Raw genomic sequence first — 246,787 nt, forward strand, 5'->3', positions numbered from 1 at the left:
AGATCACGTACACAATGCAAAATTGGAGCCCAAGAAATGTTGTGTGGAAGAGCTTATTAACAGCCCCTTTGATAGCATTTTTTTTTAATTTTTCCGACACAAAATTTAGGGTTGCAACTCAGGTCGGGTATGCTGGGTTTTCCAAAACCCACCCTAACCGAAAAATTATCTTGGGTTGGGTCTAATTTTTATGAGAAACCCCGTGATTCATAAACCTCAACCCTACCCGTGATAGTTTCTCGGGTTTTATCTTTTAGGCCTTGTTCGTTTCAAATTGTTCCAGCCGATTGCCGACCCATACTGATTATTGGACACAAACAAGGCGGAAACTATTTTTTCATTACCACAAACATGAATCACAACAATGATATCAATATATTAGAAAATAATTCGCCAAGTTATTCAAGAGATATCTAACAAAGTCATTGTACACATATACGAGTTAAACCTGAGCCAGGCGACCTATGATTTCTAAACCTGACCCAGGTTATTTTAAGTAAGATCCTAAAGACTAGAAGGGTATTATCGTAATTTAGGATAAAGACAAAAATTCCGGAGAGAAACTCGTGGTGGTCCACGTTTTTTGTTCTTCTCTCCCCGAAATAAAAAACCAAACCCCTCTCTGTCCATCCACCGAAAATCCCCTCTCCTCCTTCTGTCTTCTAAAAAAACCATAACCCTAGAAAAAACCCATCACAATCCCTCTCTCTCTCTCTCTCTTTTTCCGATGGCCGATATCCACCGGTCGGGATTTCGGAGCTACGCCGGAGGTGACCGGAAGTTAGAGATTGTGAACGGGAAGGCTTTCAGTGCAAATCAGATCTATGTATCTGAACCCAGTAGATCGAATCCGGACCCACCACGAGCTCGGACTAAGGCCAATAAGGCTGTGTCTTCGTCTTCGAAATCATGGAGTTTTAATGATCCAGAAATGAAGAGAAGAAAGAGGGTTGCTAGTTATAAGATTTATGCTGTTGAAGGGAAGGTGAAAGCGTCTTTTAGGAAGAGTTTTTGTTGGATTAAAGATAAATGTTCTTACATTGTTCATGGCTGGTGAGAGAGAAAGAGAAGAGAGGAAGAGGAGAAGAGAAATATTCGTTGACGAAAATGCCCTTGGAGGGGAAGTTTTTATCTTTTTTTCTTTATTTTGATAATTCTTCCTATTATTGGATGTTGAAATATTGACCTTGGAATCAGGGTGTCTTGGTATTTGTTGTCATTTATAGGGATATTTTGGTATTTTTCTGAAATATTATAGTTTCAATTTGTCTATGATCTAAGATAATTATAAGAATTTAAGGGCTTTTTTCAATCTTTTTTGGTATCTGTATTCATTTAATTTCGAGGGCTAATTTCGTCTTCGTAGAATTTAAGTGACCACTTGGGAGCAATTTTGGGTTGGGTCGGATTGAGCTTTGGCCAAAAAAATGAATTGGAATCAACCCGAACCCGACCGGATATTAAGGTAAAAGCTCAACCTGAGTTCCGAAAAATCGACCAGAGTTGCACCCCTGCTAAAATCAAGTCAATCATCTAACCGATTGTGCATCCAAATCTGGTTAATGGACTCAAAATTGAATTTGGACTCGGCAATCGTTCTAACAATCTAAAAAAAAAAAAAAAAAAAACGGGGCCAAAGAATTTGAATCCAATAATTGGTTTTGGAGTCGCAATCCGTTGTCAAAATCTAGAATGAAGATGGCCTTAATTTTGAGCTCAATAATCAGTTCTCGAACAGGGCCCCTTTTAAATTGGGACAACTGGTTGTGGGCCCCAAACTGTTAATTAGACTCAAAATTACATAAATTTGAGTCCAATAAACGGTTTGGGGCCTACAACCAGTTGCCACAACCTAAAACAAACAAGGCCTTAGCGATAGGGGTGCAACATGGGTCAGGTTTAGAAATCATAGAAATCATAGGCCTTAGCGATAGGGGTGCTATGTTTGGTTGCATGTTTTGGAGGGATTGTAGGAGTTTCAAATGCATGAGATCTCCTGGAGATCTCCCCAAAGCATGTTTGGTTGTCATTTACAACTTTGACCACTAGACAACTTCTAGACATCATTATTGGTTTTTATCCTAGGTGGTGCCTACGTGGCAGAAATGGTCCCCCTCCTTAATCTTCTCCCTTTTTTTCACCAAAATGGAGAAATTTGTTGGGGGAATTAGGAGAAATTCTTCTCTCTCTCTCTCTCTCTCTCTCTCTCTCTCTCTCTCTCTCTCTCTCTCTCTCTCTCTCTTACTTTTCTCTCTCTTCCACCTATATTTTGATAATGACACCCTACATCTTCCGCTAATTTCCTCGCGCAACCAAACACTACTCGCAAATCTCCCTCCTAATATTCTCCCCATCTTCCTCTGTTTGGTTGCCTATTTTTAAGGAGATTGAGGGGAGAACATCTTCTTGAGATTGTTTGGTTGCCTTTTAAGGTCTTTGACCACTAGCGTTGTCGGGCGACGGTCGGGTGATGTGGCACGCTCAAGATCTTCTCTCCAAATTTCTTCAAATCGATGAAATTTTTGGAGAAGATCTTGGGGAGATCTTTTTGCCCTTACCCCAATCCCCCTAATATTTGCAAGACAAACCAAACAATGTTTCTTTCTTCCACCCCTAATCCCCCCGTTGACTGATCTGCTTTAGATCTTCCCTTTAATCCTCCCTTTGACCGCTGAGATATAGATCCCCCAACGAATTACCGGTATCCAAACAGAGTATTTCTTGTCTAATTCTCTTTGACTTATTTTTCTCCTATTCTCCCAGCCATCTACAAGCAACCAAACAGAGCAGGGGTTTGAGGTTGAAAAACCCGACTCAATATGAGTCTCGGTAGGGTTTAAATAAATAAAAAACCCGAAACATGAAACCCGACCCGACTCTTATAGATGTAGTGTGACTTTCTTAAATATCTCTTGAATAACATGGCAACATATTTTTTAATACACTGATATAATTGTTTTCATTAGGCTGATCATGTTTCTGGTGTGAAAAAAAAATAGTTTTATTCTTAAATTTATGCACTTTGATGATATAAATCTAAAGATTTCTTGCGTGAAAATTTGTCGTTTCCTAAATTTTTTGTAATTAGTCATTATCCTACACTAAATAATAAATTCTTGACCTGACCTGAACAAACCCAAGAAACCATCTTGGGGGAGGGTCGGTTTTAGTCTGAGATAATTTCTCAGGTAGGGTAGGGTTCTAGAAAACCCAACCCGCCCGACCCGAGTTGCAGCCCTACTTAGCGGATCTGAAATAGATGACATAGAGAAAAAGAGAAAAAAAAAAGAGGTAATTAGACAATATTACCCATCCAAAATTAGATCACCTGTCCTTTTCCCCCCATTGATGCATTCCATCCATCTGCAAATCATAAAAAATTTAACGGTTGGACTGTTTTGACCATCTATCCATGTAGGAGCTCAACAACAAGCTGCCTAGATCTTGTATAGATGTTCTTCCCACGTATGTAATCCTCATTACCACGTCTACCTACGGGCCGATGATCTGGACCGTCTGTACTGTGGGCCCAACATGAATGAATCCCCTCACCATCAGGGTAAAAGTGTAAACCACTCCTTAACTCTCCTCCTTTCAGGGGCATTCCAGTCATTTCACATAGAAACAAAAACACCCCTATACTGTATACATATATTTGGGGACATGTTATCGGCACTACAGTATTTTGATGAGGGCACTCTCACCTTATTCAAAGTGGGGTATGGCCCGCACCATAGGATCATCCGAACCGTCCATTAGATGGGCCACAGCCTAAATAGGTTGTGCCTCAAAAATAATTTCCATAGGTTGATCCTAACCCTCCGATTTGAATGTTAGAGGGTTGATCCTAACCCTATATAGATCGGAGGGTTAGGATCAATCTATGGAAATAATTTTTGGGCTACAACCTGTTTAGAATGTGGCCCATCTAATGGACGGTTTGGATCATCTTATGGTGCGGGCCAGACCCTACTTTTAATAAAGTGAGGAGTGCCCTCATCAAAATACAGTAGTGCTGATAACATTTCCCATTTGGGGAAATATATTTGACCCCATTTCCATTTTTCTGAAACTTGGGAACAGATTTTCCTGTGTTTTTTTGGGCGCGAAAGGAGATTTTTTTTGGATGGAGGAGGAAGATGACCTAGAATTAGAGAAGGCCCGTCTTCTGAGTTTGGCATCAGATTTTGGATTCGAAGAAGAAGCTTCAAAGCAATGCTTAGATCGTCTCATTCGTCTCTATGGTAACATTACCCTAAAACCCCCCATTCAATCCTCCTCTTCATTTACACCGTAATCTCCAAATATGTGCTTATTTTGTGAAACCCATCTTGAGATTTCCTCTCATTTTCTCTAAAAACCCATTTTTTTTCTTATTTTAGTAGGGTGATTAGCTTGGAATCTGATTTTTGTTTGTTGATTTTTTGCTTCATTTCTGATCACATGGTTTTAAATTTTGAAATATCTCAATTTTTGCGGCTACCGAAATGAAATTCACTTGGATTAGGAAAATTACAAGATTTCGCCCAAATTTTTGGTATTTCGTTAGGACCTGTTTGTTTGAGATTATGACAACTGATTGTGGAGTCCCCAACCGATTGTTGGACCAAAAATTGCACTAAATCTGGATCCAATAATCGGTTGGGACTCCACAATCGGTTGTCATAATCTAAAACAAACAGGCCCTTAATGTTTCGGTTGAAATATGCGAAACAATCAGCTTTTCATATATATATATATATATATATATATATATATATATATATATATATATATATAGAGAGAGAGAGAGAGAGAGAGAGAGAGAGAGAGAGAGAGAGAGGAAAATGATTGTGCGCTCGACCGCACCAAGCTTAGGTGCGGTCGAGGGCCCAAAACACATGGGTCCCACATTGTTAGGATGGTCCAAAGCATTCATTTGCATGGCCCCATCATAGAAATAAGGTGTGTACAAAAAATCAGCTCCATAGGATCATCCTAACCCATCCAAAAATGGAGGGCAAAATGGACAGACACCGTTTGCCACAAATCTGCCCATTTTTGCCCTCAACTTTTGGAGGGGTTAGGATGATCCAATGGAGCTGATTTTTTGTACACACCCTATATATGATGGGGCCTTGCAAATGAATGGTTTTGATCACCACAAAAAGTGTGGGACCCATGTGTTTAAGCCCTCGACCGCACCAAAGCCTAGGTGCGGTCAACCGCACACTCCTTTTTCTCATATATATATATATATATATATATATATATATATATATATATATAGAGAGAGAGAGAGAGAGAGAGAGAGAGAGAGAGAGAGAGTAGAGTTCCTAAGGTGTCACCTCATATAGCTTATATGAGGTGGCGCTTAAAAACATAAGGGGCCCCATCTATGTGAGGGCCTATCATATGAATGCTTTGGATCATCCAAACAAAGTGGGCCCCTTATGTTTTTAAGCGCCACCTCATATAAGCTATATGAGGTGACACCTTAGGAACTCTATTCTCATATATATATATATATATATATATATATATATATATATATATATATATATATAAAGTTCTCTACACACTAGCTTAAAATACAGTGGGGGCCCACATTGTTTGGGTGATCCAAGCCATCCATTTTAATGGCCCTCACATAGATAGGGTGTCTACAAAAAATCAGATCCATAGGATCATCCCAACCCTACGATTTGTGGAGGTAAAATGGATGTCTTTAAACCTTCACAAATTAGTCCATTTTTTGCCTCCACAGTTCGAATGGTTAGGATGATCCTATGGATCTGATTTTTTATGGACACCCTATCTATGTGAGGGCCTTAAAAATGAATGGTTTGGATCACCCAAATAATGTGGCCCCCACTATATATATAAGAGTAAAGTTGATGTTCAAATGTCGACATTTTGATAGAAACCCTAACTAAAAATCAACTCCACTCGCTGAAAAGAGAAGAACAATGAGATTTCTTTAAGATATTTCGAAAAAACAATGAGGGGCCGTTTGGATACGCGGATTTTAGAATCCGGGATTTCTTCAAAATTGTAGCTAAGAGACAAGAGAAGAAGCGGTCCAGCCGTTGTTTTTGACTTCTCGCCTTTCTTTCTGCAGCAAGAGAGTAACAGATCCTCCCATATTTCCAGGTTTTAGAAATCTCAGGATGCAGGAGAGATTTTTAAAACCTGAATTTCTCACTTAAAATCCAAGAAGCGCTGTCAGGACAGCATATTGCTGCTTGATCATGAGCCCTCTTTTACACTGTTTTCAATCTAAAATCGGCATATCCAAAGTAAAAAGAAAGACCACTTTTTTTTCTTTATCTTACAAGATTTAGGCCAAAATTTCGTTTTGCTAAGGATCAAAACCGAAACCGAAACTGAAATTTAAAACTTTGTTCTGATGTATATTTTTTTTTTGTATGCAGGAGAAGATGGAAGAGATTTTATTACTGTTGAGTATTGCGGTGATGATTATCTTGCAGCATTGGCTGACTCCATGCAGGATGAAGAGGACTGGGATGATTTACAAGCCATGGAATCTGAAGCCTGTGGAGCTTTAAATAAAATATTAGGAGAAGACATTCCAAATGATCAAGAAACATATAATGGAGATGCTTTTGGAATTTATGTCAACGATAAAAATGGTTCACTTGAGCCTCTAGTTCAAAAACATTTTGAGAGGCTAGATTCTTCGATTGATGGTGAAGACTTCGATTTTAGGACAGCAAACCAACATATTGGTTTTAATCCTTCATTTTCTCTTGATGGCAATAGAAGCCAAGTCATTTCTCGAAATTCCGTTAAACATCCTTCAAAATTCACTGTAAGCAATTCTTCTTGAAAAAGTTACTGCCATTACTGCTATCAGTCTGTTTATAGGCAGCATGTTGATATTAGTTCATAGTGATGGTTAAGCAGCCGGGGTAGCTATGTTTTTGAACTTGTAGTAATTAAAATGAAAATTTTAAACTTTTTCTTTTGATATTTTATTATGTTGGATTTTTATATGCCAACTGTCTTTCCTTTCCCTTCTAATGGTTCAGCGGTAGTCGTTCTGAATTTTATCATTTCTTGTTTGATTTGAAATGTCGATTGGTCCTTAATGTCTCTTAATGTGATGTGTTTTGTAATCGTGGATTGTTCCTTAGGCCGTGTTTGGCAGCCAGGATTTTTTTTTTCATGATAAATCGGTGTCTCCAAGTGGTGAGAGAGGGGTAGGCCAGTGGGATAAGGACAGAGATTTGAGAGGGCACAATTGAGATGAGCCTGAGAAGTGACTAAAAATCAGGAAAAGTTGATCCTATGTTGAGTAGAGTTTCATGCTTCCTGATTTTTAACCACTTCTCATCACTTGGAGACACTAGTTTCCTGATTTTTAGCCACTTCGCCCTCATCTCCACTTGGAGGCGCCAATTTATAATGAAGAAAAAAAACTCTTGGTAGCCAAATATGCCCTTGATGTTTCTACTAAGCGACTAGGTTGTCTTGAGAATTCATGGTGGACAACCATTTCTGAGCTTTCAATCCTTGGGTCCTTTATGATTTCTGTTACTGTTGTCTAAGCTTTTGCTTGTTGAAATCTTGAAGGGTCAAGAGAGCATCATTACACAAGAATCCGTTCCGTCATTTTCCAACAGGAAGACAGGTCCAAGCACATTAACTGGTGAACATGAAACTCTAGAGTATGAAGAATTGCAGGCTCTGGATGATGTTGAATTTGCAAATGTTGTAATATTCGGTAATAGAACGTTTCGGCCTCTTCAACATCAGGCATGTAAAGCGGCTATGGCTAATAGAGATTGCTTTATTCTTATGCCCACAGGTGGTGGTAAAAGTCTTTGTTACCAGGTAATGCACTTCTGTTCTGTTGTATGGAGTATGGAATTATTCCATCACTCGTGTCAACTAGTCTAAGCAAAACCATGCTTTCAAACAATCTATCTTATAAATGAGCATGTTCTTGGGAACCCAGTTAATTGATATTGGCACTTTGAGTCAATTGCAATTTAGTTCCATAAAACAGGGGATGAGTCACTCATTCTTCATATAGATTCAGTATTTTTTATTGCTAAAAAGAGTTATTGATCAGCTATTTATACATACTGAGTTTCATCTCACATGTTTCAACAATTAATATTAGTATACAACCCAATCTACCATAGAAAGACTTGGTGTTCTGGTTTGTCTTTGTCAATCAAATGGGACTTGCATTCTTTCACTAGACACAGGGCTAGTCAAATGTTTGTCATATGGGTTCAACCTTTTTATTTACGTTGAAAGATCTATTGCTCAGCTTACTACCAGCTCACATTTGACAAAACCTAATTACATATTGACTTCAGCAGAAGAACCTAATTAGCAAAATTAGCTGTTTTAGAGAAAAAAATGATTTTTTTCAATACTTATTTTTAAGGTATAAGACCCACCTATAATATAAAATCAAAGGAAAGACTATATCCCCTTTTGCAATGGCAAGATCACTGTTAAGTAGTATATTGTATCATGTGTATATGTGGTAGGGGTAATTTAATAATTTAACCCAACTGAGGGTACACTAGGTAACTCATTTATTATTTCCTTGCATATGTTATTGTAGTTCTCTGTTGTAAGTTTGCCAAGAATACATATCTTTCACTGTCACAAAGTTTTTAGAATTAACAGTTGTCTGAGTGTCATTTTAGTGCTTAGCTTATTGCTACTTTCTCTTTCTTTTGTCTGTTATCTACAGCTCCCTGCAACTCTCCATCCTGGTGTTACTGTTGTTGTAAGCCCTCTACTTTCTCTTATTCAAGATCAGATTATCACACTGAACCTCAAGTTTGGAATACCAGCGACATTTTTGAATTCTCAACAAACTGCTTCCCAAGCATCGGCAGTCATGCAAGAGCTAAGGCAAGGATCTTATCACACTTTGATGCATGATATCTTCTGTTTTTCTTTATTTTTTCTCAATGAACATTTAATATATTAATAAAACAGAAAAAAGCCCAAAGCCATATATATGCTATATAAAGTGAAAAAGACCGAGACGACAAAATACCTCTACATACAAAACGCAGGGAGACTGCACCCAACACAAAAAAAGAACAAAAAAATCTAAGCTATTACAAGATACCCAAAATGTGCTAATTTGTCCGCTAGACTATTTTCTTCCCAGTGGATTTGAGTGAAATTGCACCCAAACAAGCAGCAAATGGTATCCTTTATTTCAACAAAGACATGACAAAACTGTAGATCTCAGTTCATGCAAGAACCAAGTGTCCCTTGATCTTTGACGTTCAAAAACTTGGAGAAAAATTACTTTAGTTCTATTCGGTTGAATAACACAGAGAAAGAAAATAATACCAGATGCCATTGGCTTGAACGGTTTGGTGATGCTGATTCAACGTTTTCCCTTTGTCAGATTCTCTTTGCTCCACGGCAAAACGGCGAAGGGAACCGACCACTATCTTTCAAGATTTTGGTGGATTATCAGAAGAAACTCAAGAGAGAAAGGCAACTTGAATAACCGTGTGCAAACAGCATCCTTAATAGGGTATTTATAGAGAAATTTCAAGAGTTGTTTGACTCACCATCAAGCCCAGACGATCAACGTCAATTCCCTTACTTGTAGGTTCACAAAACCATAAGATAAGATGAAAGATATGAAATAAACCTTTTCTCTCTTTCTAGAAGCTATAGGTTGTTTTACCAATATAAACCACTTCCAAGGCTCCTATGGCTAGGATTTTATCCTAACAAAAACCTCCAGAGGATTCATAGTCTTGAGTGATATAATGACATTGAGAACATCTCCTTCAATCCATATTTTTTGAAAATTGCAATGCACCACAATCTTTAGCACCTTCCATATTTCCATGACCTTAGCCTCAATAGCATGACTTTCCATCAGGACCTGCAAAAGCAAGAAAGCCAGTGTGTCTAACTACAACATTGTTTTCGATAGACTTTCTTACTCCCGTCAAAATTGATCTTGAGCCACTCATGGAGAGGGGTGCACCAGGAGTCAAGGGGGTGGGAGGGAGGCACATAGTCCTCCCACTTGTTTGTAGCGTCTTGCAGGTTGATGCCTTAGAAATGTTTTGATTTGGATGAGTGATCTGACACTTCAATAATAATTGGACCGAGTAGCTGACCTATACTTTTTTTCCATTAAACATTGATGTGGGAATTAGGGTAGGAGAGGAATCTTGGTCCCAAGAAGGTTTTTGGTGTAATAGCAGCATTGTATCCTAAGGTTGTAGCTTTTCTATGATAGATGTCTGCTTGATATCCAGTTTATTTAAAGATGCTTCTATAACAGTTTCGTTAGATGATGATGTTAAGGTAAACCTGGAAACAACTATATTTTCCAACTCTTGTGGGTATTAGACATGGAACGACTATTTCTCAAACCTTGAGGACTTGCATAATCTGGGAAAGGGACTTGTTAGTGATTAGTTTCCCCAAATTAGATCCATTAGTCTGTTAAGAGGTTAGACTAGATGCCATTAAATGAGGGGAAAAGAGGAGCAAGAAATGTAAGTACATGAACTATAACAGTAGAGAATTGTCAAAACATTCCTATCTATTTTTTCTTTACAATATCTAACAGCCTTCATGTATCATTTCATTTATTGGTTGATTAGTATGCCTTGCATCTTGCATTTTCAATCTCTTTGTTAGCTATTGCGATAAATTTTAATCTTACAAAAGCATGATGAAAATCGTTTAATTGGAATGCTAGAAAATTATGAACAATTTGGGCCATATTAGTTTGATCACCAAATTAATTTCAATTAAATTTTTTATTCTTTCTCTGTTTAGAAAAAGCAAACCATCATGCAAACTCTTGTATGTCACCCCCGAAAGGATTGCTGGAAACCTATCATTTTTGGAGATCTTAAAATCCTTGCACCGGAAGGTGAGTGTGAATTTATATTTAAACCTGGCAGACTCTTGTACACTGTTACATTTGATGAACTTGCAATTCTATCTAGAGGAAACAATACTGAAGAGTAGCTAATTGTTATCGCATCACAGGGGCTACTAGCAGGATTTATCATTGATGAAGCACATTGTGTAAGGTATGTCTACATTTGGTACAAGTTATAATGCAATGTTGTTGACATGGTTTTAAAACTTGGCTTCGGTTTCTGTTTTAGACTCAGCCAAAACTGAAATTTTGGCCAAAATTCGGTAAAAAAAAATGAAATTTCAGTTTTTTGTAAGGAAATTTCGGCCAGCCAAAATCTTGGAAAAAAAAAAAAAACATTTTAACAAAATTTCGGCAGAAATTTCAGCCGAAATTTGGTAAATTTCGGATTTGGCTCATTCCAGTTTCGGTCTTGACCCGATTTTGGTCGAAATTTAAAACCATGGTTCCTTGTAGGATTCATGCATATTTAAGAACTAAGGATTAACAATTAATCTGGTAAAGCCCTGTTTATTTACTTCAGCTGGCTCTTTTTTGCTTCCCAGCCAATGGGGTCATGATTTTCGTCCTGACTATAGAGGCCTAGGGTGCCTTAAGCAGAATTTTCCAGAAGTTCCTATAATGGCTTTAACTGCCACTGCAACTGAGCCTGTACGAAAGGTAGATGTGCTATGGTGATAGCTTTTCTCTGTGGGTTTTCTTGGCATGTTGACAATCCTAAATTTGATGAATTTTATGCAGGACATATTAAACGCCTTAAGAATCCCACATGCTATTGTTCTTGAAACAAGCTTTGATAGACCAAACCTAAAATATGAAGTGATTTCTAAAAGCAAGGATTCATTAAAGCAGCTCGGGCAACTACTAAAAGATCGTTTTCAGAATATGTGTGGAATTGTTTACTGTCTTTCGAAAAGTGAGTGTCTGGATGTCTCCACTTACATGAACGAAAAGTGTAAGATGAAGACCGCATATTATCACGCTGGTTTAGCGGCTCGCCAGAGGGTTGCTGTTCAAAAGAAATGGCATACTGGAGAGGTCCATGTTGTGTGTGCTACTATCGCTTTTGGAATGGGGATAGACAAATGTGATGTTGTGAGTCCCAACTATACATGAAAAGTTTCCCCAATTATGAATTTTTGTTGTTTTCCTTTGAGTTGTATTTCTAATATTATCAAATGTTTATCTTTTCAGCGTTTTGTTGTCCACAACACGCTGTCCAAATCGATTGAAAGTTATTACCAAGAATCGGGTAGGGCAGGGAGAGATAATCTTCCAGCAACATGCATTGCTCTGTATCAGAAAAAAGATTTCAGTCGGGTAGTATGCATGTTACGGAGTGGACAAGGTTGTAAAAGTGAAAGCTTTAAGACGGCCATGGTTCAAGCAAGGAAAATGCAACAGTATTGCGAACTAAAGGCATGTTGTTTTCTCTCTTTATGATTGCAGGTACTATTAGCTATAACAAGAAAACAGCATTTGCTTATGCACAAACATGATGCAAGCAAAAATATTTGTTCTTCATTTTTGAAATAGATAACTTTATTGATTATCAGTAGCCATATAATCGGATGAAAGGGACACAAGTGATCCTCCACTAGATGAAGTGCCAGATGTTAAGACTAAAAATGATACAACAGCTCCCAATATCACCACCTGAGGCACCTGAGCGAGAGTCGTTGAACCTCTTCCATAAGATGTATCTTCACTCCGCCTTTTGCTATCTCATCCGCCTTTTCATTTGCTGGCCTGTAAGTGTTCAAAAAGCGATGCTGAAAAGCCTTGCAACAGTCCCAAATGTCTGAAATGATATTTGCGAGTTTGTAAGGGCCTGGGGCTGCTCTACTTGCCCAAGCTATAATGTTGGAAGAGTCTCCCTCCACTATCAATGGGCCGGGTTGATGAGCTACAAACCATTAAGATCGTGCAATAGGGCTTTCGCTCATGCCTCGTTGGACTCACATATCCCATCCAAAATGGAATGTGTGAATAGGATGTTGCCCTCTGCATCTGCATCTCAGATGAGCCCTCCAATAGCTGTCGGGCCTGCTTTACCTTTAGTGCTTCCATCTAAGTTGAACTTGAGCCAACCGCTACGGGGCAGCTTCCAAAAGGGGTTCAGGCAGGGTTTGACTCTGTTCTCCCGAATTATCGCCTGCTTGTTTCTCAATATATCAGCCGCTGAGTATGTTGCCAAGTGATCACCTGTTTTTGTCTAAGCTATGGGATCTATCTTAATCTCCTATATGATTATGCCGATGCCTTTTCCTTTGTCTTCAAAGATTCTCTTGTTTCTCTCTTGCCAAATATGCCATAAAGTAGCAAACGGTTCCAGGCTCCAAAGGGGTTGAGCCGTCTCACCGAAAGGGGGACTGGGCCAAAAAAAGCAGGGTTCTTGCTATGGATATGTGGAAAACCCCAGAGAAACCAAAGCTCCTGATAATTGCCTGATGAGAGGGGATACAGGAGGACGTGATTCACGGATTCTTCTGCCGCCTTGCTAAGGATGTACCTGCTAACAATAGATACCTTGCACTTCTTGAGGCAGTCACATGTGTTTATCCACCTATGAGCTACTGTCCAAGCGAAATCTGCCACCTGATGAGGGGCCAGTGATCGCCAAATGATGGAATATTTAGACTCCAAACCATCGCTGCGCACCAACCTGCGAAAGAAAGATCAGATAGAGAAACTGCCAGAGGTGTCAGTGGCACAAATACTACAATCCTGACATGCTGGAGAGCAATATTAGGACCCAATGAGAGATAAAAGTTAGGCTAGTCTGACTACCTCCTGATCCTTAAGGTCCCATCTGAGTCTGATTATCTAATCTATCCCTCTCAAGTCTCATCCCTTTTGCTATCTATGTAATCGCAAACTCGAGCTTCTCTGTCATACGCTAACCTATTGAGGTTAGGGAAAGCAAGGCTGTGAATTCTCTAACAAGAGGTCCATCCAAAAATGAGTCTTCTCCCCTCTTCCTACTGATATTCCAACACATGGATTGAAGAAACGTCTGGCGCCGCAGATAGATTTACATCCACCAGAGCTTTTGCCTGCACCAGGATCCCTGCAGTCCCAATATATGTGCTTTTATTACAAGTGTTTGTGAAGTAACTTTGGTGCTTTTATTACAAGTGTTTATGAACTACGAGAAGAAACATTTGTGCTTTTATTACAAGTGTTTATGAACTACGAGAAGAAACATTTGTGCTTTTATTACAAGTGTTTATGAAGTAAAAATCTAGGCAACAAGATTCAAGAGCTTAAATTTATGAATTCGCTACCCAACCAATCCTTAAGATGATCTTCATGACCAACCTTGGGTCCCACATAGCATATATTTGTGATCAAAACCATTGATTTGGTGAATCTCCGATTCTCCATGAGGCAACTCACATAATCCTGGTCCCATGCCACATGCACACCCTATTTGTGCATTCAGATTCTCGAACCCAAGAAGGGCCTAGTAACTTATTGAAAATAAATTGCTATTCACTTGGCAACTAATCATGGAGGATATTTTATATGCTGAATTCTTCATGATTATTTATAAGAAGTAAATGCATCTATCCTGTTAAGAAACAAATACATCTATGTGCATCATGCATCACCCATATAATTTACTAACTGGAAAGATAGGGCAGCCCAGTGCACGAGGCTCCCGCCATTGCGGGGTCTGGGGAGGGCTAGATGTAAGCAGCCTTACCCCTGCTTTGCAGAGAGAGTGTTTCCGTGACTAACTGGAAAAAAACAAAACGTAAAAACATCCTTAAACTAAATTAGCAGGCAAATACAGTATATTTCTTAGTTTATATCCATTAATTTCTAGTTTATATCCATTAATTTCTGAATTCTAATGGAGTAACTGAAATGCCCATTAGTTTATCTGTTAGAAAGGATCTGGAACTCTGCAGATCTCACCAACCGAGAGTTGTACCAGGCTATGAGATCATGTTCCTTCTCTCCCTTAACTTGAATTGCATGTTATCATCTTGTTGACTATCTGTTGGTTTTTCAGGCTGAATGTCGGAGGCAAACACTTCTCGAACATTTTGGAGAGCACTTTGAGAGACAGCATTGTATGAATGGTTCCAGTCCTTGTGACAACTGCCTTGGGATGTCCCATAGTTGCCAGAATGGGAAGCGAGTGCAAGAAGTGATGAGGGAAGCGAAAACAGGAGGTGAAGGGTCTAGAAAAGGGAGAATGCAGGAAGCAAAAAGTTCCACAAAAAATAAAGAGAAAATGTGTGGGAAGCGTCATCGAAAGTCAACATGAAGTATGTAATAAGCCTTTGTTGGCAGAGAACATAGAGATGAGTCTAACAGCACGCCAGCGAGGAAGGGTTAATATGAGTTCGCGTTACATGTAGTAAAGGCCCTCGCGATTGATTAGAATTACAAGTTATATGGGATGTCCAAATGAGCTGGGGCATGGTGCATGATGTTCACCTTCCTCTGAAAAGGAACTACAGATCCAAATTGAGCTGTAACGGGTTTGATCGACACCTCTATCCACTGTATATCTTATATTTATGGTGAAGGAAATTTGAAAACTTGCACTTTCCAATTTTGGAGTGAATTGTAAGTCAATCAGAAGGTGGAACTTCATGCCATATTTTTAATCAGAAAGTTACTTTGTATTGTGTTCTTATCCTTGGTATCCTTTTGTTAACAAAAACTACCTTCAATTGTTAAAAGAAATGCAACAGTTTTTAAATGTGTTGTGTCATGTTCCTTTGGGGATTGGTGTGGAGTTTTGGCTGCTATGAAGGGCATTAGTTGCAAGTCCCTGTGGGGTTTGCAAATTACAAGTCAAGAAACAGGTGAGGAATTCAAAGACTTTAAAACCCTCTTTTGATTTAATCTTTTTGCAAATGGGAGATTAAGGCCTCACCATTAAAACCTTATTTGCAAATAATCATATTTAACTTCAAAACCATATAAGATTATGTGCAAATAATTTTTAGGGCTTCCTTTGATACCACTAAATTTGGCCAAATTCTCAAATAAGATTGTTTTAAATTAGTCTTATAAGTAAATGGGAATTAAACCCACTTTGGAAACCATTTATTTTTAACCTGGAACTTGACTCCAGACATGGAAGGAATTAACTACCGAATTTATAAAATTTATGGATATGCTAGACAACTTTGTGGAAAGCCATTTCACGGCTCTATTTTGCAGGAGAGAACAGCCACCTCAGATTAATTAAATGAATAAGACAAGAGCTGCTAAAAAGTGAGTCTATGTGGCTGTTCTCTCCTGCAAAATTGCCTAGCAAATCCCAAATTATTATAACCATTATTTGCATATCAAATCATATGCAAATATGACCCTGAGGCCAAAATTGCAATTTCAAATTGCAGATTACAGTGTAATTTTTTTTTAAAAAAACACCAATTTGTAATGAAATCGTAATTTAAGTGTACAAACCAATATGTAATTAGCAATTTAAGCGTGCAAAGGCATTTTTAGATAGTTTAGTCGTGAAAGGAAAATGATACGAAGGAATTGCTAGCGTCCATCGCAAAAGGAATTTCGCAGCTGGTCTGTTGCACGTTAGGCCAGCTAGCCACCCCGTGAATGAAGACAACAGCTGTTGTCACCACTCACGAGGTGGCTGGCCTGATGTGCAGCAACAGACCAGCCACAAAAAGCATTTTGCGGACCCTAGCAAATCCCATGATATAAATAAGGGGAGTGATAAATCGACTCCCCAAATTGATAAATCGACTCCCCATGTGTCTTTCTCTCTGCTCTAGGTTAGAGAGAGAAAGAGGAGAGAGATAGACACATGGGGAGTCGATTTATCACTGCCCTATAAATAAATATACATCTGTTTTACTATCATCCCAAACAGTCATGCTAATGTCGAGGGCATTCTTGTCATTACAAACATTTATTAATGTGATAATATTACACAAGTGGAATGGTGTAGAGAGCAGTTAGGGACCTCCCTGAGACAGTCTCTCATCCTAGAAGGTCTTCATCATAAAATTTGTAGATAGGATGAGTTGTAGAAGATATTGCTTCATAAAATTTGGAGAGATTACCATTTTTCTCTCCAACAAGCCCCAATCCTCACCTGATGAAATGAGATTGACGATCGATCCCTCCACCTAATCCGAGATCTCGACGATCCATCTTGCAAATCTCCAAGGATGAGGTGCGCTATTCTTGAACCATCTAATCACGTTTAAGGAATCACCTTCAACCATCATCTTATCTCGAATGTTGTGATCCATCAACAACCTAACTACTTGATGCATGCCACCACTCTCATTTCTGCCTCGTTGGAATCAGCTATCCCAATTGGACCCGAGAACACCCATAACATGACTCATTTCTCATACTCGTAGAAGACCTCCAACCACTGCTTGACCCGAGATTCCCCAAACTTGAGCCAACAAAATTTTGGTAGCGACCGATTTCTCTCTTTTGGCAATAGATGTTGGCTGCCGCTGATGCGGTATTTCTTATAGTGAGAGATAAGTTTTCATTTTGTTTCCAAAAAAAAAATATCGAATGGATCTCTGCACATTTTATATAATTCCCACTGCCTATCGGCTTGCAAACATTCATATCTTGAGTAGTTGTATTTTAGTTAAATTGTTACTATTTTATGAGAAATGATATTTTCATCCCTTTTTCTCGTATTTCCACATTTTTTGTTTGCCTTTTCCTAAATGCGGGAGTATTTCCATCCCCTTCACTTTCTCTTTTCTTGAAAATGTGAAAAGAAAACAAATGGAGGCGGAAATGCTAGGAAAGGGTGTGGGGTATCATTTTTCTTAGAAGGAAAAATTGCCAACGGGGGACTCCATAATACAAGAATTGTGAACTGGGGACACCCTTTTCAAAAATTGTTAAAAAGGGTTGATAACCCACTTTTGAGAGTTTGACAACCCCATTTAGAGGGTTGGTAACCCTCTTTTAGAGACTCGATAACCCCCATTTCATCCCCCTCTAACAATTTTACAAAATTGTGTCCCCCGTTCACAATTCTTGTATTTTGGTGTCACCCATTGGCAATTTTTCCTTCTTAAAATATAGGCTATTGATATTGGAACTACTATGTTTTAATAATTGCACAGAATATTTTCACCCTCTTTTCCATTGTTTCCGCCTTTTTTGTTTGCCTTTTCATTTCCCTTAATAAATATAAGCTACTGATATTAGCACTACAAAGTTTTAATATCACCCTGGTCTTTTTCCAGTATTTCCACCTGTTTTTTTGCCTTTTCCAAAATGTGGCAGTATTTCCATCTCCTTCTGTTTTTCTTTTTCCAAAAAAGTGAAAAGACAAACAAAAGGTGGTGGAAATGCTGGGAAAGGGTGTGGGAATATCATTTGCTTTAATAAATATACGCTATTGATATTGGCACTACTATTTTTAATAATTGCACCATCCCAGCTTGTCTTTTCTGTATTAAATGGATTGTGGGAACTGTAATAACCTTTGTCAGCTATTTAAATGTTAAAAGAACGGATGAGTTAGTGCAATTATTAAAACATCACAGTGCCAATACCAGTAGCTTAAATATATGCATGAGCCCGTTAGTCTTTGTATATTGGGCTAATACACGATTCATAGAATGCACAGTTCTTACAGCTGTTTCCCACCCTTAGTGTTATGCGGATGTCTTGTATTCTGGCATTATACAGGACCCCGACGAACTAATGTGAGTGACTCACATGCTGGTCAAGATGCCAGACTACGTAAATTCTGTGTTCTTGCTTTGTGTGATTGTCTGTCTTGCATCTTTTCTTAATATTTGCTGAACATCGTGTTTGATACTATCTAAGAAGGTATTTCTCGGTTTTCTACAATTAGCATCCATGAAATGGTTTTACATTAAGGAGACACCACCAAAATCATCCATGCATGTTGGTAAAAACCACTCCATTTCCTGAATTTGATTTCTACAATGCTATACAATGAACACTCAAAATTCATTGTACCTAAGAAAAAAAAAATCCAGAGTTCCAGACCAGAAATCTGCTCCTCTTCCTACACAAAGACGAGAAGGGGAAGCAACCTATAGAGACTCATCAGTCATCATAGGGCACAGATAACCGAAATAAATAAATAAATAACAAAAGCCCATACAGTCATACATGATATAACCAAAATAAATAAATAAATAACCATGGAGCAGGTTATTGAAGGGCACCCTCGGCCTACGGTAGAGCATTTCTTCAAGCTGCAGGTTATTGAAGGGCACCCTCGGCCTACGGTAGAGCATTTCTTCAATGTCCAAGATGTACCCATTATTCCCCTTCACTAAAACAAATCCTACAAATTCCCAAAAATGAGATTTATTTCTTAAATCACACACAACTCAAATACCCTCTCCTTCTTTTTTTTTCTCCTTTTCATTCATCTCTCACCTTTACCAAACTAGACCATATATTCGCACGTAAATCAAAACAAAAAAGAAGAAGAAAAAAATGAAAACAAATAAACAAAAACTAGAGAAAGACAATAAAATAAACCCATGTGCATGCATGCACGCATGCATGTAATGATCATCTCTAACGTACGCCTCCAATGTTGATTCCCTTACCGTGTTCCCCTCTGAATCATCTCGTTATAACGGTTAACAGATTCCATTCTCTGGAGCCTCATCTGCTCATAAAATTTCTTTATAAATTCCTCGGCCCTCACGTCGATAGCTTCGTCCCCTCTAGCAACATAGTTGCCGTCATCATCGCTCCCACCGGAAGTATCAAGCGCTTGGAGGTCCTGTGCGGATGCATACCTGTTGAAATGTAAATGATTAAATAACACCAACTCTAATTGCTCAGGTTTTTGGATACCAGAGCTATTGCCTTAGGGCAGGTCCTGACTTCTAAACCTTACAACTCCTTAATATTAAAGATCCACGGCCAAACCTAAAAGAAGGGTCACACGTGCCACGTATACGGCCAACCCAAAAATGAGGGGCCACATGCCCTTATTCTCTAGTGTTTTTCAAAAAGTATGTTCTCAAAACGGATCGTATCAAATATTTCATATTTTCGATGATCATCACTATTTCAGGTATTCGGGGAATCCTCCTTAATAGATGAAATATCCAAACCGTCCATTTGATGGCCACAATGTAAATAGGTTGTGGTCCAAAAACTCATTTCCATAGGATGATTCCAACCCTTCCATCTATAGAGGTTTCCATAATATGCAATTCCTCTGTAGATCAGGAGGCTACTATCATCTTATGGAAATGATTTTTTGGGTACAACCTATTTACATTGTGGCCCAACCCTTCCATCTATAGAGGTTTCATAATATGCAGTTCCTCTATAGATCAGAGGGCTACTACCATCTTATGGAAATGATTTTTTGGGTACAACCTACTTACGTTGTGGCCCATCAAATGGACAGTTTGAATCATCCTATGGTGTGGGCCATACAGTACTTTTTGAAAATACCGGACTATACAGGCTTACACATATAAAATCTCTAACGGCTTAAGGTTTTGGAGTAATTGGTTGTTTCACAATACCGGCTGGTCATTCCGTCTTCTACGTCGAAGCACCTTGGTGGGGACGGAGATGGCGGGACCACGTCGTGGAACGAGTCAACCCGCATGGATCCCGTCGGGATGATCTCCGACGTTGGAGAATTGGGTTCGTGCCGGAGGTGCAAGGGCCGAACTGCACCGACTAGGATTTTGAGGCCCTTTCCGGCTGATTCAACAACATTAGTATGAACGGGCTTCGACTTGTTCGGCCGGTGGCGCATCATTAAAAGGGCGGTGCGTAGTAGGCTCATGCCGCCGCGCTTTTTCGCAGTCTTCTTTATGCTGCCTTCCTTCTCCATGGTAAAGAGAAGGAAGGGGTGTTTGTTTTTTTAGATTGCTCAAAGGTTAAGCAGCGTAGGGGAGGAGAGAAGGGGGTTAGAGATGAAGGAATTTATGTGGAAAGGGTATCTGTAGGGAAGATTAGGTGTGTGGACATGGTTTTAATTAGAAGGACGTGAATGAGATTGTTGTTTGAAAGGCTGGAAGAATATTCTAAAAGCGGTTGACGTTGGAATATTGGAAGATGACCAAACTACCCATGGTCATTAGCTAAAAGCCTAAAACATGATCGCGTATATAACTATACACGAAAACAGTGTATATATTGCACCTGCACCTGCAGCTCAAAAATACAGTGGGGCCCACATTATTTGGGAGATCCGAACAATTCATTTGCTGGGCCCTGACATAGATACGGTGTGCCCAAAAAATATTCCCCATTGGATGATCCTAACCCTCTGATTTGTGGAGTTTTAAAATGGACAGTGCAGTATAGAAACCTAAACGGATTGAAGGGGTAGGAGCATCCTATGTAGAAGATTTTTTGGGCACACCCTCATTAGCGGAGCCAGGAATTTACACTTGGGTGCGTGTGGGTGGTGGGGGGGGGGGGGGGGGGGGCAGGACCCCTCATGCTATATGTGCCTCCGCCTCTGCACACCTTATCTACGTCAGGGTCGAAGAAATTAATGGCTTAGATCACCCAAACAATGTGGGCCCCATTATACTTTTGGGCCGCAAAGCCGTGACCATATAAATTCTCCTTAAAAACTTCCCCTGCACAGATTTGATATGATATTAGAGACGGTTTATACATGGAACACCGGTGTATAGATATATTTCTCCTTCTCTTTGCTTTGAGAGCGTGGGCAGTGTGGTCATTTCCCCTAGCTAAAGCAGTGGCGGTAAAACGTTTTCTTGTCCAGGTGGGTAACTTGTAATTTTTGGTATAAAGACATGGCAAAGATGTTTTTACAACGAGATGAGGGTGTCCATACCATAAGAACAGGCGTAAGGTGTGGTCGAGGGTTTTCCTTGGTGCGGATTTTTCGCACCAAGACAAGGAATTGGTCGTCTTAGCTTCTCTCGCACCGAGGTCGAGGTGGGCCCTACTAACCCATTTTTTGAGATGGGTCCCACTTATAATGTTCGATTATTAAAAGACCATGCCATGCTGCATGCATGTTCATGTGGATGAGTGAGACCATTAACGAATGGTGATGAAATTACAATTTTGTGGGCCCAGTCGGATACCTCAGATTTTGTATTTGGATTTGGAATTGAGTTTTCAGTACAACGTGAATAGATTTGCCAGCTCATGTTGAGGGAGACAGAGAGGGAAGGTGGTAATTTCTGCTGGAGGAAAGAAGTTGAGGATCCAAGAGGGTGAAGAAAACTGCCAGATCTGTGGATTTCCAATTTCTTATTTCCACAACTTATTTGGAAATCTGATTTTTTTCACTGTCAGTCGCTGAGTTGGAAATTCAAGGATTTGATCGGGATCCAAACCTCAACGCAAATAGAGCTGCAAATGTGAGAATTCCAAATCAAAATCTTCTCTGCATCCAAACGGGCCATTAGGGAAATGATTTGTTGTTTCCAAACAAACATCATAAGGGCCAATTTGGTCATAAGAGATAAGGGTAGAATTAGCATTTTATGTGTTATTTTGGCTTACTAGTATGTAAAAAATGCTAAAAGAAAGTCACTTTTATGCAATTTCTTAATAGACTCTCATTGGGTCCCACGTCTATCTTGTTTACATAAGTCACCTCGTGATTTTTTACGAGATCAACGATCATAAGTTCATATACATGTCCCCCATGTGGCACTCAAAAGTTGGCTTTTAGCATTAATCGGGAAAGTGACTTTCTGCCTAATCTTTCTCTTTCAACAAATATAAATACTAGGGGTGAAACTTGGGCTGGATTCAACCTGATTTCGGCTCGGGTTGGTTGGTAAGTTCTCAGGTTGGGTTGGGTTGGGTTAGAGTTTGGAAAATCCAGCCCGATTTAATTATTTTGTAGGGCTAGGGTTGATGCCTTGGCAACCAGACCCGACCCCTTCCCTAATTATCATAAATATATTGTGGTACAAAATCGTATTATTTTTTTTAAACCCTAGCCAACCCGATTCTAATCGGACCGATTTGGAAATTTGGGTTCGGTTATGGTTGAGAGATTTAAAGTTGGGTTGGGTTAGGGTTACTCTCCTCGACCCGAGGCTCTGCTTGGGTTGGTTTGGGTTTTGGTTGGCCTCGACCCGACCCAGCCAGGTTTGAGTTGCACCCCTACTCTAATCATCTAGATACATTGAGTGCATAATGGCTGCAAATTGGTTGCTTGAAACATATGGAAAATCACACAACCCTACTGGCTTCAACAGTAACAAGGTGTGTAATGGGGCCCTCTTCTTAACATCATGGTGTTGTCATGGCATTTTTGTGAGAAAAAAGATGGTGTCTAGCTGTCCACTGCTTGGTAGTTTCTTGGGCTTTTCAGGGCCCACTTCAACGGTGGAACCCACTTGACAAGGGAATGGATGGATGTGTGGGCCCGCTTCAGCCTGATTAGTTTTCAAAATGCTTTATTAAAGCATTAATGATCTAAAAATAGCTTAAAGGTGACATTCAACAATCATTCTCCACACTGCTTTTGCACTTAAAAAAGGGTGCTAATAAATTCGCATGTTGGATAATTCGCACCCCATTTAACTTGAATGGTGTACTTTAAACCTACACAATACTAACCGTAAATCATACATGTACCCTGCGGATGGACGAATTAAAATAGGGTGCAATTCGGGCCGGGTTGGGTTGAGGCCAACTCTAGTGTAACATGAGGTTGCATTACCTCAACCCTAACCCAACCCGCCTCTAAATTACCCAACCTTTACCAACCCAACTAAGCCCAATTTCCAAATTGCCCATCTAACCCAATTTTCCAAATTGGGTCGGGTTCGCCAAGGGGAAAACAAAATAAAATACAAAAATCACGACAAAATTAGGATGAGGTTGTGTTCAGGTAGGGTCAGATTGCCTAAGACTTCAACCCTAATCTAACCCGAAATTAAATCAGGTTGTATTTTCCCAACCCTAACCCAACACAATCCAAGGAAATGCCAACCCAACCCTAGCCAAAATCGGGTTGAACCTGTCAGGTTCGGGCTGATGCCGGCCCAAGTTACACCCCTACTTTAAAAGGAATCCCTACAGCTCACATTCAACACAAAAATATATTCCCATGGATATCTCTCCCTACTTACCTTACAATTTCTCTAATTAGTTGTTATATGCTTTTATAATTCATTCCAAAAATGTTATCAACAAACAATCAGAAAAGTGTTTAACAAAATGAAGAGTGTCATTATCAAATAAGGGTGTATGGATACTATCTCTTTAAAAAATATTAAAATAAGTCTATATTAAAGACCTCCCAAGAGATCAACAGTTTGTTTCTTCTAAGAAACTACTCTCTCATACTGAGGATTCTCATTTCCTTCTTTTGTGAAGTACATAAAAATAATTAAAAGGAAAAATTGTCAATTGGTGACACAAAAATGACAAAATAGTGGATGGGTGACACCATTTTAAAAACTTGTGAACGGAGGTCAAAACACCTTTTACGTACATGGCCTTTTACATAAATGCCCCTGAGGGCAAAAAAACCCTTCGTTTTAACTTTTCTTCATCTTTAACTGTTGAGAAGCTTTTATTTTTCACTTTTACTCTCTCCTTTTTTTCATTTTTAACCACCTGCAACTCATCTTCTCTGGCGTGAGGTGGTGACCGGCGTGAAAATCAACCCATTTTCTCTGACGTGGGGCGGGTTCCTGCGCTACTCCGACCTCTCTTCTCTGTTCTCAACCATATTCCGGCATGGGCTTCATTTTTTCCGGCGTGTTCCCCATCCCCATCGTCTCAACGATGGTAGGGTGTCATGTTTCAATTTTTTTACTTTTATTTCCTTCTATTAAGTTACTTTTGTGGTATATTGTTTCATTTTCACTATTTGGAAGCCTTTACACATCTAGGGCTTTATTTTTTTTATTTTTTTTCCTATTAAGTTGGCTTTGATGAGAAACAGTTAACATGTACTGTTTCATTTTCACTGTAGAGCCCTTTTAATAATCTCCCATTTTCAGTGTTGAGAACCCCTTACCCCCTTTTCACTGTTGATAACCCCGTCTTGTGATTGATAATCTCCCTTTTCCAGTGCTTAGAACTCCCTCTAGGTGGTTCATAATCCCCTATTTCCAGTGTTGGGAACCCCCTTTTGAGGTTGATAATCCTCAATTTTCAGTGTTGAGAACCCCTCCAGGTAGATTGATAATCCCCCATTTATAGTGTTGAGAACCATCTTTTGAGATTGATAATCCCCAATTTCCAATGTTGAGAACCCTCTCAAGGAATAGTTGATAATCCTCCATTTCCAGTGTTGAGAACCCCCTCATTTCTAGTGTTGGTAACCCTCTCTAGGATGTTGACAATCCCCCATTGCCAGTATTGAGAACCCCCTCTGGGTAGATTGATAATCCCCCATTTGTAGTGTTGAGAACCCCCTTTTGAGATTGATAATCCCCCATTTCCAGTGTTGGGAACCCCCTTTTGAGGTTGATAATCCCCGATTTTCAGTTTTTAGAACCCCCTCTAGGTAGATTGATAATCCCCCATTTTTAGTGTTGAGAACCCCCTTTTGAGATTGATATTCCATAATTTCCAATGTCGAGAACCCTCTCTAGGTAGTTGATAATCCCCTATTTCCAGTGTTGAGAACCCCCTCATTTCCAATGTTGGTAACCCTCTCTAGGTAGTTGATAATCCCCGATTGCCAGTGCTGATAATCCCTCATTTCTTGCGAAATTCTGTAGGAAAACCTTTTAATGTTCACAGATGTTTGTTTTTTATGATGATTGTGTTAAAAACTTTATTTTTTAATGGAGATTGGTAGAAACTATGGCAGGGGAGCTGTTAAATGGTAGGGGAAGTTGTTTGTGAATGGCTAGGGAACTTATAAAATTTAAACAGGTTTTATGGTGTGTGTTTGTGTATGTGTTTCAATTTGAACAACTGAAGTTGTTTGTAAATAGGTGGAGAACTTGTAAATTTAAACAGGTTTTATGGAAGTGTGTTTATGTTTGTGAATGGGTGAACAACTTGTAAATTGAAACAGGTTTTATGGAAGTGTGTTTTTGTTTGTGAATGGATGGAGAACTTGTACATTGAAACAGGTTTTATGGAAGTGTGTTTGTGTTTGTGAATAGGTGGAGAACTTGTACATTTAAACAGGTTTTATGGAAGTGTGTTTTTGTTTGATCATGGGTGGAGAACTTCTAAATGTAAACAGGTTTTATAGAATTGTGTTTGTGTTTGTGTTTAAATTTGAACATTGGAACTTGTTTGATCATGGGTGGAGAACTTGTAAATTTAAACATGTTTTAGACAATTGTGTTTGTGTTTGTGTTTCAAGTTGAAATGTGTATTTTTTTTGGTTAAAATGCTTACAGGTTAACTACACAGTTTTCTATGGTCCTATGATGTGTTTCTGAGACCAGTAGCTTTATCTACCTTGGTATATGGTTGGTGACCCATTTTTTGGGTGGATAACCCACTTTAGAAGGTCAATCACCCAAAAAAATGGGAGGTTGGTAAGCCTAAATTTCAATTTCATTAGCTTTATCTACCCTGGTAAATGGTTGGTGACTCATTTTTGGGTGATAACCCACTTTACAAGGTCAATGACCCCAAAAAATGGGAGGTTGGTGTGGACCCCGATCCGAGAGAGGGGCGGCGGTGGGAGACGAGCCCCACGCGCTAAGTCTCACTGGATCATCCACGTGAATGGAGAGCTCTACCAAGGAACTCTCGAAAGAAAGTGCCTCTCACAGTATGAGTGGCGATACAAAGGTGAGATACCTCTCGATTCGGGGACTAGCCCAGATTCGAGGCGTACCTTAAACAAAGAAGAGTCGCCATCCAAGGAAAGTGGGCCAAGGATCCCATACTATGCTCTGTTGCAACGGATAACCAGAGATATAAAATAGGGTTCGTGCCTGGTTACGAATTCGGAAGGTCTAAAGAGCACCTCATCCGCCCAAGTGTAAACACCTGGTCTCTTATGCCATTTACTTAATAATTTTGAAGAGTTTTGGGCGAAAATCATATGAAATGGGAACACAAATCTCCGAGAAGACGTCTATCTAATCATGCATGTCTCGGAGGAATAATAAACACACATAAAAGAAATAAAAGTGTCACCTGAGAATAACTAGGTTATAAGTGACATGCCTAATGGGTGTCTAAGTTCTGGTGAACAAACACATGCATGACACACCAAAAAAATATAAGGTCTGCGCAATAAAGTAAGAAAACACTGCAAAACATAGAAAATGACTCGATACCATACAACCCTAAAACTCTAATCTATACCTAGGCCCGAGTCTTTAGATGATCTGATGTTCATCCAAAGAAGCCTACGTATCCCCGCCTCCACGAGAATCAAGGCAACGTAGTTCTTCGCACCTATTCTAAGCTGTGATGCCTAAGACATCTAGACCTCTATCCTAGACTCGATCTAAAAGACCGGACTAGTTCTTAAAGCTTTTTGTGTGATTATTTAAATTCCAATGGATTGTAGATTTTAGGACACCCTATATGTCTTAACTAAATGCAGGTTAGCCCTAAGCTAATGCAGGTGGTTCCTATAATCTATGTGTAGCTAGGCTGTATATCCTAAGGAAAACAGTAGGATCTATCGCATCTTAGACCTAGTCATCAATTGGCGATGTGGATTGCCAACTGACCGGACGGAGGCGTAAAAACTCCTAGCTAGGACTCACTCCTAACTCTAACACAAACAAATAAAACACACAACAAACAAACAAATGAACGGGGGAGCAACTCCCGACTCAAAAACTCTCTAAATAGGACAACTTCTTAACTCTAGAGGAAGATCCTTTCGAAGAAAACAATATTTTGAAAAGATTTTTATAATTTTGAAAGATTTAAAATCCTTATCTTTAAAGGTTTGGCTGGACTTGGGATGTGGATCCCAAGCTGCACTACGTACCTCGTGGAAGAGGATCAAGCCAACGTAGTTCGGAATAGATTTCCTAACTACTCCTAATGACTCAAGATTTTTGAGATTTTTGGTTTTTCAGATGTTTTTGTTGTTTTTAAGTGTTTTTGACTCAAGGGGGACAAATCCTATCATCATAAGGGGAGGACAGACTCCTGATATCCCGCAAAGGTTGGACAGCATCCTATGCTTTGCGGGGGAAAAGAACAGAAACACAGCTCTGCAAGGGTTGGACAGCATCCTATACCTTGCAAGAGTGGATAAAAACATGATACGATGAGAGGTAGAATAGAATCCTAACCCCTATGATGATAGAATTTGATTCCTGAACAAGAGGATTGACTCTCTAGACTAAGGACGGATTCCTGTGCTAGTGGACTAATCAAACTAAGATAAAGCTCAACAAGTAATAAGGAAAGACCTTGTGCATATTTGGCAAAGGTAAAACATCCAGCCGGGCCGGACAGCTACCTAGCCCTAGGGTGCAACAAATGTGCAACCCAATACCCATAAGGGTAAGGGGTATGATGCCAAGCCGAGTAGGATGTTCTCCCAAAACCAAATGATGCACAAAGAGGAGAATGCTAATAGAATGAGACTGGGCAAGTCTCTTAGACATATAGGTAGGATAGAGAAAAAAAAATGTGAACAAGGAAAAAGAGACCTTGTGCATATTTGGTTTAGGTAAAACACCCAGCCGGGCCGGACAGCTACCTAGCCCTAGGGTGCAACAAATGTGCAACCCAATACCCATAGGGTGAGGGGTATGATGCCAAGCCGAGTAGGGTGTTCTTCCAAAAACCAAGAGACGCACAAAGATGAGGTTTAGAAAGAAAAATGAGATTGTGTGAGACTCCTAAACAAAAAGATAAGCTCCAAGAGAGGTGCTGACGAGACACGGCATGTCTCCTAAGGATGGACTTACTAACGAGACAAAGCTTGTCTCTAAAGGATACAACTTTCTCTGTCTGAGACATAGCCTGTCTCCCTGAGAGGGCTCTAGAGAACTCTTTCATTGCCCTTGCAATGAATGGATTTCTAATTTCTAGGGGATACACACCATAAAGACTTGGACAAGTCTTTAAGCAAAGAAGGGAGTGCTACTTGGACTGAGCGAGTCCCCTAATGATGGGCTTGGGCTAACGCCTTCATCGCCCTACAAGAAAAGGAGATTCTAGTATCTAAAGAATCTTAACAGAAATCTATAAGACTGTGTTAGTCTATCAAAAAGAGAAGAAAAGGCTATCAGATAATCGCAAATTTTATTCTAAAAATAAATCAATTGCCAAGCAAAGAAAAATATACAATCTAATAGCAATCATAAAATGATAAATAACATTAATTAGTCCAGACCAGCCGCTGGATAGCCTAATAAAGTAAAAAACAATATCAAACACTTCAAAACCAATCACAAACCCCAATACGGGGACTCCAATGAAATCAGATGATGCTAAAGTAATCATCTGATATCATATACACATGATAATATTTCTAATCCCGCCTTGAGATCAGACAGTACTCATGTCGATAATATCGAACAGAGTAGTCATCTGATCTCCTTCTTCCTATTAACAATTTATTTAAATAAATAGAAATGAGTATAATAAACTTTGATATAATCTCACCTGAACAATCCATTTATCTTCATAATCTAACTCAAAATTAAATAAGAGGAAAGAAGAGGGAGAAGATACTATCATAATCCAATAAATCCCTCTAAGGGTGGGCTTAGGCTATCGCCTTCATCGCCCTTAAAGAAGAATGGGACCTAAAAACAAAACGATATTTTCAAATCACAACAATTCTTATGAAAAGAAATCATGTTAAGCAAAATATGAAATTATATGTACAGAATATATAACTTATAAGAACAACAGTTATACAATAAATAATGTAGCGAATATATGTGTTTTTTTTTTTTAACTCAATCAAAATTGCAATTATAAAACTATAAAATATAGGGCAGCAGCTATGTAGTGGTAGACAACAGATATGTACATTCAAATAAACATAAATCATAGCTGAAAAATGAGACATCTTTCTGGAGTAGCAACTACAAAATACACAATTCTTTTGAGACCCTAAACTCATGAGAAATCCAGCCTACTCATCTTTTGCATATTCATTTGTCAAGTAAAAATAATATAAACCATATAGATCAGTGAAAAATGAAACTGAACCAGTAAAATGCACAAGCCAATGAAACAGTAGTCATATAATTATATTATGTAGAAACTTATAGGAGTAACCATTATCAATGATACATGGGCTAAACTTAAAATTAAAGTGAAGTGGTGGCTGCCATGGGCATCACCATGATTACATGATAGAATGAGGGTAAAAAAAAAAGGCTGCAATGTGTTAACATAGAGGCTGAACTGCGCTAAAAAAAAATGAAACAATGCTAGAAATGAGCTGAACATAGGCTTAAAAATGTGCTCAAAACAGGGCTGAAATGGGACAGATTTGCGTAAAAAACTGGGTACAAAATGTGGACAGAATCGCACCTCGAACAGGGGCAGAAATGTGCTTAAAAATGGGGGCTAAATTGTGTGAAAACTGTGCTCGAATGTGTACAGATTCTGAGCGAAAATTGTGCCTCAAATATAGACAAATTCTGTGTTGAAGTTATGGTAAAACAGGGGCAAATTTGTGGGCAGAATCTGTGACAGATTCACGGGTGAAACATGGACAGGTTTGTACTCAAAACTGGGACAAATTTTATGTTCAAAACTGGGACAAGTTCATGCTTAAAAATGGGACAGATTCATGCTTAAAAATGTGAGAGGTTTGTGCCAAAAACTGGGGCTAAACGATGGACAGAATCGTGCCAAAAACTAGAGCTGAACTGTGGACAGATTTTTGTCAAAACTGGGATTGAAACATGGAATGAATTTATGTCAAAACAGGGGCAGCATCATGGACTAATATTGTGCAACACAGGGACTGAATTGTGAGTAAAATCTGTGCAGAAATTGTGTGGACACGGTGGGCTGAAATGTACAGAAATTGTGTGTGCACAGTGGGCTGAAATGTACAAAATTGTGTGTGCAGTGGGCTGAAATGTATAGAAATTGTGTGTGTGCAGTGGGCTGAAATGTACAGGAATTATGTGTGTGCAGTGGGCTGAAATGTACAGAAATTGTGTGTGCACAGTGTTAAACAGAAACAAATATATATGTATGCATCTTTGCTAAACAGAGACAAATTTGTGAATGAAAATTGTGCTCAAACAGGAGTAACAATGGGTGAAAACTGTGTTGAACCAGGAGGCTGAAGTTAAGAGCTAAATTTATTGGATAAAAAAAAAAATGAAATACAAAATGCATTGGTCTGAAGCAAGCTATGAACCATACATATAAAAACATAGCCATATCTACAGATATACCCACACACACTCAAACACATACGGCATATGCACAGTCATGTACTCATACATATATCAACAAATAATTTTTAAGGGAATTTTCAAAACATCCTCAAGGTTTATAACAAGAATATCAAATAAGGCTAGTATTGACCTTAAAAATTTTTATAAGCATAAGTTAAAAAAAAAAAAACAAAGTATTTCATCTTAAGTAAACATCACTTTAATCAACTTAAGAAAAATCTACGACTAATTCATATCTACAAATATTTCAACTAATTAATAGTAACTTTAAAATTTCGTCATAAGTAAAGTTAAATAGCTAAAAGAAAATTCATCACAAAAAATCATCAAACTTGAAACATATATATATTTTTTTAAAATTTTCAAAATCAAATGTTAAACCTGAACCTTCATTCCAATATTTAAGCTGAAAATTAATCTAAATTATATATATACATATATATATATATATATATATATATATATAAATCTCAATAAATATAAATGATCAGGTTATTAAATAAGATAATAATCACATAATCACGCAACTATTCAATTATAAATTTGAATCACAATGATTTAAGCTGAAATCACTCAATTGATACTTCAAAATGCCAAATCCAAATCAATTATATCAACGAACACATCAAAAGAATGTAGAAAATTTTTGCAATATTTGCCTGTTATAGATACAGAGTAAAGATTTCTTCTTCTAAAAAATTTTAACGAATTCTTTTATAGCCTGATCATGTTAAAATTATGACTATAATCAACATCAAGCATTCCAAGCATATTCCAATATTTAAGCTGAAAATTAATCTAAATTATATATATATATATATATATATATATATATATATATATATATAAATCTCAATAAATATAAATGATCAGGTTATTAAATAAGATAATAATCACATAATCACGCAACTATTCAATTATAAATTTGAATCACAATGATTTAAGCTGAAATCACTCAATTGATACTTCAAAATGCCAAATCCAAATCAATTATATCAACGAACACATCAAAAGAATGTAGAAAATTTTTGCAATATTTGCCTGTTATAGATACAGAGTAGAGATTTCTTCTTCTAAAAAATTTTAACGAATTCTTTTATAGCCTGATCATGTTAAAATTATGACTATAATCAACATCAAGCATTCCAAGCATATTCAAAAGTCTAAGAAATTTCAAAAATTAAAAACAAGACATTCAGATCTGAATAATGAGATTTTAAGTACTTATAGCATTTAATTCTCATTATTTCAAGAACACTCGTGAAATCATATTATTAAACCTCTGAAATTTTGATGAAAATAAACTTTTAAGAGATTCTGAACATAATAAACTATTAAATCGCTAGTCAAAGATAAAATACCTGTTAAATGAATCTAATTGCCTTTTCCCCTTGAATCGCAATGAATTTCCTCGAGAAAACGTGATAACCGAAGTAGAACTTTGCCGGAGGTAGATCGGGGAAGATGAACAGCAGATCCACCGGAGAAAATGATTCCGGAGCACCAATTTACTTGCCGGGGAAGAAGATAGCTTAAGGTTTCAAAGAATTTCTCTATCTCTCTCTCTCTATTTTTCTTTCTCTTTAACCTTCTCAGATGGATTTCTTGCTTTGGATCTTTGTTATCCACTAAACTCCTCTTAAAACGCTGATTTATGAAATATAGCAAATCCGAGCAATAGCAAATCAACTTTAAAGTCTTTGATACTCGAATCTATGCTAAGGAAGATCGGATCTAGAGTTTATAGGAAGCTAGGGTTTGAATAAAAGGAAAAGAATGAAGAACTAGCAGCTTAAAGTAACAATAGATCTTGATGAAAGATCGGAGAAGAAAAGAAAGAAGTTTAGGTTTGAGATGAAGACAAATCTGAGATTCTAAAGCTTCACACCACAAGTAAGAATATGAGAACAAAAACAACAGAATAAGGAAGAAAGAAAATCTAGCGGAAAAATAACTGGAGTCCGGTAGATTCGTCGGAAAGAATGGATCGGAGAAGAAGAAGTATAGATCGAGGGTTTTGATTTGGGGATTTCCTCTCTCTCTCCTCTCTCTTTCTATCAGCGAGAATGAGCTTCTTTTTTTTTCTTTCTATCTGGAAAATGAAATCTCTCTCTGTAGCTATAAAATGATTCACCGGAGGCAGAGTATTGCCGGATCTCAACCGAATTAATCGAGAAAGACGATCGGAAAGTAAAAAATTTCGATCGGAAAATCTCTTTCCCTTTTGCAGACGAAAGAATTCAGCATTTATAGACATTTTAGGGAATTGATATTGGCAATCCAAAATGATGGGCGCGCGGATTTTTGATGGGCGCGCGAAATTGCGCGTCCTTTTCGGCCCAGGTTTGTCTTTTTTCCAAAATAAATTCGCCCCCCTTTCGGATATATTCACCTCCTTTTCTAGTTTACACAATGGTCTTTTCTTGGCTCGTTCGCTGGGCAAACGCACTCGAAATTCAATGAAATTTTGCAGGGGCCCTGGCGGAACCCTAAGCTAGCTTAGGGTGAAGTTTAGGATCCTAATTCATTCATTTGACGGGGTTTTTGCGCAAAATCGGAAGGATTAGGGCACGGTCAAAATGGGGTGTCTACAGTTGGTAAGCCTAAATTTCAATTCCAGAAGCTTTATCTACCTGGTTAATAGTTGGTAACCCATTTTTTGAGTCGATCACCCACTTCCGAATGTTGGTAACCTCGTTTTGAGGTAGTCAATAATCTGGAATCGCTCATTAGCTTTAATACCCAATAAATGGGTTGATAACCCATTCTCTCTGTCGGTGACCCACTTCCATGTTGGTAACCCAAAAAAGTGGGAGTCGATAACCCGGTTTGTCAATTCCAGTAGTTTTATCAACACAGGGATCTGGTTGATAACCCAATTTTTGTGTCGGTAACCCACTTCTGAATCTTGATAACCCAATGACAATCATTCTTTACAAAATAAAAAGAAGTCATCACAATATCTAAGTACATTCAAAAAATTCAATTACACCCTTACACGAAGAAGGGAGTTTGGCAAGGTACGCCCGAAATACTGAGTATGGGTGCAGAAGGCCCAATAACAGTTTGGTCAACTTGTTGTCTTACCACGGGAGGTTCTTTGTAACTTCTTTTATTATGGCTAAGTTTTCGACATCGGGTGCAGTTGTAATGTAATCCACCTTTCAATTCGCGATCTGTTCTTCTCGTACGCGGCCTTCCTGGTGGTCGCTTTGCAATCGGTGGTAATATTGTCATCAAGGATTCTGGATTTAATTCCCATTGGGTCCTGTCTAGCGTCGGGTGCGAAACCTCAACGTACGTAACCCGATATCTCTACATGAAACCATTTCTCGCAGTAATCGTACGCATCAAATTCTGTTATGCCAATGGCTGCCAATGGTGAATTTGTTCATCTCCGCTACCAATACGTACTGCTTCAGCAACATAAAAAACCACCCTCAACTATCTTCGTTCTCCATCTCAACAACCCCAAATGCTAATGGATATAAACTGTTGTTACCATTGACCCCGATTGTAATCAATAAGATTCCTACATACTTCCCTCGCAGATGTGTCACATGAACCAAAATTATAGGCCTGAGTGTTCGATGAAAAGACCGTATGCTGGGACCAAATGTCCAAAATAAGAGAACAAATCTATCATCTCCCCTAGGTCGTAAATCTCTCGCTATGAAAACACGCATATAGGTGCCGGGATTTCTTCTCATCATCTGAACTGCAAGTGCAGGCAATATTCAATATGAGTCCTCCGCATTCCCACACTTAATCTCAAGTATGATGTTCATCGTGTTGTACGCTTTCCAATAGCTTATACTTATACCTCAATGCATCTTGATATATTCTCGTATGATCCTCATCCTCACATCATCTGGGCGAGCGAATAAGTGTAAACATGTCCGAGCTACCCAAGCTGCTGTGGCAAGAGGGTGATCATTACCCTTTAATTGAGTTGTACACGTATGGTCGGGGACAAACGACTTCACTAACACACAAGTCGTATGATTAGTGCCCGTTATACGCCATTTGCAACCTTCTACCTTGCATCGAACGGCATACTTCTTCGGTGTTGACTTTGACCTAACGAACATAAACTCTTTCACAACCTTCTTGAAGTGTTGCATATTAGAAAATATTGTCCCAACCGTTAACCGCTCAAACTGAAGATTAATGGCATCTACATGATGGGCCCCAACAAACATCTAATCTGCTTCCATTGGCCGACTACTGTCAGTCGGAACCAGTTGAGAACCCCCTCTGATAGGAGAATCCACACTGATAGGCTGAGTGCATGGACTAACACCGATCTTTCCATGATCGTCATCCTCATCCTCCTCCTCCTCCTCCTCCTCCCCATCATCATCGTAATCATCATCACTACCATTGTCATTATCATCATCATTTATTTCTTCTTCTAATCTAAACCCCCCACACAGAAACCATCTTAAAAATATTACTGAAATCCACTTCAACATCTCCCACATTTTGGAAGTCATTGATACCTGGTTAGCATGCAAACCACTTGCCAATGTTTCATTTAAGTCAATTTGAGACCTGCATAGTCGACAATATATAATCAGTTTCAATCCATATGATTAATTCATAAATTGAAATATGAAAGTCTTGAAAGATTTTCAAATAACTACAACACCTTACGCCAGGTTCTGCTGAAGCACCTCCCATCTCTTCACTTACATATCTCCCATCAAATTCACTTTCGTAGTCTTTTTGCAAGTCCACTTCAAAACGCGGACATTTTTTAAACGGAATCGAAGTAGAATGAATGCTACGATTAAGAGAGGGTCTACTAGTACAAATATTGTTTGGGGGAAGCATTAACGAATTCAAAGAATTAATACCATTGTCAATTATGCTCTTCGTTATGTATATCATCACAAAATTGAACATGTATCTGTCAAACATCCTCAACATTGTTTGGAGGACATCATCGTCATCGACGTCAATTAAAGTGCCTATATATGGATCGACAACATATTGACATTTTATCAATAGTGAAACCTGCCTTTTTGTAACACCAATTCTTCTTTGGATTGCACCTTCAAATTCGTAGAAATTGATTCCGTGGGTGACCGATAACAATATCTTCTTCCCCCCGATATATTCTCAAGAAACATCATCCTTCAAATCCCCATCAAAGTGTAAGAGAAGAGAAACCATTATTTCGGTTATTTTTTCTAAAATTGTACAGGGGTTCTAAACAAAGTTTATCAAGCCTCTGAAAGGGGTTATCAAGTTGTTGCTAAAGGGCCTTCTCATCTCTCCTTGAGGGCTATTCAAGTGTACACAATGGGTTACCAAGTTCACAAATGGGGTTATGGACTCTAAAGGGGGGTTTCACTACCTCAATGGGGGTTTGCAAGTCAATACAGAAGGTTTTCTAAGGGGATTATCAGGTCCCTAAGGGGGTTTCAAGTAGTCAATTAGGGGTTTTCAACTATCTACGCAAGGGGGTTTTCAAGTACCTAAAGGGATTACCAAGTAAGTAAAAGAGAAATTACCAAGAATGTACAAGGGCTTTTCAACGCCCTCCAATGGGGTTACCAAGCCTCTCCGAGGTGTATCAAGTGTCAAAACAAGTTTATTAGGTAAATATATGAGACTTACCAACAGCAAATAAGGGATTATCAAGTGCAAAAAATTATGATTCCTGTACAAAAGGGTTTACATAAACCATCTATATTCGGGTCATCAAACACTAGTACCAACTTTATTAGCAGGGTACCAACTCTAGAAGTGATTCAACTCACTTGTAGCAACTCTATAAGAACGATTTCAGAGATAATAGAAGCACAAGCCCTAATTCACCATTTTAAAAGGGTTATAAGCTAGGGTTATCAATCACAATAAAGACAGGGTTATCACACACAATACATACATGGTTATTATCACACACTAAAGACAGGGTTCAAATGCATTAATGGAAGCACAAATCCTAAGAAAGTAGATAAGCTACTAACCTTCACTTACACTTCATGGGTTTCGGGCGTTAATGGAGAAATTTACAAGAGGTTGGTTGTAAATTTTGGTAGGTCAAAAGTAAAAGAGAGAAAAATCTATTCTAACGTGTTCTTTTTGCCATAAGGGGTATTTGGGTAAAAGGCCATGTCAGAAAAAGGTGTTTTGACCTCCGTTCACAAGCTTTTAAAAGGGTGTCACCCATCCACTATTTTGGCATTTTTGTGTCACCAATTGACAATTTTTCCATTGTTTTTATGGGCCGTATGGGCTTATGGTTTTGGGTACCCTTTTGCATTACAAGCGGATGGGCCAAGTGCGAAAAAGGGACGAATATATCATTTCCCGGAAGGGAAGAGGGAAATAATATCCCCCCGCCCCCTAAACGGATAAAATCCCCCCTGGAATGGTTTTGTGAGAATGGTTCACTGCTTGTTAGGATAAATTCAACCCCCTATTACGTTTTTCTTTGCCTTTAAAACTTAACGAAGTGGGGTGGGCGATAGGGGGAATATGGGACCACTGTATTTTTTGGGCTGCACATGCATGCATGACCGGCCACCATATAATTTATCTTATTTTGGCTACTGATATCCGAGATTTTATACGGTGTAAGCCCTTATAGTCCCTTATTTTTCAAAAAATACTGTACGGACCACACTATAGGATGATCCAAATCCTCCATGTGATGGTTCATAACGTAAATAGGTTCTGCCCAAAAAATCATTTCCATATGATGATCCTAGCCTTCCGATCTATAGAGGTTTCCATAACATGCAGTTCATCTGTAGATCGGAGGGTTGGGATCATCCTGTGGAAATGATTTTTTGGAAACAACCTATTTACGTTATAGCACATCACATGGATGGTTTGGATCATCATACAGTGTGGCCCGTACAGTGCCTTTTGAAAAATAGGGGACTATAAGAGCTTACACAGTATAAAATATCCTGATATCCTCACTAGTCATTACTATGTTTTGATTATGAGACAAACTCACCTTGTCTTTTATTATTTAACCATATGTCAAGAGCGGTATTTGCTAGGGTATTTCCCAAATGACTTTTGCCCGAGAGAACAGCAACCTCTGATGAATTAAATGCCCCAAGTGGCGTGGCTAATTTGTCTAAGTAATTGCAGTAAATGTACCAGTCATGCTTAAATGCTCTGATTGGCAGTGAGGGTTATTCATATGGAAATGGCCTTCTTTGGGTCTCTTTAGTGTTGGCTGTGAGAATTGTTCCTATGGCAAAGGCCTCGTTTGGGGTCTCGGCAAGGGCATTGTTTAGGTTTCAATGTCTGGTTGTTCATATGTCAAAGGCCCTTGTTTTTGTCTCTTCAATGCCTAGTTGATCTTTTGCGGATCCTATAGGAGCGACAGACTCTCTAGTGAAGCTGAACTGAGAGCTGCCTATCAGGGTATCAAGCCCCTAGATAGAGATGTTTTGGATGAGGTAGTGGGGGAAGGGGGCGCTCTCAAGGTGATTGGCCTAGGGGTTCTCATCCTTTTCTCTACATATTTTCAAGTTTCTCTGATGAAATTCAAGACAAATTGATAGGTTTGCAAATCTCTTTTTAGGCATGTGAGGAAGTCGGCTGATCGCGAAGCTGATAGGTTAGTGATAGGTTAGCCGAGATGGTGTCTCAATTCTCAAAAGAGGGCTCGGAGATTTATGACTTCCTTTCCCCGTGGCCTCTCTTTTCCCCATGGCCTCTCTCCCCCTTAGCCATAGCTGGAGTTTTTTCTTATTGTTTGGCTGGTATATTCTTTTTTTTTAATTCTTTGATGTTGTATAGAACCATCTCAATCTCTTTTTTCAATGAAAATCTTTGCCATTCAAAATAAATGTCTGGTAGTTTCTCCATTGCAGCACAATGCTTCATTAGCTAGTGGAGTATGGGGTTTTTTTGATTCATTTCTTCCCTTCCTTGTCCGTCTTCATTAAGCCGCTGTTTGGATTGCAACAAAACATTTCTGACGAATTTTCTTCTTCTTCGGATATACAATCTATTTACATTATGGTTAATTTAGAAAAAACATTATATGATGTGTGGCCGTACAAACCTGTATTTTCCAAAAGGTACGGATGGTCCACACAGTAGGATGATCCAAACCGTCCATTTGATGGGCCACAATGTAAATATGTTGTGCCCAGAAATTATTTTCGTACTCATATAGTTTCTCATAAATAAAAATCGAATAAAGGGGGGAAAATATCACTGCCCAAATTATATATTCGCCCTTTCCCCCATTAAATTTCTGAGTTCTGACTACATTTTTTTAGGGGTAGCAATTAAACCCGCAAAATGGGGATCCGCCCCGTCCCGTCCCGAAAGGAGGATCCCCCGGTTTAAGCGGGGGCGGGGATGGGGATTGCTCTCGCCCCGCAATCCCCATACAAAATTGATTTTTTGCTAATAAATTTGGGTAGCCGAACTTATCATAGAACAAATTTTGTTTAGTATTCCTAAATTTTCCAGAATATCTTTATCAAATTGATTTTTTGTAGAACTTTCCATTGAAAAAATCCACTAAATGTGTTTCTAAGTGGTGTGCGGGGCGGGGGTGGGGATTAGATTTTCCCCGCGAGGCGGGGAAGGGGATCCCCCACCATTCCCAAAGCGGGGATGGGGAAATTTCTCAAGGCAGGGATGGGACGGGGAATGCCACATCCAGCCCCGCCCCGCCCCGTTGCCACCTTTAAATGTTTTCCACTAGAAGGGGTTGAACCGGAAAAGAAAAAGGGGGTGAATATATCACATCCCTTCTTTGCTTCGGTAAAATATCTTAGGAAAAATTGTCAACTGGTGACACAAAAATGCAAAAATAGTGAATGGGTGACACCCTTTTGAAAGTTTGTGAACGGAGGTCGAAATACCTTTTCTGACATGGCCTTTTACGTAAATACCCTTGAGAAAGAAAAACTCATTTTCTCTTCGTTTTTAACTGTACAGAGGCTTCTTTTTTTTTACTTTTACTCTCCATTTTCATTTTAACCACCTGAAACTCATCTTCTCCGGCGTGAGGTGTGACCGGCGTGAAGATCTCTCATTTTTCTCTGGAGTGGGGCGGTTTCCTGCATTATTCCGAACCTCTCTCCTCCGTTATCAAGTGTATTCCGGCGAGGGCTTCATTTTTCCGCCGTGGGCTTCATTTTTCCCCCATCCCCATCGTGCAGGTATGTTAGGGTGTCGTATTTCATATTTTTTTACTTTTTTTTTCGTTCTATTAAGTTACCTTTGTGGTGTATTGTTTCATTGTTAGTATTTGGAAGTCTTTACACATCTAGGTTTTAAAATTTTTTTTTTCCCTATTTTGTTTCATTTTGACTGTGGAGAACCCCCTTTTGATAATCTCTCATTCTCGGTGTTGAGAATCCCCTTTTGAGATTGATAATATCCCTTATTCAGTGTTGAGAACCCATTTCCAGTGTTAGGACCCCCCTTTTTCAGTGTTGGGATGCTTTATATCCAGTGTTGGGACCCCCTTTTGAGGTTCATAATCCCTCAATTTAAGTGTTGAGGACCCCCTTCAGGTAGATTGATAATCCCTCATTGCCAGTGTTGAGAATCCCCTCATTTCCAGTGTTAGTAACCCTCTCTAGGATGTTGATAATCCCACATTGCCAGTGTTGAGAACCCCCTCTAGGTAGTTCATAATCTCCCATTTGCAGTGTTGGGAACCCCTTTTCAGGCTGATAATCCCCCACTTTCAGTGTTGAGAATCCTTTCTAGGTACATTGATAATCCTCCTTCTCCACTGTTAAAAACCCCTGAAGGGAGGTTGATAATCCCTATTTCTCGTGTTGGGAACCCCCTGTTGAGGTCATGGTTTTAAATTTCGGCCGAAACGTTTCGTTTCGGCTGAAATATTTCGGTTTCGGTGGAAACCGAAACGAAATTCACTGTGAGTCGGAAAAGTACCAAACTTTGCCGAAACGTTTCGGAAATTTCGGTGAAGTTTCGGAAATTTCGGTGAAACGTTTCGGTAAAGTACAAAATTTCGGTGAGATTTCGGAAATTTCGGTGAAACGTTTCGTAAATTTCCGAAATTTCACCGAAATTTCGGTGAAATTTTTACAAGATTTCGTCCGAAATTTCGTACCGAAACCGAAACGTTTCGGTTTCGGTGATGACCGAAACCGAGATTTAAAACCTTGGTTGAGGTTGATAATCCCCATTCTCGTGTGTTGAGAACCCCCTGTGGTTGATAATCCCCCTTCTCTTCTGTTGAGAACCCCCTGTTGAGGTTGATAATCCCCCTTCTCTTGTGTTGAGAACCCCCTGTTGAGGTTGATAATCCTCATTGTCCAGTGTTGAGAACCCCCTGTTGAGGTTGATAATCCTCATTGTCCAGTGTTGAGACCCCCTGTTGAGGTTGATAATCCCCCTTCTCCAGTGTTGAAAACCTCCTCAAGGGAGGTTGATAATCCCCATTTCCTGTGTTGAGAACCCCCTGTTGAGGTTGATAATCCCCTACTCCAGAGTTAAAACTCCCTATTGAGGTTGATAATCCCCCTTCTCTAGTGTTGAAAACCCCCTCAAGGAGTTTATAATACCCATTTCCAGTGTTGTGAATCCCGGTTGAGGTTGATAATTAATATTTGTAGTGTTGAGAACTCCCTGTTGAGGTTGATAATCCCCCTTCTCCAGTGTTGAAAACCCCCTCAAGGGAGGTTGATAATCCCCATTTTCATATTGTTGCCAATCCTCTTTTGGATCATTGTTCATATAGTAATTTTTGGTATGGTTTCTACACTTGAGAATCACATATTTGAGTTGCGAACCCCATTTTAAGAAACATGAACTTACATTACAATTAATTATGTTCTTCTTTTGTGACAGTGATAATATATATAGTTGGATTGGGAGAAGGCAAAGTCTACAATGAAGACGCGTGTAAGTGTAGTCTTTTTTGTTCTCGTTTTAGATTGTTAGTCAATAGAATGCTCTTTTATTCTCTAATTGTGTTAATAGGCAAATGAGAGCCGGAGTCGAAAGTCTAATAGGAAGCCCGCAATGGGTTTAAAGAATGAGGAGATGAAAATGAAAGGTGGTAAGGGGAAAATGAAATTGAGAGGTGAAAAGGGAGAAATGAAACTGAAAGGTGAGAAGGCAAAAATGAAAAATAGAGGTGAGAAGAAGATAGTTGAAGTGAAAGGTCAGAAGATGAAAACCAAAGTGAAAGGTCAGAAGATGAAAACCGATGTGAAAAGTGAGAAGATGAAAAGCAACGTGAAAGGTGAGAAAAGTGAAGTGAAGGCGAAACATGTAAGTGTATTTGATCTTTACAGTTTTAATCTAAGTTACTTGATAAAAGTTCAAGCTCTGATTATGTATGTTGTTTTACAGGATCCATATGTCCCTGCACGATGTTCTCCATCGTGCTTTATTAAGGAGATGCGGAGTACACAGTTCCGATAGTCCCACTATGATGATATAGGCAAGACCCCTTTCAAAGACTTCATCCGCCTAGAACAGAATCCACTAGAAGAGGCTGTCATGCATAAGCCTCTAATTAGAGCACTACACAGTAAGTGGGTTCCGGCGACGAAGACATTCATGCTAGGCGGTATCGCAGTTCCATTTAGGGCTAGCGATGTTGCATTGGCTTTAGGCCTTCCACTTAGAGGGGAAAAAATTAATTTGGTGAGGGTTCCGTGGACGGACAAGAGTAAACCCACTCCTTTACTGCCTGGGTGGCCATTTCGTAGAGGATCTGTTCTGGCATCTGACCTTTCTGTACAAATCAAGGCCTTAGTTGGTCTAGAGGACCAACCCTCCATAGAGACTTGTGTGAAATATGTCGTGCTACACCTATTCGCTACTATGTTATTCACTCAGGCTGCACATCGGGCCGACCAGCTGTTTTGGCCCTATATCGATGATTTAGAGAAGATGTGCGACTATAACTGGGGGGGGGGAGCAGTATACAATTGGTTACTCGAGTATTTAAACGCATCCGTCGCAGGGGGAAAATATCTTGGAGGTTGCTCCCTCACATTGCAGGTATCATGGCCTCTGCAATAGTTTGCCTTTTTATTTATCTTCCTATTAATAAAATATTAACAAAGTCTGTCTTGTGTGTGCAAGTGTGGCTTTTCGAGCACACGAAGTTGTAGATACCAAAAAATCCAGATGCCTGTCCACGTCTTCTGAAGTGGAAGTCGAAAGGAAATGAATCGAATAAGTACTATATGATTGAGCATGGGAAGATAGACAAATCTGAGGTGAGACCCTATCTACTAGATACCATTTTAGATAGTCTGTAATATTTATGATCTAACAACTTTCTCGAATCGTTAGGTAGTGGTGACATTGACGCCACGAGAGGACGAACTGCGGTACATTCCTGAGCAGGTATCGCAATGGACCTCTTTTTATATTATGTTTTATTTAACTTGGTAATGTTTACAAATTTTGTGTGTTGTATCCCTTATTTGTATATTAGGAACCCGAGGAAGAAGGAATCATTGGGCAGGGAGAACCATTAGGGCAGTCACATACTGTCCCAGCATTGACCGGCACACCTGCGTTTGAAGGAAGGGATACTGTAGTTGAGGAGGGTGGTCAGGAGGCCAGTGAGGATAGGAGGATAAAAAGAGAGTGGGAGAAGATAGGAGAGGCATGGGACAATATAAAAAAAGAGAGGGTACAGAATGAAGAGGAGAAGGAGATGTTAAGAAGAGTCAGGGTGGAGATGGAGGCGGAGAAGGAGAATTTACGAATACAGATTGCAGCTGAGAGGGAAATTATACAGAAGGAGTGGGAAGCGATGAGAAGACAGGAGGGAGACGAAGCTGAAATGGAGAAGGAAGAATTGAGAAAAGATGGGGAAAAAAAGAAGAGAGGAGGAAGATATGGAGGTCATAAATGTGATGAGTCAGGCTGAAGATGTTGGCTTCGTAAATGAAGCAGTTGTAACAGGAGCGTCAGATGTTGTTACCATTCTCGATAGCCCTGAGGGTAAAGAGAAGAGGAAGAGGACGGAAAAATTAGGGAGCATTGAGAGGAGAGTGAAAAATCAGAGAAGGGATAAGAAACCAAGCTACGCCAAGAATAGCCCCTATACAGTACCCCCAGTGACAAAGAAAAAAAGTGAGAGGGCAACGAAGAAAGTAACACGGAGGCAAACTGATCTCATTCAGAAGTTGAAAAAATAAGACCAAAGGCAAGTACACTTGTTTTCAATTAACCATTATTCAAAGTTAGATACTTGCTTCCTCTAACCTTTGTATATTTTTGCAGTCGTATTCTCATGACCGTTGACGGGGTAAAAGTCTTGGCCGAGGATCTCGAAACGTTGTGGAACCTGAAAGGAGTCCTCAGTGGCCAAGTAAGTGTCATTTTTTAAATTAAGTGTTGTCTTCAGTACCCATTGTTGAGGTAATTAAGAATTTTTTTTGAGTTGTAGGTGTTGGATGTATATGGGAAGTATTTGTGCGCCTCCAGCAATGCCTTGACTGGACGGATTGTATATATTCCTTCATCAGTACATGTAAGAGGGTTTTTTGTAGCTATACATGTTACTTTACAACTTATCCATCATTTAGTGTTCCCACAAAATTCATTTCATTGTACAGGGATATAAGACTTCAGGGCGTGATTCAATGGATGACAAAAATAAGTTGGACTCCGATCGGTTGGCGAACGAGCTATTGCATCGTACACTTGACCATATCCCGTTAGAAGATATTGGGATGCTTTTAATCACATGCTGTCAAGACTTTCATTGGGCTCTTGTGCTTGTTGATATGGTGAATAAAAAGATGGTCGAGTTCAACTCAATGGAAGGGGACTCATTTCAGGAGCGAGCATCTCCCACTATAAGTAAATTAACATCTTCCGTAACATTTAAAGTTACTTCCATATGTATAACACTCAATATTCCTTCGTTGTCTTAAATTCAGGTAGCATTAATGAAGGAATATTTGAAGGGCCGGGGTTGCAACATCGATGACTTTCCATATTCACAGATGGATGGCTTCCGAAAGCAGAACAATGGGTGGGTTCAAACTTAAAACTTTCGAATTTTTGTTAGTATTCCTATCTCATTCGTAGTTAGCTTAAAAGTAACTCCATTCAATGCATGCTTTTATACATGGTTGATTGCGGCGCTTTTGTCCTAAAAGCGATTGAGCATCTCTACCATGGTCAATCACTGAACTTTGGGCCGACAGACATTCCTGAATTTCGGCTACAACTCTGTGAGAGATTTTTACGAGGAGAGTTTGGGGACTACACACTTATATAGGAACACCTTCTAATGTTCATGGATGTTTATTTTTTCTGATGATCATACTAAAAACTTTATTTTTAATGAAGATTGGCAGGGGAATTGTTAAATGACAAGGGAAGTTGTTATGGTCTGTGTTTTTGTTTGTGAATGGGTGGAGAACTTGTAAATTGAAATAGGTTTAATGGAAGTGTGTGTGTTTGTGAATGGGTGGAGAACTTGGTTGGTGAAACAGGTTTTATGGAATTGTGAACTTGTTTATGAATGTGGAGAAGTTGTAAATGTAAGCAGGTTTTATGGAAGTGTGTTTGTGTTTGTGTTTCAATTTGAATATTGGAACTTGTAAATTTAAACAGGTTTTAGACATGTGTGTTTGTGTTTCTGAATGAGTAGGGAAGTGATAATTTAAAACATAATATGATGTGTGTTTGTGTTTGTGAACAGAATATGAAGTGTGTTTGTGTTTGTGTTTAAACAGGTTTTAGACATTTTCAATTCCAGCAACTTTACTCCCCTGGAAAATGGTTGGTGACCCTTTTTCTGGGTTGGTAACCCACATTCCACGGTCAATCACCCAAAAAAAAGGGAGGTTGGTAACCTTAAGTTTCAATTCCAGCAGCTTTACTCCCCTGGAAAAATGGTTGGTGACCCTTTTTCTGGGTTGGTAACCCACATTCCAAGGTCAATGACCCAAAAAAAGGGAGGTTGGTAACCTTAAGTTTCAATTCCAGCAGCTTTACTCCCCTGAAAAAATGGTTGGTGACCCTTTTTCTGGGTTGGTAACCCACATTCCACGGTCAATCACCCAAAAAAAAGGGAGGTTGGTAACCTTAAGTTTCAATTCCAGCAGCTTTACTCCCCTGGAAAATGGTTGGTGACCCTTTTTTTGGGTTGGTAACCAACATTCCACGGTCAATCACCCAAAAAAAAGGGAGGTTGGTAACCTTAAGTTTCAATTCCAGGAGCTTTACTCCCCTGGAAAAATGGTTGGTGACCCTTTTTCTGGGTTGGTAACCCACATTCCACGGTCAATCACCCAAAAAAAGGGAGGTTGGTAACCTTAATTTTCAATTGCAGCAGCTTTACTCCCCTGAAAAATGGTTGGTGACCCTTTTTCGGTTGGTAACCCACATTCCAAGGTCAATCACCTAAAAAAAGGGAGGTTGGTAAGCCTAAATTTCAATTCCAGCAGCTTTACTCCCCTGGAAAATGGTTGGTGACCCTTTTTTGGGTTGGTAACCCACATTCCAAGGTCAATCACCCAAAAAAAAGGGAGGTTGGTAACCTTAAATTTCAATTCCAGCAGCTTTACTCCCCTGGAAAATGGTTGGTGACCCTTTTTTTTGGTCGATCACCCACTTTCGAATGTTGGTAACCTCGTTTTGGGGGAGTCGATAACCTGAATTTTGAATTCCAGTAGCTTTATCAACCAAGGGAATAGGTTGATGATCCAATTTTGTGTGTTGATAACCTCACTTCCGATTGGTTGATGACCTATTTTGGGGGAGTCGATAACCTGGATTCTGAATTCCAGTAGCTTTATCAACCAAGGGAATGGGTTGATGATCCAATTTTGTGTGTTGATAACCTCACTTCCGATTGGTTGATGACCTATTTTGGGGGAGTCGATAACCTGAATTTTGAATTCCAGTAGCTTTATCAACCAAGGGAATAGGTTGATGATCCAATTTTGTGTGTTGATAACCTCACTTCCGATTGGTTGATGACCTATTTTGGGGGAGTCGATAACTTGGATTTTGAATTCCAGTAGCTTTATCAACCAAGGGAATGGGTTGATGATCCAATTTTGTGTGTTGATAACCTCACTTCCGATTGATTGATGACCTATTTTGGGGGAGTCGATAACCTGGATTTTGAATTCCAGTAGCTTTATCAACCAAGGGAATGGGTTGATGATCCAATTTTGTGTGTTGATAACCTCACTTCCGATTGGTTGATGACCTATTTTGGGAGAGTCGATAACCTGGATTTTGAATTCCAGTAGCTTTATCAACCAAGGGAATGGGTTGATGATCCAATTTTGTGTGTTGATAACATCACTTCCGATTGGTTGATGACCTATTTTGGGGGAGTCGATAACCTGGATTTTGAATTCCAGTAGCTTTATCAACCAAGGGAATGGGTTGATGATCCAATTTTGTGTGTTGATAACCTCACTTCCGATGGGTTGGTGACCTATTTTGGGGGAGTCAATAACCTAAATTCCAACATTCAAGTACCTTTATCAACCAAGGGAATAGGTTGATGATCCCATTTTGTATGTTGATAACCTCACTTCCGATTGGTTGATGACCTATTTGGAGGGAGTTGATAAGCTGAATTCCAATATCAAGTAGCTTTATCAACCTAGGGAATTGGTTGATAATCCTATTGTTTGTGCTGGTAATCCAATTCTGACTGTTGATAGGTCCATTTTCATGGTTTAGATGTAGGAGAGCGACAACTAAATAGAGAACAAATAGCATATCTATATCCAAAAAAATTGTTTATGTATTGATGTTCCAATTACAACCATTCTTTACAAAATAACAAAAAAGAAGTCATTACAATATCTGAGAACATTCAAAAAATTCAATTACACCCTTACACAAAGAAGGGAGCTTGGCAAGGTACGCCCGACCTACTGAGTATGGGTGCAGAAGGCCCAATAGCAGTTTGGTCAACTTGTTGTCTTATCACGGGTGGTTCTTTGCAACTTCTTCTATTGTGGCCAAGTTGTCGACATCGGGTGCATTTGTAATGTAATCCACCTTTCAATTCGCGATCAGTTCTTCTCGTACGCGGCCTTCCCGGTGGTCGATTTGCAATCGGCGGCAATATTGTCATCAAGGATTCGGGATTTAATTCCCATTGGGTCCTGTCTAGTGTCGGGTGCAAAACTTCAGCGTACGTATCCCGATATCTCTCTACATGAAACCATTTCTCGCAGTAATCGTATGCATCAAAATCTGTGATGCCAATGGCTGCCATGGCATGTCCACACGGGAGTCCAAATGTTTGGAATGCACAACAACTGCACGTGCGAAGTTCCAAGTTTACGCCATCTGTATGTTCAAGCGACCGTACTTCATATTCATGAACCCCAACTCGATAAGCTGTATACTGGCGGCTCTCTTCCCTCGCTAATGTTATACGTTCTTCTGCGTAATGAGTCAACTTTGTTTGCCAACTATGACCCAATTTCTGACGCTTTTGAATGAAGTCTGTAGTCTGATGTCTAGTGTGCTCTACCAATGATGCAATCGGCAATCTTCTCGCATCATTCAGGACAGCATTGAAACACTCCGATCTATTTGTAGTCAATACATCATACCTATCCCCCTTAAAGTAAAAACTAGCCCAGTGTTCGTTCACAATGTCACTTATCCACTTGTGTGCACGTTCATTCATCACCTTAATCTTGTCCATTGTTTCTCTGAACACACTCTCTCTCAAAGTCCGTGCGGCTTTCCAAAACAATCTCTTAAGTAGAACATCTTTGAACTCGGATCGCAAATTGGCGGCGAGGTGACGCATGCAATAACTATGATGAGAATTGGGAAATATATTAGGCACTGCCTGCAACAACCCCTTCTGTCGATCGGAGCATATGGTGAATATGTTCATCTCCGCTGCCAATACGTACTGCCTCAGCAACATAAAAAACCACCTCCAACTATCTTCGTTCTCCGTCTCAACAACCCCAAATGCTAATGGATATAAATCGTTGTTACCATCGACCCCGATTGCAACTAATAAGATTCCTAGATACTTCGCTCGCAGATGTGTCCCATCAACCAAAATTATAGGCCTGAGTGTTCGATGAAAAGACCGTATGCTGGGACCAAATGTCCAAAATAAGCGAACAAATCTATCATCTCCCATAGGTCGTAAATCTCTGGCTCTGAAAACACGCATATAGCTGCCGAAATTTCTTCTCATCATCTGAACTGTAAGTGCAGGCAATATTCGATAAGAGTCCTCCACATTTCCACACTTAATCTCAAGTATGATGTTCATCGCGTTGTACGCTTTCCAATAGCTTATAATTATACCCCAATTCATCTTGATATATTCTCGTATGATCTTCGTCCTCATATCATCTGGGCAAGCAAATAAGCGTAAACATGTCTGAGCAACCCAAGCTGCTGTGACAAAAGGGTGATCATTGCCCCTTAATTTAGTTCTACACGTATGGTCAGGGACAAACGAGTTCACTAACACACAGGTCATATGATTAGTACCCGTTATACGCCATTTGCAACCCTCTACCTTTCTATAACACCAATCCTTCTTCGGATTGCAGCTTCAAATTCGTCGAAATTGATTCTGCGGCTGACAGATAACAATGTCTTCTTCCCTCCGACGTATTCCCAAGAAACATCATCCTTCAAATCTCCATCATAGTGTAAAAGAAGAGAAACCATTGTTTCGGACATTTTTATAAAATTCTAAATAGGGGTTCTAAACAGAGTTGTTGCTAAAAGGGGATCTTCATATCTTCTTGAGGGGTATTCAAGTGTACACAATGGGTTACCAAGTTCATAAGTGGGGTTATGGACTCTAAAGGGGATTTTACTACCTCAATGGGGGTTTGAAGGTCAGTCCACAAGGTGTTATAAGAGATTATCAGCTACCTAATGAGGGATTCAAGTCCGTACGGAGGCTTCTGTAAAGGGTAATCAAGTTGCAAATTAGGGGTTTTCAACTCTCTACACAAGGGGGTTTTCAAGTTTCTAAAGGGATTACCATGTACATAGAAGGGGAGTTACCAACAATGTACAAGGGCTTTTCAACACTCTCCAAGGGGGTTACCAAGCCTCTCCGAGGTGTATCAAGTGTCAAAACAAGTTTATCAGGTAAATATATGGGACTTACCAACAGCAAATAAGGGATTATCAAGTGCAAAAAATTGTGATTCATGTACAAAAGGGTTTACATAAACCATCTATATTCGGGTCATCAAACACTAATACCAACTTTATTAGTAGGGTACCAACTCTATAAGAACAGTTTCAGAGATAATAGAAGCACAAGCCCTAACTCACCATTTTAAAAGGGTTATAAGATAGGGTTATCACACACAATACAGACAGGGTTATTATCACACACTAAAGACAGGGTTCAAACGCATTAATGGAAGCACTAATCCTAAGAGAGTAGATAACCTACTAACCTTCACTTACACTTCGTGGGTTTCAGGCGTTAATGAAGAAATTTGCAAGAGGTTGGTGGTAAGTTTGGGTATGTGAAAAGTAAGAGAGAGAAAAATCTACTATAACGTGTTCTTTTTGGCATGAAGGGTATTTGGGTAAAGGGCCATGTCAGAAAAAGGTGTTTCGACCTCCGTTCACAACTTTTCAAAAGGGTGTCACCCATCCACTATTTTTACATTTTTCTGTCACCAATTGACAATTTTTCCTAATTAAAAAAGCATTTGCCCTTAAAAAGTCATATTTGTGAAAGTATACTTTCATAAATTTACAAGGGAAATGATATCAGCACAACCATATTTTGATAGTTTCACAAACCATCTTGTATCTTTAGTATTTAAAGAGCTGTAAAAAGGTTCTTACATTTCCCAAAAAGCTCTCAGGAGCCAATTAAAGAAGAAAAGACAGCTGGGTTTGTGCAAATATCAAAATATGGGTGTGCTGATAACATTTCCTATTTACAATACATCAATATAATAATATCAACATATACACATTAAAGGCCATGTATTTTTTTCAGAAAAATAGTCATAATAATCACACAGCACATCACATAACTATCTTAGTATGTATTGTATGCCATTTATCTACTAATTTGCGCAATATGGAAGCTTATTTTCTTAACCTCCACCCCTCTTTCAGACATCAGGGACATTTCAGGAAGTAAAAACTCAAGTATGATTTCTTCTTCTTTTTCTTCTTATCTCTCTTAGGCAGCATAGCTAATTATCATATGAAAGGTGAGAAGAGAAACCTTCTACATGTTTGTTAGTTAGAGACCTCTCACGTACCTTGTTTTATGAACAGCATTACTTGTTTTGAATCTTTTGATACTAAAACCAAAAGAAGAGACTGTAACTAGTACTACTTGCAGACAGCAATGGCAAAGAAGAAAATGGCTTTGACACGCTGAGCATGGAATCTGATACATCTAGACTTGTTTTGGGCCATGAAAGGCGGTATCTTCAAGCCACGATTCATGGTTGATCTCCTTACAAACTATCTCAAACGCATTCGTGATCTCCTTACAAACTATCTCAAACACATTTGCATGGCTGGCCGTGATTCCATTCATTATGGGGAGCGGGAATTCTCCTTCGATGAAACTCCAATATTCCGCTTCAAACTACACAATCCCGGTTCAACGAGACTCCGATATCTCCCTTGCATTCCTTGCAGAAACCCACCTGATAATTTTGATGATGATGATCAGATTTATGATCAGAATGGCAGAAAGATCAACATGAATGAGGTACAAGAAGATTATGATTACAGCTATGGGTGTGAGGAAGAAGAGATTGATTCTAAGGCGGAGGAGTTCATAGCCAGGTTTTATGATCAGATGAAATTGCAACCAAAGGCCCAATATTTACAGTATAGTGAGATTCTTCATAGAGGTATGACTTGAATAAGATAGCAGAGGATAGTTATCTATTCTTTTTTCTGTTTCCCCATTTACACATTTTAATTCATGTTTTCTTTGAGAGTTGAGTGAATAGACAAAATTCCATATACTTTCTGCTGGGAATTGCCTTGTTTCCCACGTTCTTGTTACCTAATACATGATGAGCACTCACATTGCCAATTTGTTATGTAACTATTCCTATATAGAATAATGACATCCACGTACACTATAAAATAGAATTAGTAATACGTAGTGCGTGGTGATTTGGGAATCTGATAACAAGAACACCAAGACACCATTCAAGCTAGAACTTGCGACAGCGATGGTGACTCTTTGGTCGACATTGCGGCACTGTGTAAATGCTGAGAACTTTCAATGGAGTTTTCCCATATTTCAGAATAATGGGTTTTTTTTTTCCAATTTCGATTTCTCGGACCAGATGAACTATAGAAATAAATATCACATGCCATTGTATTGAAGAAGCAACACCATCCATGAAATCTTGGTGTGATCTGAACCTATATCTGTTATCTCAGATTGTGTGATTGTGCTGAGAATCTGAGATGGTTGAGATGGTTCACTGGTTACTTGTTCACACCTTTAATCATTGAAGGGGACTCTGCTGATGTTTTGGCATGGGATAGTAATAAGGCGCCTGGTCCGTAGAAATTGGCATCATTATTTCAGAAACTCAAGACCTTTGCTAGATTTTACACCTGGAGTTCTCCCATATGAAGTAGTCCCCAAATGACCACGCTAATAGGCTAGCAAAAGATGGGGAGGAAACTATACATGGCCAAATTTCATCTTTTAATTTCGTCAATATCATATCATTTATCCATCACATATAACTTAATTGTTGGTCTTTATTTGTTCTCATAGAAATCACTTCTGCATCTAGCCAACCATTACCTTGTTTCACTGTTAGGCTAAATCTTGTCTCTTCTATCCACTTCTTTTATTTTTTTTCCTTCATTGCAGCCTAACTTTCATCTATTCAAATCTTACATCACACATTTATATGATTATCTAAATCTAAAACCTAGTCCAAAACCAAAGAGAGAGAAATATGACTCAATATGTCATTCAAAAAATGAAGTGACTAATGATTAAAAAAAAACATGTATCTTTCGGATATATGTACACCGTTTTTTTATCTGAATAGTATATGTAGACCTATTTTATAATCAGGCGACAGAGTCACAACTTATCATTCAAAAAATTCTTTTATCAAAGCATCTATCAATATTGTGCCAATCTATCAACATAATTTTCATGCTTCAATTGGACGACACCAATAACACAAAAGAAAACGAAGGATTTCAAAATCCAGTCAATCTATTTAATACCCAATTGGAGGAATGCAAGAAAATGAAAATCCAAGTTGGAATCCATACCTTGGGATTTTTATTGAACATGTGTTTTAAGCGCAGTTAGGGGATCAGAGAGAAATAATTGCATTTCAAAAAGCAACCTTACCCATAAGAAAGAACAATAATAGGTTTTGTTACAAAAAATATTATCTTGATGCCACAAGGAGTACATTGCCTTCTACACTGCACCTCCTAAAGCATCCACTTTCTAATCGTGCAAACAAGCATAAGCCTCAAGTTTTGTGTGTGTAGCCCTCCAATGCAATTTTCCCCTACACTAGAATTGAATTAAAGTATGAATCTAAATCTTAATTCATATGCATGAAATAGTAATATAAAGCTTAATTCATATGCATAAAATAGTGGCTATACCCTATTCGAAGAAGCAAGTGGGACACTCCTACAAGGCTATAACAGCAATGGAAATAAAAATTGAAATCTTTGAGCTTTTTCCACTTTCTAGGATTCAGAAGAAGCTGCTGACTAACAAAGCCTTCCTAAACCATGGGAAAAACTTTAACGCTACTATATGGGAAATCCATTTAGGTTTTCCTATGTTAGTATTTGAAATTTGGCTAGAATTTTTTTTTGTTTTGATTTACCTCATAAAAATGATTTAGAACACTGTGACAATGCTAAACTTCGTATTAGCTTCCCTAATGAGGTTTGCTCAAGTATGCCTGTAACTGTCCTGTTGCTGCCAAAATAAGACCTGGAATTGCAACACAAACTGTTAGAGCCAGAATAGTGTCTTTAAAACCAATGCTTGTGGTCCTAATGCAATTAAATTTATAAACTCATATCTCTAGACTTCTACTAGATAAACTCAAATGAATGTGTTAAAGCACTATAAACAGTAAACTGAATCATGTAAACAAAGAAAGCTGCTGAAAACCCAAACAAGATGTGACTGTTGAGATAAAGAGAAACCATTGGACTTGAAAGTATATTAGTGTTGTTGGAACTATAGTTACCGGAAGCGCCCTACTTGGGTTGGGAGTTCTGTTCCATGGAAGCTATTCTTCTCCATTCCCAAATTTAGAAGAAGAGTGCTTCCCACACGCTTCCTTTTAATTAAGAGTACCCTTCCTATTTAGGTGATTCTTTTCTTGTAGAAGAGTGTTTTCCCCATTTGGTAATGCCAAAGGAGTGTATTTATAACTTAACAAAACTTTTTTTTTTGGAAAGAAACAAAACATCCAAAGTTTCAAATAAAAATTAAGTATTTTTTTTTTTCAAAAACTAAACATTAAATTTAGGGAACTGTTATATACATAATTACTTAACCCTTCTAACACACTTCTCATGCAATAAAGTTTTTTTCTTTTTTTATGAACAAGTGATTAATTAGAAAGGGAAAAAAACGGCCGCAACGAATACAAAGAAGAAGAAAAAAGGAAAATAGAAGAAAAAGAATAAAAAAAGAGAGAAGATTACAAATCAGGCATATCACCCAAAATAGCATCGTTACAAAGAATTCCAAGGTTCGATAGCTTGTTAGCTTTGGAATTTCCTTCACGGTGAATGTGGGAAAAAGAAATATCTCACAATAATTTATCATTTAAAATAAAAAACTTCAACAGGCAGCAAATTAATTAAAAAAAATTGTTCCATTCTCCTTCGTCAACAAATCAATTAAAAAGGAATTGGTCCATTGTACTGAAACGCATGTCATTTTCCTTGTGTATTATATTATTGCTCGTGGTGCAGTATCCCTAACTCACCATTATGAAAAAAAGTGCTCAGGTTGACGGTGATGCATTTGCAATACATTAAAAATAAAATCGCAATGCTTAAGAGATTTATTAAACATTTTATACAGAGGTAGGCCTATTCCCTTCACCAAATAGTACCTAGAAATAGAGCTGAAGGCCTCCCGGGTCTTGATTTGAATTCTGGGTGAAACTGCACTCCCACATAGTATGGGTGGCATGGTAGCTCTAAAACCTGCTCATGGATAAAATAACAAATTCATATTTTGTTTATACATAGAGGCATAAATTAACTTATGCTCATTTGCTAGACACTTTACCTCCATTCTTTTTCCACTTTCATCCCTTCCTACAAATTTTAGGCCGGCATCTTCCAGTTTGTCAATAAACATTGGATTCACCTTCAGTGCAGCACTTCCGTAAGCAAGAATTATGGAATGTGATACTCATGGATTTAAAATTTGGTTTTTTTTTCCAAAATTTGGTCATTTCAGCCGAAATTTGTACAATTTTGGTCAAAATGACCCAATTTCGCCCGAAATTGAGTCGTAAACCGAAATGTAAATGATTTCGGACCCAACCGAAATTTCGGATTTCGGCCGAAATTTAAAACAATGGTGATACTTAAGGTTCAAATGTAAATAAACATCTCAATTTAAAACTTCTCTGCTCCATTGCTTAATATGGTACTCCATGTCCAAGATTAAAAAAATATGGGCCAGATACCATTCCATTGCATCGAGTTTTAAGACTAACCTCGTATCTATGCCGATGACGCTCATCCACGTATGCAGACTTTTGGTATCTAAAAATTAACAAAAGCTTATTTAGACATCAAAACACATAATAGGAAGAAGCCAGTAATTTTGTATGCCACGTTGTACCAACTACCAAACATTCATGAGTAGTTAATAAGTAGGGTACAACTCTGGTCAGGTTCAACCCGAAAATAGGTCAGGTCGGGTCGGGTTGGGTATCTTTCAGGTCAGGTTCAGATTCACATTGAGTTTTACTAACCCGGGTTGAGTTTGGGTCGGGTTCGGGTTGGAAAAAAGGGTTCCTCGGGTTGGGTCGGGTTGAACATCATCAGGTTGGAACTCGCGCCGGGTCAGGTTCGGGTTGGGTAAATGGTTCCTCGGGTTGCCTGAACCGAGTTGCACCCCTATTAATAAGTGGTCCAAAGTTTTTGTGCTTCTGACGTAATGCTATGGGCACATCTGAGGAATTAAATGGTCTACAGTTTCCTACTTTGTAATAATGTGTTTTTTCTTGCATCATATGTATGTAGTATTTCTAGATCAAATAAGTAGGTGAGATAGATCTGAGGCATACAGCTTTGAAGCAACACAATCAGGAGTCTGAAAAAATGTTCTTCGAGATCCTAGTCTCATAGTACTTCCCATATGTGTTCTTGAGCCCTGCATGTGGGTATGATATGATGGTGAGAAGCTCGGAATCGATAAAGGGTATTTGATTATGTTATAATCATGGTTTTAAATTTCGGATTTCGGTGGGGACCGAAACCGGTATTTGGCAAAATTAGAAATTTTGCCATTTACCAAATTTCAGTCCGAAATTTCGAGACCGGTACCGAAATCGAAATTTCGGTTTTTCAGAAGTCCGAAACCGGTACCGAAATCGAAATTTTAAACCTTGGTTATAATTAGTTATTCACTGCTAAATTTAGATCCACTACATACCTCCGGCATGAAAATTACAACAGGATCAGGTGTTTCCAGGTCAAATTCTGTGCTGTTTGCTCTTTCAAGGCTTAAAATCTGACCACATTTGAAAAAAATAAATAAAAAATAGTACTTTAGATAGTTATGATTCCAAACAAAAATTAAAAGCCATGAAAGAAGAAAGATTACAGACGGATCTAGCGAACTCGATCACAGATATCTGCATTCCCAAGCAAATGCCAAGATAGGGAACACGATTTTCCCTGGCATACTTGGCTGCCAATATCATTCCTCCCACTCCACGATCACCAAATCCACCAGGAACCAAAACACATGCAGCATTCTGAAAGTGTAAATCTTGTCAAAAGAAAGTTTCCGTGGTGATTATTAATATGATATAAAATTGGGCTTACTTAGACGCTTGCAGAAAGCTATGAATTTTCCTCAAGTATTATGATATGAAGAACAACAAAACAAAACTTATCCATTTAAATTTTTACCCTTAGAGTCTCCCAGGCAGCGGCATGCGCCTCTGGTGTCTGTACAAGTAAAACATATGCTTAGGATAAAACATATTCATTAAAAGAAATTGTATGAAACACCTAAGGCCCTGTTTGGATGGCAAGAAAAACTTTTCTAATGGAATATTTTTTCTCTGGAAATTTTTTTATTTCCACAGTTTGGAGAGAAATAATATGATTATGGTTAATTTAGAGGAATATCATCATAAATTGACGGTCCCTCTAAATAAAAATTGAACAAGGTTGGTTCAAGTTATTTTTTTTCATCGGTGGAAAAAAGTAGGCAATTTTACATATAGTTTTCCTTTCCAAACTTTTCCACAAAGTTCCAGCAATCCAAACAGGGCCTAAGTAAGTTTTAGACATCGTACTGCTTTGGCACTCTCATCTTCAAGGTCAGAAGCTGCAATCCATTCAACAGATGGCTTCAAGGAACATGCAACACAGGCATGCAGAAGGGCCTGCAACATAAAATGGAACAGAATGCTCACTTATAAAGTTATAATTGATTATACAGATAATTCTGAAAATAACCAAAACTCTCCCAGTATTCAGGATTTGGAAAATCAGAATAAAATTATCTCAACCGGTTAAGACAAGCAATTACTTGTAGTGCAAAAAGAATCTATTATACAAACAATAAGATATCCCATAAAAACCAGTCAATGAAACTGATTAATAAGGCAAGGTTTTAAATTTCGGTTTCGGTTTCGGTTTCGGTGGAAATCTTGTAAAATCACGAAAATGTCTGGAAAATATGCAAATGATGAAATTTTTTAATCTTTTAAAAAAAAATGCAAATGATGAAATTTTAAGATGAAACTTTGGTCCATCTTATTCCATGTTCGAGAACTGTTAATGCTTCTTTGGTGGCTGCTTATATTTTAAGGAGGCCGTGTGCTTGCATGGGGTGCCGAAGTCCATTGTTTCGGACCATGATGTGAAATTTATGAGTCACTTTTGGAAGACTTTGTGGAAGAAATTTGGTACACAGTTCAAGTATTCCAATACCCATTGTCCACAAAACAATGGGCAAACCAAGGTGACTAACCAGACTTCCGAAAATTTATTAAGGTGTCTCTTAGGCGAGCGAGTCTACATGGGATCAGATTTTAGCCTGTTAAAGTATAAAAGATTAAATACTGCCCTTCTCCAACAGCTTAAGCTTTTGGAGAAGTTGGTAAGTTTCTAACATGGTATCCGAGCCAAAGGTCTCGAGTTCAAACCTCCCCGATGTCAAAAAAAAAAAAATCCACATGCAATGGTCGACCCAAGGTGGGACCACATGTGCCACGTGTTTGCCAAGTGGGCCACACGTGAGGGGGAGTGTTAAAGTATAAAAAATTAAATACTGCCCTTCTCCAACACCTTAAGCTTTTGGAGAAGTCGGTAAGTTTCTAACATAGCCCAAGCTGAATATGCGTATAACTATAACATTATTGTTAATCGCAGCTAATTCCATTAGTACTAACAATATAACTCAACAGAGCAGACGTCTTCTCATCCGGGGCTTGCAGCCGTGGACCCTCAAGTCTTCAAAGGGTATCAATGGCGACACAAGCGCAAGGCCTTGAAGACGATGATTAGTGACAAGTAATTGAGTGCATATTTTAATCATTAGGGAGTTTTCTACATCCATTTATTGAGTTTGCTATCCGTTTTACGAAGTTTAGGGTTATATTGGTCTTTTCCACTTAAGTTATGTTGAATGAATAGGAGTATTTTAGGTTTTTCCAATTATTGTAAAAGGGGTCATTAAGTGAAATCATGAAGAGCATGAATTAGCATCGGCTATTGACGAACCTTCAATACTGACAAATACGAATCTGATAGGCCAATGTACTTTCCAACCATGGCAATTTTCACCTGAACAATGTAACACACTTGAATTATTATTAGGAAGTAATTAGTTTACAGAAAAGCATAATGGGTTGTCAATGATACAGACAGAATTGGTGAGTTTGTCAAAAGTCTCTGCCCTCTTTGTCCACTCTAGTAAATCAGGGGCTGTACCGATGCTGAAAAAGACCTTTCGTAATTAGTCAGGTAACATAATCACATTGCATTTCATATCTCATTTCTAACATAAATTGTGTTGACAAACATTGGGCCCCATGCAGATTTGCATTTGATGGAGAATACCAATAGAACCATATATCTCACCTTGGAAAATTTAACTGTTTCAAAATGGCCATATGAGCATTTTGGTTCTGGAATTAGATTGCCAGACAAAATTATAGGTAAGAATGTGGAAATAGTTTGAAGAATACAGAAAATAACAGTACAAGATCCAACGTAGTCAGAGTATGGTGAGACGTAGTATTCAAATAAAACATCTAAATCATAAATTGATCCCAGCCACTCACTGAACCCACCTTAAGTAAAAGCGGAACGTGCCATATGTTTGGAACATCATGTACGTTGAGAATATTCCCAGCCTATGGAAAAGAACATGATAACCAAGTATGAGGAGAATTACAATTACAATTATTAAAAAGAAAAAGAAGGAACTTAATTTAAGAAGTCATAAAGAAGACCGGCATGAACCACTCACTGGAACATGACAAAACTGTGAAAGTTTCTCCTTTGTGCTTTCGAGCAGAGGCTGAAAAAAAAACAAAAGATATATTGTCATGGACCAAATGACGTTCAAACATCTTGGGAGAAGTAGAAATATAAAGAAGGCAAGAAAGATTCACTTGCTGAAAAGTTGAGAAAGCCCAAAGTTGAGTATATACTTTTTACACTCCTCCAATATATTCAATAATAAAGGTTATACAATGAATAATAATATCAAGATATTAATCTGGAGAAGCAGCACCAGGCAAATAAAACATGATTAAATATATGGGATTAAGAACAATCCATGATAGAAATTTGTGAAAGAAAGGGGTGTAGCATCCATGAAGTCTGCAATCAAGATCATCATCACTTGAGCCATACATAATCAGTCTCGAAGAAGAACAAGACCTATGCATAAGAAATAATTCAACATTCCCATTGACAAATGGCATGCCAAACATACATATGTGGAAAATGAAGACCCAGATGCTGCAGAAGGGTGTTGCCAATACATCATGAGAGTATTGCCCGGTGGTTAGGTCAATATTACTTCAAATAATACCATTAACATAAGCTGATAACTGCTACTTTTGGGCAAACATCAAGGATGGCGTGCAGCTTTAAAAGTAATCAGCACTGCTAAAGTTTGTTTTCCCCTAGGAAATTAATGATAATGACGCAAAAAAATAGTAGAATGGTGAGAAGAAAAGAGTCAAAACAGAACTCCATCCCAATGAAATTAACGAGTCAGCAGGAAGCTGGCGAAGAAGAGCACCAACAACAAAAGAAAACAGAACTCCTTCACCAAAGAAAAACAGAATCCCCAAAGGTTTAGGAGCTGAGGAAAAGCCAGAGAACAAGTATAGCCAGAAGATGATAGACCTCCTGGATCAGTAAACATGGCTTAGCCTGAGTATGGGGTCCTGCTCTAAGGATCACGTGTCTCCAAGCCCCAACAAGTGCAAAAACCTAGCTCATGTATTTTCTTTTCTATTGCATTTTTTTGAATTTGTATTCAAGGGTATCATGACCCTAGTGGTTCTGCTCTTTTCCTTAGACATTGTTCTAAGGATTGGGCAGTAATCCTGTTCTTGTTATTGTATCATCTTTCTTTATTTAATATACTGGTAAGGAACCGCCTAACCCCAGCTTACCCATCAAAAAAAAAAAAAATGGAACACCCCCCCGCACTCTCCTCCCCCAACCCCACCCCCCCCCCCCCCCCCCTCATCTTTATATTCTGAACAAGATTTTTCGGCAACCCAAGCCAGCTTCAAAGGAAGGCGCTTCCTTTGAAGCTCCCTCCAGAAGGGGAACGAGAGCTTCACCCAAGGGCACAGATTCCATTTTCCCTCGTCAGCCTAACCCAAGCTTACCCATAAAAAGAAGAAGAAGAAGAAGAGAGAGTTAAAGCTGTAGTACTGGGGCAATAATGTCAGCAGCATTGCAGGCTCAATTAGAGTGTGCTTGTTGGTGTGCCTGCTGACAAGAATAATGTGGTGGAGCAAAGCAAGAACTTTAGCTAATTGTTTCAAAAAGATAAAGCATGATCAAAAAGCAACAAGGAACATCATCTAGACTAGGTCTATATCATTACCACCTAAATCATAATTTGGTGATAAAAAACTAAATGCCTTTTTCAAAATTAAAGATCATTATAACAAAAGAAACATAAGATAAAAGCAACAAAAATGAGAATGAGAACAATGACAAAGCACTCTGTAAAGATTGAGAGTACTTTAATAGCAAGGAAAGACCAATGCTTAAATCTGCTCTATCAACTTGTTCCTTAGCAAGAGAGTTTGCTGCATCATAAGCAGATTGAGAGATGTGTGCAAAGATAGAATAAAGTTCTCAAATCAAAGGCCTACTTGGTGACGTTTGCTAATCTCCAAGGGCCTGGGTTCGAGCTCAACATGCACGCCATGGTGTCTGGTGAATCACCCTCCACCCAAAGAGTTCTTGACAGCAACTTGTAAAGAGTGAAGATATGGGAAAAGAAGAGAGAAGAGAGGAAGAAGACAAAACTCTAGGGAGAGAGCCTATCCGTATCATTCAAAATCTAGGAACACAATGAGTTATCACATACTACAAATAACTAAAATAACCTTAATGATGACTATATAGGCTTTTCTAACATAGAAAAACGAATAAAAATGTCCACAACCATAGGCATAGTGCCCGAGAAAGTCCAAAACATGCTGGAATAGACAGCAACGCAGTGAATGAAAAGAAAAAATGTTGCTCAAAAGTATGTGTCAAGGCACATCAACATGCCCTTGTTAGAATTTTTTTTAGGCACTTATCCAGAGGCATTGTTAAGTTAGAACTCAGAAAAAATGGCTAAAGACCATGGGGATGTGCCTAATACAGCATAAAAAGATTCCATAAACCAGAGATTTTATAGTAATCATTGGGGCCTCATTTTAGATATTTAGACAATAGAAAAGAGAAAGTAGGGGGAAAAAAACCATCCAGCATCAGCAACCACATTTAGTTGCTGTTGAGTGAGAAATACCTGAGCAGAGCGACATGCTAAAAGATGCGGAGTCAATCCTAAAGCCCTCAATTCTCGCACACTATGTTGTGTCGGCTTTGTTTTCTAGACAATACACATGACAATCAACAGTTACCTTGCTGAGTAAATCTAGAATGGTATACAATGATTCCTTGCAATCCTCTACAAAAAATTAAGACGAAGGTAAAGGCAAGAAAATTTACCTGCTCACCAACTACACCCAGTACAGGTATAAGGCTTACATGAATGAGGCAGAAATTTTCTCGTCCTGGAAAATGGCATTAAAATCATGACATAAAGACGGTTAAATTTGGTTTGTGATTAATGATTAAGTAATTGGTTCCTGCTATGATGCCAACCACACACAAACAGATATATACATCCCTAAAGCATAGGACAAGATAAACCACAATATTATATAAGTAAAATCATTCACAGAAATAAATCACTGCAGCAAAAGTCAACATAAAAACTATCATCGTGGTCATTTCAGACAAGAACATAAAACAAAAGATGCAAGTTTACCAACAGAAAATGACAGCTGGCGCAAGGCCTCAATGAATGGCATCGATTCAATGTCGCCTGATACACACATAAAAGAATATAAATGCAATTAAGAAAATAACACCAAGAATGACTTTAAGACTTTTTCGGCATTAGGAGAGCAAAGAGTTCATTCATAGATAACTTCATAGATCTTACCCACAGTTCCACCCAATTCTATCACACAAACATCAGCTGAGCCATCTTTTCCATCAACAGGGATAACAGCCACGAATTCGATCCAGTTTTTAATGGCATCGGTAATGTGCGGAACAACCTAGAAGACATTGAAATACAGTTGTTACAAGATTAATCTTCAAAATTGTAATCGACGTTTTAAATGTCGGTTTTGGGCCTTTTGGCCACCACCGAAACCGAAATATTTCAGTTTCAGTGGAAATTTTGGCCGAAATCATGTAAAATTTTGACTTAATTTTGGTTTTTTTTTTTTTTTTTTTTAAAAAAAATTTCCACCAAAATGTTTAAATTTCGGTGGAAATCTGTAACATTTCGGTAGAAATTTTGTAAATAAGGGTCAAAAATAATTTCGGATTTCGGCGAAAATTCTCCTTTCGGGGAAATCATGTAATATTTCAATTTAATGTACTTTTGGTGTCGGAACCAGCCGAAATCAGAAATTTCGGCATTTCGGACGAAATTTAAAACCATGATTGTAACCAGCATTATTAGTAGCTATTGATGCATGGATACAAGAACATGTAAATATCTGATTCAGTTAGACTGGAGTGTCTGACATCATCACCTGAACAGTTTTTCCGAGATAATCGCCCCTCCTTTCCTTGTCAATGACAGACTGAACCAGTACAAAATAAGTACCATAAGAAAACTCAGAATATACTCACGATTATTAGCTCTAAAAGGTTGAGCAGCATGATATTCACATGAAAGAATTTATGCACCTGATATATTTTTCCTGTGGTAATGTTGTTTTCTCTGGTGAGTGTTACGTCCAAGAAACGCTCATAATTTCCCAGATCCAAATCAACCTTGTCGAGGGGGAATTGGACATAAAAAAACAGTAAGACTTAAAGGTAACAAATAAATTATAAAAGGAGATCAATGAATGTAAAAAGGGAGAAAAAAAACAGTCAAAACTGGGAGGGTGGGTTATACAAGGAGAGATAAACGAGTGTTACTGCATCTCTTACAAGCAATATGCAAGATTATCTATCATCCCTTCAGATTTTGTGCAATTAATGTACCTTGCAAGAGACGGATACCTACAGACCTTGCAAGAGATGGATACCTCAAGTGATCAAAAGAGGAAATAGACCAAAATCAAGGACATGGAGATGCCAACATTATAGCATGACTAGTCAACAGAAAGGTAAGCACCTCCATTTGGCACACCACGGTTTGCGAGGATCATGGTTTTAAATTTTGGTTTCAGCTAAAATTTCGGACTTATCCGAAACCGAAATTTCAGGCGAAATTCTATTCTCGCTAAAGAAATGCCATTTTTTTGGGAAGAAATTTCGACCGAAATTACCGAAATCGGCAATTTCGTACTAAATTTGGAAACTGAATAAAAATTAATATTTTATCGCAATTTTCGCCGAAATTCCCGAAATTTTGACCGAAATTTCGATCGGTTTCGGTTTCGGAACGTTTCGGTGTCGATGCTCACCGAAATCCGAAATTTCGGTTTCGGTCGAAATTTAAAACCATGGCGAGGATACCTCTACGTCAATCAAAGACATTTTGAATACTACTGAAGTGGAAAACCCCATAGAAGGAGGGTCTCATAGAACTTCCACTCATTAAAAATAATGCATCAGGTATGTTGAAGGACTTAAGAGAGGGCCCACTAACAAATGATCTATATTACTTAGAGGAAGTTGTTTTTTATATTAGTTTGAACTGGATAGACCTGGCGCAACGGTAAGGTTGCTCCATTGTAACCTGGCGGTCACGGAAACAGCCTCTCTACCAAAGCAGGGGTTGTCGCAAATATCGCTCTCGGGAATTTCTAGGCAAGGAAAAATCTTGGGACATGTTTTTTTTTTTTTGGATTTATATCGATAAAAAACGATAAAAATAAAATTATTTAAAAATATATGAAATTTAAGAAAAAATAAAAAATAAAAATATCATAAAAATATCGGGATAAAGTGATATTATCGCAACATTTAATGATAAAAATGAAAATGTAGCTATATTTTTAAAATCTTGGGAATATTTCAGGATTTTGTTGTTTTATCAAAATGTCGAGATAAAAACGCAATATTTTGAAAATATCGGAGATATTTAGGACATAGAGCACGGGTAAGGCTGCATACATCTAGCCCTCCCCAGACCCCGCAATGGCGGGAGCCTCATGCACTGGGCCGCCCTTTTTTTTCTTTGAACTTGACAGACCTAATGGCATTTCTTGTAAATAACTACAGTAATATAAATATAATACTTCTTTGGGTTGGGGTAAAGCAACCCACACGAATTCTTTCTCTACACTTACTTTCTTCTCTTTTCTTCTACTTCTACCATTGAATCCTCATGCATAGTTGAAGATATTCCAACAGTAACATGGTATCAAAGCGGCGATCATGGATTCCAACACGTAGACTGAGATCTAATCTTATGTTTCTTCTTTCTCTTTTACCTCATCCATTATTGGGGATTGCACTATTCTTCCTCTTTTTTCCTTTGCAACCTCTTTTCTCTTATGCCTCCTCCATTATTGGGGATTCCACCACTCAATGTGAAACCCTCATGCCTAATCTTAGCCATTCATGAACCCTAAAATTCAAACCTCTTTTGAAACCCTAGATCTACACTATTGAAAACTAGGTCTATTCCCACCCCTCTTCAAAACCCTAGATCTTTTTTTGATGAAGATAACAAAAATTTATATAAAAAAAAAGAAGCAATTACACAAGAACATCATTGGGCAGCAAAGGCCCAGAGTACATAATAGATCTAGCCACATCTGACTTAGGCAACTTATTGGATAAGTCATTAGCACTCCTCAAAATGTGTGTGAAAACAATGTTCCACCCCATAACCATATCACCTAACAATAAACCACTCAAGCCACCACGGCCCCGTGCCATTGCCCTGAGACGAAGCAAGCATGCTCGAAGAATCACCCCAACCTTAAGTCTCCCTTCTAAATGACTAAAAAAAGCACGTAATCCGAAATGTAAAGCCTATCACTTTCTTTTTTCAATTGTATGTAAAGCCTAACACTTTTGGACTAAAATACTCTCTAATAAGGGTGTCAATTTTGGCTCGGGCTCGGAAGCTCGCTCGAGCTCGGCTCGAGCTCGGCTCGAATCCTTAACGAGCCGAGCCCGAGTTAGGCCAGGCTCGGCTCGGCTCGGCTCGGCTCGTTAAGGCTCGTTACGAATTTAATATATTTAAATATATATATTATATATTAATATATACATTAAAAGGGTTGTCCATGGAGTGAAAAGAGGGGGCAAAATATGTCACTTCATTTTTGGAACCCCATTTGTTACTAGGACCACCCCCCATAGCGTAAAAAAAGTAGTCAAATTACACTAGTAGGGCTGTCCAGGGAAGATGAGGGGTGTGAACATAATATAACCCGAGCTCGGTAAGGCTCGCGAGCCGCTCGAGAGCCTGACCGAGCCGAGCCCGAGCCCGAGCCGAGCCTCACTTGTGAGCTTAACGAGCCTAGCCGAGCCGAGCCTGGCCAAGCTCGGCTCGGCTCGTTTAGACCCCTACTCTCTAATGACTTAAGGAAAATTAATACTTGATGGACCCTACTTTTATGAGTTATTCACTCAAGTGACTTAAAGTGATTTTATAACAAAAAACACTAAGGTAACCCCTATGACTTAAAAGTAATCAAATAACATTATGAAACTAATAAAAGTCTCTTTTAACTGATAGGACTCATCTTCCTAGATTATTCCTTCTTGGTTCTCGTGAAGGATGCTCCCCCATCAGTTTTTTTCTATTTTGGGATTGTAGCTTTTTTAGAAGCATTGTTTAATTAGGGCTGTTAGTAGAGAATAATTTAGGAGTAACTATGTTTGGATAGGATTCTTTTCAGCAAGTATGCTTAAGAGTCTTTCACGCAAGTCGTAAGAATCTATCTATATAATATAAAGCCTATGCCCATTTGACTATATGATTTATTTTTATTTATTTTTTGGATGAAGCACAAACATGTGAATTTTTGAATAAACATTCCATGAGTTGTATTGTTCAATGCCATGTAGAAAACAGATAAGAAGGGTGACAAATACAGCACCATGAAAGGCTACTCATTGGAGAAAATCTATTTGCACATGTGGAAGCAAGGGTGAATAAATAAATAAAAGTACAATAACAAGATTGAACTATGAACAAAACCAAAGGCTCCGGTATTATTGTTCTACTGATCCCATTAGCAATTTAGCACCCAACAGCGCATGGTTCCAGTAAATTGATCTAAAGCCTATGCCCAAAATCCACATGTATAGTAGGTGCGGGATAAGGAAAATGTTATATAACATGCGTGGAAATGAGCAAACCTCTCCACCATCATCAAGGACGAAAACCTCCCCGTGCTCAAATGGAGACATGGTCCCAGCATCTGTGTTCAAGTATGGATCTGCACTCATACAACAAAATGCATAATGGGTTAAGATCCGGGGGGGAACGTATTTGCACCAAGCAAAAGAACAACAAGAGAAGTAAACAGGTGAAACTGAGAAATGGCAGAATGACAACAAATGGGAAAAGAAAAGAAAAAAAAAAGAGGAAACAGTCCCAACAAAATTCATGTGTAATAAATTAAGAAAGAAATAGGAAAAACTAAGGGTTATCAGATAAGAGTGATGGCAATCTCAAACCCAACAAAACACAAAAACAGTAGAAAGAAAAATGATTCCAAAAAGAAATTCTTCATTTATCCAAAAGCCATAAACATAACACCAATGGTATAGTAGAGAAACCAAGGATTCTACAAAAGCTTCACTTGTGCAGAAAAATATAAATGATACGGTGATAAAAAGAGGTGAAAAACATAGACTGTGACAGGAAATTGGCAAATGCACCAAAATATATATATAAAATAATAAAAAGCACCAAAGACAGAGAAATGGTCAAAGAAAACTAGAATGAAAAACCAAATCTACATGTCCACAAAAACCATGAACCAGAAGCAAATTAAACAGCATAAAAACCAGAAAACATATGCAAAAGATAGAATTTTAAGACGAAACATCATGAAGAATAAGTACAAATACACACCTAGAAATCATCACATAAGCAAGACGGCCATTCATAATGGTTTAATAACATCGATCACCTGTCGTGGATGTCAAATAATTCAATATGTACCACATTTCACATGTAATTCATATAAATATTTATATAGAATATATACACCACATTCCACATGTGATTCATATTGTTAAGTATAAAAGATAAATAACGCCTTTCTCTAACAGCTAAAGCTTTTGGAGAAGCTAGTTAGTTAACATGGTATCAGAGCCAAAGATCTCGAGTTCAAACCTCCCGGATAGCAAAATCCACATGCGATGGTCGGCCCAAAGTGGGACCATATGTGCCACGTGTTTGCCAAGTGGGCCACACGTGCGGGGGAGTGTTAAGTAGAAAAGATAAATAACGCCTTTCTCTAACAGCTTAAGCTTTTGGAGAAGTTGGTTAGTTAACACATATAAATATAATTATGGTGGTGGGGAGGCGCGCGCCCGGGGGGGTTGTGGTGTTAGCCGAGTTGGTGGTGGCCGTGGGCTCTCTTATTGCAGTCACTGTCGGAGAGAGGGCCACCATGTTGATACTTGCTATACGCTTCATCCAGAGCTCTGCCGGTTCCGCTCTGCACACATTTTTGTTGCTGGCACTACTAATGTCCCTTCCTCCTCGCCGGTTGTACCCACCTCGCCTGATGATATCTTTCAGCTATCCAGGGCCGATTATGAGGAGTTCCAGTACCTTCGTCTGAGCAGCCGCCCACCCACTGCGGGCTTTGTACAGCCAGATAGTTCGCCTACTACTCTTCTCACTCACTCCAGTCCCTGAATTATTGATTCTGGGGCTTCCAATGACCTGAATGGTAACTCTTCGTCACTTAGTTCATTTAGACCTTTTCATTCTCTACCTCAGTCGGTTACTTTTGCCAATGAGACTACATCACCCATCTCTGGTGTTGGTACTCTTTCACCCCATTCGAACTTTACTTTATCTTTTGTCCTTTGCGTTCCAAATTCCCCCTTTAACTTGTTTTTTGTTAATCAGATTACTAAAGCCCTTCACTACTCTGTCTCATTGTTCCCTTCTTATTGTCTTTTTCAGGATCTCTCAAGTGGCAATATAATTGGCTCAGGATGTTAGGTGGACGGCCTTTATCATCTTCAGTGTACACCGCCGCCCACCATTTTGCATAGTTCAGTAAACGCCTATCAGTAGCATTACCGCCTTAGTCATCTTTCTCTTCAGCAACTCCAGCAGACATCAATCATCCCTTCCCCACTTCAGCCCTTTCAGTTCGAGTCATGTGAACTCGGGAAACGCCATCTTGTGTCCTTTCCCCCTCGAGTTGTTAGTCGGGTCTCGAGGCCTTTTCAGTTGGTTCATTCTGATGTATGGGTCCCTCAAGGACCATGTCGCTTGTTGGATATAGATACTTTAATGTTTTTGTAGATGACTTTCCTCGGATGGGTTTTTACTTAAGGATCCGATCTGAGGTCTTTACTGCTTTTCGCACTTTCTATGATGCAATTACAACTCAATATAATTTTCCTCTTAGATGTTTGAGTTCTGTAATGATAATGTTAGGGAGTACTTCTCTACCTCTCATGGTTTTCAGAATTTCTTAGCATCCCATGGCATCATCCATCAATCCTCTTGTACTTACACCTCCCAACATAATGGTGTGGCTGAGAGGAAGTTGAGGTATCTTCTTGATATGGCTCGCACCATGCTCTTTCAAATGTAAATTCCCAAACTGTATTGGAGTGATGCTATTCTTACGGCATGTTTCTTAGCTAACCGCCTTCCTTCTTCAGTCCTAGGCAATCATTCTGCCTTTTCTATATTACAACCTCCTGTTGACCCCTTCCCTCTTACCCCACGAGTCTTTGATTGTGTTTGCATTGCTCACAACCTTACCCCGGATTTAGATAAATTAGACCCCTTGAGCTGAGCGTTGTGTCTTCCTGGGCGATTCTCGTACCCAGGAAGGCTATAAGTGTTACAACCCTAGGTTTCGTCAACTCTTTGTATCCGTCGATGTTGCCTTTTTTGAGTCTCTCCTTCTTTTCTACACCTCATGAGCATGGATCTACTACTATTCCTACATCTCATGTACTGCTTCCTCTTCCGGTCCTTCCCGACCCGGCTCCACTATCTCCTCCTCCTTTAGAGGTGCCAGTGGCTCCTCCCATATCGGATTCTGCCCCTTTACAGGTTTCGGCGGCCCCCCTCCTCCTGCTAGTAGGAAGGTCTGTCAACGGCATCGGCATGCAGATCCTCCTCCGCCTCCTCTCGAGGCATCGTCTCTTCAGGTGGAGATCCCGGCCTCTACCTCTTAGGTATATTCTCCTCATACTTCTGATGATCATGTAGATGCTCCTATTGCCTCACGCGCTCGTTCACGCACACTGCTCATCCTATTTCATCTTATGTTCCTTATGACCATCTCACCCCGTCATTTCGTACTTTTGTATCCTCTTTGTCTTATGTTTCCTTGCCTAAGTCTGTGCAGGAGGCTCTTGCTCACCCTGAGTGGTGTGCTGCTATGGACAGTGCTCTTAAGGCCAATCATACTTGGGATATCGTTGCTCCTCCTCCTGGTGCTCATCCTGTTGGTTGTCAATGGACCTATGCCATCAAATATTTTCCGGATAGGACAGTTGAGTGCCTTAAGGCACTCTTGGTATCCAAAGGGTACACTCGGACCTATGGGATTGACTATGCCGAGACCTTCTCTCATGTTGCCAAAATTCCCTCTGTGCGTTTTCTTTTTTTCTCTCGCCGTCAATCATGGATGGCCATTGTATCAGTTAGGCGTCAAAAATGCCTTCATCCATGGAGATTTGGCTGAGGAGGTGTATATGGAGCAACCTCCTGGGTATGTTGCTCAGGGGAGATGTCATCCTCGGTATGTCGGCTTCGTAAATCATTGTATGGTCTCAAACAAACCCCTCGAGCTTAGTTTGGAAAGTTTAGTTGTGCTCTCATGAGATATGGCATGAAGCAATGTGCAGTTGACCACTCAGTGTTTAGTCATCAGTCAGGTGTTAGCCATGTCCTTCTCATAGTGTATGCGGATGACATTATTATCACAAGGAGTGACACAGTTGACATACAAAGGTTGAAGGTCTTTCTGCAAAAAGAATTCTCCACAAAAGACCTTGGACACCTTCGATATTTCTTGGGGTTTGAGGTAGCCTAGGATGACATTATAATTACAGGGAGTGACACAGTTGGCATACAAAGGTTGAAGGTCTTTCTGCAAAAAAGAATTCTCCACAAAAGACCTTGGACACCTTCGAATTTTCTTGGGGATTGAAGTCGCCTATTCTGGTAGTAGTCTCTCCCTCTCTCAGAGTAAGTATGTACTAGATCTGTTGGATGAGACTGGTTCTACGTAAAATGAAACCAGCTGGTGTTCCCATAGACCCAAATACAAAGCTGCTTTCAGAGAGGGAGACTTGATGGCTGACCCTGGCAAGTACCATCGGCTAGTTGGGAAGCTTATTTATCTCATTGTTACTCACCCGGATATCTCATATGCAATTGGGGTAGTTAGCCAGTTTATGAGTGCTTCACGTACATCCCACTGGGTAGCTGTAATTCAAATTCTTCGATATTTGAAAAGCGCTCTAGGGAAGGGATTGCTTTTCAAAAGGCATGGTCATTGAGGGTAAAAGGTTTCGGTGATGCTGACTATGAGGGTTCTCCAGTAGATAGACGCTCCACGACCGGCTATTGTACCTTTGTGGGAGGTAACTTAGTGTCCTAACGAAGTAAGAAGCAAAATGTTGTAGCCAAGTCGAGTGCTGAAGCTGAAGATCAAGCATGTCTCATACTAGCAGTGAGCTTATCTGGATACATTCGCTTTTATCTGAGATTGGATTTTCATCATCATCTCAAGCTCAGTTATAATGTGACAATAAGGCAGCTATTCACATTGCTACCAATCCGGTCTTTCATGAGCGTACTAAGCACATAGAGGTGAATGCTAATTCATACAGCACAAAATCCAAGAGGGCGACGCTACCTTCACACGATCAGCAGATCAGTTACCTGATACCTTCACCAAACCCTTGGGTAAAGCCAAATTAAGTGATATTTGTAACAAACTAGGAACGTATAACATATACATTCCAGGTTGAGGGGGGGTGTTAGAAGTGTGTATGTGTGTAGATGCCTAAGGGCATAGTTGTCATTGTACCTTTCTCTCTTTCATATAAATACATAAGTGAGGGGGAGAAATCGTAACTCACTCTTTTCCTCTTTTCTCTCATCTCAACAATAATAAATATTGCTATAGTATACTAGTAATGCACGTAAGGGGCTATTTCAAAAAAAAAAAAAAGTAATGCACGTAAGGGTTTGGTTTCGAAATATGTTTTGGTTTCGATATCGTTTCACTGGGATGGTAACGAAAACATTCCAGTCATTTTGTGTCAGTTTCGGTAGAAATTTAAAACCATGTTCATATTTTTCGGTGATTTTCCAGGATTTCCATCAAAATTTTCAAGCAAAATCGAAACGTTCCTGTTTTTGTGGTTGTTGAAACTGAAATTTAAATACTTACCCAAGATATGGGTATTCCTATCTAATAGGAATGAAATCAAATGCTTTAGACATCTTTAAAGAACATAAAATGAAGTTAGAAAATCAAGATATGGGATTTGTGAGATTTTTTTATTCTTGAATTCGTGCATGCTTTTATGTAGATTGATGTTATAAATAACTTTGATCAAAGTGTTAAGTTCTCGAAATCTGATCATAGTTTCATGCCATAAGCCTAGAATCTTATTGTTGTCTAGATCTGTAACGTCCTTCCATCATTCAACACATTTTTTTTTGAGTTCTTGAGTTACTAATTCTTATTTCTAAGCAACCCTACTTAGTTGTATTTCGTCCTACCTCAAGGGTTTGTTCTATAAGAACAGCCCCTCCCTTTAATCAACAACATAGATCCTCTAGAAGGTGAAAAAATCCACCTGCCACTATACCCTAACATCCGGTTTTTTTAATGGAAGAAAATCCCAGCCCTTACCTCACCATACACCTGTCTTTGCAACACATCCCTTTCTCTGAATTTTCAAATGAGAAATCAACAAAATATGAATAATGAGATAAATTCAGCATTGGCCTCAAAACAAAGAAAATCACGAAAAACAGCATAAAGAGAAACAAAGTTCCAAACTCAGGAAAACCAACCACAGCAAAACCAATTAAATTAGGGCTTTGGCACTCGTTAAGGAGCATTGGAAACATAATTTTACACATGTTTTGAGACTTTTTTTTTATCAAAACATGTGTACAATTATGTTTCTTGTGCTCCTTAGCAAAACCCATAAAATTATAAGGGTTTTGCTAACGAAGGTGCATTGGAAACTGAATTTTACACATGTTTTGAAACTTCTTTATCAAAACATGCGTAAAAACCTGAAAAAATGCGAAAAATGATTGCAAAATTCAGTTTCCAATGCACATTAACGAGTACACTTAGTAAAACCCATAAAATTATAAAACAACATTAAAAGAGAACACCACCACAACCCATGAAAAGTACTCCAACATAAAATCAAAAAACCAATAACCAGACTAAGATAAGATCAAAATATTCAAGTATGAGATAAAAAGAAGATGATAGAGAGTATAAAAAAAGGACCTATTTTGATGGAGGTGACTCTCAAGCCACATGCTTTGAGTACTACTCCTATGCTACTCGCTGTGACTCCCTTCCCAAGCCCACTTACAACCCCCCCTGTAACCAAAACGTACTTCATCTCTCTCTCTCTCTCTCTCTCTCTCTCTCCCCCCCTTTTTTTATAGTATCCACCTTCTGTTTGTGTTTTTGTCCAGCAGAGAGGGAGAATGGAGGAACAGTAAGAGAAAAAAAATGGGCCAACAATCAATCAGTTTTGGGTCATTTTCAAGTTTTAGTTTCAGCGTGGGAGTGTCGGAGGTGTGGGGTCCTTGGGGGTGAATCTAACCGTACACGTGTCGGTGTGTAAATTGATCTAGACAGTACATTTGATGGGCCCACCATGGTTGATCTATTGCCAATAAGGTGCAACTTAGGTCGGACTCAACCCGAACCCGACTCAAGGTGGGTTCACATTTCCTTTGGTTGGGTTGGATTAGGGTTGTGAAAAGACAACCCAATTTAATTTCAGGGTTGCGTTAGGGTTGAGGCATTGGGGAACCCTACCCGACTCGAACCTGACCTTTGTCCTCTAATTTTATCTTGACTTACGAAATCTTAAGGGTAAGGTTTTTTTTTTTGTATTTTTTTTTTCTTGCCTTAGGTCCAAACTCAACCCGACTCAGATGGGGAAAAAAAGAAGACCTAAACGGCCCGGGTTAAGGTTGAGAAATTTAGAGGCAGGTTGGGTTAGGGTTGGGGGAATGCTATCTAGGGGTTGGACTAAGGTTGGCCTCAGCCCTACCCGACAAACCCTGAAATGCATCCGTAATTGCCAAAGAGTAGAGAAAAGAAGGTTAGTTATTCCAACTAGAGAGGCCCACACATGTGGGCCATATTACCAAAACAATTTTTACCCTCCAATTTATGGAGATTTAGGGTTGTTGCCTACTTTCTCAACCACCCATATTACAACGTATAAATTCAAGGGTTAGGATTGTTCAATCAGGGATAGATTAGGATCAATGAACAAGTGGTCCCCACCTGTAGGGACCCATAAGTTGGATAGATCCAATCATGGATTGCGTGCAAAGTGTACTGTGGAGATGCTGAGTGTTAGATCCCATGGGAAGATTCCCACGTATATTCCAAAGTGGTGTTGATTATTACTTTTTCTTGGTACCAAATCCATTTTGCACGCTCTCTAGATAGAAAAATCAACACATGAACAGATTGGAAAGATCCAATCATGGATTACCTTCACTATATGGCATGCTAGGTATTTCAAACTTTTGATGCATAGCTTAATTTAGTGGGATTTGCTAGGGATCATCGCAGAAGGCATTTCCTTTATGGGTTGTTGCATGTAAGAGCAGCCACCTCAGATGAATTAAATGAATAAGACAAAATCTGAGCCTCTGTGGCTGCTCTCACATGCAACATCCCAACCCTAAAAATGCCTTCTGCTATGGTGCCTAGCAAATAAGATTTTCTCTCTTTTAAAGTTTTACTACGCAGCGTAGAGCTGTAGATTGGGATTTGCTAGGCAATTTCATGCAGAGAAAAGTACGGAATGTGGGCCGATGTTTAGTGAAAATATGGATTGCGGGCTCCTTTTAAAACAAGAACAAAAAAAGGGCTAAACTTCAAAATCGGGTGGTCAAAAGACCCCGATACCCTTATGATATCGACAAGAGTCCTCCTTTTTCATTACTGCCTCTTAAATTGGCCCGATTCACGAGGTTTTTTTTGTTCATTTAAATGTGTATTTGAACCACGAGAACCTTGGGTTCGTTTCTATCTTGGCCGTCGGAAATAACTAGAGACTGATGGATCTTGACACATGTTGGAAAACATTTTGGAACCCCGACGTTATTGTACTTTTTGGAACACTGACGTTATCTTTTCTCACTTATCTTTTGGCTTAGAACGGTAGACGTTATCTTTTCTCACTTATCTTTTCAACATGTGTCAGGCATCCATCCGTCTCTAGGTATTTTAGACGACCAAGATAGAAATAATGGGTACGCCGGCGGAAAATAATGGGTACGCCGATGGAAATAATAGTTACAGAGAGGGAAATAATGGGTACGCCGATGGAAATATTGGTTACAGAGAGGGAAATAATGGGTACACCGGCGGAAATAATGGGTACGCCGATGGAAATATTGGTTACAAAGAGGGCAATAATGGGTACGCCAGCGGAAATAATGGGTACGCTGGCGGAAATAATGGACACGCTGATGGAAATAATGGTTACAGAAAGGGGAATAGGAATAATGGGTACCCCAGCGAATATAATGGGTATGCCGATGGAAATAATGGTTACAGAGAAGGGAATAATATTTACAGAGAGGGGTATTATTAAAAGACGCCACCGTTTCATATTGATGTCCACGTGTCGTGGATCCGACCGTCTATTCATATTAATGACGACCAAGATTTAAAGGAACCGAAGGACTCTGGGTTCACAGAAAGATTTCAATCCAAACCAAACCGACTATGCATAGAGCCGCTAGCATTCCAAAAAAAATTTTCAACACGTGTCAGGCATCCATCCGTCTCTAGGTATTTCCTACAGCCAAGATAGAAACGAACCCAAGGTTCTGTGACTTCTGTCGGTTCAAATACCAGACGAACCAAAAGAACTTCATGAAACATGCCAGTAATGAAAAAGAGGCTGAATGACGTTTCTGTTGATGTCAGAAGGGTATTAGGGTCTTTTTCCAACCCGATTTTGAAGATTAACCCGTTTTTTATTCTTAAAAGGTGCCTGCAATCCGTGTTTTTACTAAACAATCGGCCCGCATTCCGTACTTTTCTCTTTCATGCAGAACAATTTCATAGTTCACTTTTGCAGGAGAAGACAGCCTTCGAGGCTCACTTTTTAGCGGATTTTGTCTTATTCATTTAATTCATCTGCGGTGGTTGTTCTCTCATGTCATGCAAAAGTGAGCTGTTAAATGGCTTTTCACAAAATTGCCCGGCAAATCCCACCTCTGCTTATAACATCATTTGATGAGGCTACTCATGTTGGCACTACCTTGTTTTAACAATTACACAAACTGAGCTTGTCTTTGCTTTTTTAAACAGCTGTTGAAGGTCATTCATTACCGATAAAAAAAAGGCCATTCATTATATCTTTTCATTTTTAAACCATTGCCAAAGGTTATTGCCGTTCTCAAAAAAACTCTAATAAGCCAATTAAAAAAGAAAAGACAAGCAGAGTTTGAGCAATTATTAAAACATAGTAGTGCCAATAACAATTATCAGAAAATTGACTCAAATACCCAATCTCATAAGAAAATGACAAGATATGGACATTTTCACCATTTGCTATGACCTTATTAAGATTATAAGAAAAACATTTATGATGGAAAGTTTTTACCAGGAATTATTTTTTATTCCATAACTGAGGGGGAACTAAGATTATTATGATTACGGAAATGTTATTAGCACTCCTGTATTGTATTTTGATGATTCAAACCGTCCATTAGATGGGCCATAGCCTAGACAGGTTGTGCGTCAAAAATCATTTCTCTAGGTTGATCCTAACCCTCCGATCTATCGAGAGACTGAATATTAGATGGTTGATCCTAACCCTCTATAGATCAGAGGGTTAGGATCAAATAATGGAAATGATTTTTGGGGCACAACCTAGTTAGGCTGTGGGCCCATCTAATGGAAACTTTGGATCATCCTATGGTGCGGGCCATACCCTACTTTTTAATAAAGTGAGGAGTGCGATCATCAAAATACGGGAGTGCTGATAACATTTCCCTATGATTAATTTAGAGGGGGATATTATCATAGATTGAAAGTTTCTCTGAATAAAATTGAATAGGGTTAATTCAAGCTATCCTTTTTCGTGTGTAAAAATACTAAAAAGTAGGAAATTTTAGAAACATTTTTCCTTAACCTTTTTTTTTTCTTTTACAAAATTCTTGCAATCCAAACAGGGCCTAAGGTGTGTTTGGATACAAGGGGAAATTTTCATGGAAAGTAATTCCATGGGAAAAAAAAATCCAAGAACTAGTAGGTTTGCAATTCCCCTTGAAAACTAACCATTTTGACAAAAAAAATAGAAGGGTCCATCCATCCAACCAAGTGAATAGAATTTCTTTGGAGGGTGTTTTAGTCAATTCAAGAGAGGAGGGCTCTAGGTCATTTTTATTTTGGTGGCTATAAATATCCCTTTCCTTGCCGCTCCACATGCAAACTTTTGAATTTCAAAGCCTTCAAAGAGCCGTTGCAAGTTGGTTGAGAGAGAGAGAGAGAGATGAAACCCTACTCTGGTTTTTCATGGGCAGACGAGGTGGAGAAAGAAGAAGAAGAAGAAGCTCGAGCACAGCTCCTTGAACAACACAAACCCAACAAAAAACCAAACCCCTTTGGCTCTGCAAGGCCAAGGGAAGTGGTTCTCCAAGAGAAAGGAATCGATTGGCGAAAGCTCGAAAACCAAAATCTTAGGTACATATATCTTCACCTCCCCCGAAAATATTTCAATTTCTTTCCTTATTTTATAGAGGGATAAGCTTTGAACAAGATCAGGGATTAGCACCTTCTCGATAGAAATCTTATAACATAATTCTGATCAGATCTAATTTGGGTTTTGGGGTCTTTCTCGAAAATGGATCGTTTCGAATGGCCTATAATTATGAGATTTAATTCTCTCTATATCATATGTGTTAAAACTTAAAAGTATAGAAGAGAAATAATGCCTTTCTCCAACAGCTTAAGCTTTTGGAGAAGTGGGTAGGTTAAACATGGTATCAAAGCCAAAGGTCTTGAGTTCAAACTTCCTCGATAGTAAAAATCCACATGCGATGGTCGGCCCAAAGTGGGACAACATGTGCCACATGTTTGGCAAGTGGGCCACACGTGCGGGGGAGTGTTAAAGTATAAAAGATAAATAACGCCTTTCTCCAACAACTTAAGCTTTCGGAGAAGTTGGTAAGTTAACAGATACATAGATTAGATTATCATAGGAAAACTAGATTGAGGATTCTCACTCAAATAAAGACCAAACTATTAGAAATGATTTTTCTTACTGATTGTTTCGTTTTCCAATGCTCTGTTGATGAGATTGGAAGCTCCTTCAAGCTGCATTTCATCTGTAAACATACCCAACAGGTGAACCAGTCACAAACTGATAGCACCAGCTTTTGAAAATTTCATTATAGATGTCAATCTTGTCATGGTTTATTGATGTAAGCCAGTGATAAAACCGATTGAGTACTTAAACAACCCATCCTCTCAATTTTATCCAATCAATAGCCGGGTTGAGTTAGGAGCATATACCCAAACAAAGTCAATCGAGTATTTAACTAAAATTGATTAACTAATGAAAAAACTTAATTACCTAAGCTCATCCATGGACTGACTATCAATTATTTTCTCAAAGATATTGAAAACAAGTAAAAGTTTGAAAGTTAGAAATTTTAATCTAGCGACGCGAGAGAATTTAAAACTTGAATTTGAATCAAGAGAACGGTGGGATTTTGAATTTTGTACTCTATGAACATAAGTATATAATCTGATTACGATGTTTTAGAGTAAATAAGTCCTAAGATTCCAATTATAAACGAATTATAATGAACTTGGCCTGACCAACAAGTGGTGAGGCTAAAATACTATAGCAAAGAGGCTTATTGGCTGCCTTAGCACGTTTTGGGACAATTTAGAAATACAACAATTGAAGTAAATATGAGAGTCCGCTTCTGTAAAACAAGATGTAGTCAAATTCAGAAATTAAAATGTCACAGATATAAAAGAAAGAAATACGCAAATGGGAAAATTTCATAAAGAATGGAAGTTTTAGCTTTTTCTTGCAAAGTTGCAAGCAGTGATCGAACCAGTTAGATTCTATGAAAGGAATAGAAGCTTAATGGAATTAGATAAATTACAATACAGATTTGGGAAAATCTTTGTAAACTGTGTTCAAATAGTAAAGGTGCTAATAAAAAAACCTGTCGTAAAAGAAATAAGGGTACAAGATGCTTTACAGGGGACTGTCTGTACCTTCCATATGATTATTATGTAATCAACATACACAACTTAACAATGGAGATTAGTTAGTGGATTAATAGTTTATATCTCTTCTCTTTTAGAGATATGCAGATTGTCTACAAATTTCTGAGAGAAGTGACCAAATTTGCATATTCAATCAATAAAGAGGTTTATAAATTATGATTTAGGACTAAAATAGCCATATACAGTCCTTGTTAGTCTGTGATTTATAAAAAATTTGGATTTCGCAGAGAATGAAAATTTCATGAAATGCAGAATTAAAGTATCTTTTCTTATATGAGATACATTCTTGTAGATGAATATGCACAATAAATCCACCCTTGCAGTATTTTTTATATTTTGTGTGTACCTGATAAAATGGATATCACACTAGAAATGTATCAGTAATTCTTGAAACCCATGAAGTTGAGTGATGTGGTGCATTCATTTAGGATTATTGTTTCCATGATTGCTTTGTGTTTATTATGTTATTCTCCATATTTTTTATGATTAGTGATTGTAAGTTGCTAGAGTCTTCTCTATCCAAGTACATGTCATATGTAATACATTCACCCTGAGAGTTTTCTGGTTCTTGCTCAGGGAGGATAAATTAAAGGAAAACATTACTACAACAGAAGCATCAGTTAACAAAAATGGCCTCCGTCCCCCAAGCCACAGAGGCTCGAAGCAGAATACTGCACAAATGAAAACTGCAAGAAATGTTTGTGATCGAGTTTCGCCCCCATCGGTTCTTCCAAACGAAAATCATAATGTATCTGTTCCCCCATTAATGTATCCACCAAAAAATCTCATCAATCAAGTGGAATTTCTGCAGAGATCATATCAATCTGATAGATTGAATATTGGACGGTCGATTTCTCCCCATAGTAGGCATCTTCGCGAGCTTGACATGGAGTGGGAGGAACACTGTAGAATGAGCTTTTCTTTCGAGGGGTCGATGATTCCGTCTATGGGAATGATAGCAGGCAATGGAAGAAACGGAGCCCATTACGAGTTAAACGTGGAAAAGACAAGCTTTGCTGGAGGTCATAAGAACATTATGGGTATGAAAGTGTCAGCTCATGGAGAAAGGGAGATGATGGAGAATATGGAATTTGAATGTAGAATGAATTATGTTGGTGAGCAATTGATTAGTCCACTTGTAGAAGGAAGGAGAAGACCCCTTTGCAATGTAAGAACTGAGAATACCAGTTTCAGAGGGAAGAATTCTTATATGAATGAGAGTGATTGGGAGAACATAGAATATGAATATGGAAGAAGAAATTCTACGAGCGATCGTTCTATGGGCCGACCCAATCAAGCACCGATAAGAAGGGATTATCAGGAGAGAGAGTTGAGAGTGGAAGATCAATGTGGAAAAAGGGGCCATCTCAATTTGAACATGGAGAAAGCTAGTTTTGAAGGTGGTCCAAGATTGGCTATTCAAGAGAGTGATTGGGAGAGAATGGAATATGAACATGGAAGAAGGCCTTTTGATGAGTGGGCTGATGATCCCTCAATGGAGAAAGCTGGTTTTGGAGGAAACTACAGAAAGAGAAGGATGACCTCTTTATCTGAGGTCAGTAATTATCAACAAAGGAGAAGAAGATAAAAAATGCTAGAGTCTAGAACAAAGTAGAACAGAAGTGATTAAAATCTATCTGAGATTGTTTTTTGATGTTTTGTGGGAGAAAGCTGGTTCTAGAGGAAACCAGCTGAGATCAGTAATTATAATCAAAGGAGAAGATGATAAAGATTAAAATCTGTCTATGAGTGTTTTTTAATGTGTTCCCTCACAATATTTTTATTAATGGAGAACCTTGGTACTTATTAGACCAACCTATAAAATGAATTGAACTACATCATGATATTTAAATAATAGTACAAATTATGATGCTTAATAGTTAGAATTCATCTTTTATTGGTAGTTTACACCCTCACCACAAATACCTCCATTGTTTTCGAAAATATCAAGATATTTTGTGATTTTTTCGATAATCCTGAAAATTTCAAGAGATTTTGAATAATCATCGAGATATGACTGCTGATATTTGCACTACTATGTTTTGATAATGAGATGAACTTGCCTTCCATTTTCTTCTTTAATTGACTGGGGAGAGGTTTTTGGGAATTGTAGTAATTTAGTAAAGACAGCTTGAGTTTGTCTCATGATCAATACATGGCAGCAGGAATATCAGTAGCCTTTATTTTTTATTGCAAAAATATCAATAAATTCATGATAATATTAGGGAGATGTTTTTTCGCCCCCTTAGGATAATACACCCTCCTTATAACGTGATTTGACATAAAATAAAAAAATGCATTAAAGTCGGCCCACAATTCACATTAAAAAAGGGGTGTATGTTCCTACAGGGGGGGCGAAAAAATCATCTCCCTAATATTATTGTCCTAATTTTGCTTCAACAATTTTGTGTTTTTATATATTTTATGTGTTTTATTTTTCTAATTTTTCCCAATATAGACCTAAAATTAAGAAAAAATTTAAATATACCGAGATACACCCTTCCGAGAAATCCATGTAGAAAGTAAAATTTTAAATTAAGAAATTGATCCAAGTAGAAGAACCCAACTAGAACCATGATTAGAGCCGGGTAGATTCTTTTTACCTTCTTCATGAATTTTTTCTAAAGGATTCATTTAGCCGACCCCAACTAGTTTGGGAGTATACCGAGATACACTTCCGAGAAATCCCCCAAACAAACATTTGTGGCTGCTTCCGACCTCACTGATGCAGTAAGCTGCCCCAATTATTCTAGCCAAAGCCTTTGGGCTAAATACAAGAATCATCCCAATCCCCTAAAAATAAATAACTCAAACTCACTTGAAAATACAAGTTTCTTCTTATCCACGACTACCTGATTTCTTCCTCCTTCCTTGCATCTGATTTTAGTTCTCCCTTCCCTTTTTATTTTAATTTCCTTGCAAAAATGTTAAAGGGTCCCCGTAAGAATATGAAAAGAAAAAAGCAAAATCCTACTCCTAAGGAGCCGTTTGGATACATGGATTTTACAATCCTTGATTGTAAATCCCAGGACCATAAAATCCGTCAATCCAACAAGGCTTGTTTTTGGATTTTGAAAACCGATTATGAGTCCAAAATTGATTATTCGACTTAGACTCACCTTTAATTTTGATTCAAATGATCAATTTTGAACTCAGAATAAGTTCCCAAAATCCAAAACAAACAGGGATAAAATCTCTTACAACTGACTTTAGTTGCAATCCAAACAAACAGGGCCTGAAGGGAACAAAAATCCAAAATCGTATCCCTTCCTTTAAATTGTAAGAGGCAAAAAAAATCTCCGAGAAGATTTTTCCCAATAGAAATGTTTTTCTTGCAATACAAACATTTGTGTTGTAATCATGGTTTTAAATTTCGGCCCAAAAATGACATTTCATGGGCCTTTAGGCCACGTTTGGATACCCACAAGATTTAGAATTGGATTTAGTTGATATTTTGAACTGGATCAGATCCTTAGATTTCCAAATCAGCTACAACAGTGCAAAAAATTCCGATTTTCAAATCTGTTCTGCGAGACATTATTTGGAAATCAATATTTTGTGGCAACTTCCCTTCACCGTCGCCCTCTTCGATGTTGCTCGGGCAGCAGCGAGACACCCCTCCCTTCCTCCCTCTCTCTTTCTCTCTCTCTCTTAAAACATGATCATGAAGATGATTGATGTATTTTCTATCCAAGACTCGAATCCAAATCAAAATACAAATGCATGAGGTATCCAAACGGGGGCCCTTAGGCCATGTTTGGATACCAACAAGATTTAGAATTGGATTTAGTTGATATTTTGAACTGGATAAGATCCTTAGATTTCCAAATCAGCTACAACAGTGCAAAAATTCCAATTTCAAATCTGTTCTGCAAGACATTATTTGAAAATCAATATTTGTGGCAACTTCCTTCACCATCGCTGCTCCTTGACGTTGCTCCGGCAGCAACTTCTCTCTCTCTTAAAACATGATCATGAAGATGATTGATGTGTTTTGTATCCAAAACTCAAATCCAACTCAAAATACAAATGCATGAGGTATCCAAACGGGGGCCCTTACAGAATTCCGAAATTTCAGCCCAAAAAACAACATTTCATGGGCCTTTACAGAATTTCGGCAAAATAAATTTCGGTTTCGATTACCCTCGAAATTTCGGCCGAAACCAAAATTTAAAACCTTAGTTGTAGTCTCTCTAGTGAGGCAGGACCACATTGCAATACCAAGAGGCACAGGAATGCATTGTAGATAAGGTGGGCCCAACCTTTGGTCTCCAGATTGTCCCACCTTAAGATCACCAATAGCTCAATATGCACACTCATGAAGACCCCTCAAATGATCAAACAAAATCCATGGTGGTTAGGACTACCCGATCAGATAAAAAGTAGGACCCGTCATGTAGTAAGTTCTTATTGGCCCAATGGTGGGCCCAGTTATTTGAAATACAAATCATGCCTCCAATCTTCCCGAATGGCCCAAAATGCGTCCTAATCAATTCCAATTATCCCATCAAGACCTTACAAATCATCCCTCAAGCAATATTTATATGGCCAATGTTTTTGGAAAATTTTTGAAATAACCCGTTAGTCCAGAAAAATACCTGTACAGAGTCCCTAAAAAACTTTATTTTTCACCGTATAATTGAGAAATTGTCACCTATAGAGACTCAGGTACTTCGTCTAAAACATGTGTAAATCTGAAATCTCATATCCCATGAAAAAATAACAAAAAATGCCTATATCTCATGAAAAATGACTAACAACCCCTCTCACATAGTAAAATTGTCAAAATACCATTGTTTCATAGGTAATCACAAAACACCCATCTTTTATGAAAGATGACCAAAGTACCCTATGCCAAGGTTTAAAATTTCGGTTTCGGTACTGGTTTCGGACCCTGAAATTTCGGTCAAAATCTGGTACAAAACCCGAAACTACTATTTATTCAATATTAAATTTCGGTCGAAATTTCGGTGAAATATTAAATTAATATTAAAAAAAGATTTTTTGGGTCAAATTTCAGAAAAACCGAAATTTAGACCGAAATTCCAAAATTTCGGTTGAAATAAAGAACCGTTTCGGTTTTTATCGATTTCAGTGTCGGTCTCCACCGAAAATGACCAAATTTCGGATTTCGGTCGAAATTTAAAACCATGCACTATGCTCATAAAATGACCAAAATACCAAGATATCATGGAAACTGACCAAAATACCCAATTCCGTCCGCTCAATAAGGTCATCCATCATATAACTCCTCTTAATATGGACATACAAATAAATGGGTTCCTCAAATATATCATGGAATAATCAAGTTGAATTTTGGCCAACTTGTCATGAACGCCAAAACATAGCAAGCACCACGCAATCTCAAAAGGTTCAAATATTTTTCGAATGTATCACATTCTTAATAATCCATAAAGGCATACAAAACAAGAGTAAAGTAGGCAAAACAAAATTCAGAGATGAGTTATCACTGTGTTAGTCATCCCTTTTAGACATAAGTTCATGGTAACAACCAACATAATCATCTAAACAATAAAAACATAACTGTTTAATTGTAACCTCTGCGAAGGCTTTTGAGAATTAAATAAAACAAGTCTATATACATACCTTACAAGAGGCCAAATACCAAAGCTTCACACATAGCTATCAATCAAGGATTTCCTCATCTCGTCAACAATTGCACTTGGTTGAGCTTCCCTCAATTTGAAAACACTCTCAATGACAGAAAGCTCTGTTGCAGTAGTGTCCGATCCACAGAAAGCTGTCCAGTCATTAACGATCATGCCGGCAGCAATCACTTCACTGCCTCTGTTCACTGTTCCGGCCACAAGGGGAACTTGAAGGAGCGTTGAGAGTTCATCCAGGTCCTCAATGGATGTATGTGGGTGTACCTGTTTTAAGCGGGTTTAGATCAGAATGGGCGAAACACGAATGTGGTTTTAGGAGATTTTATCCATTTGATGGGCCACAACGTAAATAGGTTGTGCTCAAAAAAACATTTCCATAGGATTATCCTAGCTGTCCGATCTATAGAGGAACGTCATATTATGGAAACCTCTATAGATCGGAGGGTTGGGAGCATCCAATGGGAATGATTTCTGGGGCACAACCTATTTACGTCGTGGCCCATCAAATGGATGGTTTGGATCATCCTGTGTTGCAAACCGTACTGTACATTTTGAAAAATACTGGACTATACAGGCTTACACGCAAAACACATTTGTCCTTTTAGAGCTATTTGAAGGGGAAAAAAACAGTTCTATTTTTCTCATTTCTTACCAATCCGCCTCTGTTGGAGAATGCACAATAACTACCCACGAGTATATTTCCAGCAATTGTCTGTCGGAAAACCTCCACTCCAAGAACATCTGCAATCAGCTCCTCAGTTTCCTGGAAATCATATGAAAAATGAACAATCTGGAACATGGATTTTAACAAATGCAAAGACTCAAAGAACTCATGAGTCGATTCAATTTAATCCAATGTTTCAAAACACAGATGCAAGTCAAAACGTGGTCAAAGCAAATCCTAGTTGACTCGGCACGACACGACCAAGTACTTGGTTGAAGCAGCTGAGTACTCGGTTGACAGTCATAACTCGGGAGAGTCAAAGGAGTTTTAATTGGTTTTTCAGGGCAAAACGTGGACGCTGACAAGAACACGGCCAAGGTAAAAGGGAGTCGACTTAGGAGAGTCCACGATGATGCCCGGGGCGGAGGGGGGGTGGGGTGTATAGTTTTGAAACTATGATTTAATCAAGATGTAAAATTAAAGCCAGATCCCGGATTCAGCACTCCAAAAAGTTAACATACTCAGCCAAGTACAAACTCAAATGGAAAATCCATCAAAAAATACAGCATGCATGCTACAAGATAACATAAGACTCGGCAATAATTTTCTAGGCTATGCATCTCGAGTTGAAAAATGATTTACATGATTATCTAGAAAAGAAAAGGATACACCTAAACGCATAATATTACAAAATTCCCATCCATGAAGTGAAAATTAAATGTGATTTAACCTACAACTGAAAAAAACTATCAAGGTGGCACATTTCTACAAGTTTACAGTCAATAATCAGCAAATTGTTATGAAATTTAGTTCATTTTCTTGAAAAAGAAAGAAGGATAGAAGCTTTACCCTGTCCAGATCAGTATGCGTAAGAGCAACATGGTCATTGCAAGCAATGCAATTTCCCAGAGCTGATAGTTTTTCTTCAATGCGCTGAACAACCACTTGGTCTGGTAAACTGTTCCTCAAATGTTGAAGCTCTAAAAAAGCACCAATGAAACACTTGAGGGTGTCAAATATCGATTAGGCATCAATAATCTTTATTCAAAGAGTGGGTTGCCATAGGGCCTTTTTGGATACCTCTTAATAATTATTTGCATATTATTTTATATGCAAATGGTTTGAATATAATATGAGTATTTGCAAATAACTTATAATAATTTTAGAAATGATATAGGTAATGGTTTCCAAAGAGACCTTAATCTCCCCATTGCAATAAAAACAAATTAAAATAATCCTATTTACAAATATGAACTAATTTTGGTGGCATCAAAAGAGGCGCATACCTAACAGAATCAAATGCCATATAGGTGGTCAGAGTGCATGCATATTCTAAATTACAATACAAAACAGCAGACATTTTTTCAGAGAGTTACAAAGGATCCAATACATAAGAATTAAACACCCCACAATACGTGGTTGCCTCCGGGGAAAATAACAGTGGCATCATGGCCATACCAAAATTAACTAGTCTATGTGGAAGGTTCGATTACATGCAAAGAATTCTTATCAAATGCATATTGCATACAAGTTTGTGTATGGTACTTTAGTGTCACAGGTAGATTCTCTTGTGCTATTGTACTAAGAAAATATTTTGGGAAAGGCAAACTTTTTTGAGGTTATTTAAGACAATATAATGCATGACTCTCGAGTTCCACTCCTCATATTTGTCTTCTATTAAAAATGGATAAGATTTTGAGAAAAGACAAACAGGGAGGGTAAAAATATTGGAAAAGGGGTGACAATATCATTTCCCCTTCCCTACTTTTTGGCAGTTCCCTTTTCCTAGTTTTTTAAAGTCTATTACAACTCCGAGCTTTCTACAGCCGATCACAGAAGTTTTTAGACCCACTTTCCGATAAGATCCACGCACGATCAGTTCTTCACAATGTTATCATTCCACACCTATAAATGTTGATATGAGCGCCCTGTCGAAGTCCTGGTTTCTAATCGTGTCCCCGGTTCTACAATTTGCGTGCGTGCATGCATGGGTGGGGTTTTGGTGTGTGTCCACAAATCAATGAATATCATCAACATACATAATCAATAGCACTACTGTAGATGCCTGTGAGCAAATAAAAAGAGTGATTTGCATGACTCCTACTAATTCCAAACGCCATAATCACCCGACTAAACATATCAAACCGCGCACGAGGACTCTGTTTTAGTCCATAAATTGCTTTCTTCAATTTTCAGGTTTCACCAATCTCTCCTTAAGCAACAAACCCTGGTGGATGCTCCATAAACACATCCTCACTAAGATTCCCATACAAAACTGCACTTTAATGTCAAGCTGGCATAACGGTCAAGGCTAAATGATTGCAATTGATATAGGCACTCGAACCAAGTTTAAGCGAGCAACTAGGGAGAATGATTCAATGTAATCCGCCACACCATAGGTTTGGGTACAGCATTTTGCAACCAATAGTGCTTTTAGCCGTGCTAAAAGTGTCATCAAGTTGATATTTGATTGCACACACCCATTGGCAGCCAACAAACTCGGTCCCCAAAGGTGGTGAAGTCAACTCCCAAGTATGATGAGAGCACCTCCACCCAGAGTTTTCATCTTTTGACTCTTTCACGAGCTCTTGCAGGTCCAGACTGCAGTATACAGCCATTGATATCCATCCGCCCTATTTTTTAATTGAATGTTCACCGTGTATTCTTTAATTGTATTACGCTCCATATTCTGATTGTGTGCCACGTTAGGATCTCTAGAAGCCTCTCCAGTTAGTGCTCTGTCTTCCCTGTTCTTTCATCCTTGTTGTGACACACGTCCCCTATTCTTTCGTATAAGTGATCCCTATGCGGGTACGACGTACGTGTTCTGCTTTTTGAGCCAGTTGTTATCCACCATATTCTTGACTGCCGCCACATTGCTTGATTTTGAAGCCACACTTAGATCCCACCTTTTTCTCATTTTTGAATCAATGGCCTCGATTAAGCCTTCGTTGCGTCTTTCATCACTAACCATCAGATCATTTCCTTTCCTTTTTCTTTCTGCCGACCAATGAGCACCGTCCGATTTGTTGCCGTTATCCATCTGTTGATCTGACGGTTGAAAGGTTGTCTTCTCCAGCGCCCCTAAAAGATTTTTCACCATGTTTTTTTCCGGAGTCTTGGCTGCCGCTATTTCCTTTATTCCATCCATGGTCAAGATCGAAAGGATAGTGTTCACCATGGATTGCAACAGAAGTCGCCGCGAGTTTAAAATCCATTCCAACCTCTCCAGCTACCCCAATATTGTAGTACTTGTTCTCAACTTTCAATCTGGCCACAGATCTAAGAAACCCCCATTCCGACGTGAATACTGTCGCTTTCGCAAATTCCAAGCTTTTTGGATCATCACTCTCCAGTTTTGTTTCCATTACAGACCCAAATAAACTTCCCAAAGCCTACACATTTGACACAGCCCAAGCATGCATCGGGATACCATAGAATCGTATCCATATTGCCTTCGCTCCAGTTTTGAATGCAGGGTGCCATGGATAAAGAGACAAAAGAAATTCGCATTTGCTTCCATCGTGAAGACCCCTATTGGCTTGTTCTTCACTGTCAAACCCAAATAGGACCTCATTTTTACTGATGATAAGAACTTCTTCCAGCTCTATTAATACCCAGAACCACCTTGCCCACTTCCATATTTCACCTAGGTTCCATTTTGGTTTCTTCACTCTCCCAATCAGCATTGTTTTCACTAATCTGATTCTGTCTTCTACCCGTTTTCCATATATTATCACCGTTTTTGAGTTTCTGTCTTCCTGTACGTCCACTAATCCATACTCCGGCCATTGTATTTCAGTGTTTTTCACTGGTGTTGCTTCTCTCAGGGTGTGGTCGATGCCTCTTGTTGCCGTCCATCTACATCTTCGACATTCAATTCTTCGGCGGAAGTTGTGGAATGCACATTTCTTGCAGAACCAATATCCCATCAATACACTTCCGTTTACTTTGGGTTGATGCAGGAAGCTTTTCGATTCCTCAGGCCATGGAATCCCTTGCCTGGCTGAAACTTTTCAGTTCCCAGTACAATACTGTTGTGATGTATGAAGGAACTTGAAGAGCTTGGGCCCTAGATGCCGAGAGAAAAATCTAAGGAGCTTGAAGGGCTTGGGCCCTAGATGGCGGGGAAAGAACCAAGGAGCTTGAAGGGCTTGGGCCCTAGATGCCAGAAAGCTTCCTAGATGCCGGAAAACCTTCCTCAAAAGAGATCGGAAAGAGACGACGGACCAAACCCTAATCCCAAATCCAAAGGAGCTTCCTAGATGCCGGAAAGCTTCCATCAAACCAGAAAAGACTTAAACAAGATTTCCTAAATTTTCTGGTCGAAGATGTGGATTACACAACTTCCGCCGAAAACTTAAACAAGAAAAGACTTAAACAAGATTTCCTAAATCCTAAAGCACCTTTTTTCCATCAAACCCTAGCTATTTCATTTAACTGAACCCTTTCTCTTCATTCTCTGGCACTCGACCATCATACTTAGCAAAAATTTGCTAAAAATCTAAAACCCAGCAAACGCTCATCTCAGACATTGACCCTTTCGCTTCATTCCCTAGCACTCGACCATCGTAGTTAGCAAAAATCTGCTAAAACCCAGCAAACGCTCGCCTAAGAAATCGACCCCCATTCAATCCCTTTTCCCTTGTCTTATTACTTTAAACCTAACATCCCATCCTGTAGTCCGTTGAAACCCTTGTTCTGCTAAAAGATACTATCCACCATTAGTTGATTGGAGTCACAAATATTGTAGTTCACAAATGACAAAATATAACAATATCAAGCACGAAACATATAAACAGCAGAACATTAAGGATAACAGAAATTTATTCCAACCCCTAAATTACCTTGGTCAGTGGTATTGTGTGGCACAAGAAGCCCGTTCTTGTTTCCTGCCATAGAAAGTGATAACAATGAGATGTGTGATGATAATACGGACCCCTTTTTTGAGCTACCAAAACAAGTGGCCTAACAATACTAACCATTACATAGCCTTCCAATTATTCTAGTGCCTGCTATGGAGGTCTTAACCACTGGGATGGCGTCTGCCAACTCAGATTCAAATGTGCTGCAACAAATTCGCAAAATCATAGGCATCTTCAAATACAAATTCACCATTAAAGCATGCATAACATAAAATATTAATGTTTACAACAAACTAACCTATAGAAGTTCTCAGACCCTCCAATTGCCACCAAACAGTACGCATTTGTCAACTTTGAGAAGACACCAACATCACAAGAATTCTCAAACTGAATCCCTGCATGGATTCATGTGAATTTTAAAGTCCAATTTTTTAGTGTCACATTACTGAAATAATATGAATGATATAGCCTTAGACAGCCCTTTATAACAGGAAACCCACTTCAGAAAGTACAACATGTGAAGACTCCAACCGCAAAGGTAACGAGTACCATATGAGTGTCTACGAGGACATATATTGGACACCATAACAAGCATGAATAAAATGTGCAAATCATTATGAAACAACTGAGTGCTTCATTCCAAGCAAGGTTTACTAACTTGACTAGATTGCATAGGACAAGTCAACCAGGTTTTGGCCCCTGCAGGCAATCAAAAACTCAAATATCTCATCCAAGTCAACAAAAAACTTGGCCTCGTCAAGGAAAAAAAACTCATTCAACTCAAAGATTCCATCACTGACTAGGAGAAGTCCGCTCACCTACGTCACTGGATTAATCCATGCCTGCTTCATTTTTCAAACAGTTTGAAGTGCTAATTTGAAAGAGATAAATCTTCAGTTTAAGCAAAAATCTAACTTTGTTTAGTTTCATTCTCAATTCCAATTTGAAAGTGAGTATGATGTTAAAAGACAAATCTGAGCCCAAAATGGAAAATCATGGGTGTTTTTTGGAATTTGTACTGTAATATGTAACAAGGGAAGTCGATTTTGATTAAAAGAAAAGGGAGAGTGGTGTGTGTGCGGGGGGGGGGGGGGGGGGGGGGGGGGGGGTGGCACGCCTTATCATGTGCTAATTTGAAAGCAGAATCGGTTTATAGTTAAAGAGGCCAATGTGACTCCAAACATGGGTGTGTTTGGAATTTGAACTATAATATGTAACAACGAGTCAAGGGAAATCGATTTTGTAAGGACGAAAAAAGAAAAAGAAAAGCATGCCCCGCCACATACTAGAGGAAAACACTTCGCTTTGTAGACAACAAGTTCAAAATGTTCAAATACAACAAAGCATTTTTGGAAACAATGAGACACCAAATAAACCTAAACCCAAATAGTTCCTGATCTAAAAGACACAAAGTCCATGCCCTGCTAGTAGGATAGTCTTCCTACACCAACAACAAATCATCTTACAAGAGTAGCGCTCTCAGAACAAATAAGCCATCCCTATTGTCTCAATTTCCCATAAATGGTGGCTTAATTGATAAAAAATAATGCATATCAGAAGTGACATAAAAAAATCTAAATGACTGAGTGATCCAAGGAGATCGCCGTCCAACTTATTAATCTTAGGAAAGAAACTATATTCTGGATCATTCCAATTGATGGGGTGACCCAAGTTTCCACGTCTTTTTTGTTTTGAAAATAAACTTTCACCTAAATTCATTACTGATCAAATATCTTAACTACCCAGTCAAATGGGAGGTCCCTTGGAGATTCACCGATGCAATTGAAGATAATGCAACTAAAGAGATTCTGGACCGAGGGGAGGATCACATAGTGAGGTTCCAACATGTTTGGAGATCGTCAAACAATGATGCTGATCACCTCGGACATGCTTGACTTAGAGATTTTCGATTTTCTTCCCCATTGAGGCAGTTTTGTGTTTATTTTTCCTTTTGTTTCTTTGTGGATGGACGAACAAGACACATTCCTTTCCTAGGAGATTCGTCGATGCAATTGAAGAGATTCTAAACCGAGTGGAGGGTCACATAGTGAGGTTCCAACGTGTTTAGAGATTGGCAAGCAGCGATGTTGATCGTGTGGTTAGGTCCAGGATGGATAGGCTCCACTTAGAGATTTTCGATTTTCTTCCCTTTTGAGGCAGTTTTGCACCTTTTTTTCTTTTTTCTGGTTTCTTTGTGGACCATCTCGGTCCCCGTGGTTTATCCTTTCTATTCTTCTTTTAATAATATTCGTATTTCCATTCTTAAAAAAAAAATTGAGGATTCGAGAAGACTGATATGCAAACATTCTTATTTGTAATATTCGGTGGTGGCAAAGCTAATTATGGAAATTATTCAAGAGTTTCAGCTCGCACCATGTTCCAACTTATTTCAATGGGTAGCATTAACTCCGCCAGCTAAAAATCATAATGAGATATATGAATTCAATTGTGAAACTGGGAGATATGCGGAAAACTCACCCTAGGAGGTGGCCGAAGTTGACTTTTGAAGGTAGTAGCAGTGTTACATGGACACGCGGCATGATTTCCAAAGAGAAGACCAATTAAAAGGAAAAAAAAGAAGTCATCTTCTCACCTCACACTCTGCTTTTTAGCTTACATGGACACATGGCATGATTTTCAGAGAAAAAACCAATTAAAAAAAGAAATTTTATCTCATCGCCTCACTCTCTGTTTTAGTGTTTTGTAACCTTACTGATGTAGATATTAGGATTTATTTCCGTATTATTTAGTTTTTAGTATTTTTATTTCCATGTTATTAGTTTCTTGGATTTTATTTTCTATGTTATTTAGAATTAGGAAAGTTAATTATTTTCCATGGAATTGTATTTCCATCCCATTACCTATATATAGGCCTCATTGTATTAGGAATAATAACTTTGATGATTAATTGAATTGATTGAGAGCTTCTCCCCCAGATTTCTATTCTTTCCTCTCTTCTTCTACTTCTCTTCTCCTCTCCCTCTAATTCTGTTTTTCTTCTTCTCTCTTCTGATTTCTTCTCTTTTTCTCCCCTTTCGTCTATTTCTCTCCCCTTTCCTCAAATTTTTCTTCACGGTGCTGCATCACTTACACTCTGGTTTAATATATTTTACCTGTAATCCTTCCCCCAAAAAATAACATGAAATAATAAACAGTTTAACATTTTAAAGTTCTCAACTGCATGAAATCAAGCTCAGATTCACTCACCTCTTTCATGATTTCACACATTCACAATCCCAATCTATAGTGTACGCAGTCCTAGTTCTTTTTCAACGGATCAACCAACCTTCTTAAAACATTCCAGGCAAAGTTTCTCAAGTCCAAGTTTTATAGAAATTAGACATATATGTACACAAAGCTGCCATTCAAAAAAAATGTACACAAAGCTGCCACTTCCCCGTCAGTTGGATTTGGCATTGATTACTCCACTATGGTGATTTCTCTTGTAATTCCCCGACAGCATTTGGCGAACCAGGGCTCCCTTCTGGATCATTGTTTTTTCAATTCCTAGTATTTGGAAATATTTCAAATTAACCTTGAATTTTTGAAATTAAATGCCGAGTTTGATGGATAATTTGTGGATTTCTTGTATACTTCGTAAATATCATGAAAACTCAAAATTGTTGAAAAGGACATAGTGTACACAGTCCTAGTTCTTTTTCAACGGATCAACCAACCTTCTTAAAACATTCCAGGCAAAGTTTCTCAAGTCCAAGTTTTATAGAAATTAGACATATATGTACACAAAGCTGCCATTCAAAAAAAATGTACACAAAGCTGCCACTTCCCCGTCAGTTGGATTTGGCATTGATTACTCCACTATGGTGATTTCTCTTGTAATTCCCCGACAGCATTTGGCGAACCAGGGCTCCCTTCTGGATCATTGTTTTTTCAATTCCTAGTATTTGGAAATATTTCAAATTAACCTTGAATTTTTGAAATTAAATGCCGAGTTTGATGAATAATTTGTTGATTTCTTGTATACTTCGTAAATATCATGAAAACTCAAAATTGTTGAAAAGGACATGGGGATACCCACATAAATTAACTAATACATAGGAATAAAAATGATAACAACTTTAAACCAGTTTAACATTAAATAATCCACATAGTTTCAGTCATCATCAACAAGAAAAACAAACAAACTGACAATTAATCAGTCAAAAAGACAGCGAACAACATGCAATAAATCTATCTAAATATCACAACGATCAAGGAAAAACATGCAAATGGACATCAATTTCACCTCAATGATAATTTCGAAAGGAGGAACAAGAACTTTGTGATACAAACCAAGAGACAAAGACATCCAAATGAGAGAGGAGAGAGAAAGCTCCTACGTTCCAAATGTCCAAAGTTCTAATTCAATCAGTTCTAATTCAATCACCAGAGAGACAACCAATAGAAAATGGAGAAGCTTATCTCCTTGCCTTACTCTCTGCTTTTTAGTTTGTACCCTCTCAATTTAATTTATAAAAGTTTACCTTCCCCCAAAAAATAGCATAAAATAATAAATACTCCCTTATGCATTCGCATTTCCCTTCATAAGCAAAGATGAAATTTCAAACAAATCCAAAAACATATTTAGCAATAGAAGGATTTGGAAACGTACGAGTCGCCATGATATGCCCACAACAGAGACAAATGCATACAAGGGTGGCAAGCAACAACAACCTGCAGCAAACATTTAAGCATAAAAAACCTTCGTTAAGCATACAGAATAACAAAAATTGAAAACTAATTGATATACTTTAACTAAATCAAAGGCACTAAATAATAATAAAAATGATACTTTTTTATAATTACCATTTTCAGTCTATGAAATAATTTTACTTGAGGTGTTAGCTCAAAACAAATGGACTAACATAACCAATTTAACAATTTCAGGAGAGAAAAAAATCAGTTAAATAAAAAGAGAGATTTGTAGATGGACTAACAATTCTTTTAATGTGAACTGTCCAATATATGAAAATCAATATCAGGAATAATATCCAAGCCCCTCCAAGGGAAGGTGTATTTGGTTGGGCTGCACTTTGCAAGCAAATTCAGACGGTGGATTTTCTTAGGGAGCGAAAAATGTTGATTGTTGATCATTTTTTTTAATAGAAACGTTGATTGTTGATCATTATGCTTAGGGCTGCAAATGAACCGAGCCGGCTCGCGAACATGTTTGGGTTCGGCTCATTAAAAGCTCGGCTCGGGCTCGTTCGTTTACTAGACGAGCCGAACCCGAGCCCAAAAATTAGGCTCGCCAAAATAAACGAGCCGAACTTGAGCTTTGGATAGTTCGGCTCGGAAAAGCTCGTGAACTTTTTAGGCTCGGTTCATAAACGAGCCGAGCCGAGCTTTAAACCTTGGATTATATGTTTTTTATATATAAAATAAAAGAATGTGGATTGTTTATTACAAATGAAGGTTTGGCCGAGTGGTTAAGTCACTAGATTTAGAGAGGGGCTTGGGTTCAAATCCCACATATGTATGTTTTTAGCATTCTTGAAACGAGCCGAGCTTAAGCTCGGTTCGTTCCACTTAATGAGCCGAGCCGAGCTTTTTCGAAAACTAAACGAGCCGAGCCGAACACGAGCGTTCTTAAAAACTAAACGAGCCGAGCCCGAACACCCCAAAGCTCGGCTCGGCTCGGCTCATTTGCAGCCCTAATTGTGCTCTACGCATTCGAGGCGAGGAATCAGTGGATCACTTATTCATCCACTGCAAAGTAGCTAGGGTGATATGGAGCGGCATTTTGGAAAGATTTGGAACATCTTGGGTGCTACCAAAGCACCTTAGTGATCTACTGGACTGCTGGCAAATGACTCCTTGGAGGAAAAAAGGCAAAATTTTATGGAATACATCCTTTCATGAACTAGTTTGGGTCTTGTGTAAAGAAAGGAATGATAGGATATTCAAGGGGTATGCTAAGAGATCCTCTTATCAATCTAACAAGGTGGTAGCTCTCACAATCTTTTGGGTAAAGACCCTTCCAAGCTTCAAATTTGTTTCTGCTTTTGACTTGTGGAATGGGTGGAGGGAGGTGTGCTTCAATTCGGACTTAGAGACCTTTGAATGTGCAGGATTGGGAGTCGCCGGCTCCTAGGTTCCTGAAGTTTAATTTCCATGGCTATAGTCATGGAAATCCGGGTCCGGTTGGCATTGTGGGAGTCCTAAGAGATGATGGGGAATGTGTGAAGTGGGCCTTTGCAAGCCCCATTGGAGGGCTGACACAAGTGAGGCGGAGGTGCGTGAGGTGCACCGAGGCATCAAGCTTCTAGTAGAAGAAGATTTAGAAAAAAATGGTTGTAGAAGGGGACTTCCACGACATAATCCGTGGGATGAGTGGATCCCATGTCTTCCCATGGAGATTTGCCGAGCTATTTGAGGAGATTGAAGACATTTTGGGCAATTCGAGTATCTCCTTCCATCGTATCAAGAGATCTGCAAATGGGGTGGTGGATATGCTTGCAAGGATTGGGGTTTGTTTGGTGGCCCTTGGGCAGTTAAACTTTTTACCACCTTGAGATTTTTATAGTCCTTTGTAATCTTTTATTTTTATCTTTTCATGTATCCTTTTTGTTCTCTTGTTTCGTGTTAGTGTTTGACCATCTCGGTCCTTCTCTTTGAATGAAATTTCAACCATTCAAAAAAATATCAGGAATAATACCCACAAAAACTAAAATTACATTGGATTTTCCATTGAGGTTTTGAATTGAGTTCTTTATGTGAGCAATCACCAGAAAATTTCTTCTTTTTTTTTTGTTACTTCAACTCGTTTAAATCTTGTATAAATCTAGTTTCTGTTTCATCTTAGCCATCAAATGCCTTACTTTTTCTTGCCTAGGTTTTAATGGATTTCGTCTTCAATAGCTGAGATTGAATTTAAATACATTTTATATCTTTTTTACCTTTTACTTTAATTTTTGACATGCATTGTTTTTGTGATATTTTTTCGAGATTATTCTTTTTTATCCCTCGTTAATTTACCTTGCATCTTGATGGAAAACCTGTCCCACGGCTGTTCACTTGCCTATAAACCGAGAGAAAGTAAGCAGGAAATTGGAAAATAAGATATTCACTTGCCTAGAAACCTAGAGAAACTAAATAGAGTGATATAAAACCATAATTAATAGTCTAACATAGATGAGTTAAGGCTCACAAGTGAGCCCAGACCTCATATAGAACCATATTTAAGGAGTCAACATTGATAAGTCTTGCCTCATAAGTGGGCCCAAAAAAGTTCAATAGACATAGGTTCAAAATGCTACTTTCATAGCAACAAACAGAGAGAATTAAGCAACCACAACAATAAACACACAACACTTTCTCATTTGATAAGATAAACAATAACTATTTGTTGATCTATGCAAAAAAACAACAAAAACCAAAATATTCTCATTCGAAACTATTCACCCAATACTTCACTAGTCCCCTTCTCAAGCCAATGGGAGACCAAATCCAAAAATGGAACCCCATCTTCAACAACAATTGAACCCCCAATCGAAATAAAATCCTCCAATCGAAACCCCATCTTCAACAAGAATGAAACCCCCATATTTGAAATCAAGTAACCCCAAACCTTGCAACCCATCGAAACTTGTAGATCTATTCTCGAAACCCACAAAAAAATTAAAAAAAAATAAAAACCATCTTCTAAGGGTCTCTGTTCACAATAATAAACCAAAATTCCAGAAATTTGAAGCACTAATATCAATTTCCACCACAAGAAAATGACAAAACATGGCAAATTTCATCCCATGTCAAACAAATAATAGCACATAAAATAATTAACAGCTGAACTAATCAAGAATGAGTGCACAAATTTTAAAACAATCATTTTGCCGAATAAGAAATAAGCAATCTCAACTCATCAGTTTAAACTCATCCTATTGAAAATGCATTAAAATCACAATATCAAAGATTTCCACATGTGAAAATCGTAACCCCATCAAAACCCCAAACCCCATCATTCACATAAAAGAGATGAGAAACCCTAGATCCATTACACTGAACCACATCAAAAACCCAAACCCTAAGGTTAAAAGAGCTTAGAAAAATTAAAACCAAACCCACATCAAAACCACCATCTATTACACTGAAATCACATCAAAACCACCATCTATTACACTGAAACCACATCAAAAAAACCAAACCCAAATGGAAACGAAAACCCCAAATCGAAACCCTAATCTTAAACAACACTGAAACAATCATCTTTGAAATCAAAACCTCAAGCTCAGTCACCGAAATCAAAACCCTAAATACATCCATAGATTTAGGTGGAGAGAGAGAGAGAGAGAGAGAGAGAGAGAGAGAGAGAGAGAGAGAGAGAGAGAGAGAACCAGAGGCTCGAAGCAGACCTGTGAGCGCTAGCTAGGGTTTTGGGGCGAGAATGAGATAAAGTGCTAAGTTTTCTCTCCTAAGAAAGAAATGATATTTCCGAGTTAGACATAGATCACCTCGAATCAGACCAAGAAGAGTCCGGTTAGACCGAGATGAGCTCAAGTTTGACCGAGATGGCCCCAAGTTAGACCAAACTGAGCGAGTTCGGTCAATTCTAGGCCAAGTTCGACCTAAGTTATGTATGATTTTATCCGTTTGTACCATACTTTAGATGGGAAAATTATTCGTAAGCTTGAGCTCATATAAGTTTATATGAGCTAGAGTGCTCAAACACATGAATCTCACATTTTTTGTGGTGATCCGAACCATTTATTTGCAAGGCCCTATCATAGATAGGGTGTGTACAAAAAATAAGGTCCAATGGATCATCCTAACCCCTCCAAAAGTGGAAGGCAAATATGGACAGATTTGTCGACGAAGAGTGTCTATCCATTTTCCCTCCACTTTTGGATGGGTTGGGATGATTGTATAGACCTGATTATTGGTTTACACCCTATCTACATAAAGACCTTCCAAATGAATGCTTTGGATCACTCCCAAAAAATGTGGGACCCATGTGTTTGTGGAACTCAAGCTCATATAAGCTATATGAGCTTAAGCTCACAAACAGTGTCCCCTACTTAGATATCTAGACAACAATTTGGTATTAATTTTTAGAAGCAGTTAGATTTTACGTTTAAGATTGGAGTTTTCACAGTGATGTTACATAAATCACAATATTTAACATTATTTAACTAAAATTGTTAATCTAGAGTTTGTTTTTGATTGAATGTAGGTGTTATACAGTACTCAAACATTACTGTTAGGTCTAAAATTGGTAACAGGTTATGGTAGGGCCGGAAGGGCTGATCTGGCAAGTCACACCTGAAAGGCTAAGGGAGTCCTGCGCTGCACAAGGGCACAGACAAGAAGAGAAAGGGTCAGAGGACCAACCCGGAGTGGTGCTCCGGACGGGCGCTTCGACACTCAAGTCAGTATGAGCAGGAGTGCAGAGCAATGTCAGAGCAAAAAGCTTAGGGTTTTGATTTCAGATCCCTCACTTTAGCACAAGTGAAGGCTATTTATAGTGATTCTGAGCCACCTGTCTAGGACAGGTGGTAGTTCTGAGCCACCTGTCCAGGACAGGTGGTGGCCTCTGTATGGACCAGGTCTCATACCTAAGAAGGGTAGGTGGAAGTCCCTGATTGGTCCAAGTGTCACACCTAGCAGGGACAGGTGTTGGCTTTGCAACGGTCCCTGTGAGGGCCACGTGCCAACAGCCAATTGGTTGCTGAGTTCGGACCTCATCAGTGCTGAGTTCGGACCCATCAATGCTGAGTCCGGACCCCATCAGTTGCCCCCTGGTTCTCCGAGTCGTGACAGCGGCTAGGGGAAGCAAAAAGAGGGTTAAAGCAGCATCTGGCCGGCCTTGAGGCCTCTGGGCAGCTGAGGCCGGCCTCAGACGGGGCCAGAAGAAACCACGGTGGCCAGGGGCCTCTGGGCGGCCTGGTCCGGCCTTAAGACTTGGCCTGAAGGAGCACGGCCGGGCAGGAGCCCCTGTGCAATCCAGTCCGGTCGAAATTTGAACCAGAAATCTGGCCGGCCAAACCTCCTGGGCGTCGTGGCCGGGCAGATCTCCTGGACGGGGTGCCTAGGCCGGACAGGTCCTCTGTCGCCTAGTGAACGGTCATATCCTGTCCGCCTAAGCCTTCTGGGCGGCTAGGACGGGCAGGTGTTTTGTCGCGTAGCGATTGCGCCATATCCTGTCCGGCTTCGGCTAAGGCGTTGGACGGCCAGGCCGGACAGATATTTTGTCTTCTAGCGAACGCGTCATATCCTGTCCGGCTAAGCCTTCTGGGCGGCTAGGCCGGGCAGGTCTTTTGTCGCGTAACGATTGCGCCATATCCTGTCCGGCTTCGGTTAAGGCGTTGGGCGGCCTGGCCGGACAGATATTTTGTCTTCTAGCGAACGCGTCATATCCTGTCCGGCTAAGCCTTCTGGGCGGCTAGGCCGGGCAGGTCTTTTGTCGCGTAACGATTGCGCCATATCCTGTCCGGCTTCGGTTAAGGCGTTGGGCGGCCTGGCCGGACAGGTATTTTGTCTTCTAGCGAACGCGTCATATCCTGTCCGGCTAAGCCTTCCGGGCGGCTAGGCCGGGCAGGTCTTTTGTCGCGTAACGATTGCGCCATATCCTGTCCGGCTTCGGTTAAGGTGTTGGGGGGCCTGGCCGGACAGATATTTTGTCTTCTAGCGAACGTGTCATATCCTGTCCGGCTAAGCCTTCTGGGCGGCTAGGCCGGGCAGGTCTTTTGTCGCGTAACGATTGCGCCATATCCTGTCCGGCTTCGGTTAAGGCGTTGGGCGGCCTGGCCGGACAGGTATTTTGTCTTCTAGCGAACGCGTCATATCCTGTCCGGCTAAGCCTTCCGGGCGGCTAGGCCGGGCAGGTCTTTTGTCGCGTAACGATTGCGCCATATCCTGTTCGGCTTCGGTTAAGGCGTTGGGCGGCCAGGCCGGACAGGTATTTTGTCTTCTAGCGAACGCGTCATATCCTGTCCGGCTAAGCCTTCCGGGCGGCTAGGCCGGGCAGGTCTTTTGTCGCGTAACGATTGCGCCATATCCTGTCCGGCTTCGGTTAAGGCGTTGGGCGGCCAGGCCGGACAGATATTTTGTCTTCTAGCGAACGCGTCATATCCTGTCCGGCTAAGCCTTCCGGGCGGCTAGGCCGGGCAGGTCTTTTGTCGCGTAGCGATTGCGCCATATCCTGTCCGGCTTTGGTTAAGGCGTTGGGCGGCCAGGCCGAACAGGTATTTTGTCTTCTAGCGAACGCGTCATATCCTGTCCGGCTAAGCCTTCCGGGCGGCTAGGCCGGGCAGGTCTTTTGTCGCGTAGCGATTGCGCCATATCCTGTCCGGCTTCGGTTAAGGCGCTAGACGGCCAGGCCGGACAGATATTTTGTCTTCGGGCGTCATCACTTTGCGCTTTGGAACTTGTACCTCGCATTTAATGCGGAGCGGCGCATTTAATGCGGTAGGTGACGTGGCGCACTCCGGCTGGTGGGAAAAGGGCGGGATTTTTCCCGCTCTTCTATGCCTATATATACTGGAGTTTTTACTCTTCATTTTTTACTTTTCACATTCTCCTCTCCTTCTCTACTGCTCGGCTAGTCAAATTTCTGCCCGCCTCGGATTAGTGAGCCCGGAGATCTTCAGTCAGCACCTCAGTTCGGTAATTTCTTTTAGCTTTTCTTTTATTCCCTTTTAATGTCTAGCACCAGTTCCGAGTCGGACTCCGGCTCAAAGGAGTCCGGTTCGACTAGTAGTAGTACTGGGTCCGGGCCGTCGGAGAGGGCGAGGCCGGCCTCTCCTGCGGAGGCTGGTGTTGAGAACGAGGAGGTAATAATCGTAGTAGACGAGGAGAGCGGAGAGGAAGAGATTGTGGACTTAGACACAATCCTGGTCCGTGGGGACGGACCGCACCGGGTAGAAACCAGTGACGACGAAGAACACGTTGAAGTTCCTCGCTTGCCGCGCGCACCCGTGGAGGTGATAGCGGAGGCGCGGATGGAGGCCAACCCACAGTACAACGTCGGGGCCCTGTACGAGGTGAATCATCTGGGGCCGGGCAAACTTTAGGCCGTCAAGGACAAATACTTTATCCCTGATCGGTACCTTTTGAGGGCGGCCGTTGAAGGGGACCGGGCCAGCAACGATAGTGCAGATCTCTGCCTATACGAAGAAGCCTTACGGGCCGGGCTCAGGCTTCCCTTACATCCATTTTTTGTGGACGTGCTGAATTATTACGGGTTGGCGGTTACACAGGTCGTGCCGAACTCTTGGAGGACGCTGGTCGGCTTCCTGCACCTTTTGGGAGTTCGGGTCCGTAGGAGCCCCACCCTGCCCGTCTTCAGAATGTGTGCGCATCTGAAGAGGCACAAGGACGGCGGTTGGATCTACATTAGCCAACGGCCCGAGGTGAAAATGATCACTGGCATACCTACTTCCATTCACACATGGAAGAACAGGTTTTTCTATGCTAGGGACACCGAGGAGGGCTCCCAGTGGCCGTTCTTGTTGGAATGGAGAACGCCGGACACCAAGAGCCTTAGTCGAAAGCCAGTCCTTAAAGGCTACGACTACATGACCTTCGTTTTGATCAAAGAAGAGCTGAAGCGCGGTCAAATAAACTGCTCGGGATTCTCCGAGGAGGCCGTCCTGGTGGAGCTCGGTATCAGCCGCGTGACGCCGGCACGTACGTAAACGTTTTTAGGCCAGCTCTTATTTTTTGAACTGTTCCTTTCTTTTCTTCTTTTTTTTTTTATAGTTCTAACTCTGTTCTGTTTTCACGTTCAGAAAAGGTGAAGCAGATGTCCATGATGGACAGAATCAGGCAAAGCTCCCAAGCGTCCCCAACGCATGAGCAGCCCCAACCTAAGGGCAAGAAAAGGAAGGTGCCGGAGTCAACTCCGGCGATGGTCGCACTGGCTAACCCTCTCAAAAGCAGCCGGGCGACACACAAGCTTGCAGTTAAGCCGAGCCGGCCAAGTCTCACCGGGCAGAGCTCCGGGTCTACACGGGTGGGCAGAGCCCCAACAAAGCGGGCCAGTCCTGGGCATCCCCGCCGCCACGGCGGCGAGAGGCGACAATGTCTTCCGCCCAAACTGGGCGGTGCAGAAAACGGACACCGGCCTCGGGGATAGCCGGGTGGCCACAGAATTGATGTATCAGGGCGTCCTCCCGCGAGACCGTCGGGAGGCCGAGAAAGAGGTGCCGGAGATCTGTGCAGAGGCGATCGCCTCCGCCCTCTATCAGCTCCAGGTGTACTCTAGAGATATGGCGAAGAAGAGTTATCTCTTCTCTGAGACGCTCACAGAGATAGAGTCCGAGAAGGGCCAGCTCCAAAAAGACAAGGACGGGCTTAGTGAAGTCGTCCAGGTCAAAGAGGCCGAATGCAACAGCCTGAAGGACGAGGTGCAGAGGGTCAAGAACCAAGCCGTGCAGGATCTCCTAACTGCGAGGGAGAGAGCCGACCAGAGGGAGAAGGCGGCTATCGAGGCGGCCGTGAAAGTGGCAGTGCGGGAGGCCGAAGAGAGGAAGGACACACAGTTCTTCAACCTGGGCCTCCAAGCCTATAAGGCGGGGTTCCTTCTCTGCTCTGAGCAGGTTAAGAAGGCTTACCCCGACATCTCTCTGGACGGACTGGACGTCCCATATGCACCTCCAGAGGATGAAGAGGACGAGGAGGAAGAAGGTGAACTGGACTCCTCCCAACCCAACGAGGTAGAACAGGAAGTCGCTCTGGCTTCCGAGGTCACCCCTCCAACCGCCGAGGCCGGCCAGGCTGCAGCCCTTACTGCAGAGGCAGTCACCGACGAGGCGGTCGACGGGGAGGCCTGAGTGGCCGGGCAGATCTCCTATCCTTAATTTTTGTAAATTTTTGTAATGGCCCGCGAGGCTCAATCTTTGTAAGCCAGCTCGGCGAAAAGAGCACTTTTGTGATACGAATACAAATTCAATTTTGTCAACTGTCTGTACGGCTGTCTTGTTTTTTGTATTTATGACGTCTGTGCTTCTTCCTCATCTCTCTGCCGAGCCGGAGTGGTTAACCGGATGTCATTGGCCGGAATGACCCACTTCTGTCTCCAAGTTTGTAAACACTTAGAGTCTTTTTGGCGTCTAGCGATTGTGCCATATCCTGTCCGGCTAAGGCTGTTGACGGCCAGGCCGGGCAGGTGTTTTGGCGTTTAGCGATTGCGCCATATCCTGTCCGGCTTCGGCTATGGACGGCCAGGCCGGGCAGGTCTTTGAGGAGGTTCCCACTAGGGCGGGTCCATGTGGTCGGAACTGATCTCCACACCAAATTGGACACGCCGGAGTGCTCCACTGCTCTTCTCTAAGTCTGCAAACACTTAGAATGAGAGCTAAGTCTGCAAACACTTAGAGTCTTTTTGGCGCCTAGCGATTGCGCCATATCCTGTCCAGCTAAGGCTGTGGACGGCTAGGCCGGGCAGGTGTTTTGACGTTTAGCGATTGCGCCATATCCTGTCCGGCTTCGGCTATGGACGGCCAGGCCGGGCAGGTCTTTGAGGAGGTTTCCACTAGGGCGGGTCCATGTGGTCGGAACTGATCTCACCAAATTGGACGCGCCGGAGTGCTCCACTGCTGTTCTCTAAGTCTGCAAACACTTAGAATGAGAGCTAAGTCTGCAAACACTTAGAGTCTTTTTGGCGCCTAGCGATTGCGTCATATCCTGTCCGGCTAAGGCTGTGGACGGCTAGGCCGGGCAGGTGTTTTGGCGTTTAGCGATTGCGCCATATCCTGTCCGGCTTCGGCTATGGACGGCCAGGCCGGGCAGGTCTTTGAGGAGGTTTCCACTAGGGCGGGTCCATGTGGTCGAAACTGATCTCCACACCAAATTGGACGCGCCGGAGTGCTCCACTGCTGTTCTCTAAGTCTGCAAACACTTAGAATGAGAGCTAAGTCTGCAAACACTTAGAGTCTTTTTGGCGCCTAGCGATTGCACCATATCTTGTCCGGCTAAGGCTGTGGACGGCTAGGCCGGGCAGGTGTTTTGGCGTTTAGCGATTGCGCCATATCCTGTCCGGCTTCGGCTATGGACGGCCAGGCCGGGCAGGTCTTTGAGGAGGTTTCCACTAGGGCGGGTCCATGTGGTCGGAACTGATCTCACCAAATTGGACGCGCCGGAGTGCTCCACTGCTGTTCTCTAAGTCTGCAAACACTTAGAATGAGAGCTAAGTCTGCAAACACTTAGAGTCTTTTTGGCGCCTAGCGATTGCGTCATATCCTGTCCGGCTAAGGCTGTGGACGGCTAGGCCGGGCAGGTGTTTTGGCGTTTAGCGATTGCGCCATATCCTGTCCGACTTTTGCTATGGACGGCCAGGCTGGGCAGGTCTTTGAGGAGGTTTCCACTAGGGCGGGTCCATGTGGTCGGAACTGATCTCCACACCAAATTGGACGCGCCGGAGTGCTCCACTGCTGTTCTCTAAGTCTGCAAACACTTAGAGCTGAGCTGAGGAGGTCTAAGTCTGCAAACACTTAGACTGAGAGCTAAGTCTGCAAACACTTAGAATCTTCAAGGTGGTTTTCCACTGGGGCGGGTCCTTGGTTGGAACTGATCTCCAAGCCATTGCGGACGTGGCGGAGTGTACCACCGCTGAGCTGCAGAGGTCTAAGTCTGCAAACACTGCAAACACTTAGAGCTGAGCTGAGGAGGTCTAAGTCTACAAACACTTAGACTGAGAGCTAAGTCTGCAAACACTTAGAATCTTCAAGGTGGTTTTCCACTGGGGCGGGTCCTTGGTTGGAACTGATCTCCAAGCCATTGCGGACGTGGCGGAGTGTACCACCGCTGAGCTGCAGAGGTCTAAGTCTGCAAACACTGCAAACACTTAGAGCTGAGCTGAGGAGGTCTAAGTCTGCAAACACTTAGACTGAGAGCTAAGTCTGCAAACACTTAGAATCTTCAAGGTGGGTTTCCACTGGGGCGGGTCCTTGGTTGGAACTGATCTCCAAGCCATTGCGGACGTGCCGGAGTGTACCACCGCTGGGCTGCAGAGGTCTAAGTCTGCAGACAGGTTCTACACTCGGGGGGCCCGTGGCTGGAACTGACCTCCAAACCATTGTGGACCGGCCGGAGTGAACCTCTGCACCGCTGCTGAGTCTGCGCTACAAACAGGTTCTACACTCGGGGGGCCCTTGGCTGGAACTGACCTCCAAGCCATTGCGGACCGGCCGGAGTGAACTTCTGCACCGCTGCTGAGTCTGCGCTGCAAACTGGTTCTACACTCGGGGGGCCCTTGGCTGGAACTGACCTCCAAGCCATTGCGGACCGGCCGGAGTGAACCTCTGCACTGCTGCTGAGTCTGTGCTGCAAACAGGTTCTACACTCGGGGGGCCCTTGGCTGGAACTGACCTCCAAACCATTGTGGACCGGCCAGAGTGAACCTCTGCACCGCTGCTGAGGTCTAAGTCTGCAAGCACTGCAAACACTTAGACTCAGGACGCACATGCCTGTCCCGGAGGCTGTTGTCTCGTCTTGTGAAATGACGAGTCTGATTCCGATCCGAGGGCGTGTGCTCTCTGGGCCAATCCGTCCTACCATTTTTGTCTGAGTGAGATTTCGAACAGCTTTTTGTTGCGGGGTCCCACGGATGGCGCCAAATCTGTTAGGTCTAAAATTGGTAACAGGTTATAGTAGGGCCGGAAGGGCTGATCTGGGCCTGAAGGGCTGATCTGGCAAGTCACACCTGAAAGGCTAGGGGAGTCCTGCGCTGCACAAGGGCACAGACAAGAAGAGAAAGGGTCAGAGGACCAACCCGGAGTGGTGCTCCGGACGGGCGCTTCGACACTCAAGTCAGTATGAGCAGGAGTGCAGAGCAATGTCAGAGCAAAAAGCTTAGGGTTTTGATTTCAGATCCCTCACCTTAGCACAAGTGAAGGCTATTTATAGTGATTCTGAGCCACCTGTCTAGGACAGGTGGTAGTTCTGAGCCACCTATCCAGGACAGGTGGTGGCCTCTGTATGGACCAGGTCTCATACCTAAGAAGGGCAGGTGGAAGTCCCTAATTGGTCCAGGTGTCACACCTAGCAGGGACAGGTGTTGGCTTTGTAACGGTCCCTGTGAGGGCCACGTGCCAACAGCCAATTGGTTGCTGAGTTCGGACCTCATCAGTGCTGAGTTCGGACCCATCAGTGCTGAGTCCGGACCCCATCAATTACTTAACTCGAATTTTGTATCTAGTGTGTGTTTTTATTGCTTAATGTCAAGGAGTACATTTTCGTTTGGCTTATATTAGAATTGATGAATCTTACTATTTGAGTGTCAGTATCAATTTTAGGGCCGATCTTTAATGACAACTGGTTTTGAGTCCAAAACCAATTATTGAACTTAACCAAATGATTATGAGAACTGATTGTGAGTCCAGATCCAATTAGTTGTCCAATAATTGGTTCTGGATTCTCAATCAGTTGTCATAATTCTTAAAAGAACGGGGCCTCGTGTATCATGGAAAGATTTATAGGCTCTATGGGTACGTGTATTTTATAATCCCTTGATTTTACAAGCTAAAACTTGCGTTTTATAAGCTAAATCTGAATTTTAAAAGCTGAACTTAGATTTTACAATACACGGATTATAAAATCCAGGTTCTATGAGGATTGTTTTGGATTATGGGAATTGATTTCTCCCTCCAAAAAATTTGAAATACTATGTATTTAACTTTCAAAATTCTAATTTGCCACCACATATATACATGGGACCCCTTCCTTTCTACCAAAGAAGACACAAACCTTATGTTAACTCTTCCACATATTTTTTCTCCTAACAGTCACAGAACTCTACGGAAAATGGATTTGATATCTACACCCCCTTGTTTTGGACGTTACACCCCCACTGTTTACTTTCAACTCCTTCAAGCCACGAAAGCAAATAGAATATTGAGGCTCTCTATATCCGTGCCGCGAGACTCGCGACTAATGAGCTTCCCCTGAAATCAACCTCACACTTTCTTGTGAAGGGCTGAGATTGCATGTGTTTTTTTTTAATTCTAGCCCTTCGGAAAAGAGTTTAAGACTGATTTTTGGGCGACGCACTTTAGTCACGATAGAGGCAGAATAGTACCTACCTCTCCCAAGCTTTCCTCCTTATATTGCACTAATTTTTTCCGCACTAATTTTTTCCCTTGTTGAATTTATGAAAAGGCTAATGATTTTGGCACTACCATGTTTAATAGTTACACAAATTGACCTTGTTTCTTCTTTCTTAACTAAGCTTATGAGAGCTTTTTTGGGAATTGTAATAGCCTTTGGCTGTTGTTTAAATAAGAGAAAAGTACGGAATGCGGTCAGAGATTGCAAACAAGTATGCTATGAGGGTAGTTTTGGACTAGTTCAAAACATGCACAAATCTTAGAAAAGTAGAGGAAAAAAACCCATTTGCCCTCCCTGATACCATCAGAGCCGAGATAGCCTCCTAAGATTTGTTGCAAGAGAGTACACCTCAATCATTCCCTTTGTACCCTTCTTTTTCAATATTTTTAGTATTTCTTCTTGAGAAAATCGGCTTGCATTTAATACATATCGCGTCCCCCAATAATGCATGAGACGCTAGCGGTCTGCACAAGGCAACATTGGCCTCCTTTGAATGCTTTTCCTTTAAAAAAAAAAAATGAAATAGCATTGTCGTTTTTAAATAGACGGTACCGTTATTGCATATAAACATTATAACCCATGGACAGAGCGCCTACGAAATGAAAAGAATCCCGAGAACGTTGCAGGTAATTATATAGAATAGTGCCGTTAATGTCCAAGATGCCAATGTTTTTTAATTGACTCATTGTAATTGACCCGTCGTTGATCAAGGTATTCGATCCATCATTGACTTGCGCTAGGTTGAATACAGTAATCCATCTGTTCCTTCATACAGGCCCATTAAAGGAAACAAAAAATCCAATACGAACATCGTTTATTAATTGACCCGTTTTAACTCCAGATTGACCAGTCATGGATTGACGTAGTCGAAACTTCCTGGTCTTCAATGCAGGGATGACAACATTATTTACTAAATAACTCGTCTGGTTAGTAATTTGATCTTAACTTTAAATAACTTAACCCAATCTACTAAAAGATCGCTTTCCACGAAAGTTCGCATTTCCCACTAACAGAAACCCTATATCGAATACTGGCAACATTTATTACTTGACCCGATTTAACTTCATATTGACTCGTCATTGATTAAGGTAGTTGAAATTCCAAGCGTAGGCCCGAGAACTTACTGTAATGGCAACTTATGAGGAGGAAAAATTTAGGTTACTAACAAGTTTTAATCTTTTGAAAACTCTAACCCAAATTTGAAGATTAAGAGATCAACAATGAAAATTAAGCACACAAGTTAAATCCTAAGTGCAATGCAAATAAGAGCAAGAGATAAGAGAGAGTGCACCCGAGATTTAAAGTGGTTCGGTCCTCAAAATGCGAGGCCTACTCCACTCCACCAACCAAACCCGTTGATGGCTTCACTATTTGATCTTCTTAACTTCGGCGAAGATCGGTGCCGATTACAATTCCAATTGCCTTTAACCTTGGTGGCAATCCTCACCACGGAGAGTGGGCTCCGCTTCTCCGAACACTCGCCCGAATACAATCGTTTGAATAAAGTAGGAAAGAACAAAAAAATCCCTCACAAGGGTTTACAAGATTTGTAGAAGATGTACAAATTTGAGCCTAATCATCCAAATCCCAATTCTAGAGGATGAGAGGCATAAACAAGCTTGATTCACTCTTAAGATATTCTAATAGGTTTTTAGAGTGTTAGGATTGATTGTTTGGAAGTTTAGAATACCCATATTTATAGAAAAACCAAATATGACCGTTTGAGGGGCATAGTGGTAAATCTGGCAAAAACCCAACGGCTATAATTTCTTCCCGTTATAGTGTTCTCGGAGTTCCGAGAATTTCTCTCGAAGTTCCGGGGATACAAACAGAAGTTGGAAAAATGTTACTGGACCATTTCTCGGAGCTCCGAGAATTCTCTCGGAGTTCCGAGAAGCCTATTTCCAGTAGATTTTCAATTCATGTTTTTGGGCTTCCAACTCTACACCAAGTTGGGATTGTTATGAGGGTTCCAAAGTGTTGGAACACCACAAGGACAATCTCTTAAACATTTAGGGTGTGTGTATTACTTTATTTATGCCTCTAAACACCTAAACTATGATTAGATCTTTACATTCTAAAATGACTTTGATCTTCAATTGCGATGCTTCAAGTCTTCATGCGTCTTGGATCTCCGATGTCTTTGGCCTTCCTAATGCGGTCCAATGAGAGCTTCTTGGCCTCAATTCAAGCAATCTTGTCTTTATACAATCATGATCTACAACTTAGACAATCAAACACATTAGTGATATAAAATCACTTGTGTATTGGAATCATCAAAATAATATGGGAATGCCAAGGTGGGAACCATTGGGCTTACAATAGTCGATCCCTTCCCGGTCTTCAATTTAGGAATGACAACGTTATTCACTAGTCGACCCATCAATTTAGTATTTTGATCCCAACATTAAATAACTTGAACCCAATCTACTAGAAGACTGCTTTCCTCGAAAGTTTGCATTTCTCACCAAAGGAAACCCTAGATCCAATACATGCAACGTTTATTAATTGACTCATTTTAACTTGAAATTTCCCTGTCATTGATTAATGTAGTCGAACCCTTCTGATCTTCAATTTAGGGACGACAACTTTATTCACTAGTAAACCCGTCAGGATTCTAGTCAAATATTGCAATTTTCAACTCTAACGACACCATTTTATATAATTATCGGCAACATTCACGGGGTTCTTTTCATTTCGTAGGTGCTCTGTCCACGGGTCACAAGGCTTATATGCAATAATGGTACCATCTATTTAAAAACGGCAAAGCCATTTCATTTGTTTTTTTAAAGGAAAAGCATTCAAAGGAAGACAAGGTTGCATTGCGCAGACCGCAAGTGTCTCATTCATTAATGGGGGACGCGATATGTATCTAAATCCCGGTGTGGAAACCAAAAGGGGGGTGAATTGGCTGTATTTTATAAATATTTTATCTTTTAAAATCTTTTTTCCAAAATCAACCTAGTTTTAATCTTTCGTTAATCAAGTTGGTTTGAATGATTAACAATGATGATACAAAGTGTGCACAATGTCTTGTTTTATTGACAACTTGCTTAATTGTGGATTGATTAGATTAGCTAATGAGGATATTTGATGATAATCAAAAGCTAATTAAAAGATAAACACCCAAGCAAATGTAGGTGATTAGGAGGGAGAGAGAAAGAGACACAAATACCACATGAATGCAAACAAGCGATTTATCGTGCTTCGGTCCTCCACTTTGAAGGTCTACTCCCCCCCAAGTTTTGTTTTACTTAAGATTTTCTCCACTATATTGAATCCTCACTAGAGCCGGATTCGAAGCCGTTTACAACCACACCAATAAGGGAACAAACCCTTCTCAGTACAAATTTAGGGACAAAGTCCTTCTCACCAAATCAAATGAAGAACAGAGGAAAAAACTCTCTTAACATCTATGTAGGTTTGATACAACAATGATAAAGCTCACAACACTCTCCAAAGAATAATACAAAGAAAGCCTAATGGAGATATTCTTCAAATAGATGTCGAAGTTCAAGGCTCTTTGAAGAAATCAATTGGGTTTCAGCTTGAATGATATTTTCAATGGTTCCAAAAGTTGTTAAATGTTTGATTAAATGTCATATCTATAGTCCATATGGATTCATCACTGTTTGGGGGTAAAATGGGCAAGAAAAAAATAAAAAATGGTCAAAAATTCAACTAGCTGTTTGAGCCCCAATAGCTATATTTTTCCACAGACATGGTTGACCATGGGGGCCGGTCAACCATCGAATGCGTGTTGGAATTTTTTATTTTTGCTCTCAAGAGAGCGGTGATTAACCACTCAACCCTGTCGACCAGCCCGACTAAGTTGGATTGATTACTAGATTTCTAGCAACCTATCCGTGGTTGACCGTCCAACCCAGTCAACCAATCCTGCAATGAATTTCATATTTAACTTTAAACTTTGAGAACTTTTGGGCCTTAGTCCATGGGCTTTGGTCTATCATTTCAAAACATATTTTGTAATCCGTAAAGATGATTTCCAATGAAATACTAATAGGTCCAAATGTGGTTTTAAAAATGGTTTGAAAAACAGTTCGAAAATGCAAAACCACTTGAAAGAGATCTCTAATACAATATACAAAATATAAAATACTTTAACTCCCTGATTGCATTGGCTTCAGAGTCTTCTTTAGGCTCCTGTGCTTGTAAGTGAACTCTTGAGAATGCTTGGTCCATGTGACTTCCTCTCTTGAATAAATTATTCATTTGAATGTAAGAGTAGGTCACCAACACCTTTTCTTTTTTAACTTCCTCTTAGCACTATGTAAGGTATGCTTGTGGAATCTTCAACTTGAGCTCTTGACTTGACATATTCCTAGGATGATATCTTCAATGTACGCAAGCTCTCTTGGTTCATTTGTATATATTGATCCTCAAGCCATGTGTTGAGTTGTATTGTGCTACTCTTTGGATTGAAATATGAAATTCTTGTCTAAGGCACAATACTACAAGACAACACATTAGTCCATAAAAACTAATCAATTTGGGTTTGCTAGCATCAAGATAATAAGGAAAATGTGATTAGTTGAACTCATGAGAAACCTTGGGCCAACAGTTTCAAATGTTGCAATTTTCAACATTAACAACACCGTTTTATATAATTACCAGTAATTGTGGACCCCGATCCCGAGGACGGTGAGCGAGGGATACGAGATCCCACGTCAGTCTCCTAAGATCTCCACAATGTGAAGGAGAGCTCTACCAAGGAACTCTCGAAATGATGACACTCACATCATGGGTGGCGATATAAATGAGATACCTCTCGATTCAAGGACCAACCCGGAACCAAGATGTACTGTGGACCCCGATCAGAGGGCGGTGATGAGGGAACGAGTCCCTAACACCCTCTGGATCATCCACGTGTGAATGGAGAGCTCTACCAAGGAACTCTCGAAACTGATGCCACCCTCATAGCATAGCACGAGTGGCGATATAAAAAGAAAGAGATATGTCTTGATCCGGAACCAAGGTTCGAAACCGAGACATACCTAAAATAAACTCAGAGTCGCCATCCATGGATATGCCATGGAACCCTAAAATCAAATCCTCTATGCAATGGATAACCAGAATTATATATGGGTTCGTGCCTGGTTACGAATGAAGAAGGTCTGAGAGCACCCCAAATTCGTCCGAGTGCAAGCACTTGGTCTCTTATGCCATTTATTATTAACTCTAAAGAAGTTTGGGTAAAAATCATGTGAAATGGGAATAATCCTCTGAAATCGTCTACCTAAGCATGCATTTCCTGAGGATAAAGATAATAAACACATATAAAATAAAATGAAAGATGTGTTACCTAAGCATAGCTAGGTTATGAGTGACAAGCCTAATGGGTGTCTAAGTTCTGATGTGCAAACACATGCAGGCTATAGCTAAAGGTATAGGATCAGTACAAAAAAGTAAGAAAACATATCAAATCATACAATAACTACATAACAAATCCTAAGACTCTAAATGATTAGACCGAGTCTTCGATGGTCTGGTATTCATCCAAAGAAGCCTACGTATCCCCGCCTCCGCAAGAATCAGAGCCACGTAGTTCTTAGCGCCTATTCTAAGCTAGGATGCCTAAGACACCTAGACCTCTATCCTAGACTCGATCTAAAAGACCGGACTAGTTATTAAAGTTTCTTGTACGATTATTTAAATTTCAGTGAATGGTGGATTTTAGGACACCCTATATGCCCTAACTAAATGCAGATTAATCCTAAGCTAATGCAGGTGGTTCTTACAACCTATGTGTAACTAGGCTGTGTTTCCTAAGGAAAATAAAAGGGTTGACTAACGCATCATATTCTAGTCATCACTCGGCGATGTGGATCGTCGACTAACCGGACGGAGGCGCTCATATAACTTTAGGACAGACCCCTAACTCTAAAACAAGCACACAACAAACAAACAAACAAACAAACAACCTATCAAAAGAAACTTCTAACTTTGAAACTCTCTATCTAGGAGAAACTCCTAACTCTAGAGGAAGATCTTTTGAAAACAAGGTTTTAAAGGTTGCTTATTCAAAAGATTTAAAAAAAATGCTATTTACAAAAGTTTGGCTGGACTTGGGATATAAATCCCAAGCTGCACTATGTACCTCGGAAGAGGATCAAGCCAACGTAGTTCGAAACGAACTCTCCTAACTAAAACCTAACACTTCAAAAGATTTAGGGTTTTTAATGTTTTTCAAATGTTTTTTATATTTTTGAGTTTCAAATTTCTAATGTTTTTTTAGTTTCAAATGTATTCAATGTTTTTGGATTTTAAAACTAACTTTTTCCAATGCTTTTGAAGTTTAAAGAGTTTTCACCCTTTTGGTCAAAGACCTAAGGGAATACACAAAGCAACACCCTAGGGCCAAACCCTAGCGTCAAAATAGAAGAAACTCCTAAACCAGGTAAACTAATGCCAAAGATGAGGAAATGATCTAAGATCACAAATAAGAAAAAACTCTAATGAGACTGTGCTAGTCTCTAACAAAGAAGAACGACAACAATATTAAAGAGAAAATCCCAACTAAAAACACTGCTAAAAGCGAAGGTAATGAGCCAAAGGCTCTCGAATAACACTCCTAAAAAGACAAATGAGTCAAGGACTCTCTAATAACACCACTAAAAAGGATAAATGAGCCAAAGACTCTCGAATAACACTCCTAAAAGGACAAATGAATCAAAGACTCGCTAATAACATCTCTAAGAAAAACAAATGAGTCAAAGACTCTCTAATAAAACTACTAAAAGGACGAATGAGTCGAAGACTCTCTAATAATACCACCCAAATGATGAATGAGTCAAAGACTCTCTAATAAAAATCACTAAAGAAGACAAATGAGTCAAAGACTCCCTAGCAAGACCAATAAAGACAACTGAGTCAAAGACTCTCTAATAACACTATCTAAAGGACGATGGAGTCAACGACTCTCCAACAATACTATCCAAAGGACGAGTGAGTCAACGACTCTCTAATAAACACCACTAATGAAGACAAATGAGCCAAAGGCTCTCTAATACTACAACTTAAAGGAGGAATGAGTCAAAGACTCTCTAAAAGGAGCTGCTCTAATATAAGGCTGGGTAATCCTTCTAAAAATGGAAATCCTCTAAATGAGACAAGGTTTGTCTCCAAATAGGGGCTCTATAAATGAGGCAAGGCATGCCTCCTATGGGTATACTTCCTTACCAAACTAAAGCGACCTCCCTAAGGGTAGGTCCAAAATGAGGCTTGTTTCCAAAAGAGAACCACCTCAATGAGACAGAGTGTGTCTCCTTGCACGGAACTCGCTAATAAGACCACAATGGTCTCCTAAATGAGGAAGAGAAACTACCACTTAAAGGTTTCTAAAAGACTAGAGAAGTTTCTAAATAAAGAGGGGAACACTACTTGGACTACGCAAGTCCCCTGAGGCTGGGCTTGCTCTATAGAGACACAAATTGTCTCTCTAAAGGGGAGGCTCCGACTATCGCCATCATTGCCCTCGCACCGGTAATGATCAAAGCTTGCTCTTGCATATATACTTTTATTTTCTAAGCTTGTTAGGATGTATATGAAATTGGTCCAAACAATCTGTCTGCCCATAGAATTCTCAATAACACAGAATTCGGATCATAATTCTAACTAGTCAATAAGGTTTTCAACATCCAAAGCTATACTTCTCAAGGTCCTATTAAAATTTAGAACATTCTTTCCATTCCTTGCTCAATCAAAAGACACCAAATAGATTCCTAATGGCTCAAACATTTGCGGAGACAAATGCAATGCATCATGTCTGCAAGAGTCAAGGCCATAAACATGAATGATCTTATACTTGGCTGCCTTTTGGAACATCATTTTCTTTGCATGTCAAATTCCTTCCATCCTTGACCTTGATTTCATGAGCTATAACAAGAGACCATTTGGAGACACTCAAATCTCAAGAGGGAGAGGTCGAATGGCTTACTATACCCATGCTAATAAACCCATTAACATGACCACTGATATTTTTCTAAGCATTCCTGAAGGGAAATAAAAGGATATATTCTGTTTTGTTCAGGAACCGAAGTAGAGTCAAACAGACCTCAAATTCATCCAAGGGATATATCCAAAATGAAATTAAGCACGCCCAAAATGTTGTGGATGCCCATGGCATTGAATTAGCAATACAATGAACATCACTTGATGTACAGATTCAAAATCTCCAATCACATGATTTGGTAACTTTCAATCACCTGGTACTCAATAAGAATCATTAGATTAAGACCTTAACAGGATGGAGGGAAGAAGAGAGACTACAAAATTTAATCACGTACCAGCTAATATGTAATTGGAAATTATTCCCAACCATCCTATTGAACCAGTAAGCCTATCTTAAACAAAATGGAATCAATCCAACCATACTACTTTTGGGATCTACAACACCTCCCCTGCCCCAATCAATTTCAGGAAATATAGTGAAGTCAAATTAATTGGAAGTAAATCCTAACATCCTCAACCCACACATTGGCAATAAACTTACTTCTATTCAAACTACCTGTAGACACCCCATTTTGACCGGACCCAAGTTCGCAGTGCTCAAGCAAAACCCCATCCAATCACCAAGCTAGGATCCCGGATTGCACCCTAAGCTAGGTTAGGGTCCCCCATAAGTCCCCGCAAAATTTCGTTGGAATCCGAGCTCGTTTGATCAGCGAACGAGATGAATCAGTGTCGTAGTGTAAACCTGTAAGGGGGGGTGGATTAGCCGAAGAGGGGGTACACCTTTGAAATGTGAAATTCCGATTTTGTCTTTCGCTAATAGGACAAAGCGGCGGAGGTGCGGTTATTAATTCGCGCGCTCTATCAATTAGGGGTGCGAATATCATTTTTTTTACTTTGTTATATTAAAAAAATCAACAGAAATGAGGGCACTGTTCATCCTCATTTTCGTTGAAGAGAGAGAGAGAGAGAGAAAGAGAGAAAGAAAGAGAGAAAGAGAGAGAGAGAGATTTGTTTTTTTTTTTGTTTCTGTTTTCCTCCGACCTTCTCCGATCCAGCTCCGGCAAAACTCCTTCTCCTTCATCTTCTTCTCGCCGATTAATCGAACCATCAACCTCCGATCGGATTTCTCTTTCTTCGGTCAAGATTCTGGCAATCTCTCCGATTCTTCTCCGGCAAAGATTCTTCTCCGACATTCTCTCCGATCATCGATCCACCTTCTTTGATCCTTTTCCAGCAACCTTTTCTGCTCCGATCCCTCTCCGATCTTCTCCAATCCTCCGGCCGTGCTCCGATCCACATCCCTCTCCGGCAGATTCACAGTCTAAATTCCTCTTCTCCGGCCTCCATTTTCTCCGGTGAGTTCATCTCATTTTCCTATCACCATTTCTAACTCCGGTGATTTCTTCATCGTAAATCACAGATTCAGCAATCTTCCTCATAAAAAATAAAAAAAAACTCCATAATCTCCACCAATCTCACTCTCCAGACCCCATTCCTACCATCGCCATCTCCTCTATTACCAGATCTGAGCTCTCAGCCATTTTTCCGATCAGAATCCGATTAATTCTCCGATCACCGACGATACTCCGGCCGATCATTGCTATCTCAGATCTGAGATCTGAGATCTGCGATCTGAGATCTGAAGAGAAAAGCAGAGAAAGGGATCTGAAACAACCAGAAAGAAAAAGAGAGAGCGAAGGCAAAGATATAAGTTGATATATTATTTTAACTTTGACTAAATTTCCTCTTCTTCTTTGAATTTGACCGAAAGATCTTGAATTTGACCGAAAGATCTTGAATTAAGTTTTTCCTCTTCTTCTTTTTCATGAGAGTGAAATTTATATTGATATATTATTTTAACTTTGACTAAATTTCCACGAATTTTCAGAATTAAAATCGAAGTTAAAAGATTATGTTTCATTGGAAATTGGTTACAGATTTCTTGTAATTTGTGACAGATAGCTATTTGCAAATAAGTTGCCATAATTTTATTCAAAATCACTGGTAATTAGTTACAATTTACAATTATTTTGATGATTCAGAATGTAGCACTTTAATCTATGTGTTCATTAGTTGAATCTGATGAAGAATCAAGAGGAGACATGCATGAGGGTTTTAATCTGCCTAAATATGTCTGATTTGTATTAGATTTGTGTAATCTATGTTATAAAAAAAAAATTTAAAATGAGGAGATCCAAGTTTTTTTTTATAATCAATTCCAATATTAAAAAAAAAATGTTTGAAACAGGCTAGTAATATGCATATGAATGAGTACATATATGCAGGTTCATATGTGTAGGCATGAGCTAAAATGAACATAGATTTTTGTGTATGGGTGAGCTGAAATGATCATGTATATATCTCATCCATGTATGATTTGCACCTGTATATGTCATTCTTTTGATACTACACCTTGTAGAATACTTAGCTTGTGTAAATTTTCAATCAGAATATATTTGAGATACACAAGCAATCCCTTAGCCTTAAGCTTTGAATTTGGAATTATGTTTGCTTGATTTTATGGCAATAGAGCATTTCGATTCTATCCTGGCAATATTTTGATTTCTAAAGCAGTAAATTGATGACTTGTATTAGTTTGTCACGCAAAAATGATATAATTTCGTTGAGTTTTATCTTGTGATCATCAGATTTACCAAACCAGTGTTTGAATGGTTCCAATGTGGTAAGGGCAACTTGATAGTTTTAGTTTTTTTTAGGCATTGCATATGTTGTGAAAATATACAGGCTAATAAATTGTTTAATTGAAGAAGGAAATCAGATGACTACTCTATTCAATATTATCGACATGAGTATTGTTTGATTTCAAGGCGGTTTGTGGAAATATTATATGTGTATGAAATCAGATGATTACTTTAGCATCATCTGATTTCATTGGAGTCCCCGTATTGGGGTTTGTGGTTGGCTTTGAAGTGTTTGATATTGTGTTTTACTTCATTAGGCTACCCAGCGGCTGGTCTGGGCTAATTAATTTTATTTTAAATAAATTGTTTAATTAAAGAAGGAAATCAGATGATTTGCATTATTCGATGTCCTTGACACGAATATCGTCTGATTTCAAGGCGGTTTGTAGAAATATTATACGTGTAGGAAATCAGATGATTACTTTTGCATCATCTGATTTCATTGGAGTTCCCGTATTGGGGTTGGCTTTGAAGTGTTTGATATTGTGTTTTACTTCATTAGGCTACCTAACGGCTGGTCTGGGCTAATTAACGTTGTTTATCATGCTATTTGAATTTGAATTTGAATTTGAGATTGCCTAGTAGTTCTTTTCTACTCTCTTGGTGGACTAGCGCAGTCTTTTAGATTTCTTTAGATACTAGAGCCTGTACTAGGAGACATACTCTGTCTCGTTAGGCAATCCTCCTTTGGAGGCAAGCCTCATTTGTAAAATCCTCTCTGAGATTGCACCTCAATTTGTTCCTCTGTTAATTAGAGACCAATTTGGTCAATTAGTTGTCTTAGCCTTGCTTACCCCTTGCTAGGGCAATGATAAGGTTGCTTGGAGCCCATCTTTGTGTGTGTTTGGGAGACTCGCCCGGTCGCATTCTCTCGTTAGTCCTCTTTGTGCGCCGTTTGGTTTTGGGAGAACACCCTACTTGGCTTGGCTTCATACCCCTACCCTTATGGGTATTGGGTTGCACATTTGTTGCACCCTAGGGCTAGGTAGCTGTCTGGCCCGGCTGGGTGTTTTACCTTTGCCAAATATGCACAAGGTCTCTTATTCCTTTTTAGACCCGCCGGGTCTCTTTCTCTTGCTAAACCTCCTCTTTGTGCGTCGTTTGGTTTTGGGAGAACACCCTACTTGGCTTGGCTTCATACCCCTACCCTTATGGGTATTGGGTTGCACATTTGTTGCACCCTAGGGCTAGGTAGCTGTCTGGCCCGGCTGAGTGTTTTTACCTTTGTCAAATATGCACAAGGTCTCTTATTCCTTTTTAGACCCGCCGGGTCTCTTTCTCTTGCTAAACCTCCTCTTTGTGCGTCGTTTGGTTTTGGGAGAACACCCTACTCGGCTTGGCTTCATACCCCTACCCTTATGGGTATTGGGTTGCACATTTGTTGCATCCTAGGGCTAGGTAGCTGTCCGGCCCGGCTGGGTGTTTTACCTTTGCCAAATGTGCACAAGGCCTCTTTTTCCTTTTGCTTGTGAGCTTCTCCTTATTCGATAGTTCATTCGCATAAGAGTTAGCCCTTGATTAGAGAGTCTTTGACTCATTCATCCTTTAGATGGTGTTTTTGGGGAGTCTTTGACTCATTTGTCTTTTAGGTAGTGTTATAGGAGAGTCTTTGACTCATTTGTCTTTAATGTAGTGTTATTAGAGAGTCTTTGACTCATTTATCCTTTAATTAGCATTAGTGGAGTCTTTGACTCGTGTTTCTTTCTCTTTTAGAAGGTCTTTGATTAGAGAGTCTTTAACTCATTCATCCTTTAGTTGGTGTTAGTGGAGTCTTTGACTCGTGTTCATTTTCTCTTAGAGAGTCTTTGACTCGTATATCCTTTAGTCGGTGTTTTTGGAGTCTTTGACTCGTGTTTCCATCTCTTAGAGAGTCTTTGACTCGTATATCCTTTAATTGTTGTCAGTGGAGTCTTTGACTCGTGTTTTCATCTCTTAGAGAGTCTTTGACTCGTATATCCTTTAGTTGTTGTCAGTGGAGTCTTTGACTCGTGTTTTCATCTCTCTTAGAGAGTCTTTGAATCGTGTTTCCATTTCTTTCAGAGAATCTTTGGCTCATTTATTCCTTTGGTGTTGTTATTAGAGAGTCTTTGACTCATTTATCTCTTTCGCAGTTTTCTTAGAGAGTCTTTGACTCATTTGTTCTTTCAGTTGGATTTATTAGAGAGTCTTTGACTCACCTTTCCTTTTGCAGTATCGTTAGAGAGTCTTTGACTCCGTTATTTCATTTTCAGTGTTATCAGTTGCTCTTATTAGAGAGTCTTTAACTCATTTATCCTCTAATTGCTTTTATTGGAGAGTCTTTGACTCGGTTGCTTCCTTTGTGCTGTTATTAGAGAGTCTTTGACTCGTTTGCTCTTATAACGATATTATTAGAGCATAGTTTCCCTTATTCACCCTAGGGTTTATCCCTAGGGTGTTATTTTGTATATTCCCTCCGGTCTTTGGCCAAAAGGGTGAAAGCATCAGAAATTTTAAAATTCATAAACATTGAAATCATTAAAAATCTCAAAAACATTAGAAACTTAAAACATAAAAAATAGTTGATTTGCTGTAAGTGTTTGATAGGTAGAGAGTTCGTTTCGAACTACGTTGGCTTGATCCTCTCCCACGAGATACGTAGCGCAGCTCGGGATTTATATCCCAAGTCCAGCCAAACTTTTTGTAAATGACATTTTAAAAATCTTTTTCTTTGAATAAGCAACCTTTCTAATCTTGTTTTCAAAAGATCTTCCTCTAGAGTTAGAAGTTTCTCCTAGATAGAGAGTTTTAGAGTTAGATTTTCTTTTGTTAGGTTGCTTGATTGTTTGTTTGTTGTGTGCTTGTTTTAGAGTTAGGGGTCTGTCTTAGAGTTATAGGAGCGCCTCCGTCCGGTCAGTCGGCGATCCACATCGCCGAGTGATGACTAGAATAGGATACGCTAGTCCATCCTTTGTTTTCCTTAGGAAACACAGCCTATTTACACATAGGTTGTAGGAACCACCTGCATTAGCCTAGGGCTAATCTGCATTTAGTTAGGGCATATAGGGTGTCCTAAAATCCACAATTCACTGGAATTTAAATAATCTTATAATACACTTTAATAATTGGTCCGGTCTTTTAGATCGAGTCTAGGATAGAGGGCTAGGTGTCTTAGGCATCCTAGCTTAGAATAGGCGCGAAGAACTACGTTGCCTTGATTCTCGTGGAGGCGGGGATACGTAGGCTTCTTTGGATTAATACCAGACCATCCGAGGACTCGGGCTAATCATTTAGAGTCTTAGGATTTGTTGTGTAGTCATCGTATGTTTTGATGTGTTTTCTTACTTTCTTGTATTGATCCTATACCTTTAGCTATAGCTTGCATGTGTTTGCACATCAGAATTTAGACACCCATTAGGCATGTCACTCATAACCTAACTATGCTTAGGTGACACATCTTTCATTTTATTTTATGTGTGCTTATTATTTTATCCTCAGGAAATGCATGCTTAGGTAGACGACTCCTGAGGATTGTTCCCATTTCACATGATTTTTACCCAAACTTCTTTGGAGTTAATAATAAATGGCATAAGAGACCAAGTGCTTGCACTCGGACGAATTGGGGGTGCTCTCAGACCTTCCCCATTCGTAACCAGGCACGAACCCATATATATTTCTGGTTATCCATTGCACAGAGGATTTGATTTTAGGGTTCCATGGCATATCCGTGGATGGCGACTCTGAGTTTATTTCAGGTATGTCTTGGTTTCGAGCCTTGGCTCCGGATCGAGACATATCTCTTTCTTTTTATATCGCCACTCGTGCTATGCTATGAGGGTGGCATCCATTTTGAGAGTTCCTTGGTAGAGCTCTCCTTCACACGTGGATGATCCAGAGGGTGTTGGGACCCGTTCCCTCGCCGCCTATCTCGGATCGGGGTCCACAAGCTGGCGACTCTGCTGGGGATTTTTTGAAACATTGCCTAACTCTTTAAAAATGCCATTTTTATTAACTTTGGAGAAATTTGGAATAAAATCATTTTAAATGGGAATTCTATCATTAGAATCCAGGGGCGCCAGATAGGTGCATAATTAAAACAAGGGATTCACACACTGCACATCATGCATTATCATATTTGTTATTTCTTTCATTATTTTTTCTTGTTTTTTATTATTTGCTCCACGGGATAGATTCAATGCGTGCCCGACTGGGATGTCATTACCCTGATGGTACTGTTGAATCTATTTCCAAGCTATGCGCCAGCGCTGCAGCCGTAAACACTCGGTGCACTTGTGTTTACAGCAGCCGATGAGCAATGAAGCATACTATGTATAACACTCGGTGCACTTGAGTTATACATATTAAGTATGTTTCATACGCATAGTACCCGATAGATTGAGTCCGGAGCTCTACTTTGTTTTATATATTATGTATATACTTACTGACCTATTGAAATCCAACTAGAAAGTACCCGTGTTTATATAAGTATATTGCATTCATGTAGGGTCGAACATGTGTTGCTCACACATGTGGATCCTAGAGTTAGGAGCTTTGCCCTATTTGTAGACTAGGGTAGCTCATCTTACATGGCTACAGCGCGATCCTAGTACATTTATCAGTCTGTCTTGAGTCGAGATTTTCTTGACTCAGCTAGATTAGAATTAGGGCCGGTGCCCCTGGTTAGGATTTGTGTGTATGTGTATATACCTATATATACTGATTATGTATATTAGGGTTCTCCTCTTAGTCAGAGATTCCTTATTCCTTTCAGTTTGTTATATCCATTCCTTATTCAGATCTAGATCTAATCAGTGTCTCTTTTATCGCCATTACTTCGGCCTTGTTTAGTCCCTGATCTGTTGATTATAAGGTTTGACCCATTATTATTCTCACCTTTGGTTAGTCCATCTGTTGATCACCTTTCTCTAGTAACCGTTATTCAAGTACTTTCGTTTGAGCTAGGGTGATCCCTTGTATAGCCGTTATGCTGCCGGATTTTATCCAGAACATTTAGCATAACCGCCATTTCTTAGAGTTAGGAAAACCATGAGTTTACCATTCCCTGACTTTCTTGTTTAGCCGTTATGCTGCCGAATTTTTCGTAACACATTTTGAGCATGACGGTTACTCTTTAGATTCAGTTTACTTAGTCGGGATCTTGACCTCCTCGTATAGCCGTTGTGCTGTCGAATTTTTCGCAACACATGTTGAGCATGATTGCTATCCTTTGGAGACGGTTTGCCTTGTCTTGATTTCCATGTACAGCTCTGATTAGTTTGGAACCCACTTTTTAGTGAGAGCTTCTGATTTGATCAGTTGTATTTACATCCTTTCAGTTTCACTAGGATAGTGGCCCATACACGTCGTTCTCGTGGTCACAATTTATTTGTTACCCTGTGATTATGTATCCACCTTTTTGTTGTATCATAAATTCATCTTATGTATACATTACTGAGTAGGATTAGATCCTTACCTGTTTTGTCTTGAGATCTGGCCGATAGCTCATTCGTTGTCCTTATGACCATGGTCTATCATTTTGATCCTCTTGATCACATAGTTGATGATATTCATCGCCAGATTTGGATCCGGTTTGCGACCTACTTTTGTCATTTCATGGCCGTGGTCTATTGTCTGATCTCTTGGTGATCTCTCATCTTTGATGAAAAATTCAATGTCCCAGATAGTATCCTTCCTGTATATTTGATGGTCAAGTTTATTCCTATTGATTACTTAAAGGTTATCTTCATTTTCTGATAATCTTATCTTATCTCTATGAAGGTTTAACCATGTCGAATAATGTATTGAAAGATTGGATTAGTGAGGCTATCAAAGCTCTCCCGAGGGAGCATGAGAGGAGTATGGTTGATCGATTTATAAGCACTTTCAATCATTTGAGCGTATCTGATGTAAATTGGAAATTTCTCCAAGCAGCTGCAAAATTCTGGGATCCTATCCTTCATGTTTTTCGATTTGGTCCTTTCGAATTCTGTCCAATCTTTGAAGATTGGTGCGCCTTGTTAGAAATCTTACCTGAAGGACTCTGGATTCGACCTTCAAGCATGGACTCCCCTTCCCTCTTCAGTGAGCTATTCCAAAATGATATTGTTGATGCTCTACCTTGTTTCAAGGGCACATACGTGGAAGTTTATGATCTCATTAAACTTTTTTCCAAGAACATTGACCTTGCTAACTCCCATTTTCAAAATTGTCGGCGTAGCGCCTTAATCTTTGGAGTTTTTGCGCGTCATGTCATTCGCGGAGACTCCCGTGTCGCCCCGTTGGCTTTGCTCGGGGTAGTAGACCAAATTAACAAAGGAAGGAATCCGGTCCCTGTTATGCTGGCAGAAACTTTTTTTGGACTAGATCGTATTGACCATCAAAGGGTTCAGAATAGTTTCTATGGGTGTGCCAAATTGTTATACGTTTGGCTTTGTGAAAAACTCACTATTCTTCAGCCAAAAAGTCACGGCAAATACTACCTGAAAAATTTCCCGTCCTGGCAACCGATGGCCAACCAACCGCAATCCATTGATAAGTGGTATAATTGGTTACAGCACGTGGAGAAAAGTCAGTTTTGTTGTGTGAGTCATCCGTGTTTACATGTTATCACCAGTACTTACCCATATCCATTTGTGTATCTCATGGGTTTAGAAAAGTCAACCTTTTATGCGCCAATCCGTTTACTTCATCAGATCACAGGACATCCATGTTCTCCTGGGGCTGTAACACCTCCTCCTTATGAAAAATTATCTCCTGATCTCATCAGAACCATTATAGCTGCTTGGAGAAATAAGGTTGTAGAGAAAAGATTTGGTTTATCATCTAAGGTCCGATGTGGGGAATTACCGGGAAAGCTTGCAGCCAAAAAAGCTCGGATCGCCGAATCTTGAAGATCTTCAGCTCGAGATTGTCATTTCTTTTATTGTTTTCATTAGTTTTACTTGAATATAATCAGAGTCAAAAATTGTAAATCTGATTTCATTATAGATGAAAATTTAAAGAAAGAAATTTTACTTGATACATGTTATAGACAGTCCATAATTCAGGGTTTATCATTTTTCATGTAACCAATTGCTGGTGGTGTAACCTGTTAATATGATCAATACAAAGGATGTTTGTTTTCTTTTCTCTTTATTGGTGCAAACTATCTCATTTCGTTTGTCAATCATTTAATCTGGTTTGTTAACTTCCAATCAGGATTCTGATAGATAGCAACCATCGCTCCCAAAAAGGACTCCCAAGCTAAACCTACCTGGTCTAGACCTACTTCAGTGTCTAGACTTGTTCGTCACTTTGATTCTCCTGTGTCATCCACAACGCATTTACCTCTTTCACCGGAATCTTCAAACTCCTTTGAAGTAAACCAAATGGCCGATCCGACTGATCTTCTGCTGAGCATGCAAGAGATGATGAAAAACCTCACTCGGGACATGGCCGGAATGAAAGAGGAGATGGCAAATATGAAGACCCAGATAAGTGATAAGACTTCCGCATCTAGGCCAGTACTTCAACCTTCTCATGTTCCCGCTCCGGAGTCGCATAGACCCGTTATCCAGCCTTTCGAGGTTGATTTAGATGATGAGCAATACGCCGCAGAGTATTGTGCTCCAGGGGTTGATAGAGAAAAGGAGAAGTTTGAAAAATTCAAAAAAGAGATGTCTGAGAAGTTTAACAAGATGGCTCACGAGATGGAGCAGATGAAAGTTCAGGGGCCCAAGAAAATTGATGTCTCCGAGTTGATACTGTCTTCGCCGGTTTCTTTGCCTCCAAACTTCAAAGCTCCGGATTATGATAAATATGATGGAACTGGGTGTCCGCGTAACCACATGAGATGGTTTATCATTCTATCCCAGCAGTACGGTCTGAGCCGTGAGCAGATGGCGCAGTTGTTTCCGATCTCTTTAACAGGGATTGCAAAGAAGTGGTTCTTGAGGCTGAAGCCAGAGGAAGTAAGAACCTTGGAAGACATTTCTGAGAAATTGATAGAGCAGTTCTCGATGGAGGAAGGTATTGAGGTCACGAAGAGAGACCTAAAACAGTTGAAGCAAGGTCCTCAGGAGACCTTTACTTTCTTTATCAGGCGCTGGAGACGCAAATCTGCCCAGCTAAGCCAGAGAATGACTGAATCAGAGCAGATAAAGCTGGTTCTGAAAAGTTTGTCTCCCCAATACTTTCATTTTCTCGCTCCTCAGCATTATCCGAGTTTTGACCATTTGATTAAAACGGGTACTCAGACAGAGGATGCTATAGCAAAAGGATTGAGAGCCAAAGTTTCTACAGAGATTCGAGAAGGGAAAAGACCTATGGTCCAGCCTAAAGAAGTTCACGCAGTCAGTTATACCAGGCCTATGGCCAAGGTTGTTACAGAAGCTGCCAGAGCACCCAGGAGAGGTACATTTGACAGAAAGTTTGATCCTCTTCCATATCCTATCATAATGATATTCAAGAGGCTCATGAAAGATAGAAAAATCCGGCTCCCGGATATCAAACCTCCACCCAATCCTTTACCCGCATTCTGGAAGATGGACCAATATTGTGAATATCATAGAGGTCCAGGGCATTTGACTGAGAATTGTTTGGCCTTGAAGCATGCCATTCAAAATATGATTGACAAAAATGAATTGGCAGTGGAGAGACCAAACGTCACTCATAACCCACTTCCCAATCATCATGCCATGCCTCCTTCTACCACCAATGCCATCTTTACTGATGAACCTTTGCTTGATCCATCAAACCTCATTTGTGCCATTACCACAGAAAAAACCTATGTCATGAAGTTTGACGAAAGGGAGCTGGAAGCAGCAGAAAGGAAAGAGCGTTACGTGATTTCCTTCAATGATGATGAATTTGCTGAGTCTTCTTCTTCTCAGTCTTGTGTATTTCAGACTGACAGTGCTGGAAATACAAGGACAGCTCCTTATGTCTTAAGGGCTGAGGATTTTGAAGAAGATGAACTGTTGTTGCTAGATGACTTTTGTGACGAAATGCGTCATATGACCCGAGGTGGGCGTGTATTCAAACCTCCAGAGTTGAGTGTAGAAAATCCGGCAGAGGTTGCGCGAAACGCTGAGAACCAGAGACAGAATAAGGTCAGTAAGGTCAGCGCCGATGAAGAAGAAGAGAGCTTGTTAAAGCAGTTGAAAAAGACTCAGGCCAATATTTCCGTATGGGGTTTACTCATGGCCTCATCTAAGCACAGAAAATTAGTCCTTCAAGAGCTTAACTCAGCACAAATTTCAGTTGACACTACTCCTGATGAGTTGGTGAGTTTGGTCGCCATGACCAAAGTGTCTAAGACTTTATCTTTCACTGAGGATGATTTGCCTTCTGAAGGCCGAGACCATACAAAATCTCTGAAAATCACGGTCGTTTACAACAAGAAAAGGGTACCAGAAGTGTTGGTTGATAACAGCTCTGCTCTCAATGTCTGCCCATTGAGTACTGCAACAACTCTTGGATTTGGTCCCGCAGACTTCATCCCATCTGAACAGGGTATTCTGGCGTACGATGGTACTCGCCGAGATGTGATCGGAACCCTGGTAACTGAGATACAAATCGGAGGAGAAGACTTCGAAATAGATTTCCAGGTTTTGGACATCAAAGCCTCATTTCTGTTATTGCTTGGCCGCCCTTGGTTGCACAAGTTTGGGGTTGTTCCATCCTCTCTTCATCAAAAGCTGAAGTTTCTTCGCAAAAACGGAGCAGTAACTGTAAAGGGAGACCCAAACCTTGAAGTAGGGCTGATTACTCAGGACCTGACTGTGGAGAAGGCTGGGGATATTAGTTTAACTGGATTTTCATTAGAGGTGACTGCCATCACCTTTAAAGAAGCTATGAATGAGGAAATTTGTTTCCTGACCAGTACAAACTCAAATGTCGTCAGGATGATTTGCCGACAAGGATACATGCCAGGTGCAGGGCTGGGTAAATATCATCAGGGTTTGACTGAGTTCCCTGAGTTTGAATCCTTCAACGGTCTATTTGGGCTGGATCGGGGTCCACACTACCAGGTAAGTCTTGAAATCACTAAGGGTTATAATCAAACAGAATGCACACATATGTTATCCAAACCAGCATGAACTGACCATTAAACAAGAATTAAAAGAAAGGGAACGAATTACCTGAAATGTTAGAGATAGACATTGACATGAGTTGGATGACTCTTTGCTCTCTCTGCTATTTTCCTTTCTCAGATCCTTCTCTCTTTCACTCGGAGCTTCGGTTATATAATCGGAAAGGATTGACGGAGAAGATGACCGGATTCTGACAGAATCTTGCCGGAGAAGATAAAAAAGGTTTGGGGATTTTCTCTTCTGCTCTCTCTGTCTCTCTGTCTCTCTCTGTCTCTCTCTCTCAGCTTCTCCCGATCTCTCTTCCTCTGTATTTTCTGCCGGAAACGATAGATATAAGTGGTGACAGAAATAGAAAATAGCCGAGGGCTTCCGGAGATGTGGGCGGAGTACCGGAGAAGAAGGCAGATCCCTCTCTCTCTCTCAGCTTTCTCTCACTCTCCTCTCAGATCTGAGATTTCAGATCTCAGATCTGAGAATCTAGCAATGATCAGCCGGTTTGGAGGTGGGAGAGATGGTGGTGACGGTAGCTGATAGCTGGTGGGGTGGCCGGATTTAATGGCGGTTGTGGTTTGTAGGTGGAGAAATGGACAGAAATGAAGAAAAGGCCAGTGGAGGAAAAGTAGCAGAAGAAAAAGAAGAAGAGGAGTTGGGGATTGTGATGGAGAGGTGGCGGTGCGAAACGATCGGAGCTCCGGCACCCTTGCCGGAGAAGAAACCCCACTAATCTCTATCCTTCCCTCTGCAATCTCTCGGTTTTACGAAAAATCAGACCCTCCTTCCTCGAATTCTCTCTTTTTTCCTCTTTTATAATCACGAAAAAATCGCCGATAAAGGCACCCCCCTAATTGATGGGCGCGCGAAAATGATAAGGCGCGCCCGTCAATCTTGTCCTATTCGGCCTAAATGCGTCCCTCACAGGATAAATTCACCCCCTTTTCCTTTAGGTATCCTTTTTCGCAGATAATTCACCCCCCTTTTATACTCATGCTACACCTCTTTCTTGGCTCGTCCTATTTGACAAATTGGGTCAGATTTTGATGAAATTTGGTGGGGGTCTTGGCGAGACCCTAACCTAACTTGTGATGCAATTTGGGATCCTTGCTTGGTGATTGGACGAGGCTTCACACAAACACAGCGAACTTGGGTCCGATCAAAATGGGGTGTCTACATGTACCTATAGCAAAGAAGAGTCGTCATCCAAGGAAATGGGCCCTGGATCCCATACAATACTCTGTCGCAACGGATAACCAGAGATACAAAAGTCCGTGCCTGATGACGAATGGGGAAGGTGTTAAGCGCCCCCAATTCGCCCAAGTGCAAGCGTCTGGTCTCTTATGCCATTTTTAATTAATTTTGAAGAGTTTTGGGCTAAAATCATGTGAAATGGGAACGAGTATCCCCGAGAAAACGTCTATCTAAAGCATGCATGACCCGGGGATGGGCAAAAGAAAATAAACATTTAAATCCTAACTCACCGCATCTAATCCTAACCCATCACATCTAGGAAAGCAGTAACATCCACACGCATGGCTACAGCTAAGCAGATAATCAAGATAAGATGAATAAATGCTACAAATAAGCAGGTGAGATGACAGATAAGCAGAGCAGTAAACTACCAAAGCAATAGAATAAACACACTATCATGTGAGCCTCTGTAAGAGATAATGCTAAGAAAATAATAATCAATCTCATGCTAGGAAAGTAAGCAAGCTAACAGTAGCACATAAGAAGTCAAAGATAAACACACAATGAACTAAAAAATACAGGGAAAGAAATGAATCGGAAAATTAACGGTACATGAGGACCAAGAAGGCCAGGGAAAAGAAAAGGGAGCGCATGATAGGCTCAGGGAGCGATTCTAATGAATCAAGCTCAGCGATCCTGATCCGCTAAAGATCGATTAAGTCTCACGATCGTCATAACCTATCGTTGGGCTCAGCGAGGACAATCCTTGTGAAGGGGCCACGCTACGTCGTCGCCCGTCCCGAAACTCGATAAAACGTCGGAAAACCGATAAAACCGGCAAACCACGATCAAAATAGGAAATGAAATGAAAAGAAGGCTCCGAGTGACCTGGCAATCACCATCCTTGCCCATTTTGGTTTTTGTATTTTTGAGAAAAGCTTGAATGATTTTTTTAAGGGTTTAAATGATTTTATTAAAAAGTTTGACTGAACTTGGGATGAAGATCCCAAGCTGCCTACGTACCCTGTGGAAAGGGATCAAGCCAACGTAATTCGAAACAGCATTTCGAAATACGCTTTCAGTGTTTTTTTTATGTTTTTTGAATTTTTGTTATCTGATTTTTGTGTATTTTTATCCCTTTTGATCGAAAATGGGTTTTGGCTCAAGAGGTTGCCGTCCGTCATCGCCTTAACCCGACAATGTTCCCAAAATCGAGGGAATCCCGAAGCCCGAGCAAGATCCCTAGGAACGTGAAGAGAGTAGCCCCGAAAGAAGACAAGATAGAACCCTTGAACCCTATAAGAAGCAAAGGCCCCAAAGAATGAAGAATCCCTAAACCCCATGAGAAGTCCCAGAACATGAAAGGAGACAAGAAGGGTAAGGTGGGTCATGGTACTTAGGATGCGGACATGGGCAATTATCTGAGTAAATGAGGTACAGCAAAGCGAATTATTGAGTCCCTTCACTTCAGTAAGAGAACCCACACATACACTATATTTCAGCAATGGCATCATTCTTATCCAAACTAAATGGACTACAGGAGAATTAAAATTTGGGCATGGGCAGCTGTTCAGATAACTAAAGATGTATGTCAAGTAAGGACAATTAAAGGCATGGGTAGATCGGGTTCAAACGATGATGGTGACAGAGATGATGGGGAGATGTGGCTGTTAATAGGGTTGGTGGAGGAGGGGTAGGGCAGTGAAGAGGATGGGTTGATTATAGATGGAGAAAATGATGATTGGTATTCATGGTTTGAAGTGGGTTTGCAGAGAGCGAGAAATGGAAAAGGGGATTGCCGGAATAGATGGCGATTGCCGGAGGTTGAGGTGGAAATGGTCGTAATGGAAGAGGGTTTAATGGTGGCTATGGTCACTGATATGGGTTTTGGGTTAGAAACGGTGGGAATATTAGTGAAAGAGATAGGAGAAATGGATGTGGCTGCTGTTGGTGGAGGATGGTGGTTGGTGGTGGAAATAGGAGGTGGAAATGGAATGGGATGGGCTTTAATAGAGAAAGAGAAAGAAACAGGGTATATAGATTTTCTTGATTTAATTTTAAAAGAGGGCTTGCAGAGAGGGTATTGGACGGATTTTGGGTAGGGTCAATTCGGTCGGATTCCGGCAAGCTTGCCGGAATCAATGGAGATGGTGGGTTTGGATCTATGGTTTGGAAATGGTAAGAGATAGTGAGGAGGGTTTAAAAAAAATCTGAAATGGTCATGGGGAATGGAGGATGGCTGAGAGGGGTTAATGGTGGAGATGGAGGTGCAAATGAGGGTGGGTTGCAGAGGGATGATGTCGGAATTAATGGAGGAGGTTGGAGAAGATGGTCGTAGGTGGTCGGAGAAGAGGGATGGGAAAAATGAAATGGGTTTGGTGAAAATGGAGGAGGTTTTCAATGGAGGTGGAGGTGGAGGTGGAGGTGGAGGTGGTGGCCGATGGAGTGGTGGCCGATGGAGTGGTTGGTGGTGTTGGAGGAGGGAAGATGGCCGGCTGCGATGGTGGGTGGTCTGGAAGGTTGAAAATGGTGGTGGTAATGAAGATGATGTGCAGAGGCTGGCCGGAGTGGGGTCTAGGCCGGAGGAGACGAAGGATTGGGGTTTGGGTTTTATAGGTCTGGGTGGCCGGAATCCATGGTGGTGGTGGAAGAGATGGGTTTCAAGGGCAGAGATGGGTTTGAGGAGGTAGTGAAGATGGCTTGACCGGATTTGGAGTACGGCTAGAGGAGGAGTGGCAGGAGAAGAGGGGTTGGTCGGAGATGGGTTTGTGAAGGGTGGTCGGATTCCGGCAAGCTTGGCAGAATCAATGGGGATGGTGGTTGCTGCAAATGGAAAAAATAAAACAAATGGGTTTTGATGGTGGAGTTGAGGATGGTGGTGGTGGATGACGGTGGTGGCCGTGGAATGGGTGGAGAAGGAGGCCGGATTGAGGCCGGAGAAGATGGCCGCCCAGCTCTCTGCCTTTCTCCCTCTGCCTTCTCTGCTACTCCTTTTCTAGAAAAGGAAAAAACCCCAATTCCTCTCCCTCTCTGTGTATTCTCTCTCCCTCTGCTATCCCTTTCTCTCTCTTTTTTTTAGAAAAATCTCCTCCCTGATTCACACGAGATTTGCCATTTTTATAGCTAGGGTTGCCACCCTCCTCTAATCTCAGCCATCCATCTCTCTCTTTTAGCCTTAATGCCATCCTAGAAACCCTAAAACCTAGAACATTCTAGTTGATCTGAGCCCTACACTTCACCTCTTTGATCTAATGGCCTATGCTTGTGGCATGTAGAGAAATAAATGCAAGCTTCCAAAAATGCCCTCCTGAGAGGAGGATTTTACACTTTTATCAACATCCCTATTACCCCCTTTTTTTTTGCTTTAATGGGCACCCATGCTCGGCTATCCCACCCCTTTTTACAAAGAGACACATATTTGCCCTCTCTTTCTTCCATGGACAAACTTTTTTAACGTACTTTCTACGCTTGAGGGGGGGGGGGCTACGCAAGGACAGGGGAAGAGTTAATTATTATATGGGTACCGACTCAGTTCGTCTTTTCCCCTTTAATTAGCTTGCAAGAGCTATCTTGGGAGATGTAATAACTTCTTAACAGCTCTTTAAACACTAAGACGAAGTGAGTTAGCGCACATCAAAAATATGGTGTGGGGGTATCATCAAAACTCGGGGAATCCAAATAGAGGGGCGCCCATACCGAAATGCGAGACGCATCCAGGTACATTTTTAATTTTATTGAAAATGCAAGGGAAAGTTGGGACTTGCAAACAGAGGGTACAAATGGGACTTGGTGATTATTTGAGTTTCAATGGGACTTCAAAAATTATTTGAAAATGAGGATATTTCGGGCTCTTTCGCATTCGGGGCCCACTTTTTCGGAAATTTGGGGATTCAGTTCGAGACATCGACTCAACTTCGGGATTGAGACTTTATTCGATTTCGAGAATTTATTCAATTTTGGGAAAAATGGTCCGGTCAAAATGGGGTGTCTACAGTAACATTCTCAGGATTCTTTACATTTCGTAGGCGTTCTGCTCTGTTCACGGGTCAGAAGGTTTACATGCAATAATGGTGCTGTCTATTTAAAAACGGCAACACTATTTTATTTGTTTTTTGTTTTAAAGGAAAAATGTTTAGAGGAAGTCAAGGTTGCCCAACGTCTCATGCATTAATGGGGGATGCGATATGTATTAAATGCAAGCTGATTTTCCCAAGAAGAAATGCTAAAATATTGAAAAGAGAGACTGCTGCAGAGAGAATGATTGAGGTGAATTCTCGTGCCACAAATATGAGGAGGCTATTTGGGCTTTGATAGTGTCAAGAAGGGCAATATGATTTTTTTTCCTCCACTCTTCCAAGTTTAGTACGTGTTTGGAACTAAAGTCCAAAACTAGCCGCATGGTGTAGTTGTTTTGCAATCACGTGCAGCATTCCGTACTTTTCTCTTTAAACAATAAAAGACAAGATGAATTCGTGCAATTATCAAAACATGCGAGTGCCAATATAAGTAAACTTGAAAATTTTTGGGTTTTCTTTTTTTGTACTCTTCCTTTTCATGTGAAAAAGTTTCAGATGTTGTTCCCGTTGCTTCTCTTCACCGTACTGCTTGGAGTAACGTTTCCTCTTTGAACATAAACACATTTATTTTAGGAAAAATTACATTTACACCTCCTCTAGTTTCGACACATCCACTTCTACCCCTATAGTTTAAAATGTGAAAACTACACCCCATGTGGTTTCAATTTGTGTAAGGTAGACCCCCCAGTTGACGGTTCGTCCACAGATAGGTTAGGATGATAAGATGGAGTTGATTTTTTAGGCAGGCTCATCAAATGAACGTTTTGGATCATCCAAACAATGTGGGCCCATACCCGAATCCAAACACTGTCATAAACACAGTGGGTCACATTGTTTGGATGATCCAAAGCGTTCATTTGATGGGCCATGACATAGATAGGGTGTTCATAAAAAAATCAGCTCCATCGGATCATCCTAACCCATCAATCTTTGACTAACCCTCACCGAGGGGCCTACCTTATACAAATTGAAACTGTGGGGGGTGTAGTTGTCACGTTTTATACTGTACGGGTAGAAGTGGATGTGTCAGAGAAACTAGAGGGGGTGTAAATGTAATTTTTCCTTTATTTAATTCTCTCTCTCTCTCTCTCTCTTTTTCCAGTAATGAAAGAGATGAGTTAAGAAATGGGTTCTTCTCCCTCTGGAAAGAGAAGCAGAGATCCAGAAGATGAAGTTTATCTGGATAATTTCCATAACCACAAGCGATTTTTAAGTGAGGTACGTAAAATTTTTACATCTTTTTGGGCATTTTGATTTCTGCTTTTCTTTTTCGTTTTTTTTTCGCTCCTTCGTTTGCTCCCTTTGGTTTTATATTTTACCCCTTTTAATGTGATGGATTTTCATGGGTGTTCTTCGAAAATGGATCCTGGGTTTTGTTTTGGTTTCTAGAATGACCAATTTTTTGGGGATTTTTTCGAACAAAGATTTTTTTTGTTTGTTTGTTTGTTTGGATTTTGGTTGTGGGTTTTATTTTTCAAACACTGGATTTTTTATTTTTCGGTTCTTCCTCTCCTTTTCCTTTGAGAGATTTTGGTTCTGAATGTTCTTTTCTTCAATGATAAATTGTCTTGATATTGGCACTGCCATGTTTTAATGATTGCACAAACTCAGCTTGTCTTTTCTGTTTTAATTGGCTTCTGAGAGCTTTTTGAGAACTGCAAATAACCTTTGACAGCTGTTTACACAGTAAAAGACAGGAGAAGTTAGTGTGAATATTAATAATGGTAGTGCCAATATCAGTACCCTTTATTTATCCTTTCATATTTCTCTTTCATTTTAGGATGAGGGATATTCACTGGTCTTTGGTTACAGATAATGGCGTCCAGTTTGAATGGATTAACAGTTGGAGACTCCCTCTCTGAAAATCTCATGGAATCTCCAGTGAGGTCAGAAGGCATGTGCAACACCAGGTATTATTTTTTTTAAGCTGGAAAATTATCAAGGACACCTATTCCTTTAAATTTTATTAGACATAATAAAGCAAATTAGAAAGGAAGACTAAAAGACTTGCCTAAAACCCCAGTGCAAAAAAAAGAAAATAAGAAACCCAAAAGCATCATTTGTCATGAAGGTTGGGAATACCCATCATATCACATTTGATTGCCCCTCTGGTTGGTGTTGGAAGACCCTCCCAACACCAATGAAACTGATTCAAATTCATCTCACAAGCTATATTAGTGTGATGAATATAGCCCATTGAGGAAGTGCGCAATCGAGTCGAAGGTTGGAAAGGAGAGTTGTTGACAGCTGGAGGTAAACTTATATTACTTAACCATGTTATGGCCTCTATTCCAATTTATATTCTATCAGCTATTAACCCCACTATGGCTGTCCTTTGAAGAATTGAGAGCATTTTTGCAAATTTCTGGTGAGGATCCACTGACCAAGGGAAGAAACATCATTGGGTGGCGTGGGATAGTTTATGTAAACCCAAGGAGGAAGGAGGCATTGGTATAAAGTCCTTGAAGGAAGTTTGCAATGCCTTCAGAGTTAAAAGCATACATAATCTGCACCTAAGGTCAAACTTATGGTGTGAATTTATGAAGTCTAGATACTTGAAGGGTAAAAGCTTTTATTTGACGGAAAGAAAAATTGGACATTCGAAGCAATGGAAAGATATGCTCTTATTGAAGGAAGAATGGACAAATAGCAGCAGATGGATCATTGGAGAAGGGACTGTTTCTTTTTGGACTGATGTATGGTTTGGCAATCAGCCTCTTGTTGATTATGTAACTCTTAGTGCGAATATTGACTTGAATTTGTGCGTTAAAGATGTGATTGATGAGGCTGGAGTATGGAACTTAGCGAGAGTGGAGAGTTACATTCCTCAATGTGTGATTGACAACATCAAAGCTTCTTCTTTGAATTTATCCAATAAACAGGATAAATTAGTTTGGGTCCTTAATAATTTAGAATTTAATATTAGCTCTTCATGGAATATGGTGAGGAGCAATTTTCCAAAGAAAAGATGGCCAAATTATATTTGGAAGGATCTTCCTCCTAAAATCAGCTGTTTTATATGGAAAGTTTTTGTGAGAGCTGTTCCCGTGGATAGCAGACTCAAGGACATATTCATTCCCACCCCATCTATGTGCACATGTTGCGCTGTGCCTAAGGAAGAAGAGTTGGATCATGTTTTTGTTGAGAGTGATTTGGCAATTTTTCTATGGGTTCATTTTGCCAACATTCTACAAGTTCCAGTTATACGCAACCATATGTGCCAGGATTTTGCAATGGTTTGAAATATCAAAGAGGAAAAGAAATTCAGATTATGGTTTTACCTTAAAAGTCATCCCATCCCTAATAACTCGGGAGATTTGGAAGGAGCGATGTAAACGACGCATGGAGGGAATTGCCAAGCCTATTGATGTAATCATTAGCGATATATTGATATGGTGTAAGATGTTATCTAAATCCTTCACGCCGTCCCTAGAGTGTTCTCTTTGGGAATGTTGGGCATTAAGTGCTATAGGCATTATTCCTAAAAAGGTAAATTTTCCCAAGATATTGAAAGTGGTGTGGGTTAAAGCGAGGCGAGGAGAGGTAAAGCTAAATACTGATGGTGCATCTAAAGGGAATCCTGGAATTTATGGTGGTGGCGGAGTTATTAGAAATTATATGGGTAAGATGATCTTTGCCTTTTCACATTATTATGATGTCGGCACTAGCCTACAAGCGGAAGCGAGAAGTATGCTTGACGGACTTAGGTATTGCAAGGCCCTGGGAGTTTCTAAAGTTTGGTTTGAATCAGATAGTAAAGTGCTAATAGATGTGATCAATACCAAGAGGGATCCACCATGGTCTATTATATATTACTAGCAGGAACTTCAAGATCTTCTTCTAGATATTAAGCCAAGGATATCTCATCAATATAGAGAGGCTAACCAGGTAGCCGACCACCTTGCAAATTTTGCTTGTGACAATAAAGGTAATAGCATGTTCTATCAATGGAGAGACCTCCCTAGATTGGCTAGGGGTGCTATGAGGTGTGATTTTCTAGGTGTTCCTAGCATTTGAATTATGTAGGTTTTTTTCTGTTTGTAGTGTTTGAGGTTAGGTGCTATGTCCCCTCATGTAGTTTTTTTCATTCATCAATAAAATGTAAGGTGCTGGCCCGGGTTCGTACATAAATTCCGGGTTAAAAGAAGAAGAATCTATATTAGTGTGATGAGAGGCTTTATATCTGATACCAAATTTTGTATCTCTTGCCAAGAGTAAAAAAATAGCCATGGGGCTTACCTTTACCTATAATCAGATGCAAGTTTAAGTGTTTCGGTATGCGTTTCGGTCGTTGCAAAAATGAAAACATGTCGGTTTATATGGAAATTTCTTTAGAAATCCTTGTATGGTAACATATGTTAATGATGAACATTAAGATCCTCAGGAAGTGCTAAGCACAGATACACACTCAAAAGTCAAAACCCTTCAAATTAAAAAAAAACATATAATAGTTTTAAAACATTGAACACCTAGTGACATTGTTGTCGCTCATGTCCGATAATTCAGTACATGCCACATTTCACTTATAATCTTTATAAAATATTTATATGTGATACATACATCACATTTCATATGAAATTCATATAAATAATTATTTAATATATACTCATATATAGCACTAATACACTTACGGTTTTGGTTTCGCTTTGCGTTTCAGTTTTGATATGTGTTTCTATGGGGATAAAAACAAAAACATATTAATTGTTTAATGTTGGTTTCGGTGGAAATTTAAAACTATGATCAGATGGGCCATCACGTGACTATCGCCTCCATAAAGACAATGCCTTAGCATACCTCACCCCATCTAGGGGAGCTCTAAATTGGCTTGCATATTAGATCCCAGTCTGTATGGATGAGAAAAAGCAAAAATTAACTTGGCTTTACTGTTTCTAAATTAACTTGACCCATCTATGTTCAGGTTTACAACACTTCCCATGGGTCTTTTCCAATAAACCCAAACATTTTTATGAGGCTTAACATACAAAGCATTTATACCGAACTGGGCTAAAGCCAACGATTTATAGGAAATTTCTTTACTTGGTTTAAAAGCCCATGAAAGAGATTTAAGCCAATCAACTATAGTTCTCACAATAATAGAACTGGGCCTACACATACCTTTCATCCGTGGTCTGTACTTTCCTACCACAGCTTCCAGGCAATGATTGATGGAGCCACTCTAATGATGAAGCCAAAAGATAAATTAGACCATTTCTTAGATAAACCATACTAGTTCTGCAATCTGCTTTGAGTGGACCGAAACTGAATGACCGTGATTTCAAAATCAGCAGTAAAACAATTTCAAGCTACTTTAGTCAAAGTATTGTCCGAAAAGAGATGATCCACACAGTCCTCTCAACTAATGGCTGGTGAGTGGGTCAATGTATTTGCAGTTCTTTTGCAGAAAACGACATGGCCATATGTTTCATTGCCATCATGGATTTATGCTAAGGGGCTTCTCTAGAGGAGATGCACAAATAGTGTTTTAAGTTGCAATTGCGGGGAGTGAGAAGAGTCTCCAAATTTTGCCTGGCTGGTAGGGATGGAGAAAGAAAAGTTACTTGATGAGCTGTTGGCTGCATCCACCACCAAAAGATAGTAGCAACCACATGTTTATGGGTTTTGGATTTCAGTTTCTTTCTGATTATTGTTTTATAAGTTCTACTTGCGGACTGTGTCACCGTTGCGATTGAGTCCTAATGATCAACCATTGTCCATATGAGATGTGTGTAAGTGGAACCATTCTGGTCAGCCTTGAGAAGACCCGAATTGTTTTAGTCACACCCTAACAGACATCCCATCTGTTAGATCAATGCCTACAGAAGTCAATGATTTAGCTTCTCTTAGCATAACCGATGTTACTTGGAATGTGGTTTGTTCTAGTACGCAGTACGAGAAAAGGTAAGGGGTACACTAGCTAGCCCGGTATGCAGTATGATTGGGGGCATTGTATACATTTTTATTCAAAAATAAAATTCCAGTTCCAAATCTAAATATATAGAATTTGAAGATTTGCATACCCAATCATAAAAGAAAGCAAACGGAAAACAACTACCCAGTTATTAAATAAAAACATAAAACCATGATAACTGATCAAGTTAGTAAGCTAGTGTGAAGTAATGTGGGAAAAACTCTTTGGTGTCTCGTCCCCTTTGCTATAATGTATGAGATTTGGATGGAAAGGAATGCTCGGACTTTTGAGGAAAAGTCATCTTCTCTTATGATAGTATAGAAGGTCAAATTCAGCGTGGCAAATTGGGCCTGGCAAAATAGTGCTTTTCGGGCTTACTCTAGGGATTGCATTTTAAGGAATTGGAGACAATCATGGTGTGTTTCATTCCAAAGGAAAAGAGGTTAGCTATATGGAGAGCCCCTCCGCCTAATGTTTTCAAGCTCAACGACGATGGTTGTTCCCTTGGCAACCACGGCAAAACAGGAATTGGAGAGGTGTTTAGAGATAGTAATGGCACCATTATCTACGTCTTCTCTAGGCCGATTCGAATAACGGACTCTACTGAAACGTACTTCACCATCGTATGAGCTTATTTAGAAACAACATGGAAGGCAAGTTGGAGGTAGAAGGTGATTCTACAAATGTTATTTCTTGGGTTTGAGGCACGAGCCTTGATCCATGGAGATTAGCAACGTTTTTAGATGAGATTAGTTCTATGATTAACGATAGTTTCCTTTCATTTGCTCATATCCCAAGGAATGCCAACAATCTAGTGGATCGTTTGGCTAAAGTCTGGGAGTTTATTACGGGTCCTCTCTCCCAATTGATGTAAATTTGTAATCCCTCTTTTTTGCTCAAATATAGTTGTCATTTTTCAAAGAAAAAAAAAAAGGCTAGTGTGCAGCTGTCTTTTCCTTGTCCACTGAAGTATTCCCTCTTGCAAAGCTAGGTATGTGAATTTGTTGTAGTATGTGATGATGGGGTCGTCGTTTTTAGGGATTCAAATCGCGAACGTACCGTGTTTACGGTTATGCGACCCAAGAGAGGGACGACACGGAGGGTAGCGACCCTGGTAACATTGGGTAGAACCCCAAAAGGTATTTCACTGATCAATGGACTACAATTGTGTCGATCAGCAGCAAATGTCCTGAATTGTTGTTGCCTATTAGCCGCTACATGTGCACATTGGGGACTTATCATTGGAGGGGGTTAGGGGTCTTTAACACTGATTGTTAGGATGACATTTCTAGGTTTTCTTTATTGCTGTCACTGTCCAATTTCACAATATATCTGTTGTTATTATTATTTTCAGCACAGTTTTCCACTTAGGTTTTCTTTTCATAGACATGTATCTTAAAGCACTTAAGGATACAAGGCTTTATATATTATTTTCTTGCCTGAGACGATGCTATAAATAGATATCATGGGTGTCTCCAGTTATGCAAAACTGTTTCATGTTCTAATGCTCCGAACTAGCATAAGTAGGATGGGTGCAGCTCCCTAAACCTCATTCGCAGGGTGAGTTTTCGCTAAGTTCCTTGAGATCTTGATCTTGGTGTACCTTAACCTGCCTTACAAAGTAAATTTGTATCAATGTTACTGCATGTTATAATATCATTTACTTGCATCTGATCTTTTCTTTCTGTGTTTCATTTTTGAATTGCAGGGATGAGGTCTCCTCACAATACTCACCAATGTCAGAAGACTCAGATGACTCACGTTACTGTGATACTCCTCCAAACACGTCCCCAGCCCAAAGTGACAGCCTCAGTAACCTTACCAATTCCGTTTCTCCTCATAGGCATCAGAAACCAGTTGTTGGGTTTTCTTCAACCCCACCCACTAACCCAAACCCTTCACTTGGGTGCTCTCTCCCTGCGGTGGCTTGTTGTCTGCCACGACAACGTGGTCCGGACTCAGAGGGCCGGTTTCCATCATCACCCAGTGACATATGCCACTCGGCTGACCTTAGACGGGCTACGCTCCTGCGGTCCGTGCAGATGAGAACACAATCACAGAGCCCGCCAACTTTTGAATTGCCATTTGTTAGTGGGCAAGAAACCATGCAGAATATAGAAGAAGGTGAAGATCAGATCTGCTCATATGTGAAACCTTTAGTTGAGGATAGGGAATATCAGAACAGTGCAAGGGTTCCAAGCATGCTCCTCGATGAGTGTTCTTCAATGGGTCTATCAGATTCTGAAACAAATCAAGAAAAATGCTAGTGTCAAATTTTAATATGAAGAGTGTCTGATGGGTGGGAATGCTCCAAGCAAATGACTTAATGCTTCACGAAAGAGTGGTCTCTGTGTAAGGATCATTATATTTTGATGAAAGTCCTAATACACGGCATTGCCAGAATCCATGTTGTATTTTCAGAGCAGCTCGACCGCCGTGTACTCATGGTACAATCCTCTTCTTGCTAATGCTCGTAAGAAGGGTCGCCTTATTTTCTAATGTTGTTGTAAGTCACAATGCCATGCGCTTCTCTGTGTTCAGATCCTCTCCCTCATGTTGCAAGGGTGGTGATTTGATAGAGGCTGATGAAATGATGGCAATTTTTGTAAATCCATATATTTAAGTCATTTGTTCAATCTTTGAGGGAAAATTCCCAATTCTACCTGTTGCTTGTGCAGTGTTCTTATGTGGGCTTGTATTTTTTATTTTTCATTTCCATATATTCCCAATGATGTTGCCATTGGTGTTACAACAGCTTCTTGATTTGCAGTCAAGTATAATCCTTGTTTTTAGAGGGAGATTTATACCCTTTTGTTTACTAGGAATACCTTGTTTACATGACTTTCAGGTAGGCTGCTCAAAGGCTAAGGACTTAGAAATGATGGCTGTTAATGACTGATTAGGATATTGCTCACTGATAACACTAACTTGCAGAAAAAATGGCAGTTAAAGGCGAACAAGAGGAATGAAGAATTGAATATTAGGAAAGGAAAATGATATCTGCACTCCATTGTTTTGATAACAGCAGCATAAGACCAAACAATAGTTTAAATGCAAACAAGAGGAATGAAAAATTGAAAATTGAGTAAGGGAAATGATATCTGCACCCAATTTGGTGTCTCTTCTCCTGTCAAGTTGCAGCTTAGGGCTGAACCTTTAACACAGTTGGTTAAGGCTTTATTCTCCAACCATGAGGTCAGAGGTTCAATCTAGCTTACCTACCCAAAGAAAAAAAAGAAGATTCAGCTTGCTTGGCTTTTTGCAAAGTGATAGGACCCTGTTATGGATTGTTTTTGCATGGTTTTTTTTTTCCAATTATAATGAGATGTGGGCAGAGAAGATTTGGTGGCCCTGTTTGAGAAGTTCTCAAGGGGATGGAATTGGATAGGGGTAATGGGGCTTCTTTCATCTCGCTCATTCCCAAAAGAGATGGGGTAGACAGAATCACTAATTTCCATTTTACTAGCCTCTTTATTTTTATTTTTTTCGATAAGTAAAAGAATAGATCGATTTTACGAGCCTTGCGGGGAGTATTTAAAAAATTCTCTCAAAAGTGTTAGTTGATCCCCTGAGAGGGTTTTGGGTGAGATAATTTTAAATTCCTAAAATGCTTTTATTAGGGGGAGGGAAATCCTCAAAGGGGCTTTGATTGAAAATGAATGATTCAAATTTTACCATTAAAAAACAGGAAGGTGTGGGCTGCTTTGCAATGTGGATATGAAATTAAGTGTATGTATGATAGTGTAGTGGAATAGTCTTGATTAATTGATGGACAAGATGGGCTTTGGGATGAGATGGTGGGATGGAAGAGTAGCTATCTTTCTTCGTGTTTGTGTTCTATCATGGTGAAATGGCTCTCCTAGAGGATTCTTCAAGACATCAAGGGGCCTAATGCAAGGCATCCTCTATTTCTTTTTATTTTCTCTTAGTTGAGTAGCTTAGTAAACTGATGGAGAAAGCTCGCTCGAAGGGTACTATTGAGAGGTTTAGACTTGGGGATTCAGGCTTGGAGGTTTCACATTTTCGGTACGCCGATGATATGCTTTTATATAATGGTCTGGATGTAAGAAAGATTAAAAATTTGAAGGCAATTTTAAGATGCTATAAGGCCACTTTGGGTCAAAGAATTAAGTTTCCCAAATCTACTTTGATGCGTGTTCATCTGGAAGATGGATTTGGGTTGAGATTTGTTTGCATGTTTGGATTCAGGGAGGCAGCCATTCCTTCTTATTTGGTGCTCTCTCTGAGTGTTTGGAGACCTCAAAAGTTTTGTGGGATCCAATGATTGTGATACTTTACAAGAAACTTTCCCTTTGGAAAAATAGCCTTTTATCTCCAGTCAATCAAATTACCATGATTAAAACAGCTTTTGCTAAGCTCTCCCTGTATTTTATGTCAATTTTACAATGTCAGTTGATTGTGATTAGTAGGCTTCAGATAATTCAAAGGTACTTTCTATAGAATCATAAGGGGAAACCAGGAAATATCAGTAGTTTGTTGGGAAGTTGGGCGAAGGTCTAAGATGCGGGAGGCCTTGGTATTTGCTAGCTTAAAGAGATTAATACAACATTGTTTGGAGTTTTGAGGAGACATAATTTTTAGAGAAGTATCTTTGGGGTTCTGATTTTGCTTGATAAGTTAAGGTGACTTGTCTGAGGTGTTTCTGAGAGGTGTTCTCTTCCAGTTGAGAAATGGGTCAAAAGTCTGCTTTTAGCTTGATCTTTGATGTTTGGTCGAACACCTTAAGATCTGATTTCCCAGGGAACTATAAGGTGGCTGGGGAAATGGAGCTAGTGTTAGATTTTCAATGCCCCCTCTTTTGTTTGCGAGTTTTGTTAGACAGCTTGTCTAAACAAATTCATCGGGGTTGATAATTTGAGGAATGAATGAATATTATTATTATTAATCATTGCAGTATGTTTTGGGCTGAGGAGGATGGCGTTAATCATCTATTTCATCATTAGAGCTTTGTCATGGAGGTATGGTTATTTACATTTGGGATTTTTTTTGGGTGGATTGGGAGTTGGTCTTTTGTCCTGTGGCCTCTCCGGGGGAGGCTGCTTTGGGGTATTTCTCCTTTGGCATTTTTATAGCTTGTTTCGGGATGTGTTTGAATCCTCCATTTGATTGTCTTGGGATGTGATTTGGTTGAGCCAGACTATCTCAGAATTGTTCTTCTCTAAGATGGGCTCCCCGTCCAACCAAATTAGTTAAACAAAATGTTAATGATATAAGCTTAAGTAACCTGAGGGCTGCAAGAATTGGGAGCCTTCTTCACGATGAAGAGGACTTGGTGCGATGTGCATTTTCCATACCACTTGGTGAGACAGAACCAAATGAAGCTAAAGTTCATGAACTTTTGAGAGGGATTCAGTTAGGGCCCGTTTGGATGGAGAGAAGATTTTGATTTGGATTTCTCACATTCGCATCCCTTTTTGCATTGTAATTTGAATCCGGATCAAATTCTTCGATTTCCAATTCAGCAACTGCCAGTGAAAAAAATCAGATTTCAAAATAAGATGTGCAAATAAGAAATTGGAAATCCACAGAACTAGCAATTTCGTTCACCCTCTTTGCTCCTCAACCTCTCCCCTCCAATAGGAAGTACCCCCTTCCCCCTCTCTCTCGCCCTCAACATGAGCTGCTGGATCTATTCATTTTGTATTCAAAACTCAATCCAAATCCAAATACAATATATGAGGTATCCAAACGGGCCCTTAGTGGATTCTTCCCTTTGCTATTCCTTAGTGGTTGAGGGGAACTCTCTTACTGTTGTTTGATGGACTAAGGAGTAAGTTTCCACCCATTAAAAAAAGAAGAAAGAAATAGGCTTCCCTCAGAGGTGTGTAGATGCCATCAAGGAGTTTTGGAATTAGATAGAGGGGACATTGCGACTTTGTTTCAGCACATCTTTCAATCTGTCAATGGCGAGGCAGACCAACTAGCCCATTCCAATGTCAGAGCCGTGTTGATCATCTCTAGCCTCAAGAGTAGCTTTGGTCCTTTGTTTTTCTGCATGTGTGCTTCTCTTGACCATTTCAATCCGTCTTTTGTTCCTCTTCTTTACTAAAATTTCACAATTCCAAAAAGAAAGCCCCATCTTGATCAAAGAGTTCGGACCGTCCATTTGATGTGGAGCCTTAGAGGTGAGATTGCCTTTTGGCGGCCAACAAGATGAGCAGCCTTGATCACAACACCAACTGGCCTGAGAGGATCATATGAAGCACCATTCTGTGAGTGAGATTAGTATTCTTAGGAATTTCCCTCTCCAACTGATACTCTTGAGTAGTTTTGCAAATGTAATGAGGAATAGATAGATACTAGGCTATTGAGGGGGGGTCTTTCACATTGAGCATTCTGTATAGGACCTTTAACAGGGATCAAGGCCATCACAATTTTCAATAAAATGTCACCCATTTGAAAAGCATACACTATTTCAGTTATGTTAGAGGCATTTCCAATAAACAAAGGTTCTTCTGCAACAGCAAAAGCTTAAAAGGGATATCATAATGCTGTACTAAAAAACAGCACTTTTGGCCAATGAATAGCCAAACAGCACCAGATATGAACTAAAGCATCTTCACAAACCAGATAGAACTTAAAGTTGTGAGAATTCCTGCATTGAGAAACACTAAACAACAACCTAATCACTTTACACAAATCAACAGGTTTTCTTTTTTTAAGTAATGAATCTGGTTAGGTTTCTGCCAAATGCCATCTCACTTCGAACTTAATCGGCTAAAGTTCCCTAAAGGAAAAGACTCTTGAACTCGCCGTTTGCCAATTGGCAGAGCCGGTTGTAAGCAACAGTATCTGCAAAAGAAATGTCAGTTAAGATTACATAACCAAACACAATTAAATAAATAATCCCCAAGACTACAAAAAAAAAATAGTAATGAGACCCAATGGGTGGTTTTGATCAAGAAAAATCAACAAATGAATTAAAAAATAATTGGAGTCAAAGCATAAGCGAATTGATTGGGCTTCAAAAGGAATACCACACTTGTTGCCAAAGTCTCTGCATATTTCAGCGCGAATGGATTGATTGCTCTCTGCAATACCAATAACCTCGATGAAATTTGAGATGGGGAAGGCTGGAGAGCTTCTTATAGCTAATTGGTGGCCATCTGTGGATTGCCCCATGATGGCTCCACCTTCAATTCGCAGTACTTGAACCAATGCCCGAACCCTTCGCCCTACGTACATCTTTAACAGCTCTGCATTGACAAAGGCTGCAGGGCTCGACGTATCCATAACCTGAAAAATGGCATCACGAGAAAAATGACTTCAAATCTCTAAAATATACAAAGACAGTATGTAAGGAGTTCATATCAATTTAAGATTGATCCTCTAATTGTTTGCATTTGGGTAGTACCTAGGCACTTAAAAGTTGACAGGTTATAGACAGCTCAGTCTTAACTGCTGAGCTGAGGTTAACCAATAGTTTTTGAATTCCATGAGGAGGCGCTTGTGCTAGGTTGTTGTGAGAAAATCAGCCATGGTAATTCCAACTATTGGCTTAAGGGAATGTAGAATTTTTAGCAAGTTTTTTTTTTGTGGGCCAGTAATTAAGCTAGGGACAAGCACATTTGTGACTGCAGGATAGTCTATCTTTGAATAAGATCTTAACTGCCTTTATTCATGAATAGCTTGTCCACAATTAATTATCCGTTTGTTGTTGTTTTATCTCCTGAAATTAGACGTGCCAGCAATTTGGTCAACAATGTACTATCTGGGAATTACTTTTGTCCATTATTTAATTGATACTATATTATCCTGGAATATGTATGATGTTTAGCTGGATTTCTACTAATTAGTCTAATATTTTGAAGTTTGAGATAGGGAAACAGAGGATTTGACAGGATAGCATGGACACTAACTCTTCCTCTGATAGCTTGCTTTTAGGTCTCTTGAAAAGAAAACAAGCGTGGTTGTGTTCCAATTTTTCTACCTAACATACAGCAAAAAGTCAGGGAAACATTTAAACACACTCAACCCCCTTATACTAAATGAACTTGCTCCACCAAGAATGGGCCATTGGCTAGAATCTGCAATCATCAAACAATCCCAACTTTTAACAAAGGGACAATTAAGGTAAGTTACCAACAAGGTCTATTAACCAAACAACTAGGATAATCAAATTAGTGTAATTTTTCAGCTACGGGAAATAATGGCAGAGTCCACAACTTTAAAATTTATCTATTTTTCCTTTAAAGAACAATTTTGATGCAATAATCAGCCTACCCACATACTTAGGCAATGATGGAGTCATGGAGACACAGCAAAGTTCTAAAATAATAGCTTCTTGAAGTTAATGGTGTTCCTTTCATTCTAGAGACAACAGTGGCTGCATTTGCTTAGAGCAGTTTCCAAACTAGAGTGATAGCTAAATTGACTAAAGGGTATTCCTGAGTCCTGACCTTTCATTTGGATAATAATTACAAATGAGACTCCTTGAGGATGCGTATTTTAGTTATGTAGTCTTGTTATAGAAAATTCAAGAGAGACCCATCAAGGCCAGCCTTCATTAACCACCGATGAGTAAAACAGGAGAATTATAATATGAGAAGGCTTAATATGAGGGACACATGATGAGCCCACCAACATGAAATTATCGTGCTGCATACCTTTCACTTGGTAGGTCCTTTCATGGGGAAGATATGACTAGAATTGCACTTTTCAGATTATCCCAATACAGTGTTCTTCAACATGTTGTTGTTAGGCCACACCCTACACATAGAACTTGTCCAAGGGAGGTCCAATATCCTCATTCTGCAGTTGCATAACACTTGCTCCTAGGCTATCAGCATAACACTAATACCGACGTTTCACCCGACCCAATTCAGATAGGATTCACCCTTGTTTGGGTCATGATGTGTTTGGATCCTAATCAAAGAATTCTTCAGATCCTACTTTCCGTGTTTGGGTCACAATCCATATCGAATCAGACCATCCGAGATTTAACAATAAAATGAAAATGATATTTTCCAAGCGAAAGCCTGTAGTTTTGGTAGAGTCCAAAAAGCCACAAACCAATCATAGTTTTGTTGAATAATTAAAATAAGAACTTACTGAAACACATGATCATTTTGGACTGAGGCGCGGAAGATAGGTTTTAAAAAGCATAGAGCCTTTCTAGGGTTCAAATCAGGGTACTTATACGGAACTGACATAAGAACTGATGTTCACATCACAGTTTCAAATTCTCCCCACTCATCTCATTCCCAGAGTAATTCATTAGATTTTTTACAACAAGGAAGATGTATCAGATTTTTGGCACCATTATTGACCAGTTGCTTTCTTTGATACAACACTTTGTTTGCTGCCTTTGTTCTTTACGATATAGTTCTTTCCTAAACGTGTTTTTTGGTAGGTAAGTTGGGATTGAACCACCGACCTCAAGGTTGAAGAACAGAGCCTTTACCAATTGAGCTAGAGGCTCAACCCTAACCCAAGTGTATGTTACTAGATGTTTCATGCCTGTTCGATGTGGTTTGTCACTAGCCACAGAATTGTAGATATGAAGTGATAACTTAAACATTTCACAGTATAAGACTAAGTTACCCATAGGATTTTGAGGTAGCTTCATTCATAACGTGCATTACAGCATTAGTCTCTACATATTCCTTGAACAGGTTCCAAATTCTCATTCAGAGTTCAACATACGTCTCCTATTGTTACCTATGTTTACATTATTTAGAATGGTGTAGTGCTGATTTGAACTGTTTGAATCTAACAGAGGTTATTACACATTTATTAAAAAAATCCCAAACTAATGAGCTATTGGGCTGATGTAGTGTTTTGAGGGGATGCTCCTGCATCAATTTACACACTTAAAATTATAAAATATCAAGATTTTAAATAGGATATAATACTCAGATTTCTTTTGGTGCTTATAAGGTCAACATACATGCATAGCAACAGAAGGTTACAGTTTCAGGGGTTGTAGATTTTGCAGCTTGATTAAGAAGCCGCTCCCTCTTGGTCATCTGCCCACTTTCCCCTTGCCGGGCGAGTGATAGAGGGGAAGAATTCAATGCGAAGATGCATGGGAATGTGGCAAGGGAATGGGTAATAACAGCCCCCCCACCATCAAACACAAAAGGAAGTACGCCAAAAAAAAGAGTCTACAACTCAACTCAACTAAGCCTTTGTCCCAAACTAGTTGGGGTCGGCTAATGAATCCTTGAGAAAATTTTCATGAAGAAGGTGAAAGGATCTACCCGACTCAAATTGACTAAGTCTACTCCTGAGTCTGACACTTGTTGGGTTCGTCTACATGGATCATTTCCTTCCATTCTATCCTATCCAAGGTCGTGTTCTCTGTTATGTTCCTAGCCCTCAAATTGACTAAGTCTACTCCTGACACTAGCCGACATATAACACAAAATAATAGAAAAATAAGTAACGAATAAAAACCAGTGTTAAGAGCCTACATTAGTTCGCAATGGAATTGATCTTCTTAGAGGGAAGATTAACCTCTCGACCCACTTCAAGGTCTCCTTTGTGTGGAAAACACAATTTCTGAGATAAATTTCTTCTTGGTTGATTTACAATGGAATCTAATGAGTGTTTATATAGAACACTCAAAAGGGATTAACATAGAAAGAGATCGAGATAAAGAAAGAAACTAATAAATCAGGATTATCTTGATCTAGATTAGTATTTTAATCTATCCTAACTACTCAAACTATCATATCTTGTGAGACCCGATCTTATTCTGTTACCCATACCAACCAACTAATATTAAAAAAAAACAGAACTAATTTATTCCACTCTAAGTGGGACCCATCTAGGCACGTAAGAACCAGACACTGTCATTCTTCTCTTCCGCTTCTCTGTCTAAAACCAATAAATGCATCGTAAGTGCTTTCCTTGGGAATAAGACATGAACACTGATGTAATAAACATTGTATGTTCTATTGACTTCTCCTCTAGCATTAACCTAAAAAAATTATGGAAAAATACAGACACACCCCCTTAACTTTCTGACATTTTCAACTATAGCCCTGACTTTTAAAAGTCACCAACTACACCCCCGAGGTTTAAATTTGTGTAAGGTAGACCCCCTTAGTTGACTGTTCGTCCACATATAGAAGGGTTAGGATGATCCTGTGGAGCTGATTTTTTGGGCACACCTTATCTGTGTCGGGGCCCATCAAATGAACGCTTTGGATCATCCAAACAATACGGGTCCACTGTGTTTTTGGTAGTGTTTGGATTCAGGTATGGCGTTTGGAGGGGGGTATGGGGTCTTCATTAGCATTGATAGTATTTCAAAAGAGGGCGTCTACCTTATACAAATTGAAACCTCAGGGGGTGTAGTTGGTGACTTTTAAAAGTAAGGGTTAGAGTTGAAAATGTCAGAAAGTTGAGGGGGTGTAACTGTATTTTTCCCAAAAAAATACATTTAGAAAATCAAGAGAACAAGTAAGTAAAACAAGATCAAATTCCAAATACAATCTTCATCATAGTGCAATTTGCAGATTGCACAAAACCAATCATGCCCTAGATAAACTTAGAAGGAAAACACCCAGTCTTCGACCATCGAGCAGAGCTGCAACCATACGATCTCAACCATTGGATAGAAGAATAGCCCTAAATTTCTTGTGAAACCAACGGCTCAAATCATCAACCAAGGAAACTACTAGCCAAAATTAACAAAACCAGATCATAAATTCCCTAAGAGGGTAAAAAAGATAAAAATATACATTTCAATAAAAATCCACCTGTAAATAGATTTTATGCAAGAACAAACAATTTCAAATAGCCATATTTTCAAGGGAGATTATATTATTATAAAAAACAAAGTATAGATTGAAGATTGTATAACAAGAAAGCCGTAGAAGAAGATACCTGAAAAGGAGGTTTTGATGAGAAAAATCTCTGCTCGGAACGGAAATCAAACGATTCTTTGTTCTGTCTGTGAATTTGGGAATTAGGGTTTTGTATGCGAGCTAATGTTGCGTTGGGGGCGGGAAAATGCTAGAAGAGTGCGTGATAGTTTGGCGGGAGATTATGTGTCTAATTACACTATATAGGAATGAATTAATTAGATGGTTATGATCTCTTAATTGATAAGATTATTGTACCATGGCCCGCTATGGGGATTTCTAGGGTCATCCAACCTTAGATCGGACCATACATGATAAATTTGCTCCAATGGGACCCATTTATAACATGAGGAGATCATGTCTTTTCAAGGGTAGGTCCCACATTTGGTGGGTTTGGGGTGTCATATCACAAGAGTTACTCCTATGTACAGAGACCCACAAACCCCTTGATGAAGTGGATTTAACAAAGGGAAATGATAAATGCACCCCGTTTCATCGCTTGGGACACCCAGCTGCATTGTACGTGGCAACCTAGGCCACTTCATTCCTTAAATGTGAAGTACATCAGCCCATTTGCAGTCATAGATACACTGTAAGTGGGTTTCCCAAGTAACGAAAAGGGGCGCATTTATCTTTTCCCTTTAATAAATTATGGACAAATCACAAATGATCCTACATTTCTCAGATCTTATTGATTTCTTCTTCAGATTTTTTCATTAGTTGCCTCAAATCTTGCAAGATTGTTAAATTTCAAAGTGTATTTTTTCAAGGGAAAATTGTTTCTCAACTTATTTGAGCTCGAGCTCTAAAACAGTATGGGCCTATATTTTGGGGGTGATCCAAAGCATTCCATTTGAAAGGCCCTTACATAGCTAAGGTGTCCACGAAAATCAGGTGTTAGGATCATCATAACCCTTCCATTTGTGGAGAAGCAATATGTGTTCATTTTGCCCTGCACTTTTGGATGGTCTAGCATGATCCTATAGACCTGATTTTTGGTACATACCCTATAAATGTAAGGGCCTTTCCAATTAATGCTTTGGATCAATCAAAGAGTGTGGGCCCACATGAGTTTTTGTCTCTCGAGCTCAGATAAGTTTTTCCTTTTTTGAAAGCTAATTTTGTCTAGCCTAGTTTTATTTTATTTTATCTTTTATAGATGTAGCAAGAACAAAAAAAATGTAATTTTATGTCCAACAGCATTTTGGTCATTTTATTGGTCTAGCTTGCACGTGTGTCAATGGACCCTGATGGTCCAATAGGTCCAAGGATGAACACTAATTGGCATGATTTGGGCACAAAAATGCCTGAGTAGGATCTAGAACATTCCAATTAGGCATGGAGCGTGACCATGATCCAAACAGCACTCCAAAAGATATATGATTAGGGATCCGAACCTAACCATGACATAGGTGGACCAAGTGTTTTTCAAAATGTACTCTACGGCCCACACAATAAGATGATCCAAACCGTCCATTTGATGGCCCGCAACATAAATAGACTGTGCCCCAAAAATCATTTCCATAGGATAATCACAACCTTCCGATCTATAGAGGTTTCCATAATGAGGAATAAGATTGTGCGGTCGACTGCACCAAGCTTAGGTGCGGTCGAGGGCCCCAAACTCATGTGGGCCCACTTTGTTAGGATGATCCAAAGCATTCATTTGAAAGGCCCTTACATAGATGGGGTATGTACAAAAAATCAGCCCCATAGGATCATCCTAACCCATCCATTTGTTAATGTCAAAATGAATAGACACCGTTTGCCACAAATTTGCCCATTTTTGCCCTCCACTTTTTGAGGGGTTAGGATGATCCAATGGACCTGATTTTTTGTACACACCCTATCTATGATGAGGCCTCGCAAATGAATGGTTTTGATCAGAACAAAAAATCTGGGACCCATGTGTTTGGGCCCTCGACCGCACCTAAGCTTAGGTGCGCTCGACTGCACACTCCTTTTCCTCTTCCATAATATGCAGATCCTCTATTACCAGAGTTCTAGGATCTTCCAATGGAAATGATTTTTGGGGCACAACCTAATTACATTGTGGCCCATCAAATGGACGGTTTGGATCATCCTATGATGTGGACCGTACAGTACTTCTAGAAAAATACTGTTCCATATGCGCATACACCATATAATTTTCCCTCCAAATTCGCCTAAGACGAGAGAAACCAGGGATATGACACGTACATTAGCAAGACATCCGCCCTTGATATTTGATCCAACATCAGCCCCTTAAAAAGTAGAAAAAATTATTTGCCGTTCGATCAAATATCAACGGTGGATGCCCCGCTAGTGTACGTGTGGAATCATGTACGTCTACTCTATTACACTATAGGGGGCTGTACCTAGTAAAAAAGTGGGGGCTAATAATATATCACTTCCCCATATAAATACCATTAACCTCCTTGAGTCACTCATTTCGACATTTTCAACATTTTTATTTAGTCCCTGCGTTTTTGTCGTTGGAAAGTGCAGACCAGGAAAGAGGAAAAATGGAACGATCTCAGATCTGGTTCGGAACCCTAACCCTAACCCTAGCTCTGCTCTGCTTATCAGTTGAGGCAGATGATGTCGTTGTTCTAACGGCAGAGAACTTCGCAACGGAGGTCGGCCAATCTCGAGGAGCTCTCGTTGAGTTCTATGCGCCCTGGTATGGTTTTGTGCTTCTAAATCATTGAGATTTTCCTTAATTTTTTTTATTTTTGTTCGGTTTGTTTAAGTAATTTTGAGGGATTCTGTCTTTTAATGCTGAAATTTGCGAGAATTTCGATCTGAATCGGTTGGATTGTTGGATCCTGATGTTGTTAGATCGAGATCTTGTGATTGTTCGTCTTTTGATCTGATTCTGATTATATGTTTCTTGTTCGATGAGGTGTGTGAGGAATGATATATTATCTGAGATGTTTAATGTTTAGGGAGCTTTGTGCAGTAGGATTTTTCTGTGGAAGTTGGGAAAATTTCTTGTGATTATTCATCTTATGATCTGATTCTGATTATATGTTTTTTGGTTCGATTAGGTATGTGGAATGATCTATTATCCGAGATGTTTAATGATTAGAGAGCTCTGCGTAGTAGGATTTTTATGTGGAAGTTGTGAAAGTTTCCTTCTTTGTTTCGTTTTCCGTGGACTTTGGAGTTGTCTGATAGAAATAAGATAGCTTGCGTGTGTGCGCGTGTGTGAGTGCAGGCTGATTTAGGGTTTTGTTGAGCTATTTCCTTTGCTTTAGATGTTGGATTTTCTTACTTTTGTTCTTGGAGCGGATTAGATGCTGCAAGTTTTAGTTGTTAAACTATTGTTTTAGCGGGTCTGAGGCTTAGTAGCTTCAGCTTTACATTTTCTCTTTCCTTGTTATGGGCAACTCTTGAAAAAAAACGTATATGTTGAAATAATGAGTAAGTCATATAGCCAAAAATTATGAGGAGGTCCTCAAGACGAGACCTAGCTAAATATTGGATCCACCATATTTGCTAACTTCTCCAAAAGAAAATTAGCATCACTGCGAATAAAATAAGTCCATTTTCATGCTTGTCATTGCTTCTTTGTTCTAAGGAAATTATCTTCTAATTTCTGATCAATCAATCCCTATCTGTTATTTGTTTGAATGGCAATCCTTCTTTGTTATTTATTCGAGCATCCTTGGGGCTTGGGCATAGATTGTTATTCTTGTCAACCAAAAATTTAAGCTCTTTTCTACCCCGCTTCCTAAAACCGGTATTATAGATACTTATTAAGATCTGTGGTGCTTTTATTGACATGGTTGATGCTATATCTTTGCCGGGTTATTCATGTGTCAAGTCCTTGGATTTAACTCTTTTTTTGGTAGGTGCGGGCATTGTAAAAAGCTTGCTCCAGAGTATGAGAAGCTTGGTTCGAGTTTTAAAAAGGCTAAATCTGTGCTGATTGCAAAGGTCAGTTTAATATCTGAATAAATGAATCTTTTCAATGCACTGTTTTTGTACTCTTACGTAATGGTTCTGTTATGTGATGGGCATTCTACTCACATAAGATTATTTAGTTGTTACTTTTTACTCTTTGATCTGATTAAGTGCTGTATAAAACTATAAATAGCTGTAGTGATTCATAGATATGTTTCTTTCTTAGATCAGTTAGATTGCTACTTCTCAAGAATCAACTTCACCTTTTAACTGTTTCTATATCTACTCATTCTAGACATTAAATCTACCCATCTCACTATTTCTCTAACCATTGGTTGGTATAGGTGGACTGCGACGAACATAAGGACCTCTGTAGCCAAAATGGGGTTACTGGATACCCTACAATCAAGTGGTTTCCTAAATATTCCTTGGAACCAAAAAAGTGAGGATACTGTTCCTTCTATATAGGAAAATGGATTTCTCCATACATACTCTAAGTCACTTACTTTCATTATTCCTGCTTCTCCATCACCTCTCCTTTTGGCTCCATAAAATTTGATCGTGATCCTAATATATTCCTGTGTTACAGGTATGAAGGCCCACGAACTGCAGAAGCCCTTGCTGAATTTGTAAATACTGAAGGAGGTGATTGTTTAATGTTATGATCTGTTACCTTGGTCCATTTGTATTGACCACCTTGGTCGCAATTTTCACCTTTTCGCTTTAATGAAATGATCTACTAAATACTGAAGGAGGTGATTGTTTAATGTTATGATCTGTTACCTACTTACCTTGGTTCATTTGTATTGACCACCTTGGTCGCAACTTTCGCCTTTTCGCTTTAATGAAATGATCTACCATTCAAAAAAGATCTATTAGCTGGGTCCAATGAGTTGAATTATATTAATTATCCATGCAACTTGTAGTAACTGCTTTTTTTTTTTTTTTTGCATTAAACATCAGAGGGGGCATGAAGCATTTTGGAATTATTAATGTACTAATATTTTCGTGAAAATTTTACATAATCGCTTTCGCTTTCGCTTACTTGAATGAGTTTATTTTGTATTATAATGTTCCATTTTATCTATTTTAAATATTTTTTTTGGGGCCGTGTGTATGTGTCATCCACCAAGTTCACAATATTCAGCTTATACAATAAAAACTTGGAATGTAGGAGATTTTTTTCAGTTACTCTAGCCATCTGTATTTGCCCGTTAAACTGCCCATTAGTAGTATATATTTGGCAAGCTTTGATTTTATTTTTGTCCTTGGAAGATAACTTAAAAATGAGAAAAAAAAGGAAAAAAAGAAGGATAGGGGACGAGATGCCCCTTATGATAAGAACCCAAGAAAGTCGAAAGAAAAACCACTCCGGGCAACTATTAAGCAAACAAAAAAATGCATCGGAAACTACAAGCCACTCCCTATTGGCCCCACCCCTGGCAAGCTCATCTGTAGCATCATTAGATCTACAAGGGATATGAGACAAAGTGATGGAAATGCCCACACTAACATCTCTGATTTATGATATTCAATTGGTGAATCACCACATCTTGGGAATCCTACTAGTAGTTCAAGCAATAATGCTCCCAAAATCTTATCCAACAATAAATGGATACTCAGGGTGGTTTATAGTTTAATATATTCCCTCCAATGTAACTTGGATCTCCTCTCTGGAATATGCTAATCTGATGGGAACTGAGAAATGAATGATAATAGAGTGAGCTCATCTCCAAGCACACCTCCAACCTGATCAGGACCCAAGTTACTTCTAGAGCTACCAGCAAAATTGAGCATCGTAGAATTTGGCAATGTCGAAATCTATCAGGAATACCACTTTTCCTTCAATTTTCTGATCCAAGCAATCTGATGTAATGCAACTTCGCAGCCAGATTTTGACTGCAGGAAGAAGATTGATTGCAACCCAAATTCTTTTCTAGATTTTGACCTAGGATTTGAGCCAAAGCATGAGCCAAAGAGGGGGTGGAAAAACCACTGTTCCTGATCCAAAAATAGACCAGCATTATAAAGAAGAGAGGGGTTGGGACATGTTATGGAAAAACTACAGTTCGTGAACTAGGAATAGATCAGCAACATGAGTCAATGAAGAGAGGAGTTGGGACTGATTATGAGAAAAATTATGACGTGGATGGTGGCCTACTTCAATGTAGGATAGTTTGAAACAGATGATTTTATGTCATAGGAATATGATAAGTTTCATTTATGTCACTTGAGTGAATTAGAATAGAAGAGGACCCACTCCACTTCCATGATACTATCCACTTTATTATTCACAACACTGTTGATAATATTTTGTAGGGAGTAGGGAGCTTTAAATGAGGATATTTTTTTTTCAGTAAGTGGAGAGCTTTTAGTTTAGGTATTTAGAGCCTTCTTGGTTCATTTCTTTTTCCTATGTATATGCAATTGAGTTTTAGTTGTTGATATATATATATATATATATATATATATATATATATATATATTTGCATATTTGAATAAGCAAGAAAGAAGCTAGGGCTCGCTCAAGGTTTTGCTGTCTGTTCTTGTTCATGGGGTTTTCTTGGGGGAAACTGGGAAAGGCTCTAACTTTCAATAATTAAAAAAGAGACTAATTTTCATTCTTTTTATTTGTTATCAATTGAAAGATTGGTTGCTATGATTTCTTTGTGGTAATTTATCTTTTATTTGATTCTAGATTTGAGGAATATTGCTGACAATTGTAATCAAGAGCTGCTCATCATAATCAATCGTAGATTTGTTTTATATCATTTGATATCAGGGCATCGATTTTAGATTTTTTTACATCATAATCTCCATATACTTCCTCACAATGTTCCCCATGGAGCAGCCCCAATGTGGTTTAGAGGGGCATCCAAAGAACAGTCAAACGTTTGATCTTTGCCCACCACCAGCTCAATATTCGACTTCTTCACATAAAAAATCGCTGGCTTCTTTCCTCCCAGATACTCCCATAGTATACATAGGGGTAATAATGTAATATGCTAAAGATCTTCCTTTAGCACCAAGGGTAGAAACGTGTCCAAAACACTTGAGAAAATAACCGCGCCCGCATAGTTTGCCATCTTATATTGTATAAACATGTTATTGGTCAATGCCAATGTGAAAGGAGGGGGACCATAAGAATGGGTAAGAAGACAAAAGAGGAACAAGTGATTTGAGAAAAAACCACTCGAATTACAAATCCTACATTTTTTATGAATTCCTCTCAGCTCCATCAAATCTCTCTCTCTCTCTCTCCTTTCTTTTTTTTTTGTTTGGAATAATTTTTTGAAGGTCAGAAGAATCTTCAAATGAGAAAGTGCCTTTTTCAAACATAAGTTGCTTCGTTTTTCTAGTCAATCTGCATTTTTTCTTTTATCCTATATCATCTCATTGGATTTCCTAAAGTTGTGTTCCAAAAAATATTCTAAGAGTTCTTTGATGTATATGCAAGTGCAGGTACCAATGTAAGGCTGGCATCTATTCCCTCCAGCGTAGTTGTGCTGACAGCAGAGAATTTTGATGAGGTTGTCTTGGATGAAAGCAAAGATGTCCTTGTTGAGTTTTACGCTCCATGGTGAGGATACTTCTTCCAATAATTTCATATTTGATCATGCACTTTGCATTTTAACTGTAGAAAGGTTTATTTGAGAAGTTCAATGTCATATTGAGTATTGCGAGCACGCTGAATGCATCTTCACTTGTTACTATGATATTCTTAATCTCTTATGCCTGCCTTTTCTCTTTTTGTAGGTGTGGCCATTGCAAAAATCTTGCTCCTGTAAGTACATTAACAATTCCTTGATGGTGTTGTGTGTAAGGAATCTCATTTGTCCTCAAATATTTGACTGCAATAAAACATTAATTTTGTCTGCCATCTGTTTTTGTAGACTTACGAAAAGGTTGCATCAGCTTTTAAGTCGGAGGAAGATGTTGTGATTGCCAATGTTGATGCTGACAAATACAAGGATTTGGCCGAAAAGTGAGTGCTTAAACTTTTGAAACTTTTATTACGAAAAGAAATACATTATCTTAAGCTAGCGTCATATAAAGTTTCTTTGGTGGTTTTGCCAAGCAACTATAATTTTTAGCTTTTGCACATGTGTTGGCATTGCTTGGAGGCAATTTTTTTTTTTTTCATTTGATGATGAACTGATTGCACAGTTAGGCCTAGAAATGCCAGACCCACACTGTCTTGTAGCGTTAATCGGGCACTCCTACTTTTTTGTTTTTTTGTTGTGCTGACCTCTGAAGCACGGGTGCTTCAAAATGGCCCGCGTACCCGTATCGGGTGCGTATCCGACATGGGTGCGCTCGGGTGCGTCCCGGGTGCGCACCCGATTAAAAAACCTTTTTTTTCTAATTTTTACTGTCGGGTGTGTGTCGGGTGCGGTTGGGGGTGCGCACCCCAACGCACCCGACACGTTTTTAAGTGTTTAAAAAAAGAAAAAAAAAGACGCTGCCAATAGCAATTTGGGGCAGGGGGGGTTTAAATTATATAAAAGGGGTTTTAAAACCCAAACCCCCTCACTCACACTCACGCAACTCTCTCCCTCACCCTCTCTGTCTCGTCCCTCACGGCCTCACCCTCTCTCTCTCTCTCTCTGCGTCTCTCTCTCTCTCTCTTCCTCCCTGCAACTCTCCTCTCTCACTCTCTCTCGGGCTTCTCTCATTATCTCCTCTCCCTCTCGGTTTCTCCTCTCTCCCTGCAACTACTACCGCCGCCTCCGCCACCGTCGGAGCTCTAACCTAACCCTACTTAAAGGTACTCTTTCTCTCTACTTCTCTCTTTCTCTTTGTATCTCTCTCTACTCTTTTTTTTTTTTTATCTCTACTCTCTTTCTCTCTTTCCTTTATTTTTATTTGTGATTTGCATTATTTTATTTGTGATTTGCCCTAAAAAATAGCCTAAAGCCCTAACCGATTGAGAGTCACATAAAAATCAATTTGGAGCTCACAATCGGTTGGCATAATCTTAAAATGGATTGTGATTTTGAAGCCCTAAACTGATTTTCAGTTTGGAGGTCACAATTGGGAATTTGGGATTTAGGGTTTTAGGGCCTAAAGCCCTAAATCCCAAATTTCCAATTGTGAGCTTTTAGGCCATTTTAATTTGAGATTGTGACATTCAATTGGGAGCCCTTTAGGGCTCAATTAGAGGGGTTAGGTCATTAGGGCTTTAGCCTTTAGCCCTTTACCTTTTAGGGCCATGTTAATTTAAGATTGTGACAATCGATTGGGAGCCCAAAACTGATTTTAGGATTAAAAAATTATGTTTAATTTTGACCCCCAAAATCCGTTTTGGGCTCAATTAGAGGGGGTTAGGTCGTTAGGGCTTTAGCCTTTACCCTTTAGGGCCATGTTAATTTAAGATTGTGACAATCGATTGAGAGCCCAAAACTGATTTTAGGAGTCAAAATTAAACATAATTTTGACTCCAATAACTTGATTTGGGCTCACAATTAGGGGCTTAGGGTTTAGACTTTAGACCATCAAGATATAAGATTATGAGTCTTGTGACAACCGATTGGGAGTCCAATAATCTTATTTGCTTACTAAATTTGTGTTTGTTCTTTTAATAGAATGTCTTCATCCGGGGCTAGTAGCGCCGCCCAAGCCACAAATGCACCACCTTCTACTTCTACTGATGAAGACCTCTCGAAGCCCTTATGGAGGTATGCCACTAGATTTGATAAAGATCCTAAGGGTGGAGGGAATGTGAGATGGGAATGTAATTTTTGTCATAAGAGTTGGAATAACTCCTACACAAGGGTTAGAGCGCACTTGTTGAAGGTATCGGGACAAGGAATCGGAGCTTGTCCTAAGGTGAAAGCAAATGACCTACTCGGAATGCAAAGGTTGGAGGAAGAATGCAAGGAAGCTATGAAGCAAAATGCTCCTAAGAGAGTGCCATTGCCGCCATCATCAAGTAGTGGATCATTGAGTTGCCCAAGTAGTATGTTTGTCCCTCCAAGTTTTGATCTAAAGAGGAGGAAGACAAGTGGTCCAAGTGGAAGTGTGAGTGCTATTGAAAAGGCATTTAACATGGCGGCCCGCGATCACCTACATGGCGAGATTGCTCAGATGTTTTACTCCGGTGGCTTGCCATTTCACCTAGCAAGGAACCCACACTATGCGAGTTCATAATCTTATGCGGCTAACAATCCAATTTCCGATTATTTGCCTCCGGAGTACAACTTGCTAAGAACGACTCTACTACAAAAAGAGAGGGCAAATGTTGATAGGTTGTTGCAACCCATTAGAGAGATATGGAAGGATAAAGGGGTGAGCATTATTAGTGATGGATGGAGTGACTCACAAAGGCGGCTTCTCATTAACTTTATGGCGGTAACCGAGGGTAGGCCTATGTTTCTCAAGGCGGTAGATTGTTTAGGGGAGACAAACATTTCATTGCCAACTTGTTGAAGGAGGTAATTATGGAAGTTGGGCATGAAAATGTTGTCCAAGTAATTACCGACAACGCCGCAAATTGCAAGGCGGCCTGGCAACTTATTGAGGCACAATTTCCTTCCATTTTTTGGACCCCATGTGTGGTGCACACCCTCAACCTTGCTTTGAAGAACATATGTGCGGCGAAGAATGTGGAAGCAAATTTGATTCCTTCGAGGATGTAGGGGTCTTGAAGTTGCTGGTCTTTCTTTGGATGAGCCGGAGTTTGAGTCCATTGTTTTTACCGACGACATAGAAGACGATGTTGTCGATATTGGAGATGAAGCGACTGACTTCTAGGATTGATGATGCATTGATGCTTCCACATTCTTTGCCGCACATATGTTCTTCAAAACAAGGTTGAGGGTGTGCACCACACATGGGGTCCAAAAGATGGAAGGAAATTGTGCCTTATTTGCGGCGTTGTCGGTAATTACTTGGACAACATTTTCATGCCCAACTTCCATAATTACCTCCTTCAACAAGTTGGCAATGAAATGTTTGTCTCTCCTGAACAATCTACCGCCTTGAGAAACATAGGCCTACCCTCGGTTACTACCATAAAGTTAATGAGAGGCCGCCTTTGTGAGTCACTCTATTCATCATTAACAATGCTCACCCCTTTATCCTTCCATGTCTCTCTAAGGGGTTGCAACAACCTATCAACATTTGCCCTCTCTTTTTGTAGTAGAGTCGTTCTTAGCAAGTTGTACCCCGGAGGCAAATAACCGAAAATTGGATTGTTTGCCGCATAAGAGTATGAACTCGCATAGTGTGGGTTCCTTGCTAGGTGAAATGGCAAGCCACCGGAGTAAAACATCCGAGCAATCTCGCCATGTAGGTGATCGCGGGCCGCCATGTTAAATGCCTTTTCAATAGCACTCACACTTCCACTTGGACCACTTGTCTTCCTCCTCTTTAGATCAAAACTTGGAGGGACAAACATACTACTTGGGCAACTCAATGATCCACTACTTGATGATGGCGGCAATGGCACTCTCTTAGGAGCATTTTGCTTCATAGCTTCCTTGCATTCTTCCTCCAACCTTTGCATTCCGAGTAGGTCATTTGCTTTCACCTTAGGACAAGCTCCGATTCCTTGTCCCGATACCTTCAACAAGTGCGCTCTAACCCTTGTGTAGGAGTTATTCCAACTCTTATGACAAAAATTACATTCCCATCTCACATTCCCTCCACCCTTAGGATCTTTATCAAATCTAGTGGCATACCTCCATAAGGGCTTCGAGAGGTCTTCATCAGTAGAAGTAGAAGGTGGTGCATTTGTGGCTTGGGCGGCGCTACTAGCCCCGGATGAAGACATTCTATTAAAAGAACAAACACAAATTTAGTAAGCAAATAAGATTATTGGACTCCCAATCGGTTGTCACAAGACTCATAATCTTATATCTTGATGGTCTAAAGTCTAAACCCTAAGCCCCTAATTGTGAGCCCAAATCAAGTTATTGGAGTCAAAATTATGTTTAATTTTGACTCCTAAAATCAGTTTTGGGCTCTCAATCGATTGTCACAATCTTAAATTAACATGGCCCTAAAGGGTAAAGGCTAAAGCCCTAACGACCTAACCCCTCTAATTGAGCCCAAAACGGATTTTGGGAGTCAAAATTAAACATAATTTTTGACTCATAAAATCAGTTTTGGGCTCGCAATCGCTTGTCACAATCTTAAATTAACATGGCCCTAAAGGGTAAAAGCTAAAGCCCTAACGACCTAACCCCTCTAATTGAGCCCAAAACGGATTTTGGGGGTCAAAATTAAACATAATTTTTTACTCCTAAAATCAGTTTTGGGCTCCCAATCGATTGTCACAACCTTAAATTAACATGGCCCTAAAGGGTAAATGGCTAAATGTTAAAGCCCTAATGACCTAACCCCTCTAATTGAGCCCTAAAGGGCTCCCAATTGAATGTCACAATCTCAAATTAAAATGGCCTAAAAGCTCACAATTGGAAATTTGGGATTTAGGGCTTTAGGCCCTAAAACCCTAAATCCCAAATTATCAATTGTGACCTCCAAACTGAAAATCAGTTTAGGGCTTCAAAATCACAATCCATTTTAAGATTATGCCAACCGATTGTGAGCTCCAAATTGATTTTTATGTGACTCACAATCGGTTAGGGCTTTAGGTTATTTTTTAGGGCATCCATTTTAAGATTATGCCAACCGATTGTGAGCTCCAAATTGATTTTTATGTGACTCACAATCGGTTAGGGCTTTAGGTTATTTTTTAGGGCAAATCACAAATAAAATAATGCAAATCACAAATAAAAATAAAGGAAAGAGAGTAGAGATAAAAAAAGAAGAAGAGAGTAGAGAGAGATACAAAGAGAAAGAGAGAAGTAGAGAGAGAGAAAGAGTACCTTTAAGTAGGGTTAGGTTAGGGCTCCGCAGTGGCGGAGGCGGCGGTAGTAGTTGCAGGGAGAGAGAGGAGAAACCGAGAGGAAGTGGAGAAAATGAGAGAAGCCCGAGAAAGACGCAGAGAGAGAGGAGACGCGGAGAGAGAGAGAGAGAGAGAGAGAGAGAGAGAGAGAGAGAGTTGCGTGAGTGTGAGTGAGGGGGTTTGGGTTTTAAAACCCCTTTTATATAATTTAAACCCCCCTCGAAATTGCTATTGCCAGCCTCTTTTTTTTTTTTTTTTTTTTTTTGAACACTTAAAAACGTGTCGGGTACGTCGGGGTGCACACCCCAACTGCACCCGACACGCACCCGACCATAAAAATTAGAAAAAAATGTTTTTTAATCCGGTGCGCACCCGACACGAACCCGAGACGCACCCGAGCGCACCCGTGTCGGATACGCACCCGATACGGGTACGCGGGCCACTCTGAAGCACCCGTGCTTCAAAGGTGCTGACACTGGTGGACATTCTAACACTCCTCAACATATGTGGCACTCCTAGACACGTATGGAAGAAGTTTACTGGTGACATAATTAAAAAGTGCTTTGGCACGGTAGAGTGAAATGATTGTCTAATTGATTACTTCTTGGTTTACTGGATTTAAATTGATTATGTTATAGACAAATACCAGATGCCTCTTTATCCTTCATTTTTGCGATGCAATTTCTTTCAAATCTACAGTTCAACTTTTATTACTTGTGAAAAAATGGAAAAAAACTGTGTGGTTAGACTTATCTATTCCATACATTAAGGCTCTGTTCACTTCTTTTCCCTGGAAAACAGCCTTTTTTTTCCCTGACAAAACCTTGACAAGACAGAATTTCTGCGTTCACTTCTTTTCCAGGGAAAACTATTATCAGATGTGGAATTTCTTATTTAAAAGCTAAAAATGACGTGGAAATTGACTTTTTCCTTGTTACTTGAGATTTGCTTTCCGATTAAATATATCGGAAAGAGGCTTTCCAGGGAAAACAAAGCCTTTTCCTCTGGATTCCTTTTCCTTCTGCCATGTCACCTGGAAAGGAAAGGAAAGGAAAACGAAATCCTTTCCTTTCCTTTCCGCGGAAAAGAAGTGAACAGAGCCTAAGGGATTTAGGAAGTCACGAGGAATCTATGAAGCACTTATTCTCATCCTGGTGTTTGAGAACTTTTCATATCATCCGTGCTGGTTTTGTTGTTTATGTATTCATGTGCTTGTATCCCCTAATAGGCTTGTCTTATGGTTGTGAATTCAGTGTGCTTGTATCCCCTAATAGGCTTGTCTAATGTTTGTGCATTCATTGTGCTTGTATCCCCTAATATGCGTATGTCTTATGGTTGTGTATTCATTGTGCTTGTATCTCCCTGCTTCGGGCGAAACCAACTCATTCCCGTACGTGCCGGGCGTGTGGTGAGTACAGGGCCCGGGTACCCCCTAGCGCTGCAACCTCTTAAAATTCTTTTCTATCTATTCAATATTTCCCTCTGCCCCGCTATGGTTTTGTAAACTTTGGTGTATCAACAAATGCTTTATGTACTTCTTTTCCTGTTTGGGCCTGCAAATAATTGCAGTAGTGCTGAAGGCGCCATGATAAAAATCTGCTATCTATGTAGGTATGGAGTTAGTGGATTTCCTACATTGAAATTCTTTCCGAAGGGCAATAAAGCTGGTGAAGACTATGATGGTGGTCGGGACTTAGATGACTTTGTCACTTTCTTCAATGAAAAGTGTGGAACTAGCCGTGACGGAAAAGGACAACTCACTTCTCAAGTTAGTAGCAGAATGATGCAAAAACTGACATTTATATTAGTTTCTAGCTATTTTCTTAATATTTTATCTTTTGGTTTCTATAGGCTGGTATAGTTGCTAGTTTAGATGCTTTGGTGAAGGAATTTGTAAGTGCAGCCAGTGACGAGCAGAAGGCAGTCTTATCTCGAATAGAAGAGGAGGTGGGGAATCTCAAGGGTTCATCGTCAAGGTAATCTACTTTCATGGACAAAATTGTTTATCTAGTGATTTATATTTAGCAATTTCCATGAGTTTTAGTTCATCTGACTTTTGTGATTATGTGTGCACGTCTCATCGACTCTTTCTTAGTGGATTTTTCTGTTCGCTTTGTTGATCATTTGTTATGTTTTAAAAATGAAAGTTAATTTGATTGCAATCCACCATGCAGAGGACGTCTGAATATCTTTGACTTGCTATAGAGAGTCAGCGTTTCTGTATGTTTATTCATACTAATATATTTTTATTACTTAATAGTTTACCATGTGTACTTACTCAGCAGAGAGTCAGCGTTTCTTTATGCTTACTCATATTAATATGTTATTATTACATAGTAGTGTAAGTATATGAAGAAGCTGAAAAAAAGCGTTCATGGCTAAAATTGGGTTGTTAAGAATTTAAGAGGGCTTATTGCTAGTATTACTTCTGGAAACATCATCCCTCAATGCCTGCCTAAAATTAGGGAAACAGAAAGGAACAGAAAGCTCATGAAATGGAAGGCAGCTTCCGCACAAAAACTTTCTAACCCTCTCTCTCTCTCTCTCTCTAAGCTGAGAAAGGTAACCTTCTAAGGTCTGTGATAATGACCTTTGGTCGTTGGCAGCCTGGGCTGCTGCTTAGAAATGTGCATGTCGGCCTCTGATCTGAGTTCCCTAGATGACCTACACGTCTTAATGGCCCTCTGACAAAACTGGCCCCAACTCAATGTTGACGACGTGTTATTCGTGGTCCGGGACTCATGAAGTTTAATCCGGGGAATCCTTTTTTGGCTGTAAGTGTCATTGCTTACGTATGTACTTTTGTGATTCCAGCTTTTATAGGCATGGTTTTAAATTTTCACCGAAACTGACTTGAAACGACCGAAATGTTTCCGTTTCCAGCCCCATTGAAACACATACCAAAACCGAAATGCATACCGAAACCAAAATTGCAAGATCGCCTTGAGTAATGAATTGTACAAAAAAACTGACATAGATTTGCATCGCAAGTTCATTGAGTTTCAAGAAGGGTGATATGCTTGTGATACACATCAGGCCAAAGAGATTCCTCAAAGGGTAGATATAAGAACTTACGCTTCATGAGTGGGGGTCCCTAGAACATCGTTTGGAAGATGGGTGCAGATGCTTGTGTCTTAGAGTTGCCCAATGACATGGGGTTTAGTCCATTTTCAATGTAGGGTATTTAAGAATATCACGGCAACGGGGTCGTTTTTTGCAGACAGCCAAATATTCGTCTACCACCAATTTTAAAACTCGGGAGAAGATATTAAAGACGTGATCGATGACCAGATCGGATTTGCTGGGAGCGACGAATATCAGAAGTACCTAGTTTTTTTGGAAAAGACGACCATTGTCAGATTGCTTATGGAAAGAGCAGAATGATCAATTCAAGACTGGGAGAGATGATAGATATCAATTAAAGGTTTACAAATATAAGCATAAGAAAGGGCAGATATATATATATATATATATATATATATATATATATATATATATATATATAGAGGAAACTGTTGGTGAGCTTAAGCTCACCAAACTTATGGTGAGCTAGCTTGCCCAATCACATGGGTCCCACATTTTGGGGAGTGATCCAAACCATTCATTTGCAAGGCCTTATCATAGATAGGGGGTGTACCAAAAATCAGCTCCTTAGGATCATCCTAACCCCTCCATTTGTGGAGGACAAAATTGGGGCAGATTTGTGTCTGTCCATTTTTGTCCTCCACAAATGGAGGGGTTAGGATGATCCTATGGAGCTGATTTTTGGTACACCCCCCATCTATGTAAGGGACTTTCAAATGAATGGTTTGGATCATCCTAACAAAGTGGGCCCCCATGTGATTGGGCAAGCTAGCTCACCATAAGTTTGGTGAGCTTAAGCTCACCAACAGTTTCCTCATATGAGGAGTTTCCTCATATATATATATATATATATATATATATATATATATATATAGAGAGAGAGAGAGAGAGAGAGAGAGAGAGAGAGAGAACATTTCCTACACACTTGTGTAGGTAAGTTACCTAAGCACTACCTTAAAATACAGTGGGGGCCCACATTGTTTGGGTGATCCAAACAATTCATTTGAATGGTCCTCACATAGATAGGGTGTCCACAAAAAATCAGATCCATAGGATCATCCCAACCCTACGATTTGTGGAGGTAAAATGGACGTGTATAAACCTTCACAAATTAGTCCATTTTTTGCCTCCATTGTTTGAATGGTTAGGATGATCCTATGGATCTGATTTTTGGTGGACACCCTATCTATGTGAGGACTATTCAAATGAATTGTTTGGATCACCCAAACAATGTGGGCCCCCACTGTATTTTAAAGTAGTGTGTAGGTAACTTACCTACACAAGTGTGTAGGAAATGTTCTCTCATATATATATATATATATATATGAGGAAAGTGTTGGTGAGCTTAAGCGCCCCAATCACATGGGTCCCACATTTTCTGTGGTGATCCAAACCATTCATTTGCAAGGCCCTATCATAGATAGGGTGTGTACCAAAAATCAGCTCCATAGGATCATCCTAACCCCTCCATTTGTGGAGGACAAAAATGGGCAGATTTGTGGACAAATATTGTCTGTCCATTTTGACCTCCACAAATGGATGGGTTAGGATGATCCTATGGAGCTGATTTTTGGTACACACCCCATCTATGTAAGGGCCTTTCAAATGAATGCTTTGGATCATCCTAACAAAGTAGGCCCCAATGTGATTGGGCGCTTAAGCTCACCAACACTTTCCTCTCTCTCTCTCTCTCTCTCTATATATATATATATATATATATATATATATATAGAGAGAGAGAGAGAGAGAGAGAGAGAGAGAGAGAGAGAGAGAGAGAGAGAGAGAGAGAGAGAAAACGGTTTCTACACACGTGTAGACAAGTTATCTACACACTAGCTTAAAATACAGTGGAGGGCATATTGTTTGGGTGATCCAAACCATTCATTTGATTGGCCCTCACATAGATAGGGTGTCCATAAAAAAGCAGCTCCATAGGATCATCCCAACCCTACGATTTGTGGAGGTAAAATGGACGTGTAAAAACCTTCACAAATTTGTCCATTTTTTGCCTCCACGGTTAGAAGGGTTAGGATGATCCTATGGAGCTGATTTTTTGTGGACACCGTATCTATGTGAGGGCCAATCAAATGAATGGTTTGGATCACCCAAACAATGTGGGCCTTCACTGTATTTTAAGCTAGTGTGTAGAGAACTTATCTACACGTGTGTAGAAACCGTTTTCTCATATATATATTAGCCTGAAGCCTTGGTTTGGGAAATAATTGGATAGTTGAAGGTTTTATTCATGTTTAAGTTAGTAAGGGAAAATTAGGGATATTGTCACTTAAATCACTAAAGCGACTTAAAGTTACAAAAGGGGGCCCACTTCACTATCACGACGCTATACATACCACTGTTCATAAGCTTTGTAGGGAACCTTAAGTGAAGGGTATTTTAGTCCAAAATTTTGGTGGTTTTGATTAGGGTTTGAGAACTTTCTAGTCTGTTTTTCTTTCTTATAAATATATAGGCTCAAGCCATTCAGAGATATGTTTATGAAAATACACCTTGTGCAATGAAGAACTTTTCTTCACTGTTATTGTGGTGAGATGCCCAATCGACCTATAGTGTGATACCCAAGGGTTCTATGGTGTGAGGCCTTTGATCAACGATCCTTTATCAGTTTACGATCATTCCGTCAACTGTTCATTCATTATTTGATGTGTGTTTGTAAGAGCATTATTGTGATTGATCTGATCGGGTCAGATCTGTCATCTCATAGTCAGATCACAATGATCCCAGCCATCAAATTTTTCTGATAATGGGACAGTGAGATCTAACGGCTGGATTTGTTCAATCTTGGTTTAGATTGCTAAGATCCTTCCTAAGTAGAGATTTCGAGACCTTTGGGTGGATTGTGATATATTTTTAGAATGTCCACAAAATCAGAGATCTATTAATATTTATGAATTATTTTGCTTAAAGATTGTGTTATAAGTTCCCCCCTATCATCCTCATGCATGACCTTCACGTGGAGATAATGGAGACTGACCTTTCTGTCCATTAAATTGCCTATGATTTATGGATCGATCATATAAATTTGGTATGGCCTTCTTTTGGGATTGATGAGATAGACATATGTTCATTTCTACTATTTCATCTTCCTCTACAACATCCTACCATGTCCAGCTTTGAACCCGGTTCTTCTCTCAAACAATCTCTCAACTTTGTTTGAATAGGAAGCTAAAGATGGGGTAATCTCCATGTAAGAAGCTTCTTTTTGGGTCTCCCTGTTGTTCATTGCGTTGCTGGGTTTTTGAAGGGCATGGTTCTTGGTTTGCATGTCATTGCTTGGTTGAAAAGTTGGACACTTGCTTGGATTTGGTTGTGCTTTGTCTTGATGGTCTGGGATCTGAATGGTCTCATGTTTTGTCGCTGGGAGTTCTGCATGCACTTTTCCCGGGTGTGGGTCAATTGCCATCCCACGCCAGATTTTCTTTGGGCCTTGCTCCTATTTTCTGTCAAAAATGGTTTCTTCTTCTTCGACTAAGACGCATTCTCTCTCTCTCTCTCTCTCTCTCTCTCTCTCTCTCTCTCTCATGTGTTACAATGTTAGAATAGTTTGAAGTGGTTTCATTGTAAATGGTGACAATTACATGATCATTTTAAGCCTTGAGTTACTGTTTGTTGATATATCTCTCACACATTTTCTTTTGCATGCTGCCTTGACTGAGAGTTTGAACAGTAATGTTCCTTAATTGTAGCTTTTTAGGACAAACTTCAAGATGTTAGTCAAAATTTCGGTCACTAAATCCAACTTGCCTTTGCTTTCAGGTACGGTAAGATCTATTTGAAGGCTGCTAAAAGCTGTATAGAGAAAGGTGCCGATTATGCCAAAAATGAAAAGGAACGGCTCCAGCGAATACTTGATAAGGTGATTCCCAAATGTTTCATCTCTAGACAATGCCCATTTCTATTGAATTCACCGTTTCTTTCGACCTAAAATGGGTGTAAAAATTTTTTATGCCCATTTTCCACTTAAAAGTGGGTGTAAAACAAATTTTACAGCCATCATTGTCCACTTAAAAATGGGTGTGAAATTTGTTTTACGCTCATTTTAAATCGAAAGACACAGATCATAAATATCTTTTTTTTTTTTCACATGAATAACTCAGACATCTTCAAAACCAGAGTTATGTTTTCTCATGTTTTGAGTGTTATCTTTGTGCAGTCGATCAGCTCATTAAAGGCAGACGAGTTTACCATCAAGAAGAACATCTTATCAACCTTCATGTAAACCATGTTCTTTGCCCGCCATGATGTGGCTTTACTATCTCAGAGGGGTTCCAATTTTTAAACTTGGAAATGATGTTTTGATGTTAGTGAGAGGAGAGGCTGTAGGCCCTTCGACATCTGATATTTACGGTGGAAACATGTTTAACAAGTTATTTATACTAAGTACTTAATTTTTTTTCCCCTTAATAATATCTGTTGTCAAGTTATGTATTGAAATAGGGCATAAAAATAGTTCCTCGAATCAGTTTGAACTAATAATCCTTCATCTTGTTGAGCTTGATAATGCATTATTGTTTTTTGCAACATTGGCAGTTGTGTTCACTGGTGAGTAGTTATAAAAAAGCAGAGAGAAGTGATCTAGAATTCTGACGAAGGTGTTTTTTAAGCAGTAAACTGAAATTTTATTTGTAACAGAAAGTTTAACAGCCCCTGCTTCCTCTACATTCAGCCCCTTTCTTTGACCCCACTCCTTACCAAGGTTTATAAATTTCAGTTTCGGAATGCGTTTCGGTCCTCACCGAAACCGAAATTTCAGATGAAATCCTACGAAATCAAATATAGTATTATTTTATACCGTACAAAATTTCAGCTGAAATTACCGAATTTCGGCTGAAATTTCTGGAAGATATTAAATAATGAATAAAAAATCCCAGATTGTTTTGGTGAAATCCATTAAATTTCGGACTGAAATTTCAGGAAAACGAAATTTCGATTGAAATAATGTAACGTTTCGGCTACTATCGATTTCGATTTTGTTATCATTTTGGTCGAAATTTAAAACCTTGCTCCTTACTGGTTACTGAAAATCTCTACTACCTCTGCTCCCTCCTTTGCAATCGATTAATGTCATTTTTATGGGAAAATTCCGAACGTAGTCTGACAGAGATATAGGATTTCTAAGTTGATGTTCGCAAGGATGGACAGACTAGCGCTCTATTTCTTGCCTACGCTAGCGGAATCCCCTCTAGTGATCAAAGGTGTGTCTCTGTCTCTTAACTCTTAAGGCACCACTTCAGGTCCCAAAGAAGGGTTCCCACTTATGCCTTGTTAGAATTGCACAACTAAATCATAAGCAGCATTAATCAAATCCTCTCTTTCTATCCTAGAGTATCCATTCACTCCAAACTCATCTGCTTCCATTTCCACTTTCCTCAAGTCAGCTTGTCTTTTTAGAGCATTTTATCATCTCGGCGTTCGAGCTATTCTTCTGCGGCACCTCCCCTACAATTAATAAAGCCACAGAATAATCTAAATGAATCAATGTTAAAATTAATAAAGCTGCGGAATAATCTTAATGAATCAGTATGATTCAATGAATTGGATGATGTTTATAGTAACGGGTTTTTTTTTTCCCCCTTTCTGGAACTCATCAATATGAGATAGAACTGGATGATATATCGTACTAACAATCGAAATATGATCAAAAGAAAAAATCTCTGTTTGATGAAGCTTAAGAGAAAGAAAGTGCATGGCTGTGTGACTATGTCAGGAAATACTACTACAATTCTGGCTCATCTTGGGATAGCTTTTGAACTACCATCAGAGTTGAACTTAACCCACCCACAGCCTGTGCACAGAGTATGATCAGAGATTGGCTCATGTAAAGCCATTTCGCTGCTCACTCTTGCAGGAGAGAACAGGCACACAGGCTCAATCTGCTAAAAAATGAGCCTGTGTGGCTGTTCTCTCCGCGGCTCTCCGCGAAACTGCCTAAGCAAATCCCTAGTAATAATAAATAATTTTCACCCATTTTAAGCATAGAAGGGCCTGTTTGGATTGCAGGAATTTTCTGGAAAAGTTTGAAAAGGAAAAATATTTCAAAAAGTTAAACTGTTTTTTTACACACCTAAAAAGATAACTTGAACCAACCCTATTCAACTTTTATGTAGAATGACTTACAATTTATGATAATATTCCTCGAGATTAATCACAATCATATCATTTCCCTCATAACTGTGGAAAGAAAAAATTTTCCATCAGAAATGATTTTCTTGCAATCAAAACAAGGTCTTGCTGAAATTTGGATTCCGATCCCATGTATCATACTTGCCGGTAAAGCAAGTTGACTGGTTTGAACTCCTGCAAGCGCAGGCCAACATTCAGAAGCAAATGAAAATAAGGGCAGAGAGTGTAAAAGACTCCCCAATTGGAACTAATGCACACATCACACACAACAAGCAGTGAAAAGAATGAGACCAAGTTGAAATTTACTATTTTCATATATCTTCTCTTTAGTGCCTCAACAAAAATGCATTTCATTGGGGAAAATAGGAAGGCAAATCCAACCTATGGGGAGCGTGAAAGGCGAGAAGGACTACAACAAATATATCCTTCCAACAGCAGAGCTACCTATAAATTCTCATCACTGCACCTTCTAACTGATCTCATCATGGTACATTGGGGGGGAAAAAACTTTGACCTTGTGGAAGAAAAATCCTGAACTTAAGAGAAAACTGCCTTGATCTTGATCAGAAAAAACTTCGAACTTGTGGAAGAAAAATCCTGAACTTAAGAGAAAACTGCCTTGATCTTGGTCTTCTGATCTTCTGTTAGTGAACTGGGGAATAAGACTTCAAATGCAACATACAGATCGCCTTTCTTTGTGCTAAAATGTAAAGGCATCCCCTCCCCTTTGAATCTTCTCACTTCTTTGGGTTTGGTAATTCCCTGAAGATTTTACCAGGTCAATGCCTTCTTAGGAGATTTTGAATATTATGAACAGTAAAGAAAAAGTACGAGAAAAGGCATGTCCAAACCTTTGAGCTGATGTCCACTAGATGCTCATCAAGATGTTTGAGTGTCTTCTCAAAGCCAACAAGAGCTTGGAGCTGAAAATAACCAGTGTCTTATTAAATCAGCCAGAAAAAAAAAAACCTATACCTCTATGCAACAAACTAAAAAATTTTCATAATAAAATCCACCAAGAACGCCTCTATCTACGGCACAAACACAATCACAATGTATGTATGTATGAAGCCAACTCCTTTGGTTTTCATTTAGACTGGGTACAGCACATTTCTTCTAGTGTTGAGAAGGGAGCTAAAATAAAATTATGTATGTACAGCATATGTCCATCCATATCAGTAAACAGATTTTCTTCTTTAAAAAAAAAAAGTAAACAGATTTACACAGAAAAAAATTACAGGCAGCAGACTACAGTTGCGGCGATATAATACATGTCCTAGGCAATCATAATGACTTTATGCTTCAAGCTTAAGCATACATGCAAAAATGAAAATGGCCCGGCATACAGGAAATAGTCCCAGAGGAAGCTTTCCATGCTAGAGGAATTTAGACACATGCCTCTAGACCATGGTTTGTGCAAGTGCTTTTAGTCTTAAGCATCAGCATCAAAGTGCAGCTTGAGCCTTGAGGGTACAATAAACTATGAATCAAGGGTAAACAATAATTTCCAGGGTTTTGGGATCCCATGTTTAATGATCCATAAAAATGGTTACACATTTCAAATCTACAAGTCGTAAAAATAAGAAAGCAGATAAGTAAACATTTCAAGTCAATTATTGTCCGCTCTGTATTCGCACACTGCTGCCAGTGCTAGAATGAGGAAAAGTAATTTTTTCAATCATAGGACCAAGTAATGTTGGTGCATTTTGTCCACATCCATGATGTAATCTTCAACAACCTCTCACAAGTCTTCTTTTTTTTGTTGCATATTTCATGTTTGAGTATGCTTATGGATTTTTTTTCAAAGTGAGAGTTCCATTGCAACATTATTCAGTCTGAAATAAGAAGTATTCTTATGCTTATGTCCTTGATGTAGTCATACAGAAGTCTTTGTATTTCACAGCTTGGTGATTTTGCCTAATTGTCAGGTTTGTTTATGTTCGTTACCTGTTCAAGTGTAGTCTTTGTTGCTTTATTGTATCATTGGGTCATGAGCTATAGAGTCATTTTAGATGAAATATCATCTCTCTGTTAGTGATATTAACATAGCATTTTTATTTTGAATAAAAAGGGCGGCTCAGTGCACGAGGTTCCCGCCATTGCGGGATCTGGGGAGGGCTAGATGTACGCAGCCTGACCCCTGCTTTGCAGAGAGGCTGTTTCCGTGTCTCGAACCCATGACAACCAGGTCACAATGGAGCAACCTTACCGCTGTGCCAAGGCTTGCCCTCACCATTTTTATTTTGAATGATGGAGAAAATTTTATTAAAAAAAGTTACAATAAAAGATGCCTATGACTTAGCTGGAGATGACTTAAAAGCAAGCTGACAAGATGCAAAATGTTATTTTTCACCTTTTCAAAAAGAAAAGAAAAGAAAAAAAAAGAACCTGATAGGAACAAATACCATCAAGGAAGTCTTAAACCTGATGGAACCAATTAGGACATCTCTAACAATTTTATTTCCATTTTTACAACTTTTTATTGTTTTTTCCTTAATGTTATTTTCCAACAAATTATATTAATTTTCATTTTTTACAATTAGTGCTTCTAAAATCAGAAAAAATGTAGCATATCTTTTGCCTTGCCTTGTAGTTTTTGAACACCATGTCTCATTTGTAACTAATAATTATTTGCTACAATAGGTGAAGTCAATGTTAAAAATGCTAAAAAAACTCCTGCTGAGTAAGTAGCTTTGACTGACCCTGGATATTTTTATTGTTTAGGGTGAGTCAAATGGGTTCTCAATTGACTTGGCAGGCCAAAAACAGGTTGACCATGGCGAGTCAATGGTTGACATCTAATAATTATCTAGCCAGTTTGATTCATGTTACAGTGGCAAATGACGTTATATGTATCTAAGGTCATTCATATTAGATATTTAGATTCATGAGGATTTTGCCTGAAGGTAACAATTTTAATTCTATTATTGTTGGCGGGGAGATTGGTGGTAAATCCTCCTTTTTCTTGCTCAATGGAGGTTACACCTGTGCTCCCGGGGCTCATATTTCCAACACTTGACATCACTGAATGAAAAATGATACAAAGACGAAAATTCCTACAAAGCAAAGAATTGGATGAAGTAACGAAGCTTTATATAGTTATATAGTGGGAATAAAATGAAGAAACATATCAAAACCCGTCCTGTATTTGTCATGATCTTAAACATTGTATTGTGCTAGCTATACTATTTGCAAGAGCTGTTGGGTTTAACCTTGATGTACTTTTGATTATTTTTCATCCATAATAATATCAAGAGCCTAATAATAACAATGAATGAATTAATGAACAACAAAATGATCCTTGAGAAGAAAATATTTACCAGCGAAATTGTAACAGTTGTATGCAGGTCATTGCCTTCCCTTCTGAAGAGCTCGTGTGGTGCCGTTTGAATTCGAAACTGCTCATAAGATAAAATTAGTGCAAGTCTACGTAGTCAATTCAAACAGTGGTCTGCATTCTGAATTAGTAAACTAAGAAAACTAACCAACCTTGAGATCCCCAGGCTCTCCATCTATTATAGGCTCACCATCCTCATAAAAGACCACCTCCTATAAAAGGCCAGCATGAAATTACTTTGGTGAGTCAAAATTACCAGAGAAATGCACCTCAAAACCAAGACATTGTTGAAAGCTGCTAATAATAGATTTACCGAGACAAACATGAAAAGGAGAACTCAACACAGATTTAGTAGGTGGTTTCACCCAGCCAACAAATAGAAGGCACGGATCAAATGGTACCATTTGTTGTCACAGATCAGAGGGGGGTTTAAAAGGCAGTTGTTATGGATGTCATTGACCAGATAGGGAAGTTTTAACAGCCACATCATGACTGCTAGATGACTACTGGGAAAACGATCAAGTGACAATCAGAAAAAAGACAAAACATAGAAAATAAAAGGGATCAGAAGAGCAACTTATCATCTTCCTGAAAGAAAGAAAACAAATAGAAGGTGAAGTCTGCTGAGAAATGACGAAAAACTTTAGCCACTGATGTGAGATCATCAGATCAATATGATGATTGAAGGGGAAATTATCGGACAAATAACCAGTATTCTGTTAGTTCTTTTTATGCGCATTATATAACATAAATTTAAAAACGAAAAGCAATCACATTCACTCTCAATGGAAACGTAGAGTGCAATAGTAATGATAAACCAGTGTTTAAAAACACGGGTGTGATGCGGAACACGGCCAATAAATCCTTGTCGACTCGGCGCGGACGCGGCGCACGGCCAATAAATCCTTGTCGACTCGGCGCGGACGCGGCCAAGAATGAGGTTGACATGGTTGATGAGGTCATAACTAGAGAGAGTCAAAGGAGTTTTATTGACTCCGTAGGGCAAAACGCGGAATGCGGATCTGGTGCAACGTGGAACGTGGCAAAGAAAAATCCTTGTCAAATCGAGTGAGTTCCTTACTGTGTCAACGAGTTTTTAAACACTGTGACAAACATGTAAAAGCAAAGTAGACGAAGGTTGAAGGTCCTATTCCACTTGAACTTAAATTTTATACATTCAGCCAGCTCCTAACAAAATTTTGGACCAAGCAAGTCAGGCTGATAGTTACGAACTTCACGATTGAAATATCCTATAGAAGAGGACATGGTGTAGTAGGACTTCTGTTACACATCAAGGAGGAGTTTTCAATACCAGGAGCCCTTCCCTCCATTCCAGATCGTGCTTGCATTTGTTACCCCCGAAATACTCTTTCATGACACCCTTGAGAGTGTGAGTTTAACACAAATGTTTTGGACACACGAAACAAATACTACTTTGTCCCCAAACAGTAAAGAATAAATGGACCTGTGTTCTAAAGAAAGGATAATCAAGTGATCAAACCTCGATTTCAACCAGATCACGTCTTCCCAATCAGTGGCATATCCTATAAGAGTTAAGCTCTAAGTAATATAACTTAATGCTTGTGAAACTAAGATAAAGTCATACATTACTTTTACTGGTAAAAGTAGTACTATGAGAAATCTACAAAGATAAATAGTGATGACATTGTCCGTGAAATGAAGATATTGCATCCATCTTGTACTCTACAATCATCTAATGATGATAAATTAGGGAGTACCATTAGCATTGAGAAGCTTAAGTGAACATAAAGAATCTAGAAAATATGATCTCAAGGAGAAAAAAGTACACTTTGTTTAATGATCTGTTACTCTGAAACATCTTGCCATCTCAGCGAAATTACCTTCAATGGTAAAATTGTAAAATAGTATAGTTAAAGGAGCTCTCATATAATGTCACTGCTCATTCTTTCCAACGAAAACATGTGCAGAAAAAGTACAAGTGGGGCCCATATATTTGGATGGTCTAAAATATTCATTTGTTAGTCCCCACCGTAGACAAGTCATGCGTCAAAAATCATCTTCATAGGATGATGTTAACCCATCGATTTGTAGATGTTTCTTTACCGACATTTTTGAACTTTCGGAGCCATCCATTTTACACAAAATACATTGGCGGGTTAGAATCATCCTATGGAGATGATTTTTGACATAGTCTATCTATGTTAGGGACCAACAAATAAGATGTTTAGATATTATCCTCAGAAAATATGCACGGGCGTCATATAATTCATTTAGTTAGACATTAATGGATCCAACATAGAAAGTCAGAAACTAAGGGTCAAAGAAAATAGTGGTGCACTAGTTTCAGAGTGCATTCACAAATCCAATTGCCATGTGTGTCCTAAATAACAAAATTAGGTGCATACATGTACAATGAACACAACCAAGAGTGCAAGTGGCATTCAGAAAATGCAAAATGTTTAGTATTAGTACACAGGTCACTGTAGCCAAGACACTAAGTTGTTCAACATGAAGATAAGACTAAAAGTCATAAGTTCATGATATATATATATATATATATATATATATATATATATATATATATATATATATATATATATATATATATATATATAGAGAGAGAGAGAGAGAGAGGATTGTGCTCGGTTGAGTAGGTAGCTTATCTACTCGGTCGGGCAAAAAACAGTGAGGCCCACATTGTTTGCGTGATCCAAAGCATTCATTTTGATGGGCCTTGACGTAGATAGGGTGTGCCCCAAAAATCAGTTCAATAGGATCATCCCAACCCTTTGATTTGCGGAGGTTAAAAATGGACAGATATAATTTTCCACAAATCTGTCCATTTTTAACATCCACAAATCGAAGGGTTAGAATGATCCTATGGAGATATTTTTTGGGCACACCCTATCTTATGTCAGCGCCCGTCAAATGAATGCTTTGGATCACCCAAACAATGTGAGCCCCCACTGTTTTTTGCCCGACTGAGCAGATAAGCTTATCTACTCGACCGAGCACAATCACTTTTCCGATATATAGGGTGTGTACCAAAAATCAGGTTCATTGGATCATCCTAAACCCTCTAAAAGTGGAGGGAAAAAATGGGTAGATTTGTCGACAAACAGTGTCTGCCCATTTTTCCCTCCACTTTTGGATAGGTTAGGATGATCCTATGGACCTGGTTTTTGGTAAACACTATCTATGTAAGGCCTTCCAAATGAATGCTTTCGATCACCCCAAAAAATGTGGGACCCATGTGTTTGTGGCACTCGAGCTCAAATAAGCTATATGAGCTCGAGCTCACAAACAGTTTTCCCATATATATATATATATATATATATATATATGTATGAGATTTCGGTTCCTACACACAAGTGTAGAGAAGTTCTCTACACACTAGTGAGTTTTTAACCTCAGCCCTCAGATTACTTTCATCTACACCATAGAAATATACCCTAACATTATGCATTAACTTTTCAGTCGAGAGAAACCCTTGAGGCTTCCGTCTTCCCCTCTAGACCGATTGAAACCCTAACTTCCAAGAGTCGCCTTCCGTCTTCTTCTCGCCTTCTTCTTCGCTGAAAGCCTCGCCATCTTCCATGACAGATGAAACCATGACAGATTTTTTTTTTTATCCCCCACAGACTTTTTTATCAGGCATTTTTACAAGTAGATGAAGCCATGACAGATTTTTTTTTATCCCACACAACCACACAATCTACACACAGGTGGTTTTATGCTACTGGAAACCATGATTTTTTTTTTTTATGATAAATTAGTTTCTCAAGTGGAGAGAGAGGGTTAGGGCAGATGGGAGGAGGAAAGATTTGAGAGGGCACGAATGGGTAGAGGGTGAGTCGAACTCCACACAAGTATCAGTGATGTGCTAAAGACCAGGGGTTTAAATCCAGTGATTTAAGCGGTTTAAAAACACTGGATATATATATATATATATATGGATTAAATATTTGTAGTTTTCCATCCTCCTATTTGTAGCTCCACACCCTTTGCAATACCATGGATTTGTTTCGCGGCAGAGTTAACCCCAAGTGCTTGGCTTTCCCCTCGGATATTAAGTTGTGGGTTGCTACACACACACTAGCTTAAAATACAGTGGAGGGCATATTGTTTGGGTGATCCAAACCATTCATTTGATTGGCCCTCAAATAGATAGGTTGTCCACAAAAAATTAGCTCCATAGGATCATCCCAACCCTACGATTTGTGGAGGTAAAATGGACGTGTATAAACCTTCACAAATCTGTCCATTTTTTGCCTCCACGGTTCGAAGGGTTAGGATGATCCTATGGAACTGATTTTTTGTAGACACCCTAACTATGTAAGGGCCAATCAAATGAATGGTCTGGATCACCCAAACAATATGCCTTCCACTGTATTTTAAGCTAGTGTGTAGATAACTTATCTACACTTGTGTGTAGAAACCGTTTTCTTATATATATATATATATATATATATATATATAGAGGAAAGTGTTGGTGAGCTTAAGCTCACCAAACTTATGGTGAGCTTAAGCGCCCCAATCACATGGGTCCCACATTTTCTATGGTGATCCAAACCATTCATTTGCAAGGCCTTATCATAGATAGGGTGTGTACCAAAAATCAGCTCCATAGGATCATCCTAACCCCTCCTTTTGTGGAGGACAAAAATGGGCAGATTTGTGGACAAATAATGTCTGTCCATTTTGACCTCCACAAATGGATGGGTTAGGATTATCCTATGGAGCTGATTTTTGGTACACACCCCATCTATGTAAGGGCCTTTCAAATGAATGCTTTGGATCATCCTAACAAAGTAGGCCCCAATGTGATTGGGCGCTTAAGCTCACCAACACTTTCCTCATATATATATATATATATATATATATATATATATATATATATATATATATATATATAATGCACCAAGGATCCAAGGGAAATACATCCTGAAAGACTTCTTCACAGTATGACCTACAAAAGTATCAAAAAGTATGAAGATTTTTTTTTGAATGGTAAAAACAGTATAAAGCTTACTTGTCCATCTTGCATCCCCTTCTCAATATCAACAGTGATGAAATATCCTTCCCGTTCAAATTTCACATTTGGACATTGCTCACAGACCTGAAAGGAAAGAACATAGATATTATAGCAAAGACACAACATTGCTTCTTATGCTGATAATGAGGTAATGAAGAATGCAGAAGAAAACAAAAGGAAAGAAACTTCTAAACTTGCAGTGAAAAATATTTACTGTCAATAGTCAATACAAAAACTGCATGGTAAAAGCTGAAATGAAGATGATGTATGTATGCACAGCATTCACTACCAGCTCTTCATAAGCACAACTTCTATAAGATTACAAAAAATTGATGGTACCTGTTCAGTCATCTGCTGAAACATTCCTGGGCCAACTTGCTTATGATAGACCTCATTCCTACAGTTACAGCTCCTCTTACCAGGAGCCGGCTTTAAAATGTTCTTCTCCCTCCAAACCTGACAAATTGCACAAGTATTATCGCTAAGAAAAAACAGAAAAGCAGATAATATAACCATCCATCCATATCATATGTCCAGCCATGCTTTATGAGTGTTCCTTTTTTTCACATGTTTTTCCACAGTTGGATGTTCATGGAAAGTCTTTCTAAATAGATCATTTCCACTCAACTCAACTCAACAAAGCCTTTGTCTCAAACTAGTTGGGGTCGGCTAAATGAATCCTTTAGAAAAATTTCCTGAAGAAGGTGATAAATAGATCATTTCCAATCCGATGTACATTAGAACTGTCCGATTTCTGGCAACATTCTCTAGGAGATCTTTTTTGGTCCCATATAATTTCACCGTTGGATTTTGCATGAAGACTTTTTTGGGGTAGTGCATGTATTTGGAACCATTGGATTTTTGAGGAAGTGGCTTTCGGGGGAGATCATCTTCAATCCAATGTAATTTCACCATTGGATTTTTAACGGACTGTCCGAGTAAAGATCATTCCTAGTACATGTATCTTGTACAATTAGATTTTTGAGGTAGCGTCTCTCGTAGCGGTTCATCTTCAACCCAATATATTTCCACTGGTGGATTTTTGTAAGCAATGGATTTTTGAAAAAGTGCCTCCCATAGTAGATTATCTTCAAGACAATATATTTCCACTGTTGCATTTTTATGGATGGATTTAACGGAGAAGATCCTTCCTAATCCTCATCATTTACTCTGTCAAATTCTGTTAGACACCGGTGCAGGATGATCTAGGCATCAATCCGCATGGGTAAACTTGTTTTCTTTGAACAAATAAATATTAAATGTAAACAAAGGAGAGCGTAAAGGCCAGTACAAAAAGAGGATACGAGAAGCAACCCCCCCCACACCCACACACACCCAAAAAAAAAAAAAAAAGTCAACTACAAAGAGGGGATGTCATGCCAAACTATTAAATTGGTACAAGTGCCCCAAAATTTGCTAACTTATCAGCATAATCATTCCATTTTCAACATATTTGAGGGCAAAAGCACTCAGACATTTTGGTAATAATATCATGCATTTCCAAACAGGGCTTCCTAAACTTCCATGGTGAGGGGTCAACTTTTTAGGCCGCTAAATAATGTTAAGTGTTTCAATAACATGTAAATGCTCAATGCCATCCTCACCCAACACAAATGGATTCAGTTGGGGCCAAAGGAGTGCTCTCTCCATTTAGAGCACCAACAAAAGATTTTTGGTGCACAGTTGATTTGGGAGGGGGAACCCCCATTGTGTGGGCTTTTTATTTCCACGATAGCATCATAAAGGAGCTTTCCCCTTCGTAGAGGTATGAAAGTAAAGCACTTTTCAATTTCCACCGACATGTGACGATTTCGGTCAACCTGGGTTGACTTCCATGGGGACCAAAGTTAAATTGAAGTCAAAGTCTGGATCGAAATTTTATTTCATGTGGTACACCCACATAACAAAAAAAACCACATTTTTTTTAAATGGGACGTCGACGGGAACAAAAAACCATATATTTAGAAAATACTAATGCCATTCCATTAACAAGATGAGTTGGAAAGTAAGAGAAAGGCAGAATCATCAACTTTCAAAAACATGTGAAATATTATGTTTAGAATGAACATCATTGTTGCCGTGCATGTTACTTGGTGTTTAATCCTGTTAAACCAATATGGATGATCGTCTTGCTTATGTGATGTTTTTTAATGTGATTTATGCTTATTCTAGCATTTTGTAAAGTTTCATCTTAAATTTTCATTGTTTCCATGGAGTTCCTAAAACTTCCATAAATTTTACAAGATTTTCATAGACTTCCAAAAGGTACTTCCACTTTCGAGGGGATCGAAGTCCATATTGAAACCAACATTTGAAACCATGAGAGAGAGAGAGAGAGAGAGAGAGAGAGAGAGAGAGAGAGAGAATAGCACCATTTACCCTCTAAACATATAAAAAATAAGGGTAAATAGCTTGAACCAATTATTTGTATAGAGGATATGATTTGTATATTCACCACCAAAACAATCCGGATATAGATCGGCACCCCAGTTTCTGAATTTATTGTTGTAAATATCCGAAAATGACTTCAATCTAACATTTTAAGGGTGAAGTGATGCAAAACTTCATTAGATGTCTTTTATTTAAGAGGACAATAATATGAGAACTTCACTAGATAACCGTAAAAAATTCATTCCAAAAAGGCATGATAATTAAGATAGACATAAAAAAAACTATTACAGACTGGAGTGGCTCATGCTTATGAGGACATTACAAAAACTGGGATTCGATAAGAATGGAGAAATTGGATGAAGTGGTGTTTTTCCTCCGTTCACTAGTCAATCCTATTTAATGGCATAAGAATTTTGGTCTATTCGTGGGGCTAAATTTTAGCCCAATTTAACTTCTAGAAACTTGATATTTTAGTGTGTGTTGTGTATGTTTGTGTGTGTTGCGGGGGGGGGGGGGGGGGGGGCTAAATTTTAAATGGGGCCCACCTGTCTCTACAAATTTACATGTGTGTGTAATGACTGCCTAATAATAATCGTTGCTTATAAGGAATAAAAAAGAAAAGGAGGAAACAGTAAAGTGCGAAAATGAGACGATTGGAGCATGCAGAGAAAGATATTCAACCGTAGACCGACCAATAAAGGGAAGCACCACTCCACATATATATATGCCAGAAAACAGAAGTAATATTTGATTCGTGGAAGAAAAATAAATTTACAAATGATATTTGATGTTATTAACAAACAAATGAGAGGTAAATAAATTTAAAAAAAACAACTTGAAGATCATTTTGGTCAAGTCTAGTTCCAGAAAACTAGGCCAATCACTATATTCTATATTTCTGAAAGTGATGTGGTCTGAAGCATGAGAGCAAAATAGGTCAACAAAAAGTATACCTTCAATGAACCACCCATGTACAAATCCTCCAATGTTGCATGCAATTCAACAATTACATCATCACCTTTAACAATCCTCTCTTCCTCTTCCATAGAAGAACCACCACCAAAGAAGCTATAAGAAACAATCGTCTTGTTAGTGGAGATAATGACCATCTACCAATAACTGAATAATTGATATGAATGAAGCAACATTCAATAGTGAAGACCAGCATAAATAAAACAATCTATTGACACACCAGTGTGGTCAACTTACATAAAAAATGATAATGCCGACTGTGGTCAAACAGTCAAAAAGGACAAATTTATATGGTTTGGGTTTCATAGGTTTACGGGGTAAGAGCGAGGGGGGCTGCAGTTGATGGATTAGGCAATATTAGATTAGTTTATTTTTGGGCATGGAGTTTTGTTTGGAAATATTTTAAGTGAAAAGTGTTGAGTTAGTAATTTATATTTCTATTGTTTCTTAAAGTAGCTTGAGTCAAAATCTACAATCGGTTTCTTTTCTTACAAAAGACTCCTAGGTTAGTTTATAAATTTAGTCTATGGTCTTAGGAAAGTTTGCTTCTGTTATTTATACCTTAAAGTAATTCAAAAGTCAGGGCAACAATGGAGACATGGAGCTATCTTACCCAAGAAAATAAAAATAAAAATAAAAACAAAAGAAAGATTTTGCAAACTATAACAACTCTATAAGACCACAAAAATTGGCACAACCTTATCACTATGGTATCACCTCTTTACGTATTTTTGGTTTGATAGACATTTAAATTTCTGTGATTAACAAATCTAAGTATAATACCTGTGATTAACAAATCTAACTATAATATCTCCAAAAAATTATTCAAGAGATAACAAGTGAGATTGAATTACTTTTCAAAAAGGTCTTGGATGTTCATACCACCTCCCCTGCCCCCACTAGCCGCGTTTTGCCTCAGACCTTCTTCTCCATATCTATCATAGATATTCCTCTTCTCATTATCCGACAACACCTCGTAAGCTGATAACCGATAAAAATCCCAAAAAAAAAAAAAAAAAAAAAAATTCTAATAAGAAAGAGGAAAATTGAAACAAATGCAAGGCCTTCTGATAAATAAAAAGTAATATTACCATTACTGATATCTGCGAATTTCTTATTCGCCTCTTCATTTCCAGGATTCTTGTCAGGATGATACTTCAGTGCGAGCTTTCGATATGCTCGTTTGATCTGCTCTTCTGATGCTCCTTTCTGAACTTGTAAGATATCATAATAACTCTTCCTAAACAAAAAAATCAAATCAAATTGATCAAAATTCGAAAAAAATGAGATGTATATGTTTTGATTATGGAACAGAAAGCAGAAAGAACAAAATTTGAAAACAAACACATTCGTAAAAAAAAAAGAACAAAAATCGAAAAGAAGAGAGGTATAGGTTTTGATTCTGGAACAAAAGTGCGAAAAGAAATTCAACAGAGATTTTTATTTTTTATTTTTTACCCTGCGAATGTGGAAATTGCGTATGATAGAATGAAGATTAATAGCAAAAATCCTCTTTTTTGATGCGCCATTGGAGCGCTGGTATGGAGATCAGAGAAGAGATCTCGATCTCCACTTTTGGAATCTAGGGTTTGATAAATGATAACAGATCTGTTGATTAATGAAAGGATAAAGAGAGGATTTTCTGAAACAAAAATTTAGGGTTTTGGATACTGAGAATTAAAGATCTCGATCTCTACTCTTGGATAACAAAGTTTGGTAATAACAGATCTGAGGATTAATGCGAGGATAGAGAGAGGGTTTCTGAAAAAAAATTAGGGTTTTTGATACAGAGAGAGAGAGAGAGAGAGAGCAACGAACAATGAAAAGCGGTTAGATGGGCTTTTAAAAAAATGGAGGGGGTCGAGTCAACTCAGCGAGTCATCCTTCCATGTGGAGACGTGTTTGTTTCGAAACAGACCAATCAGAGGGAAGGAAGGAATATATGAACCAATTAATGAGTTCCACGTGTCGCCTTCTCTAGTCTCTTGAACCCCGCCTTTTCTCCTTGCTTTTCGGGTCTGTGCTGTTGTACAAGGAAGGCGAGTGGAATTGAGCGCGACCTCATTGGAAATAATACACCTCATTGTATAGTGGGGCCCACCTTAAATTGATCCAAGCCGTTCATCTGAGAGGTCTTCCATTGGATCTCTTAAGCTCTGTTCACTTGTTTTCCTGAGAAAGGAAAAGAAAAGGTTTCCCGGGAATCTGACGTGGCATTAGGAAAAGAACATCGAATAAAATATTTTTCGGCAATGGGTTTTTTTGCCCACCCCATGTAGGATTATGTGCCCCCTTGTAAGGTGATTTGACGTAAACAAGCTTTGAAGTGAACCACAATTCACGTTATGTGGGGCGCAAAAAAATCATCTCCCCCTTTTTGGGTATTTTGCAAAGAATAATGATACGGTGAGTAGAACCAACAAATAGCCTTTTCATACATTAGTAATCTTGTCCCTTTGTTTTTTTGGCCTTTTAAACTTAAAATGGCAGAACTACCCCTCACCCAACTTGTGGGGATTTGTTTAGTTCCATCCTAGGTTCCACTCTCTGTGGCATCACTTTTGCAAATGAAGTCTTCTATTTGCTTTATTTCCAAAAATAGTCTTCTAGTTTGGCAATTTCTAAATAAAGTCTTCACATTTGAGGGAATTTTCCAAATGTTTGACTAGTAAAAAGACCAAAATTGCCACATATATGTGAAAATATGAAAATTACCTCGTAAAAAGATCAAAATATCCATGGTGCTCCAATCAAACCATGAAGCATAAAATAGTGAGCGCTCCGCCTTACGCATAGGCTCGAGTTCATATTGTGGGACCTATCCCATCAAAATATAAGGTAAAATGGTGGGCCCTACCCAATGCATGTGTTTGAGTTGAGTTGGTTGGACCCATCCTACAAAAAATTAAAAGCGCCCAGTAATATGGTGGGCCCCACCCAAATGCATGCGTTATAGTGGCGTTTGTGGGATCCATCCTACAAAAAATTAAAAGGCCCCACCCATCAAAACATGAGTAAAATGGTAGGTCCCATCCCATCAAAACATGAGGTGTAAAATGGTGGGCCCCACTCTACGCATGGTTTGAGTTAAGTTGGTGGTGTTGGTGCAAATAGGGGAAATTATAAAATGAAAACTGCAATAATATGATCTTAGAGACAGATGAAAAGATCAAACCGAATATAGATGATCCTCAATATTTGTAAAGCTGCTACACGTCTTCGAATGCTTCGCTTAAGACGTTATTCGGTCATATTCTGGTGCAAAGATCTGACGACCGAACTATCTCCAGGAACAACAACTAAGTGTTGGTATGCACCTACCAAACACTTTAAAGGCAAAGCTTCGAGTCTCTTTAGTTAAGCAAATCGGGCTCTACACAGCACTTTGAGGCTTCTTGTATTGACCTTAATCTCACAAAAATATGGGACACACCCTTGGTTGGCTTTTCCTTTCTCTCACCACAACAACGGTAAAAAACCTTTCTCCTTTCTTTCTTTTCTCACTTATTAGAAAGCTAGCCAAGAGTCTCTTTATTTTCATGGACTCACCCTTAATGAGAGAACTAAAGGCATTCAACTAAAAATGAGAAAACCAAAGAGCCATCATAAATGGAATACAAAGAGTCACCAAGAAAGGCCCACTCTTTTGTCCTTTTGTGAATGACTTTTGGAGTACTAAGGAATATGAAAAGCCACCTTAAAGCCTTAGCCCAATCTTGATTCTGTAACTTTAATTTGGATTAATAAATCCAGCAGGTGGGACCCACCCTATCAAAGCATATCGTTGAGTGTTGAGTGTCATAGGTATATGGTCTTTTTATTAGGTAACTTTCGTCTTTTCACATTACAATTTGCTCTTTTTTACGAGTAAAAAAGCGAAATGATATTTCCCCCGCTGACGGATAACACACATCCCCCCCCCCTCCCCTCCCTTAACGTTATTCGTAGAGTTTTAAAGGCAAAGAAAAATGTTAGAGGGGGTGAATTTATCCTCAAGCAGTGAACCAGCTTTCTCACATAAACTGTTAAAGTGGGGGATTTTATCCGTTTAAGGGTGGAAATATCATTTCCCTAAAAAAAACCTAGTATTTTAGGCACACGACTAAAAAAAAAATCCTAGTATTTTAGTCACAAATTTATAGCATGACCTGATTTGCAAAATTTCCTCAAATGTGAGAACTCTATTTGCAAATAGTCAAATTGGACTTTTTTTTTTCTTTTTTTTTTTTTTGCAAATAAAACAAAGTGGAGGACTTCTTTTGCAAAACCCCCTACAATTTTTTGTAATTTAATGTGAATAGTTTTTCGCTGTCTATATTTAACGGCAAAAATCAAGGATTGGTAGATGTTAGAATTTGCTGGTTACAAAGCGAGGCTACAAAATGAACGGTTCAGATCAATCAAGGGTGGACCCACTATGTCATGGCATGATGGCTTTCTGTTAGAAATGAATAATTGCATGGTTGGCATGATTCTCTGGGCTAGAGAATAACCAAAGCAAGGCCTCTTAGATAAACAGTTTGGATCAATCAACTGTGGGAACCACATCACCCACCTATATATATATTGCATGGGTCCTCAACTAAACACAAGTTGGCCTTGTGGTTTTCACAAGGTCTGTTCGGATGCAGATTAAATCCTATGATAGGTAGAGTTCAGGGAGGAGACAAAAATTGGAAATCCCTAGGAATTACCCTGGGTTTCCTCTATTTGTTTATGGTTAAAAGTGGGATGCAGAGAATAAAAAAATAAAAAGACAAAAAAGGGTAAAATAAATATGTAAATGACAATCTGGTGTCACTTCTCCTTTTTATTACAATTTGCTACAATAGCCTCTTCGTCAGCCGGGGGGGAGAGAGAGAGATCAAACCCACTCTTTACCTGAGGTTTTCTCCAATATTGGAGTTACTGTTAAAGATTTTTCAAAATCAAGTGTTTTTGGTCAAAACAATTTTTGGAAAATATTTTCTTTAAGTGTGTTTTGGAAAAAGAAAAACTTTTCTTTGGAAATATTTGATTTTTGCAAGAGAAAGAGAATAGTGTAATGTAGTTGAAAAGATAGTCCCAAATCGGATGAGAGAAAAGAAAGAGAAGGGCTTATAAAGCACTACACTTTTCTATTACTTGTTTGATTGCAAATTGGGTTGAACCCATGGTTGGACCCGCGGGACGGTGCAACGCACCGTTCGCGCACGCGCACGCGCGGCGTGGGCAATGGGCTATAGGGCGCATAGTGGCGCTTTTTTAGGCGCACTTTGCACTTCGCACGCCGCATCGTAGCGAGGAGCGATTGTAGCCTTTAATTTTTCCAGATCTGATCTGGACCGTTGGATCTAGACGATTGTGGATCGGTCTAGTGGGTGGGCCGAATAGTTCAAAGGCCCATCAAGCCCAAGCCCAGTGTCGAATAGTTCGATTGGGTTGGGCTTTGATTCGATCACAACGGTCGGCCCAGCGGGCCCAGTGCTCCAACGGTCAGTGGGTGCGATCCATTGGGTTGTGTCCCTTCCCAACGGTCAAGGATCTAAGGGGTGCGATCTGTACCATAGATGGATCATCTAACGGTTAGATGGGAGGAGGGGAATTTAAATATCCCAACAGACTCTCTAGGATTGATCTGGTTCGTTGAATCGCGTATGGGCGCGATCTAACGGCCAGAATTCAAACCGATCTGGAAAGACTCTATACAGGGGTGCTTTTCACACTGAAAAGACACCAGAGGCTCTATAAAAGTTGCAGAACCCAACCATTTCAAAGTACAATCGAATTTACCCATTTCTGGATAAATTCTTAAGACTTCTAGTGCATTATACTCTCTTTCTTGCTCCCACCAAAATTCGTTTTACTAAACTATTTTCTTATTGTTTATCTAATTACTGTTATACTGCAGTAACAGAAATTAGACTGATTCTCTCAGGCTTGTAAGATTCTAAGGGCATTTCGGATTTGACTCCGCTTGTGCATAGCGTCGTCAAATTAGTAGGACATTCCTACTGGCTTCATTGTATCTTGGAGGCAGTTCGCGGATCCCCTTTGCACACTTCTAGTGGGGGCGAAATCTGTCTTAAGGAAAGCGATTTCGCGCCTTGAAGCAAACTGGTTACTGCTTTTTCTTTCCAACAGATACAGAATTATTTCTCTAACAATCTTAAGACAGATTTATCTTTGCTTCAATGGCGTTGTACTCAATCCGTCAAATGTCCCAAGACTTTGTCAAACTTGAGCGATTTGACAAAGGGAATTTCAAGCGATGGCAGAAGAAGTTGCACTTCATCCTTACGTCGCTCAAAGTAGTTCGAGTTCTCACTTCCCCAAGGCGGACAACAGTTGAAAATGAGACATTAGCGTAGGCTCGTGCAAGAATGAAATGGGAACAAGATGATTACATCTGCAAAGGGCACATCCTCAATGCTATGTCGGATACTTTGTTCGACATATATCAGGGAATGGGATCGGCAAGTGAGATTTGGAACGCACTCGAAGCGAAGTACATGGCGGAGGATGCTAGCAGCAAAAAATTCTCTGTGAGTCGTTTCCTGAATTATCGCATGGTAGATGATAGACCTGTTATTGATCAACTGCATGAAATCCAACACATGGTGAGTCAAATTCATTTGCAAGGCATTTTACTTGATGATTCCTTTATAATTCCGTCGATTATTGACAAACTTCCGCCAAGTTGGAAAGAATTTAGAAAAAGTCTTAAACACAAGAAAGAGGAGATTTCTCTTGATGACTTGGCTCTATGCCTCAGGATTGAGGAAGAGTCAAGGATTAGAGATCATAAAGATGATCATGAGAATTCTTCCTCTAAGATACACTTGGTGGAAAATGTCAATAAACCAAACCAACAAGGGAAAGGCAATCGGAAGAGAAACAAACACCCTGACAAGAAGAATAATAAGAATAAGAAAAGGAAGGGTGCTTGTTTCAATTGTGGCAAACCAGGCCACTACAAGAGTGAATGTCGACTTCTTAAAGATAAGAAGTCGGGAACACCAACAGACAACAACAAGTTTGTGGCCATGATTTCAGAAGCAAATATTCTTGAAGATGGCAATGATTGGTGGATTGACTCGGGTGCGACGAGGCATGTCTGCAAAGACAGGAATCTGTTTTCGACCTATGAAACGGTTGAAGATGGAAGTGTCCTTTACATGGGCAATTCGTCGACGGCAGAAGTCAAAGGAAGAGGCAAAGTAGAACTGGAATTTACATCCGGCAAGCGCCTCACTCTTACCGATGTCTTTCATGTACCTGAAGTGCGAAAGAATTTAGTTTCTGGAAGCATTCTTAACAAGAATGGCTTCAAGCTCGTATTTGAATCTGACAAATTCATTCTTTCTAAGGGGGGTACCTTTGTTGGAAAGGGATATATGTATGAAGGGATGTTTAAACTCAATATCAATAAAGTGAATGTCTTTGCTTATGTTGTTGACTCTTTTTCTTTATGGCATAATCGTTTAGGACATGTTAATACTAGGAAAATGCATGATATGGTTAAGTTAGATTTAATTCCAAAATGTGAAATTGATTTAGTAGATAAATGCAAAATATGTATGCAAACTAAATTAATAACTAAACCATTTCCCTCAGTAGATAGAACTTCTAATCTGTTAGACCTTGTACATAGCGATGTATGCGATATACATAGTGTTCCTACCAAGGGAGGTAAAAAGTATTTTGTTACTTTTATAGATGATTTTACTAAATTTTGCTATGTATATTTACTTAGTCATAAAGATGAAGTGTTGGAAAAGTTTAAGGTTTATAAAACAGAAGTAGAAAACCAATGTGAAACATGCATTAAATGCCTTAGATCTGATAGGGGTGGTGAATACCATTTCCCTCTTTTCTGTGAATCAGTGGGCATAGTTCATGAAACTTCTGCCCCTTATACACTACAGCAAAATGGTGTAGCAGAAAGAAAAAATAGAACTTAACTGAAATGGTTAATGCTATGCTTGTTAATTCTGGTTTGAATAAAAGTTTTTGGGGTGAAGCATTACTTACTGCTTGTTACATATTGAATAGGGTACCAAGTAAAAAGAATAATGTAACCCCTTATGAGCTTTGGAAGAAAAGAAAACCAAACTTGAATTATCTTAAAGTTTGGGGTTGTAGAGCCATTGTTAAAGTTCCTAAACCTAAATTAAGAAAATTAGGTGAGAAGGGTATAGAGTGTATTTTTTTAGGATATGCTAGCCATAGTAAGGCTTATAGGTTTCTAGTTATAGAACCTAATGATTTTCTACAAATTAATACAATAATTGAATCTAGAGATGCCTTCTTCTATGAGAATAGGTTCACTTCAATTCCAAAAGAAGTTCAGCCTAGTAATTCTGTGAAACTTTCTTTAGAACCACAAACAAAAGATGGTGAACCTAGTGAAATAAGAAGAAGTAAAAGAGATAGAAGTGAAAAGAGTTTTGGTCCTGACTTTGTTACTTACCTAGTAGAAGGGACAAGAGAAAAACTCAAATCTTCTATAATGTTAGATTTAAATGTAGAAAGTGACCCTCAAACCTATACGGAAGCCATAAAGTCACAGGATGTCGCTTTTTGGAAAGAAGCAATTAATGACGAAATGGATTCTATTATGGGTAATAAGACTTGGTATTTAGTTGATCTACCACCTGGATCTAAACCTATTGGGTGTAAGTGGATCTTCAAAAAGAAGATCAAAGTAGATGGAACTATAGAAAAGTTTAAAGCTAGGTTAGTTGCCAAAGGGTTTACTCAAAAACCCGGAATTGATTATTTTGATACATATGCACCCGTTGCTAGGATTTCTACCATTAGAGTCTTGATTGCTCTTGCTTCCATATACAAACTTCACATTCACCAAATGGATGTTAAAACAGCATTCTTAAATGGTGAACTTGATGAAGAAGTGTATATGGAACAACCTGAAGGTTTCATTTTAACTGGTCAAGAGCATAAAGTCTGTAAATTAGTCAAATCTTTATATGGCCTAAAGCAAGCTCCTAAGCAATGGCATGAAAGATTTGATAAGGTGTTAGTCTCTAATGGTTATAGAATTCATGAGTCAGATAAATGTGTATATAGTAACTTTAAAGGTGGTAGTGGTGTTATTATATGTTTATATGTTGATGATATGTTAATATTTAGTACAGTTTTTGAATGTATTCAAAGTACTAAATTATTTTTATCTCAAAACTTTGATATGAAAGATATGGGTGAAGCAGATGTGATCTTGGGTATAAGAATCATAAGACATAACAGTAGATTGATTCTAACCCAGTCACATTATATTGAAAAAGTTCTTAAAAAGTTTAATCATTTTGATTGTTCACCTGCTTCAACTCCTTTTGATCATAGTGGGAAGTTATATCTTAATTCTGGAAGGACTATTTCTCAACTAGGGTATGCTAGTGTGATTGCTAGCCTTATGTATGCTATGACCTGTACTAGGCCAGACAAAGCATTTGCTGTGGGTAAGCTTAGTAGGTTTACCAGTAATCCAAATTTCTCTCATTGGAATGCAGTCTATAGAGTATTAAAATATTTAAAGAAAACTATAGACTATGGTTTATGTTATGGTGGGTATCCAACTGTAATAGAAGGATGCACTGACGCTAGTTGGATAACTGAGCGTATAGATCATACATCAACCAGTGGGTGGATTTTCACCCTTGGTGGGGGAGCAGTCTCCTGGGCCTCTAAGAAACAAACATGCATTTCAACATCCACTATGGAAGCATAGTTTATAGCTCTGGCAGCATGTTGTAAAGAGGCGGAATGGCTTCGGAATTTGTTATTGGAAATTCCGTTATGGCCTAATCCTATGCCATCGATTTATGTCCACTGTGATAGTCAGGCCACACTATCAAGGGCATATAATCATGTTTATAATGGTAAGTCCAGGCATATAGGACTTAGACACAGTACTGTGAGAGAGTTACTTACTAATGGAGTAGTAACTATTGATTTTGTGAGATCAAGCCAAAATTTGGCTGATCCATTTACTAAAGCTCTTGCGAGAGATATGGTGTGTAAAACATCATTAGGGATGGGGTTAAAGCCATTACCAAATAGTCACCAATGATGGAACATCGACTCAACACTTGAATAAATATCAAGTCTTGAGTTCAATGAGTCAAAGTACATCATATGGAGTGATTGCAAGCACTATAATATATTATATTTCCATCCCAAGGTAAAGTGCTTGGTACCTGTAATGTATAAAAGGGAAAGGCTGAGCATTTGAGCTCTTAATAGACTTATAACAAAGTGTTGGAGTGTTATAGTTACAGGGGCACTCTTGATAAGTCTACCTATGTGAGTGTGGGAGTGGTGCCGCTTCCTATAAGACCTGGCTAGTTTCTAGAGCACTCATGAAACCAAGATATAGACACAAGGCCAATTCATGTGTCGGTTTTTTAGAAATTGCCCAAAGAGATAAATTCTTATGTGTGAGATGTGTCCGGTTAACCAAATAGAATCGCTAGTTCAAAGACATGTCTACTATGCAATTCTGGTTAACTTTGATGTGTTTTTACTAAGTAAAGGTTCAAATCGAAAGATACATTTATTTATGCATAAAAATTCCAAGCCTGATGAGAAAATCTTTTTTGATTTTGAAAATGGTGGGGGATTGTTAAAGATTTTTCAAAATCAAGTGTTTTTGGTCAAAATAATTTTTGGAAAATATTTTCTTTAAGTGTGTTTTGGAAAAAGAAAAACTTTTCTTTGGAAATAGTTGCTTTTTGCAAGAGAAAGAGAATAGTGTAATGTAGTTGAAAATATAGTCCCAAATCGGATGAGAGAAAAGAAAGAGAAGGGCTTATAAAGCACTACACTTTTCTATTACTTGTTTGATTGCAAATTGGGTTGAACCCATGGTTGGACCCGCGGGACGGTGCAACGCACCGTTCGCGCACGCGCACGCGCGGCGTGGGCAATGGGCTATAGGGCGCATAGTGGCGCTTTTTTAGGCGCACTTTGCACTTCGCACGCCGCATCGTAGCGAGGAGCGATTGTAGCCTTTAATTTTTCCAGATCTGATCTGGACCGTTGGATCTAGACGATTGTGGATCGGTCTAGTGGGTGGGCCGAATAGTTCAAAGGCCCATCAAGCCCAAGCCCAGTGTCGAATAGTTCGATTGGGTTGGGCTTTGATTCGATCACAACGGTCGGCCCAGCGGGCCCAGTGCTCCAACGGTCAGTGGGTGCGATCCATTGGGTTGTGTCCCTTCCCAACGGTCAAGGATCTAAGGGGTGCGATCTGTACCATAGATGGATCATCTAACGGTTAGATGGGAGGAGGGGAATTTAAATATCCCAACAGACTCTCTAGGATTGATCTGGTTCGTTGAATCGCGTATGGGCGCGATCTAACGGCCAGAATTCAAACCGATCTGGAAAGACTCTATACAGGGGTGCTTTTCACACTGAAAAGACACCAGAGGCTCTATAAAAGTTGCAGAACCCAACCATTTCAAAGTACAATCGAATTTACCCATTTCTGGATAAATTCTTAAGACTTCTAGTGCATTATACTCTCTTTCTTGCTCCCACCAAAATTCGTTTTACTAAACTATTTTCTTATTGTTTATCTAATTACTGTTATACTGCAGTAACAGAAATTAGACTGATTCTCTCAGGCTTGTAAGATTCTAAGGGCATTTCGGATTTGACTCCGCTTGTGCATAGCGTCGTCAAATTAGTAGGACATTCCTACTGGCTTCATTGTATCTTGGAGGCAGTTCGCGGATCCCCTTTGCACACTTCTAGTGGGGGCGAAATCTGTCTTAAGGAAAGCGATTTCGCGCCTTGAAGCAAACTGGTTACTGCTTTTTCTTTCCAACAGATACAGAATTATTTCTCTAACAATCTTAAGACAGATTTATCTTTGCTTCAATGGCGTTGTACTCAATCCGTCAAATGTCCCAAGACTTTGTCAAACTTGAGCGATTTGACAAAGGGAATTTCAAGCGATGGCAGAAGAAGTTGCACTTCATCCTTACGTCGCTCAAAGTAGTTCGAGTTCTCACTTCCCCAAGGCGGACAACAGTTGAAAATGAGACATTAGCGTAGGCTCGTGCAAGAATGAAATGGGAACAAGATGATTACATCTGCAAAGGGCACATCCTCAATGCTATGTCGGATACTTTGTTCGACATATATCAGGGAATGGGATCGGCAAGTGAGATTTGGAACGCACTCGAAGCGAAGTACATGGCGGAGGATGCTAGCAGCAAAAAATTCTCTGTGAGTCGTTTCCTGAATTATCGCATGGTAGATGATAGACCTGTTATTGATCAACTGCATGAAATCCAACACATGGTGAGTCAAATTCATTTGCAAGGCATTTTACTTGATGATTCCTTTATAATTCCGTCGATTATTGACAAACTTCCGCCAAGTTGGAAAGAATTTAGAAAAAGTCTTAAACACAAGAAAGAGGAGATTTCTCTTGATGACTTGGCTCTATGCCTCAGGATTGAGGAAGAGTCAAGGATTAGAGATCATAAAGATGATCATGAGAATTCTTCCTCTAAGATACACTTGGTGGAAAATGTCAATAAACCAAACCAACAAGGGAAAGGCAATCGGAAGAGAAACAAACACCCTGACAAGAAGAATAATAAGAATAAGAAAAGGAAGGGTGCTTGTTTCAATTGTGGCAAACCAGGCCACTACAAGAGTGAATGTCGACTTCTTAAAGATAAGAAGTCGGGAACACCAACAGACAACAACAAGTTTGTGGCCATGATTTCAGAAGCAAATATTCTTGAAGATGGCAATGATTGGTGGATTGACTCGGGTGCGACGAGGCATGTCTGCAAAGACAGGAATCTGTTTTCGACCTATGAAACGGTTGAAGATGGAAGTGTCCTTTACATGGGCAATTCGTCGACGGCAGAAGTCAAAGGAAGAGGCAAAGTAGAACTGGAATTTACATCCGGCAAGCGCCTCACTCTTACCGATGTCTTTCATGTACCTGAAGTGCGAAAGAATTTAGTTTCTGGAAGCATTCTTAACAAGAATGGCTTCAAGCTCGTATTTGAATCTGACAAATTCATTCTTTCTAAGGGGGGTACCTTTGTTGGAAAGGGATATATGTATGAAGGGATGTTTAAACTCAATATCAATAAAGTGAATGTCTTTGCTTATGTTGTTGACTCTTTTTCTTTATGGCATAATCGTTTAGGACATGTTAATACTAGGAAAATGCATGATATGGTTAAGTTAGATTTAATTCCAAAATGTGAAATTGATTTAGTAGATAAATGCAAAATATGTATGCAAACTAAATTAATAACTAAACCATTTCCCTCAGTAGATAGAACTTCTAATCTGTTAGACCTTGTACATAGCGATGTATGCGATATACATAGTGTTCCTACCAAGGGAGGTAAAAAGTATTTTGTTACTTTTATAGATGATTTTACTAAATTTTGCTATGTATATTTACTTAGTCATAAAGATGAAGTGTTGGAAAAGTTTAAGGTTTATAAAACAGAAGTAGAAAACCAATGTGAAACATGCATTAAATGCCTTAGATCTGATAGGGGTGGTGAATACCATTTCCCTCTTTTCTGTGAATCAGTGGGCATAGTTCATGAAACTTCTGCCCCTTATACACTACAGCAAAATGGTGTAGCAGAAAGAAAAAATAGAACTTAACTGAAATGGTTAATGCTATGCTTGTTAATTCTGGTTTGAATAAAAGTTTTTGGGGTGAAGCATTACTTACTGCTTGTTACATATTGAATAGGGTACCAAGTAAAAAGAATAATGTAACCCCTTATGAGCTTTGGAAGAAAAGAAAACCAAACTTGAATTATCTTAAAGTTTGGGGTTGTAGAGCCATTGTTAAAGTTCCTAAACCTAAATTAAGAAAATTAGGTGAGAAGGGTATAGAGTGTATTTTTTTAGGATATGCTAGCCATAGTAAGGCTTATAGGTTTCTAGTTATAGAACCTAATGATTTTCTACAAATTAATACAATAATTGAATCTAGAGATGCCTTCTTCTATGAGAATAGGTTCACTTCAATTCCAAAAGAAGTTCAGCCTAGTAATTCTGTGAAACTTTCTTTAGAACCACAAACAAAAGATGGTGAACCTAGTGAAATAAGAAGAAGTAAAAGAGATAGAAGTGAAAAGAGGTTTGGTCCTGACTTTGTTACTTACCTAGTAGAAGGGACAAGAGAAAAACTCAAATCTTCTATAATGTTAGATTTAAATGTAGAAAGTGACCCTCAAACCTATACGGAAGCCATAAAGTCACAGGATGTCGCTTTTTGGAAAGAAGCAATTAATGACGAAATGGATTCTATTATGGGTAATAAGACTTGGTATTTAGTTGATCTACCACCTGGATCTAAACCTATTGGGTGTAAGTGGATCTTCAAAAAGAAGATCAAAGTAGATGGAACTATAGAAAAGTTTAAAGCTAGGTTAGTTGCCAAAGGGTTTACTCAAAAACCCGGAATTGATTATTTTGATACATATGCACCCGTTGCTAGGATTTCTACCATTAGAGTCTTGATTGCTCTTGCTTCCATATACAAACTTCACATTCACCAAATGGATGTTAAAACAGCATTCTTAAATGGTGAACTTGATGAAGAAGTGTATATGGAACAACCTGAAGGTTTCATTTTAACTGGTCAAGAGCATAAAGTCTGTAAATTAGTCAAATCTTTATATGGCCTAAAGCAAGCTCCTAAGCAATGGCATGAAAGATTTGATAAGGTGTTAGTCTCTAATGGTTATAGAATTCATGAGTCAGATAAATGTGTATATAGTAACTTTAAAGGTGGTAGTGGTGTTATTATATGTTTATATGTTGATGATATGTTAATATTTAGTACAGTTTTTGAATGTATTCAAAGTACTAAATTATTTTTATCTCAAAACTTTGATATGAAAGATATGGGTGAAGCAGATGTGATCTTGGGTATAAGAATCATAAGACATAACAGTAGATTGATTCTAACCCAGTCACATTATATTGAAAAAGTTCTTAAAAAGTTTAATCATTTTGATTGTTCACCTGCTTCAACTCCTTTTGATCATAGTGGGAAGTTATATCTTAATTCTGGAAGGACTATTTCTCAACTAGGGTATGCTAGTGTGATTGCTAGCCTTATGTATGCTATGACCTGTACTAGGCCAGACAAAGCATTTGCTGTGGGTAAGCTTAGTAGGTTTACCAGTAATCCAAATTTCTCTCATTGGAATGCAGTCTATAGAGTATTAAAATATTTAAAGAAAACTATAGACTATGGTTTATGTTATGGTGGGTATCCAACTGTAATAGAAGGATGCACTGACGCTAGTTGGATAACTGAGCGTATAGATCATACATCAACCAGTGGGTGGATTTTCACCCTTGGTGGGGGAGCAGTCTCCTGGGCCTCTAAGAAACAAACATGCATTTCAACATCCACTATGGAAGCATAGTTTATAGCTCTGGCAGCATGTTGTAAAGAGGCGGAATGGCTTCGGAATTTGTTATTGGAAATTCCGTTATGGCCTAATCCTATGCCATCGATTTATGTCCACTGTGATAGTCAGGCCACACTATCAAGGGCATATAATCATGTTTATAATGGTAAGTCCAGGCATATAGGACTTAGACACAGTACTGTGAGAGAGTTACTTACTAATGGAGTAGTAACTATTGATTTTGTGAGATCAAGCCAAAATTTGGCTGATCCATTTACTAAAGCTCTTGCGAGAGATATGGTGTGTAAAACATCATTAGGGATGGGGTTAAAGCCATTACCAAATAGTCACCAATGATGGAACATCGACTCAACACTTGAATAAATATCAAGTCTTGAGTTCAATGAGTCAAAGTACATCATATGGAGTGATTGCAAGCACTATAATATATTATATTTCCATCCCAAGGTAAAGTGCTTGGTACCTGTAATGTATAAAAGGGAAAGGCTGAGCATTTGAGCTCTTAATAGACTTATAACAAAGTGTTGGAGTGTTATAGTTACAGGGGCACTCTTGATAAGTCTACCTATGTGAGTGTGGGAGTGGTGCCGCTTCCTATAAGACCTGGCTAGTTTCTAGAGCACTCATGAAACCAAGATATAGACACAAGGCCAATTCATGTGTCGGTTTTTTAGAAATTGCCCAAAGAGATAAATTCTTATGTGTGAGATGTGTCCGGTTAACCAAATAGAATCGCTAGTTCAAAGACATGTCTACTATGCAATTCTGGTTAACTTTGATGTGTTTTTACTAAGTAAAGGTTCAAATCGAAAGATACATTTATTTATGCATAAAAATTCCAAGCCTGATGAGAAAATCTTTTTTGATTTTGAAAATGGTGGGGGATTGTTAAAGATTTTTCAAAATCAAGTGTTTTTGGTCAAAATAATTTTTGGAAAATATTTTCTTTAAGTGTGTTTTGGAAAAAGAAAAACTTTTCTTTGGAAATAGTTGCTTTTTGCAAGAGAAAGAGAATAGTGTAATGTAGTTGAAAATATAGTCCCAAATCGGATGAGAGAAAAGAAAGAGAAGGGCTTATAAAGCACTACACTTTTCTATTACTTGTTTGATTGCAAATTGGGTTGAACCCATGGTTGGACCCGCGGGACGGTGCAACGCACCGTTCGCGCACGCGCACGCGCGGCGTGGGCAATGGGCTATAGGGCGCATAGTGGCGCTTTTTTAGGCGCACTTTGCACTTCGCACGCCGCATCGTAGCGAGGAGCGATTGTAGCCTTTAATTTTTCCAGATCTGATCTGGACCGTTGGATCTAGACGATTGTGGATCGGTCTAGTGGGTGGGCCGAATAGTTCAAAGGCCCATCAAGCCCAAGCCCAGTGTCGAATAGTTCGATTGGGTTGGGCTTTGATTCGATCACAACGGTCGGCCCAGCGGGCCCAGTGCTCCAACGGTCAGTGGGTGCGATCCATTGGGTTGTGTCCCTTCCCAACGGTCAAGGATCTAAGGGGTGCGATCTGTACCATAGATGGATCATCTAACGGTTAGATGGGAGGAGGGGAATTTAAATATCCCAACAGACTCTCTAGGATTGATCTGGTTCGTTGAATCGCGTATGGGCGCGATCTAACGGCCAGAATTCAAACCGATCTGGAAAGACTCTATACAGGGGTGCTTTTCACACTGAAAAGACACCAGAGGCTCTATAAAAGTTGCAGAACCCAACCATTTCAAAGTACAATCGAATTTACCCATTTCTGGATAAATTCTTAAGACTTCTAGTGCATTATACTCTCTTTCTTGCTCCCACCAAAATTCGTTTTACTAAACTATTTTCTTATTGTTTATCTAATTACTGTTATACTGCAGTAACAGAAATTAGACTGATTCTCTCAGGCTTGTAAGATTCTAAGGGCATTTCGGATTTGACTCCGCTTGTGCATAGCGTCGTCAAATTAGTAGGACATTCCTACTGGCTTCATTGTATCTTGGAGGCAGTTCGCGGATCCCCTTTGCACACTTCTAGTGGGGGCGAAATCTGTCTTAAGGAAAGCGATTTCGCGCCTTGAAGCAAACTGGTTACTGCTTTTTCTTTCCAACAGATACAGAATTATTTCTCTAACAATCTTAAGACAGATTTATCTTTGCTTCAATGGCGTTGTACTCAATCCGTCAAATGTCCCAAGACTTTGTCAAACTTGAGCGATTTGACAAAGGGAATTTCAAGCGATGGCAGAAGAAGTTGCACTTCATCCTTACGTCGCTCAAAGTAGTTCGAGTTCTCACTTCCCCAAGGCGGACAACAGTTGAAAATGAGACATTAGCGTAGGCTCGTGCAAGAATGAAATGGGAACAAGATGATTACATCTGCAAAGGGCACATCCTCAATGCTATGTCGGATACTTTGTTCGACATATATCAGGGAATGGGATCGGCAAGTGAGATTTGGAACGCACTCGAAGCGAAGTACATGGCGGAGGATGCTAGCAGCAAAAAATTCTCTGTGAGTCGTTTCCTGAATTATCGCATGGTAGATGATAGACCTGTTATTGATCAACTGCATGAAATCCAACACATGGTGAGTCAAATTCATTTGCAAGGCATTTTACTTGATGATTCCTTTATAATTCCGTCGATTATTGACAAACTTCCGCCAAGTTGGAAAGAATTTAGAAAAAGTCTTAAACACAAGAAAGAGGAGATTTCTCTTGATGACTTGGCTCTATGCCTCAGGATTGAGGAAGAGTCAAGGATTAGAGATCATAAAGATGATCATGAGAATTCTTCCTCTAAGATACACTTGGTGGAAAATGTCAATAAACCAAACCAACAAGGGAAAGGCAATCGGAAGAGAAACAAACACCCTGACAAGAAGAATAATAAGAATAAGAAAAGGAAGGGTGCTTGTTTCAATTGTGGCAAACCAGGCCACTACAAGAGTGAATGTCGACTTCTTAAAGATAAGAAGTCGGGAACACCAACAGACAACAACAAGTTTGTGGCCATGATTTCAGAAGCAAATATTCTTGAAGATGGCAATGATTGGTGGATTGACTCGGGTGCGACGAGGCATGTCTGCAAAGACAGGAATCTGTTTTCGACCTATGAAACGGTTGAAGATGGAAGTGTCCTTTACATGGGCAATTCGTCGACGGCAGAAGTCAAAGGAAGAGGCAAAGTAGAACTGGAATTTACATCCGGCAAGCGCCTCACTCTTACCGATGTCTTTCATGTACCTGAAGTGCGAAAGAATTTAGTTTCTGGAAGCATTCTTAACAAGAATGGCTTCAAGCTCGTATTTGAATCTGACAAATTCATTCTTTCTAAGGGGGGTACCTTTGTTGGAAAGGGATATATGTATGAAGGGATGTTTAAACTCAATATCAATAAAGTGAATGTCTTTGCTTATGTTGTTGACTCTTTTTCTTTATGGCATAATCGTTTAGGACATGTTAATACTAGGAAAATGCATGATATGGTTAAGTTAGATTTAATTCCAAAATGTGAAATTGATTTAGTAGATAAATGCAAAATATGTATGCAAACTAAATTAATAACTAAACCATTTCCCTCAGTAGATAGAACTTCTAATCTGTTAGACCTTGTACATAGCGATGTATGCGATATACATAGTGTTCCTACCAAGGGAGGTAAAAAGTATTTTGTTACTTTTATAGATGATTTTACTAAATTTTGCTATGTATATTTACTTAGTCATAAAGATGAAGTGTTGGAAAAGTTTAAGGTTTATAAAACAGAAGTAGAAAACCAATGTGAAACATGCATTAAATGCCTTAGATCTGATAGGGGTGGTGAATACCATTTCCCTCTTTTCTGTGAATCAGTGGGCATAGTTCATGAAACTTCTGCCCCTTATACACTACAGCAAAATGGTGTAGCAGAAAGAAAAAATAGAACTTAACTGAAATGGTTAATGCTATGCTTGTTAATTCTGGTTTGAATAAAAGTTTTTGGGGTGAAGCATTACTTACTGCTTGTTACATATTGAATAGGGTACCAAGTAAAAAGAATAATGTAACCCCTTATGAGCTTTGGAAGAAAAGAAAACCAAACTTGAATTATCTTAAAGTTTGGGGTTGTAGAGCCATTGTTAAAGTTCCTAAACCTAAATTAAGAAAATTAGGTGAGAAGGGTATAGAGTGTATTTTTTTAGGATATGCTAGCCATAGTAAGGCTTATAGGTTTCTAGTTATAGAACCTAATGATTTTCTACAAATTAATACAATAATTGAATCTAGAGATGCCTTCTTCTATGAGAATAGGTTCACTTCAATTCCAAAAGAAGTTCAGCCTAGTAATTCTGTGAAACTTTCTTTAGAACCACAAACAAAAGATGGTGAACCTAGTGAAATAAGAAGAAGTAAAAGAGATAGAAGTGAAAAGAGTTTTGGTCCTGACTTTGTTACTTACCTAGTAGAAGGGACAAGAGAAAAACTCAAATCTTCTATAATGTTAGATTTAAATGTAGAAAGTGACCCTCAAACCTATACGGAAGCCATAAAGTCACAGGATGTCGCTTTTTGGAAAGAAGCAATTAATGACGAAATGGATTCTATTATGGGTAATAAGACTTGGTATTTAGTTGATCTACCACCTGGATCTAAACCTATTGGGTGTAAGTGGATCTTCAAAAAGAAGATCAAAGTAGATGGAACTATAGAAAAGTTTAAAGCTAGGTTAGTTGCCAAAGGGTTTACTCAAAAACCCGGAATTGATTATTTTGATACATATGCACCCGTTGCTAGGATTTCTACCATTAGAGTCTTGATTGCTCTTGCTTCCATATACAAACTTCACATTCACCAAATGGATGTTAAAACAGCATTCTTAAATGGTGAACTTGATGAAGAAGTGTATATGGAACAACCTGAAGGTTTCATTTTAACTGGTCAAGAGCATAAAGTCTGTAAATTAGTCAAATCTTTATATGGCCTAAAGCAAGCTCCTAAGCAATGGCATGAAAGATTTGATAAGGTGTTAGTCTCTAATGGTTATAGAATTCATGAGTCAGATAAATGTGTATATAGTAACTTTAAAGGTGGTAGTGGTGTTATTATATGTTTATATGTTGATGATATGTTAATATTTAGTACAGTTTTTGAATGTATTCAAAGTACTAAATTATTTTTATCTCAAAACTTTGATATGAAAGATATGGGTGAAGCAGATGTGATCTTGGGTATAAGAATCATAAGACATAACAGTAGATTGATTCTAACCCAGTCACATTATATTGAAAAAGTTCTTAAAAAGTTTAATCATTTTGATTGTTCACCTGCTTCAACTCCTTTTGATCATAGTGGGAAGTTATATCTTAATTCTGGAAGGACTATTTCTCAACTAGGGTATGCTAGTGTGATTGCTAGCCTTATGTATGCTATGACCTGTACTAGGCCAGACAAAGCATTTGCTGTGGGTAAGCTTAGTAGGTTTACCAGTAATCCAAATTTCTCTCATTGGAATGCAGTCTATAGAGTATTAAAATATTTAAAGAAAACTATAGACTATGGTTTATGTTATGGTGGGTATCCAACTGTAATAGAAGGATGCACTGACGCTAGTTGGATAACTGAGCGTATAGATCATACATCAACCAGTGGGTGGATTTTCACCCTTGGTGGGGGAGCAGTCTCCTGGGCCTCTAAGAAACAAACATGCATTTCAACATCCACTATGGAAGCATAGTTTATAGCTCTGGCAGCATGTTGTAAAGAGGCGGAATGGCTTCGGAATTTGTTATTGGAAATTCCGTTATGGCCTAATCCTATGCCATCGATTTATGTCCACTGTGATAGTCAGGCCACACTATCAAGGGCATATAATCATGTTTATAATGGTAAGTCCAGGCATATAGGACTTAGACACAGTACTGTGAGAGAGTTACTTACTAATGGAGTAGTAACTATTGATTTTGTGAGATCAAGCCAAAATTTGGCTGATCCATTTACTAAAGCTCTTGCGAGAGATATGGTGTGTAAAACATCATTAGGGATGGGGTTAAAGCCATTACCAAATAGTCACCAATGATGGAACATCGACTCAACACTTGAATAAATATCAAGTCTTGAGTTCAATGAGTCAAAGTACATCATATGGAGTGATTGCAAGCACTATAATATATTATATTTCCATCCCAAGGTAAAGTGCTTGGTACCTGTAATGTATAAAAGGGAAAGGCTGAGCATTTGAGCTCTTAATAGACTTATAACAAAGTGTTGGAGTGTTATAGTTACAGGGGCACTCTTGATAAGTCTACCTATGTGAGTGTGGGAGTGGTGCCGCTTCCTATAAGACCTGGCTAGTTTCTAGAGCACTCATGAAACCAAGATATAGACACAAGGCCAATTCATGTGTCGGTTTTTTAGAAATTGCCCAAAGAGATAAATTCTTATGTGTGAGATGTGTCCGGTTAACCAAATAGAATCGCTAGTTCAAAGACATGTCTACTATGCAATTCTGGTTAACTTTGATGTGTTTTTACTAAGTAAAGGTTCAAATCGAAAGATACATTTATTTATGCATAAAAATTCCAAGCCTGATGAGAAAATCTTTTTTGATTTTGAAAATGGTGGGGGATTGTTAAAGATTTTTCAAAATCAAGTGTTTTTGGTCAAAATAATTTTTGGAAAATATTTTCTTTAAGTGTGTTTTGGAAAAAGAAAAACTTTTCTTTGGAAATAGTTGCTTTTTGCAAGAGAAAGAGAATAGTGTAATGTAGTTGAAAATATAGTCCCAAATCGGATGAGAGAAAAGAAAGAGAAGGGCTTATAAAGCACTACACTTTTCTATTACTTGTTTGATTGCAAATTGGGTTGAACCCATGGTTGGACCCGCGGGACGGTGCAACGCACCGTTCGCGCACGCGCACGCGCGGCGTGGGCAATGGGCTATAGGGCGCATAGTGGCGCTTTTTTAGGCGCACTTTGCACTTCGCACGCCGCATCGTAGCGAGGAGCGATTGTAGCCTTTAATTTTTCCAGATCTGATCTGGACCGTTGGATCTAGACGATTGTGGATCGGTCTAGTGGGTGGGCCGAATAGTTCAAAGGCCCATCAAGCCCAAGCCCAGTGTCGAATAGTTCGATTGGGTTGGGCTTTGATTCGATCACAACGGTCGGCCCAGCGGGCCCAGTGCTCCAACGGTCAGTGGGTGCGATCCATTGGGTTGTGTCCCTTCCCAACGGTCAAGGATCTAAGGGGTGCGATCTGTACCATAGATGGATCATCTAACGGTTAGATGGGAGGAGGGGAATTTAAATATCCCAACAGACTCTCTAGGATTGATCTGGTTCGTTGAATCGCGTATGGGCGCGATCTAACGGCCAGAATTCAAACCGATCTGGAAAGACTCTATACAGGGGTGCTTTTCACACTGAAAAGACACCAGAGGCTCTATAAAAGTTGCAGAACCCAACCATTTCAAAGTACAATCGAATTTACCCATTTCTGGATAAATTCTTAAGACTTCTAGTGCATTATACTCTCTTTCTTGCTCCCACCAAAATTCGTTTTACTAAACTATTTTCTTATTGTTTATCTAATTACTGTTATACTGCAGTAACAGAAATTAGACTGATTCTCTCAGGCTTGTAAGATTCTAAGGGCATTTCGGATTTGACTCCGCTTGTGCATAGCGTCGTCAAATTAGTAGGACATTCCTACTGGCTTCATTGTATCTTGGAGGCAGTTCGCGGATCTCCTTTGCACACTTCTAGTGGGGGCGAAATCTGTCTTAAGGAAAGCGATTTCGCGCCTTGAAGCAAACTGGTTACTGCTTTTTCTTTCCAACAGATACATAATTATTTCTCTAACAGTTACTTGGTGGAGATGCGGGTAGTATGACGCTTCACACGACAGCCTCCCAACACCCACTGGTTTACTTGCCCGTTACTCTGTTAAATGGCAACCAAGGAATGGGTTTTGCTTATGGAGCTAATTTTTTAAACAAGCCTTTGTTAGAGGATAGAAAATGGTCAAATGGTTATGTGGATAAATATTAGCCACCTCATTTTCCCACTTGACATGATATTAGTCACTCCAAGCTTGGGTATTTCAATGGTAATAGTTTTTTTTTGGGAAATGATATCAACACTCCACCGTTTTAATAAGATGCACGTACAGTTCTCGAAAGCTCTTTCGAGCTCTTTAAATACTAAACGACAACATACTTCACTCATGTTATTATAACAGTGGAGTGTTGATATCATTTCCCTTTTTTTTTAACACATCAAGAATCCCTTGCATAGAATTGGGAGTTCCACGTGAAAGCAACGATCCCACGTTGGAGAAGTAAAGTGATGTGAAAGGGCTTATAAGGACTTGAACACGCTCCCCTTAACGGCTAGCTTCTAAGGGTGAGTTCTATTCGGGTCCCAACAAGAGGTATCAAGGCAGGGATGTGATACCTCCAGTTTACCCTCGGGGATGGAGAACATCTATCGGGGAAAATCTTATGGCTCCCAGGTTGCTCCAACAGAGATCGTTGGGGGTTCCACGCAAAAGTAACGATCCCACATCGACAAAAAGTAAAGTTGTCCAACTTTGGAAAAGTAAATCAATGTGGAAGGGCATATATGGACTTGGGCACCTCCCCTTTAACGGCTAGCTGTTAAGTAATAGCTGATTTTCCTAAAAGCATGTCTTGCAATTTTTGAAAATAACCTTACAGTGAGTTTGAATACCTTTATTATTTAGATTTCGATTTGGATTTTAGATTTGAAATACAAAATTTCCGTACCAACAGATTTGTAAATGGTTCAATTTGGACAGCTTTTTCAGGATTTAAATTTCAAATCCAAGATTTAAAAATCATCTATTGGGTCTCTTGGGAGACATCCCATAAATATTTTATTTGGCTGCTCCTTGGATTTTGACTTGGATTTTCGTAATAACAGTTTAAAACACAATTAATAATTAATATTTGCTTCTTGGAGTTTTTTATATATAGTGCCTTGCTATGAGTTATCAGGCATCATCCTTAATATTTGATCCCAGGACATTCAATTTTATTAGTCACCATTGCCCCAATGACCATAGTAAATCACTGAGTATATGTGATCTCTTCATTTTTATCTGCAAGTAACAGCATCCAAGCACTTCAAATACTATTTTAGAAAGAAAAAAAAAGTTCTTTCTAGCACAAATTTATTGAACCAAACAATTAGGGCAGTGATAAATCCACTCCCCAAATTGATAAATCGACTCCCCATGTGTCTATCTTTCTCATCTCTCTCTCTCTCTAACCCAGAGGAGAGAGAAAGACACATGGGGAGCCGATTTATCAATTTGGGGAGCCGATTTATCAGTCCCCAACAATTAAACAGTTTTCTCAAAGAGTTAATATAGAAAGGAAAGGGATTTAACAGGAAAGCCCTTTCATGTGGAAAGGCCTGTCCTTCACATCAAACATATTCTATTAGATGTACATGATATAGAAATAGAAGGAAAAGAATCCATATTCTCATTTGCGTACTTCTCTGATTAATTTTACTTGAAAAATTCATGTCCCAAAGGACTTCAACTATTAAAAGCAGTTGGTAAGGCAATTTAGTGGGAAGCCTGTGAACATGGCCCAATATTAAAGTGGATCCAAACAAGGAGGCATTAAAGATGATTTAATTTTTAAAAGGACGATGATAAATTCGCACCCCTGTAGGATAACTCGTACCACTTGAAAGGAAGGTATTTTGATTATAATTCCTTTTTTTTTTATAGCAAAAGTGTCAATTCACGGTAGAGTGGTGTGAATTATCCTAATCGGGCGTGAATTTATCATTGCACTTTACTAAAAAGTAAAGGAAGAAAAAAGAAATCTAAGTTAGATTATTGGATATCAAGATCACCGTGTAAAAAATATGATCTAGATCGTTTATTTTCTTTGTGTTACGGTAAAGATGTCATAGGGTAAATATAAGGGAAAAGTACACTTAGACCCCCGTGGTATCTGACACATTCAACTCAACGCCTAATGTTTAAAAAGTTACAAGTAGACCCCCTTGTGGTTTCAATTTGTGTAAGGTAGACCCCCTCAGTTGACGGTTCGTCCACAGATTGAAGGGTTAGGATGATCCTATTGAGGTAATTTTTATGAGCACACCCTATCTATGTTAGGGCCCATCAAATGAACGCTTTGGATCATCCAAACAATGTGGGCCTACTGTGTTTTTGGCAGTGGGCCCAAATCTCATACCCGAATCCAAACACTACCAAAAGCACAGTGGGCCCACAGTGTTTGGATGATCCAAAACGTTCATTTGATGGGCCCTGACATAGATAGGGTGTGCCAAAAAAATAAGCTCCATAGGACCATCCTAACCCTTCAATCTGTAGATGAACCGTCAACTGAGGAGTCTACCTTCCACAAATTGAAACCACAGAGGGTCTACTTATAACTTTTTAAACATTAGGGGTTAAGTTGAATGTGTGAGAAACCACAGGGTCTAAGTGTATTTTTTCCTAAACATAAATAAGAAGAGGAAGTCTAAACTGAAGGGAGCCCTTGCAAAAAAGAGGTGAAAGGGCTCTCTCATTGGCTGCACATCACCATCATGCATTAATAACTACCTAAAAGTCAACATGATTGGTTGCAATATCCCTTTCTACGGACATTTTAAATTAGAAATGGGTGGCAATATCCCTTTCCACGGACATTTTAAATTAGGGCGATGATATTTTCACCTCCCTTGCATTACGCATGCCCCCCTATAGCGTGATTTGACATCAAAAAGCGTTTAAGCTGTTCACTTTTCACGTCAAATCACGGGGCGCATGCGTAATGAAGGGGCAGTGAAAATATCATCCCCCCAAAATTAGTCAAATCACGTTATAAGGGGTGCGCATGCGTAATGAAGGGGGAGTGAAAATATCATCTCCCCGAAAATTATTGTCCCCCATATAATAGCTGTGGTGCGTACGGAATCCACGTGGGCGGCAAATGAGTAATAACTACCTGTAAAATGTAAATTAATCATACAAATCTGGACGTTTTTGTTTTCCTTGTCGTATTATAATGAGATAGCTAGGAAGTTTTCCCACACCTTTTGATTTGATATTGGCACCTACTCTTTCAGTAATCAAATGGAGAATTTTAGGCCATGTTTTGGCAATAAGGAATTTTTTTCCTCATTAATCAGTTTTTCTTAGTTGTGAGAGAGGGGTAGGGAAGTAGGACCGTGGGAGAAAAAAACAAAAAAAGATTTGAGAGAGGAGGATTGCGATAAGCCTGAGAAGTGGCTAAAAATCAGGAAAAACTCCATCCTATTTTGATTAGAGTTTTTTGTTTCCTGATTTTTAGCCACTAATTAGAGACACTAGTTTCCTCATTTTATACACTTCAACCTCATCTCCATTTAGGGTCACATGAAAAAAAATTTACGGTAGCCTAACCTGCATTAAAAAAAAAAAGAAAAAAAGAAGAAGAAGGTATGTGCTATATGCAAGGCCCTGTTTAATAATGGCCCCTTGATGGAACTGAGAACTTGCTCACCCATCCTCTAAGAAAATCCCTTCTAAGTAAGAAATAAGCCCCATCAGTGTCCCAGATAGTGCTGCAAATGAGCCGAGCCGAGCCGAGCTTTGGGGTGTTCGGGCTCGGCTCGTTTAGTTTTTAAGAAGGCTCGTGTTCGGTTCGGCTCGTTTAGTTTTCGAAAAAGCTCGGGCTCGGCTCGTTTCAAGAATGATAAAAACATACATATGTGGGATTTGAACCAAAGCCCTCTCTAAATCTAATGACATAACCACTCAGCCAAACATTCATTTGTAATAGACAACCCACATTCTTTTATTTTATATATAAAAAATAAATATAATCCAAGTTTTAAAGCTCGCCTCGTTTATGAACCGAGCCTAAAATTAAAGCTCACGAGCTTTCCGAGCCGAACTATACAAAGCTCAAGTTCGGCTCGTTTATTTTGGCGAGCCTAATTTTTGGGCTTGGGTTCGGCTCGTTTAGTAAACGAACGACCCGAGCCGAGCTTTTAACGAGCCGGACCCAAACATGTTCGCGAGCCGGCTCGGTTCATTTGCAGCCCTACTCCCAGCTGTGGAAATACAAACAGGTAACATAAACATATTCAACTTAGATAATATAAAGAGTTACATCAATAATCTAGTTGCCCAAAGTTACACACGATTTCTGAAATATAAGGCACATCAACTTCAACCAGTCCATTTAAACTAATGCAATAGTTAACCCAATCAAATTTACCAATCCCCTTCAAGTGTAAGAAGACCACTCTAGAAGGGGTATGGCCCAAGGAAGAAAAGGGGGTGATATCATTTCCCATAAAATATCTGTTTTAAGCCACTTTTAGATCTAAAATATCTTTCAACCCTTGTCTTGCACAAGCACCTCCCACTAGCAGATTTTGTCTAATTCATTTAATGAAATGGCTTTAGGCGACAGACTTTTGAATGAGAGAACGACCGCCTCACATGAATTACATGAATAGGACAAAATTTGCTTAAAAGCGAGCAATGTGTGGTGGCTCTTCTCTAGTGTAATAGTCAGTCGCAAAATGGCTTTCCACGAAATTGCCTAGCAAAGTCCATATCCTCTTGGGCACCTATACATGCATGGTTATTAAAAGGGGATTTGCTAGGGTCTTTCACAAAAAAGAAATGAATAAAATGAATCACGACAAAATCTGCTGAAAATTGAGTTTGTGGCTGATCTCTCATGCAATAGCCAGCCGTGAAATGCCTTTATGCAAGAGTCCCTAGCAAAGCCCTATTAAAACAAATTAGATTACGCAATTTTGCAAATTAAAAGCCAAAATCTGCTTTTGCATGAGAGAACATGAGAGGGATTAAATGAATAAGACAAAATCTGTTTGAAGTAGCGGTGCAACTCGATCGTGTGGGGTCGGGTGGGTTGAGGCCAACCTCACCCGACCCTGAGGAACCCTTTTTTCCAACCCAAACCCGTCCCGACCTGACCCGAGTTCAACCCGAATTTGTAAGCTTACAAAAAAAAATTCATAAAAAATGTCGTGTTGCCCAAACCCTCAATCCGAACCCAACCCGAACTCAACCCGGGTTGGGAAAACTCAACCCGAACTCAACCCGACCCAAACTCAACCAGACCCAACCTTGATAATCTTCTAAGATTAGAGTGTTTTAACACATATGCACGCGTCTCTAATTTCTATCTCATTTTTAATTGTTAAAACAACAAATCCAACTCTTATTTTGGCACACTTGCCAAAAACAAATTAAGGTGCAAATATCAAACGGAAGGGATTGGAATTGTGGGAAAAGAAAAGACAAGCAAACTAGAAAGATGATATGAAGTATTAAATAAATGAGGGTTCGTACGTTATGCATCAGCGTGGGAGATTTAAAACCATCTTATAATTATCCACGGTGGATGTTCCACGACACCTCTATTCTCTCTCGTACTCGTGGCTCCTGTCATCACCTCAAATATCACTCATACCTCCATATTCCCTCTCTTATTTAAGATTATTTCACCTTCTAAAGCTCACTCTCACAATACAACACATCTATCTCTCTCTTTCTAGACATGGGGAGAGCACCATGCTGTGAGAAAGTAGGGTTGAAGAGAGGGAGATGGACAGCTGAAGAGGATGAGATTTTGATGAGATTCATTCAAGCTAATGGAGAAGGATCATGGAGATCACTACCCAAGAATGCAGGTAGACAAATTTTTTTTTTTGTGCCTACCATGTTTTAATCATTGTACAAAGTACAAACTCAGCTTGTCATTTCTTTTTTATTTGGCTTTGTGGGTTCTTTTTTGGAATTGTAATAACCTTTGACAGCTCTTTACAGAGTAAAAGACAAGATGAGTTAGTGCAAATATCAAAACATGCATGTGCAGATATCATTTCTCTAAAAATATGATTTCTTTGAGGAATGTGGGTTGACTCTGAGATGGGTTTTTGATTTAGTACTGATTTGTTCGTCTTTTTTCTTTTTTCCCCCTTTTGGGGGGTTGTGTTTTGAAGGTTTGTTGAGGTGTGGGAAGAGTTGCAGATTGAGGTGGATTAATTACCTAAGAGCTGACTTGAAGAGAGGGAATATTTCTTCAGAAGAAGAGGATGTTATCATAAAGTTGCATAGTTCTTTTGGAAACAGGTGAGTATGGCCTATGAGTGCTATTATTTTCTTTTAGTATTTATTTCTCTGTTTCATTGCTTGCTTTGTTATTTATTATTATTTTTGATCTTTATTGGTTATGTTTCTTCTTTCTAACTTATGGGTTTTGTTGCTTTTTCTATCATGTTTTAAAAAAAAGAAGGATAAGAGGTTTATATGTTGATGTGGTTTTTGTGTTTTTTTAGGTGGTCTTTGATAGCTGCTCATCTACCAGGGAGAACTGATAATGAGATAAAGAACTACTGGAACTCTCATTTGAGCAGAAAAATTCACACCTTTAGGAGGGTCAACAATGATGCAATGCCTGTGGCCATGGACATAGGAAAGTTAGCAAGTGGTTGCAAGAGAAATTGTGGAAGAACAAATAAGTCTGCCATGAAGAAAAACACCACCAAAGCTGGAATGAGGAGAGAGAAACACCAAGACAAAGAGAGCCCTAGTTCCATCTTCGGTCAAAAGGAGAAAGAAAGCATGGTTTTAGGTTCCTATGGACACACTGGAGTGGTCTTGGGCAGTAATGAAGGGAGAGAGAATGAGGTTTTGGTTCCAAATGAATGCCTAGAGAGTGGGATGATGGGCCCTTTTAGGGAACAAGGAAGTGATGTCTTGGACCCCAATGAAGAGAGAGGAAGTGTGATTTGGGATCGTTGTGAGTGGCTAGAAAATGGGTACTTGTCATCTAGTAAAAGTGGGATGGTGGGTGCTCATGAGAAGATAAAAAATGGGGTTTGGGGTACAAATGAAGAGGGAGAAAGTGGGGTTATGGACACAAAAGAGGAGAGAGAAAATGGGGTTTTGGGTACAAATGGAGAGGGAGAAAGTGGGGTGATGGACACAAAAGAGGAGATAGAAAATGGTGTGATGGGAGTAAATGAAGAGAGAAGTGAGAGTGAGGGGAAGAGTAATGAATGGAGTTCTACCATGGATTCTTGGGTTGAAGAGGATTGGATGGATTGGAGAATATGGGAGGGATTGGAGGATAAAGTGAGGGAGGAGGGACAAGAGATATGGTCATGTTTGTGGGAGAGTGATATTGGGGAAGGAGATTTTGAGGAAGAGAAATTGTATTCTGATTGGCTCATGTCTTCTGATAACAATGTCTTGTGAAGATATTGTTAAATGTACTAGTAGTAGATATTTTAATTTTTTTGCCTTTTGGCTTCTCCAGTAAATTTTGTGATTGTTTTGCCACAAGATTTGGTGAAAGACTTAAAGGCATTCAGTTGCTTTTTGTGACTTTTGTCCCTTCTGTTAGAATGCTAGAATATTCTTATGAGGCGTGTCTCTCTCTCTCTCTCTCTCTAGAATATTCTTATGAGTCTTCTCTCTCTCTCAATGTATGCATATAGAAAAAGACATCTATCTACAATGTTGTTGCCCGGAAAGGAACAATACACCGTCATATCCGTACTTTATTTTTCAAGTATCACACAATCGGTCAATAACGACCTCTTAAAAGTGAATCTATATTTTATACGTACGGGCATCTAGTATTCACTCATATGTTAACGTATCTATATCTCTCTCTCTCTCTCTCTCTCTCTCGAAATTCTCATATTGCGAATTTATATGGTGGTCGACCGTGAAAATTAGAAGGGCAGGATGTCAAAACCCACACCCTGCTCTTTGATTTTTGATCTAAGTGGGAAGTAAAAAAAGGTGGTTTGACCAGATCAAAAATAAAGGGGTAAGATTTTGACACCTTGCCCTTCTAATTTTCACGGTCGACCACCATATAAATTATGAGCTTGTCTTATTAAATATGTAAGACAAGATCAGATGAAAAGTGAGCCTATGTGTTTCTACTCTCTCCAGAAAATTGAACTGCTAAATGACTTTCCGCAAAATTGCCTAGCAAATGTTATATATAACACATAATGTACGTATCTTAGTTGTTAATTTCATTTTGGTGAGCATTTCATTTTGCTCATTGGAATGGTACGTTTTAGTCATTTCATTTCGGTTTTGGTCGAAACTTTGTGTTCCACTACGACGAGAGAATTTCTTTTATAGTTAAAAATATGAAAAAATTCAAAAATTAGAAATTGTTAGAAAAAATAAAAAACAACTAAATGAACCAAATATGTAAAAGATCTAACATTTACTTAAAGGAAAATGTTGAATTAGAAGTGGAGAATTGACTTTTTATACTTTTAGATTTGGGTCTTGAAACTATTGTTAATTGATCCAAATGAGGAGTATTCCCTTATTTACATATAAATGTTAAGTACTTTACATGTAAATACTAATTAAGAAGACAAAAGAAAAATAGAAGGGACCAATAAGAGACAAGGAGAGTAGAACAAAAACAACTACATGAACAAATTTTGGACGAAATTCCAAATTTCTGGATTTCGATGGCTTTCGAAATTTTTGAAATCGAACGAAATCTAGAATGAAACGATACTATGGTTGTTTCATTCTGGTTTTCTACCGAAACCGAGATGTTTCGGCCATTTCGGCTGAATAGAAATATGTACTGGCTCTCAGAAGCGATCCTGCGTTGAGCTGGTTCTGAAGGAATGACCTGCGCTCACAGATCAAAGGCGTTAGAAAGATAAAAATGATCGAAGTTAGACTCCGAAGAGGACTAGGGTTTCTGAGTTTTCTGCCTCCTTTTTCTTTGTTATTTTCCGTTCTAATTTCTTCACCCTCTATTGAATGGTAGAGAGGGAAGACGCCGTGAGAGTTACTGTGATTTTCCGTCGAGAATCTCCACTCCAAAGCCTCCAGGTGAGTTTTTTTCCCTTTTTGTTGTCATTTATTTTATTCTCGACAGTCTTTTGTGATTTAGATTTTCTGAGTTTTCTTCCCTTTTTTTTCTAAAATCCGCGTATCCAAACAAAATCCGCGTATCCAAACGGCCCCTTCGTTTTCGGTTCTCACCGAAATCCGAAATTTGGGCCCAAATTTAAAAACTTGGTTGTGACTTGTGACAATGGGGTTGCCTCTTGATGTTCTACAAGATCAACTGTCCCGCTTTCACATGCATATCACCGATAAAAAGGCTTCTTTTTAGGTTTTAGTATGAGACATGTCACCTTTTTCATTTTTAACCTCCACTGTAAAGTAATTCGTTTCGCAACTTCCCAGGCTCTCCCTCCTAAACTTTTCAAAATTCAGTTACCCCAACCACCGCTTCCCGCCGTTGAAACCCCACGTTTCAAATTTCAGTTAATTACATTTCAAATTTCAGTTACTCTTGCTCTTCTTTCAATAAAATAAAATAAAATCAGTTACTCTCATTCTATGAGCAGAGTTCGCAGCCGCGAGGCAGAGCGGGGAATCCTCCGCCTCCTCCACGGCCGCCAAACCCGAATCCACCTCACCCAAATCCATGCCCACTTCCTCCGCCGCAATCTCGATCAATCCAACCTCCTTCTCTCCCACTTTGTCTCCGTCTGTTCTTCCCTCCGCAAAATGCCCTATGCCCACCGCATCTATCTCCAAACCTCAAACCCTAATCTCCTCCTTTTTAATTCCATGATCAAAGGATACTCCCTTTCAAGTCCTTCCAAAGAATCCTTCCATTTGTTCTCCCTTATGAAAAATCGCGGAATTTTCCCCGATCAATTCACCTTCCCGCCATTGCTTAAATCCTCCTCGAATCTTCGTGACCTCGATCTCGGCCGGGCAATCCATGCCGAGATTCTCATTGCCGGATTCGAGGCGTATAATTCGGTTCGAATTGGGCTTGTTGAGTTGTATACAAGTTGTGAAAAGATGGAGGATGCACAACAAGTGTTTGATGAAATGTCTCAGAGAGACGTTATCGTTTCAAACCTGATGATTTATGGGTTTTGTAGAGGAGGAGATGTTGGAAGTGGGTTTTGTCTTTTTAGGCAAATGAGCGAGCAGAATGTTGTTACTTGGAATACCATGATTTCTGGGTTCGCGCAGATTGGGCATTATAGTGAGGCTATGGAGCTTTTTCGCGAAATGTTGGATATGGGTTTTGAGCCAGATGATGCTACTATAGTGATAGTGCTGCCTGTTTGTGCTCGTTTGGGATGTTTGGATTTTGGTAGATGGGTTCATTCATATGCCGATGGGAAAGGGTTTTTGAATAAGGTCGTGGCCGTGGGGAATTCTCTGGTGGATATGTATTGTAAATGTGGAGATTTGGCAAGTGCGCGTAGAGTGTTTGATGAAATGCCTCTAAGAAATGTGGTCTCTTGGAATTCTATGATAACTGGGTTAGCTTTTAATGGGTATGCCGAACTTGGTCTTGAGATGTTTGAGGAGATGAAGAGACAAGGCGTGGAGCCGAATGAGGTAACCTTTTTAGGAGTTCTAAGTTGTTGTACCCATGCGGGGTTGGTTTCGAGGGGCCACGAATTTTTTGATTTGATGATCAAAGTGTACCAAATTAATCCGAAACTCGCGCATTATGGGTGTATGGTTGATCTATTTGGGCGTTCGGGCTGTGTGGAGGAGGCTCATTGTTTGATCAGAAGCATGCCAATGAGACCAAGTGCTGCTATATGGGGTGCACTGTTAAGTGCCTGCAGAACTCATGGCAATCTAGAGGTTGCGGAATATGCGGCTAAGGAACTCATTGGCCTTGAGCCTTGGAATTCTGGTAATTATGTTTTGTTGTCCAATGTTTACGCGGAAGCGGGCAGATGGGAGGATGTGAAGAAGGCTAGAGTTTTGATGAGAGAAAACAGCGTCCGGAAGGCACCCGGACGAAGTTCGATAGAATCGAATGAAAATGCGGTTTGTTTGTAGAGTTTTGGGGGAGAAATTACATCAAAATATGGACTGATGGAGAAGGCTATCTAAGTCTAGATTTTGTGATGCTTTTGTAAGAAAATTATCACAAGAACCATTATTTTCAGAAGCGGGAAAGCGCAGTCGAGGATATGAGCTTATACATTACTTCAAAATTCGAAGAATTATATTTAATTATGAAGGCGAAGAAAGAAAGGAAAAGGCCAAAGGAAAGATAGGAAATGGAGTTTCTTAAAATATGAAAAAAATGAATTTATGGAAAAAGGCTATCAAAGGTGTGTCAATTATTAGGTTGAGGAGTTTTTAAATAGTGCCTTCAGGAATTGGCTTTCAAGTTTCAAGAGCGTGTTCGGCAACCATTCATTCCAATCGAATGAATTGGGCGAATGAGAATCACTCAAATTAAATCTGCATAGTTTAAGAAAATCCAAAGAATTCATTCTCTTAGGATCGTTTTTATGAAGATATGGAGAAATAGGAGGAAATGTGTTTCCAAATTGGAATAAAGATAAATACACACACTAGAGTCTCGTGTAATGGTGATTTGGGACAGAAACCTGGGCACAGTTACATCCATGGTTTTAAATTTCGACCGAAATCCGAAATTTCGGTCCACCGAAACCGAAATTTCCCGAAATTCCATTTTTTGCCATTTACGAAATTTCGATTAAATGCCATTTTTTAATTAAAAAAAAAGTGTTAAGAAATTTCGGAAATTCGGTCCGGATTTTTGAACCAAATTACCAAATTTTGGACCGAAATTTCAGTTTTCGGTGGGGTTCGAAACGGTAACCGAAACTGAAATTTTAAACCATGGTTACATCTTGAACCTGCAATCAATATAGATGGTTAAATATAATAATTTATTAAGATTAGGATAAAAAAGAATACATATTGAACCCGCAATCAATAATAATAGATTGAGGACTGTGTTTACGAGTATCAAATATTGTTGTCATTGGTTTATACCGTGCCCCTTAAAATTCCTGCATAGGATGCCCTCAATTTCACTCTATCATACTATAAAGAATATTTTTTAGATCACTCAATTATATGTGCATATATTTTCGGCAGGATCAACACCTGAATTGTTTAGATCCTCCTAAAATCTGTTGCAATAAAAGGTTTATGAAAGGTGATTCAAATTTGTAAAATTTTCAAAACATCCCAAAAATAGCCTTAGGGTGCTATAAAAGGTAATTTTACTTAGTAGGTGTAATTTCAAACTGGAATTTGATAAGTCAAGTTCAATGAAAAAAGGTGAGAATTCGCCAAGTATGTAGAAAGAGTGTTGTCACATCGCCAAAACGCAACCATACAGAGTTTCAAGCTTCATGTCTGTTTTCCCTTTGGGACTCGTCGTCTTCCAAATCCATTGAAAACCCTTCCAAATCCATTCCAAAACCACTAACCTATGATCTATTACTACCTTGTTTTTGGCAGCCCAAAAAAAAAAAATACCATTAGTCTCACAGTTCTCAACTTACCCAAAAATCCAACATCCTTCTCCAAATTTTAACCACACAAGGATTTATCTTTCATTCCGCCCTCCTTTGGATGTGTTGATTGTGAGTCTGCATGTTTGGCGTGGATTGATGGCATTGAAGATTGTACATATAAATATGGCACCATTGGCCTTCATGCCAAATCTTTCTTGAAAAAATGGAACGAGAACGGTATAGATTGGGACAATTACCCTTCAATTGTTGGTACGAAGTACGTGATTTATTTATCAAAGAATTCACGCCAGTAACTTATCAAGAGTGCTTGATGATCTAAGCTGGAATCAGGCGAGAGAAAGCCCGAAGGGGCTAAGGACCGTGCCAAGAAGAAAGTTGTGTGTCTCTTAGTTCAAAAAACTTGGTGTATGTACCAGGACAGGCGATCATATAAAAGGTTTGTCAGTTCTGCAATCAAGATGCAGAGTTGGTGGCGTCAAAAGATCGTTCGAGTTGATTATTTATGTACAAAATATGCCGCCAACATCATTCAGAAAGCCTGGAGAGCTCGTATAATTCGACAGAGAGCCGTGATAAAATTCCCAGTTGTAGCGTATGAGATGGAGATTGACTTAGAATTACCCCATCTCTATTACAACGCCGTTCATACTAAGCAAGTGAATGATACTTTCTAACTCAACTACCCAGGATCAAAGAGTTTATAGAGGCCTTGATGTCTAGATGAATCAAGTCCAACCTTCTCTCCATACATGCTGGATTACCAAGCAAATGGAAGTATCTAATTCGTTGGAAAGGATGTCAATTCGAGATCGAAGCGAACAATTCATCTATACAGATCTCTACATTGGGCCTAAAGTTAAGCTTGTTCTCTTCCTTTTGTCTAAACTCGAGGTCGAGTTTCTTTCAAGTGGAGGGACTGATGTAGGACATTAATACTAGATTAGTAACTTTCTATGATTAGTATATTTGTTTATTTCTTTCTTTAGGTATAGGGTTTTTAATTAGTAGGATTACATGTCTAATTATAGTTGCTTTCTTATTGTAATATGATTTTAGATCTTTCTTTTACTTATTTAGCGATATATTTTCTTTATATAAGAGGTCATAATGTGTAAGGAATCAATCAATGGAATAATATCAAAGACTTTTGTCTCTTTATCTCTCTCTTCTCCCCTTTCCTAGTGGATTCTACGGTTCTTCTTCCTAGTGGATTCTAGGGCAATTATCGGATCGTACGCTTCAAGTGTGATTCCACGTTTGATCCGTTGCGTTATTATGATTCGGCATTCACTTTGAGAAATCCTTTTAAGTATAGCCATTGCCTATAATGTCTGTGATAAGTACCTACTTTTAGCCCGAATACATATATGAGAAATTATATAATGAAGGGCCTTCTGAACACGTATTCATCTTCCCATTCTTGATATTTGATCCAACAGCAGCTCACTTTTTGAGGAGCTGCTATTGGATCAAATATTTGATCGTTGTTGCACATCTCTTTCTCTCTTATCTCTCTCGTTTCTCATTTTCCTCTCTTTATCTCCCTATAGTTTCCCCTCAAATCTTTCCCAAGATCACTTGTATTTCTCTGTTTTTGTTTCAAACCCTTAAAATCTCTTTCGGTATTTTCTGTGTTGTCGTTTCTCTCTTGGCCATGGTTTAAAATTTCGGTTTCGGTACCAGTTTCAAACCCTGAAATTTTGAAAATTTTAAATTTCGGCCGAAATCCGACGAAACAAAATAAAGAATATTTTATTCAATATTAAATTTCGGTAATTTGGGTAAAATTTCGGTGAAATATTAAATTAATTTAAAAAAAACATGTTTTTTGGGTGAAATTTCGGAAAAATTGAAATTTCGATCAAAATTTCGGCCAAAATAAAATACTGTTTCGGAGTTTCGTGATTTCGGTGCCGGTCTCCACCGAAATCCGAAATTTAAAACCATGCCCCCGACAAACCCATTTTCCTCGGCCGTATTTACTCTCTCGTTTGTGTTGCTGTATGGAGTGTTGTCTTCTTGTCCTTCATCATCATCTTTGTTTTTCTGCATCTATATTTGTTATGTTTCATGTCTTTTGTCTTCCTCTCCATGGTGCCCACCAAGTGTTTGATAAAATGTCTCAAAGGGGTCTTGTGAAGCATCCGAAAGGCACTTGGGCGAAGCTTGATAGAGTCAAATGAAAATGCGATTTGTTTGTAGAGTTTTGGTAGAGAAATTACATCAAAATATGGACTGTTGGAGAAGGTTAACAAAGTCTAGCATTTGTGAAGCTTTTGTAAGAAAATTATCACAAGGACCATTATTTTCATAAGCCGAAAGCGGAGATGAGAACGTGCTGCCAGTCTAGCATATGAGCTTATACATTACTTCAAAATTTGGAGAATTATATTTAATTAAGAAGGCGAAGAAAGAAAGAAAAAGACCAAAGGAAAAATAGAAAATGAAGTTTCTTAAAGTATTTAACTTGAATTCATGGAAAATGGCTATCAAAGGCGAGTCAATGATCAGGTCGAGGAGTTTTTAAATAGTGCCTTCAGGAATTGGCTTTCAAAGGTGTTTTGGCAACCATTCCTATTCTCCTGCTAGACGAGGGAATGAAATGGGCGAATGAGAATCGCTCAAATTAAATCTGGGGGGTTTAAAAAAATCCAGAGAAAATTCATTCTCTTAGATCGTTTTTGTGAAGATACAGAGAAACAGGTGGAAATGTGTTTCCGAATTCACACACACACACACACACACCCAAATCCTAGCTCACAACTGAGTTCAGACGTTCCTGTGATAGGAGCCCTTTCCACTTGCTAAAAAACGTTTGACTGCCTGGTAAAATCTTGTGTTTGCATGCTTTTGGTGAATGTTACATGTTAGATTTAGCTTGTTCCATTAGAATTGAGGTTCAGAAAAGTCATTCTCAGGCTATGACTCTAACTCACATAGTCTTGTGATTATTGTGCTATCTGAATGAGTGTTTGATCTGAAGGTTTGTTAAGATGTTTATAGTCTTGTAATTATTGTGCTATCTGAATGAGTGTATGTGTAATATCCTTGTTCTTACTTTTTGAGCTACTCATCTCTCTCTCTCTCTCTCTCTCTCTTACTTTTTACTTCTCCTTTCCTCCTGCCTCCCAAATAGCCATGGAATTGATAGATTTTTCCATTACTATTTTACTTCTCCTTTTCTTGTCGGTGATGTCGCACTTTCTGTTGGGTATATAATATAACCCATGTATGTTCTAATATAAGCCCAATAAGATAATGGACCGGTGTAGTTGGCCTATTTGGGCTAGAGCCCACTAACCTATTAAAACCCTAGTGTATCTAATATATATAGGGGCTGGAGGCAACAAACTTGGTATTCCAAATTAGATACCTTGGGTGTAATGCTTCAAGCAACCTCTTGCTTGACCTAATTACTCTAATACTTTCCCTTTCCCACAATTTTGCCAACGTCCAAACAGACCTAGCAGGCTAACAAAGCAATCTCTACAAGCTAAAATACGCAAAGTAGCTACATCCATTAACCAATGTCCGAAGACCATAAATGAGTCAAATCATCACAACTAAGTAAAAATCTCCATCTCTATCTCAACCCTGTTAAAGTCTAAAAGATTCAAAACACCTTTCTCCAACAGCTTAAGCTTTTGGAGTTACTGGTTGTTTCACACTGTATCAGAGCAAAGGTCCTGAGTTCAAACCTACCGGATAGCAAAATTCCACATGCAATGGCCAAACTCAAAAGAGGGGTCACATGTGCCACGTGTAGGCCAACCCAAGAAAGAGAGGCCACACGTGAGGGGGAGTGTTAAAGTATAAAGGACTAAAAACACCTTTCTCCAACAGCTTAAGCTTTTGGAGTTACTGGTTGTTTCACAAACCCTTCCATAACAAAGTTTAAAGGAATAAGTTTAACAATGTTCAGTTCAATACTCACTATCAAAACTAGTTTAACTATGAACACACACACACACACACACACACACACACACACACACACCACATTATATCGTGGTTCTAATGACAAGTTATCTTGCAGCATCTGTCCGTGATGTCGGAACTAGTTCCTCATTCTTATTCATATATCTTTGGACAGGGCCAATGTATGTCCCCCATTGACGGGATCTAATTTCTTATGTTCATATAGGCCAAAGCCTTGCAAGCCCACTGGCGAGGGTGGTTCTAAATTCATAGTAGTCTAAGCCTCACAGAAGTGTTCATAGTTCACACTGTTCACATAAATATCAGAAGTGTAACATGTATGGCAAAATCACTAATATCAAACAATACTCAAACAAGAGCTAATCAGATTTGAAGTACTAAATATGACTCAAGAAAACAATAAACAAGAAGTTCATTTGTCTCATAGGGTTAGGTCACTAGGGACGTTTTTAGGAAACGTCGGTAAAGGAACGCCGGTAATTACCCATTTTCTTGTTTTGACTCGAGGGTGCTCAAAATCAAAAGTCCACAAAGATAACAATTCATAGAATAAGGCATGCTAATCCAATATAGTTGTTGGGTTTTTCCCCGAAGAAAACCCACTCAAACTACGAAGTAAATAAATATGCGGATTAAGAAATCAAACTAACGAGAGAGCAATCACACAAAAGAACATAAAAAATTTACATGGAAAACCCAGTTCGCCCAAAAAATGTTCTCCGTAAGATTATCCTATCCCTGTGATCCATGGAGGTTTTTATACTGTGACGTCCATTTTAAACCTCCCATTCTTAAGGGTTGGGATCATCCTATGGAGAACTATTTTTTTGGGCACTCCCTATCTACAAGTGAGCCCAACAAATGAATGGTTTGTATCACCCAAAAAATGTGGGCCCTACTGTTTTTCAGGCTGCGTGTGCATACACGGCCGTGCACCATATAAAGAGGCGTTGAGTTAGTGATATTAAAGATAAGATTCTGTATGGAGAACTCGGTAAATACCTCAAAGAGGCGTTTAGTTAATGATATTAATAGTATGCTGCATAAGATATTAGGCTAAAAAGGAATTTTGGTAATACTTTGGTAATAAGATGATTCCCATTCACGGCGAGTGCCCTAAATAGGAATTTCATTCCACGAATAGTTGTTAACGGTACTTTCTATATATAGCTACTTAATGCACTGGTTAGCAAAACCCTAAAAGTTAAGAGGATTTTGATTGGAAACTTATGAAAATTTGAAAACTATTTTTAATCTTCATTTCCTTATTTATTTTTACTTTCTCTTCATGTCTATAAAGAATGCTTTATAAATTGATAGGTTATTTAGGGTTTTTAGCTGTGTATAAGGGAGCCAGGAATTTGCTCCAGGGGGGGGCAAAGAATGGTGGTTATAGAATTTTGGGCCCACCATTTTACACTTCAAATGTACGGGTGCACAAGATTTTATTTGTTTTTTGGACGTGTAGTCCAATATTTTTTTAGAAATACAATGGGCCCACTTTATGGGATGATACAAACCCTTCATTTGTTGGGTCACAATGAAATCGGCTCCATCGTGTAAACCATCTCCATAAGATAATCCTAAGCCTCTGATCTGTAGAGGTTTCTATAATGGGCAATCCATTGTAGAGAAGAGGGTTAGAGTTGTAGATCAGAGGGTTAGAATCATGTTGCTTCCGCGTGGAGGGGTGAGATTGTTCACGTTGCTTCTGTATGAAGGGAGAGATTGTCGGAGTTCCACGCAAAATCAAATAATACCACATCGGTAAAGTGATGGGGATGGGTTATAAGGGAATGGGCACCCTCCCTCTAATGGCTAGCTTTTAAGGGTGAGTTTGTTACAAACCTAAATCAGTTCGCAACGGATTGATCTTCTTACAGGGAAGATCGGCCTCTTGATCCACTTAGAGGGAAGGATCAATCCTCCTTTGTGCACGAGACACAATTTGAAACAATTTTCTTCATTTATTCCTTTTCAACGTCTTCTATAAGATTTAAATAATTCTCTTTACAATCGTGATACTTCCATGAAAATAGTGCAATCCCCCCAAAATAAACAATTCACCTATTAAGTAGGTAACTCCCTTATCAAATTCCTATTAAATAGCAATTACTCCTATCAACTATCTTAACTTCTAATTAATATCCTAACATAATAAGAAAAGATAAACACAAGGCAATCCACGCACACCCAACCTTTCCTAATTATTAGTGATGATGTGGGCTCATATTCAAGCACGTAACAGAGTTCTACCCGGTTAAATTCCTTACAAAAATCTGCTAAAAATTAAATTGAGCATATGTGGCTGTTCTCTCGTTCAAACGTCACAAGCTAAATGGCTTTTCACGAAATTGCCTGAAAAATTCCTACTTATGTGCTAAGGTGCGATTCTCTTAGCCGCATAATCAGATTTTTTTTGTTAGTGCAGAGAGAGAGGGACAACAGAGAGATGTAATTAGAAACTAACTAATAAAAAAAGGATATATGGTTTGTGAGCTAGTGCTCAGCCTGAGCTAGAGCTGAGCTCAGCCTGAGCTAGAGTTCACAAACCATATATCCCATAGTTGGCTGAATCATTCAACCCATTGGTTTTATAGGTTATGGTTATGGCTATGGTTTATGATTTGTGGAGGTTTAAAATTGATGGTTAGAAGATGGGCTTCTATAGATTTGATGGTTAGGGTTAGGGTATGGAGGTGGTTTCTTAGGAACATTCTATCTATGTGAGGTCCTATAAAAAGAATGGGTTGGATGAGTCAAACAACTATTGGAGAAGTGGTTTGTGAAAGAAATTGAGAAGGAATAAGAAAAAATATTAGGAGATGAATATTGGATATGGTGCGAACTAGGGTTGCAACTCGGGTTGGATGGGTTGGGTTTCCTAGAACCGTACCCTATCCGAGAAATTATGTCAGGTAGGGTCAAGTTTTTATGAGAAAACCCCATATTCATAAACCCAACCCTACCGGAGATAGTTTCTCGGGTTGGGCCGGGTTATTAATGTTTAGATTTTACAGTATTGAATAATTTTCAAGATGCATGGTAGAATACAACAAGTCTTCACACACAAAATCCCTAGCTCTGTTTCTTTCGGCGTGAAATGGGAGTAAAACAAAATTATACCCATTTTAAAGTAGAAAAATGGGCGTAAAATTTGTTTTACACCAAATTTTTGTCAAAAGAAACGGCCTAAATGACATAATTTGAAGTCATAGAGTACATAAATTTAAGAAGGAAACTACATTTTCACATAACAAACTTAATTACTTTAATGATAAATCTATATTTTGGAAAATATTTTGTTATGTTATTCAAGAAATATTTAAGAATTTTATAATATGCCTAAAAGTGTCATGTCGGTTTTCAGAATTTTTTTTAATCCGATCCAACCCAAGATTGGGTCTGGGTTTCAAACCGAACCGAACCCAAGACCCACATTTCTAAACCCTGCCCCATGTTATTTTCGGGTCGGGTTGATGTGGGTTGGGTGAAATCCGACTCAAGTTGCAATCCTACTCTGTGTGAGAGAGAGAGAGAGAGAGAGAGAGGGATTATAGATCGACTATAGATCGCCATCTATTATATGAGAATTAGATATTGTGGACGGCTGTGCATGCACGTGCAGCCCTATAAAACAGCGGGGCTCACATTGTTTGGGTGATCCAGACCATTCATTTTTGGGCACTGCTTTAGATAGGGTGTGCCCAAAAAATGTTCTCCATATATAGGATGATCCTAACCCTTCAATCCTTGGATGTTTTTATACCGTGCCATCCATTTTAAACCTCCAAAAATGGATGGGTTAGGATCATCCTATGGAGAACATTTTTTGCAACGGCAGGGCCCAACAAATGAATGGTTTGGATCACCCAAAAAATGTGGGCCCCACTGTGTTTTGGGCGGCCCACTATATAAAGAGGCGTTTAGTTAATGATATTAATAGCATGCTTTACTAAGATAATTAGTCAAAAAAGGAATTCAGGTAATATTTCGGTAATAGGATAATTACCATTCGAGAAATCATAGTTAATGGTAAAAAACAAATTGTCATGCATGGTACTTTGTATATTATAGATTTTGAAAGGGATTTGCTAGGAAGGAATTTCACGGACAGGGTGTTGCATGAGATAGCAGCCACATAGGCTCACTTTTGAACAGATTTTGTCTTATTTATTTAATTCATCTGAGGTGGCTGCTGTGGACCCCGATCCGAGAGAGGCGGGAGGACGGGCCCCCACGCGAGTCTCTGGATCATCCACGTGAAGGAGAGCTCCGCCAAGGAACTCTCGAAAGAGTGCCCCTCACAGCATGAGCGGCGATGTGAAGTGAGATACCTCTCGATTCGGGGACTAGCCCGGATTCGAGACGCACCTTAAACAAAGAAAGAGTCGCCATCCAAGGAAGTAGGCCCTGGATCCCATGCTGTGCTCTGTCGCAACAGATAACCAGAGATATAAAAGGTCCGTGCCTGATGACGAATGGGGAAGGGATTAGGCGCCCCCGATTCGCCCAAGTGCGAGCACCTGGTCTCTTATGCTATTTATTATTAACTTTGAAGAGTTTTGGGTAAAAATCATGTGAAATGGGAACGAATATCCCCGAGATAACGTCTAGCTAATCATGCATATCTCGGAGATGAATAAGAAGCACACACAAAAAGAAATGAAAGATATGACACCTAAGAATAGCTAGGTTATGAGTGTCATGCCTAATTGGTGTCTATGTTCTGATGGGCAAACGCATGCATGCTACAGCTAAAGGTATAGGATCTGTACAGGAAAGTAAGAAAACACAGCAAAAACATACAACATGACAAACCCTAGACTCTAATGCGATAATTGACTCGGACCAAGATTGCCATCCATCTTAGCTGCACTACGTATCCCGGCCTCGGGAAGGATCAGAGCCAACGTAGTTCGGCGACCTATGCTAAACTACAATGCCTAACCCTCTAGAACCGCTATCCTAGACTCGATTAACTAGACCCGACTAGTTTTTAAAGCTTCTTGCGACATTAATTAAGTTCAAGTGAATGGTGATTTTTAGGACTCCCTGTATGCCCTAACTAATGCCAGTGAACCCTACACCCTAGGTGTGACTAGGCTGTGTGTCCTAAGGAAAACCGTGGGCTATCTAAGCGCGTTCTAGTCTAGCCATCGGCTCGACTAAGTGTCTAACCGACCACGACCTGAGGCCTCCTAACTCTAGGGACACTCACACGACCGGACATGACAAAGCAACACAATCAGGACAGACTCCCCACTCTACGACACCCCCAAACGCCTAGGACTGACTCCTAACTCTATGGGAGGATCTTTTGAAAATTGTTGGTAAAGTTATTTTGAAGAATTTTTGTAGTTTTGGAAGGTTTTGAAGTTGTGAAAGTTATGAAGTTGTGGGAAATATTTGCAAAATGGTGACTGCACTCAGGATGCCAGCAGCACGCCTGAGCTGCCTACGTACCCCTCAGCTAGGGATCAAGCCATCCGTAGTTCGGACATGACTACTCCTAATGACTCAAGATTTTTGAAATTTTTTGATTTTTCAGATGTTTTTGATGTTTTTGACACAAGAGGACAGAATCCTATCATCACAAGGGGAGGACAGACTCCTGACATCCCGCAAAGGTTGGACAGCATCCTATACTCTACGGGGGAAATGAACAGAATCACGATTCTGCAAGGGTTGGACAGCATCCTATCCCTTGCAGGAGCGGATAAAATTACACGACTTGATGAGGGGATAGACAGAATCCTAACCCCTATGATGATAGGACTGGATTCCTGAACAAGAGGACTGACTCTCTAGACTAAGGACGGATTCCTATGCTAGTGGACTATCAAACCAAGATAAAGCTCACAAGTAATAAGGAAAAAGAGACCCTGTGCATATTTGGCAAAGGTAAAACACCCAGCCGGGCCGGACAGCTACCTAGCCCTAGGGTGCAACAAATGTGCAACCCAATACCCTAAGGGTAGGGGTATGCTGTCAAGCCGAGTAGGGTGTTCTCCCAAAACCACAAAACAACTAACATTTAGACATGGGCAGCCAGTTAATTAATTCAAAAAAAAAAAAAAAGAAATAAAAATATATATCAGACAAATCCAATTGATGCCATATGATCATCATGACACTATTTCTCATAAAAGATAACGACAATTCAAGATCGCAAACATTTGGGCAAACAAAATCAAGACTCAAATCACGCTTTGGAATACGGTCAGTACTCATAACCAAATAGATGAGAAGATAACAAAAATCAACCAAGAAACGGACAAAATTCAGAGATAAAGATCAAACAGGGGGACTTACCTCTAAAAAAAATTTTGTAATTTCATTTTAATACAAGCAACCCAAATTGATGGCCTTAAAGCAAATCACAGACTTATCATCATTAGGGTCCATTCGGTTACCGAAAGGATTTTGATTTTGATTTCTCACGTTCATAGCCCTTTTATGTTGCAATTTGAATTTGGATCGAATACTTGGATTTCCAAATGGGCCTTGTAAACAATTGATCAGAAACACACAGATCCAGCATTTTACTCCTTTGTCTCCCCTCAACAGGAGCTGGTGGGTCTAATCACTTTGTGTTCACAGCTCAATTCCAAACCCAAATATACCATAAATGTATCCAAATGGGCCTTCATAGTAAATACAATTTCTATTTAAATCATAATCTGAGAAGATTACCTGAGTTGACGAAATGCGGTTGGCGACGATTAGAGACGATGATTCGAAACCTTGCAATTCTAATGCCTCAGATCTTAGCCCTTGGTGAGAACGGATGAAGCTCCGGAGCCGAATGATCCCAAGGGTTTGCAGGCAGGAGATTCGGCACCGGCGAGAAGATGCCGAAGAATATGACGGATCCCTCTTACTCCCTCTCTCTCCGTTTTGAAAAATGAATTTTGTAACTGGGTTTTGGGGGGGTATAAATGATGGCAAAGATGGGGTAAAGGTGAGATGGGGATAGAAGAAGGTGGCGGAGGTGGGAGATGGGAGGAGGGGAAGAGATGAGGGCGGCGGTGGAGGTTCGGCCGAAATCCGGCAAGGCCGCCGGAGAGGGACTCCTTCTCTCTCTCTCTCTCTCTCTCTCTCTCTCTTTTCTTTCTCTTTTGCGATAAATATCGCAAAAGCAGAGAAGGGAGTGCGGTGGTGGCTTAAAACAGAAAAGGGGTTTGGGGAGGTGATCGGAGAGGGAGGTGGCTGGCGGGTGGGAGGTGGTGGCTGTGTGGAGATGGAGGTGGGTTGGGACGAAAATGGCAGAGGAGTAATGGTGGAGGAGGTGGCTGTGTGGAGGATGGGTTTTGGTTTTGGAGGTACAAAAGAAAGGGTTTCGGTTTTGGGGTTTGGAGGAAGGTGAAGGTGGAGATGGAGGAAGATTTTCGAAGGGTTGGGTGGTGGTGGTGAGGACGGTGGTGGTGGAGCCGAGGAAGATGGGGTTCGCCGGAAAAGATGGATGGCCGGCGACTTTCTTTCTCCTCCCTGCTCCTCTCTCTCTCTCTCTCTCTTTATGGTTTTTTGGGTGACAGAGGAGGTGGCTGTGGAGAGGCTTGGTGGTGGTGGTGGCTGAGAAGGGGGTTTAATGGAGATGGGTTTTGAGAAAAAAAAAATGGTAGAGGTGTTGGTGGTTTAATGGAGTATGGTGGTTGATTTGGGGTAGAGGGAAGAAGGAGAGAATCGGATCTGTTGGGGTTGAAGAGGGTGGATTGGGTTTTCGTGGGGAGATGGTGAAGAGGGAGGAGATGCAGAGGTGGATGATGGTGGTGGTGGTGATTGGGTGGAAGACGAAGAGGGTTTGGGTTGGGGAAGATGGAGATGATGGTGGTGGCCTCTCCCTTGGTGGCTGCTGTTGGTGGAGGTGGAGGTGAAGAAGGGAGGTGGCGATGAGGGTTGCCGGTGCCGAGATGATGGTGGTGTGGACGGGGGCTTGCCGACGGCAAGGGAGATTGCCGGAGGAGATGGTGGAATGGAGGCGATGGTGGGCGGCGGCTCCTCCCTCTCTCTGTTTTTTTTCTTTCCTTTTTTTTTTTTTTTTGAAACCCTAGCCCGACGGCTTATTTAAAGAGAAATGGCGAATTTGTCCCCACTCTTCTTTACCTGGACAGCCCCCTTTTGGATTTTTCACTGGCTTTTCTCTGCCCAGGGTACCCCCGACTTGACTAATTCGACCCTTTTCTGCACTATTTTTCGAAATGAACCCCATTACCCAGGCAAAATTCTGTCGAATCTCGACGAAACTTCAGGGGGCCCACTTACGGTCTCGAACTATTCAAGATTTAACCCCAGAGCCCTGAGTTGCTAATTTTTTTTATTTTTATTTATTTACATATATATATATATATATGTATTTGCACTCTCTGACTGATCCGGGCCCAGCTGCCCAGAGATTTTCCAATTTTTGTTTTTTTACTTTTTTTGTTTTTATTTTAGTTTTAGGGCTTGGTCAAAATGGGGTGTCTACAGATGCCCCTCTTTGGCAGAGGGTGCTCGTCACACGATTGTCAAAGCCAAGAGGACAACGCATTTTGACCTGCCCCGGAAATTGGTTTAAAGAAGGAAAGAATTAACGAAAATGATTTTGCGAATGTTGAATTCTTAAAGAGCGCCAGATGCCTCAAGGGTCTTACACAGAAGGGATGCCTCATGGGTCTTACACAGATGGGATGCAAGGGGGCGACGAGATGGATCGACGAGACAGATTCTCATCGAGAAGGAATGATAAGATGAATTGACGAGACAGATTCTCGAAAAGAAAACTGAGATGGACTCTCAAGGGATAGTGAGATAGACTCTCACAAATTGCAGAATGGAATGATTAGACAACCTCTAATTAAGCCACTCAGAGATTTGGAGATTATAAAGCGGAATGATTAGACAGCATCATGATCAAACCTGAATTAGGATCTGAGAATACAGCATCTTGACAGGTCGACAAGGCGGAATGATTAGACAACATCATGATCAAACCTGAATTAGGATCTGAGAAGACAGCATCTTGACAGATCAACAGAGCGGAATGATTAGACAGCATCATGATCAAACCTACATTAGGATCTGAGAAGACAGCATCTTGACAGATGAACAAAGCGGAATAATTAGACAACATCATGATCAAACCTAAATTGGGATCTGAGAAGACAGCATCTTGACAGATGAACAAAGCGAAACGATTAGACAGCATCATGATCATTCCTGAATTGGGATCTGAGAAGACAGCATCTTGACAGATGAACACAGCGGAATGATTAGACAGCATCATGATCAAACCTGAATTGGGATCTGAGAAGACAGCATCTTGACAGATGAACATAGCGGAATGATTAGACAACATCATGATCAAACCTGAATTAGGATCTGAAAAGACAGCATCTTGACAGATGAACACAGCGGAATGATTAGACAGCATCATGATCAAACCTAAATTGGGATCTGAGAAGACAGCATCTTGACAGATGAACACAGCGGAATGATTAGACAGCATCATGATCAAACCTGAATTGGGATCTGAGAAGACAGCATCTTGACAGATGAACACAGCGGAATGATTAGACAGCATCATGATCAAACCTAAATTGGGATCTGAGAAGACAGCATCTTGACAGATGAACACAGCGGAATGATTAGACAGCATCATGATCAAACCTAAATTTGGATCTGAGAAGACAGCATCTTGACAGATGAACAAAGCGGAATGATTAGACAGCATCATCATCAAACCACTCTAGGAATCAAGAACACGAAACTCAAGAAAGAACAATTTTGATTCAAGAAATCGAGATTTCGATCAATTCCATTACAGGATTGATTGTCTCTTGCCGAGAACTTTAGGAGTGCGCGATCTCTGTTGAGAACCAGACACATGTAACTTGCTGAGGTTTTGAGTATTGACCATTTTTTCTGAGAGAACTGAATTTTGCCGGGGATTGAAGGCTGCGCGAGCAAATTCTAGACTCCGCTAGGGAAACTGATTTACTTGGAGAATTGACTCTTCTGAAGAATGGACTCAACTGAGGAGTTTAGAGGTTTGGCTTGAGATGTGCTCGTACCCCTCTTATCTTAACTTGCTGGAGACATTATTACTGATTGCCTTTGTGCTCTTGACATCTTTTATGACGCAAGTCATAAAAGATGCCCCTAGTATATTGTGTTTCCATGACAAGAGTTATAAGGAGGCAGGACAATGATGGTTGAAGAAAAGATGCTTCGTTTCATGAAGGCTTGAGGTTGCACAGTTTTTTTTTGTATGGAGAGAGTAGGACAATCACCATGATGGCCAAGTCTGAAAATCCCTTCTTTCGCACTGCTCACTTTTGGAGGCTTAAGGTCTTTGGCAGGTTTGAACAAGATGTCTCTCGCCCCTTCTGATATCTAAACCAGGATTTACTCTGAATTTTCTTCGCATTTTGGAGGACACACTCCCATTCTTCCAGCACCCGACAGTTTGGACTTTGCAAGGAAAGGGAACATAAATATGAAGGAGGAACAGATTTTCAAGGACTCAATCAAAGAAGATTCTTGTTGTTCGAAGGACTCGACTCACTTTCGACTCATTCTTGGATCTGATGTGTCATTTTTTAAGGGTATGGCTTAACCACTCTTAGAGTATTTCGAAGATCGTGTCAAGAGGCACTACTCTCCTCTTTCGGTGTTTACGTCATGGTTATTATCCCTTTCAGATTGCTCGGTTTCAATGCCCCTAGTTTAGAGGAATGTTAAAGTAAGCTTGCTGGCACTACTTGGACTCCGAGATTTTACCTTGGTTGAAGACTGTTTCTCCATCTCAATGATTCGTTTTTTTGTTGGAAGTCATTGCCAATGACCAGATTGCCTTTTTAGGTTTTCAATCTGACGGACCGCTTGCCCTAACTTTTGCCTGGTTTGCCCTTTCGGGTTTTCAATCCAGCGGGCTTGATACCCTAATTTTTGCCTAAGCCGACTTTTCAGTTGTCAACTTAGCGGGTGAATGACCCTAAATTTTGCCTAGACCGCCCTCTCGGGTTTTCAGCCTAGCGGTCCATCGTTTTCTTTTTTTTTCTCGACTTCAAACCTCTGCTTGTTCACCAGAAGGACTTTCTAGGTGGGCTTGGGTTCAAAACGGTTGGATATTTCTTTTGGATTTCAAAGTTTTGACTAAACTTGGATTGGCCAGGTTGCCTAAGTACCCCAACAATGGAGGATCAGGTTCGCGTGGTTCGCTGGGGTTTGGAATAGAATGATTTGGCTTTTAGCTCAAAGGTTGAAAGGGAATAATTTGACTTTTATTCCAAAGGTTGAAAGGGAATAATTTGACTTTTATTCCAAAGGTTGACCGAACCTGAATTGATCAGGTTGCCTACGTACCCTGTAGAAAGGGATCAGGTCAGACGTAGTTCGGACCGAACTCCCCCTGGTTTGTGGGTGTTTGAAAAGAATGTTTGATTTTGTTGAGGCTCAAAGGTGTTTGCAAAAGGATTTTTCAAACTTGGGATTTTTGGCGTTTAAAGCGCAGGCGTCCAAGGATGGCCTTCTGGTGTTTTGGCATACAAGCTTCTTGAATGGCTAAGGTTCAATGGCTTTGAACTTTTTTCTCTTTCTCTTTTTTTTTGAGGAGTCTGACGGCATTTCCTGGCAAGACTTCATTTGCACTGTGCAAGCTAGACTGATTGAATTCCCACTTTTCTTTGGGATCTCGCACTGATATTCGGGATTCTACGACTCTGGGTCTTCTCTGAATGCTGAAGATTTTGAAATCTTTCAATCTATTTATCAGCTCTGCTTTTTGAGATTCTGACATTCTTGAGGAGTTGACGTGGGGCATGCTCCCTTCTCCTTTCTTCTCTGGATTCTATCCTTTTTTCTTTGTTCATTCTCTTCTTTTTCACTTGAAATGCGGGAATGCCCTTACTCTTTGATTACTTTGACTTGAAATTCCATCAGAACGTATAGCCCAAGTATTCTTTTTGGGGTTCATGTTCTATGCTCATGACTTTGTTGTCCGAAAGTCTTCTCTCAATTTTTTATTAACTTCACTTGATGTCTGGTATTCTTCGTTTGAAATTTTTGCTTTTTTCGACCTGATGTCTGAAGCTGAGGGTGACTTACGTTGAACAGTGCCAAGGCATGCTTCCGGTTTATCCTCATAGGACCAAGCAACACTTATTTGAACCCTCTAAATAGGTTTATCGATTCTTTGCGCTCTTCGGGAGATTTTGCCAATCCTTATTTCTCGAGTTTCGGATTTGGATACCACTATCCACGGTATCGATTTCATCTTCAAGTGGCTTTGCTCGACGCTCTTCCTCTCGTCTGATCATCTTTCAAATCTCGAGGAGAATTTCATCGGCATCCTCGTCCGAGGAGGGTGTCTTAATTTGTTTATTAACATTAGATCCAAGAGTGAACATATACAAGAATATTGACGACACTGGAATCAAATGTTCGTTGCATTGAATGTTTGAAGTACATACAATGATTTTTGACGCGCCACGATAGGCTCTCCATCAAATTCAACAAGAGACTGGACATTGGTTCACAATGAGAGAGACCAATAAACACAACATACTTATAATTGATATTGACATGGTTAGACTTACCAACTTTGACAGGAGGGTTGGTATACACACTTCAAAACAAATTTCAAAAATGAGACACTTCATCGGAGGCAAAGGATCGGCGCTGAAAGCTCAAGGACAACGTGCCTTCCTTAATGATGAGAATGATTGGAAAGATCGACCCTGGTGTTAGATTCTCAGAAGGGACAGTCCTATAATGTCCTATCAACTTGGCTCAAACTGATCCATTGGCATTGGTGGGATTTTCTCTGGCATGGCGATATCTCCTGAATTTCAGGCTCTAACATCTTTCATTTTTCCTATGCAATCAATCTACTTCCTAGCCCCAGGGTGGTACAGGTAAGGGTAGTAAGATACATGAAGGTTTGAAAGGGTAGAGTGGTTCCCATGGTGGGTGTAGGAGGTGCAACACGGTTATGTGCAGGGTTCTCAGAAGCATTTGAGTTCAAGAAGAATGAGGGGATCCCTGTCTATCAGGTCATGGATGTCATCACCATCTCTCTCATTTCTGTCAAGAAGAGATTTTCAGTATACTCAGCCATCTGGGCAATGTGAGAGGAAAAAGGTACAACGGACTAGCTAGATCAAGCGAGTTCAGAGATGAAAGCTCTTTTGGGGTTGATGGTAGACGAGTGACTAAGACTCCTGTCATGGACATCATAAACGCTAGGCTCAATGAGAATTAATCGCATGGCAATGTAACGCACAAGTTAAGACAAAAGGTAGCACCAACACATCCTTCCCTTGGATAAAATCCGACAGCTTAACGGTTGTGCATGAAGATGTGGTACGGTAAGCACATGGTTTGTCAACAAACCCAAGAGGGTAATGATTACGCTCAAGGGTTCTGAAAAAAAATCGGCAGCATGACGGCTATACTAGGAGGGTCTCAGTAACTAAACATGAAGAATATGCCGTCATGGTCAAGATAAAGCAGGACTCTCAGCAAGAACACACACTCCGGTAATGATAATGGCAAGATAGACTCATAATCGACAGGCGGAGTACATCTGATCAGGATCAATCAAATGATCAAGCTCACGGAAGACAGATCATGACTAAAAGAGCCAAGAATCTGCTGATAATCCACATAATGGATAGATGGGGAAAAATTGATTAGATTAGAAGGAAATCTAACTAAGAAGCAAGCCCTAATCTAATAATAAATATATACATATATATATATATATATATATATATATATACATCCTAACCAGGGGCACCGACCCTAGTCTAACTAGCGAAGCCAAGGAGGTCTCGACTCGTGACAGACTGATGAGTGTACTAGGACCGCGCTGTAGCCACGCAAGGTGAGCTACCCTAGTCTACAAATTGGACAAGGCTCCTAACTCTAGGCTCCACACGTGTGAGCAACACATGTTCGACCCTATATGAATGCAATATACTTATATAGACATAGGTACTTCCTAGTTGGGTTTCACTAAGTCAGTAAATATATACATAATATATAAAACAAAGTAGGGCTCCGGACTCAATCTATCGGGTACTATGCGTATGAAACATACTTAACATGTATAACAAAAGTACGCCCAATGTTATACATAGTATGCTTCATTGCTCATCGGCTGCTGTAAACACAAGTACGCCTAGTGTTTACGGCTGCAGCACCGGCGCATAGCTTGGTAATAGATACAATAATCCCATCCAGGTAATGACTTACCCTCTGCCATGTACTGTATCAATCCCATGGAGCCAACAATAAAAAAACAATGAAAGAAATAAAGAATATGATAATGCATGTTGTGCAGTGTGTGAATCCCTCGTTTTATTTACGCACCTACTTGGTGCCCCTGGATTCTAACAGAAAAAGTTCCCATTTAAAACGATTTTAATCCAAATTTCTTCAAAATTAATTAAAAATGGCATTTTTACAGAGTTAGGCAATGTTTCAAAAACTCCCCAGCACAGTCGCCAGCCTGTGGACCCCGATCCGAGAGAGGCGGGAGGACGGGCCCCCACGCGAGTCTCTGGATCATCCACGTGAAGGAGAGCTCCGCCAAGGAACTCTCGAAAGAGTGCCCCTCACAGCATGAGCGGCGATGTGAAGTGAAATACCTCTCGATTCGGGGACGAGCCCGGATTCGAGACGCACCTTAAACAAAGAAAGAGTCGCCATCCAAGGAAGTAGGCCCTGGATCCCATGCTGTGCTCTGTCGCAACAGATAACCAGAGATATAAAAGGTCCGTGCCTGATGACGAATGGGGAAGGGATTAGGCGCCCCCGATTCGCCCAAGTGCGAGCACCTGGTCTCTTATGCCATTTATTATTAACTTTGAAGAGTTTTGGGTAAAAATCATGTGAAATGGGAACGAATATCCCCGAGATAACGTCTAGCTAATCATGCATATCTCGGAGATGAATAAGAAGCACACACAAAAAGAAATGAAAGATATGACACCTAATAATAGCTAGGTTATGAGTGTCATGCCTAATTGGTGTCTATGTTCTGATGGGCAAACGCATGCATGCTACAGCTAAAGGTATAGGATCTGTACAGGAAAGTAAGAAAACACAGCAAAAACATACAACATGACAAACCCTAGACTCTAATGCGATAATTGACTCGGACCAAGATTGCCATCCATCTTAGCTGCACTACGTATCCCGGCCTCGGGAAGGATCAGAGCCAACGTAGTTCGGCGACCTATGCTAAACTACAATGCCTAACCCTCTAGAACCGCTATCCTAGACTCGATTAACTAGACCCGACTAGTTTTTAAAGCTTCTTGCGACATTACTTAAGTTCAAGTGAATGGTGATTTTTAGGACTCCCTGTATGCCCTAACTAATGCCAGTGAACCCTACACCCTAGGTGTGACTAGGCTGTGTGTCCTAAGAAAAACCGTGGGCTATCTAAGCGCGTTCTAGTCTAGCCATCGGCTCGACTAAGTGTCTAACCGACCACGACCTGAGGCCTCCTAACTCTAGGGACACTCACATGACCGGACATGACAAAGCAACACAATCAGGACAGACTCCCCACTCTACGACACCCCCAAACGCCTAGGACTGACTCCTAACTCTATGGGAGGATCTTTTGAAAATTGTTGGTAAAGTTATTTTGAAGAATTTTTGTAGTTTTGGAAGGTTTTGAAGTTGTGAAAGTTATGAAGTTGTGGGAAATATTTGCAAAATGGTGACTGCACTCAGGATGCCAGCAGCACGCCTGAGCTGCCTACGTACCCCTCAGCTAGGGATCAAGCCATCCGTAGTTCGGACATGACTACTCCTAATGACTCAAGATTTTTGAAATTTTTTGATTTTTCAGATGTTTTTGATGTTTTTGACACAAGAGGACAGAATCCTATCATCACAAGGGGAGGACAGACTCCTGACATCCCGCAAAGGTTGGACAGCATCCTATACTCTACGGGGGAAATGAACAGAATCACGATTCTGCAAGGGTTGGACAGCATCCTATCCCTTGCAGGAGCGGATAAAATTACACGACTTGATGAGGGGATAGACAGAATCCTAACCCCTATGATGATAGGACTGGATTCCTGAACAAGAGGACTGACTCTCTAGACTAAGGACGGATTCCTATGCTAGTGGACTATCAAACCAAGATAAAGCTCACAAGTAATAAGTAAAAAAAGACCCTGTGCATATTTGGCAAAGGTAAAACACCCAGCCGGGCCGGACAGCTACCTAGCCCTAGGGTGCAACAAATGTGCAACCCAATACCCTAAGGGTAGGGGTATGCTGTCAAGCCGAGTAGGGTGTTCTCCCAAAACCACAAAACAACTAACATTTAGACATGGGCAGCCAGTTAATTAATTCAAAAAAAAAAATGAAATAAAAATATATATCAGACAAATCCAATTGATGCCATATGATCATCATGACACTATTTCTCATAAAAGATAACGACAATTCAAGATCACAAACATTTGGGCAAACAAAATCAAGACTCAAATCACGCTTTGGAATACGGTCAGTACTCATAACCAAATAGATGAGAAGATAACAAAAATCAACCAAGAAAGGGACAAAATTCAGAGATAAAGATCAAACAGAGGGACTTACCTCTAAAAAAAAATTTGTAATTTCATTTTAATACAAGCAACCCAAATTGATGGCCTTAAAGCAAATCACAGACTTATCATCATTAGGGTCCATTCGGTTACCGAAAGGATTTTGATTTCGATTTCTCACGTTCATAGCCCTTTTATGTTGCAATTTGAATTTGGATCGAATACTTGGATTTCCAAATGGGCCTTGTAAACAAGTGATCAGAAACACACAGATCCAGCATTTTACTCCTTTGTCTCCCCTCAACAGGAGCTGGTGGGTCTAATCACTTTGTGTTCACAGCTCAATTCCAAACCCAAATATACCATAAACGTATCCAAATGGGCCTTCATAGTAAATACAATTTCTATTTAGATCATAATCTGAGAAGATTACCTGAGTTGACGAAATGCGGTTGGCGACGATTAGAGACGATGATTCGAAACCTTGCAATTCTAATGCCTCAGATCTTAGCCCTTGGTGAGAACGGATGAAGCTCCGGAGCCGAATGATCCCAAGGGTTTGCAGGCAGGAGATTCGGCACCGGAGAGAAGATGCCGAAGAATATGACGGATCCCTCTTACTCCCTCTCTCTCCGTTTTGAAAAATGAATTTTGTAACTGGGTTTTGGGGGGGTATAAATGACGGCAAAGATGGGGTAAAGGTGAGATGGGGATAGAAGAAGGTGGCGGAGGTGGGAGATGGGAGGAGGGGAAGAGATGAGGGCGGCGGTGGAGGTTCGGCCGAAATCCGGCAAGGCCGCCGGAGAGGGACTCCTTCTCTCTCTCTCTCTCTTTTCTTTCTCTTTTGCGATAAATATCGCAAAAGCAGAGAAGGGAGTGCGGTGGTGGCTTAAAACAGAAAAGGGGTTTGGGGAGGTGATCGGAGAGGGAGGTGGCTGGCGGGTGGGAGGTGGTGGCTGTGTGGAGATGGAGGTGGGTTGGGACGAAAATGGCAGAGGAGTAATGGTGGAGGAGGTGGCTGTGTGGAGGATGGGTTTTGGTTTTGGAGGTACAAAAGAAAGGGTTTCGGTTTCGGGGTTTGGAGGAAGGTGAAGGTGGAGATGGAGGAAGATTTTCGAAGGGTTGGGTGGTGGTGGTGAGGACGGTGGTGGTGGAGCCGAGGAAGATGGGGTTCGCCGGAAAAGATGGATGGCCGGCGACTTTCTTTCTCCTCCCTGCTCCTCTCTCTCTCTCTCTCTCTTTATGGTTTTTTGGGTGACAGAGGAGGTGGCTGTGGAGAGGCTTGGTGGTGGTGGTGGCTGAGAAGGGGGTTTAATGGAGATGGGTTTTGAGAAAAAAAAATGGTAGAGGTGTTGGTGGTTTAATGGAGTATGGTGGTTGATTTGGGGTAGAGGGAAGAAGGAGAGAATCGGATCTGTTGGGGTTGAAGAGGGTGGATTGGGTTTTCGTGGGGAGATGGTGAAGAGGGAGGAGATGCAGAGGTGGATGATGGTGGTGGTGGTGATTGGGTGGAAGACGAAGAGGGTTTGGGTTGGGGAAGATGGAGATGATGGTGGTGGCCTCTCCCTTGGTGGCTGCTGTTGGTGGAGGTGGAGGTGAAGAAGGGAGGTGGCGATGAGGGTTGCCGGTGCCGAGATGATGGTGGTGTGGACGGGGGCTTGCCGACGGCAAGGGAGATTGCCGGAGGAGATGGTGGAATGGAGGCGATGGTGGGCGGCGGCTCCTCCCTCTCTCTGTTTTTTTTCTTTCCTTTTTTTTTTTTTTTGAAACCCTAGCCCGACGGCTTATTTAAAGAGAAATGGCGAATTTGTCCCCACTCTTCTTTACCTGGACAGCCCCCTTTTGGATTTTTCACTGGCTTTTCTCTGCCCAGGGTACCCCCGACTTGACTAATTCGACCCTCTTCTGCACTATTTTTCGAAATGAACCCCATTACCCAGGCAAAATTCTGTCGAATCTCGACGAAACTTCAGGGGGCCCACTTACGGTCTCGAACTATTCAAGATTTAACCCCAGAGCCCTGAGTTGCTAATTTTTTTTATTTTTATTTATTTACATATATATATATATATATATGTATTTGCACTCTCTGACTGATCCGGGCCCAGCTGCCCAGAGATTTTCCAATTTTTGTTTTTTTACTTTTTTTGTTTTTATTTTAGTTTTAGGGCTTGGTCAAAATGGGGTGTCTACAGCTGCACTCTCATATAGCAAAAACTGCCCGAGAAATGTCTTGTGCAATGGTCCCTAGCAAATCCCATTTTGAAAACAACTAATAATAAAAATGGCTTTATGTGACTGAAAGTGCATATATTCTAGTTTATTTTTTTTCTTTCTTTTATATCTATTTATTACTAAATTTATTCTTCATTTCTTTATTTATTTTTACTTTCTCTTCCTGTCTATAAAGAATGCTTTATAAATAGAGAGATTATATAGGTTTTTTTATCTATAAATATGTTGTGAGAGAGATGGAGAAAGTGATGAACCCAACTTAGCTTCAAGGGTTGGTTAGTGAGAAGGAGTTCTTTACTGGTTGTGAGAATCACAAGACCGTGGAGAAGAACGAAAAAAACTTCTTCTGTTTGGTTTGTTGTAAAAGCATATGTCCTTATTGTTAGATATGTTCTAATATATAAGCCAAATAGATAATGGACTAGGTGTTGTGGGCCCACATGGGCTGGAGCCCGTTAGCCTCTAAAACCATATTTAAACTCTTAAATAGGGACAGGGGGCAGCTGTCATTCTATTCCAAACTAGATAGAATTGAGAGCAATGCTTCAAGTCTCTCTCTCTCTTCCCACCGCCTCAACAGTTCTTGAAGCATCTTGCTGTATCTCTCGTTTATTTGCATTGAAGTGGTGGCTGATTTGATATTCCACCTCAATTGGTTTTCTTCCACCCTCTCACTCTTGTTTATTTTTAGTTTTCCTCTAAGTGGTTGAGATTAACTGCTCTTGGAGTGGGAGGTGGAAGACATCTCGGCAATTTTGGATGTGGGTTTCCTCCACTTCAAATTCGTTTTGTCGTGGGTTATATTTCCCCACAAAAATAGTTTGGGTGTGGGTTTCACTCCCACAGAACATGTGTGGGTTGGATTTGCACATTAGAACCAAGTTTTTTTGTGGGTATATTTAGTGGCTGAACCCTCTTTGTACCAAAGTCTTGTGGCCGATTCTTCCTGCCGTCGGGTTCACCGCCGGTTCTTGCTATTTTTCGCGGTTCTGTTTGATTCTAGCGATTTGGCTTTCGCAATTTGGTTCTTCAACTCAGGTGCACTCTTTCCAATTTATTTTTCGTAAATAGCCTAAAAATGGACAAGACTGCAATTCCGTTTGAGATGGTCAAACTTCAATCGTTTGGAGGATCTGAGTTTAATTCCTAGAAGCGAAAGACTCAATTCGGTCTGAAATACATGAATGTTTTCTACACCGTTTTGGGTACCTTTGCTGAAGGTGATTCAATTGAAAGTGTTGAGGAATCTCAATGGATCCGAGATGAAGATTTTTGCAAAGACTATTTGTTGAACTGTCTGTCAGATCGTCTTGCAGAAACTTATAGCAAATTTGAAACTGCTAAAGAAATTTGGGATAATTTAGATGCTCTATTCAGAAAGAAGGAGGAATTGTCCAAGACTCACCTCGTGGACAAATTCATGGATTTCAAGTTCCATGAGGACATGGAAATCACTCCTCAAGTAACTGATTTAGAGAATTTGAGATCTAAATTAACCAATGAGAAAATAGTAGTGTGTGATCCATTTTTTGTGGGTGCAATCATATATAAGTTACCATTTGCGTGGCAGTCTTTCAAAACAGAAATGTATAGAAAGAAAGTGCAATTGGGACTGGATGATGTCAAACGATTCATTCGAATCGAAGATGAGAATAAAGCTAGGAATAACTTGGAGATGGTTAGACAGCAACAGTCAGCTGCTAACACTGTGATATATCCCAAGAAATTTCCTAAGAAATTCAAGTCACCTAGGAGTGATATCCCCAAGTTGGAAGCCAAAAAGACTGTCTTTAAGAGAAAGAAGGGCAAGTGCTACAACTGTGGTAGATGGGGTCACTTTGCAGCAGATTGCAGGCTACCTAAGAAAGTTAAATCTGACACACCACAAAAGGAAACTGCTATGTTGGTAGATAAGG

The 246,787-nt window shown here is 39.6% G+C and overlaps 13 protein-coding genes across 15 annotated transcripts; 7 read left to right on the plus strand and 6 right to left on the minus strand.

Annotated features, from left to right (window-relative positions):
- Positions 1-727: 727 nt before the first annotated feature.
- LOC143890109 (uncharacterized) lies at positions 728-1,057 on the plus strand. Its single transcript, XM_077394672.1, has one exon. It carries the CDS (start codon positions 728-730, stop codon positions 1,055-1,057), a length of 330 nt encoding a protein of 109 aa, XP_077250787.1.
- A 2,995-nt stretch (positions 1,058-4,052) lies between these two features.
- On the plus strand, positions 4,053-15,557 carry RECQI1 (RECQ helicase l1). Its single transcript, XM_077359547.1, has 10 exons — positions 4,053-4,244; positions 6,414-6,811; positions 7,576-7,836; positions 8,717-8,880; positions 10,795-10,891; positions 11,011-11,054; positions 11,449-11,563; positions 11,645-11,998; positions 12,098-12,322; positions 14,925-15,557. The coding sequence occupies exons 1-10, from the start codon at positions 4,127-4,129 to the stop codon at positions 15,180-15,182; spliced, it is 2,034 nt and encodes a 677-aa protein (XP_077215662.1). The 5' UTR covers positions 4,053-4,126; the 3' UTR covers positions 15,183-15,557.
- A 3,422-nt stretch (positions 15,558-18,979) lies between these two features.
- LOC143883329 (uncharacterized) lies at positions 18,980-20,869 on the minus strand. The gene is made up of 2 exons (XM_077386681.1): positions 20,413-20,869; positions 18,980-19,668 (listed from the first exon to the last, which is right to left on the minus strand). Exons 1-2 carry the CDS (start codon positions 20,727-20,729, stop codon positions 19,470-19,472), a joined length of 516 nt encoding a protein of 171 aa, XP_077242796.1. The 5' UTR covers positions 20,730-20,869; the 3' UTR covers positions 18,980-19,469.
- Positions 20,870-47,992: 27,123 nt separating this feature from the next.
- LOC143890119 (uncharacterized) lies at positions 47,993-49,408 on the minus strand. Its single transcript, XM_077394680.1, has one exon. It carries the CDS (start codon positions 49,406-49,408, stop codon positions 47,993-47,995), a length of 1,416 nt encoding a protein of 471 aa, XP_077250795.1.
- A 3,970-nt stretch (positions 49,409-53,378) lies between these two features.
- On the minus strand, positions 53,379-73,892 carry LOC143850324 (uncharacterized). Its single transcript, XM_077359603.1, has 23 exons — positions 73,767-73,892; positions 67,423-67,502; positions 63,838-63,924; positions 63,681-63,731; positions 63,077-63,194; positions 62,900-62,956; positions 62,578-62,642; positions 62,375-62,458; positions 59,849-59,899; positions 59,670-59,732; positions 59,458-59,504; positions 59,243-59,312; positions 59,098-59,160; positions 57,666-57,755; positions 57,274-57,312; positions 56,967-57,116; positions 56,792-56,869; positions 56,424-56,509; positions 55,848-55,896; positions 55,412-55,492; positions 55,233-55,326; positions 53,982-54,091; positions 53,379-53,656 (listed from the first exon to the last, which is right to left on the minus strand). Exons 1-22 carry the CDS (start codon positions 73,882-73,884, stop codon positions 54,036-54,038), a joined length of 1,677 nt encoding a protein of 558 aa, XP_077215718.1. The 5' UTR covers positions 73,885-73,892; the 3' UTR covers positions 53,379-53,656; positions 53,982-54,035.
- Positions 73,893-77,975: 4,083 nt separating this feature from the next.
- Positions 77,976-81,607, plus strand: LOC143883333 (uncharacterized). The gene is made up of 2 exons (XM_077386694.1): positions 77,976-78,212; positions 80,352-81,607. The coding sequence occupies exons 1-2, from the start codon at positions 78,022-78,024 to the stop codon at positions 81,361-81,363; spliced, it is 1,203 nt and encodes a 400-aa protein (XP_077242809.1). The 5' UTR covers positions 77,976-78,021; the 3' UTR covers positions 81,364-81,607.
- Positions 81,608-85,213: 3,606 nt separating this feature from the next.
- Positions 85,214-99,410, minus strand: LOC143850382 (eukaryotic translation initiation factor 6-2). 2 transcript variants are annotated; one of them, XM_077359659.1, is made up of 8 exons: positions 99,283-99,410; positions 95,544-95,605; positions 91,230-91,326; positions 91,049-91,134; positions 90,914-90,958; positions 86,916-87,046; positions 86,055-86,165; positions 85,214-85,666 (listed from the first exon to the last, which is right to left on the minus strand). In XM_077359659.1, the coding sequence occupies exons 2-8, from the start codon at positions 95,551-95,553 to the stop codon at positions 85,409-85,411; spliced, it is 738 nt and encodes a 245-aa protein (XP_077215774.1). In that variant the 5' UTR covers positions 95,554-95,605; positions 99,283-99,410; the 3' UTR covers positions 85,214-85,408. The 2 variants fall into 2 exon arrangements, with proteins under 2 accessions (XP_077215774.1, XP_077215816.1); XM_077359701.1 differs by having other exon boundaries at positions 99,265-99,331.
- Positions 99,411-135,999: 36,589 nt separating this feature from the next.
- LOC143883342 (uncharacterized) lies at positions 136,000-143,513 on the plus strand. 2 transcript variants are annotated; one of them, XM_077386704.1, is made up of 3 exons: positions 136,000-136,159; positions 136,754-136,851; positions 142,558-143,513. In XM_077386704.1, the coding sequence occupies exons 1-3, from the start codon at positions 136,067-136,069 to the stop codon at positions 143,114-143,116; spliced, it is 750 nt and encodes a 249-aa protein (XP_077242819.1). In that variant the 5' UTR covers positions 136,000-136,066; the 3' UTR covers positions 143,117-143,513. The 2 variants fall into 2 exon arrangements, with proteins under 2 accessions (XP_077242819.1, XP_077242827.1); XM_077386712.1 differs by having other exon boundaries at positions 136,049-136,159; positions 136,722-136,851.
- Positions 143,514-147,233: 3,720 nt separating this feature from the next.
- On the minus strand, positions 147,234-152,948 carry LOC143883360 (replication protein A 14 kDa subunit-like). The gene is made up of 3 exons (XM_077386724.1): positions 152,706-152,948; positions 147,848-148,106; positions 147,234-147,662 (listed from the first exon to the last, which is right to left on the minus strand). Exons 2-3 carry the CDS (start codon positions 148,101-148,103, stop codon positions 147,598-147,600), a joined length of 321 nt encoding a protein of 106 aa, XP_077242839.1. The 5' UTR covers positions 148,104-148,106; positions 152,706-152,948; the 3' UTR covers positions 147,234-147,597.
- A 2,135-nt stretch (positions 152,949-155,083) lies between these two features.
- Positions 155,084-173,047, plus strand: LOC143850489 (putative protein disulfide-isomerase A6). Its single transcript, XM_077359755.1, has 11 exons — positions 155,084-155,345; positions 156,520-156,604; positions 156,916-157,013; positions 157,161-157,216; positions 160,034-160,151; positions 160,328-160,355; positions 160,465-160,556; positions 167,034-167,190; positions 167,274-167,398; positions 172,281-172,380; positions 172,678-173,047. The coding sequence occupies exons 1-11, from the start codon at positions 155,188-155,190 to the stop codon at positions 172,741-172,743; spliced, it is 1,083 nt and encodes a 360-aa protein (XP_077215870.1). The 5' UTR covers positions 155,084-155,187; the 3' UTR covers positions 172,744-173,047.
- A 1,885-nt stretch (positions 173,048-174,932) lies between these two features.
- Positions 174,933-188,390, minus strand: LOC143850551 (dnaJ protein ERDJ3B-like). The gene is made up of 10 exons (XM_077359807.1): positions 187,823-188,390; positions 187,456-187,604; positions 187,219-187,345; positions 186,346-186,460; positions 183,341-183,457; positions 182,999-183,085; positions 178,137-178,196; positions 177,968-178,045; positions 175,499-175,570; positions 174,933-175,409 (listed from the first exon to the last, which is right to left on the minus strand). The coding sequence occupies exons 1-10, from the start codon at positions 187,891-187,893 to the stop codon at positions 175,251-175,253; spliced, it is 1,035 nt and encodes a 344-aa protein (XP_077215922.1). The 5' UTR covers positions 187,894-188,390; the 3' UTR covers positions 174,933-175,250.
- A 26,907-nt stretch (positions 188,391-215,297) lies between these two features.
- Positions 215,298-217,180, plus strand: LOC143883371 (uncharacterized). Its single transcript, XM_077386734.1, has 3 exons — positions 215,298-215,481; positions 215,794-215,923; positions 216,130-217,180. Exons 1-3 carry the CDS (start codon positions 215,349-215,351, stop codon positions 217,049-217,051), a joined length of 1,185 nt encoding a protein of 394 aa, XP_077242849.1. The 5' UTR covers positions 215,298-215,348; the 3' UTR covers positions 217,052-217,180.
- A 1,827-nt stretch (positions 217,181-219,007) lies between these two features.
- Positions 219,008-221,019, plus strand: LOC143883382 (Tetratricopeptide repeat (TPR)-like superfamily protein). The gene has a single exon (XM_077386744.1). The coding sequence runs from the start codon at positions 219,194-219,196 to the stop codon at positions 220,673-220,675; it is 1,482 nt and encodes a 493-aa protein (XP_077242859.1). The 5' UTR covers positions 219,008-219,193; the 3' UTR covers positions 220,676-221,019.
- The last annotated feature ends 25,768 nt before the right edge of the window (positions 221,020-246,787 follow it).

The sequence above is a fragment of the Tasmannia lanceolata genome, unplaced genomic scaffold (assembly GCF_043159265.1).
Source record: "Tasmannia lanceolata isolate RefF3 unplaced genomic scaffold, GAP_Taslan_0.1 ptg000002l, whole genome shotgun sequence".
Classification (NCBI taxonomy): Eukaryota; Viridiplantae; Streptophyta; class Magnoliopsida; order Canellales; family Winteraceae; genus Tasmannia; species Tasmannia lanceolata.

Excerpts from the sequence above, each read along its gene's own strand:
- LOC143890109 (XM_077394672.1), top strand. The coding sequence starts at position 728 with ATGGCCGATATCCACCGGTCGGGATTTCGGAGCTACGCCGGAGGTGAC.
- RECQI1 (XM_077359547.1), top strand. The coding sequence starts at position 4,127 with ATGGAGGAGGAAGATGACCTAGAATTAGAGAAGGCCCGTCTTCTGAGT. Across the intron at positions 11,055-11,448 it reads GATGAAGCACATTGTGTAAG|CCAATGGGGTCATGATTTTC; the intron begins GTATGTCTACAT and ends TTTGCTTCCCAG. Across the intron at positions 12,323-14,924 it reads AACAGTATTGCGAACTAAAG|GCTGAATGTCGGAGGCAAAC; the intron begins GCATGTTGTTTT and ends TTGGTTTTTCAG.
- LOC143883329 (XM_077386681.1), bottom strand. The coding sequence starts at position 20,729 with ATGGAGAAGGAAGGCAGCATAAAGAAGACTGCGAAAAAGCGCGGCGGC. Across the intron at positions 19,669-20,412 it reads GAAGACGGAATGACCAGCCG|GTATGCATCCGCACAGGACC; the intron begins GTATTGTGAAAC and ends ACATTTCAACAG.
- LOC143890119 (XM_077394680.1), bottom strand. The coding sequence starts at position 49,408 with ATGAACATCATACTTGAGATTAAGTGTGGAAATGTGGAGGACTCTTAT.
- LOC143850324 (XM_077359603.1), bottom strand. The coding sequence starts at position 73,884 with ATGAAGTACGTTTTGGTTACAGGGGGGGTTGTAAGTGGGCTTGGGAAG. Across the intron at positions 59,733-59,848 it reads CACAGTTTTGTCATGTTCCA|GCTGGGAATATTCTCAACGT; the intron begins GTGAGTGGTTCA and ends TCTTTTCCATAG. Across the intron at positions 59,505-59,669 it reads ACGTTCCGCTTTTACTTAAG|AACCAAAATGCTCATATGGC; the intron begins GTGGGTTCAGTG and ends ATCTAATTCCAG.
- LOC143883333 (XM_077386694.1), top strand. The coding sequence starts at position 78,022 with ATGAAACCCTACTCTGGTTTTTCATGGGCAGACGAGGTGGAGAAAGAA. Across the intron at positions 78,213-80,351 it reads CTCGAAAACCAAAATCTTAG|GGAGGATAAATTAAAGGAAA; the intron begins GTACATATATCT and ends GTTCTTGCTCAG.
- LOC143850382 (XM_077359659.1), bottom strand. Across the intron at positions 91,135-91,229 it reads GGGTCTGAGAACTTCTATAG|CACATTTGAATCTGAGTTGG; the intron begins GTTAGTTTGTTG and ends AATTTGTTGCAG. Across the intron at positions 86,166-86,915 it reads CGCATACTGATCTGGACAGG|GAAACTGAGGAGCTGATTGC; the intron begins GTAAAGCTTCTA and ends TATGATTTCCAG.
- LOC143883342 (XM_077386704.1), top strand. The coding sequence starts at position 136,067 with ATGGGTTCTTCTCCCTCTGGAAAGAGAAGCAGAGATCCAGAAGATGAA. Across the intron at positions 136,160-136,753 it reads ACAAGCGATTTTTAAGTGAG|ATAATGGCGTCCAGTTTGAA; the intron begins GTACGTAAAATT and ends CTTTGGTTACAG. Across the intron at positions 136,852-142,557 it reads GAAGGCATGTGCAACACCAG|GGATGAGGTCTCCTCACAAT; the intron begins GTATTATTTTTT and ends TTTGAATTGCAG.
- LOC143883360 (XM_077386724.1), bottom strand. The coding sequence starts at position 148,103 with ATGGATACGTCGAGCCCTGCAGCCTTTGTCAATGCAGAGCTGTTAAAG. Across the intron at positions 147,663-147,847 it reads AGACTTTGGCAACAAGTGTG|ATACTGTTGCTTACAACCGG; the intron begins GTATTCCTTTTG and ends TTTCTTTTGCAG.
- LOC143850489 (XM_077359755.1), top strand. The coding sequence starts at position 155,188 with ATGGAACGATCTCAGATCTGGTTCGGAACCCTAACCCTAACCCTAGCT. Across the intron at positions 167,399-172,280 it reads CTCAAGGGTTCATCGTCAAG|GTACGGTAAGATCTATTTGA; the intron begins GTAATCTACTTT and ends CTTTGCTTTCAG. Across the intron at positions 172,381-172,677 it reads TCCAGCGAATACTTGATAAG|TCGATCAGCTCATTAAAGGC; the intron begins GTGATTCCCAAA and ends ATCTTTGTGCAG.
- LOC143850551 (XM_077359807.1), bottom strand. The coding sequence starts at position 187,893 with ATGGCGCATCAAAAAAGAGGATTTTTGCTATTAATCTTCATTCTATCA. Across the intron at positions 178,046-178,136 it reads GAGAGCCTGGGGATCTCAAG|TTTCGAATTCAAACGGCACC; the intron begins GTTGGTTAGTTT and ends TCTTATGAGCAG. Across the intron at positions 175,410-175,498 it reads TAGTGGACATCAGCTCAAAG|GGAATTACCAAACCCAAAGA; the intron begins GTTTGGACATGC and ends TAAAATCTTCAG.
- LOC143883371 (XM_077386734.1), top strand. The coding sequence starts at position 215,349 with ATGGGGAGAGCACCATGCTGTGAGAAAGTAGGGTTGAAGAGAGGGAGA. Across the intron at positions 215,482-215,793 it reads ATCACTACCCAAGAATGCAG|GTTTGTTGAGGTGTGGGAAG; the intron begins GTAGACAAATTT and ends TGTGTTTTGAAG. Across the intron at positions 215,924-216,129 it reads CATAGTTCTTTTGGAAACAG|GTGGTCTTTGATAGCTGCTC; the intron begins GTGAGTATGGCC and ends GTGTTTTTTTAG.
- LOC143883382 (XM_077386744.1), top strand. The coding sequence starts at position 219,194 with ATGAGCAGAGTTCGCAGCCGCGAGGCAGAGCGGGGAATCCTCCGCCTC.